This window comes from Sarcophilus harrisii, chromosome 6 (assembly GCF_902635505.1).
Source record: "Sarcophilus harrisii chromosome 6, mSarHar1.11, whole genome shotgun sequence".
NCBI lineage: Eukaryota > Metazoa > Chordata > Mammalia > Dasyuromorphia > Dasyuridae > Sarcophilus > Sarcophilus harrisii.
The window spans coordinates 185,898,397-186,106,831 of record NC_045431.1 but is presented as its reverse complement, the minus strand read 5'-3'; the positions used below and the strand labels follow the sequence as shown (position 1 = coordinate 186,106,831).

General features: G+C 35.4%; 2 protein-coding genes across 4 annotated transcripts; one reads left to right on the top strand and one right to left on the bottom strand.

The window, feature by feature from the left end:
* Positions 1 to 21,351: 21,351 nt before the first annotated feature.
* On the bottom strand, positions 21,352 to 75,581 carry NOP14 (NOP14 nucleolar protein). The gene is made up of 18 exons (XM_003773429.4): positions 75,223 to 75,581; positions 55,418 to 55,552; positions 54,587 to 54,728; positions 49,992 to 50,131; positions 45,635 to 45,769; positions 44,233 to 44,355; positions 43,189 to 43,320; positions 41,417 to 41,714; positions 39,339 to 39,469; positions 36,649 to 36,734; positions 35,961 to 36,096; positions 33,745 to 33,846; positions 32,928 to 33,081; positions 28,892 to 29,051; positions 27,444 to 27,591; positions 24,450 to 24,568; positions 23,865 to 24,020; positions 21,352 to 21,967 (listed from the first exon to the last, which is right to left on the bottom strand). Exons 1-18 carry the CDS (start codon positions 75,415 to 75,417, stop codon positions 21,868 to 21,870), a joined length of 2,592 nt encoding a protein of 863 aa, XP_003773477.1. The 5' UTR covers positions 75,418 to 75,581; the 3' UTR covers positions 21,352 to 21,867.
* A 686-nt stretch (positions 75,582 to 76,267) lies between these two features.
* On the top strand, positions 76,268 to 207,987 carry GRK4 (G protein-coupled receptor kinase 4). Of its 3 annotated transcripts, XM_031942453.1 has the most exons (16): positions 76,268 to 76,377; positions 108,430 to 108,525; positions 131,276 to 131,388; positions 141,694 to 141,771; positions 147,886 to 147,986; positions 154,989 to 155,081; positions 155,977 to 156,040; positions 166,042 to 166,182; positions 173,829 to 174,019; positions 182,457 to 182,494; positions 185,249 to 185,338; positions 188,225 to 188,433; positions 193,041 to 193,178; positions 201,956 to 202,093; positions 204,630 to 204,770; positions 206,404 to 207,987. In XM_031942453.1, the coding sequence occupies exons 1-16, from the start codon at positions 76,326 to 76,328 to the stop codon at positions 206,455 to 206,457; spliced, it is 1,737 nt and encodes a 578-aa protein (XP_031798313.1). In that variant the 5' UTR covers positions 76,268 to 76,325; the 3' UTR covers positions 206,458 to 207,987. The 3 variants fall into 3 exon arrangements, with proteins under 3 accessions (XP_031798313.1, XP_031798314.1, XP_031798315.1); XM_031942454.1 differs by lacking the exon at positions 193,041 to 193,178; XM_031942455.1 differs by lacking the exons at positions 204,630 to 204,770; positions 206,404 to 207,987 and adding an exon at positions 193,850 to 193,929 and having other exon boundaries at positions 201,956 to 202,036.
* Positions 207,988 to 208,435: the final 448 nt, after the last annotated feature.

Below are 208,435 nucleotides of genomic sequence, written 5' to 3'. Positions count from 1 at the left end.
AGGGGGACCTCATAGGTTTGTTATGAGCATCAAATGAGTTACCGTGTAAAGCATTTTTTTTTCCTTCTCATCTTGGCTATATTGGTTTTATTTGTACAAAAACTTTTCAATTTAATGCAATCAGAATTATCCATTTTACATTTCACAGTGCTTTCTATCTTATTTATTCATTTGTTCAACTTATCCATAAATCTGATAAGTAATATAAAGCATTTTGTTAAGCTATAAAAAAGGCTATTATCACCATCATTGACTACACTGCTTGCCTCCGTCAATCAGCAAGCATTTAATTTTCTCCCAATAGTAGTTTCATTTTCTAAATACATGTAAAAATAGTTTTCAATATTCATTCTTGTAAGATTTTATATTTCAAATTTTTTCTCCCTCCTTTACCTCTTGTCTTAGGAGACAGCAAGCAATCCCATATAGATTAAACTTGTACTATCCTTTTAAACATGTTTTCTTTTCTATTTTTTTATTAAAGCTTTTTATTTTCAAAACATATGCATGGACAATTCTTCCACATTACTCCCTGCAAAACCCTGTGTTCCAGTTTTCCCTCCTTTCCCCATCCTCTACCCCAAGTAATCCAATACCTGTTAAACATGGTAGACGTATATGGGTTTTTTTTTTTTTTTTATAGCTTTTTATTGACAAAACATATGCACGAGTAATTTTTCAACACTGACCCTTGCAAAAACTTCTGTTACAACTAACTTTTCCCCTCCTTTCCTTCTCCCCCTTCCCTAGATGGTAGGCAGTCCCACACATGTTAAATATGTTAAAGTATATGTTAAATACATTATATGGAGAGAGAGAGAGAGAGAGAGAGAGAGTGAGTTATCTTGCACAAGAAAAATCAGATTTAGAGAAGGTAAAAATAACCTGAGAAGAAAAACAAAAATGTAAGCAAACATTAACAGGAAGAGTGGAAATGGTATGTTGTGGTCCACACTCATTTCCCTGTATTCTTTTGCTAGGTGTAGCTGGTTCTGTTCATTACTGATCAATTGGAACTAATTTGTATCCTCTCATTGTTGAAGAGGGCCATGTACATCAGAATTGATCCTCATATAGTATCGCTGTTGAAGTGTATAATGATCTCCTGGTTCTGCTCATTTCACTCAGCATCAGTTTATGTAAGTCTCTCTAGGCCTCTGACATCATCCAGCTGTTTTCATATTTGTCGTGTTGTGCAAGAAATATCAGACCAAAAGGGGGAAAAGCCCTGAGAAAGAAAAAGCAAACAAACAAAAATACTCTGGATCTACAGTCTCCATAGTTCTGTGTGTGTGTGTATGTATTTTCTATCTTCAACAAGCATTTATTAAGTGCCTCGTGTATGCCGAATACTAGTCTGCTACAAATTGGAACCAACAGAAATGGTTGTGGAGGAAATTACTGTTCAGTTATAGATTGACCTAGATGCCTTAGGGCCTTTTTCAGCCCTCCTTATATGTATTTAGTGTATTTCCTTTGAGATTATCTCCAGTTTGTCTGATATATATTTTCTTTATACAAAGCTGTTTGCCTGGTATCTTTCCCCATTTCGCCACAAGCCTCTTAGGAGCTAGGGTTTTTTCCTTTCTTTCAGACTTCTCTTTGTTTTTTCTTTTCTTTATATCTCCAAAGTTTAGCACAGTGCCTGACACATAAGTAGGTGCTTAATAAATACAGCTTCATCTGACTTAATACCTCACTCTCACCCCAGGATCCTTACACTGCAGAAGTTCCTGCATTTCTCCTCAGATAGGTGATAACCCTAGCCCAAGATGGGGAAAGATGGAGAGAAGTTCAGATACTTTTCCAGCTGACCCGCTGGCCCAGGACTTTGCATGCAATTGATATTAATGCTTGTTGAATTAAGAAAAAAATAAATATATATAACTAGAAGAGAGAATATTTGACTTCACCAGTGTGGGTGCTATTGAATAAACCAAGGGCCCTCCTCCTTCCTCTTGGATGTGAATGAAACCCATTGTGCAGGGAGATTGACTTTGGCCTCTAGGAAAGAAGCTGACACTTTCCTGGGTCTGGGATCACACTATTCTCACCCAAGTATCTGTGGAATGCCCAGTCTGGGACAAGGATCAGCAGCCTGAGGGGGTGGAGGAATAGAACATTACAATAAATACTGCTCACTGTGGCCTCACATTGTCCCTAGATCCATGAAAAATTAGAAAATGCAGTAAAAAGTCACTTTACCAGAGTTCTCACTCCCACAGTGCTCCAGGCTCCGCTGAATTATATATTGTCCCTGGGCAGCTGAGTGGTGCGGTGAATAGAGCCCTGGGCCTGGAGTCAGGAACATTCACCTTCCTGACTTTAGATCTGACCTCAGACACTTCCTGGCTGTGTGATGTGATTCAAGTTGCTTTTTTGGTCTGTAAAATTGATGAGGTATGGATCGTGGCAGGAATATGGGTTGGTCTCCTAGTTCTCCAAAACACCAAGTTATGGCGGGTTCGGGGTTCGCAGCGAGAAACGCTACACAAAAGGCTATGATAAGAAAAGGCACTTTATTAAAGAGAGAAAGACACTAAGATGTTCTCTTAGTGGGCAATATCAGAGAATTGCAAGGAGACATTTTCTGGAGCTTACTTATATACAGAAACAAAACAATTTGGGTTTTTGCATTCGAAAGGAAAGTACTTGGGATGGGTTTGCATCCAAAAGGTGCATAGGTTTTACATCTGAAAGGGACATACTTGGGCTGGGTTTGCATCCAAAAAGGGGAGCATCTGAAAGGAACATTTTAATGCAGATGCTCTCCAGGGCGAGGCTGTATTGTCCTCATCAAAATGACCCAGAGAAGAAAATGATAACCCTCTCCTGTGTCTTTGCCAGGAAAATTCCAAATGGGTCGTGAAGTTGACATGATTAAATAACAAAATATATTGTCTTCAGCAATCCAGATCTTCCCTGCCTTTATAATAATGATGATAGTAACTGGCCTAAAGCTTCCAGGTATTTTAAAGTGGTGTATTTTAAAAGGGTTAACCTCCTCTCTAGACTTGAGCCCCTATCCAGGTTCACCCCACCTCAATAGGGTAGGTCTCAGGTTCCTTAGCACTGCCTCTGCAGTCCCTCCTTCATAGGGCATCCCTTATTCAGCCCATAAATTTCTCCACCGCCCATCAAATCAGGGCATCATGTGCAAAAGGGGAAGACTGTCTCAGTGACTCACTGGGCCCATACTTCTTTGAAGATGTAGTCAAATGGAAGGGCTTCTCTTATACGAATAATATTAAGATATTATTATAATATTATATATTGAATTATATTATATTACATTACATTACATTATATTATGTTTGTTTTATTTATTATGTTATATTTTTATAGTTATTATATTATATTAATAATATTGGAATTTCATATTCTTTATTTGCTTTGATTTTCATGATAGCCTTCTCAAGGTAGTCAGGCAGTATCATAACCACCACTTTACAGGAGATCCAGAAAGACACAGTCATGTTATATTCCAGTTTATTTTGGTCAGTCATCCAGACTCTCCCGCCTTTGCCTGTAGGTCTCTGAACTTTGTAGAGAGCACAGGCCTGGAAGGGGCCGACCATCCACAAAGGCAGCCCCATCCATGCTCTCTCCCTCCCCCAGGCTCGAGAAGGGCCAACCCTTCCTCCGGGGCAATGAGGGCCTAGCTGAGCTACAAACACCACCCCATGACCAGAGGCATCCTTCGGGAAGATCCGTGGCGAGTCCCATTTTGCCCAGTGACTTGGAGACCCACCAGCAGAGTGTGTGGGAGGTGTCAGTGGTTGCATTCCAAAGCTCTGGAAGAACACCTTGGATCCCATGTGTTAACGCCCCTTTATGACATTTTGCTTATTGCTGGTGGGAAAATGTCTGCAGATGGTATAAGCAAGAGACGAGATCATACTAAAACGAGGCGTGGGGAGGATTCGGGTTGGAGAGGGAGGCGAGGGGTGCGAGATTTGGAGTCGGAGAGCCTTTGAAGCTCTAGAAGCTTTTATCCACCCTAAAAGGAGGAATTGGGCCAGCAGCCTGGTGAGAGGGGGCCAGGGTTGCCTGGGACAGGACAATGGAACTGTCCTGGACCCGGGACTTCTTAGATTTTATGATGTTTTGTGACTTTTGTTTCATACTCTTGGCCCAGAATGAGGCGAGATCGGAATGGTTTGGACTATCTATCCAGGAAGACTGTTAACAGGTAACAATATGGTGTAATATGCGACCTGGAACGGCCAGATCTCTCTTTGGTTTCTCATCTCCTTAAAGAAACAACAACAAATTCCAGAGGGTTTAGATTAGATGGCTACTTTTAAATCCGCAGTCCTATGGCTAGGAGCCCGGACCAGAGAGAAACAGTAAGGCCGCGCCTGTAGGTGGTTCCGTGATAGGAACCAGAAAAGCAACTTGGAGACCTGCTGGGCGTGTCCCAGAACGTGGAGAAGCGCATCCGTCCCTGAATCGCCTCTGGTCTCAAGCAGCTCAGTGCGGACCATGAATGTGGAGCAAGGGAGCACTTGTCAAGTGGATGTGCCTAAAGAGTGGGAGCTTGAGACCCGGGGCTCCGAACCCCAGTGAACTCAATCACTAAACCCTCCAACGCCCTTGCCCAGACCTGGGCTTTTCCCTCTTCCTCAGCCCCATCTTGAGACTGGCTCAAGAAGTACCGTCCACTTCCAGTGGTCTTGTGATGGAGAGAGCCGTCTGCACCCAGAGAGAGGACTGTGGGAACTGAAGGTGAATCACAACATAACATTCTCACTCTTTTTATTGTTGTTTGTTTTCTTTCTCATTTTTTTCCCATTTTGATCTGATTTTTCTTGCAGCATGATAGTGGTGGAAATATGTATAGAAGAATTGCAAATGACGAGATCAACCAAATCATTTTTAATGGAGCAGTAATGAACTGAACTAGCTATACCCAGAAAAAGAACTCTGGGAGATGACTAAAAACCATTACATTGAATTCCCAATCCCTATAGTTATGCACACCTGCATCTTTGATTTCCTTCACAAGCTAATTGTACAATAATTCAGAGTCTGATTCTTTTTGTACAGCAAAATAATGTTTTGGTCATGTATACTTATTGTGTATCTAAGTTATATTTTAATATATTTTAACATCTACTGGTCATCCTGACATTTAGGGGAGGGGGTGGGGGGGTAAGAGGTGAAAAATTGGAACAAGAGGTTTGGCAATTGTTAATGCTGTAAAGTTACCCATGTATATATCCTGTAAATAAAAGGCTATTAAATAAAAAAAATTTAAAAAAAAAAAAAAAAAAAGAAGAATTGCAAATGTTTAACATATATTAGATCACTTGCCATCCAGGGGAGGGGGGAAGGGAGGGAAAAATTAGAACTCAAGGTTTTATAAGGGTAAATGTTGAAAATTATCCATGTATATATTTTAAGAATAAAAAGCTTTAATTAAAAAAAATACTGTCCATATGAGCTCTTTCCTGAATGTCTCCCCAGCAGCTAATGACCCCTCTTCAATTATCTTTTATCTATTTTGTATCAATCAATCAACAAGTATTTATTAGGTGACTACTGTGTGCGAGGCACTGTGCTCAGCCTTAAGGTTACAAAGTCAAAGTTGTTCAGTCATTGATAATGATTCTTCATGATCCCATTTGGTGTTTTCTTGGCGGAGATATTAGAGTGATTGGCCATTTCCTTCTCCAGCTCATTGTACAGATGAGGAAATACAGAGACAAACAGTTAAGTGACTTTCCTAGGGTCACACAGCTAATAAGCATCTGAGGTAAGATTTGAATTAAGAAAGATGATGACTTCTGGTCTAGCACTTTATGCACTATGGTGTCCCCTAACTGCTCTTGATAAGCCTATACTTCCCGTCTAATGTGGGCTGAATAAGTCCATTCAACCAAGACTTTTTTCTTAGAAGGCTTTAAAGGAGGGAATATTACTTTACAGGAAAGAAAAGGGAAATTTTGTGGACTCTACTTACTGAAGAAGATGAAAGTGAAAATGCATTGATTTAGAGAGTAGTGACTGAGAATGTATCTTTAAAATTTTAAGTGTCCCTTTCTCTTTCAATTTTATTGTTTTTTAAAATAATAATAGCTTTTTTTCCAAAATACATATAAAGTTTTCAACTTTCACCCTTGCAAAACTTTGTGTTCCACATTTTTCTTCCTTCTTCTCTACTTCCGCATCTCCAGATAGCAAGTAATCCAATACAGGGTAAATATATGCAGTTCTTCTAAACCTATTTCCACATTTATCATACTGCACACAAAAAAATAAAATCAAGAGGGAAAAAATAAGAAAAAAACGGAAGCAAATAAACAAAAGCAAAAAGGTGAAAATACTATATTGGGATCCACATTCAGTCTCCACAGTCCTTTCTCTAGATGCAGATGATTCTCTCCATCACAAGTCTATTGGAATTGCCCTGAATCACCTCACTGTTGAAAAGAACCAAGTCTGTTTCAATTTTCAAAAGCATTTTCTAATGCTGTTGTTTTCTTAGGTTTCTGTTAGTACCATAAAAATTAGAGCCATAGTGACTTTACAGACTCTAAAGTTTCACAGTGAGTCAGGGGCTAAAGGCACGTTTGGTATACTTATCAGAAACATGGACCCAAAATCTGTGTGGACTTGGTTCATTAGTGATGAATCTATCCACAAAGAAGATTTTGCACTCTTTGCAACAAGCATGTGTTTTTTATGAGCTATTGGCTATAGGGATGTTGCTGACGTTATTAACATATATGGGAAAAAATTTGGAGGATCTATCATCTCTTTTCTAATTAGTCTGGAAAAGCTTCCCAGAAGAGGTAGAATTTTAGGAGATATTTGAATACAGAGAGCAATCCTGAAGGTCCAAGCCCTTGTCATGGGATAGCTATGGGAAATTGAGGACACAGTGAGATAATCAAAAAGGATGGTCCAAGAAGTCATCCCACATCATGCTGCTCCCAAGGTCAGTTCCCAGCTGTCCACGTCTGACAGCCTACAAAGCTTTCACATACATAGTCTCATTTGACTCCAACTGCAACTGAATGGTACATAGTCCCAGAATTATTATCCTGAGTAGAGTGACTTGCCTAAAGTCATATAGTTAGAAAAGGAAAGAGCTATGAGTTTGGCCACGATCGGAACATGTACCATACTGTCTCTTGCAGTGAAGGGTAATGGGAAAAGTAAGGCAATGTATAGCCCTCTCTCCTTACCTAAGCTTTGGATAAAGAGACCCAAGTATAGTGTCTTGTATATAGCTACTTGTACATGGTTGAGGGCTCAGTAAATGTTTGATTTGATAACAGGACCTTCCTCAGGCAAAACTGAAGTTCCTAAAGCTAGAATCTGACCGAATCTCAGAACGAGAAGAGTTCTCAGAAGTTCTTATCTGACTTGTAACCAAACAAGAATCCCTCTACAACATCCCTGATGTGTAGTCATCCCAACCTAAGCTGGAAGCCTTCCAGGGATTGAGATCAGCCATTCCACTGTTGAGCAGCTCAGATTGCTTGGAATGTTTCTCTTTTATCAAACTGAAATCTCTCTCAAAGAAGCTTTTCACTTGTTGCTCCTATTTCTGGCCTCTGCATCAAGCAATACAAACACAAACTGAGAGTTTTGGGAGAACCATATGGCGGGCTCAACCATGTAATCTGACAAGGAATTTCCTGGACAGTGTTATTTCTGAGTCCTTTACAGATGTCTTCCCTAAATCTTCTTTCTTCTAGGCTAGCTAATCCTAGTTCCTACAGTCAGTCCTCATACAACCTGGTTTCCAGTGACCTCATTGTTTAGCCTGCAGTGTCCTTCAAACGTATCACCCGGAGCCGAACACAATATTCTGGTCTGAATAGTAATCATGGTCTGAGCAGAGCAGCATGTAATGGGATTATTAATTCCCTTGTCCTGGATACTATATTTCCATTCATATTTTTAAGCTGTCATATCAAGCAGTTCATTCATACTAAGTTCATAGTTCTCTTCTCTGATGGAGGGAACTAAATGGTGCAAAGGATAGAATAAACTCAGGAAGATCTGAATGCAAATCTAGTCTCAAACATGTTAGCTGTGCGATAAGTCATTATCCTCTGCCTCAGTTTTCTCAACTAAAAAATGGGGAAAATAATAGCATGTACCTCCCAGGGATAGTACCTGGCTTCTAATGGGCACTTAATAAATGTTTGCTTCCTTTTCTTTCTCTCTGCATGCCCACTTTTCTTCCCTTTTTTTCCTCCCTCTCTTCTTTCCTCCCTTCCTTTGTTCCTTCTTTCCTTGCTTCTTTCCTTCCCTCCTTATCTGCTTCCTTCCTTCCTCCCTTCCTTCCTTCCTTTCTTCCTTCCTTCCTTCCTCCTTCTTGCCTTCCTTCCTTCTTTTTTTTTCCTTCCTTCCTTGTTTGCTTGCTTCCTTCCTAATTTCCTTTCTTCCCTCTTTTTTCCTTTCTTTCTTGTTTGCTTCCTTCCTACTTCTTTTCCTTCCTTCTTTCCTTCCTTCCTTCCTTCCTTCCTTCCTTCCTTCCTTCCTTCCTTCCTTCCTTCCTTCCATTGCTAGCACAAGAGACATTAACAGCCAGGACAACAGTGGAATATTGAGAGTTTTGGGAGAAGCATATGGCAAACCATGTAGTCTGACAAGGAAATTCCTGAACAGTGTTACTCCTGAGTCTTTTAGGTAAATGAGAGAGGATTTCCTGGGCAGCACTAATTAGCCCCTAGAGTTGCATTCATTACAAGGGTAACCCAGGTTTTCACTTGTACATGACAATTTTTTATATGCCATTTGCTTAAGTGGGACTCACTTGATGAAGGCTTGTGTACCTGTGGAATGGGCAGAGTTAGTACAAGAACTTTTGGAGAGAAGAAACTTTTTTCCCCCTTCTTCAAGAGGGGACACACATAATACCAGACACATGGAATGAGAAAAAAAAAGTTTTTGGAAGCTGCAGACATGTAGAGGAAGCTGCCTCCTAAACATGTTCCTGATTTCCAGTTTGGTTTCCTGTAGATATACACATATAAATATACACACACATAGGTGCAGCTGTATACATAATCACATATGTACTCACATACATATACTGTCAATTACATTGTGTGTGTGTATATATATATACACACAAATTACATGTGTACATACATACTTGCATTGTACATACATATGTGTAATATACTATCCTATGTGTGCATATATACAAAACTCTCAAATTGCATAAGTTGTCTAGAGCGGGGTTTTTTCCACTCATGATCCCTTTTCACACAGGAAATTTTTACACGCCCCCATTCTAGACAACTTATGCAATTTTACACAATGTGTTGTGGGTGATGGATATCTTACACAAATAATCTCAAGTTTGAGAGTTTGAGTATCCCACTTCTTACTTAGAGAGAGAGGGAATTCCAAGTGGGTGCTTTTTTGTGAAAAAAAAGATGACCCATTTGTCTCTCCAAGCTGGAAGAAACAGTGGTAATAGGTTGTGATAGAGAGAAACATGGAACTTGGATTTTGCTTGGTTCTTAATGATGAATTATTTATAGGGTATAGGCTTTCTGGGAAGCAGGTTGCTGATCTAGCAAATCAAGTGTGTTTACCTTTCAGAGGAATCCAAACCCTCATCTTATCCCCAATCTTCATCAGCCCCCTCAGCTCATCATTCTAGCCTGTTGAGACATTTTGGGATCTACATATGGTGACCTGATGTTTATGTATCCCTCTAAACAATCATGGTCTGGTAACACCCCAGGGGGATCACTGTTACCCCTTAAAAGGATCAAAATAATAAAAGCAAAAACATTAAATAATTTTTAATGTTACTAAATAATTATTAAATGTTATACTGAATGGTCAAAAATATTTTCATAAGAATACTAAGACATTTTAATTTCTAATACAGTAAGTATCAATAGCTGTAACTCACATAAACAATAGCTGTTGGGGAAGGGGAGGTCCTCAGTAATTTTTAAGGATAAAGGGGTCTTGGGACCAAAAAATTTGAGGGCCAAATATTCTAAACTTCTTGTTCTCTGCAAATTTGAGTTTTTACATTTTTTTGGTTATTGTTGTTCCATTTTTTTCAGTCATGTCCAGCTCTATTAGGAGTTTCTTAGCAAAAATACTGGAGTGGTTTGCCATTTTCTTCTCCAGATCATTTTACAGAGGAGGAAACTGAGGCAAACAGAGTTTATCCAGGTAACTACAGGTTTTCATGACTCCCAACCCAGCACGCTATCCAAAGCACCACCTGGCTGCCCAAAGTGTCTTTGACACATACTAGTTGTGTGAGTCTGAGCAAGTCATTTGACTCAGTTTCTTCATTTGTCATATGAGAGGGTTGGATTTATTGACCTTTATAATTCCTTCCAACTTAAAACCCTATGATCCTGTGATCAGGGCTGACTTTTAAAAAGATAGTCAGCTTTACACAGAGATAGCCCTAGATGGAGAAAGAGGAAAAATGAGTTCTCTGCCCTCACATATTCACACCTGTGCACATCCATTATTCTCCCTGGACCTGTAGAGAAATAGGGAGAGAAAACTTGATAAATATTGATAGCAGGAAAATCTCCTGAACAGCTAGCCACTAATGTGGGAAGTGGGGGGAATCTCTCCCCACCCTGAATGGGAATGAATTTGGTAGCAGGAGTCCAGAAGTCAGTCAGTAAGAGTCCAAGTTACCCAACTTAAAAATGACTAAATAAAGAGTTTTGTGATGATCAGACTTCTGTGGCAAGTGGAATGAAGTAATAATGTCAAGTCAAATCAACAACATTTATTAAGGGCCTACTGGGTGCCAAGCACTATACTAAGTGCTGTGAATAGAAAGACAAAAAACTAAACCAAAACACAAAATTCAGCCTTACCTTCAAAATTTAATAGGAGTTAGCCCCCAAACACATATATATACAAAATGTATATTCTACCCAGATAAGTGAGTTGGAGATAATTATAGCTAGAGCTGAATTTCCTGCTACTATACTGAATCCTAGAAATATCAGACCTGGAAGGGATTTCAGAGATCATCTCATTCTGTCGCTTCTTATTTTACAGAGTAGGAAACTGAGATCCAAAGAGCTTCCCCTTAAAGCCACAGAGGGAGGTAATGCAAGTTAGGGATCAAACTCAGGGCTTTTCCGTGCCACAAAACACACAATAGTTCCTCACGTTTCAGGCTCACTCATAAGTATTATTCCAAAAAGGGGGGGAAAGTGTCCAGAAAAAGAAGGAGTGGAAACTTCTGTGTAATTGAAAGAAAGGAGACAGATTGTTTGGATGACTGAACTTGAGGGCATCTTGCCCAGAAACTAGGAATGTGCAAGGAAGCAGAATGGATATACTGCTCCCAGACTCTTCCTCCAACCGTCCGTGGCTGGTTGATTTTGGCAACGTCGGACTGTTTCAGGCTTGGCAAGTTTATCTGAGCTCAGATTGTCAAAGTTTCAGTGACATTTAGTCTAGGGATTACTTTGCCGTATTATGTATTTTATAATACTTTGCTGTATTATGCTGACTTATGTCAGCATCTGATCTATCAAGTATCCCAAATTAGCACATAATGATCAAGGATCCTGCCAACAATCCAATAACTTCCCTCCCAGATGGGGCCATCAGGGAATTTGATGCTCACTTAAAAGTATAGAATGTTGGATAGCTCCTTGGAACATAGAAGATCAAAACATTAGAACTAAAGGGTCCCCCAAAGAGATCAAAGAAAACAGGAAAGAACTTTTATGCAGAGGAATATTTAAAAGAACTCTCTTTGTTATAGCAAAGAGATGGGAGCTAAAGGGGTGTCCATCAACAGGGCCATCACTGAACAAATCTCGCCCTGTCCCAATACATCCTCTACTCATCTAGAAACCGAGCTTCCCGAAGTGCAAGTCTACCTCATCACCCCCACCCCTGCCCATTCAGCCAACTCCTTTTCACCTCCAGCATCAAATATAAATTCCACACTTGGGTTTTTCAAGCCCTCCAGAATTTTCTTGCCTTTCCAGTCAACCCCTATGATACTCTTGGAAAATAAAGGATGAACATCAGCCACTTTTCTGCTCCTTCCCCCTTTTATTACTACCTGGTAACATTGCTCCCCTTGCTAGGGACCTCATTTCCCAAATCTGCCATTTTCATTGGAAAGTTCTTTCCTGACTTCCTTCCCATTTGTGCTGAAATCTCCATTTCTGCAAGAAGCCTTTCCTCCCCTTCTTCACTCTAATGTCTTCCCTCTGTTGATTATCTCCAGTTTATCCCATATATATCTTGTTTGAACCTAATGGTTTAAATGAGGTCTCCCCATTTGACTATGAGATTTTTAAGAGACGGGGCTGCCTTTTGCCTTTTTTTGTATTCCCAATACTTAGCTCAGCGTCTGGCATGTAGTAGGTACTAAATAAATCCTTACTGACTTACTGATTATGGTATATAAATGTAATGAGATATTATTACTCCCTGAGAAATTATGAAAATGGAAGAAACTTGGGAATAGTTGTATGAAATGATAGAAATGAAGTTAGCAGACACAGGAAAACAATCTACACAATGATTATAGCATTGTAAAGCAGAACAGCTATGAAATACTAACCACACATAATTCCAGAGGATTGAAAACAAATCCTGCTTCCCATTTATTGGAAGGAACAAATCTGCCTCCTAGAAATGTCCTCTAGTCCAGGTGTAGAATGAAGTAAACATTTCCAGACATTTCTAGGAGGCAGATTTGTTTTGTTTGACCATATTCATTTGTTATTAGAGAGGATTTGTTTTCTCTGAGGGGGGAAGATTTATGGAGGAGAGTGGGGAAAGTTAAGGATAATGCTGCAAAAAAAGAGAAGAAAAAAAGAGTCAATAAAATATATACAAAATGTGCAGAGGAAAATGGGTTATATAAACAAAATGAGTCAATATTGGTATTATTGTGAGAAATTTAATATGTGATTAAAACAAACTATGTGTAATGTAACAGAGAGCCAAAGTTTCATAGACAATCTTTCTGTTCTCTAAATGTATAAATGTGAATGTTCATATTTTAAAATTCATAATAAAAAGGAAGACCTTAGAACATTGGATGTCAGAACTAAGGGATCTTTTAAAATATAGAAAATTAAGTTGTGCAGCTGAAAGGTCATAGACCATGGGAGCCATCACATCAGATGAGCAGGTATAAGTTGAATCTGGGTATGATAGAGCCTGGGAAGGCAGACCAAAGTCAGATTGGGAAGAGCTTTCAGTGACAATCAGAGGGGTTTATATTGCATTCTAGACATAATAGAGAACTGGTGGAACTTCTTGCACTTAGGAATGGCTCAGTCAGATATCAGGTTGGTAGTTGTGGGGAGAATAGATTGGAAAGGGTAATCAAATAAGAGGGTAGTGTAATGGTCTGGGGGAGAAATTATCCAAGTTGGGACCATGGTCTTTAGCAGTGTGAGGGGAGAGGGAGTGTGTGTGTGGGAAAGAGAGAGACAGAGAGATAGAGAAGGAAAAGGAGATAAAGAGAATAAAAAAGAGAGCAAACAATAAGAGAAAGAAAGGATGGAGAGGGGGAAGAGAAAAGAGAGAAGGAAATAGGAAAAGAGATGAGGGGAAAGAAAGAAAATTGAGAGGGAGGAAGGGCAGGGAAGGAAAGGGAAGAAAAGGTGTAGGAAAGTTTGAACTACGCTTTGCTGTTGGGTTTTTTGGGGGCAGGCATTAAAGTTAAGTGACTTGTCCAAGACCATATAGGAAGCAAATGGCAGAGCCCAAATTTGAAGCCAGTTACTGACTCTAGAGGCAGCATTTATTATGGGGTTGTGTGCTGGGCTAAGAGACTGACCCTATGTCAGGGTTGTCATAGAAGGGATTACTGGTTGAAATACAGCTTAAATGGCCGACCCATGGAAGCCCATTAAGGTTCCTTATTGCTCTGGGAAGAATCCCTCCCTGAATAGTCTAGCACACAGGGCCCGGTCTTATCTGATACACATATATTTTGTGTTATTCCCTGATGTGTACAGGGAAGAAATGCAGTGATTCTAGGCCAGCCCTTAAAGATATTTTGAAGATATTTTCCTTAAAGGGAAGACATTTTCCTATCACTGACTGATCCATTAGAGTGATGGTAGCCACCTACAAGGAAAACACAAATTACTTTTATTCTGTCTGTTGAGTTTGGTTACCATAACAACGCAAGTTTAAACTTTGTCCCATTCTTCACAATAAATACACAAAATTACAAGGTGTCATAACTGGGGAAAAAACCTAAGCAATCATAGGATCCAGCTTCCTTATTTGACAGTTGAGGAAATGGAAGCCCTAAAATATTAAGTGACATTCTTAAGATCATAGGAATCAAAGCTTTAGAAGTAGAAGAGACCTTAAGGCCTTCTTCCTCATTTGGCAAGTGGAGAAACTGAGGCAGAGAGGCTAAGTGATTTGGCCAGCCCTTCTCATTGGCACTGAAAGCTCTTCCCAGTCTACCTCTGGTCTGCCTTCCTTGGCTGCATCATACCCACATTAAACAGAGTTCAGCTAGAGCTTGTGTGAAGGAAGAGCTCAGATTTCTGGAAAATAATAAATGATAGAGCTTGGTTCTGAACTCTGAGTCCACGGTACACTATGGATACTAAATTTGAACTTGAACTTAGGAAACCTTAGGTTCGAAATTTGTCTCTGATAATTTATGCCTCAGTTTCTCCATCTGTCAAATGAGGGAGTTAGACTAGATCAGGGATTTTTGTGTGTGTGTGTGTGTGTGTGTGTGTGTGTGTGTGTGTGTATGAGACCCATTTGTCAAGCCACCTTCTTGGACTCCTGGTTGGAATAATATTATTCAAGGTTCTGCCAGAGTAAATGTTGAAAACTATCTTTGCATGTATTTTGAAAAATAAAAAAGTTATAAAAAAGAGAAAAAAGAATAATGTTCTAATAATGCATAAAATAAAATATATGGAGTTACAAAGAAAATCAGTTATATTCAAATAGTTATCAAAATGTTAACAAAACAAAAGATCATAGACCTGGTAGTCAGAAACCTTGCTCCAGTGCAATAATAGGGACTCTTTGCCCTGCCTCAACTCAAACATCCTTCCCCAAGTCCTGGATTCCATCTAGAATTGATCACAATTAAACCCCGAACAAGCTGAGAAAATTTATCCACTCCTCTGCCTCGCTGGATTTCCTCAAAGTTAATAATCAGTTCAAATAGGACTGGGTGGCCACACACAGGCAAATAACACCTTCTTGTGTTTCCTTTGCTTTATAAGGAGGCCCTGATCCAGCTATGGGAGAAAGGTTATGTATGGAACAAGTCTAGCATTGAAGGCTGGGAAAGGGATTTACTCCTCTCAGGTAATAATAATACAACACTCTGAAAACTTGGCAGCTTCCCCTTGGAGTTCTTCCAAAACCCCACAATTCTTAGCTCTTTTTTCTTCTCTCCATTCCCTACTCCTCCCTTGGCAATTCTTAGAAAGCTGTAAGAATAAAACCCATTCCCTGGACACAGGATGGTCTTGATTTTAGCATTAATCTTTCAGAAAACCACAAAACCCTCAATGAGGTGTCGGGGTGGTGGGATGAGGCGAGGTTTAGGATTATAAGACCCCCAGGTTTAGAGCTGGAAGGGATCTTAGAGATCACTTTGTCAGATCTTATTTTACAAATGAGGAAACTGAGGCACTCTGCTCAGCTTCAGGGCTACAAGGCAAAATTTTTCAGTCACTTTTTAGTTGGATATGAATCTCCATGACCCCATTTGGGATATCCTTGGCAGTGGTTTGCCATTTCCTTCTCCAGCTCATTTTACAGATGAGGAAACTGAGGCAAGCAGGGTTAAATGACTTTCCATCAATCTTCCTGACTCCAGGACTCTTTATCTTCTGTACTCCCTAGCTGCCTTTTTTACAAAAGGTTTTTCCTGATTCCTCCAGTTAATAGAGTTCTACTCTTAAACTACTTCACATTTAATTTGCATATATTTTAAATTTACTTTCCCCCCATATACATTTTATTTTTTCTTCTAATAGAATGTAACTCCTTAAGGGCAGAACCTGTTTTCTTTTTGTCTTTATATCCCTTGTGAATAGCATAGGGTCTGGCACATAGTAGGTGCTTAATATATGTTTATTATGTTGTGCTGCTATGACACTTTCAGGGTGGTTTCTAATTTCATCTTCTTCATGAAGCCTTTTTAAACACTGTAACTCATACTGAAGGCTCCTTTCTCTGAATATATCTAGCAATTGTATTCTTTAAGATATTTTTAAAAGGTTTGACATTTATTTTTATTTTCAGTTCCCAATTCTCTCCCCCACTTGTTGGGAAGGTAAGCGACACAATACCTATTTTCTACACGAGAAGTCATGCAAAACCTTTTTCCTTATGTGTAGAAGAATTGTACCTGTTTAACTTATATCGGATCACTAGCTCTCTAGGGGAGGGGATTGAGGGAAAGGGAGGGAGAAAAATTTGGAACACAGTTTCGTGAGGGTGAATGATGAAAACTATCTTTGCATGTAATTCGAAAATTAAAAGCTATTATTAAAAATTAAAAAAATAAAATAAATAATTTTCCATTGCAGAAAACTAAAAAACATATTTCCATAGTCCTATTGCTCTCCCTCCAAAATATAAAGAGAAAAAATACATATTCTATCTAACAATTGTATTCTTTTTTTTTTTTGCTAAGATAACTGGGGTTAAGTGACTTGCCCAGGGTCACACAGCTAGGCAGTGTTAAGTGTCTGAGGCTGGATTTAAACTCTGGTCCTCCTGACTTCAGGGCTGGAGCTCCATCTACCTGACAATTGTATTCTTAACCACACAGTTTATTAGTGAAAGGCTTGGAAGGCTGAGGATACCTAGAACCAGGAAAGAGAAACGTCAGAAAAATGGAGGATTATGGCAGCTGCGCCTTGAGCTTTTTAACATCTCTTACCCCCTCCGCCATCAGCAGTATTCATCCCAAAGCTTGGGAGCATCCCCGGGCTGCCCCTGATGCTAGAGAGGGCACTGCCCAGGGCAGTTGTAAACACCAGGAGGCAGCAACAGGGTGGTTGGAGAAGGTGCTCGGAAAAGTGGGTCACAACGGGGTGCCCAGATTCACAGCCCTTTCCTGATCTTGCTCTGCCCTCTTGCGGATTGTCCTGGCATAAAGGCTTTTTACAAATATCTCACAACCACCTTATGAGGGAGGTGCTATGATTATTCCCATTTTTTAGTTGAATAAACCGAGGCTAACGTGGCTTGCCCAGGGTCACACAGCCAGTGAGTATCTGAGGCTGGCTTTGAACTTGAGTTTTCCTGACTTCTGGCCCACAGCTGCCACCAGCTTCTTCTCCTCCTTCTTATATTTCTTCTTGGAACTGGTTTAGAGCTTATTTAGACATGTATATCATATCCCTCCTGTTAAATTGCAAGTTTCTTTGATTATAAAAAGGAGTTGTGTATCATTTTTCTTCTCTATATTCTCAGTATCTTGCATAAAGTTTTGCCTATAAATGACTCTTAATTTTAAAAATCTAATATTTTGAACTTACACACATGCATCAAAAACATCAAAAACCAAAAATGATTCTTTCTATATAAAATTAATTGATTTCCATGTCATACTAATCAACTTTTTAAAAAGTATGTGTTCTATATGTTGTTTTCAAACTGCCCTGTTTTTTCCTTTTTTCTGAACTTCTTTTCTCTCCTGTACATAACGTGTTACAATGTCCCCTCCCCTCTTTAATCACCATGGCTCCCCTCTTCTCACAATAAACATTTCCAATTAAAAACTGAAATAGAACAAAAAACTTCTGTGTAACAAATGAGTTTAGTCGAGGAAAATGGAGTGTCCATGTCCAAAAATATGTTTCTTACAGCATCTTGATGTCCAGCGCATTTCTGTCAGGATGGTTGATTACCATACTGATAAGAATTCTAAAGCCTTTTGATTTTTTTCCCCCAAAATTGTTTTTCTTTACAATTTTGCTACCTTTGTGTCAATTATTTTCTAGGTTTTGTTCATTTTACCCAAGGATTCTGTGAAGTTGTCACTTGTAATTTTTCATAGTACAATAATATTCCGTTGCTTAAGTAGACCACAGTTTGTTCAGTCATCCTTTAATTGCCTGAGACAATCTAAGGCACTCTCTTATATTTTATTTCTTTGTTTTTCTTCCTTCCTCCCTCTAACCGTTTTAATCCTCCATCAGGAGGATTTATATACATACATACATATATTTAAATAACCTTTAAAAAACACTATGGTTTTAAGACAGCTCAGTGATTCTAAAATTACATATTCTTGTCTTGTTTTCCGGATGACTATATATTTCCTTCTTTTTTTTTTCAGTCTTTTGATTTTGCTCTTGAGTTTCTTCCTGCCTTTCTGTATATTCTACTCTAATTTGGGGAGATTCCATTTCTTGGATGTTTACCAGTTTCTAAGCTGCTTATTGACTTTTTGATTCTTTCCTCCAGTGTTTTATTTTATTTTTTATATCGTTTTATTTCTTTTAGATATTCATGCAATGTCTATGAAAATTCTTTGTTCCCTTTGTCCAGAAGCATTTATTAATACCAATGTTGGTCAGACACTGTGCCAAGTGCTGAGGTTATTTACCCTTTACATCTGGGAGACTAGAGTCCAGTGGAAAGAGAATAAGCTGACAGTTGGAGGATCTGCCAGCAAAGTACTTGATTCCATCCTTTCCCCCAGACCCATAAAAACCCAGGCTATAAACACAACCATATAGACCCAGCAAAAGGCTTTTTCACCTCATCCACAAGGACATGGAGGGAAGGAGGTTCCACACACTGGGCTAGAAAGAACACAGACATCAATAGATCATAAAAATTCATCTTCATGGTTGAATCAAGGACCTCCTTCTCCGTAATACGGGATTCTGCCACCTTAGAGTGTCTGGTTGGGTGAATTAAATAGGGGACACTCAGAACTTGTCCATGTAAGTAAGTCTGTAGAGTTCTCCCTGATCTGTACATTCTGAGAAAAACGGCATCCTCATGGCGAATTTTGCTGTTTATCTGTTCTTGCCAACAGCGTAAGGAAACCGGGGAATTGATCACATCCTAAGAGCATCTTGGCTGAAAAGTCCTAACTCAACGCAGGTCAGTTTGGCTTTCCCCCCTTCCCCGGCTCCGTTTTTCCTTAGAACAAAGCTCTGAGGAACTTCCTATTCTTCTTCAATTGGTTCAAAACCAAAGAAGGAAATGCCTTCCCAACAGTTCCAGGCTGGTTGTGTTCTAAAGCAAATCCCTTCTCTTTGGACCCAAGTCTCACTGTAAAATGGAGGCACCGTACCTGGGGCAGTGAGATCTCAAAAACAAGGAAAAGCACTTGGATGGACCTAAGAGTTCCCCAGAGGACTGACCTTGATAGTGTTTTCAAAAACCCAAATTGGGGGGTACCTTTTTGGTGAGTTCCACCAGAGCAGAACTGTAAGGAATTACAAAGAACTGGAAGTAACTTAATGTGGAAATGGTGAAATATATTGTGGCATATTGTTGTAATGGAATAATGGCACTGACCAATAAGCATGAGGCTATATGGGGAAAAAAACCTTCTCCGGTATAATAAAAAGTGAGGAAAAAGCCCCAAAATATAAGAATGGAATATTCACAATACAATCATGTTAAGAGGAAAAATCAATGAGGAATATTCGGTGGATTGCAAAACTGAAGGGTTGTTTTTATTTCATGCACTGGAGCAGATCCATCTTACAGAAAATAGTTCCTAAGGAAGTTTTGTTGGTGGGAGTGATGGTGACAGTTGTTTTTAATAAACATCTGTCGACCCTAACGAGTACTGGCACGGTTTCAGAATGATCTGCTGGGTTAACGAGCCTTCAGATTCTATTGTGAGAAAGGTGAGTGGCTGCCTGGTGGCCATGAAATCTCAGACCCGATTCTAGTACCACCAGGGGCTTCTTATGACGGGCGCTTAGACGGCTTGTGTGCTTCCCTGATTCTGATTTCCCATTTATTTTTCTTCATTTGGGTTGTTTATGGCGTAAGAAATGTTCAGGACCTGAGCACTGGCTCAGTCCCGCAGGGTCAGATGGGAGCTTGAGGGCCCTGGTGCACGTTGCCATGGCACATGGGCCATCCCCGAGGCTCCGCTGGAGGGACCAAGACTTTACCCACCCTGGTGCATCTGACATTTGCTCAGTGGGGATTTCTGCACTCAGAAAAGTGAGAGCTGATTTGGGATGAACAGGTTGTACCCAGCTAGCACCTGTTACTGGGGTGGGGGAGTTCCTGCCTGCCATTCAAGAAGTCCTCATTTTCTTTTGGCATTTAAGGCCCCGAGCTTTCTTGTCTGTCCCTCCTTCCTCCAAACTTGCCAGATTGGTCTCTCTTCTCCACTCATACCATGCACCTTCTTCCCTGTGCCTTTCTTTGCTCCTACCTGAAACCTCCCCTTCTCTATCTGAACCAATCCTTCTCATAGGTTTGGAGCTGGAGGAATCTTAGAAATCATCTTGTCATAAGATCATAGAACTGAGTTAGAGACCATCTTGGAGGCCAAGTAATTTAACCCCATTTTGCAGACGAAGACACTGAGATCCAGGGAGGCACTAATCTCTAAACTTACAATTTTTTGTAGTGAGAAATAGTTAACTGACAATTGACTTGAAAAATTTGGAAACTTTCACCAAAATTATGTAAGAAATTATTTCATAAAAAGAAATATCCAGGTACCCAGAGATCCTAAATAGCTTGTGCCACAATAAAAGTATAACTTTTCTAGACCCACATTAGACACCAAGGGCTCTCAGCCATTCCTTCCTTACAAGCCCTGAAGAGCCCAAGGAGATCATTCTGAGGCAGCCTGGTTAGATTGGAGCCTTTCTCCCACAAAAAGGGTAAATGCAGAGAGAACCAGGCAAACTGACTGATGAAGCCTTAAAGTAACCCTTATGCCTCACAGGAATTGAATCTATTAAGTGTGTATCTGGCTTAATTCTTGATTTGTATATTTAATGGGTTTATTTCAGTTTTTTGTGAAGGGCTGCAAAGTTTGGCAAACTCCAACGTTTAGGGTCTACTTGGGCCACCCTATGATACCAGAAGAGCTGACAGTCGTGAAAAATACAGCAAATTATATGAATCGGGACTTGGGGACCTCCAGGCAATTGTGTCACAATAGGCACATGTCCTTCTACCTGGTACACAGTCAACTAGTTCTCAACACGTGCTTCTTGTTTGTATCTCCAGGTTGATTCTCTGTAAACAAGTAATGCCTTTTCTTTAAACCCAAACACTTGAAAAATGAGTGTAAGTTGTGTATTCCTATCTTCTACAGTTACGTGTAATTAATCCAAGTAATTATCCACAATCACTGAATCAGTATTCTGTCACAGTATGGGAGACACAAACCACAAAAAGTTGAGATCAGATTTTACTTTGAAAAATAACATTTATTCAGTCCACCTCAATCCCAACTCCTACAGCTTCCAAACAGAGTGCTCTGCCCGAGAAGCAAGGATTTGCCTCAGACCCCGGAGGTCCTGCAAGGTCAGTTTAGTCAGTCAGTAAGGTCTGCACTCCCCATTCTGGACTTGGTAGTGTGTTGAGGAGGAGGCTGAAGTGAAATGGGCCTGCTGGCTAACCTTCACTTAGCCTCTCAGCTAACTCAGTTACAAATTAACCAGTTTTCTTCCAGGTTGAGGTTTTATTAAACTACAAAAATATACCAGAAGTCATTCATATCTGAAACAGTTAAGGAATACGATTTGATTCCAGCAATGCTCCAATATGTACACTAGACCCTGTATTTGCACAATGGCTGGAGATGTGAAGCTCTCTCCATGGAACTTTGATATAAAAAAAAAAAATTCACTGTACAAAAGCCAAGAGTGATCTGAATTCACAAATATAGAATAAATTATTTTCTTCTCATAAAACAATTTATTTTTTGAACTTTTTCCTCTTCAGAGCCTTCCATTCACCTTCCTGGGTAGCCAGGCTACCAAAAAGTTGTTTCACTTTTCGTTTTCGTTCAGAATCCCTACAAAATCAAAATATAAGATCAATGTACAAATAAGACCAAGAGATAAAACATATAAGATGTATACATGCATCAAGTGATTTTGATTTTATTTCTGTTATTCTACCTCAATAACAATATAAGTCTAAGCTGGCACACAATAGGTAGTCAATAGAATTATCAAAACTTGAATACTTTAGACCTCAGAAGTCCAACAGACCGACCCTTTGCTGTAGTCCTTCGACAACATCGACCAGCTCCCTCTGGCTCCCCTCTTCCGTGTCAGACAGCTTCAAAGACTAGGAGATCCTAGAGGCCGTCCCCAGACGTCCTCCAACCAAAGCTTTTGGCTTGGCCAGTGACCCACTATCTAGTTATCTTCTCTAGGCCCCCAAACTCTTGCGGCACAAGACATTTCTTTTCCCTGACGGGCCCTTCCATGACATTTTCTGCCACAGCTGCTCCATACTTTAAGTCCTCGACACTAGGGGTGTTAAACTCAAGAGAAAAGATAAAGATCTCTGCAAGTTGGAGAGTGAATGTTTTAAAATGTTTTTTAATGTAACACTACCCGTGTTTTACTGTATTTTTATTTATCTTGTTAACTATTTCCCTAAACTATACTTCCATCTGGTTCAGACTACCGTTTCCCTAAAGGGCTGCGGGCTGCACGGGGCAGTTTGGGGGGGGTGGGAGGGGGGTCCTCTCTTGGCAACAGAACCATTTTCTTCTGTAAAGAAGGGGGCTGGTTACCAGGAGCCTCCTTTCCCCCAGGCCACACCTCACAACGCCTGGGCCCCTTCCTCCCATTTCTGAGGCAGACGGCCCTCCCTGGATCACCTTCCCCCAAGGCGGCTGGTCTTTTTGTGGCCGTTTCCTCATCTTCCTCCCTCTGTAGCTCTGGCCAGTGATGACCAAGCCGCCATCTTGAATACTCTCCCCTTTCTACTTCTCTACCTTCTCCTTCCACATCACTTTTGCTCCCCTGGTACTTCCAGGGTTCGATGGCTGTCTTTACACAGATGACTCCCACCTACACACCCACCACCATCACCTTTCTCTAGACTTCTGGTTCCCAATGCCAACTGATGGCTCTCTCTCTCTCTCTCTCTCTCTCCTCCTGGATATCCCTTATCAGCCCATTTCTCCCCATATCCCCAAAGCAGCGGCTTCGTCTCCCTGATCGGGTCTCCACAGCATACATTGCACCCTTCTCCTTTCACACAGGTTTTCACTACTTCAGGCTTTCTCCTCTCTTATTTGCACTACTGAAAAGCCTTTGAGTTGGGGTGTCGGTTTCTAGCTTGCTTTTTACCTCTACTTAGCTGCCAAATTAATTTTCCTAAAGTGCAGGCAACATCTCCCCCTGATTCAAAAACCTCCAGCAGCTCCCTCTGGACACCAGGATGAGCTATAAGCCTCTTTTATGTGAATATAAAATCCTTCACAATTGCAGAAAGCTGATTTTTTCAGGCTTATTTCATATAACTTTTCTTATGAATTCAACTTTCAGGCAAATTGAGCCACCAGGTGTTCACACTGACATCCCCCGAAGCTCAGGACCTCCAACTCTCAGACTCTCTTGTCCCCTCGGACGCCCTGGGCAAAGCCCTCCCTGATCCTTGGCTGACAAGAGCTCTCTCTCCATGTTACTGTCTAGTCACTTGTCTGCCTGTCATTGAGTCTTGACGATTTACTTTCTTCAGGACACAAACTATTTTCAGTCTTCTTATCCTTATGCTCAGCCTGGTGTCTTTTACAAGAGGGTCCTTAAAAAAGTGCTTACCTCAACTGTTATCTCTGCCTCCCTCTGTCCATTCCCTCAATTTTGTCTCGGAGTGACAGGGCTTTAAGTCTTTTTATTATCCACATTGATGAAAATGCCAAGTAAAAACCACGCCAAACCCCACAAGATTACCTTTCCATGATTTCTGTAAGTTGCATCCTCGCCAGGAACTGATTATCTTTGCGAATTTCACGGACAGCTCCTTTAAATTCACGTTTGTGCTTGTGAATTAATCTCTTCCTTTCTTGCTCCTCCTTACTGCTCCCCTGCTTTCTTCCGAACTCGAGGCTGGAATCAGAAAAACCCGGCATTAGGTAAGTGGAGGCCACACGACAGATTTCCCAGAAGTCTGCTCCAGACCTTTGTCCTGGGCCAGAAGCAGCAGCTTCTTGCCCAGGGTCGAGCTCAGAATACAGATCCCCATAAAGTCCCAAGGTCAGTCTGGGACTGTCACGGGAGTCTCAGAATAGCAAACTAAGAGGATGAACTTCTTTTATCACCACTGCTACTGCACATCATAAGCTTCAGAATGGCAAATGCTGTTGTATTCAATTTACTCATTAAATTATTATTGTTTCTACGGCTCTCATGCCCAACAACACCCAGCACTCATTCAGGCAATCCATGTTTATGGAATCAACAGATGGATCCATGAAGGAAGCCCTGTTCTGGGGTCCGCAGGCTCAGACCGACACCAGGAGACGTTTCCATACTTACACTTTCACCACTTTAGGCGTGAATAACTTCAATGGCACCGGCTTGCTCTTTTCACACACTAGAGGCTGATAATTTTTGTCTTGGTTTTCCATTTCTTGTAATATGCTCTGGCACAGCTCCTACAAACACAAGGGAGCATATTTCACAAGATCAATCCACTTTCTGTTGACTTCTTTTTCTCCTCCGGGTGACTGACACTCCCCCCCCCCCCCCCCCCCCCCCCCCCCCCCCCCGCCCCCCCCCCCCCCCCCCCCCCCCCCCCCCCCCCCCCCATTAAGGCAGGACCTCCCTGCTTCAGCCATGGTAATTCTGCGGATGCGGGAATTCATCCCGCTGACACAGAACCGGAAGCCCCCCTGACTCATTATCACCCATTGGGAGCACGCTGCAGCTACAGAACTCCTCCCACTATGCCTGGCCCCCGACGTAGAGGCCTGGTCCTCCCAGAAGTCACAAGACAGGCCTGGCAGCACAGCCTTTGAAGACCCCACATTTCCAGGGATATGGCAAGGCCCAGTGGAGGCCTGGAAGTGGAGGCCGGTGAAGGACGCCAGGACCCACAAATGGTGAGTGAGGAGAAGCCTGACATGGGACTAAGCTGCTTTCTTATTAATTGGCCATGGGACTCCAAGCAGGTCAACCCCTCCTCGGCTCTGCTTGGTCACCATGATGACTCTCATTGCCGCGGTGTTTTCAGTCTATAAGGGAAGGCTTTCTTGGGGCCACTTCAAGTGGCTTTTAAAGGGACGGCCCCAGAGTGCTCTGCCCTGCCCTCTGCTCGTAAAGCTCTCTGGGGCAGGCAGATGGAGAACCCCCGGAAGCAGCAAGGCCTGTGGGGAAGGGCAGTCTCTCCCTCCTTGCCTTTCCCTTTTCCTTGCTGCTTACTCTAGGAAGCCCCTGCGCTCCAGGGAGGCAGTCAGGGGCCTTGGGGCTGGGCTGGCTCTTCGGCCTTCCGCCCCCAAAGGCCCATCTCCCACCACCATCGTCCTGCCCACAGCCACGGCCTCTAGGTTCCTCTTTCATCAGTCATGTCAGAGGAGGGAACTCGAGATCCCCGGTGTTTCTGAAGCCTTTTCAGAAGCTGGTCACTGGCCACCCAACAAAGCTGCCATGGGCCTCATCCTCCCCACACCTGCTCTTACTCGGAGTCCCCTTTCCAGCACTAGCCAGCCTCTGGGAGGTAGGGCAGTGATGGACCCTGGGCCTGGACTAAAGAAGGCCCAAGTTTGAATCCGGCCTGACACCAACTAGCTGAGAACTCTGGGGAAAATCATTTGGCCTTGCTCAGCCTCAGTTTCCTTATCCACAAAATGGGGATAAACAGCACCTTCCTCTCTAGGTGGGGACAAGCCAAGGAAGTGGGATGCTGACAAACCTTAAAGTGTCTCTCAGATGCTCACTGTTATTAGACTGTCCAGCCAGCTCAGCACCATTTATTATGTGTGTACCACACAGTGGGCACTGGGCTCAGGGACACCGCCCTCTGCTCCTCCCCAATCACATCCTTCACTTTACGCTATTCCCAGAAGGCCATCCTCCTCTCTTGACCTGTCATCAACTTCCTAAGCATTTTCTAAAACAGAACTCCAGCCCCTAACCAATTGGAATAATAATAAAGTGATAACTTTATCTTGTAATTCTTGATTGCATTCAATATGATTGGGGGGGAGGAAAGAGGAGGGGAGAGGTGAGGCAAATGGGGTTAAGTAACTTGCCCAGGGTCACACAACTAGGAAGGGTCAAGTGGCTGAAGCTGGATTTGAACTCGGGTCCTCTGACTCCAGAGCCAGTGCTCTATCCAGGGGTCCTCTAACTTTTTAAATAGGGGGCCAGTTCACTGTCCCTCAGACTGTTGGAGGGCCGGACTATAGTAAAAACAAAAACTTTGTTTTGTGGGTCTTTAAATAAAGAAACTTCATAGCCCTGGGTGAGGGGGATAATCGTCCTCAGCTGCCACATCTGGCCCGCAGCCATAGTTTGAGGACCCCTGCTCTATCCACTGGGCTACTCAGGTGTCCCTAAAACATACTACTGAAATTCTGTTAACAATCTATGGTCAGATCCTTCTGTTACACTGTTAAGCTCCAAAACGATAGGGATCATGGTTTAGATCTTATTTAAATTCTGTATGTTCTTCAAGGCAACAGTGCTTTGCAAAGAGCAGGTATTTTATAAATAAATGCAGCACTGAATTTTCAATCTCCGCTCTTAGTCAATCCAGTCCTTTCCTCTCTCTGTTGCTGCCTGTGAAGGAAGCCAGACTGGGGCTGGGAGCAGGGTAGAGAAATATTAAGAGGGACCCCAATGAGAAATTGGATGGCCAACATTAGTTCATCTGTGTGCTGCCTGTCTGTCCCAAATGGGAATAAATCAGCTAAACACTATTCATATAAGTATGGACTGCTCAAAGTGTCACAAACCACTTCACTGGAAGAGCCAAGAAAGCTTCAATAAATGGCCTTGCCAATGCAGTTCTTTAACAATTTAAAAGTTCTTCAAGAAAGAAGCAATTTCAGGAATTCTTCTCAGTGATTTCAAGTCATCTGTGCAAAATCTATAAGCAATGAAAAAAGGATTTTCCCAAACTCAAGCTCACTACTACCTCATAATGCATTTTTACACCTTTGAGAAGACATTTGTGATTAAATCATATCAAAGAAAAACATGGAGTTCCAGAAGTTAAAATCTATGAGTTGTCCTGGATGGTTACTGGGATCCTTTCCAAAACTCAAATTCTCTGATTCTGTGGTTGAAAAGGCCACTTGTCTCCTCTTGGCTTCTCAGACCAAACCCACTGTTGTCCTTTAAGCTCTCAGGGAACACAAGTGGTATAGCAAGAAGAGTATCACTTCTTGAGGCAGATGCCCCAGGTTCAAATCCTCCCTCTAATACTACCTGGGCAGGTCATTTAACTTCTTTGACCTTCAGTTTTCTCCTCTGTAAGAAGGAACCTCTTAAGCTCCTTCCGCTCCCTGATCCCAACATTGTACTCACTTGCAGCTCTCTGGGATAACCACACTCTGGAACGTGTTTTGTAAGGAGGACTCTGATGGGTTTCATGATTTCAGGAAAGGACGGTAGTGTACTATACATAGTTAAGCACCGCTTAATGAGATTTAAACATACAGATACACAGGATAATCTGCAAAAGAATCACACATTCAGATTTAATAATTCTGACAAAACTGGTTTAACCATCTCAGAGAAATCAGTGGCCCCAATGAAAAATGAACTTTAATGACGATTCTGAAAATTGTTACTATAATTAAGGAAAGCCCAGATAATTTCAGTGAGTCACTTTGAAAATTTCTATGCCTTCTGCACGGAATCAGAAGCAGCTTGCCCTATTAAAACAGATTAGATCAATACTGAGACATATTTGTCAAGGAGTTAAGAATAGACACTATCTGGAAAACTTTACATAGACTTTGAAATAAGAAGAAAAAGATATGGGAAAACACAATAAACCTGAAAAAATGTGCACTAGTTTCTGTTTCCAGTCAGAGAGATAAGCTTCAGGCTTAAACAAGTATCTTAGAAAAAATGTCTTTCTCTCTCTCTCTCTTTTTTTTTTTTTTGAGAAGTGATAATACTACCTGAGAAGTTTAGGAAGGGTTTTGAAATCACAAAGTGAGAGAGAGCCCCAAAGAGCACCTATCTGTATGTGTTTGCAATAGGGCCATTGTGGCAAATTATCTAAAATCAACAAGGTTCATCAACCAACAGCCTCTGCTGACACGTCTGCCTGCTTTTCCCACACTTAGTGATGCCACTGAAGGAAGTGGGCCTGAAGGCACGTATCCACTTTCAGACAAGTCAATATTTGCTCACAGCTGGGTGCTGAGGTACCAGATAATACAAGTAGTTAAAGCCAAGTAAATGTCTACACTACAACAGACGGAGGAAGAGACAGACCCCAAAGCAGCACAGGAGCCTCAGGAAGGAAGACAAAGCCTCCAACTCGCCGTCAGAGAGTCCGGGGGTGGGGAGACGCACATAGGCTATATGACCACGGACTAGTCACTCAACTGCTCTGAGTCTCAATTTCCTAATCTATAAAATGGGAAAAGCAATGTATGAATTACCCTCCTTCTCTATCAATAGGACTGCTAGATTTCCACTCCAAGCTTTTCAGTTTTTTTCATACTGTCTGAAAACTCCTTGAGGGCAAGAGTGCCCTTTTCATCTCATCTGTACCCCCAGCCTTGGCACAGTGCCCAGCTGTCAGTGTTTAATATGTTAACTGACTGGAATGGAACTACCTTTCCCAGAGATTGCTATAAAAAAAGTATGATGAGAATAACTGCTTACAAAGCAGGATGCACTACCAACACCTGCAACATTTTAAACAAAACAAAGACAAGCCTCTAGCTCACAACCCCCGCCCTAGCTGGGCAGTTAGTTTTTCTCTTCCAGTTCCCCACTGACCCTGTCGCACAGACCTGACGTGATTGGTTTCTGTTTCACTGCTTTCCTTTAAGGTATTCACTCTGCTGAGCGGGAGGCCTCTCTTGGGCCACGTGTCCATATCGTCCTTACTGGAAACAAGGAGCAGTTCCGAATTTCTTCCTAGTGGTTTGAAAGGATGCACCAAAGTATAACCTACATATCAAGGTGAAAAAGTGACATGAAGAACTGTGAACACAAGTGGATATAAAGAGTTAAAACCCTAAATTCTAAATACAGGGCCTACGATAATTTTCAAGGAAACACAACTAGAGCCCATGAATGGAACTGACATCTCCGTGAAGCAAAAGCAGCAGACCCACTGGAGGCTTCTGAGAGCTATGGGCACATGGGCACTCACAAGACTGAAAGAACAGAGGAATTAAGGCCTGTTGCTAGAACTAGAAGGCCTTTGCCTTCCTTAGCACTAGGTAACACAGACCAAAGTAGTATGAGATAATGGAGACGGTTTGGCAGTGGCCACATGGTTTGCACTATTAAGAGCTAGAAGGGATTTTAAGAGTCCATCCATCACAAATGTTCTTCTACAGATAAGGAAACTAATTAATTATAAGACAAACAATCTGATGAAGTCAGAAGACAATGAGTCCAAAACCAGTCAGATGCTTCCCAGCTGTGTGACTAAAACTCTGAATTTCAGTACTGTATCTTCATCTCTAAGACAGATAACAATACCACCTATTTCACTGAGTTTCTGTGAGGAATGTACTAAAAACAGAGTATTAGGAGAAATGGTGGAACTAGAGGCGCCCAAATTCCCTGCAAACCACTCAGTGCTTCAATTAAAAAAAGAATTAGGAGAATGATCAGAACTCCAACCCAGCTGAGGTATATAGAAGACAGGTGGAATTCTACAAAAATCCACAAATAGACAAGCCAGGATAGGTGGCAAGCATAGTACAGAACATCACCAAGGTGTCTAGAGAAGGGTCCCTTCTTGGAGCCCAGAACAGCATGGTCCCAAATGTGGAGACCTGAGAAGGGCTCTGAGAAGCAGGGACAAGAGTTGAATCTTGATGAAAAGAGAGAGAAAAGGGCCTTCTGGGATTCAGGCAGAGTACAGCCTGAGGGTGAGCCCCCTGGCATTGTCAGAAGGGCCCAGCACAGAGGCCAGGGTCGGGGCATCCTGGGAGTTCCCCCAACAATGGGAGAAAAGGGCCTCAGAGACATCCAGGCAACTCCAGGCCAACTCGGCATTCAGGCAACCTAGCAATGAAGCACTGAAGCAGACCAAGTTAAATAAATCCTAATCTAAGGTTAGGCTGGGGTCTCTTCTCTCCCTGCTCCAGCCCCAAACTAGACACTGAGGCGGCAAGCAAGCCAAGGAGTAAATTCCTTGGACTGAGAGAGGCCCAGAGGTTAAATCCCAAGGAAGAGAGCAACTCCATAAATCCAAGTGGAGCCTTGAGAAGGAAAAATAATGGTCTGAACGCAATACTTACAACAGTAGCTGGAAGAGATCAAATGAGATTTAAAATGGAACTCCTAAGGTTGAAAGAATGTCAGAGAAGTGAAACCTTAGACAGTGAGAAACCTTTCCCAAGAACAGAATTCTCTAAACTGGTTAAACAATGAACTGAATATTTAACTATAAAAAAGCAAGCTTGTCTAAAAATCTTAATTTTCAAGATATTGTATCTACAGAATCAGTTCCAATGTAGAAGACCAAAAGCCATGCCCCCAGTGAACAAAATGCAGAAGGAAAGAAATAAGCATTGTCTCCCCTACGTGACAGGCAATGTGCTAATAATCCCTTTTCAAATATTATTTCATGTAATCCTCTCAACAACTCTGCAAAGTAGGTGCTACCACCATCACCAATTTAAAGTTGAACTATGGAAAACAAAGAGCTATCAAACTATGCATACCCTTTGACCCACCAGTGTTTCTACTGGGCTTATATCCCAAAGAGATTTTAAAGAAGGGAAAGGGACCCGTATGTGCCAAAATGTTTGTGGCGGCCCTTTTTGTAGTAGCCAGAAACTGGAAATTGAATGGATGCCCATCAATTGGAGAATGGCTGAATTGTGGTATATGAATGTTACGGAATATTATTGTTCTGTAAGAAATGACCAGCAGGAGGATTTCAGAAAGGCCTGGAGAGACTTAGATGAATTGATGCGAAGTGAAATGAGCAGAACCAGATCATTACACACGGCAACAACAAGATTATATAATGATCAATTCTGATGGATGATTCAAACTAGTTCCAACTATTCAGTGATAAAGAGAGCTATCTATACCCAGGGAGAGGACTGTGGGAACTGAATGTGGATCACCACATAGTATTTTTACCTTTTTTGTTTGCTTGGTTTTTTTATCTTTCTCATTTTTCCCCCTTTTTGATCTGATTTTTCTTGTGCAGTATGAAAAATGTGGAAATATCTTTAGAACTGCACATGGGCTGCATATATTTTAACATATGTTGTTGTTTAACATATATTGGATTACTTGCTGTCTAGGGGAAGGGATGGGGAGAAGGGAGGGAGAAAAATCTGGAGCGCAAGGTTTTGCAGGCGTGAATGCTAAAAACTATATTTGCATGTATTTTGAAAAGTGAAAAGCTATTGCTATAAAAACAATAACAACAACAACGACAACAACTAACTAATAAACTTTTCCCCTTGATTTGGAGAACAAAAAATAACCTGAGGCAGAGGTTAAATGACTTGCCCAGGCTCACATATCTAGTAAGTGTCTGAAACAGGGTCTTCCTGACGCATGAGAAATGCTTTAATTTGCATTTCTCCAATTATTAGAAATCTGGAATGTTTTTCACAAGATTATTGATAGCTTGGATTTCTTCATTTGAGAACTGCTGCTCATTTTAGGTTAGGTAGCAAATTAAAACAATCCTGAGGTTCAATCCCACATTCATCAAAGATGACAAAGATGGCCACTATTGGTCAAGCTATGGCCCCCTCGTGCCCTTGTTGAGCTGTTAACTAGTCCAGTCTTGGAATATACTGCAACAATTGCAAACTGTTCATGCTCTTTGACCTGGCTAAACCATGGCTATGTCTATACACCAAAGAGATCAAAGAAAGTAAAATGACTGACAAAAACAAGCATATTTTTATTAGCAACTTTTTGTGGTGACAAAAAAAAAAACTGGAAACTTAGGGTGGTGCTGTACCTCCCAAGAAATAGCTAAATATATACTTTAGTACAGCATTATTTATTAGATTATTATATTAATATTATAGTATATTAATTAATATTAATAATATTAATTATTATTATTATTATTTAGAACAGCATTATTGTGTTATTATGAAATGTATAATTTCAGAGGAAACCAGGGAGAATTCTATGAACTTAAATAAAGTGAACAGAAGTATTTTTGTTCTTTCTTTCTTTCTTAAATAAAGACATTAAAAAGAAAAATAATTCTAAAAGATTTTAGAAATCTGATCTACATAATGATGAATTGGAAATTTTAAACTATGACATGCCATCTAAACACCTCCTGTCAGAGAGGAGAAGGACTTAAAATTTAAAATGAGACATATATTATTAGACAGTGACAATAGCAGAATAAATGCTTGTAAAAATAAATACAAGTTATTTAAAAAAAACTTTTTAGCTCTAAAAAAATAATTAATTTAGTTCCTTGAGTCTAATCTCATTATTTCATTGATGAAATAACTGAGGCCAGAGTAAAAAGAGCCATGCTCTAAATCACATAGCCAAGTAAAGCCAGAAACAAATGCACGTTGCTCAACTTCAAACCTAGTATTCTTTCCAAAACAACTGATTAAAATGTGAAAACGAAAATTGGGGAATGGACCCAAGCGTTACTTGGAAAATGGTAGCCTACTGTGCTGACACAGGAAAGAAACTAAGAGTCCCTTTGTGATAACTGTATTGGAAATTGTATCATTCAAAGTATAATTTAGAAAACAAAATTAAAATGCCAACATAGACATTTCAAAATAATAACATTAGATTTTAACTAATATTGACTAATTAAGGAGACAGGATTTTACTCATTGCCTCAAAGAAACTCACCTTGAGTATCTTTGTTGGGAGTTGCTATGTGAAGCACTCCAGCAAGGAAGTTAATAAGTTCAGGTACAAATCTCTGGGACAAGGATACATATTCCAGGAATAAGCAGCACACAAACAGTCCTTTAACAACATCTTGGAGTGATGTGACAGGGCACTAATAAAAGAGTGTATTAAAAAGGTCTGAGTCACTATTTTGTCTCTAAAAATTGTCAGTAATAGATTTGATCAATTTCTAAACTCAATGGATAGGCCATTTATAAACCACTTTTTAAAAATTTCAGGTAAAGTTTACAACAGCAGATCCTTACTACATAGTTAATATGTGAAATGGGCCAATAATATTGGTACTTCAGTTTGCAATGAAAAATGTCTTGTTTTAGCTACTGAAGCCAACAGAGGGAAGCAAAACAAAACAAGATAACCTAGACATTATCAACTTATAATGACCTTTTTTGAAGATCACCCTTTGCCCTGGCCTTTAATCTCTAATCGTTCATTTTAGTTTTTCCAACTTGGGTCACAGGGCTGTCTAGAAAACAGACCGTCAAGGACTGAGTCTGAAAGCATTTTATTATCCTGATGTCAGCTACATCACCTAATAAATGGCTGTGGTATCTTCAGGCTTTCAAAGGCTATCTTCTCTTACAGATGACTGCCCATAGCTGGCAGGTAGGATTCTTAACAGCTGATTATAATAAGAACTGTGCAGTAAAACCTCATTTATTAGAAAATGAAATAGGATATTTTGACTACTTTGGGGTATACTTTAAAAAAAATGATACATGGCAAAATGAAAATTAAACATTTCATGACATACCTTAGTGAGAATTTGACTCATACACACCAGTGCAGGTGTTACTACTGGATGCCAGAAGTCAGAAGTCGGAAATAATATTCCAGTAATTTTCAAATAAATGAGCTGAAAAGGTTTTATTATTAACAAAAGATTAGGGAAGTGGCAGAATACAGTTTTGAAAAAGCCTTCAGAATTAGATTATAAAGACATAGAAAAAACTGGCATAAAACTGACTAAATACACCCATGGGTCTAATATGAATATTTCCAAAGGTTTTATAATAAATTTAGATACACTACTTCTTGTTAACTCTTCAGAAAAAACGTAAAGGTCCAGAGAGGGGCCTCTACTGGCCCCTCCAAATAGCCAATTATCTTAAATGATCAGGAAGATTCATAACCAAAGAAATCATTAATTCCTATGTCTGGGGTGGGGTATGAAATTAGAAGGGCTAAAGCTGACTAATTAATTAAATTGAAATAAATGGACTATCCAGTTTCGAAACCACATCTTGAGATTTAGTTTTCTCCTCCTTAAAATGGGGCCAATAATACTTCTGCTTTCTTCTACCAGAGCTGTTGAAAGGAAAGGGTTGTAAAAATCTGATAAGTTGTGGCAGAGCTGATGATTAACTGTTACAAATTCCTTTTGTCTTTATTAGCATTTTTTAAAAATAATATATTATTTTTCCAATTACATGTAAAGATGGTTTTCAACAGTAATTTTTGTAAGATTTTGCATTCCAAATTTCTTTCCCTTTTCCCACGTTAGATGACAATATAGCATTAGCATTGTTAGAGATACCAGTGACATTAAAAAAAAAAAGAAGCCTCTCTTCCCTGCTTTATACTGTAGAGAAAACATTTCTGATAAGAGCAGCAACAACCTAAGGCCAGGATGGCATGTCTTTGCTGCAGATGCTGCTGTCGCCACTGCTACACCTGAAACCTCTCGCAGACTATGAGGCACCTCTCCTTTTTTATCCCTTACAATAACTTCGACATGGGCTACAGACTGCATTTTCTAAAATTCCAGACTTGTATATTATATTACAGAGTTACAAGAATGGTCAAAAGGTACTTTTGAATAACCAAAATTTAGACTTGTTCTGTTTGGTCTAAGAGAACAGCATTAGGATCAAAAGATAACAGTATAGGGAAACTGATTTTGGCTCAAGGTATGTAAAAACTTCTTAACAAGGGGATGGGGGTCCTCCCTGCCCTGGAAAAATTTAGGACCAGCTGGATAGTCACATTTTAGGGAGGATGTAGATAGGATTGCTTAGTTGGGTAACCACCCAAGCTGAATCCAGTTCTTTAATTCTCTCTACCTAAGAGGCTGGATCTGGAGAAGGGAGTACTTCTATTCCCTTCCTTTTCTTCTAATACATTTTTTGGTATACTTATCTTGCTGTAAGTAGGATAACTTTCAACTTTACTTAGTATTGAAGTTGCAATTGTTATTGATCACTGTCACCTTTTAGCAAAAGCTGGGACTAACAATTTATCCCAAGTAACGTTAGATTTATTATGAGCATTGATAATTCTATCAATGCTTCAAGGGCTTGTGATGAATAAGTCAGATACTTACAGAGCCTGATAAACAAGCTCAGACTTCTAAAAAGAATAAAGCTACCTCCATTCACACCTGTGGCACTTTAGGATTATCTCTTGCTCTTGTTCCCCAGCAGTTATGGAAGCACTTCCTCAGTAAAATGAAGATATTTGAAGATATTTGTATACACTAACTTATTTTCCTAATTATATTCTACTATGATGCCCTATCATAGTGGAGTACACCCTAAATTATGATGAACTGGAGAACAAGCCTGTGGAAGCAGAGGTCGCAAAGCTGCTGGGGGAAAGCCCTTGGCAACCCTTTATTTTTCTCAAGACACTGTATTATGTTGTGAACTCCCTGATGGTGCTACAGAAGTGATCATTATCATAATGAGTTGTTTTTAATTCTACTTGGCATCAAAATTGTTGATTTTCTATCATTTCGAGGCTCCTTTTTAATTAAAAACATTTTAGTTAATTGTTTACATATGAAAAATTCTCTCAGGTTTTACTGTACTCCATTTTCCAGATTATCCATGAAGCCCCGGGGATTATACAAGTTATACTGTATTCTAATAATTAACCTTTTTGTGAAATGTAAAATAGAACTTAATGTCTAAGTTGTTGTACATTATGGGAAAAATAGCCAATTTTTACTCCACAGAACATGTCACTTACCACATCTAATCCTGGAAATGATGCACGACCTTTGATTTCAATCATTTCTTCCATCTCATGTACAACGTCTCTGAGGACAAATTTAACAGAACTGCTTGCAAATTCAGGAAACATCTGGCAAAGATTGTACAACTGCCTGTTAACCAAAAACACAAGTCATCGTTCAACTACTCCAGAAAGTAAAACCAACAGAGAGAGAACCACCCTCCCCACAAAAAAAAAATCACCTTGTTAGGACACCAATGAGGTACCTGCTAATTCTCATTGACTGGATTCAACATGAAACTCTTGTTAATAGTTAGAACTGCGAAGTCTTGGCCAAAATCACTTTGTTCATATTCTGCTAGGTTTCTGGATGATCCAGCCCCGAGTTTTCCTAGTAAATCTATATTCTAGCTATGTTCTCTGTCCACTAATCTCACTACAGGTCTTATGGGCCAATTACTTTCCTTTTCTGGGCTGTGGCTTCTTCCTCTGTAAAATAAAAGCCCTGAATCAGATGTTCCCTAGATACCTTTCTTAGTCTTACAGATTTTGAATCTTTAAGGGACAGAGATAACCTGTTACATATGTGTCCACAGAAAACCCTCCTTCTTTTATAATATCCTGGATGCATTTTTGATAATTTTAAAGATGACAAAGATTCTCAGAATCTATCTGACTCAATGAAGTACCATGTTTTACTTACACAATTAATTTGTCAACAGTTTTTAGATCTGGTGGGGTCTTAGTAGCCAAATCCCCAATGTACTCCAGAAGGAAGCCAAATAGTTTCTGAAATAACATCAAAAAGAAAATGATATATTGAGTAGTATTAAAAGGAAAAAATTCTCATCCAATTAAATATTATCAGTACCTAGGTAGGGCTCCTACCTAAAAAATTTGGACAGACTGAGAAGGCAAAGGAATGGGTTCTTTGCAATTTCAAGATGCACTGATTAAACTAATAACATATTTAAGGAAATTAAAAAAAAAAATCAGAAGAGAATATGACAACCACTGTCACAAATCTCAAGTTTCCTCACTCCTGATCATAGTCACTGGAATGTAAGAGTAGCTGCAAGCAGGAAAAAATGTAATAAAAGGACTGGGAAGGAAAGGCAGACTGTCTGTCACCTATTACACCACCTTCTCTTCCTCCTCCTTTCGCCTCTGCTGCTCTCTCTCCTTTCTCTTACTCTTCCCTCATCATCATCAAGTCACAGAATATAATCACAATAACCCAGAGCTAGACATCATCTAGTCTAACTGCCTCATTTCACAGCTAACAGAGGACTCCTGACAGGGTAAGGGCCTGCTCAAGGTGGCAGAGTAAATTGGTAGCATGGGTCCAGCTTTGGGAGCCCAGGGCCTGCCTGGGACACTTTCCACGGCTTGGACTGAATCCAACCCTTTTGCCGACCCAATGGACTGAACTGAAAGCAAGCCTTGGACAGCAAAATTGTCACCAAAGGTTCATCAAGCACCTAGGTTAGTTCCTGGCAGGCAAGATATAGAGATTGAACAGATATAAAAAATGAACATTAGATAAAGGCTCTGACCTTCAGAAACAATCTAAGAAAGTAAAAGCAACACAAATAAAACAGTTTTGAACAATGCAAGACAGTGTGCCCAAGTGTTAAAGTACTACAGGAATTTGCAGAAGGAGACTGAGGGAGAATTGCCCATAAGTCCTACCTGGCTGCTTTAGGATTTTGCTGATGGAGGAAATTTTCTCCTTAGATGTTTCTAATTACTACACTGAAAATTTTTTGAGAAGAGTCCTATCTTTTATGAAATGTATTTTAATCTGGGAACTAGCTATTTAAGGCTGGGCAAAGTATTGTCTTCAGTTTCCCTCTCTAGAGCAGGGTGGCCTCTTAAACTTTTTGCTTAAGAAATTTTTATGTGACCCTGGGTATGTAGGTATGTAAAACAAGTACACAAATTGAACACTTACTTTGCTAATTTTGGGACTTCCACATGCAGTTACAAGACCCCATATAGGGGTGCACCCCACAATTTAAGAAGCTGGCTCTAAAAGATATCTATAACAATGATGCTGCCTATCCTAATTTATAGGATAGATCACTGAAAATATGACAAAACCAATGTGAAAAGTTTGGGATTAAAAAATGCCGGCCTACTTCTGTCTCTCTAATGCACCCCCTGCAGGCTGCTTCGCTCCATCCTCCCAGGCCTTCCTTCTTCTGAGCCATCACCCCTTTGTCTGTGTCCATCTGCTGCCCCTGACCCCATCCTGTCTCTGGTTTGGGTTCATGTGGGGCTTGCAGCTTTTAGCCCCATGCCAGCATGCACCGATTGCACATTCGGTATTGGTAGAAGAGAGCAGGGACTACGATTTAGTAAGAATGCAATGATACACATTTACACAATGAGTTTATGTCAACAATGTGACAACTTGAGCCTCACAACAACCCTCCTGGATAAGAAGACAGCTATGATTATCTCCGTTTTACAAGAACTCAAGGCTAAGAGGTTGAGCGATCTGCCCAAGAACTAGAGTTGAGAACTGAACCCAGTTCCAGCACAAAGTGACTCAAAGCGACAATAATGAGGAAAAGTCATAGGTTCAATCTGTTGGTTCAACCTGATTCATAGGTTCAAGCACCCAGTCCATAGAATTGTAGATTAGAGTTCAAAGATCACTATATCACTCAGCAAAAGGGGACTTAAGTGACCTACCCAAGGTCACACAGGCTCCCAAGTCAGAGAACCAGGATTTAAACACTGTTGTGAATCACTCTGGGTTAATTCTGAGTGAAACTCTTGAAGTTTCCTGGCCAGTTAGAACAACATGGCTTGTTCTGAGAGAATGCGAGAGGAGAACTGGACAGAGACTGTGGACGATCCTGAACATGAGGCTGAGAAGGGATGACAGAGAATTCCATGCGAGAGGCCACATGCTAGAAGCAACTCAGAAATGCAACAGTGCTCTGGGCATCCCGCAAACAGGGTTGGGGACCAGAAGATCATTTAATAACTCAGGAATAAGGCTGTACAACTTGAAAGAACAGAAGTAGGACAAATCTGAGAAACAATTGAAAGGGAGAACAAATAGGACCTTGGCACTCAACTGGTTGTGGAAGAAGAAAGGCTCAGAAATGAGCGGGGCCCGTGTAAACTGTAGATTCTGAGTTCACCAGAGAATGACAACAGGATCCCCACGACCCCTGGCCCCACGGGGCCCCTAGTCTGGGCTGTGCATGTGCTAAGCCCTCAGTCAGTCCTTAGTGACCATCCTCTTGCCAGGATGGAGCTGACTACCCATCTATGTGACAGCACAACTCTAGACAATGGCAGTCTTCTTTATAAATAAAGACTTAAGGTAGTAACACAGCCCTTCAGAGTCCTTTAATCCCAAACATGTAGACGTACTTCTAATTTTGCTTTGTTTCCCACAGCAAGACTTGGATGGTTGCATTTCTGAATTCTCTCGATCACCACAAGCTGCTGTTCTGCTGATTTTCCTGAGAGTAAAGACTTAAGTTCCTCATAAGAATCAGGAGCTATAACAAAAATAACCAAAAATGTTTCATAAACAATATATCCAAAAAGCAAATGAGAACACTTTGTTTCTGAGAGAAGAATAGTCATCATACGCAATACAGTGGAAGTTGAATATCTTTTAAAAACTGTGTAGAACAGTGGAAAGCATATTGGCTCTGGAATTAAGAAACTTCATTTTTTTAATATGGCTTCTGATTCTTTTTTCCTGTGTATATGACAGGATTGGAATTAACATCTAAGGCCCCTTTTAACTCCAGCTTTGTGATCCTAAGAAATTACTTCCTTTGGCAGATTCAAAATAAAAAAGGATAAATATATTTAATGTTTGCTACTTGTTTATACTGAGGAAATCTTGAAACTTATTTTAATTTCACATTGAATTTTAAAGGCTCAAAATACTCATCAAAGGAATGATTCCCCAGAATTTCATTAAAGGAAGGATCCTTAAAAGTTTAAAGAGGAGGCTGAACTAAATTTCAGAGGATCATGGTACTAAGAAATAAAAGGAACTTTGGAGATTGTCTAGTTCAACTTCTTGATTTTACAGGTGAGAAAACCGAAGACATCTGATACATAAAGGCGATAAAGAGCAAATGGATTCAGAAGCAGATTGTCTGATGATGCCCAATTCAGTTCTCTTCCCACCACACCATCCCCCTGTTGTACCCTGAACCCCAATATTGACTCAGAATATCAGTGTGATCTACAGGAACGGGACCAAATGCCAGAATGAGAAGTTTGGGTTTGACCTGACAATGAACAGGGAGGCACCACAACTTTCTGAATGATGGCAGCTGTAAAACAGCAAAGGCCCACGTAAAAGGCTTTGTAAACATCCTCACCTTCTGAAAATGTTTTGGTCGGGACCTACAGTGTGAGTGCATCTGCCCACGAGCAATCTCCGCTCACCAGTGCAGCCTGGGAGCTGCTCCCCACTCTCCACGGGAGGCAGAGGCAAGCCTTCCTGGCCAGGAGGCCCGCTCTCCAGCCGTCCGCCATGCCACGCTGGCTCTCTCTGAAAACCTTCCCAAGAGATTGCTTCAAGTATCCTCTCCATGATGTTTCTCTCCACTGGCTTCTTACATTTCACTGATTCCTGTTTTCCATCCCTGAACCACAATAGATGCTATTTATTATAGATGAGCTGCCACGCAGAGGCAGAGAAGGACAGACAGCCTGAGAAGAGACAGAATCTCCCTGTGAGCCAGAGCATAGTCTGCATGAGCACAAGATCATGTAGGTGACATCACCAGGGAGTTCTGTGGGCAGAGACAAGGAGGGAGGACTCAGAATGACTGAGTCATGTATCTCCCAAGAGGCACTTTATCTATACAAATAATCTGGCATTTACAGCCGAGGCCCAAAAAGAGAAACCTCTTCCCCAGAAAAATCCATCAAAGAGGATGTTTTTCCATGGCTCTGCACTGAGATTAAATGGTGGCTGGCTTGGACCGATCTCTTTACTAACAAACATCTTCCCCACATCACAAAAATGTTTCTGCTTAACATTAACTAGGAAATGTTCCTGGAAGCTCTTCTACAAGAAGAGGCAGATTTGCACTGGCCTACTGGCAGTACCCTACAGTCATGCAAGAAACCAACTTCATTTTCAGGATTTCTCTATTACTAACTACCCCCCAACAGCCAAAAGGGTGAAACCACAAAGCCTCTACAATGGTACAAAATATTTCACGTTCTCACTTAGTGGGCATTCTGCTCACCAATATAACAGGGTTGATTAAGTGAGTAAATGTTAATCCAGATAAAGTCTGCTAAAAGGGATACAATGATACTGACATACTGACACAAAACCAAAGTAAAAATATGTGATTTGACTTTTTTTTCCCTTTCCAGATATATAAAGTCAAGTGCAGAGAATTACCGATATGAGTCTTTTCTGCGTCATCTAAGATTAAAAAAAAAAAAAAATTCACATGCTTGCCTACCAGTAAACGTATATGGAAGTTCAGATCTAGCAGCTTCGAACACTGCTTTTTGTTTTGCATCATTTGTATTTTTTTCAGGTGCCTGAACTGGCTTTTTATTTTTATTCTCATGCACAATCTCTTCTTGCTCACTGTCCCCATCAGATTCAAGGTCGGAATGGCTATCTGGGGCATCACTTTCTTGTGAATCCTCTGTCTCTGGCTCTTCATCCTCCTCCCTTTCACTGTCTTCTTCACCGCCTTCTTGGGCTTGCTCCTCCTCATTAGGATCATCTATTTCTTGATTCATCTTCCCATCCTTACAATAGGAAAAAAAAGGCAATTATTCCTGGTAATAGCCTGTAGACACAAGAATTAAAAAATAAAAGAGCAAAGACTAAAGTGTGAAGACAGTGTCACCTCAACAGGGCACAATTAAAGTAGGTCTCTGCCTTCTTGGTACCCATTGCCAACAGCTAAGCTGCACTCTCAGACCCTTCTTCGTGGCCCCCAGGAGCTAATATAAAAGCCCAGTATGGCCACCATGATCTCTGCTAACCTGGCGCCTCCCACCTTGCCCCTAGCACTCGCCACTTTTGTGCCCTCTTCTTGATGTGTGGGAATCAAGGGAGGTGTGGATGCGAGGTAGAGGAAGGGGCCAAAGATCAGCTCTGCACCAACAGGGCACAGTGTCCACGAGGGAGCTCGCGGTCTCTGCCCGGCAGACTCTCACATGGAACATGGGGTTCAGTTCTGGGTGCCCCACTTCCCAAAGAATGCTGATAAATAGCAATGTGACAAGATCCAGTGATCAGGATGAAAGGGAATCTGGAAATATTCTGGAAGGACTGGCTGAAGGCATTGGGAATGTTGGGATTGGGGAGAAAGGCCTTAAGGGAGATATGATTCCTCTTTTAAAATACTTTAAGGGTCATCATATGAAAGATGATGAAACTTGACCTACTTTGCTTCTGAGGGGAGAACTAAGACCAAGGAGTAGGTAGAACAAGAGGCTAGATTTCAATTCAGGAGAAGGAAGAACTTGCTTTTAACAGATAGGTCTTTAAAAAAAATCAAACTAGATGAACAGGAAAATTCATCTCTGGAAATGTTTGGGCAGAACATGATTATTTGTTAGGCATTTTGTAAAGCGGACTCATGTTTCAGGAAAAAGCAGGCACTCATGATGCTCTTAAACATTGCTCCTAATACTAAAATTCTATGATTCTAAGGCCCCTTCCTGGCTTTTTCAACAAGGGGAACACATTTCAAAAGTGTGGCAAGTGTTAGAATATAATAGGAAGGATTTTTTTTTTTTTTAAACTCAAGTGTTTGAGGGGATTAGGCAATTATTGATGAAGTATATTATAGCCATTTAACTTTACAAGACATTTAAAACTAGCCATACTAACTACCTAAACTATGAGTATTACTATATTAAAATAAATTTATAAATAAACCATTCACCTATGATAAAGAAAAGCTGAAGTGAACAAATGAACAGTAAAAAATGCTTATTTCACCGATTTTGTGAACCTTCTCTAAGGAAGTAAGGTACACAGGTGTTATCATACACAGGTGTTATTATCATCTTCTCAATAATGTTTTCACATCTGATTATATTAGAAATATCTAAACTTAGTACTATGCAGAACCTGCTATTTAAAAAAAAAAAAATGAAGAGCTCCCTTCAGAAAATACATCACTCACTAAGATGAGTTCACTAGAGAATGCCACAACTAAAAAAAATCATTTCTAAACAACTCAGAATATTAAAAACCCAAATCTCTTACTTTATAAGAAAGTAAATGCCGATCATCTTTATTTAGAATGAAGCCATCATTTAAATCATCTGCCGACATGTGCTTTGGTTTTTTAGTATTTTCATCATCTTCCTTCCCAAGCATCCGGCGAAGTCTATCAGCCTGTCCCAAACAACAAAAAAAAATTAATAAAAACATTTTCATGCTGGCAGGCAAGACAAGTCACAAAAACTCAGGCAGCTTGTTGTCAACACTAAAATTGCTATATTAATGATTAAAAATGTTTTGTTATGTTCTGGGGTGACACCACACTAGGATCATAAAAGATACTGGAGCAATCACAATTGTGTCCTCCTCAATATGAATTTCCTTGTTCTATGGATTCATGTCAGACTCTGAAGATTTCCTATTTAGATTTTTTCAACAAACTAACAAATAAAATACAAGTCTTATTTGGAAGATTTAAAAGCATATTAAAAGTTTACCAATGAAAGTATAATTTTCTTTGTAGTTGAGGCCTTATGTCTTTAGTTACAGCAGAAAGGGTTTTATAATCACAAACCTTCTCCCTCTCCTAATATCATTCTTGTACTCTTCTCAAATCAATTTCTAACTGGAGATATATACATTTATGGATGCATATACACACACCTAGACAGATATGCACATATGTACACACACACACACACACACACACACACACACACACACTGGTTACAAAGAAATTCTACTACTAACTCTGGGTAAGTGCATGAAAAAAAAATTATCTTTTCTAAGTTTGCTAATGATACCATTAATATGATACAATGTATATTTTTAGAATGCAAATAAATACTACTTAAATCTAGTTTTGGGTCAAGATAAAATTACTAGATAACAGACAACATCTGAAGGCTGAATTTTCAGTCTTCTCTTTTCTTTAAAAACCTTCTTTGGATATAAAAGAGAAATGAAAAGAGGTTTACAAGATAAACACTTTCATCACATGTTCAGCCTCTTTTGATTCAAGAAGTACCATTAGTTCCAAGGTCACAATGAAGAGGAAAAATTAAGAATCAACTTGATTTAGGGTACCTCTAGCTTTTTGAGTCGTGCTTGCTCCTCTTTGGCCAACTCCTCCTCAGTCTTCATCCTGTTCGAGGGTTGTGCCTTCATTTCAAACCCAAGCTCCCGGACCATCATGTCATATGCATCAGGCTAAGGGAAAACAAGCTTTTTTAGTTAGAAGTGCTTTATATTAAGAGATCTCTGCCATCGGATGTCTGGCCACAGTTAGAAATAACTGGGACCAGGTCTGGAACTAGCCAAGCCACATCTAACTCTCTTCTGCCAAAAGAAAAACTCATAATAATACTTAAGGATTAACGAAATCAATGAGAAAGGCCTTGAAAGACTAGAAATTCCTTTCAATACATGTAGATTTAGCAAAAATATAGTTCACTCAAAAAATAAAAACATTTGTATAACAAATCAGTAAAAAAAGAATTTTTCTAGGACTAGGAGGGATCTTTTGTACTGTTATATATCTAATGTATGGAAAACTTGTTAAAAATGTCAGGAATGATAGGACTGGCTCAAAACATCTCACTTGCTGAGAAAAAATTATGAAGAACTGCGTGAAATCAAAACCTGGTCAAATAAATAAGAGCTGTTTTCTAAGAGTGTTTTAAATGAGACTGAAAAAAAGTATTTAGGAATCAACTGGATAAAAAAATAAAATAAATGTATTTGAGAAAGAATTTTTTTGTCTTGTAGAAAAAACTACTATTAGAAAAAAAAATATGTTAAACGGAAACTTCTCCTAGGTTATTTTGGGACATGATAAAATACACCTATATGAGAGGTCTGTAAGCATTAAAATAATTTAGATTCTCCTCACAGTGGCAAGATATCAATAATTTAACTTTTACAAATGGACAATTTAGAACCCAGTTCAAAGAATTAAAGTCAAAAGTAACTACATCCAAATGCCCTGGTGTCTTCCCCATCTTGTTTCCTTTCCCATACTTTCAGTATTCTTTCTCACCTTAGTGTCTTTGCTTCTGCCATGGCATGAAATGGCTTCCTCTCCCTGTCCCCACCTCTACCTACTGAAATCCCATAATTCTTCAAGGCCTGATTCAAATGTCGCCTTCTCTAAGAATCCTTTCCTGTTCCCTCAAACTAGGAATTCACGTTTCATCCTCAGTTCTTACATGGCTCTTTGTAGATTTCCTACATTCTTATATTCCATTGTGTACTAGCAGAGGTTGGTTGTGCATGTTTTTGCATCCCTTGTGAAACTTTATGTAACCTGAAGGCAAGGACCACGTCTTACTTTCTTACTTTGTACCTGGGTGGTTGCTAATACGTGGAGGTGGAATAAATGATGACTGAATAAAAGAAAAAGGGCCAGTACATAAAAACTCTCCCCTGGTTAAAATAAGTACAAGACATTCAGTATAGTGTTTATTTAATTAAATGATTTGGCTCCTACCTTAGGTTTCTCTTCTTTATCCTTTTTTTCCCATTTGGGGGTTTTGTGAGATAGGAGAGACTGGATTTCTTTCCAATCACTGTCCAATTTCTCAGTGAGTTCAAGGGCATTTTCTCGTTGAATCTGCCTCTCACGCTAGGATTAAAAAAAAAAATCACCTTACATCACATTAGTTTTCACTTCAGACTAACTATTCTTATTTTTAGCAAAGAAAGATGCTGCCACATAGTCCAAAACCAACATGGGACAATAAAAACAGAAACATTTATGAAAGGTAAAAACATAAAAAAAAAAAAAAAAAAACACTTACTACTTATGATTAGTTAACACAATTAGCTAAAATGCTACACCCCTGCTTATGAAAATGATATGCTTCTATTAAAGTCTCTTTAAACACCCCTTCTTCCTCTATCATCAAGTTTCCCATCTCTTTCCCCAGCCTTCATATTCCGTCAGATACCCCAATCTTTAGTAATAGGACCTGGCTTCAAATCCCTAGATTTGTATGACCTTACCCAAGTCATTCTGATCTCCCTGGGACTTAATTCTCATCTGTAAAATGAAGGGAATATGATTTCCTAACATACTAACTGATCTTTTCTACTGATAAACAGAAAGCTCTGCTTGTACCTAATTCTTGCATGCATTATATTCTATTTTGTATCACAGAGTTGCTAATATCCCTATTTTATCTCCCTTTTAAGACAAAGTTTCTGGAAATCAATGTATTAAATGAAATCATGACAGAGAAAAAAATTTTAAATTTTAAGTAGAATCTAAATTAAATTAAAATATTAAAAATAATATATTTTATGCAGGTGTCTAATCATTGAAATTATTAATATGTACTAGATAAGAGTTAACATTATCTTTAATCAAATAGATCTGGAATCAATTTGTGAATTTCTTCCAATGATGCACACTACATGTCCATCTCCAAGATCTTTATAAATGTTCTTTTAAAACTTTAGTACAGGATGTTCACCCAACATGCTGGAAGCTTTCCTTACTTTCTCCTGACTTTCTGAGAGCACCACCATGATACTATGTTTTTTTTTTTTTTTAAATTTATTGCTTTTTTTAAATTATAGTTTTTTATTTACAAAACATATACATGGGTAATTTTTTAACATTGACCCTTGCAAAACCTTCTGTTTGAAATTTTCCCCTCCTTCCCCACTCCCTACCCTAGATGGCAGGTAGTCCAATACATGCTAAATATGTTAAAGTATATGTTAAATCCAATATATGTATACATATTTATACAGTTATCTTGCTACACAAGAAAAAACAGATCTAAAAAGAAAAAACACATGAGAAGGAAAACAAAAATGCAAGCAAACAATAATAGAGAGAGTGAGAATGCTAGGTTGTGATCCATTCAGTTCCCAAAGTCTTCTCTCTGGGTGTACATGGCTTCCTTCATCACTAAACAATTGGCACTGGTTTGAATCATCTCATTGTTAAAGAGAGCCACGTCTGTCAGAACTGATCATTGTAGAGTCTTGTTGTTGCCATGTATAATGATCTCCTGGTCCTGCTCATTTCACTCAGCATCAATTCATCTAAGTTTCTTCAGGCCTCTCTGAAATCATCCTGTTGGTCATTTCTCACAGAACAATAATATTCCATAACATTCATATACCACAACTTATTCAGCCATTCTCCAACTGATGGGCATTCATTCAATTTCCAGTTTCTGGTCACTACAAAGAGGGCTGCCACAAACATTCTTGTACATACGGGTCCTTTTCCCTCCTTTAAGATCTCTTTGAGATATAAGCCCAGTAGTAACAGTGCTGGCTCAAAGGGTATGTGCAGTTTGATAACTTTTTGAGCATAGTTCCAAATCACTCTCTAGAATAGTTGGATCCATTCACAGTTCCACCAACAATGTATTCGTGTCCCAGTTTTCCTACATCTCCTCCAACAATTGTCATTATCTTTTCCTGTCATTTTTGCTAATCCGAGAGGTGTGTAGGAGTATCTCAGAATTGTCTTAATTTGCATTTCTCTGATCAATAGTGATTTGGATCAATAGTTATTTTCACGATGGACTTTTTACCCATACTTATCAGTATCATAATATACAATGTCACCTTTTCATATGACTAGAAATAGTTTCAGTTTCTTCATCTGAAAATTGTTCATATCCTTTGACTACTTATCAATTGGAGAATGGCTTGATTTCTTATAAATTTGAATCAATTCTCTATAAAATTTGGAAATGAGGCCTTTATCAGAACCTTTGACTGTAAAAATGTTTTCCCATTTTATTATTTCCCTTCCAATTCTGTCCGCATTAGTTTTGTTTGTACAAAAACTTTTTAACTTAATATAATCAAAATTATCTATTTTGTGATCAATAATGATCTCTAGTTCTTCTTTGGTCACAAATTCCTTCCTCCTCCACAGATCTGAGAGATAAACTATCCTATGTTCTTCTAATTTATTTATAATCTTATTCTTTATGTTTAGATCATGAACCCATTTTGACATTAACTTAGCATACAGTGTTTAGTGTGGGTCAATGCCTAGTTTCTGCCAACTAGTTTCCAATATTCCCAGCAGTTTTTGTCAAATAGTGAATTGTTATCCCAAAAGCTAGCGTCTCTAGATTGCTATAGTTATTATTTTGAACAGGACACTATGATGTAGGATGCTGGCATCCACCTCTTCACTGACTTTTGGGTGATACTCATTTTTAGTTCTTTAAAGGGAATACTATTCCAAATATCAGTATGGAAAAGATGGGCCTTAGCTTTCATTTCATAATTTGCAATTTTCCCCATAACAATTAAAGCTTGTTTGTTATCTTCTTTCTGTTCAATTCTGGGGGTAATTTTTCTAACCAAATATATACTGAAATAAGAACAAGGGATTCTTCAATCACGTGTATATGAATAAAGCTTCTGTGTAGATGGGCAGGCAGAACTGTTTTGAGTAATTAAAGATTTCTTCTAGAAAGCTCAGCTTTGTCCTGGGGCTTGATGTAATCAGCACAATGTCATGTGTGAACACAAGTATTTGAAGAACCTCAATATTTATGAGGACTCTCTTCTCAAGTGGGACTCTATGCAGGATTTCCTCCTTCATAGTGACAAATATTTTTGGTAAATATGCATTTTCCTTTTTATTACTCATCTAATATCCACAATCAGAGGGATCATAGAATAGTATTATTTGTTTTAACATATTATAAGAAATCCTGAATGATCTTAAGATATGGATGAGAAACACCTTCGCCATTAAAAAAAAAAAAAAAAAGCTTGTAGCATTTTGTTCTAATTTAATTTAAATCTTTTTTATTGTCAGCAATATATACAATAGGATCTTAATATCCTTTATATTTTCTGTAACATATAATCCTCAACAACATGTGGCTAGGTTACCATTATTTTCATAATGAACTTTTTACCCATACTTATCAGCATCATAATACACAACAAGCAAATATCCCGTGAAAGAATGTTTCTTGTTGCTCCTGGATGTATGACAAAAACTCACTCAGCCAATTTCTTTCTTTTCCTGTCCAAGGAGAATTCATGAACCATTCTTTCAATTAACTGCAAATTCCTTCTTCTCTCTGATTTTTCTTATAATAAGCATGTCAAGACTGGAAATATGTCCATTTGTTGGTTACTGGTAAAGGATCTTATATTTAGAATACAAAAAGACAAACTGAAATGTATTAATGATCTAAAATCTGTATATAATTCTTACTACTCTTTGACTCTGTTTCCACTTGTCTGCCATCATTTTTGAAGAAGTAGAAGGGAGGAAAAGAGAAGCTGTATATAACAGATCATAGTTCATTTTCTTTTGTTTTACCACTCTCATTTGTGGCTCATAAAAATGCTGTGAGGTAGATCATACAACTATTATTCTGTTTTATAGGATGGGAAACTGAACCTTACAGACATGAAACAAAGAAAGCTGATTTATCACCGGGTGGCCAGCCTACTGGTCACACTACATCTCTGCAATTAGCTTAGTAAGTCTGATGGAAAAAAAACTTGTCTGTTATCAGGGGCACATTCAAAGCTTTCCCAATATGGCAGAACTTGCCAGAGCTTTTCCTCCCCCTTTACCTCCACCCTGCCACTGGCATTGTCTTTGAGAATTCAGGATCATTTCTATATCACAGTGAGGAAGTGAGGTAGGACTTTATTTCTTCTACAAAATATCTATATTTAAAAGGAATTATATTAAACCACATTTTTAAAAGTTTTAAACATAGTCAAAATGAAATAAAATCATACACACACACACACACACACACACACACACACAAGTGTGTATGTGTGGCATTTAATTTCATTATTAATATTGTTCCTTGCTAAGAACACAAACCTACCTTCTCTTGTTTTGATTTTGCAATGAGTTCTTCAATCAGTTCTTTACGTGACTTTGGTTTCTCTTCCTCCTCTCCTGGTTCAGAGGTTTTCTTGCGAAGGAGCCCGCCCCCTCCTCCAAAATGGGAAGCAGTTAACTCAGCTGCAGAAAAAATGGTGAGAACTAAGATGAACCACACACAGATTCACTATTTGGGAGTGTACAATTACAGTATTTTGCCAACATTTCTTTCAAGAGAAGTCATAAGAAGAACTGAGTAATTCTACATTCAAGCAAAAATTTCACAAAAATCATCTTGAACACAACATATATATGTATATAGGCACTAATCAAATATTACAATGGAGCCTTCAGTCAAATCCAATTATTAAAATTTAACCCTACCATTAGAATCCTCAATTACAAGAATTATTTTCCCTCCAAAATCAACTTTTGGGGAGAAAGAAGCAAAACGCAAAGAAATGAAATGAAATCAGGGACTTGTTTCAAAAAAGGAAGGCTAAGTGAGATAGAAGAAAAAGAAATTAACTTCCAATTGTATTCTAGGATTACATTTAGTTCAATGTCATATATCTTCTTGCTCTACACCTAGAAAATGATTATGTTCTATATTCAGGGATAATTATCCACATAGGAGTTCATCTGAAGATTCTTTTAAAATGTTCCTTTAGTACAATTTAGCTATGATTTGATTTATACATGATTTCTCAAAAAACATTCATTACATAAATTAAAATGTATAGACACACAAATCATGTACACATACAAATTGTATTTAAGGTATTTTTAAAAATTAGGATGTTGTAGTTGAAGAGATGAAAGGATCCCACTGGGCACTGAAAGGTATGGAACAGATCAGAATTTCCTCTTGCTCTCTGCTCAGATTTCTCAGGATTTTCCATTTCCCCTTCAAGCTTTCTGTCAAAACTCCCCTTCTTTCCCATCTCCCTGGTTTTATGCTGATAATGTGTGGAAAGGACCACCAGATGCCAACAATTCAGCCCATTTCTCCTTCCCAACAGTGATGGGTCTGGATTGATACTGGCTCAGGGCAACTGGGGTCATTCATGGCACTTCAAAGAACTGGGGGTCCTCAACTATAATCCATGCAATAAAATGGTGGATCATAGGGTCTTAACATCTGCCCTGCTGCTGTGCCAGACTATGAAGTCTTAGCATCTACTGTTCAGCTCAATCTTAAAGGCCATAAAGCTTTTCCACTAGCCTTGCAATTGAGCCTTCCTGGGAATGTTTTCTCACTCCATTAAATATTAGTTCCTAGAGAACAAGAATTGTTTTGCTTTTCTGGTTGTATGTCCAGCATTTAGCACAAAGTAAGCACTTAAATGCTCTTTGTTCATAGACAAAAATGAGTTTCTCTATTTTTACCAATGGCGGATTTTATAAAATCTTTTAGTTAAGACTCATTACTGTGAAGCACTTGAAAGATAGAGTTTTAAAAATAAATTCCTGTTAGCTGGGAGCTAGATTTCAAATAACAAGCTATTTTGGGTACTTCATAAGTTTTTATTTTATACTTAGTAAATGACTTTTTAAAAAAGCATTTTAATCACAAAGCACTTTTATTAACACTCTTCATCAGTGTCTCATGAAGAAGCTATGCAGATGACCACATAAATACTGTTCCTATTTTATAGGAAGGGAAACCAAGTCTGTAAGAGGTGAAGTAATCTGTTCAAGGTCACACAGCTAGTAAATGTAGAGTTAACATTTGGCTTTAATTCTTATTGGTAGGTGTTCCCTACACTCAGAGTTAATCTGTAACTCATTTTAATCTGTACTTCTAGGTGCCATATAGGAATTCATTAAATGGCTATTAACTTTTTTCTTAATAAAAACACCTTGTCAAATACTCTTGAAATAAACAAGATATAATGATTCTGAGAGGTTTCTAGATTTTTCCATGTTGGTAGGATTAAAAAATTTAGAACTGGAAGGGTTCTTTGAAATTATTTTGTTTAACCTCTTCTTTTTTACTGATGAGTAAACTGAGACTCAGAGAGAGGAATTGATTTTCTTAGGTCACAAAAGGAGTAAGAAGCTGCCTTAAAGGCACTAACTGGTTAAGGGTTGTTTAGAGTAGTCTAAAATCGAGAGAGAGAGAGTGTGTGTGTGTGTGTGTGTCTGTGTGTTGGGGAGGCGGGAGGAAGTGGGAGGTTTCAAGGTTCCTATAAAACATAGGAATGCTCTAGTCTGTAGTTTTGTTGGCAGATGCTAGGATGGTTTAATTCTGGCCGGAGGGCATTTGGAAATTATTCAACCCTTCAAGACACCAGATGGGGAAAATTAGGCAAGGTCAAACATTCCAAAACACTAAACTGACAAAACATAGATGAACACATATGATACAAGTTGTATGTTGCCAAAACTTCTAATTCTACAAAGGGCAACAAATAATCCACCAAAAAAATTATTTAATTCTGGTAATTTCAGATGTCTCCAAAATTCTATAATTGATATAAAAACTTATGCCTGTCATTTCTACTTCCACTTGTTTTCCTCTCCCCCCTTTATCAACCAAATTGTTTTTTTAATTGAGAAATAAGACTATGGAAAGATTCTATTTCTAAACTTTACCATTTTTTACTCATACATATTCCAAAATGTCGATTTAAATCATTCAGGTTAATGTCAGAAATCATAAGGCTTAAATGTCAGAAAAATGTAAGACCAATTGTTTTGTGTGTAATTTCAACTACAGGAAATCCTGGAGAAGGTGAATCTATTACTAAAAAAGTTAAAACAGGGCTTATCTGTCAAAGATCATTACAAGAAACATTCATTTATTTTTATTCCTATTAGTCTAGTGGGGAAGGAAAAGGGGGATGGTGCACTCTTCAGCACCATCATATGCGCCAAATCATATGGGCCAAATGGAGGACAAAAGTAATGTATTTATTATTGAACAACTACAAAATGATCTGAAACAATGTAAAGTTGAAAAAGAGAAATGAAAAATAAGATGATCATTTCTCTTTAAAAATCATCCAGCATCTGGCAGAATAATTTCACAACAAAGAGTCATGCTTTTTACCTCCCAGAGTTCTTATACAGAACAGCTGGTTTTAAACTACGTGTTACTTCAATTCCTAAAGCTTTTCCCCCCTCCCCAACAGCTTATATCAAAGAGCACTTACATGCCTTATATTTCTTGGATTTCCATATGCTTAAGGAAAAAAAAAAAAAAGACAAAGCCCCACCCAAATCATATCTTTTAGTTTTGCATTGTTTTGTTCTTAAGATTTTACAAAAATTGCCAAACTTTGACTTGAAATCGATGAAAATTAAAATCCAATTCTTAATTACATTACTGTTAATTTCACAATCAGAGGTCTGAGGATGTAGAAAAACTTGATTTCTAATTTCTTTTTACAAAGGAAGGCAAACCATTAAATTTCTTAGGTTTCATCCCTTTGAAATCAAAACAAAACAGAGATTGACATCATTTCTCAAAGAAATTTACTTTTAAGTTTGTTAGTAAATAAAAGTATTCAAAGAATAAACACATGTTGTAATTGCTATTACTTGAAAGGAACAGCTATTTTGCAGGGAACAGGTAGTCCCTCATATTGATATAGACCATACACTTTCACCCCATTAGTAGACAGTCTTCATTAGTTGTTATGACTAAAAAATGTATTGCTTGGTGGCATTACACCATTCATTAGCTTTCTGAAGTCACATAGTCCAGTTCTCAGAAAATAGAAACAATATAAATCAAAAGGCCTATTCTTTAAGCTTTCTATGGAATCTTCTATGACAAGGTCAGCATATTATGGCCTAATGGCCAAATCCATCCCATTGCCTGTTTCTGTATGGCTTACAAGATAATGGTTTTTATAATTTTATTTGAAAATATAAAAACCATTCTGAGCTCACAGACCATACAAAACAAGTGGCAGGGTTAGATCTGACTCTCAGGCCATAGTATGCCAATCCTGGGTATATGAGAACCCTGAAGCACGTCTATACAGCAGCAGAGAAATTTCAGTGGAGAATGAAACTGCTACATATTATTATAGTTATGATGATGATGATGATGATGATGGTGTGATTTACAGCAAAATCACAAAATATATGCTAGAAGAATAACATATGTATTTTCCATTTTTTCTTCTCAAGTATAGCACTTACTAATTTTATCTTCTTCAGGATAGCCAAGCATTACTGTCTGGTAAAATCTGCTTGGATACTGAATCAGTTTGTCAGCTCTTCCTTCAAACTTTGTTTTATTTACAAATTGGTAATCTATATCTATGGGTAATTTATATCTGTGCCTTTATTATCCAAATCACTAATAAAAATGTTAACAGCACTAGGTCAAGCAGAGAAAGTAGCAAAAAAATGTCCCAGTTCTGGTGCCAGGTCTGGCATTGATCTGGTCAAGTTAATCTTAACTCTGGGGACCATCACTTTTTCATCTATAAAATGAGTGAAACTAAGTGACTTTATTTATTCATCAGTATTTTTTTTTTTTTTAACAGATTTTGATTTACTTTTAGGAAAAAAAGACAACTACAGTTCATTTTAATATGAAGAAAACTTAGAAAAAGGTGATATTTCTACTATTCTTACCAGATAACATTCCTCTTTCTTCAGTATCACTGTCACTATCAACAATGTCATTAAATTTTTCAATATCTGCCAAAGACTGGCCATAATGCGTTAATTCTTCATCTTCATTGAGATTATAAATGCTTTTCTTTTCATTGTTACGCTGCAAGAACAGAAACTGGCATTAATTAGTTCTCTAATATTTTTCACAATAGTTTATGGTAGTCTGCCAAAATTTTTTCTACTAAACAACAAATAGTTTTACTTTTCATTATTACATGTTTGGATTTTTTTCTTTTATTTCTTTCTTTTTTTTTTCTTAAGCAAATTTTATTCTGTTCTGTGTCCTCTTTCCAACCAGTAGATGAGTTTATTTCTAGTCAGTAAGTAATTGTACAGAAATGTACATTTCCCAGAGGAATTTTAATTTTAATGAACAATTAAATAACCAATACATGAAATAGTTCTAGGCATGCCACCATAGACCAGTTTTAGTAAACAACACTAAAGGTAGCAGGGGATCCAAAACAGCCAGTAGGCAGAGATGGCTTTTGTTTTCCATTGGACATCGATCCATTCAATTAATATTTACGAAGCTTCTTTAAGGGTTCTAGCAAAGAAGGAGGTGTCAAGTATGAGGTAGCCAGTGCCAAGGATAATTTCCCAGTCCAGGGATAATCAAATGCTTATATAGCAAGCACATTTAATGAACAATGAGAGGGGAAAAAAGAAGGGGGTTGACTGCCTTTACTAGTTATATAATGTGGCAGCTTAGAAGTAAAAAACCAAAACAAAAAAATAAATCCTTAAACTCCAAATCCAACTTTCCCCTGCAATACTTATGTTCCATACCTGGCGTTCTAGAGCAAATCTCTTCATCATCTTTTCCTCTGGACTTATTTTAGTGTTGTATTCCCCAAAGCGTTTATCTGTAAATACATTAGATTTGTCCCTTTCTTTGTACTCTTTTAGTAGGGTTTGTGTACGCTGAAAAACAAAACATAAGAAAATTTGAAAACAATTTTCTGAAACCAAAGGGTCAGTCAAAACAATGAGTTCTGCAAGGTACAATGTGATTCTTAGAATTTAAGTTTTCTTTAGTAGTTGTTCCCTACTGTTTGACATTCTTATCAATCACTCAGATAAAGATACAATTAAGATTCTCATCAAATTTGCCAATGAAGAAATGAAGAATTTATTACTCCCCTGTAACCCCCAGCTCTGTAAGATTTAGTCTGGTATTACACTGATTAAGTAGATTAATTTAGGTAGAATTATCATTTTACTATATTGGCTCAGCCTACCCATGAGCAATTAATATTTTTCCTGTTATTTAGATCTGACTATGTGAAAATGTGTAATTCATATAATAAGAATGCAAACAAGGTTTCTTCTCCTAATAATAGATGATTATTTGTTCAGTGTATTATAGACAAATATATAATTTCATTTGATCTACAGAACAACTCCTTAAAGTAATGTTACTTTTCTCATTATATAGATGAAGCAGCATAGGATTTGAGAAATTAAATGACCTGTGTAGTGACAGAGCTAGTAAATTGAGCAATACTATTTTGGAACTGAAACCCAGGTTTTCTAACTCCCAAATCCAATGACTCTTTTAGTCCCTCAATGTCAACATGTTTTTTTAAATGGGGAAAACTGTACAACTAGTATTCCCACTGTTAAATAAGAAAAATCAGCAAATCAACTAGTTTTGTCAGTGAGATGCTCAGTGCTAAAGGAAGGAAGGGGTGAGACGTAAGGTATGTAAGCCAAATATACTGGACTGCTTTTTCAGCTGTGGCAGCTAAAACTAGTAATGTGTTTACATTAGACTTGCTTTATTTGGAAAAAATGGAATAAGTTTAGATTTCTTCAATGATAAAGGGAGAGAAAATTTACCGTATTGGTACAAAGAAAGGCAGCCCTCAAATATGGTCTGTTACAACTAAAAAGAGATTTCTTTTGACAAGAAAAAACAATAGAAAAATAATACTGATCATAGTTTATCCTTGGATTTTATATGTGCCTAGGAACAGACAGATTAATAAAACAAGATACTTGCTGTTTAGGGGGGAATGTCTAGGGAGGATAGGGTGGAAGGGAGCGAGAAAAATTTAGAACACAAAGTTTTGCAAGGATGAATGTTGAAAATTATCTTTGCGTGTATTTTTAAAATAAAGTTATTATTAAAAAATAATCTTCAAATAATAAAAAAGTTAAACATATTTCTATATTAGACATGTTGTGAAAGAAACAGAACAAAAGGTAAAAACCAAGAAGGAAAAAAAAATTAGCATGTTTCGTTTTGTATCCAGACTTCATAGTTCTTTCTGTTGCTATGGATAGCACTTTCCATCATGAATCTTTTGGAATTGTCTTAGATCACTGCCATGGGAAGAAGAGCTAAGTCTATCACAAATGATCATTGTATAATGTTGCTGTACAATTATACAAGGTTCTCCTGATTCTACTTACTTCACTCAACATCACTTCATGTAAGTTTTTTGGAAATCCAGCTGCTCATTATTTCTTATAGCACAACTGTATTCCACTATATTTACATATCACAACTTGTTTAGTCACTTCCCAATTAATGAATATTCCCTCAATTTCTATTTCTTTACAACCACAAAAAGAGCTGCTATAAATATTTTTGTACATAGGTCCCTTTCCCTTTTTAATGAACTCTTTGAGATACAGATCTAACAGCTGTACTGCTATATGAATTGGCACCATGTCACTATCCTTTGGGTACAGTCCCAAATTATTTTCTAGAATGGTTGAATCAGTTCACAATACCACCAACAATGCATGAGTATCCCAATTTTCTCACATCTTCTTCAACATTTATAATTTTTCTTTCCAGTCACATTAGCCAGTCTGATAGGTGTAAGATGTAAATACTTCTGAGTTATTTTTAATTTGCATTTCTCTAATATGAATCCAGATCATTTTTCCATATGATTATTTTAGATTTTAGATTATTTTAATTTCTTCATCTGAAAACTGTCTTTACATATTTTGAATTGATCAATTGGAGAATAACTTAAAATTTAAACTTGATATAAGGAAAAGTATCTTAACATTAAAACTATCCAAAAGGAAATGAGTTGCATTAGGTTACTGCTATAGCTTCTTACTCATTGGAAATCTTCAATAATAGGTTTGAGTGTTTGCTGGGTATGCTGTAGAATGGGATATTTTATGGCTTCTTTCCTCATCTGTTATAAAACAGAGGATGGTGGACATGATGGCCTTTAACAAGACTTCTGACTCTAAATATATGATCCTAAGTAGTAATATTATTCTCTAAGATCAAAACAGCATTTTCCAACAAATCTTTTTCGCTCCAAAATGTTTGTCTTCAAAACCTCACAAAGGTATAAAAAAGGTCACAGGATTATGAAGAATATACCAATATAATTTGTGTTCTGGCAAGCCCAATTATGTGGGTCCAACCTTTCGAAGTTTGGAAAGACTCGTAAGAGACTTTTGACCTGCAAAGATTGAGGGACTCTACACTGAAAAAATAATAGATCCTCAAAATTAAAATAATATTCGATTATATCTACAATTATATCTATGACACTGATTATTATAGTGTTAAAATTATGTTACTTTACAAATATTATCATGTTTGTTCCTCACAATAGTCCTGAGAGATAGATATTATTCTTAACCTTATTTTTATATTTGAACAAAAACAGAGACAAATAGAAAGGTGACTTCCCATGGGACACACAGTATCTGGGATGGATTTAAACTCAGGTTTTCCTGACTCTAGGCCCAGAAGTGGTTCCATTACTTAGGGGTTAGTTTGTAGAAAAAATACAGAGAAAAATCAGTTAAAAACATGACTTTACAAATGATAACATAGAATGTGTAATCTATTATCTTAGGTACAGATAACTCTTAAATTAATTCAATAACAACCTAAAGATGAATACGATACACAGTATTTAGAGAACCTTTTCCTTGCAATCATATTTACTTTCCTTATTTCACTCTAAAAGGTATGTCTGAAGGTGGGAATGGATAATTATTTGAACAGGTAGGGCTTGGACCCACTATCTTCGCATCCTTTATTAATCCTTGAGGTGTCACTGCCATTTAGTAAAGAGCAGTGGCTCACCCACAGTTACAAAGTAATCAGTGACAAAGTTAGAGGATCTAACGTGTGAACAGTCAATATCCAAAATTATTCAAACATTACATCCTCTAACAGTTCCCTCTTCCTTTTCTTCAGTTTCTCTTATTCTTGAAAAATAGTTTGCAGCAAAATTATCAAACTACAAATACCCTTTGATCCAGCAGTGTTATTACTGGGCTTATATCCCAAAAAGATGTTAAAGAAGGGAAAGGGACTTGTATATGCCAAAATGTATGTGGCAGCCCTTTTTGAAGTAGCTAGAAATTGGAAATTGAATGGATGCTCATCTATTGAAGAACGGCTGAATAAGCTGTGGTATATGAATGTTATGGATTATTGTTCCGTAAGAAAAGACCAGCAGGATGATTTCAGGGAGGACTGGAAATGAACTGAGGCTGAGTGAAATGAGCAGAACCAGGAGATCATTATATACTTCAACAACAATACTATATGATGATCAATTCTGATGGCTGTAGCTCTCTTCAACAATGAGATGAACCAAATCAGTTCCATTTGTTCAATAATGAAGAGAACCAGCTATACCCAGAGAAAGAACTATGGGAAATGAGTATGAACCACAACATAGCATTTCTACTCCCTCTGTTTTTGTCTGCCTGCATTTTTGATTTCCTTCTCAGGTTATTTTTACCTTATTTCTAAGTCTGATTTTTCTTATGCAGCAAAATAGCTGAATGGATATGTATATATTTATATATATATATATATATATATATTATATATATATATTATTTAACATATACTTTAACATATTTAACATGTATTGGTCTACCTGCCATCTAGGAGAGGGGATGTGGGGAAGAAAGGGAAAAATTGGAACAGAAGGTTTTGCAAGGGTCAATGCTGAAAAATTACCCATGCATATATCTTGTAAATAAAAAGCCACAATCAAAAAAAATAAATGAAGAAATAAAAAAAAAAAAAAAAGTGGTTTGCAGCATTAAGACTACATGTGAATTTGTGAAAACAATCCAGATATTTCTCCCTCCACTTGAATTTTCAGATTACAAACTCTCTTTGGCCCCAAAGAAAGACCAAATAAATTCTTCACACCAGTTCCCTTCTGTAGTGCTGTTGAACTTCCCCACAGAGGTTCTTATAGGGGAGACACACACACACACACACACACGCACACGCAACACAAGAATAAGAAAGAAGAAAACAGATAAAGAAAGATGGTTTGTAAAAGGGTAGAGAAGTATTAACTAGGTTCTTGTTTTCTCTACTACTCTATACCAGATGATGGCAGAAAGTAAGCGGCTCCTTTAATTTAGCATTTTGCTGTCCTGGCAAGAACAAAGCACATTCTACTTAGAAAAGGCTATGGTGCCAGCAGTGGTTGATATTTCAAAGCAGAAGCAACAAATCCATCCAGGGAGGAATTATGTGAGAAAAACATTTTTCTTGATTTCTTCCCAAAATGTATACATATATGAAAATGGTATTTTGGCAACAATACTTTAATAAAACCAGATGATCCACTTTCTTCACCATCCAGTAAGGATGAAAATAATTCAATAAATATTTCTGCAATAAAGTTTAGTATTTTCAGTAGAGCTTTAGAAGTCAGTCAATACCTTTGTAAAAGGTAACAATTAAAAGGATAACTTCTCAGAAGACAAGCTTTCAAAACAACAGTTCTGCACTGGTTTTCTGCCTGGCCTGATAGCAATGAGTGAGTGGCTTGGCCAACATTTCTTCCACATTTTCGGTTTCTCCTCCATGATCTTTTTTTATAAACTACTGTTGTAAATATTCAGGTCTTAAATAACAGTAGAAGCTTGAGAGGGAATAAAGGAGAATAAAATTGAAAGTTTACTACACAGTAAACATTTAAAGCTCAATTTGATAAATGACATAGGATTAGGCTAATAGTCTTAATTGGTTCATATACTTGGACATGGCTTGGGAAAGTTAAACAACGGATTTATAATTGTGGCATGGCTATGTTTGGGATGATCAAACAGGGGAGAAAAGAAAGAGAAGAGTAATCCTTGTGAACAAATGGTTGGAAATATTAAACAGCAAGCCTAATCGTCATAAAGGTGAGCACAATTTCAAATAGTTATTTTTTCAAACATTCTCTTTCTCACAAAAATACAGCTTAAAGTTTTGATGGGATTAATAAATTCAAATGATGAACCTACCCAGTAACATTTAGAATAGAATTCTAGAATAGGCACTATAACTGTTTATGGGAAATATGCATTATGTTAATTTACATATTCTTGAGTCACATAAGATTCTTCTTGGAGATATTCACAATACAAAAGCAATGCCACAACATCAGGTCCTCTTCACTATACATTTATATGATTATATATAAAGGGAGTCTAATCAGCTTATATACTTTCTACTGACCTCTCAAGTACAGGTACAGAATTTGGACAAGGAAGAGCTTTGAGAGCTCACCTAGCTCAACCCTCTCATTTCACAGATGAGGGAGCAGCAGGCACAGATTTTCACAAGGTCAGTAAGGTGATGGCTTGTTTTCTCCTCTACAAATACAACATGAATAACTTAGTACCAATGACCCTTAGCACCTAAGACTTTCAATTCTGAGAATGTTCAAGAGCCTCCAATTGTGGCTCATGGGTCTAGCATATCTGAAAAGCAGCAATAATATAGCAGATTCCCTTTCTTCCTGAAACAGAGTCTTGAACATTGATGATACTAGACAACTGACTCGATATTAAAGTAGAATATGATGTGACGAGAACACAGAGCTGAGCTGATGGGACCAAATACTAGACAAAGTTTATAGAAATGAAACACATCAACAGGCTGAGGGCTGCTTGGACCCGTTCATAAAAGGGCAACGCCTGAATCTACAAGGGAGTCAGTCCCCTCAGAGAGCCCAAAGTTGGTATCAGCTCAACAAAGGAGAGCCAGCCTAGCAGACACATGCAGAGAAGTGGTTCAATCACTTTCCAGTCCCATCCAGCTCTGTGTGACTCCATTTGAAGTTGTCTTGGCAGAGACAATGGAGGGATTGGCCATTTTCTTCTCCAGCTTATCTGACAAACAAGGACACTGAGACAGACAAATTTAATTGATTTGTCCAAGGTTACACAGCTAGAAAGTGGCTGAGGCCAGATCTGAATGCAGGGATATGAATACTTCCTGACTCCAGGCCCAGGGCTCTGCCCACCACCCAGCTGCCCATGGTGGATAGAGGAGCTCTGAGTCCTAAAGATCAGAGTCCAAGTTCTGCCTCTCATACATACTGGCTATGTGACTTGGCCCAAATCTCTCCACTTCTGGGTGACCCAGGCAACTCTCGAAGATCATAATTTGGAGAAAAAGTTCTGAGCCTCCCTCACCAAGCTCCCTGTATCAATAAAATCTCACTAGTCTTTCTGCTATGACCTCTTCCCTGCACCCTTTGCCAGACAAGCAAAATGACATAATATGCTATGAAAAAGTCAGTCAAAATTTTTAAATGGGATAGACTCCCAAGTATTCTTTCATTTGCCATATTTAAATTCAATTTTATTTTCAGCACCAAATTCCTTTTCCTCTGATCTTCTCCTGCCCAATGGGAAGGCAAGAAAAATAAAACTCATTACAAAAATGTACAGCCATGCAAAACAAAATTTCCCATCAGTTATGTCCCCAACACATATACACAAAGCAAGAAATAAATCTACATTCTGAGTCCATCAATTTTCTATGTGGAGGTAGATAATGTGTTTTAGTATCAGTCCTTTGAATTATGGTTGGTGATCATACTAATCAGTTACTAAGTCTTTCAAAGCTGATTATCTTTACAATATTGTTTTTACTGTAAAGTTTTTCTAAAAACTACTTCTTCATTGAAATACAAATAACATTAACTGGTTCAACCATTTTCCAACTGATAAGCACTTTCTTAAAGTTTCCTATTTTGCTAAAACAACAACAAAAACATGATTATAGCTGATTTCAGAAAGGCCTGGAGAGACTTACATGAACTGATGCTAAGTGAAGTGAGCAGAACCTGGAGAACATGGTACACAAAAGCAACAAGATTATGTGATGATTAACTGTAATAGACTTGGCTCTTTTTAAAAATGAGGTGATTCAGGGCAATTCCAACAGATTTGGGATGGAAAGAGCCATCTGCATCCAGGCAGAGGACCATGGGGCTTGAATGTGAATCACAACAGTATTTTCACTTTTATTGTTGTTTGCTTCTTTTTGTTTTTCCTTCCTCATTTTCCCCTTTTAATCTGATTTTTCTTATGCAGCATGATAAACATGAAAATGTTTAGAAGAATTGCACATGTTAAGCTTGTATTGGATTACTTGCTATCTAGGGGAAAGGGAAGTTAAGGAAGAAGGAAGGAAAATTTGGAACACAAGGTTTTGCAAGGGTGAGTCAAAAACTATCTTTGCCTGTATTTTGAAAAATAGCTATTATTATTTTCTTAAAATGACTATAAACGTTTTTGTACAAATAAGTCCTTTCCTCCTTTCTTTCATCTCTTTAGGTGTATGTGATATAAATATTACTGACTCAAAGGCTAAGGATAATTTAGAGATTTATTAGGCATAGTTTCAAATTGCTTTTCAGAATGGCTACATCAGTTTTCAGCTCCATCAATGGCACATTAATGTGCCTGCTCTTCCAAAGCTCTTCTAAAAATTGCCATTTCCCTTTTCATCATCTTCATCAATCTGATGCGTGTGAGGTTGAATCTCAGAGCTTATTTCTATTCTTCCCATTTCTTGTTAATGATTTGGAACATTTTTAAATGTTTTTTGATAACCTACATTTCTTTTTGACTACTGCTTATTTATATCCTTTAACCTTTTATTTACTACAGAATGTTTTTGTCCTAATACAGTTGAATCAATTCCTTTTTTATCTTGAGCATCAGACTTTATTGGAGAAATCTGCTGCAAATATTTTTTCCTTTTTCCTCTCTCCCTTTTAATTTAAATTGTTTTGATTTTACTTGTGTATCTTTCTAATTTCCTATAATTGAAACTGTCCATTTTCCTGTCAGATTCTTGGTCAAATCTACTTCCTTTTATCCACAGTTATGGAATCTATCTCCCTCCTTGCTCTGTTAATTTTATATAGAAGTCATAAATCTACTTGAGGCTTATTGTGTTATAGAGCAGAAATGAGATTTAAATTAAATTTAATTTAAATCTCATTTCTACTTTGTCTAGTTTTCCTAATAATTTTTAATTAAAGTTTAATTAAAATACTGAATCTTTAGTCTTTCAGTTTATCAAATACAAGGCTATTATGTTCTACTACTTCTAGATGTGTATAACTGATCTGTTTCATTAATATTTTTTTAAAAATAATTTTGATCAGTATCAAATTTTGCTGATTACTGCATTGTAGTATAATGAGATTTGATATTGCTATGCCCGTTCCTTCTTTTTTCATTATTTATCTTATAAATTTAAAGACAAATATAACTTTATTTTTGCAGATAAGTTTTATCATTTTTTTCCAGATCACTTTTAAAGTATTACTTTGATACATTTGGTTGTTATCTCAGTGAATTAACAAACCAATCTGGACAATACTGTCTTTTCAATATATTGACATGGCTCAAAGTAAGAATAGTGAATTATCTGTATGTTTTTTATAAAAAAGGCTTTTTCAGTTGTAATCACACAGTATTATCGCTTGGTATGATTTATGTGGATTTATTTTAACTTTGGTTATTTTAAGTTATTGTTTCAATTGATTTTAGCTGAATTTCAAGAGTCTCTAAGTAGACCACCAAGCCATCTGCAAAAATCACTAATTTTATTTCTTTTTGCCTCTCCTGACTTCTTCAATTTCCTTTTCTTGTTGCTAGAGTTAGCATTTCTGGTACTACACAAAATAACAATGATGATTTTAAGTTATAATTTAGCTTTTGGTTGGCTTTGTCTAGGTCAGAAAGAAGAACATTGAGGATCCTAACTATTATTATAGTTTTGCTATGTGCTTCCTCATGTATTTTAATCAACTTTTCTTTTAAGTGTTTATATGTTATGACATTTAGTACACACATATAAAGTACTGACAAAATTTCATTATCAATGAATATATTCTCCTGTTGAGTTTACCATACTTCTACCCTAAACTATTTCAGTGTGTACCTTTTTCTTTCTTAATATAAAAAGTGAAACAAAATTGCTTCCCAGGCCTGTTGTCTCCCTCTATCACCCTTGAAGACACTTAAAGCACTCTTGTTTCTTCTTTCTAAATTATTAGAATGCAAGCAGGTGATCAAAATTTAGCCCTTTCAATTTGTTCAAATGTATTATCTTTCTAGGTTTCTTTTGGTTTCTATATTTATACAAAGTTTTTCTTAAGCTCTAGAATGTTCATCAAGAATGTTTCAAAGTTCTTGATTCCATCAAAATCTACTTTTCTCGCTGTAACATTATACTTGACTTTTGCAGGCTGGATTATTTTAGGTTTTGAATTTTTATTGTATTCTTCTGCTTAGAGTATTTCAAAGTTTCCTTACCTCTACAATGTAATTTTATTGATCATTGGAAGTTGAATGGCTGTTTACAGACCTGAAGTTTGAATTATGGCTAAGATTTTTTCTTGGAAATTTTCATTTTTGAGCTTCTTTGAGAAGGTGACTAGTAAGTTCTATTTTCATTTTGCCTTCTGATCCTAACAGATATGAGCAATTTCATTTATGGTCAGGGTTTTTCTGGTAGGAGTGAAAATGTTGAGGGAATCTAATAATGATTCTTAGATTCTCTCTCCTTGACTTGTTTTTCAGATCAGTTTTTTTTTGTTGTTGTTGTTGTTATTGTTTTTATAGTAGATATTTCTCTCTTGAAGTCATTGATTTCTATTTGGTCTCTTCTCATTTTCAGGGAGTTTTCTCACGGGTTAGTTTTTACTACATTCTGTCCTAACCCAGGAATTGACAGATATGGCTGTACAAAATGTTTTTAAAAACTTTTTTAAAAATGTTTTTAAAACATTAAAAACATTTTAATGTCACATAAATACTGGCAGCTGGATGAATTTGGTCTGTAGATCAGTTTGCTAATCTGCTCCTTCTCAATGAGTGATTCTCTTTACAATTCTTTTTTCTAAAGCTCTCATTTCAAGTTAAGTCAGCATGTATTTACTAAGTGCTTGTCACTTTCCTAAGTACTATTTCATTTATATATTTTTTAACTTCTTGTTTTTCAAAGACAATTTTTATTGAGATGCTTTTCAAAGTTGTGGAAAAAAATTTTTGTTCCTCTAGATTGACAACTTGTGAATCTTTTGATCTATAGTTATTTCTTTATTGTAGCCAGTAAATTTGTTTACTCTTCTCTCTCTATTTTGAAGCATACTCACAGTACCCCAGTCTCCTGACCCTAGACAAAGAGTACTATGGGCTATCAATGTCCTTATAGTATCTCTAGTTTAAGCTAGCAGGCTTCTGTCTTGTTTTATGTCTACTTAAGTCAGATTTTTTGGCAAGGCCTTTTTCCCAGTGTTTTTTAGGTTTCTGTTTGTCTTTTTATGCATTCCTGGTAGGGATGAAGTCACTGTAGTTTCTGTTTAGATTTCCTAATTATTATTTAGTCAGATGCTATTATTGGATATTTGCTGGAAAACAAGTATAAGAGTCTCTCCTGACACTATTCATTCAGCCATTTTAACTGGATATTTTCTAATAATTTCCTTAAGGGACTTTATTAGTACTTTTAAGTTCTTTACCCATGCCATCTCTGTCCCTGAGAGAAATTTAAAGAGAAAGAGTACAAACAATGCTAATAATTCTTATTACATTTGAATTCCTTGGAGTCTGGGACTATACTTTTCATCTTTGTACTTTTCAATGTTACCATATCAATTAAATCTTTAAAGCCCTTCACCACTTTGCCCCAATCTATCTTTGTTTTTCTTCATCAAAACATTTCTTTTCAATGAACAAATATGTTTTCTTTCCCTCCTACTTTCTCCAATCCATAGAAAAAGAAAACAAACAAAAACCCATGTAACAAATATGCACAGTCAAGCGAAACAAAAGTCCCACTGACTGTGTCCAAAAAACGATGTGTCTAGTTCTGTGCTGACTTCATGACCTCAGCCAGGAAGAGAGGCAGGATTTATCATGAGTCCTCCAGAATCTTGGAGTTCTTAGAGATTTCAAGGTGAAATGGCAAAAAGTGTTCTCCTGGTTCAGCTCTGTTCATTTGGTATGAGTTTATATGTGTTCCCAGATTTCTCTGAAACCATTCTTATCATCATTTCTTAAAGCACAAGAGTATTCTATCACATCCATATTCCATAATTTATTCAACAATTTATTTCCCAAATGATGGAAGCCCCCTCACTTCCCAGGGATTTTTGCTACCACAGACAGACAAATATTCTATACATATGGATCCTTTTCTTTTTTCAACTTTTTTGAAGGTACTGACCCTAACAGTGGTTTTGCCGGATCAAAAGGAATGAAGTTTAACAACTTATTGATCAGAGTTCCAAACTGCTTTCCAAAATGCCTAGACCAGGCCCCAACTTCACTGTAGCCTAGTGAACATTACTACCCACCTTCCAGACTTACAATAGTTTAATTGGCCTTCTTTCTGTTTTTTACCTATGATATTCCATCTCCTCTTCATACCTTTGTGTCCTCCATGCCTTGAATACACTCCTTTCTTTTCTTGGCTTCACAAAGCCCTTCTTTCCCTTTAAGAAGTAGCTTATTATACCAATAGGCAAACTAGTAAAAATTAATGGTTATCATACAAAAAGCCATGAAGCAGATGGGTATCAGTGTAGCCATTGCTGCTGACAACCTGTACTTGCTTGCTTAAATGCAAGGCATATATTATAATTTTTCTATAAGACAAATGACATCTTTGTTCTATTGATAAGTGAGTAGGAAGAATCACTAGTATACTGTTATCTCATTACAGGGAACATATATTTTATTTTTCCCTTGCAAGGCAATTGGGATTAAATGACTTGCCCAGGGTCACACAGTGTCTGAGGCTACATTTGAACTCAGGGGTTCCTAACTTCCAGGCCAGTGCTCTATCCACTGCACCACCTAGCAGTCCTGATGGACCACGTATTTTAGCTTAGAATATCAGCTATATTCAAGAGATGTTGTCGTTCCTTCTTATGATGAACAAGAATTGGTTTTAAGTGAGGCACAGTTATATAGTCAATAACCTCATTCAGAGGCAAAACAAAAATCAGGATGACTGGTAACTGGCAAGGGCCTGGAATGTAGTAGATGACCTTGGCATTTTTGATTTGTTTTGGTAAAAACAGGCTGAGGGCAGTCCCTGGATATGACTGAGCAGAACTTATGTAAATAAACATTCTACCATTCTAAAGAAAAAAAAAAAAAAAGAAGCACCTTAAACACTATCTTCTGCAGGAAGTTTTTCTTTATTGCAACTACTTAGTATACTCCCTTCCAAACACCCTTGTAATTAACTACTTTGTATATGTTTGTATTTATTTATACTGTATGTATTTACTTTGTCTCCCTCATTAGAATGTAAGCTCCTATGAAGGTGGATTATTTGATTTTTTTTTTCATATATCCAACAGTCTGGTAGATATTACGTGTATAATGAATGCTTATTGATTGTTGACTCAATGGAATTGAATTCTTGTAAGAAAAGCCAAGCTAACTTTTAATGTCTCTGTGACACAGAGTAGTCTGTAAAATCAAGAGTGTCTGAGCTGAAAGTTTGATAAAATAAAATTAAGACAAGAGACTAATTTCAAAGCCAGAGTAGTAGAAGGCAGTGAGGCCCTTTTTGGTACTAATGGAGAGGCCACATTTAGAAAGGAAAACTTAGATAATGGCTAAGATTTTTCTTCTATGAATCTTTCATTCCAAATTGAATATAACATGTAATGCTTTGGAATTTAGTTTATAGTCTTTGATTTCATCAAATTACCAGTGAAGTTAACCAATTCAGTTTTAAAAGGCTCAATACCACAAGCTGGCTGATAGGATCTGTTTGATTAGTCATTATTCTTTGGTTTATTCTAGTCAAATCTTTTTATCTCCCATAACAGATAAAAAATACATTTTAAAATGTTCTTCATTTTCTCTTCTCCTGTCCCATTCAACTAATTCCATGAAGGACCTAATTTCTAATAAAATTTAATTGATTCCTTAGCTTGCATTATTTTGTTTTATATTCCATAACTGCAACAACACATTGTCCTAGAGTTCAATCTGGCCAGTACATGTTTACTTTGTGCTTATAAGCAAATATCCAATATTCTTATATTGGATGTGGAACAGGTTAGTGAAATGTGTTATTAACTATTTAGTCTTAAAGAAGCACCTAGAAAGCAAAATTTAGTTTCTATTTAATTCTGAGCCCTCTGAAAATACAAAAAAAAAAAAAAAAAAGGTGATTTATGTAACTGGTCTTCGCAAACTATTATGAAGTTCTCAAACCATCTGGTCTTTATTAAAAATCTTATTTGCTGTTGGCATTCCAAAGGCAAAGAAAGTTCTAACTGCTACAGTCCAGGTTACAAATAAAAGCAATCCCAGTTATACTTTAAACCTCTCCAAAACTGAAGAGAAAAACCACTCAATCTTTCTTGAACTTTTTTGCTCCCTGCACTTGGAAAAAAAACCAGCCCATTCTTTGATAATCTGTATTCTATTAAATAGACTTTTCAGATGCAAAAAAAGTTTTCTTTGCATGTTCTGTGGATACAGAAAAGTTCATCTACATAAGATTCTAATTTGATTGTCCTGTCTAAGGAAATAAACAAAACACTATTTCCATTCCCATTCTCATTCTAAAAATCCAAATAATTTTCCATATTTACAAAGAGTCCACTGAATCTAGTTCAAATGCCATATTAGATGCTATAATGATTACAATGAACACTGGACAGAATCTCTGTGGTGAAATGGGCAAGCTAAAGATGCATATAGTCAATTATGAAAATAGATACATATGTGTATGGCTATTTCAAATATCTTATTACGAATATATCTACCAAAGCGAATATTTTAAAAATCTGTTCATGGCTTTAAGATTAAGAAAGGTAGAGGTTACTTAAAAGAAGAATAGAAATTAGTCAGCCTTGGTCCTAGAGTAGTACATATAATGTTCTGCATATAGGAGCTTGGTTTGAGAATAACAAGATTGCACAGTTGATAGAATACTGGGCTTGAAATCAGGAAGACTCATCTTCCAGCCTCAGACACTTGCCAGTTATGTGTAATCCTACGCAAGTCACCTAAACCTGTCTGCCTTAGTTTCCTCATCTGCAAAATGAGTTGGAGAAGGAAATGACAAACCATTCTAATATCTTTGCAAAGAAAACTCAAAAAATAATTCTAAAAAAAAACACCTGAACAACAAATTTTAGTTTGTGTTAAATTAGTGGGGCATGGCTAACAATAAAATATAGTTATAAATGCCACAATGTATTGTTCTGTTAATCTGTTAGCTGGTTCCGTTTCTATCAGAGAAATCAGCTCTGTAGCATTTTATATGAGTCCATTCTTCAATAATTCAAGTCAATGTTTATAAAACTCCTAGGGGCACTGCAATGAGAAGTAAGCCACTCCCTACCCTCACTGACCTTCTATCTAGTGGGAAAAGAAAGCACAAGCAGACACATTGCAATAAGCATACACATACAATTATAATAACAAATACCTGCAAAAGTAGTGCCAAGGACAGTGTAAAATCTGATGAGGCAAAGATTAATTTTGACCATAAAGAAGAAAGGAAGATTTTAAGGAGAAGTGATCAGCTGACTCTTGAAGAATTTTGTGACTTGGAAGGGAGAATATTCCAAGTATAGAACAGTATGAATAGGAGAAAATATACCATGGATAAGGATGTGAGTAGCTAGGTGCTGATGACAGAAATATAACATACCATTCAAATTTGTATTCAATTACTGTTACCCAAAGAAAGCGGGAAGAGAAAGTCAAGCAAAAAACCTTTGGAGATTTATGTCTAATCATTGCCCATTTAATCTAGTCTAAGAATGCACAGTATTATCACCCAATAGTGTGATGGAAAACCTCAAATTTCTGGGATCACATTATTACATTTAAATGTGTCACTTTCTGACCTCTCATTGATAATATATTTTATTTAGATATTTGTTCTTCTGCTTAAGAATGAAAGGGATTCTCCAAGCCTGATTGGTTCTGCTCCTTTGTAATGTCCAGGCTAGCTTTCTGGAGTTCCACCTGACGGGCCTTGGTCTCAGCAGGATAGTTGCCAAGAAGATGGTCAGGAATAGAGTCTAAAGTCTTTATTATCTCCTTCACAATCTGTTCACTCTGATTCTGTCCTTCACAGTCTGTCCCAGTCTGACTGTGTCCCCAGTTTTCTCACCCCTTAAATACCCAATTACAATTACATCATTACAGCATACTGAGTATATGCCAACTAGAATGATTATATCATTATATCATACTATATGTGAACTAGAGAATCATTATCTCATCAATTCCACTGAGTTAACACCTTGTTGTAAGTATCCTTGTTTCAAGTATACTTCTCCAGAGTTCCAGCCTTCTACATTCCTTGTCCTTAGAGAATCTACTTTTTTTTAAATAGAGAAAACAAATATTATGCTTTGGAAAGACACTTGGCTAGGAGTCAGAAGACCTGGATTTAAGTCCAAATTATACACTATATAAAAGGTATTTTACTCAGAGAGACTATGGAGTGTGTTGAACTTGGATTTAGCCAAAACTAAGATGTATATTCTGCCCACAGATGCTAGCTGTGAACTCAAAAAGTCACCCCAAGAAATCTTAGTATTCTTTGGCCCATAATATGCTTTGAAGAGTTTTGAGCAGTTTTTGCACCATTATTCCTATGCTTAAAGAAGATTAATGCTAATCTGCTGACTAAGAAATCAACAGTGACCAAGGAAGGAGTAACTTAGAAGTAGTGGGGATAGAAGCAAGATTATAAGGAGCTAAAGTATAAATGGGCCATAAGGGTAAGGCATTGAATTTAAAAATTTCTGAAGGAACAGAAGAAAGAATAGTATTTTGAAGATTAAAAAGGTTGAAGGAAGTTTTTTTGTTTTCTTTTAGGATGGAGAAACCTGACTATGTTTGTAGATACAGGAAAAGGAGCTGGTAAAGGTAGATAAATGGAAATAAATATAAAGTGGTTTATCAAATGATTCCAAAGGGCCTTTGCAGTCCTATGAGGTATCACCTATAAGGGAGAGGAAATAATTAAAGAAATGTCGCTGCAGAGATAGCAGGGTTAATTCTATTATTTCTCTGAGATAGGAGTCAAGGAGAAAATGATGAATATAGTCAATAAAAGGCTCTGACAGAGGATCACAGACTTAAGAGATAGAAGAGACCTTAGAGACCCTCTGGTCCATCCCTTTCATTTTACAGATAAGGAAACTGAAACCTAAAATGATTTAGTCACTTGCCTAAAATCACACAGATTACGACTGGCAGACTAGATCCAGGTGAACTTAGCTCCAAAGCCAGTACTTTCTCTACCAAGCCAGGAGAGGGAACACACCCCAGTAATTTTTCAGTTGGAAGACACACATGGTGATCAATCTCAGCAAACATTTATTAACTATCTACAATGTGTCACATGCTGTCCTAACAGCTGTGGACACAAAGAAAGGTGAGAGACAGCCCCTGGTCTCAAGGAGCTCACAGTCTAAAGAGAAATTTTAGTGACCAGAAGGTGTCTTCTGTGAATTTAGGAGAGGGGCAAGGTGTGAAAGAGTAATTGTGGGAGATGGGATAAAGAATCCACAGGAGATAAAACAAAGTTTGCTGAGTGGCAGTAAGGGCTAACTAGGGGACACAATGGATAAAGCACTGATCTTGATGTCAAGACCATTTAAGTTCAAAGATTGCCTCAGAATTTTATGACTGGAGTGACCCTGTTTGCCTCAGTTTCTTCACCTATAAAATGGAGATAAGCACAGCATCTAACTACCAGGATTGTTGTAAGGATCAAATGACGTAAGGATTGTGAAGCGCCTAACGCACAAGAAACAGTATATAAATATTAGCAATTACTAATTATTATCACTACTACAGTTATTATCATCAAAAAAATGGCTTTTAAAAAGCCAAGAACACCATCCAAACAAATAGGGATTAGCTCCTTGACCCTCTCCCTGCTTGAATCTCACAGGTCACTGTCTTCCCCTATTCCCTGAAGAATTTTGAGATACCTTCTAGCCAGTTTTCTTGTTTCTTCATTCCCAATAACAACAGCCTAGGCTTTACATCCACTACTTAATTTGATCCTCTGACTAACCCGATGAGATAGCTCCTACAGGTACTGGCATCTCCACAAAATAGGCCAAGACTGAGAGATATGGAAACTCCATCTCAGAGTTCTTTCCATTTTATTGAAGGTTCCTCCCAAGGAAGATTTCCCTTTTCTTCTATTTGAAGGCTCAGCACAATAATTCTCACACAATAGACTTTTAAATAAATGTTTGGCTAAGTTGTGACAATTCGGGATGAAATACAGCCTGAAGCGTCTGAGGGTGTCAGGTCTCTGTATGATCTCAAGAATTGATCCCCTGGTACTCCAGATTCTGTGTGACTGTGGGCAAATTGCTTAAACTTTCAGTGTTCTACTATGCTCAAAAAGTTATCAAACTGTGCATACCCTTTGATCCAGCAGTGTTACTACTGGGATTATATCCCAAAGAGATTATAAAGAAGGGAAAGGGACCTGTATGTGCACGAATGTTTGTGGCAGCCCTTTTTGTAGTGGCTAGAAACTGGAAACTGAATGGATGTCCATCAGTTGGAGAATGGTTGAATAAATTGTGGTATATGAAAATTATGGAATATTACTGTTCTGTAAGAAATGACCAACAGGATGATTTCAGAAAGGCCTGGAGAGACTTACACGAACTGATGCTGAGTGAAATGAGCAGGACCAGGAGATCATTATATACTTCAACAACAATACTAGATGATGACCAGTTCTGATGGATCAGGCCATCCTCAGCAACGAGATCAACCAAATCATTTCCAATGGAGCAGTAATGAACTGAACCAGCTACGCCCAGAGAAAGAACTCTGGGAGATGACTAAAAACCATTACATTGAATTCCCAATCCCTATATTTATGCACACCTGCATTTTTGATTTCCTTCACAAGCTAATTGTACAATATTTCAGAGTCTGATTCTTTTTGTACAGCAAAATAACGTTTTGGTCATGTATACTTATTGTGTATCTAATTTATATTTTAATATATTTAACATCTACTGGTCATCCTGCCATTTAGGGGAGGGGGTGGGGGGGGTAAGAGGTGAAAAATTGGAACAAGAGGTTTGGCAATTGTTAATGCTGTAAAGTTACCCATGTATATATCCTGTAAATAAAAGGCTATTACATAAAAAAAAAAAATTAAAAAAAATGGAAAAAAAAATAAACTTTCAGTGTTCTAAACAACTCGTTTAAAACTGGCAGCAAAAAAGGTGCAAATGTGCATTGGTAGAGAGACTTTCCTCCCCTAGGAGTTCAATTCCCTTTACCAATAAAATTACACATCCAGTCCCCATCCAATTAAATCCCTAACGTAAGCACTTAGAATATAAACCAAAGCTTCTTAAACTGTGGGTCTCAACCCCATATGTGATCAGGGAACTGAATGTTGGGGTCAGGAAACATAAAAGGTATCAAATACCCCTCCAAGATTTAATTCTTTTTGTAAAAATAAACAAGCACATCCGTCTCATTGGCATGCAAATTTGCTTTCAATAAATGATAAAAACATGTATACCAAATAATTGTTTTCAATTAAATTTCTTTATGATTTATAATTAATGTTTAATTTGTATACCCACTTATAACCCTAGAGAAGTTTCTTAGGTGATAGGGGATCTCTGGGGGAGAAAAGTTTAAGAAGCTCTGATAGAAATCATGATAGAATATAACGGCAGTTAGACAATTTAATGTATAATGTTGGGCCTGTCATTCAACCTGTGTGTTTCAGTTTCCATAATTAAAAAAAAAAAAAGTCCTAATACTAATACACACAAGAGAATACTCGTAAAACGTGCCCTGCAAGCACCATTATTGTAGGCACTGAAACCACTCTCCAAAAATCTACACTGACAACTATGAGGACGATGAGATCGGCTCAGAAAAGAGGGGCAGATAAATCTCCAAGAGAAATTAGAGTCTGCAATCGTTGGGGGCACGTGGAGGTAAAGGGAAAGTTGTTCTATCAAAGGGCCAGCGTGAGGTCCGCCTAAAAGTGTCCCTGCTCCGCTACTCTAGGATGCTCCTGGCTCCCGGTGCCGCGGGGAGAGGCGCCGAGGTGAGAACAAGGCCGTCAGGCTTCCAGAGCCGGAAGGGACCCTCGCACGCTTTCCAAGGGAAGATGCCCGCTTAGGGGCCCTCCCTCGGACCCGCTTCTTTTACACACGGGCCGCCAGAGCCCCGAAGGGGAAAGGGGAGCTGCAGCAGCCCGTCTCCGGCTCCCCCCGCCCCCCCCCCCCCCCCCCCCCCCCCCCCCCCCCCCCCCCCCCCAGCCTCACCTTCTTGATGGCCTTGGCTCTGGATATTCCCGGCAGGCCCACGTCGTGGCGCGTTTTCCTTCCCAGGATCTGGAACTTTTGCCGGTTGATTTTCACTTCGAAGGGGTTGGGATTGGCGGAAGGCTTGGCCTTCTGGCTTCTAGCCTGGCTCCCCAGGCCCTTGCCCCCCAGGGCCTTGCCCCTGGCTTTGCCCATGGCGCACGCAAAAGCTTCCGAAAGGCCACCTGAGGAGCTTACGGAGTCAGCGTTACCCTGGCAGCGCCAAAGGGAGCAGGGACACACCGGTACCCGCACCGAGGTAACAACGTGCGCAGACACGCCACCTGATGCCTAACTCTCGCGATAACTGAACCGTCTTCCTGTTCCAGATCTCGCGAAGACTCGGGTCGTGTCCTGAACCTAATTAAGGAACTACAAATCCCAGAATGCAACCCTTCCTCTCTTATAATCGGGTGGGTCTTGCTGTTGTCTCTCTATGGGACCACAATTCCCAGAAAGCACTGCAATTACCCCTTGAATCTCTCCGTTCCAGACACCTTAAAACCTTGTAGTACCCACGCCCGCGTGCAGCCGTACTTTCCGCCTGCGGTGGGCGGGCTCAGAACTCGGAGCCCCCCTAGCGGAGGGAAGCTTTGGGACTCTCGCGGAGGCGGAGGAGGCGGCGCCTCGGCCTCCTGGGCCCCGCCCCGGGGAGGGGAGAAAAGGAGGCGGCCACCATGGGACTGGCATTCGGAACTCGGCGGAGCCCGGGAGCGGGCCGGTCTCGGACTATGGGACTCGGGAGAGCCCGGGAGGCGGCGGCGCTGGCAGCCGCGAAGGCGAGGAGCCCGTGACCCGCACCGTCCCTCCCCCCGGCGGCGGCGGCGGCGGCGGCGGCGCTTCCCCTCTCCTGTCCGCGGCGGCGGCGGCCGGAGCGCTCCTTCCCCCGTGCCCCACAGCGCCGGGCGGGCCGGCGGCAGCGGCGGCGGAGACTCGTCTCTCCGGGGCCGCGGTGGGAGTGCCTCGCTCCGGGACAGGCGCCGGCGCCGGCACCGGGAGAGAGATGCGTCTCGGGGCTTGCGGCTCCCTCCCAGCGGCGGCGGCGGCGGCGGCGGCGGGTGATCATGGAGATTGAGAACATCGTGGCCAACACGGTGCTGCTCAAAGCCCGGGAAGGTGAGGGCTTGCTGCGGGCGGGCCCAGGGCGGGCGGGGCGTCCTCCCCGGCGGGCCCCGCGCCCAGGTGCGCCCGCGCGCCCAGGTGCGCCCGCGGGAGCCGGCAGGGCTCTGCCTCCCTCCCCGCGCCCCCTTCTCTCCCGCGCCCCCTTCTCTCCCGCGCCCCCTTCTCTCCCGCGCCCCCTTCTCTCCCGCGCCCCCTTCTCTCCCGCGCCCCCTTCTCTCCCGCGCCCCCTTCTCTCCCGCGCCCCCTTCTCTCCCGCGCCCCCTCTCCTTGTCCTCCTCCTCTCTCCTCGCTTCTCTTCTGGCGCCTTCTTTTCCGTACCTGTAATCCCTCTCACCGCTTTCCTTCTCTCCTCGACCCCCCTTTTCTCACTCCCCCGCTTCTCTTCGCTCACCCCCTTTTCTCCCCGTTCCCTCTCTTCTTTCTCGCACCCTTTCCTGTTGCTCCCCTTTTCTCGATCCCTCTTCTTGCCTCTGTGCTCCTTTTCTTTCCCCTTTCCTTTCCCCGTTCTTACCCTCCCCATTCTCTGCTCTCTTGTTCCTTTTCCCTGTCCTCTTGTTCCCCAATTCCTTTCCTTCTCCCTTTTCCTCCACTCCTTCTTTTCTCATCCCTCTTCCTCCTTCCCCTTCTTTTCTCTCCTCCTCTCTCCCTTCTTTTTCAATTCTCCCTCCTCTTCTCTTTTTTCCGTCCTTCTCACCTCCTCTCCAATTCTCTTCCATCCCCCCTTTCCCTTCTCTCTTCCCACTGTCATCCTCGAATTGTCTTATTCTGCTGCTCTCTACCTTCTTTCCCCCCTTATCTTTCCACTCCTCCCCTTATGTTTTCACCTTTTCCTTCTCCTGTTCTTCCCCTATCTCCGTTCTCCCGCTGTTGACTCCCTCTCCCCCTGCTCTTTCTCCTCTTCCTCCTCCTCCTCTCCGCCTGTTCTCCGCTCTTCCTCCTCTCTTTTTGCCCTCCCCTTCTCTCCATGCTCCCTTCCTCGGGGTCCCTCACCACCCATTCTTTGAGGCCTCTAAAGAAACTTAAGTGCTAGGCTAAATTCTCCCCCAAGTCCTGACTAGCCGAGGAGTGTTTGTTTTAACCATTGTGTAAGAAAGAACTTAATATCTCTTGCTCCTTATCCTGTTCTCTACTCTGCTTAAAATCAAATGACAAATACAACCACAGTTTTTTTTAGAACTCTGATCATTGGAAATTTCTCCTTAATTCAGCTCTTCCCCAGTTTTATCTAGAGTCTGTCTCACCAGTATTGCTCAAGCCAGCAGGGACCTGTTTGGATTGTTAGAAGTCAGATCTACATAAGTTCTCAAGTCAAATCAGTTAAAGTCATTTGTTTAATTTGTGGTGGCCTTTAAAAGTCTAAGAAAATGGCATTAGAAATGACCCTGGGCAATTACACTAGATCTATGTTAAATTTACCAGCATTAAATTCAGTCTGCCATGAGCCAGGCACATGGACAAAGCTAAAAGCAGAAATAGGATCTTAGTCTAGAAGAGGAAGACTACATTATACATGTATGTGTAAGTATATGCAAAAGAGAAGGTGATTTGGGGAGAAGGCACTAACCACTGTGGGGATCAGGAAAGGCTGGATGTAGAAGATGGTACTTAAATTTATTAGACTTGAAGGAAATTGGGGATTCTGAGAAAGGGAGAGAGCATTTTAGTCATGAGAATCAACTTGGTATTTTAAAAAACGAGTTTTTAAACGATGGTAGCTTTTTGGGTAGTGATTCTGCCAGAACTTTTTTTTTTTGTTTTAAACGATATGAGGATAAACAAGTTAGAAATAATTCACCTGTGGATTATTACTATACCAGCACTTAGTCAAACTGTCTGAAGTTGTCTCTTCATACTCAGGCATAGAGTTCTAATTTCTGTGACATTATTTCCTTTACTTCTTTACTTTTTTTTTTTTTTACAAGTTAGCAATTTCTACTCATTTTTATTGAGTCAAAATACTACTACTTTATTTTTTTACATTTGTTTTAAAAAAAAAAAAAGGCAAAGTAGCATTATGGGTTTATTACCAGTTGTGCATGCTTGTAAAAAACCTGAAAGGTGAGTTGAACTGTTTAAGCTATTTGGGCATTTGGTACATTGGCCAAAACCTTCAAGACCTAGAAAATGGTATTTCTCTTGATGTCATACCAGACAGCATCAATAATTCATCCTATCAAGTAGAAAAGTGCATAAAATTGCGTGAAAGATGTTCTTTTGGAGCACAAATATTTTAAGTAAGTCTTATTTTTCATCCTTTTTTCTTTATGAACGTTTAATACTTTTTATAAAAAATCACCTAAAAGGCTTTTGGGAAGAACATCAGTTATCATCTGCATCAATAAATTTTTCATTCAGAGACCATGATAAAAGAACTAAATGTTGGACTGAAAATGTACAGGGATTCTTGAAACAATATTAGTCCATAGCTATTATATAAATTGTGCAAGTTTTAAATTGAAAAGTCAGTAATTACTAAATTAATAAAAACAATATAATCAAACTGTAAGTATTAAACACCTAAGTGCCAGGAACTATGCTAGAGATATAGTTCCTATATCATAACCATAAACCATAATGGCAATCATAAAGCCATCCTTGACTTGAAACTCAGGGTCTAGTTTGGGAGACTAGTATGTATATAAAATATAAACAGAATCATACAAGTTGATCAGATAATTTTGTTGGGAAAGGCATTAGCTGTAGGAGTATTGTAGGGGATGGGAAGTAGGAAAGTCTTCTTGTAGAAGACTGGGCTTGAGCTAAGACTTGAAGGAAACTGCATTCCAAAATTGGAGTCGGTTTTAAAGAGTTTTAAATGATGAACAGTTTTAAATTTTATTACAAGTAATAGGGAGCCTCTGGAGTGTATTGAGAAGGTGAATGATGTGGTACTTTAAGAAAATCATTTTGGTTTTAATTGTTCTTTAGTGCTTTTTGGGAAGTGATGGAGAGGGATCCTGGAGTGACTTCATTGTGATCGGGAACTTCCACCCTTTCCAAGTAATTACTGGTTCCCCTACTCCTTAGTCTTAACAAGTTGCCTGGAGGCACAGGAGCTTGGCCAGTCCTTTATCCTGTAGCATTCATTTAATGCCTGTTATGCCCCAGGCACGATCCTAAGTGTTGAGTTTACCTAGGAAGGCAAAGAACCAGTCTCTGCACTAAGGAGTATACCAAAATGGGAGAGAGAATGTGCATCACTATTTTTAAACAAGCTGTATATAGGATAAGTAGCAAATAAACAATGGATAGAAGCCACTAGAATTAGGAAGTATTGGAAAAAGCTGGAATTTTGGCTGGGACTTGAGGAGGCCAAGAGACAGAGATGAGGAGAGAGCTTAGGAGGTCATCAGAGAAAATGCCCAGAGCTAAGAGATTGAGAGTTCTGTTGATGAAACAGAAATGCAGTCCCTGAATAGATAAGTATGTGGTGATAGGGATTATGTAATGAGAAAGAAAAAAAAAAAAGGTTAAGTGGGAGTAAGTTATGAAGGGCTTTGAATATCTAATGGGATTTTGTGTTCGATCCTGGAAATGATAGGAAGCTACTGGAGCTTATTGAGCATGGGGGTAACATAGGCTGACACTGTAGGAAAAATCACTGGCTGCTGAATGGAGCATGTTGGACTAGAATGGAGAGAGAGTTATGGCAGAAAGACTAACCAAGCAGGCTCTTAGAACAGTTTAGACATTAGTTAACAATCGCTCCCTCCAGAGAAGTGGCAGAATGACAGGACTTGTCCAGGGTTACATAGCCAATTTGTATCTGGTTGGATTTGAATCTAGGGCTTTTGGAATGTAGGGCAAGAGCTCAAAATACAATATATAAAAAGGCAGTCATTCCTACTTTTTAAATAGGAAAACAGATTTAAGGCTGAAAGCTCTAAAAACAGCTGTAAACGTGGGTAAAGAACGTGTTATTTGTTATGTTTTAAATGCGTAGTTCTTTGTAAAAGCATTTACCAAACTATTATCTAGATCACACTAGCCAGAGGGTCTAGATGTTTCACCTAATATGAAAGTGTTAATCTTCAGATGCCCTAGGGAATCGCCTGACACACTTTTAGGTTGTTTCTTCACAATTAGTACCCCTAGAACCTAGCTTAGTGCCATGAGACAGGCAACATTTATTAAGCATGTACTGTGTGCTAAGCACTGTGCTAGTATTGAAGATACAAAAACTTAAAAATTAAATAGCCTCTTCATCAGTGAATTTACTACAATATATACATTTGTAATTTGGCAGCAATTTCGTAATTTGGTTACTTGTAAATTATGATTTGGAGGGTCTCAGATTGCACTGAAAGGTGAGGGGGATTAGGAAGGGTCTCGTGGAGGAATTGGTACTTAAGCTAAGCTTTATAGGAAGCTAGAGATGGAAGTGAAGGAACAGCTATGGAAGGAAAGCAATGTCTTATGTGAGGAACAGGGGAAAAAAACCCAAAATCAACAGCTTGAACAGATTTTAGATTGGAGAAAGTGGTCTAAAAGGACCAGTTGGAACCTGGTTGTAAAAGGCTCTTAATGTCTTCTCCTCGCCCCCCCCCCCCATCTGATTTTTCTTGTGTAGCATGATATGTTAATATGTTTAGAAAAACTGCATGTTTAACCTCTGATTGCTTGCTTTCTTGGGAGAAGTAGGGATGGGAAAAAATTTTGGAATAAGAAGTTTTGCAGAAGTGAATGTTGAAAACTATGCATGTTTTTGGAAAAATAAAATACTATTAAAAATACCAAATAATGAAATTTACATTTGATCCTGGTGCCAGAGCTGCTATAGCTTATTGAGTAGAAGAGTAACACAGCTAGACCTGGGTTTAGGAAAATGACTTTGATAGCTCTTTGGAAGATGAATCAGAGAAGGGAAAATCTTGAGACAAGGAAAGCAATTAGGAGGCTGTTGTAGTAGTCTAGGTGACTTGATAGGTAATGAGAACTTTGAATTAGTGATGGCTAGGTGAGTAGAAAGAGGTAGGCAAATGCAAGAGATGATATGGAGCTAAAGTTAGCTGGCAACTGATTTGATATGTGGAGTGAGGGACAATGAAAAGTTAAGAATGACTGAGGTTGCATACTTGAGTGCCTGGAAGAAACGATAGTACATATTGGGTACTTAATGTTTATTGACTGGTATACTTTGACAAAAATAAGAAACTTGGGAAGAGAAAAATATTGAGCTTAGTTTATTTTGGACATATTGAATTTGAAGTCTGTATGGATCATCCGGTTTGAACTTTCCAAAAGGAATTTTATTGATGTCTCTAGCTAATTATTCTCAAAGACTAGAACTAGCTTTTAAAGATCTAAGTCATTTGCATGAAGATATAATTGAGAAAGAATGCAGAGGGAGAAGAGAAAAGGACCCAGGTCATCACACTGAGGTATGCCTAGATTGAGAGGATGAGACACTGATGGTGATCAGCCAAGAATTTTGAGGAGTATTTGCATAGGTAGGAAATGAGCCAAGAGCGAAGCATGGAAACTTGGAGAAGAGAGACCAGAAGTAGAAAGTAATCAGTAGTAGGAAGATGAAGTAAAATGAGAATTAGGAAAAGACCAGTTGAATTTAGCAATTTGAAGGTAAGTGATAACTTTAGGGAGAGTGTGTTTGTAATGCATTCATGTTAATTGAATTAGAAAAAAATTCAATATTAAATCAAGGAAGTTGATAATATTCCGTATATAATTGTGTATTAAATATTTCTTACTCATAATTACAGATGGAAATAGTTAGCAAGCCAGTCAGCATCTGTTATGCACCTGCTATATACTAATGGCTAGGATACAAAGAAAGATAAAAAAGTCAATCCCTGCTCTTAAGAATCTCCCAATCTAATTGGGGAAACTCTATAAAAACATTGATGTCCAGATGAGGTATATACTCACGTGAATTGGAGATAGTCTCAGAGGGAAGGTAGCAGCATTAAGAGAGTCAGATTAGGTTTCTTGCAGATGATAGGATTTGAGCTGAGCCTGGAAAGAATCCTGGAGATAGGGAGGAGAGAAGTTAGTAGACTCAGAATAGGGGGAGAGCCAGTGAAACTTCACCCCTTGCCCTCTCCCAGCCAATTCAAGAGATGGGGAGGAGGAGCAGCAGGGAGGCCAGTGTCATTTCATGGAAGACTGGTGAGAGGAGAGGAAGACCCAAGGACTGGGAAGGCAGGGAATGGACCAATGTTTTATATATTCTTTTTTTTTTTTTTAAGCTTTTTATTTACAAAGCATATGCATGGATAATTTTTCTAACATTGACTCTTGAATAACCTTTTGTTCCAAATTTTCCCCTTCTTCTTCTCACTCCCTCTCCTAGCTGGCAGATAATCCAATACATGTTTAATATATTGAAATACATGTTAGAGCCAATATATGTAGACATATTTATGAAAAATCAGATCAAGAAGGAAAAAAAAGAAAAACTGAGAAACTAAAATGCAAGCAAATAACAACAGAGAGAGTGAGAATGCTATGTTGTGTTTCACACTCTGTTCCCACAGTCCTCTCTCTAGGTGTAGATGGCTCTCTTCATCACTAAACAATTGGAACTGGTTTGAATCATCTCAATGTTGAAGAGAGTCGTGTCCATCGGAATTGATCTTTGTATAGTCTTGTTGCCATATACAATGATCTCCTGGTTCTGCTTATCTCACTCAACATCAGTTCATGTAAGTCTCTCCAAGTTTCTCTGAAATCATCCTGCTGGTTGTTTCTTACAGAATCATATTCCATAACATTCATATACCATAACTTAATCAGTCATCTTCCAATTGATGGACATCCACTCAGTTTCCCGTTCTTGCCACTATAAAGAGGGCTGCCACAAACATTTTTGCACATGTGGGTTCCTTTCCCTCCGTTAAGATCTCTTTGGGGATATAAGCCCAAATCAACACTGCTTGATCAAAAAGTATGCACAGTTTGGTAACTTTTTGAGCATAGTTCCAAACTACTCTCCAGAATGGTTGGATCATCTGTTCATAGTTCCACCAACAATATATCAGTGTCCCAGTTTTCCCACATCTCCAACATTGGTCATTTTCGTTTCCTGTCATCTTAGCCAATCTGACAGGTGTGTAGTGGTATCTCAGAGTTGTCTTAATTTTTTTCTGATCAATAGTGATTTGGAGCATCTTTTCATGTGGCCACAAATAGTTTACATTTCTTCATCTGAAAACTGTCTCTTCATATCCTTTGACCATTTATCAATTGGAGAATGACTTGAACTATTATAAATTAGAGTCAATTCTCCATATATTTTAGAAATGAGGCCTTTATCAAATCCTTTGGATGTAAAAATGTTTTCCCAGTTTATTGTTTCCCTTCTAATCTTGTCTGCATTAGTTTTGTTCAAAAACTTTTTAACTTAATATAATCAAAATTTTCCATTTTATGATCAATAATGATCTCTAATTCTTCTTTGGTCACAAATTCCTTCCTCCTTCACAGATCTGAGAGGTAAATTATCCTATGTTCGTCTAATTTGTTTATAGTATCATTTTTTAATGTCTAGATCATGAACCCATTTTGACCTTATCTTGGTATATGGTGTTAGTTGTGGGTCTATGCCTACTTTTTTGCCATACTAGTTTCCAATTTTCCCAGCAGTTTTTGTCAAATAGTAAATTCTTATCTCAAAAGTTACAAGGTCTTTGGGTTTGTCATATACTAGATTGTTATAGTCATTGATTATTTTGTTCTGTTCCTATTCCACTGATCAACTTCTCTATTTCTTAGCCAGTACCAAATGGTTTTGATGGCTGTTGCTTTATAATATAGTTTTAGATCTGGTACAGCTAGGCCACCTTCATTTGCTTTTCTCTTCATTAATAGGAAAGGGCCCAATCTTAAAGGCTTGAAAAGCCAAACAGGATCTCCTGTTTGGTCCTGGGGGTCATAAAGACTCAAAGGATTTTATAGATTGGTGGGTGATGATAAGAGGTTTGCTAAAGTTAGTGAATTAGACAATGAGAATGAGTAGAATGTGGACTAGAGTGCATGAGACACTTGGCATCTAGCTTGTAGGCCTGGGTGAGTGGGAGGTTGGTGTTATCCTTGACAGTAATAGAGAAGTTAAGAAGATGAGGTTTGTGGAGAAAGATAATGATTTCAGATTTAAACATATTGGGGTTAAAATATTCACAAGGATAACCCAGTTCGGGATTCAATTTTCTCTGCTTTGTTCTAAAATTTCCCCCATTTACCCTTTATCTCATCATCCCAAGACTAGCTTTTATGGATTCTATTAATGAAAATTTCAAGTCAAAAAATATTCAACCCTGGTCTTAAAGTTTTTAACTTGAGGTCAATGAACTTATTTTAAAACATATTTTGATAATTTTTAAATATATCATTGGTTTCCTTTATAATTCAACCTATTTTATTTTGTTCATTTAAAGGCATTGCTCTTAGAAAGAGATCCATACAAGGGCAGCTGGAAAGTGCAATGGATAAAGTCCGGACCTGGAGTCAAGAGGTTCTAAATTGAAATGGGGCCTCAGGAACTTAACACTTACTAGCTATGTGATCCTAGGCAAGTCACTAAACCCAAGTTGTCTCACAGGGGGAAAAAAAAAGAAAGAAAGAGATCTATAGACTTTTACCAGAATGTCACAGGGGCTCATGATATGTAGAAAAAGTTAAGAATCCTCGCTGTAAGTTGGGGTTTATGGAGTTAATTTCGTTATTATTGCTGTTCTTTTATTACTTTCCTAGTTGGTATTGGGCATTTATAAATGCTCTGGGGTCTCTCAAGCACTTTTGAACCTGTGTTTAAATAGAGGCATTAGGGTATTTTGAAAGGAGCACTAGGCTTAAGAGACTCAACTTCTTCACAGGGTTGTGAAGCAAACACTTGGCAAATTATAAAAGCTGAATATGATGTTTAGTATACTTCCTACTACTAGTATAATAAGGGAGGACTTAAAGAATAAGACATTAATTTTAATGATATGTCTGACTAAAATTAATAATATCCAATAAGAAGTTATAATGGAATATTGTATTATCTAAGAATCATAGTAATAGCTTTGTAATACAAAGGTCTTATACTTGTCCTCTCATTTGATCCTTACAAGGCCCCTAAAAGATAGGTATTAAAAGTATTGTTTATTTCCATTTTACTATATATAGGACACAGACTTAGGTTAGTGACTTGCCCAAGATCATATAGTTGGAGAGACTAGAACTCCTTCTACCCATACCTCTATGATTTCAGTTTTAAATAAAGTTTAATCCAGTTGAATAAGCAAATGATTGGGAATCTGAAACAGAATGTTAATTACTGCTTTTCCATGAAGTTGATTATAGCCTTTATAAAATCCTTTCTCCTTTTACAAATAGTTTGCAACGTAAAAATACTAAAACTGTATTAGTCCTTGCATCTTAGAAAGATTGTGATTATTCATATGTTAAATTATATAAAACTGACATTTTATTTTGCTACAAAAGATTATGACCTTAATGGTTTTTAAAATACCAAGTTTTAATTTATCAATGGAGTAATTTTGCAAACCCATGATGTTTTCATTCTTTTTTTTTTTTTTTTTTTTTTTTTATAATAATTTTTTTTTGACAGAAACCCCTGCCTGGGTTTTTTTTTTTTTTTTTTTTTTTTTTTTTCCATCTTCCTCCCCCCCCCCCCCTTTTTTTTTTTTTTTTTCCCCCCCCCCCCCCCCCCCCCCCCCAGATGGCAAGCAGTCCTATACATGTTAAATATGTCACAATATAGCTTAGGTACAATATATGTCTGTAGAACCGAACAGTTCTCTTGTTGCACAGGAAGAATTGGATTCAGAAGGTAAAAATAACCCAGGAAGAAAAACAAAAATGCAAACAGTTTACATTCATTTCCCAGTGTTCTTTCTTTGGGTGTAGCTGCTTCTGTCCATCCTTGATCAATTGAAACTGAGTTAGATCTTCTCTTTGTCAAAGAAATCCAGTTCCATCAGAATCCATCCTCATACAGTATCGTTGTTGAGGTATATAATGATCTCCTGGTTCTGCTCATTTCACTTAGCATCAGTTTATGTAAGTCTGATGTTTTGATTCTGAGGTTGTCACTTAACTAGCAGTGAACTTCAAATTCTTTGTTAGGAGAGATTGTCATTGTAACAATTGGTCATTTCTTGGAGAAATGATTTCTTAGATTGTTATTCAAACCTCCAAGAATTTTTCTAAAGTGACATTTATTACTTTTCTTTAAAAAAAAAAAAAAAAAAAGGAAGTTCTAATGACCTTAATTGGATTGGAATTAGTAATTATTTTTGAAGGCTCATACTTAAATCAAACTCAGTCTCCTCCATTACTGAGAAATCATTTTTATTATTTTTACTAACAGTACTCCTTATACTCCCATGATCATGAAGAACTTTTTTTAGTTATACACTATTGTTGATTATTACATACACTCAAACATATAGGTGTGTAAATCTGTACATGTATATGTATATATGGTAAAATCCTTCTCTTGAATATCCTAAGTATTTCCTTTTATAATTAAAAACAACAATAGGGCTCGAATAGCACAAAAATAAGAGATGCTGGGCTGAAACCCTTCTGAAATCTTTAAATAAATTCCTAGTAGAGAAAATGAGATTAAACTTAATTAATTTCCTCCTTTTGCTTTTATTTTATATAAGCACTGTGGCATGCTTTAAGAATTCCTACTGTAATCAACTTCTATAGTGTTTTCAAACAAGAAATACTAGAAATTTTAAATTTATTTTTTCAGGGATATTGTTATTCTTCAGGAAATACATTTATTATTTTATTATTATTTATTATTAAAATAATAACATTATTATTTTAAAGTATAAAAAGACCTTTTAAAATTATGTTATTGACATCTTTCTTGAATCCAGTTCCCCAATAAGTATCTTTCTGGTAATAAAAATGTGCATTTGGTTTATCTGGCTCTGTGTATTAGGAAATTAACTTCCACAATTGTGTATAATACGGCCACTCTAGTTTGACCTCTTGGCACCAGGCACTACATTGTTGGCTTATATTGGTCAGGCTGATAGGCGATTCCTGGATTTACTTCAATTAAACTTAAGTTTTGTCTTAAATAGTCAAATACTTGGAAAGTCTTTCCTCTTTTGTAGGAATAGCTGAAAAAATTTTGGCAATCGATGCTACTTTAGAACTATTGTTTACTTCTCAATAGAATAGGCACCTTTAAGCCAAAGGAAATGTGAAATGACTATTATGATTAAGACAGTGAGGGTCAAAACTTATTTATTTTTGTAATGTGGTTTAAGTAACTTAACTAAAAACTAGGGTATTTTTCTGACTTGAATTGTCCAATTGTAGACCTTTAGTCACTTTCTAAATAATAACTTTGGATTGGTGCCTATCTTACCACTGAGACCAGGACTTCAACCCTTTTTATCTCTGAGAAATTGAAAGTATAAATACAGAGATATGAATTGGTTATATGCACATTTAATATGGCTTTTGGCCTTGTTTGTCAGTTCAGGTTTTTTTGAGGTTCTGTTATTGTGCTGTCAAAAAAAAAAAAAAAAGACAAGACACTGATTTAAGTAATAGCATAGGGTGGGGGAGATTCTTAATAGTTTTAGGGTAGAGTACTATCCAACAGTTTCTACATAAACATGTAATCAGGGGACTGCTTAGTGGCACAGTACTAGAGCTCCAGGCCTGGAAGCAAGAAGGCTTAAATTCAAATATAGCCTTGAATACTTAGTAACTGTGATGCTGGCGAGATCACTTAACCTTGGCTGCCTTGATTTTTTCATCTGTAAAATGACCTGGAGAAGGAAATGGTAAACTATTCTAGTATCTTTGCCAAAACCCTAAAAGGTGTCACAAAGAATTGGACATAATTGAAACAATTGAATAGCATCAACAAAGATACACTACAATATTTTGTAGCACACTACAAAAATAAAGCATACAAGAACATACACATGTATACAGTTTCCTCATATGTAAAATGGAGACAATAATAGCATTTATCTTCCAAAGTCATTTTGTGAGGATCAAATGAGATAATAATTGTAATGCACTTAACACAGTGCTTGGCACATAGTATGGATTATAATTATTATTCACTTTTCTATTTCTTGACAGCCATTTTATATAGTTTATGTCTAAAACTAACAAAAACAAATTCCTTTTGCATATCTCTTACATATTAATATTTCAGCTGTGTGGAAAGAATGAATTTTTTAATCATTTTATTTTGGGCAAAAGTAATTTTTATTATCAGATTAAATTTACTGATAAAAATAAGCTAACAAAAGCATTAAACTTGGAAGAATTTCTTAAACAGTGTCATAAGTTAAGCACATTATATTCTTAAGTTAATTGATACCTGTGATTTCATTTCTAAGTGTGGGTATTGCCTGCACTGAAATGGATTATGCCATATCTGAATCTTAGTTTGAGAGTTATTTGAGATAAACAAAAGCTCAGTGACTTGATCATGAGTCCACAACTAGTAAGCATCAGAAGTGGAACTTAAACCCAGGAATTCCTTACACAAAGACTAAGGTATCTTAATTTATCTAACTTTTTCTCTCCAGTATTTGACATTTTGTGAAACCATTTTAAAAGGCATTCTCACTTTTATCACATACTTAATGAACGTCCCATAATATAGCAATAACTCATGTGTATAATTTTAAGTTAAATAGAAGTAACAGTAAACCTATGTTTAAAATACTGGCAGTTGAAATGGAGGGGGGAAAAAAGGGGAACCAAGAAACATTTTGAAGAAAGAAAGGAAGATACAAAAATATGGCCACTCTTTTTGAGGAGGCAAAGAACTAGAAATCAAGATAATATTCCTGTGTTGTGGAATGACTAAACAAATTGTGATGTATGAATGTAATAAGATACTACTCTATTGTGAGACATGATGAAGGGCACAGTTGGGAAAAACCTGGGAATGCTTTAAAATTTACCTCTAATGTCTCCAGGTCCCACCTTTTCTTATTTTTTAATTTTTACTTAGCTGTTTAAATGAATAAGACACCATTTTCTCTCCTTTCTTTTGAAGAAAAACCATATGAAGTGATCAGAACTTGTCAAGACATTGTAAAAATAAACAACTTTAAAAGAATGAAGAGCTTTGATCACTGCAATGACCAACCACCATTCCAGGAGACTGATGATGATGGCAATGATAATACATGCTCCCTACTTTCCCTAACAGAGAAATTACAAATTTAAGGTACAGAATGAACTATAGCTAGGTCCTGATGAGTGCTAAATAGATATTCATTATTAGGATATTATGAATATCCTAAAGTGGTGGCATGTATTCAGAGTTATAAAATATGGTCATTGGCAAAATATGGTCATTGGTTCCAGCACATTGGCTGTGTGAATTTGAATAATGAAACTGTTTAAATGTTTGCATTATTTCCATTAACCAAGACCCAGCACTGTATATATTTTTGATATGATCAGTGTGAGAATTTACTTTGCCCTACTATCCGTATTTTTGAGACAAGTTTTTATTGGCTTAGGTTGTTGTTTTTTTTTTTTTTCCCTTCAGTGGGAGAGAAAATGATGGCTTGTTAACTAAAAAAGTAGAGTAAAATTTAAAACTTATTAAAATTTAAAAACACAAAAAGTTAGAAAAGAAAGAGCTTGAAGACATTGGCTAAAGATAAAGGGAATGAAAAGGACAAAGAACTTCAACATTTCTGGTCTCAAAAATTGGCATAATCATGAATACTACTTATATGTTCTAATTGTTTACTGATTCCAGAACTACAGTAAATTATACACTCCGTGATAGCAGAGATCATATCTTCTTGTCTTCTAAATTTCACAGTTTCAAATGTACTAATAAACATATAGAAACCCTTAATAGGTATTTGAATTAATTAATCTTTCCTTTTTTGTATTTTAGAACTTTAGTACATCTTATGGACTTACTCTATTATTTGTATTGTAGCAAAATGTAAGATGTTTCTTCCTTAGTAGAATACAAGCTCTTTGAGAGCAAGGGATATATTTTCATCTTTATATCCAAAAAATTTGATTCAAATATTGTTCCCATGAAAGATGGTTAATAAATGTTTCCCAAATTCATTCCTTTTTATTCATATATACACATATATTAAAATATGCAAGTATATATGATGAAAAATAAGTGTCTACTTTCACTGACACATCTTTTCTGTGTGCATATCTTCTCTTCATGGAATGTTCTTCCTCTACTTATGCAGATCTTAGTCACCCTAGTCATTCTCCAAAGCACAACATTGTGTCTCTGCCAAGAGGGTTTTGCTAACTAAAGTCCACAAAAAGAGAATAAACCACAATCTTTAGTACTTGTTTTCTGGTTGTTTCATGAAAATTACATTTGTCTCTCTGGGTAGATTTAAGTCCCCAGGAGTCAAGACTATGTGGTTTATTTTTCCTTCCTCCTTTCCTCCAAGTTAGTGTTAGGCACATAATGACAACATGATTTACTTCAGTTCAGTAAGCATTTATAAGTATTTTGCTGTGTAAAGTAGTAATAGAGAGTTGGCCTGTGAGTGTACAAGATCTCTGTTTAAGTCCCACCTTTGCACTCACTGGCTATGTAATCCTGGGCAAGTCACTAATCTCTCAGTGCTTTAGGCATGTCTTTAAGATCATAAATTACAAAGAATATGCTGACCTGCATTAAAGGAGGGAGTTTCCCTTTCCAGGATTTCTACATACTAATGAAATCATCATTCAGGTCCTTAACCCTAGATGTCAAACATAGTGCTGGATACTGAGAAGATAAAGGACTCATTCTGATTATTTCATGCAGAATTATTTTTGTCTTTCTTAGGGAGATTATACATTCCTTAAGAAGATTATACATTAAACTAACACCATCATCCCCACGCTCCACAGTATTATATATGTGATCATTTTGCCATATTTCTCATTCATTTCCAATTCAGCTTGGTCATATTTTTAAAAAATCCCCATTATATTTCCTGCAGTCTGGTGTAGTGGATGAAGAGTTGACCTTAGAGCTGTGAAAACTTAGGTTCAAGTTCTCTGAGAGCCCGGGGCCAGTTGCTTAAGATGATACCTGGGACCTGAGTGCCCAAGGAACTGGCCTGCATTAACAGAATCTCCTTATCCAGGATTTTCCTCTTTGATGACATGAAAGGTCCAATCCGTGGCCTTATGTGCCAGGCCTTGGGCTGGATTTGGGGGAGATAAGGACCCAAAGTGAAGCAGTTTCTCCCTTAAGGTGCTTACATTCCACTGGGGGAAACATGTACTTCAATAGGTCCATGCAAAATTTGTACCCAGTGTCTATATTCCAAAGAGATCATAAAAAAGAGAAAAGGACCCACACGTGTTGAAATGTTTGTTTGTAGCAGTCCTGTTTGTAGTGGTAAGGAACTAGAAACTGGATGGTCCTCAGTTGGGAAATGGCTGAATAAATTATGGTATATGAATATGATAGAATATTATTTGTCTATAAGAAATGATTTCAGAAAAGCCTGCAAGACTAAGTGAAGTGAACAAAACCAAAGAACATATGTGATGATCATCTGTGATGGACTTGGCTCTTTTCAACAAGATGATTGTGATTGTGAGATAATTCCAATAGACTTGTGATGGAGGGAGTCCATCTGCATCCAGAGAGAGGACTATGGAGACCCAATGTGGATCAAAGCGTAGTATTTTCATCTTTTTATTGTTTAGTTTTTTTCTTTCTTGCGCCTTTTTTTTCCCCACTTTTGATCTGATTTTTCTCACAGCATGACAAATGTGGAAATATGTTTAGAAGAACTGCACATTTAACCTGTGTTGGATTGCTTGTCTAGGAGAGGAGAGAGAAGAAGAAAAATTTGGAACACAAAGTTTTACAAGTGTGAATGTTGAAAACTTATTTTTTCATGTTTTCTGTAAAATGAAAAGATATTATTATTTTTTAGAATCTATATCCAGTACAAGTAAACCCAGAATTATTAAGCAATAGAGAACCTTTGAAGTACCACTAACAGAAGGATGATATGCAGAGAAGAGAATGAATATGAGAAGAATGTAATAAGCTTTGGGAATTATCTTGATATCTTCAAAGGATTACTTCTCTTTGCACTGTAATTTTTTATAAAATTTTATTTTTCCAATTATATGCTGATAGTTTTCAACATTTTTCTCGCAAAACCTAGCATTGTAAGTGTTTCTCCCTCTCTCCTCCCTTCCCCTCTCCCCAAAACAGTAAACAAATCTGATATAGGTTTAACATGTTTAAGAAAAGTAATTCATTTCGTGGAAGAGCATCCTCAAGAATTTGACATATCTCTGAGAGTTACTGAAATGCTATAGTGCTGAAGAAAAAGGAAAAAAAAATTATTGTGAACTTACTATCATTTTAGTTTCTTTAAGCTTATTTTCATTAGTGCTGTTAATATTTCTACTTCAGAGATATTACTCAAAGAAAAAATTTCAACTGCCTTAAAAAAAAAAAACCACACTGTCTTCATAGTTTGTAGAATGATAGTGCTTCAGAGTTGAAAGGGACTTTACAGATCATTGTCTAATAATATCTCTAACTGATGGTCATAGTACCTTCTTTTGAACACTTTTGGGACTGGGAAACTCATTACCTTGTGAGGCAGCTTTTTACTTATGGTCCGTTCTAATTATAAGAAAATAATTCTAAGTCCAGTTTTTCTTGTGCAGCAAAATAACTATGGATATCTATACATATATTGTATTTAACATATATTTTACATATTTAATATGTATTGGTCTACCTGTCTTCTAGGGGAGGGGATGGGAGGAAGGAGGGGAAAAGTTGGAACAAAAGGTTTTGCAAAGATCAATGCTGAAAAATTACCCATGCATATATCTTGTAAATAAAAAGCTATAATAAAAAAATATTTTTAAAAAAGAAAGTAATTCTTCATGTGGAACCAAAAGTCTGTTTCTCCAAAACTTTGACCTATTGTTCTTCATTCTTACTCAGGTCAGCCAAGTCTAATTCTTCTGTATGACAGCCCTCTAAATTTTTTGATGACAGCTATTATATCTTTCTTAAATCATATCTCCTACAGGTTAAAAATCTCCAATGCTTTGAATCAGTCCTCATATAGTATAAGTTACCCATTCCTTTACTCTCGTTCTAAATTGTCTTCCTTTGCACATCTTTCAGTTTATTATTGGCCTTTTCAAAATGTTATAAATCAAAATGCTCCATAAATGATCTGACCAGGACAATATGAGACTTTCTAGACCTTGTGCTTTTTTTCTGTTAATCATGACCACCGTCATTGTCGCTATTATTTATATAGTACAATAGTTTTTTTTGTAAATATTAGCTTAATAGTATATTTCAAAATTGCATAAGCTTCTTGGGCTGTCATGTTACACTGTTGGTTTCTATTGAATATGTTAACACCTATGACATGTAATAGATAAAGGATAAGTTAACATTGTGCTTTCTGCTACTTTCTGAATACACTAGAATTTTTTTTTGTAAACCCATGTATGGTCTTTAGAATGAAGTGCCCTCTTCTTCCTTTGTGAACACTACCAACTAGGGCTATTTTTATCCTTTTTCTTATCCATTTCAAAATATTTCCTATGAATATAGATCTTTTTCTTTTGTTCTTTGAATCAAAACTTTTCCCCCTCTCCTTGTGATAGTTACTTAAATTTTAAAGAGAATATCATCATCATTATCATCAGTTATCACCTTGTTGCAAGGCAGTTGCAGTTAAGTGATTTTACCAGAATCGCAAAGCTAGCAACTGTCAAATTTCAGAGTTTGGATTTGAACTCGGGTCCTCCTAACTCTAGGGTGAAGCTGTATCCATCGAGCCATCTAGCTCCTATGCAATATATTATTTTCATGAGCCCTACATCATTGTGTAACTTGAAAACGTTTTTCTTCATAGGCATAGTGTTGTACCTCTGTTTCCTTTAAGTTCAGATCATGCCTTTTATTTATTATTTGTATGACTTTGGACCACACTTAATTTCTTTGTCCCTCAGTTTTCTCCTCTGCAAATTGAAAGCTTTGGATTATGTGACCCTAAGATTCTTTATGGCTTGAATTCTATGAACCTATGATCCCTCCCCTTCTCTAAATAACCCCAGATAAGTTTCAGCACATGGAGAAATTTATAGAATGAACATGATTAGGAAATATTGAATTTATAAATAGCAATAGAATACATTTTATTCCACATAGTCATTTAACCAAATATTTATTTTTAAGGATGTCAGTTTATTGAGCTTTAATAGAACAACAAAGAATGTAGGTTTCTACAGATCAAGGGACTATTTAATTTCTGTATTTGTAGTCCTCAGTGACTGTTGCTGTATCTAGAATAATAATCGGGACTTAATAATGCTTAACCCAGTACTTTTTTTATCGATTGAAGAACTGACCCGGGTTGTAAAAGGAAACTTCTGGGAATTTTAGGAAAGAATGAAAAGTTCTCATAGTGAATGAGAGCTATTTTTTTGTATCCTGTGGCATCATTCATATTTTCATGTTTACTCTTTTTTTTAATCAAAATTTTTTCATTTTGAATTTAACAAGCATGGATATGTTCATATATAAGTAACAGAAAAAAGCAGATTGCTTAGGAAATAGTGAATCTTTATTTTGTATAGCTTTTTAAAAAATATACACTTAACACTCTAGTACTTTGCTTATTCATGTCCACATCTGCGCATGCATACTTGTGAGTGTGCTCTCTCTCTTCCTTTTTTTAATGTTCCATTAACAGTTTTCCCTTCCCTTTATCTCCTATTCTCCCTTCTAACTGTTCCTTTCCCAAAACTAGAAGTTATTTTATGTATAATTGAGTAAAATCTTATTCTCATATTGACTGTCTTAGAAAAATTATTCTACACCTCGAGTCTGAGATGTATTGGTTTTATTTTTTATTTTGTTTTTGTTTGTTTTATTGGTCAGCATTTTTAAGTTTTTCAAAGTTGTTTTTACTTATAATATTGTAATCATTGTATAAATTATTGCCTTGATTCTATCCAATTTACTTTTCATCAGCTTCATATGTATCTTTTCAGAATTTTCTATCTTGTTATTTATTGCCTTCCTCTGACTTTTTTCTTTTTCTTTTCTTTTTTTTTTTTGGGGGGGGGGGTCTTTTTCTTTTTTTGAGATGGAGTAGAGTGGGACCCAAAGGTGTTTGCCTTATCCAGGATGTAAATAAAATGGTCATTCATGGGCCATTCCCAGTACTGACTAGTATGAAAGTTTTAACCTGTTACCTTTTTAATGCCATTTTAGGTCATTTCTATCCTCTTAACTAGCCTGGTGACCCTTCCTTCCCAGAAGCTCACTATAGTGATGTGTTAGTCTTATAGCAGTTCAAAACTCTGGAACTTTTGGAGTTCTTCAACAACAGGGAACATAGACATTACTGCTATTCCAAATACCGCTTATCCTTTGGTTAAGTCAGTCTCTCTTGTCCTTTTTTCCCCATTTCTCTAAAAATAGGCATCCATTGAACATTTATTAAGTGCCTACTATGTGCAGTTCATCATGCCAGATTAATAGAAGTAATAGAAGAGATAAATATTTGACATATAACATAAGCCTTGCCTTTATAGCTTTTATGACCTTTTTAGTGGAAGATCCAAACAGAAATAACTATAATATGGAATATTATATAATCAAGGCATTAGAGAAGTTATAGGAGAAATATTTTGATGAGGGTTAAGGGGGTAAGGAAAGGTCTGAATCTAGTGGAAAATGCCATTTTTATCCAGAGAGATATGTATCAAAGCATAGTATTTTCATTGTTCTGTTCATTGTGTTTTTCTTTTTCATGGTTTTATCCCTTTTGGTCTGATTTTCCTTGTACATAACAAATATGGAAATATGTGTAAAAGAATTACACATATTTAATTTATATCAGATTACTTGGGGTCTCAGAGAGGGGAGTAATAAGGGAGGAAGAAAAATTTGGAACACAAAGTCTTACAAAAAAATGTTGAAAACTATCTTTACATGTATTTAGTAAAATAAAATACTATTGAATTAAAAAAAAAAAAAAAAAAGATATGTGTCCAGGAAGACTTTCTAGAAGGAGTAGAGAGAAATTTGGTTGGTGAGCTGTAATCAGAGGTGATCTGAAATTCCTTACAGCTCCATTAGATGAAATATTTTCCTTCTGCATTAAAGTCCAGGTAAGAACTGATTCCTTAACTGATAATTTCTTCTAGTGGACAAAGAATCTTGGTGCCAATGATGCTCATTTTTTCCTGTCCAGCACTGAGACAAGAATTCCTTATCGTAAGTGTTCTCCAACAGAGTTAAGATCATCAATAACTAGGAGTGATAATGCCACCCTCTGAGTTATTTTTGGATAAAACTGGGAGTGCTTCCCTCTTAGAAAAACAGGATGGAAGATTTCAATCAAACGACAAACATTTATTTATTTTCTTTTTACCATGTCTGGCACTGTGCTAGGCACTGGAGGGGGTACAATGACAAAATGGAACAGCCCTTGTCTTCAACGAGATAATATTCTGTTCATAACAATACATATACATATGAATACATCCAAACTGACTCTGATACCATTTTCATCTTTGCTGAAAGTGTCTAATAGCTCCATTAAAAACATCAATGCTAATAGAGAGTATCAGCCCTGAAATCAGGAGGACCTAAGTTCAAAAATGGCCTCAGACCCTTAATATTTCCTAGATGTTTGACCTGGGCAAGTCACTAAACCCCACTTGCCTCCCCAAAAAATAAAAACAAAAAAAACAACTCAGCAACATCATGCTAAAAAGTATGTCAACAGTTTAGGAAACAAGAATCATTGGAGGAAGAAGAAAAGAAGGGCTTTTGAATACTTGTGGCAAATTCCAGACTTAAAGTTTCTGGAAATTTCAAAAAATGCCAAAGTAAATAATGTAAATGTCTGTTATTACTACAGTGGAAATGTTACATGCCATATCACCTTTTACTAACCAGTGGTACTTTTATTACTTATAAGAAATGATGAATCTTGGAAAGGAAACATGACAAATTTAGTAATTTCATAGACAACATTTTTAATGTATCATCTGATATAAAAATTTAAGTGCTAGTTTACTTAGTGATAAACTCAGTTGAGAGAAGAAATTGAAATATTACTCTCCTTTGGGATATTCTTTAAGACAAAATCCATTTTCTACATGTTCTTTTTTTTTTTCTTTAAATAGTATTTTATTTTTCCAAATACATACAATGATAGTTTTTAACATTCACCTTTGCAAAGAACACCTTATGTTGCAAATTTTTCTCCCTCTCTTCCCCCTTCTCCCAGACAACAAGTAATCTAATATGTTAAACATGTGCAGTTCTTCTAAACACATTTCCACATTTCTCACTCTGCACAAGAAAAGTCAGATCAAAAAGAGAAAAAACAATGGTGAAAATGTTATGCTTCAATACATATTCAGTCCATATAGTCCTCTTTCTTGGTGCAGATGGCTTTTTCCATCACAAGTCTATTGGAATTGGCTTGAATCACCTCATTGTTGAAAAGAGCCACGTCCATCACAAATTGGTCATCACATCATTTTATTGTTGTTTTGTACAATGTTTTCTTGCTTCTGCTCACTTCATTCAGCATCAGTTCATGTAAATCTCTCCAGACTTTTCTGAAATCAGCCTGCTTATCATTTCTTATGGAACAATAATAATCCATTACATTCATATATTATAACTTAGTTGGCTATTTCCCTTGATTGATGGTCATCCATTCACTTTTTAGTTCCTTACCACTACAAAAAAGGTCTTAATTTTCAGACCAAGAAACTAAAGCAGTCATCTAAATTGTGCATATCCTCTTTCTCAGTCTCACCCTCCCCCCCCACCCCCCCCACACACAGGAGAAAAAAAACCATTTCTTTTCAAATGATAACATACAGGTTTCATCATTACCACAATATTACTAATAAATTTTTATGACTAGCCAAATTGTATCTACTCTTGTTTTTCTTACAAAATGTTTTTCTGCGGAGTGAAATTTGATTATTATGACTAAAAATTTATTTAATAAGCCAAATACTTTTCCTAGAAAGACATACAACTTTCATAAATTGATAGAACTAAAGATCTCATCATGAATAAAGTTGAGAATACTGAAAATTTTAGTATATTTTTCTTTTTATTTTTCCCTAATTTGACCCAAATTAAGTTATAGTGGACAGAGAGGAAAAAATTACAATATACAAAATTTAGATTTTATTTTGAACATCTTGGAGAGATGATGGGAATTTTGGCCAAAATTTATGAGAGTCTTCATAAATATACAAATTAAATTGCTCCATTAAATAATTCCAAAGTGTAATATTTTTATAAATAGAAGTTTTAACATCATATCTTTTCAATTGACCTAATTTTGTTTTTACCATTTGTTTGACGATTTACTCTTTGCCTTCCCCTTTCAATTAGCCTCTATCATCTGTTTTCTTAAAACACTGGGATTACCTTACATTTATGATTGTTTCTGGATTGATAGGAATGAAAATTTTAAATTATTCTTGTTCTTGGGTCCATAATAATAGCAACTAGGAAAATGGAGTTCAACTTTGGGGAAAACTGAAATGTGGCTGAAGGTTTGGAGGAAATCAAGCAACCAGCTTTTACTATTATGCTTATTTGATTTTCCTGTGAAGTACCACAAAAAGCTTAAAGGTTCTGATACTTGAGTCTAAGGTGCCTTTCTTTCAGCAGCCAAATATCTCTTAGACTATGAGCTGGGTTTACTTTGACTAGAGGAAATCTTTGAACTACTTTTATTGTGTTGAGATAGATGCTACTGTGTCTAGCAGTATATAATATTATAACTCAGAAATTATGAATCTTAATAGATACAGTTTGCATATAAAAGAACCAAAAGGAACAGCTGAGATACTAGTACTGGTTTCATATAATGAATACATCTATTAAACGCTTTGTCTTATTCTTTTTGGTTATTCTTGAACCCTTTTTGATAGCAGGATTAGTCAACTTGTTTATTCCTGGGATCTTACCTCTTGATGTTCCATTCCTTTTATGTGAAATGTCTTCTCATTTATATCCCAGTTCGTCTCGTTTAACATTTTTTTGTTAAACACAGGTCAAACCTCACTTTCAGGAACATTTCAGACTGGATTTCAACTGGATTTTATTGGCATCATTGTAGTACTGATATTGCAGGGTTATTTTACATTTAATGATAAATGATATTTCCCAGAATAAAATGTTTCCATTTTTTCTCACTTGTTTTCTTTCTCCCCAACTATAAACTCCTATTATATAATTTCTTTGAGAGTTGGTAACTTACTTCTATTTGGTGAAATAGAGTGGTATGATGAAAACAACCTTGAATTTTTGAGTTTAAACCTTGAGTTTAAAAACTTGGTTTTTTAAGGGTACCTGGGGGCACAACAGCAGACCTGGAATTAGGAAGATCTTAATTCAAATGTAGCCTCAGACATTTACCAGCTGTATGACTCTGGGCATGTTGCTTCACCTCATCTGCTTTTTTCCCTTAGCTGTTAAATGGGAATAATGATAGCACGTACCTCCCAGAGTTGTTGTAAGGATCTAGTGAGATCATTTTTGTAGAGCACTTTTCAAACCTCAAAGTACTATAGTTTTAGGTTTTGTTCCCTCCTCCCCCATATTACTAGATGCATCACGTCAGACAGTGACTTAAATTCTTTGTACTTTATTTTTCTTTGTGAAATAGAGCGAATACCTGAATTACATTATGGGATTATTTAAGAAAAGCATCTAGAGCTTAATTGTTTAATTTTCTATAGCATTAGAGTAATTCATAGTCAGTACACATAATTTTTTGATATGCCTCCTTCTCTCTTATTGTCACCACCCTGGGGCAGGCCCCTGGTGACTTCATACCTGCACTATTACAATAGCCAACTGATGGGTCTGCTTGCCACAAGTCGGTCTACTCCAGCTGATGAAAATCATCTGTTGGGTATTCTCTAAAATCTGGCCTTCTTCCCACTCCCTATCTATCCAGTGTTCTTACATCTTACACTCCTCTGTAATTTCTTCAATCCACTGGCATTAGCTTTGCTGCTTCTCAGACAATACATTCCATCTCTCAACTCTGAACATCTTCATTTACCCCATATATGGAATATTCTCCCTCCATCTCCTTAACTCTGCCCTTTGGCTTCTCTGGTTTTTTTTTTATGCTAGCTAAAAATTCGACCTTCTATAAGTCACCTACCTTTCCCAGTCAACTTATTTTAGTGTCTTCCCTCTGTTGATTATTTCCTATTCTGTTTGTCCATGCTTATTTACATATTATCCCTCGTAGTAGATTGTACACTCTTTGAGAATTTTTTGTCTTTCTTTGTATCCTTGTGCTTAGTGCAGTGCCTGACATATATACTAAATGCTTATTGACTGACTTCTGTAGTGTAAGTAGGGCCTTTCTAAAAGGCCTGGTTGGTTTTTCCACTTCCACAACCCCTTCTATTTCTTTCTGTCATTTTAAAGGAAGAATAGCAGACCTACATTCAACCTTGAGAGTTAGTTATGGACTTTGATTATTTAAATTCCATTGTGGTGTTCTGGTTTGAATTAGAGCTAATAAGTGGTGAGAGTGCTTTCTCTCTGGAGTGAGTCATCAAATTGCAAAGCAGTTTCCTCACCCACATTGAAGTTTTTGTGTTTGCATATCTATTTGGTGCTCCTGAATAATAAATACAAACTAGAAAATTTGGGAAGCAGCTTTAAACAAAGGAATTGTTTTCATTTATGATAGTTAACTGCACACTGGTATTTGTGCAGTTAAGAATGAACCAGGTGAAGCATATCCAAAAACAGTTACTGATAATTATCTTGAAGAATTATATTAGATAAGTTGAAAAATTTGATAACTTTCAAACATGTTACTTATGTGTAATATTTTTGGTACTTAACGAGAATGTTTTGAATTTTTTGTTTTGGTATGTTACTTGTGTATTATATAGAAATTATATATGTAAAATATATATATTTTTATATGCATATGATTATATAATATATGAGTATAAAATATAAACTTGTATATAATATAAAAATATATTAGGAACAAAAATTTAGTAATTAATAGGGTTTTAATTTTTTTAGTACTAGATTGTGTTGTATACTGAAGTCTTCTTAGAAGAGTGAGAATTGGACTATGAGAATTTTGTTCTTTCTAATTTAAGCTTCTTTCCTTTCAGAAAGGTAATTTTCACAGTAGATTCTTTTGTTTATTGCTTGCCACTTCCTTTTCTCTTTGGTGACACCCTTCCTTTCTCCCCCACCCAGTATGGCAACAGTATCTTGTGGTAATCATTACATATTTTTAGATATTTTTTTCTTGTCTTAAGCTGTTTGGTCCTGTTAAAACCTGTTTGTCTGTATCATTTGTAAAATTAAGTTTGAAGAAAAACCTGTTCAGCATAAGTTAGTCTAGCTTTTTATCCTAATTGTATTAAATATATAATAACATGTAAATGTTAGCTGATACTAAATATTTTTGACTGTTTGTTCCAGACTTTTACATAAAAGACCTCTTATTTAGCAGAATTATAAAGTAGAAATTATGTATGACAATTTGATCAAAATGAAAGAGGTTAAAATGTTTTATTGCTAATAGTTTAAGATAAGTGTTAAGCTTTTTTTCTCTAGAAAGTACATCGTTAATTTCATTGTCTATTTTTCTTTAGAATACAAGTTATTAATCTTTAATGAAACCAACTTGACAATTCTGCCTTTATAAAATATCTTATACAATATAAATTATTAGTCCACTGATATCCATAGAATGTAATACTTGATTTTTGGATTTGGAGAGAAATTACTTTGAAGGATTTTTAGGTTGGTTAGGTTATATTTCGCTCATTTTAAGTACATGGTTTAACCTTAAGGTTCTATCTGAAAATGTAGAGAAGTTTCTAACTTTATTCAATTGGATTGTTTAGTATTAAATATAACAGTACCTTAGCTTCAGGAAACCTGGCAGAATGAATAATTCTGGATAGGCTAATTTTCAAATAACCAAGGATTTTAAAACTAAGCTTTAAAATATTTTTAACCCTTTTGAATGAAAATCTTCAAAAATATATTACACATTTACCTGCTTCTTCCTTAAACAGAAGTTACTAAACATCATTTAACCTTTTCTTGATTCCCTGTGATCAGTTAATTGATGTACTGTACTATAACAGTAATTCCTTTAGGGCTTTTGGAAGTATGTAACATTGTTTGTTTCTATGTTAAATTTTATCAAAGTTATGCTTGTTTCAAATAGTTTTCCTATTTTGTCCTTTACTGTCTTAATTCATATCTTCTTGTTGGTATATTTGGTGGTAGTAGTTCTTTTTTCATTTTGCTGTTTTTAAACTGTTATGGATTGGATATGAGCTATTTAAATTCATCTGCCGCTTGTGTAAATAGGACCTAAGTGAGGATTCAAAAGACTTTCCTTTAAGTTAAATCTATTCATTTCAGTACATGGATTTTTGTGATATCTATTTGAATTACCTAGAGGCCCTTTGTGTTTCCTATCTGGTTCCTGATATTTGAGGGAGTTAAATGAGTTAGATGTGGTGTTAGAATATATTCATTGAGAAATGAATGTAGTTACATATATTATTAGAAATATTAAACTATGATTTTGTGTATTTTAAAGTTGAACTGAAATTTCCCTGTAATCTAAGATTGTTCCTGTTTATTTTATCCTTGTTTATCATTGGGCCATAATTTTTGCATTCTCATTACCTTCTAAACCTAAACTTGTCATTTGGAAATTACTTGAAAATAACAGGATTGGTGGTGAAAGCAGCTAATTGTTAGATCCTTAGAGAAACTATCTCTTCACAGATTTTTAGACATAGCCATATGGAATTTGTTGATTAAGCATTTTATAAGAGTTTTGTTTATTTTGTTTTGCTTTTTCCTCTACTTTGGGTAAGGGGGGAGGCAATAAATGCTTTTTAATTGAAAAAATATTTAATTAAAAAACCTAGCTCTTGTTAAAATGTAACTATAATAATAGCTATTGTGAAGGATCCCATTTGAAAAAGAAGAACCTGCCTAGAAGGAGCCCCTCAGAATTTATCTTGTTCTGCCGGGTTGTGGGTTTTGGTTAACCCTGTCACATTTGTACCTAATTCTAACCATTTTCCATTTCTCAGATTTATGTCTGTTACTTGCTAGGTGTGGTAAAAATTCAAACAAAAGCAATTTTTGAGTTCATATGTGATGTTCATATCAGAAGTTCTGTGCTGCTTATGATTTGTACATGATTTTTCAGTTGCCAGATTTTCTCTGTCTTTTAGTTGAAAAGCAAAATAAGATTTGAACAATAAATACTTTCTTATCTGTTGTGAGTCTTCTTAGAGAAATTTGAGAAGATATTTATTATTTATGGAAAACTGATTCTGAGGTCTTGATATTATTACCCATTTAAAAAACCTCTGCTTCATTTTTTAAGAGTAATTATGTAGCATATCATCCATTGGAAAAAATTCAAGCCCCGTAATGTATAAATTTCTATTTTTATTATTTGAAAAAAATCTATGAATATATATATAAACTTTAAACTGACCTCTAATTTTAAATATCTATACTTTGTATTGTGAAGGAAAGAGGGTAGTGCCTGCTAAGATGAAGCCAGATGTATGCTATTTTCTCTTCTATTTGTCTTTTTAACATTTGGTATTTTCAATAAGTTTTTATTTCTAACATCTGGATTCTTATTGAAAAACGTAATAATTGTTACAATGATGTACATAGGTGGAAGATAACTTAATGTGTTTTGTAACATCATCTTGTCACTAGTTTTAATTTCCTGGTGTTATCTTTTTTTTTTTTTTTTTTGGCTGAGGCAGTTGGGATTAAGTGACTTGCCCTGGGTCACTCAGCTAGGAAGTATTAAGTGTGTGATGCCATATTTGAATTCAGATCCTCCTGACTTAAGGGCTGTTGCTCTATTCACTGTACCACCTAGCTGCTCCCCTGGGGTTATCTTTTTTTTTTTTTTTTTAATTTCAACACTTCAAATATTGATTTTAAAATACAACAAAATTTTTTTAAAACCACTTTGAATTATTGTTACATCCCTTTTGATAATTTGATATACCATCGGGAAGTATAAGATCAGAATTAAGAATTACAGAATACTAAAACTAAAAAAAAAAAATCTTTTCTCAACTGAAACAAATTACAATTAAGGAAGTATAATTTTGAAATTAAGATCATATCTTATCAATGCCCTTATCTCTGCTGACTTGGATTCCTCATGATAATTTTGGTAGTAAGGATTTAAGTAAAAGTGCTATGTATTAGTTTTTTTTCCATGACACTGGGGACAGTATTTGGCTCCTTAACTCCTCTTTTTCCAATGTATTAGCCTTTTTTCTGTTAAGTAAATGAGAAAAAAGAAGAGGTAGTGAGATCCTTTACTCCCTTTCCCTTCTTCTTATAACAAACACACCACATAGCTAATATTTTAAAAGTGCCTTAAAGTTTACAATGTGCTTAACATTTGTGATCTTATTTGATTCTCATGACACTGAAGTATGTACTATCATTATCCCCATTTTACAGATGAAGAAACTAAAGCTAAGAAGTTAAGGGAGTTGCCCAAAGTCACACAGTCTCTAAGGTAGAATTTGAATTCAGTTCTTTCTGAATCTCCCAAGTCCAAAGGAACACAGTATCCTTTTCACAGCATTGCTTAGTTGTCTCTGTAGACATTAAAGCCTAAAATATCCTGAACATTGTATAGTTGTAGAATAATTTAATTTTAGGGTTAATTAAATGAGCTTTTGGGGGTAGAGGGAAGGTAGAAGAGAGGAGATGGCACCCATGGAAATGTTTTTCTTTATATTATTATTTTGAATTTTTACCATATTAAGTAGCAATATATGGTAAATGGAATTGCATTTTTTTCTTTGATCAAGAATTTGAGTGCCATAGGACCATAAATAGGAAAATGAGTTCTGATTGTTAAAGGATGTAACTAGAAGTTTTAGGAATTTTTTAATGGATACCAAAACCAATATAGTTACACCTTGATTTGTCTGTTTTGACCTTATTTTTCATGAAATTTTTAAATGCTTGTTAAATGGAATTTCAACGCAAAATGAAATATCAAAAAAATTTAGTTCATAATTTTATGATAATGATATTAGTGTTTATTGATAAAAATATTTGATCACAAGGCTTTCTCTAAATAAAGTTTTTTTAAAATATGGAAGTGTCAAATGAGAAGGAAACCATAGGATTATTTTAGAATTAGAAGGACCTTCAGAGGTCATGTAGTCTATCCAGTTCATAGAATATGAAACTCTTCTATAGTTCTGCTGGTAGGTGATCATCTTGCTTCACTTGAAGACTTACAGTTATAGTAAATTTATATCTTCTAAACGCAACATAATCCCTCTTGGGGAATTAGGATGTTCTTCCTTATATTGTACCAAATTTTTATTTTCTTCATTTTCTACTAATTGGCTCTCAGGACCTGGTCTAGGAACAAATAAGCAATTTAAAATTCTCTTATATGTGAGAACTTTTTGCATACTTTTAAAGATAATTATCATACCTCCTCCAACTTCCCCAATTCTTTAATTTAAGCTTCTATGATATGATTAACAAGCCCCTTACAATCTTAGTTGCCATATTCCGGATATCCTCTGTGATGTCCAGAACTGAATATTAAAGATAAAGCCTGACCAAAGTAACAATAAAATATTATTTATATCATTATAGTTATCATACTTCATAATTCATTATAGTTCCAGTTTACAATTAGACCATCTTCATTTCCTCTTCAGATGTGCCTCTCTTGTTTTCTCTAGTAATATTTCACCCCCTCTGGATATTTATATTTAATGTAAAAGTTTCAAGAATCAATGTGGTAAAACTAGGCAAACAAATGAACCTCCTTTAAGAATTTTGATTTCTTTCTACTAGATTAAACTATTTAAAATATTCTTTAAATTGATTCTATTGAATACAAAGTAGAAGATAAGCTTGTTTCTAAATATGTTGGTTGTATTTATAGTCTTAGGATTTTTTATAAAAATTTACATGTTTAATATATATAGCTGAGACTTGGCTGAATGATGTTATTCCTTTTTAAATGACTAGTTATTTTATCACACACTTGATATGGAAGTATATAAGAATATGTATATATTCACTTTTAATATATCTTAAAAAATTTTAATTTCATCAATCTAGATATTCTTTTTATTGATGCAGATTACCACCCCTCTTTAATTTATAACTATCTCTGGAGATTTGTGTTGGTTAACAATTCCACCACCTCATTGCTAACTTTGTCTTGAATTTCTCCTAAATTAGGGTTATAGTGGGACCCATGCTTAAAAAGTCTTTCAAGTTTTGTAGAATCTGCTTTCCCATCTCCCTCTAATTAATAATGAAAGGAAAACAAAACCAATAACAAACATATAGATCAAACAAGACATAGCTCCTCATCCTTCACAGTCAAATTTAAACTTACATAAATATGTAAACATATATATATATATGTATATCTTTCATTTTGTTCTCTTAATTCTTTTCCTTCTCTATTACTCTTCTGGAATCATGGTTGATCATTATGATGCCATATACTTACTAAGCCTTTCAAAATTGTCTTTACAATATTGCTGTTATGTAAATTGTGCTTCTGGTTTTTCTCACTTTACTCTATTTTATAAAATGATAACAAACCAAGTAGGATAAATCATGGAATTGTTTGTTCAGCGATAGAAACCGAACACAAGATTGATTGCAAAGGCATGAATTGGAACTCTAATATCATTCAATACCAGTAGAGCTAGTTGAGAATTTTTAAGATCAGAGTGCTAAAATCTAAAGGAAATAAAGTAGTATCAGCTACAAAGAATTTGAATGCACCCTGGATTTATTTACATGTTCAAAAAAGTATGAATGCAAGCTTTGTAAGTGTTGTCTCAAAGTGCCTTCATTTGTATCAATCAATTAGATGGCTACTATTTATAGCATACATTGCTGCTTTTAAAATAAAATTACATATAGAAAAAATAATTTTCCTCTTTTAGTGTTTATCTCCCTTATACCATTGAATTCTGACCTGGAACACAGTGGACTCTAGCTATTTGCACGACTCACAAAATGAAGGGAAAAGAACAGGGTGGAGTTAGATTGGTGCTGCTGCAGCAGGAGCCAGGAAAATAGTAAAAGTTCTATAAAAGACATCCAGTGTAATGTGTTGAATTAATTCTTTAGTTTGTAAGTTATAGTAATACTAAAGGTCTTTATATGTGATTTCTATATATATGTCACATAAAATCTTAGATCTGAAGTTATATTATATTGAGTATAGAGAATTTTATAATTGGTCAAAAGTTCCTTTTTCTTTTATATGTTGAAAATCACAGGTAAAAGTAAATGTTTATTGATTTCTTTTCCTTATTTTTCCTTAGAAACAGTCTACATGTTCTGGCAGGTTCTACTCTCCTGGAAAGGCTTCCTATTGGAAGACTTTTTTCAAGTAAAACATCCCATCTCCTACCAATCCTCATATGGCAAGAACCCAGGATTCTTCAGGATCCTGATGGCCTTCTTTGGGAGACTCTCTAACTTACTGCTGTCCTTGCTAAGATATGAATTAGAAATGAGGGGCCAGAAAGCATATGCTTTAATAAATTTGTTCTATTTGGCCCTAGGAGCAATAGGTAGAAATTTAAAAGGTCAGTTTAGGTTTGATGACAGGAAGATTTTCCAGCGTACAGTTATCCAAAAATGGAATGGACTAACTGTAGAGGCACTATGTTCCTTCTCATTGGAGGTTTTCAAATAGTGTCTGGATGACTATTTAATTTGGTCTATTAATAGTGAGAATTCCTATTTTTTGTATGGATTAACATATATGACCACTGGTTTTAAAATTCTGTGATTTCTTTGATTCTGTTTAGCCTCTATCACCACACTTGTAATAGCAACATATGTGAAGTATAAGATTGTTAGAAATAATTTTCCTTGTTGAAAATACATGTCACTGAAATCTATTGCATAGTTCTAGGCCTTTGTAATCTCATTTATCTTTTTTTTCTTTCTATTAGGAGGAGGTGGCAAGCGACATGGTCGAAGTAAAAAATGGAAGGAGATGTTAAAACTACCCCATGTCAACCACTGTATTGAGCTTAGACATTCCATTGGTGAGCTAATAATGCATTTTATATGTTTATTTGTTATTTGGAGAGGTGCTAAGGTAACTGGGGTTAAGTGACTTGTTCAAAGTCAAATAGCTAATAAGTATCAAGTATCTGAGTCTGGATTTAAATTCAGGTCCTACTGACTGCAGGACTCATGCTCTATCCACTGCACCACCTAACTGTCCCGCATTTTGTATGTTTGATCTCTTAATATATTGCTAGTTGTTTGAACAGACCTTATTAGATTTATTGAATAATTTTCAATGTATTTTTTCCTTGGATATCAGATTCATATTTATAAAATATTTTCCTTATCTTCCCATATTTCTTTTCAGTGAGAAAACTGTAGATTTCTCAAACTATAGTTAGAAACTTTATGCTGTAATAATGTAGGAGTGTTTAATATGATTATACATGTATAATATATCAGATTGATTGCCTTCTTGGAGCAAAGGAAGAGGAGGAAAAAAGGAAGGAGGGAAAAATGGAAATCAAAATATTATAAAAGTAAATGTTGAAAACTAATTTTGTTTATTTTAAAAAGAAAGTGTATGCTGGTTGACTTAGTAAAAAAAAAAAATCCCAGATTGAGTGGATTGTTGGAATCTTTACAAATTGTTAAGCCATTAGAGTTGATAGAAACAATAATTATCTAATTTAGCATGGTTCAATATGATTGATTTGATCTTAGAAGGAGATATTTTGGGCCAGAACTTGAAACAAGGTACTAAGTACAACTGATGGAAACAATGCTTGTGTTCACACCTTTAGAGAGCTCATAGAAGCAAGAAATATTTAAGTACTCATTGGAGTTCACATGTTTGGGAGATTTTCAGGGTTTAGAAAGAGATATCTGAATTCACACCTCCCATTGAAGCTCTTAGGGCCAGAGAGCATGCTGGGAGATATCCCACAATCCCACTTAAAGAGAAGTAGCATAAATACAGCTCCAGTGAGCCACTCAAGAGAGTTACTTGGGAACATTCCTAGGGGTCGGAGAGGAGCACTCTGGGAAGCCTACAAGCCCTATCTTCGAGGCAAGAGAGATTCTTTGTATCTTCTACCTTGGTGCTGGCTGGAGTCGGAAGGACAAACCTTTGGATTTGGAGACATTTGGGCGGAGCTCTTAGAACCAAGCGGAGAGATAGGCCTCTGAGCTAACCGGGCTATATTGACAGACACAATAAAAGATCTGAACTTTTATCACCTGGCTGTGTTTTGGAAAAAGAATACCACATTTTGAAGAACAAAATCACCAACAGTGGATACCCATCAATTGGGAATGGCTGAATAAGCTGTGGTATATGAATGTTACCAAATGGTATTTATTGTTCTATAAGAAATGATCAGCAGGCTGATTTCAGAAAGACCTGGAGAGACTTACATGAACTGATGTTAAGTGAAGTGAGTAGAATAAAGAGAACATTATACACAACAGCAGCAATATTATGTGATGATCAACTCTGGTCGACTTGGCTCTTTTTACCAATGAGGTGATTCAGATCAATTCCAGTAGACTTGTGATGAAGAGAGCCATTTGCAGCCAGAAAAAGAATTATGGAGACTAAATGTAGATCAAAGCATAGTATTTTTGCTTTATTTTGGTTGCTTTTTTTTTTCCTTTCTCATTTTTTTCCCTTTTTGATCCGATTTTTCTTGTGCAGCATGACAAATGTGGAAATATATATAGAGAGAAATTGCACATGTTTAACATATATTGGATTACTTGCTATCTATGGGGAGGGATGAGGAGAAGAGAAGGAGAAAAATTTGGAATACAAAGTTTGGCAGGGGTGAATATTGAAAACTATCTTTGCATTTATTTTGAAAAATAAAAGGCTATTATTTAAAAATAAATAAATTCCTCATCTTAAAGAAGGTCATTTACCTTTAAAAAAAAAAAATCTCAAAATATTTTCAGTACTTTCACATTTTTGTCCCTAAATGAATTTGTCTGTAATGTTCTGCAGTGTTTGAGGAGTTACATTTTGCTTGACAAACATAAATGCTTTTTGAATCAACAATTTAAGATTATTTTATAGGGATGACTCTGTAAAATTATTTACATTTCTTGTTTACAAATTTAAAGCCTTTTTCAAATTAAGTAGTGAATACTTGCTGATTAAATGGAGTATGAAAGCAAAATATAAATGTCTGCACTAGAAAGCTTCTTAACCTGAAAAAAAGATTAGTAGAGTATTATAACATTATTACCTATTGTGAATGGCAATAGTAATGATATAATCACCAAAATAAATTTTAAAATGTTGACACCTAAATGTCCTGGCTGCTTCCAGTGAGAAAACGACCCTATAGCTTGAGTTGCTTGTGTGCAGGGTTATAATTACAGCTCCCAATGTATCCACACCTGCTGCTTCACCACTCACCTATTGCCACAAGGCTTTGAGAGAAGTAAAAATGGCAAAGTGGTATGGTTCATACATAAATTGGATTTAAGTAAGGCAGAGTTGCACAAAATGTCACTCTCTCTTTTAAAGCCACCACTGTCCAGTGGCAGGACAGAGTCAAGACGACTAGTGATGATTCGAGATGTTGTACATGACCTTGGTGACTTTGAGGTACATCATTTTCATGATGGTGTGCTTGCCTGGGTGCTAGACAGTGGGCAGTACTCTTGAGCTTTTCCAGTCAAATATGTATGTGAGTCACCATTGGAGTAAAACAAGACTGTGTGCTTGCTCCCATGCTTTTGAGCATGGTGTTTTCAGCCATATTGTCAAACACCTTCAATGAAGACAAACATGGAATCAGTCAGTTACTGCACTGATGGTAAATTCTTCAACTTGAAAAAGCTACAAACCAAAACTAGAGTGGAGGGAATGTTAGTGCGTGATTTTTTTATTTGCAGTGCATTCAATGCAGCCTGCAAAGCTGAGATATAACAAAGTATGGATTGATTCTCTGCAGTTTGTGCTAATTTTGACCTAACAATTAACACCAAGAAAAGACAGATCCTCCGTCAGCCAGCGCCAATCATCCCTATGTGGAACCATCAGTTACAGTAAGTGATGAAATTTTGAATGCGTTTTGAATGAGTTCTCTTCACTTGTCAGTATACTTTCCAGAGATGTCCACATTGATAATAAAATTGATACACACATTGCCAGAGCTAGCTCAGTGTTTGGTTCATTCCAAAGAAAAGTGTGGGAGAAGAAAAGTATTAGACTTGCTCCCAAACTGAAGGTCTGCAGAGCCGTTGTGCTGATCTCATTTTTGTACGCCTGTAAAACCTGAACAACATACCAGTGCCATTCCTGAATGGCTTCCATTTGAATTCACTTAGAAAGATTCCATTGATCACTAGCAGAATAAGGTACCAGGACTGAAGCTCTTTCTCATCCAAACTGCCAAGCATTCCAACTCTACTGCAGAGAGCACAACTGGGACTGGCCACATTATTCAAATACCAAATGTACACTTGATGAAGAATTCACACAGGATAAGCACTCACAAGGTAGTCAGAAAAAGCAATGCAAATACATTCTCGAGATTTCTCTTAGAGTTGATTGTATGACATGGGCAACATTGGCCCAGGACTGCCCAGCATGGTATACCCTCATCAGAGAAGGTACGTGTAGTCCATGAGCAAAGCTCAATTGAATTAGACCAAAAGAAATGTGAGGTGCTGAAAATTAGAGAACTATCCTAAATATTCATATGGACTATTTGTGCCCGACACAAATGTGTGGAAGAGCACTTCGAAATAGTATTGGTCTGATCTGCCAGTCAGACATACTGCAACTCAACTCTAATGTAGTAATGTCTCATTTTGGTCCTCTTCAAAAATGAAGAACAACAACCAATCAGCCAATAGTATAGTAAGAAAAAAAGTTGTGAATCAAATTAAGTTCCTGATGTTCAAAGAAAAATTTTAAAAGGAAATTAAATTTTTAAATTAAAATAGCAAGTGTTAGCACTGCAAGTGAATCAGGAAGGTCTTTATACCAAAAATAGTTTCGTCAAAGTGAGAATGGAATGTGCCTCTATGAATAATGCACATTTAAAAAACTCAGAATGGGCACAAGACTCCTATTGATAAGTGTACTTTTAGCTGTGAAAATAGCTGGTTAACATTTTCTGCCCTTTTTATTAAATCATACCAAGTGATATTTATAATACTTAATAGTTATCTAATAATACAAAAATGATCTAATTATTTTGTAGCAAAAACATTTACATTTTATAACTAACTTTTAAAAAGGTGTTAGGAATTTGTGAGGAGGTTGGTGGGGTGTGTGCAAAAGGTTATATTTCAACTTTTTATTCAACTTTATCCGAATAAGTAACATGTTCCATAAAACCATATTTAACAGCTGGTTGATTGTGACTAATGAAGATTAAAGTTTTGTAACTTGGGCTCTACTTCTATTAGAGTTTACATACTGGTTTTCAACAAATTGTTAGTTACATCATATCTACTGTTAACTATTCTTGGAAGTTAATGAGATGTGAAATATCATATTTGCTCTAGTCTTTTCATCAGAAAAACTCAAAAGTTTTCTATTTCATTGAATGATCATTTTTTTTCCCTTGAAGAATTATGTTCAGTTTTGCTGGGTAGATAATTCCCATCTCTTTTATCTTTCATAATATTACATTCTGTGCCCTCTAATCCTTTAAGTTGAAGCTACCAGATCCTGTGTAATCTTGAGTGTAGTTTTCCGATATTTGAATTTTTTTTTTTTCTGACTGCTTGCAGTATTTTCTCCTTGAAGTGGGAGTTCTGGAATTTGGCTATAATGTTCCTGAGAGTTTTCATTTTGGGATCTCTTTCCAGAGATGAATGTTGGATCTTTGTGTCCATGTTACCCTTTGGTTCTAAGATATCAGGACAGTTTTTCTTGATAATTTCCTGAAGGATGATTTCTAGGTCCTTTTTTTTATCATGACTTCCAAAATTTCATAATTCTTAAATTGTTTTTCCTGGATCTCTTTTCCAGGTCAGTTGTTTTGCCAATGAAATATTTCATATTTTTGCTTTTTTTCCTGCCCTTCTTTTGATTTTGATTGATTTTTGATATCTCATGAATTGACTTCCACTTGTTCAATTCTAATTTTATTTTCTTTAGTTAGTTGGGGTTTTTTTTATTTACTTTTCCATTTAAAAAGTATTCTAATTTTTAGAAAATTTTGTACCTCTTTTTCCAGTTTTTTGGGTGCTTCCTTTATCAAGCTGTTGACTATCTCCATGATTTTCTTGCATTGTAATCATTTCTTCAGTTTTTCTTCCATCCTTTATTTGACTTTTAAACACTATTTTGAGCTCTTCTTAGAAGGTCTTTTTGGACTTGAAACCATTTCATATTTTTCTTTAAGGTTTTGACTTTAGACATCTTGACTTTGTTATCTTCTTCTGAATTTTTATCTTGATCTTCCCTGTCAACATACCTTTTAGTGGCCAGCTTCTTTTTTTAGTTTTTGTTTGTCTTTTCCAGCCTATTTTGTTACTTTTCAAGTTGAACTCTGTTCCTGGGTAGAAGGGGTACAGGTCCAAGCTTCTTGTGACAAGGTCTATAGGTCCTGCATGTTTGGTGTTTCCCTGAGACATTTTGTTGTGTACTGAGCCACGGGGAGGTCTAGTGGCTTGACTGGCACTGCTTTGACTTGGGGGAAGGGCAGTGAAGGAAATGGGGGATGAGGGCATAGCTGGTCCTACCCAGAGGGGTGGAGGGGGTATGAGAAAGGGTAAGCCTGGTTCTGGCTTCTGATATTCCCTTGGTGGTATGCTGAGGTCCATGGAGGAGGTTGGATGAAGGAATTCTGTGCAGTGGCTACATGGGAAGGGGGCTCACTGCTTGCCCACTGCTGCATTGTGGCTCAGGACCACTGCTTCCTCTGGCAGTGCTCCTCTTCTACCTAAGCAATACAGACACCTTCCCTAATAATCTTCCAAGTTGTCTTGGGTTAGAAAATTGTTTCACCCCATCTTTTTGTTGGTTCTGCCATTCCAGAACTCATTTTAGGATACTATTTTTTGGTTGTTTGGTGGTACATATGAAAGTATCCATCATCATGGTTCCCAGAAGGCTATGAAAAACCATATTACACAAGCATCTCCACTTTATGATTTGTATACATTAGGAATTGAGTAATTTTCCCAATTCTCTGTTTGTAGCAGCCCTTTTTTTAGTGACAAGAAAGTGAAAACTAAGTAGATATCCATCAATTGGGGAATGGGTGAATAAATTATAGTATGTGAAGGTAATGGAATATTGTTGTTCTATAAGAAATCATGTGCAGTCTGATATTAGAAAAGCCTGGAAGGACTTATATGAACTGATACTGAGTAAAATAAGTAGAATCAAGAGAATATTGTGTATACAACAACAAGATTATGTGATGATAAACTGTGACAGACTTGACCATTTTGAATAATGGCCAGTTTCAATAGACTTATGATGGAGAGAGCCATCCTCATCTGGAGAGGACTATGGGGACTAAGTGTGGATCACAACATAGTTTTTTCACATTTTTGTTGTTGTTGTTTGGTTGCTTGTTTTTTTCCCTCATCTTTTTCTTGTGCAGCATGATAAATGAAAATTAGAATAGGTTTAAAATTGAACATATTTAATCTGTATTGGATTACATGCTGTCTATGGGAGGGGGAAAGGGGAGAGGGAGAGAGAAAAATTTGGAATACAAGGTTTTAGCATATATTTTGAAAATAAAAAACTATTATTATTTTTAAAAAATTTTTCCTGATTCTCCAGTTCCCTTTTCCCTCTAAAATAAGATTTCTATTATTCCCTTATATTCCTAGATTGCTTTCTCTGGATTGTTCCTTTGCCATGCTTTACTCTTTCTTGTGTTATATTTACATTTTTAAACATCATGTCTTTGCAGTAGTTTATGTTGTTTTTTCATTTTTGTATCTCTGTTCCCTAGCATAACGAGTTGCACAGAGAAAGTGCTGAATTGATGTTTGTAATCTCCTGAATGGAATGGAATGGTTAATGTGTAGTTTTGATCCCGAGCATCAGAATTATAGTGGTGACTACTGTTTGTATTTTCTTAAGTCATAGAATTACAAATTTATGTGTATTTGGAACCTAAAGTCATTTTGGTGTGCACTTCTAGTTCATTTGCTAAACATTTAGAAAAATAAAGTAACCAATATTGGTTCTTTGAGCATCTGTCCCCTTTGATTTAAATGGGATGTTCTCTAAGCAGATGTCACAATGAATAAAACTGCACAGCTGTTCCTAGTTATAGGTGACTTATTTGCCCTCTTTTTATGAAAGAAAAATATCTATTTGAAATAATGTAGTGGAGAAGATATTTGATCACTTTTTTCTGTCTTGGGGTTTCCTTCTTAGTTTATTTATGACTTAAAATTGTTATTTTTAAGTAGATTATCTTTGTTTTAATTTGGGAAGCTATAAATTGACAATTCACTTAGCTATTAGTAGCTTGAAACTAAGTTATTCTTATACCTTAACCTTTTTGACTATTAAGTTATAGTGGAAATATCTGTTAACAATGTTTCCCTATATTATACCATAGTTAGTTGGTTAAATATTGAGTATGATTTTTTTAATGTTTTTAATCCTTCATATATTAATAATAAATATATGGCTATATACCTTTAATATATATATTTCCTTAAAAGTTTTATATGATTAATATCTTTGAAAATTAATGATATTTAAATAATTTTATTTAATTATTGTTATTAATTATAAAGTAATTATTTAAATAATATTCAAATAAAAATATTTTAAATTAACTATTTTAAATTGGTAAGAATTTTGTTTTAAACGAATCCAATGAAAAATTCTTTATATATAATGTCCCAGAAATCTTAGCGCAGATTAAGCTTATGGAATCTTATTATTTTTTATTAAAGTGTATTAAGGCCTAAACTGTACTTTGAGATATTTATTAAAGAATATTAAGGCATAAACTGTAAACCTTTGAGACACTTCTTATAAGTAATCACCAGTTATTTGAGTCACATGATCACAAAGTTCAAAGGCACGCAGAGTCATCTTGTCTAATTATTCCTAAACAAAAATACTTTCTATAACCCTTCTGACAGTCCATTCAGCCTTTTCTGTAACTTCCCCAATAATAGTTAATTCCCTTCTTCTTCTGACAGTCTATTTTACTGCTAATTCTGATTGTAAGGATAGTTTTCATTATAGGAATATGAAATTTGTTTTTATTGCTTGGGTCTCGGATCTTACTCCCATCTGCCCTCTGGAGTCTAGTAGGCAATTATAATCCCTCTTCTAAATGCCTCAATTCCTACCCAGTCCTAATCACTGAATGGGCAGTTGCAATAGTCAAACTGAGACTTGTTAAAGACCTTAGCTTAAAAAAGGCCAGAGTCTTCCCCTGCATCCAGGGTCATCTCTATTCGTCCTGATCTTTATGTGGCCACTGGACCCACATGGCTCTAGAAGGGAAACTGAGGTAGGTGACTGCAGAGCCCTCACTTAAATCCAATTCACTTACAAGTCATAACATCATATCCCTGATGTCATGGTCCTCTTCCAGAATGAAAGACAGACAACAACAATCAAAATGACAGCTATTCAAATACAGTACTGTACTGTGATAGTAGCAGTATGGTCTTTCCCTTTGCCCCACCAGAAAATCTACTCTAGACTAAATTTTATGAATTCTTTCCACCAGTCTCTATATGGCATAGTTCCCATTTTATTTCCCCAATCTGGTCATCCTTTGAACACACTAGAAGTAAACACATAGATATGATCTGACAATGGCAGATTTTGATGATTTATAATTTTCTGTTAAGAAACTGATAAATAATATTAATATAGCCTTGATTTATTTTGTTTACTGTAATGTTGTTCTGTTGTTGACTCATAGTAAGCTTTTTCTATTTCTTCTTTTTTGGCATCTACAAACTTGTTTAAAACTTATTGAACTGCTTCATTTCTATGCCTAGTTTGGTATTCATTTTGATCTTTGCTGTAACAAGTTAGTAATCTGAATGTACATACTTGATTCAAGAATAACTCCCATAAGAGTAACCAGTTGTTCCCAGTTTCATATACAATGAATGTGTGTGTGTGTGTGTTGTAGTTTGTAACTTTCTTTAGTGGTTTCTCTTACTGATGAGACATCTATTTTATTTCTAGTACTTTGCTACATAGGTGAAATGGTGTTATAAATATTTTGTTATATATGGGAATGGGAGTGTTTCTTTTTTGTCATTGCCCTTCTTGGGGAATATGCATATTGATGAAGCCTCCAGGTCAAAAGGTATGATGTTTAATTACTTTGCATACTTTCAAATCATTTTCCAGAATAGTTGGGATTTCATAGATCCACCAACAATTCATTATTGTGCTTGTGCTTGTCTTTACCCAGCCTTTTTAGCACTGAAGAGTTTTCATAGTATTTTGTGTTTAGTTATCTTTCCAATTTGTTTAATGAAACCTTGGGGTCATTTTTATTTTCATTTCTCTTATTAATAAATTTGACATTCTCTCATATAATTTTAATAGGTTGTTTTTTGAGTTTTTTTTTTTTTTTCTGAGAGCTGTTTGTTCATATCCCCTGAAAATCTACATATTGGCAAATGACTTGAGTGGTCATGTGTTTCTTTTTATTGATTATCTTAGAAATCAGACTCTTACTGGTGATGTGGAAAGATTTTTTTTCCTCAGTCACTTCTTTTCTTGTCCTCATTGATTTAATTTTGTTCTTGTAAAAGCTTTTCAATTTCATTTGAGTAGATTTTTATCTTTTGTAATTGCTTTTATCCCTTATTTTGATTAAAAATTTACCTGATCATCTTTGTAAAAGCTTCCTGTTCTGCTTATCTTTTAATTGCTTTATATTATGATCTGTAAGATAATGGGTGAGGAGGAAAGGGAATAAGTATTTTATATAATACCTACTATATTCCAGACACTTTACTAAGTGCTTTGCAAATATAATCTCATTTGATCTGGACACATGTACAGTTTAATTATATAATGGTTTATGGTTTAAGATCTATGTTGTTTGTCTCAGATATACATTCTGTTGGCAAGTTCTCTATAGCAGAGGCTCTTAGCCTTTTTTTATGTCAGTGAAGATCTGTTGTTATTATTATTATTATTATTATTATTATTATTTTTAGAAGCCTATGACCTCTTCCCAGAACAGTGTTTTTTTTTAACTACATAAAATAAAACTCATAGGATTGCAAAGGAGATCAAATGTTTTTAAATTCAGTTTCAAAAGATTAAAAAAAAAAAAAGTTTGCAGACCTTGAGTTAAGAATCCTTTTTCTGTAGGGTATTCATTTGATTGTAATTTTTGAAACTGAAATCTTATCAAAAGAATTCTTTATTCCCTTCCTAATTCTTTTCACTCCTTTGAGTGATTATACATATCTTCCAGAACATTCTTACCATTATTGAGAGGGAACTAGAAAGGCATATGGTGGGTGGGAAGAGGCTGTAATGTACAATCAAAAAAATTACTTAATTATCCCCCATTTTACAGTTGCGAAAACTGAGGTAGATAGGTTAAATGACTTGCCCGAATCACAGACTGTCTGAGACTAAATTTTAATTCGGATCTTCCAGATTCAAGGACCAGTTCTTTATCCATTATGTCACCTCTTATGCCCAACCCTTTGTTAGGGGGAAGCTTAGGGAAAGAAATATTTGGAAAATTTCTGCACCATATAATTGGGTATCCAGGTAGAAGTTTATACAAACAAAAAGGAAGACACAAGAGGAACAGTTGACATTTGAACTTCACTCTCATCTCCATTATTAAAAGGAGGAATGAATATACACACATAATTGGTTATAGGAATACATTTCATTCAACAAGGACATAAGGAAAGGTGAGATCAAGAAGGAGAGGGTATAGTGTATTTTAAGGGAAGGATTAGTGCTATCGAAAGCAAACTTAAGGATGTACAAAAATATAGCTCTTGGAGAATTGGAATTGGCAAAGAATTGGAATCTGAGGAATGCCATCAATTGAGGAATGGTTGCTCAATCTTTGGTGTATGGAGGTGATCAATAAACAAACATTTATTAAGCTTAAAATAAAAAAAAAAAAAAAAGGAAGAAGTTATTCCAAAAGAGAACAAAGATATCGTCAGAAGTTTATATAACCAAAAGATGAGTTTGTCACATGGGACCAGTGTCTTAATAGTTGGACAACTAAAATGCTTTACTAGCTCCTATCATCACATTAGAAAAACGTGAAGATTATCCAGCAGTTTGGTTGGACTCATGGGAAACTTTTGAAAGGATAGGGATGAGATTCTCCCAAATTAGGCAAGAACAGATGACTTTATACTAGGGAAAGAACTTCCCAATTGATGAAAATTACAGATCCATTTGAATATGATATAAAATATTAGTCTAAACCAAATTTCTACCAGATTTCTTTCATTTTCTCAATAATTCTTGTCAAATAGGAAGTTCTTTCCAAGGTAATTTATGGATGTTTTCTAGTTTATCAAATAGTGAATTACTAAGTACAGTTATTCCTATTTCTCCTTGTCTAGACTGATCCATTAAAAAAAATTTTTTAAACTAGTAACCAAGTTTTTATGATTACTGCTTTTTAATATTATGCATGGGCTAAAATTACTCGTTATTCCTTCTTTCTTATTTTCCTTGATATTCTATAACTTTTGTTACTACAAATGAATTTCTATACCATTTTATTAAATCTGAAAAGTATCTCTTTAGTAGGTTAAATGGTAGCACTAAATCTATAAATTTCAACATTATAATCATTTTAGTTAAACACATTTTCCGGCTTTATGCCTTACTTGATATTAGTAAACAATCACTGAACAAAGGATAAATGTGGTTACATTTATCAAGAAATATATCTTATGTGAACCTCATGTACATAAGAGACTTTATTTTTGGGGGAAGAGAGAATTTAAGGGTCTGCATTTTCTTCTACAGATGCAAAGCTATATATGTGTATGTATGTGAGTATTTAATATTTTAAAAGATCATATTTTCTTGTTTCGGTGAATTGTTTATCTTCCACCATTTTGACTTTACTTCTCCAATAGGGTGGATTTAGAGCGAAAAGAGAGGACCCCAGTGCAGTCTCAGGGATATTTCAAATGAGGGGAAGAAGAAATACTATGAATCTAGAGATTCAGGAGCAATCAGACAGGTAGAACTGAGAAATTTGTGTCATTAAAGCAAAAAGGAGAGAATATATAAAATAGAGAAGGTACTCAGTAGTGTAAAGTGTTAGGAAAAGACCAAGAAAGAGGAAGGACTAAGTACGTTGTTGGATTTATTAATTAAAATATCATTTCTGAACTGGGGGGGTACAATTTTAATAGAATGATAAAGTTGGAAACGCATATTACAAGACTTTAAGAAGTAGGCAGTGATGTGAAGTACAGGCATCAGAATATAGATTCTTTCTAGAAATTGAACAGTGAAGATGACAAGGTAAGACCAGTCGCTTAGAGGATAGATTTCAAAGATGGAGGAGTTATTTATTAAATTAGAGTTAAGACTGAAAAGAGAGGAAAATAGAGATCAGAAAGAGTTGAGGGACTGGGAAAATCACAGTTGAGACATTTCTGATCATGGGAGGTATTAAGTACATGCAAAGAGAGAGGCAGTAGGAGAAAATAAACAGCAATAGATGGTGACCAGAGAAGAAATTTTAGAATTTGGAATTCGAGATGTCAACATTTTCAGTTACTGCAATATGCAATTTAATAACTTTGACTTAAGTAAGCCCTTTTTGCTTTCATTTGGAAGGATATTCTTTATTTCTAAAGTCCCTTTCAACTCTAAATCCTAAAGTCCTAAATGGATAAGGACTTTTATGGGGAGTTTTGTCTTTTTTTTTGAGACATCACCCAGCTTAGTGATCTTGGGTTGATCTGAACAGAAGCTTTCTGACTTCCATTTCCAACTTGAGCAATTTTGTCCCATCTCTTACTAGAAGGATCACTATATTAATGCTGTACAATATGAACTCAAGCAAGTTTATCAACTTCAGCTTCCTAGTAGACGCTGCATGCATGTACCAGGCAACACACATTTTTGTCATTTGCAGCCTCTTACATCAAGCAGCACTACTCAAGATTTATAGATTTTTTTTTCTTTTACATAACTAATTTAATTTACGTAGGAATAGCTTTTCAGACAGTTCATTAATTGAAGCCTAACTTTTAGTGAGATTTCATTTGGGAATATTCTGGAGCAGATCTTGTCTTTCCTAGACGTCAGTCAAAAATCAAAAAAAAATGTTATCAATCAGTCAAGTATTTATTCAACACTTAGATGTCACTTATGATACTAAGCACTGGGATTACCAAGAAAGGAAAGCAACAGTCCTTACCTAGAATGAATTCACATTTCTAATGAAAGAGACATATGGAAACAACTCATTATATATTAAATGTATACAGGGTAGGTAGGATGTCTTCTCAGGGGATAAGGCACTAGCATCTTGCAGGAGACTAAGATAGGCTTCCAGAAGTAATCAGATTTGAACTGATATTTGAAGGAAGCTGAGCAGTAAGTGGCATAGTGGATAGGAATCAGAAAGACCCAGGGCAAAGGACTTACCCCTGTTTACCTCAATGTCCTCTTCTATTAAATGAACTGGAAAAAGAAATGTTAAACCACTCCAATGTCTGCCAAGAAAGTCCCAAATTGGACCATGAAGAGTCAGACATTACATGACTGAAAGAATTAAACAACAAAACAACAAAAATTCTAAGAGGCAAAGATGAAAAAGAAGAACACTAAGGTCCTAGGTTTAAGGGATCACCATTTCTAAAACTGGGAGAGAGGATAGTGTTAGAAATCTCAAGCAGATAAATACAAAGTGGATTGTAGTTAGAGCATGGAATGAAAACTGGAAACATAGGAAAGGTTCAAGTTCTGAGGATCTTAGAGTGTATTAATAAAGGTTTTTTTATATTTGATCTTGGGTCTTCACTGCAGTTTATTGAGAAGGAGGTGACATGGTCAGACATCTACTTGAAGAAAATCACTTGGGTAGCTTATAGGGAGAAATTTGAGGTAAGGAGACCAATCAGGCTAAGTTGAGATAAAGGTCTGCACTTGGGTGATAGCCGTGTACTATAGCAGCAGCGATATTTGTTGTTTTTCATATAAAAATTTTCACCTTCCTTAATACCCAGGAGATTTGTTGTGCCTTGATTTGAATTAAAGAAAATAAGTTCACAACTTAAATGACCACCTTTTTCTGTGTATGACTCTAAATGTAGTTCATAGAATTCTTCTGTCCACAACTTACTATCAAATTTACTTTAAATGATTTATTCAGTGATTGAAGAACTGCTAGTGAATATCATTTAAACAGCAAGTGTACAGAAATAGTGATGTCAGAAAATGACTTTGTTTTCCTCCTAATTTCTGCCAAGTAATTTTCATATTACTTGAACTTTTGATTTTCCATTTGATGATGTAGTGGACTTTTTTTTTTCTCACTATGGAAGAGAGCAAAGTCCACATTCTTATAGTGAGCAAATTAATTACTGATCATTTGCAGTAAGGTATGTCTTTGGATTAACATTTTATAAGCATAATTTAAAAGACATGTATTTTTGTGTATTTGCAATAAAGATTAAAATTGGAAGCTTTCCGTATTAGATTGACTTACCTGTTTGCTAAAATTAATTTTATACATACATTTTAAGCATTTTAAAAGTTCTTTATCTAAAACAAAAATTAGCATTCAAATATTTTCAAACAGATTATTTTGGAGGATAAGCTATTGAAAAATATCATCTATATTTATATAGATTCCATAGGATATGTAAATATGTTACAATTACTAAGTAGATGTAGTGTAATATTGTCTTCTTTCATATAGGTAAACGGTAGAAAGTTTAAATCATGTGTAGAGAGACTGAATTAGAAGACAAAAGAAACTCAGTTTTGTTTTCCTACTCTTCACTTAGTAATTTGTTATTTAGATTATTCAGATGTAAGGGAATGGAAATATATACATTTTCTGTAATATATATAATGTTTAAGTTAAGGTGACATAGTGGATAAGAGTTTTGGTCTTGAATTCAGAAAGACCTCTTCAAATTTGACCTGTGATATCAACTCCTTGATTTAACTTCTTTGAAATGAAATAATGTATTATTGATAAGAGAAATACAAATTATAACAACTCTGAGGTACAACCTCAACATCTCTCAGATTGGCTAAGATGGCAGGAAAAGATAATGATGAATGTTGGGAAAACTAGAACACTAATGCATTTTTTAGAGTTGTAAACTGATCTAGCCATTTGGAGAGCAAATGAAGAACATATTTTCAAAGTACTATACAACTGTATACCTTTGATCCAGTAGTGTCACTACAGGGTCTGTATCCCAAAGAGATATTAAAAGAGAGGGATATTAAAATATCCCAAAAGAGATATTAAAATCTTGGGCAAAAAAAAATTTCTCTAGCAGCTCTTTTTTGTGGTGATGAGAAATTGAATGTATGCCCATCATTTGGGGGAGGGTTGAATAAATTATGGTATATGAATGTAATGGAATATATTGTTCCATAAGAAATGATGAGCAGGCTAATTTCAGGAAAGTCTAGAAAAACTTACTTGAACTGGTACTGAGTGAAATGAGCTGAACTGGGAGAACATTATACACAATAACAGCAAGATTATAGGATAATCAGGGGGGCGGAGCCAAGATGGCAGAGAGGATAAAAACTTCATTCTGAAGTTCTCCCTGGACCCTCAACTAATTACCAAAATCAGCCTCTGAATTAGTTCTGGACTGGCAGAATTCGTGAATATTGGAAATGCAGCAAATTAACAGCAGAAGACAATTTTGAAGATCGCCAGAAAAGGTTTGTTTTGGTCAGGCATGGAGGGAGGCCAGATGCAGGACTCCAGTACATGCTGTGCAGACCTGGATTGGGGTGCAGGCTCTGACCAGCAGAGAATCTATGAAGAGGACTGTGGTAGAGATGGACAGAAGTATCTACACCCAAAGAAAGAACACTGGGAAATGAGTGTAAACTGTTTTCATTTTTGTTTTTCTTCCCAGGTTATTTTTACCTTCTGAATCCAATTCTTTCTGTGCAACAAGAGAACTGTTCAGTTCTGCACACGTATATTGTATCTAGGATATACTATAACATATTTAATATGCATAAGACTGCTTGCCATCTAGGGGAGGGCGTGGAGGGAGGGAAGAGAAAAGTCAAAACAGGAGTGCAAGAGATAATGTAAACAATTACCCAGACATATGTTCTGTGAATAAAAAGTTATAATTACTAATAAATAAATGAATGAATGAGAGTAAAAAGGCAAAGCAAACTCTAACTATAGATAGCTTCTATGGTGAAAGAGAAGAACAGGTTTCAAACCCTGAGCAGACTAAAAGCAGATTATCATCCTTTGGGGCTTTATCTGGAGATATAATCTGGTCCCATCAGACAAGTCTTTCCTAGAAGAAATTTAAATGGATCTCAAAAAGAGCTAAAAGAAAAATGGAGAAAGGAAAGGAAAACTCAGCAAGAGGGTTTTGAAAAGGCATATAAAGGCATCAAACGATAGATAAAGGGGGAAAAAACAACTCCCTGAAAACAGAATTTGTGAAATGGAAAAGGTAAATAACTCTCAAGAAAACAGAATTTGTGAAATGGAAAAAAATTCCATAGAACAAAACAACTCATTTAAAAACTCAAATGGACAAATACAAAAGAAGTTAAAAAAAAAAGTAAATGAAAATAATTCACTCAAAATCAGAATTAAACAAATGGAAATGAATGACTCGATGAGATATCAAGAATCAATCAAGCAAAACAAAAAAAAATGTAAAATAGCTACTTGGGAAAACAACTGACCTGGAAAATAGATCTAGGAGAGACAATGTAAGGATTATTAGAGTCCATGAAAACCATGATTGGGGGAGAGGGGGGGGAGCCTAAACACTATTTTTCAGGAAATCTTCAAGAGAATTGCCTTAATGTCACAGAATCACAAAGTAAAATACCCATGGAATGAATTCACTCAATGCCTCCTAAAAGAGACTCCAAAATTAAAACTCCAAGGAATATCATGGCTAAATTTCAAAACTATCACACCAAGGAAAAAATATCACAAATAGTCAGAAAAAATAATTCCAATACCGAGGAGCTACAATAAGGATCATCTAAGATCCAGCAGCTTCCACCTTAAAAAGATCGAAGGGCCTAGAATCTGATATTCCAAAAGGCAAAGGAACTTTGAATGCAGCCAAGAATAAACTACCCTGCTAAACTGAGGATTTTCTTCCAGGGAAGCAGATGGTCATTCAGTGAAACAGGTGAATTACTTGTATTTCTAATGAAAAGACCAGAGCTAAATAAAAAATTTGACCTCCAAATATAGGACTCAAGAAAAGCATAAAAAGGTAGAAAGAACTCTTGAGAACTATATTTCTGTTATGGTTATACATAGAGAATGCATATATAATTTGATTTTATTCTTATAATATAAAAAAGGAACTAGAGGTGGAAAGGGGATAGTACAAGAAAAAAGGAAAAGTGGAGGTAAAATGAGGGAAATTCCATCTCAGGAAGAGGCAAAGGAAACCTATTACATTTGAGGGGGCGAAAGGGAGGGGGATAAACATTGTGTGTATCTTACTCTCATCATATTTAGCTCAAAGAGAAAATATTAGATATATTTGGTTTACAGAGAAACTTCTCTCACCTTATTGAAAAGAGGGAGGGGAAGAGTGGAAAGGGAAGGGGTAGGCTAAATAGAAGAGAAAACAAATAAATAGTAGGGGAAAGGTATAAAAAAAGGGGGAGGGATTCTAAAGGGGAAGGGCTCCTTGAGACAAATGGTGCTCATAAGTTAAATATTGGGGAGGAGGGAAAGGGGAAAAGAAAAGGGAAAAGTATAATTTGGGGGTAAGATGGCAGGAAATACAAAATTAGTAGTTTTAACCATAAATGTAAATGGGGTGAATTCTCCCATAAAGCAGAAGCGGGTAGCAGACTGGATTAAAAACCAGAATCCCACAATATGTTGTTTACAAGAAAAACATTTAAAGCAGAGGAGTGATATAGACAGAGTAAAGGTAAAAGACTGAAACACAATCTATGTTTCAGGTGAAGTAAAAAAAAAAAAAAAAAAAAAAAGGCAGGGTTAGCCATCCTGATCTCAGATCAAACAAAAATAAAAATTGATCTAATTAAAAGAGATAAGGAAAGAAATTATATCTTGCTAAAGGGTACCATAGATAATGAAGCAATATCAATAGTAAACATCTGTGCACCATGTGGTATAGCATGGAAATTCCTAAAGGAGAAGTTAAGAAAGCTGCAAGAAGAAATATAATAGCAGGAGATCTTAATCTTGCTCTCTCAGAACTAGATAAATGAAACTACACAATAAATAAGAAAGAAGTTAAAAGAGGTAAATAGAATACTAGAAAAGTTAGGTATGATAGATCTTAGGAGAAAATTGAATGAACTCAGTAAGGAATACACTTTCCTCTCAGCAGTTTATGGAACCTATACAAAAATTGACCATATATTAGGATATCAAGACCTCAAAATCAAATGCAGAAAAGCAGAAATAGTAAATGCATTTTTTTCATATCACGATGCAATAAAAATTACATTCAATAAAAACCAGAGGAAAATAGAACAAAAAGTAATTGGAAACTAAACAATCTCTTCCTAAAGAATAAATGGGTGAAACAGTAAATCATAGATACAATTAATAATTTTATCCAACAGAATGTCAATAATGAGACAATATACCAAAATGTATGGATTGCAACTAAAGTGGTAATAAGGGGAAATTTTATATCTCTAAATGCTTACTTGCATAAAATAGAGAAAGAAGATCAATGAATTGGGCTTGCAACTAAAAAAGCTAGAAAAAGAGCAAATTTAAAACCTCAATCAAATACTAAACTTGAAATTCTAAAAAGGAGAGATTAAATTGCAACTAAAAAAACTATTGAATTAATAAATAAAATAAGAGTTGGTTTTAGGGAAAAAACCAACAAAATAAATAAACATATAATATAGTTAATTTGATTAGAAAAAGGAAAGGGGAAAATCAAATTAAAAATGAAAAGGGAGAATTTTCCACCAATGAAGAGGAAATTAGAGCAATAATCAGGAGTTACTTTGCCTAACTTTATGACAATAAATTTGATAACCTAAGTGAAATGGAGGAATACCTACTGTGGTGTTCTCTCCTTTTTCTATAATATATTATGGTTCTCTGTGAGCAGGTTTCTTGGGGAGGTTTCTGGAGGCAGCCTTAGTTTCAGTTCAGAATAATAATCACTTCAAACGCAGCCAGGAGTTAAAATCCAGTCCTTTATTGTGTCCTTCAAAGTCCTGAGCTTCAGCCCCTAGCTCCCTCCAAATGTCTTCAGCCAGCACAAAGGTGGAATATGGAATGAATCTGTCTCCGCCTCCGAGAGTGGGCTTCTGTGCCTGGCCCTGAGAGCTTCTTGCTTATATGCTGTACACTGAGTACACACCAATCATTATATCACTGGGAAACCATTATTTGTTGTAGGATTAAATCAGTTCTAAACTAGATTTAAATGTTGTCTCCTCAATTCCACTTAGTACCTTGTTTTAAGTTCTGGCCCATAACATCTCCTTGTAGGATCAGATCAATCATACTGAACTATGCTAAATTAGGCAACTGACATCACTTTTTAAGGATTCCAACAACCTACAAAAATATAGATTGCCCAGAATAACAGAAGAGGAAGTAAATTGCTTAAATAGTCCTTTAGAAAAAGCAATAGAACAAGCTATTAACCAACTCTCTAAGAAAAAATCTCCTGGACCAGATGGTTTTACATGTGAATTCTACCAAACATTTAAAGAACAATTAACTCCAATACTATATAAACTATTTGAAAAAATAGGGAATGAAGGACTCTCACCAAATTACTTTTATGACACAGACATGGTACTGATACCTAAACCAGGGAGGACGAAAACAGAGAAAGAAAACTATAGACCAATCTCCCTAATGAATATTGATGCAAAAATCTTAAATAAAATATTAGCAAAGAGGTTATAGAAAATGATTCTCAGGATAATACACCATGACCAACTAGGATTTATCCAGAAATGCAGGGGTTGTTCAATATTAGGAAAACTATTAGCATAATTGACTATATCAATAACCAAATTAACAAAAACCATATGATTATCTCAATAGATGCAAAGCATTTGATAAAATCCAGCACTCATTCCAATTAAAAACACTAGAGAATATAGGAATAAATGGACTTTTCCTTAAAATAGTAAATAGCATCTATTTAAAACCATCAGTTAGCATCATATGCAATGGGGATAAACTGGAACCATTCCCAATAAGATCAGGGGTGAAACAATGTTGCCCCTATCACCACTGCTACTCAATAATGTATTAGAAATGCTAGCTTTGACAATAAGAGATGAAAAAGAGATTAAAGGATTCAGAGTAGATAATGAGGAAAGCAAATTATGACTCTTTGCAGATGATATGATGGTATACTTAAAGAACCCCAGAGAATCAACTAAAAAGCTATTAGAAATAATCTATAACTTTAGCAAAGTTGCAGGATACAAAATAAATTCACATAAATCATCAGCATTTTTATACATCACTAACAAAATCTAACAGCAAGAAATACAAAGAGAAATTCCATTTAAAATAAAAAATAAAAAATAAAATAAAATAATAATAAGGTCTCATTTCCAAAGTATGTAGAGCATTGACTCAAATTTATAAGAAATCAAGCCATTCTACAATTGATAAATGGTCAAAGGATATGAACAATTTTCAGGTGAAGAAATTGAAACTATTTCTAGTCATATGAAAAGATGCTATAAATCACTATTGATAAGAGAAATGCAAATTAAGACAACTCTGAGGTACCACTATACACCTATCAGATTGGCTATGATGACAGGAAAAGATGATGAATTTTGGAAAGGATATAGGAAAATTGGGACACTGATACATTGTTGGTGGAACTGTGAATACATCCAGTCATTCTGGAGGGCATTTTGGAACTATGCTCAAAAAGTTATCAAACTGTGCATAACCTTTGAGCAGCAATATTTCTACTGGGCTTATATCCCAAAGAGATCTTAAAGGAGGGAAAGGGACTCACATGTGCAAAAATGTTTATGGCAGCCCTTTTTGTAGTGGCTAGAAACTAGAAATTGAATGGGTGCCTATCAATTGGAGAATGGCAGAATAAATTATGGTATATGAATGTTATGGAATATTATTGTTCTGTAAAGAAACAACCAGCAGGATAATTTCAGAGAACCCTGGAGAAACTTACATGACCTGATGCTAAGTGAAATGAGCAGAACTAGGAGATCATTATACATGACAACAACAAGACTATACAGTGAACAGTTCTGATGGATATGGCTCTCTTCAACAATAAATTGATTCAGGTCAGTTCCAATTGTTCAATAATGAAGAGAGCCATCTACACCCAGGGAGAGGACTGGGAACTGAGTGTGGATTACAACATAGCATTTTCATTCTTTCTGTTGTTGTTTGCTTGTATTTTCCTTCTCAGGTTTTTTTTCTTTCTAGATCTAATTTTTCTTGTGCAGCAAGATAACTGTGGATATGTATACATATATTGGATTTAACATACATTTTTAATATGTATTGAACTACCTGCCATCTAGGGGAAGGAGTGTAGGGAAAGAGGGGAAAAGTTGGAACAGAAGGTTTTGCAAGGGTCAGGATTGAAAAATTACCCACGCATATATTTTGTAAATAAAAAGCTATAAAAAAAAAGAAGAAAAAATAAATGATAATCAGATATGATGGATTCACTCTTCTTAGTAATGCAATAATCCAAGATAATTCCAATATATTTGGGATGGAAAATGTCATCCATGTCCTGAGAGAGAACTATGAAGACTGAATATAGATTGAAACATTTTCTGTTTTCACCTTTTCTTTGTTCACTTTGTCTTTCTCATCAGTTTTTCCTTTTACAACATGACTAGTATGGAAATGTGTTTTAAAATAATTATATGTGTATAAGCTATATCAGATTGCTTGCTCTTCAGGAGAGGGAAAGATGAGGGAGGGAGGGAGGAAGAAAAAAAAATCAGAACTCAAAATGTTACAAAAACAAATATAGAAAATTATGTTTACATATAATTAAAAAAATAAATACTATTGAAATTTTAAGAAAAGAAATAAAGTAGTGTATTTGAAAGCATTAAATAAATCATAGGAATTACTTTGTTGAACAAAAACATTTTTTTTTTAAGTTTTGGCTTTCTCCCTTTCTACCCCCATAACCCCATCCCCAATTCTGCATTTTTTTTTCCTGAGGCAATTGGGGTTAAATGACTTCTTTAGGATCACAGAGCCATGAAGTGGTAAGTGACTGAAGCCAGATTTGAACTCAGATCCTCCTGACTTCAGGGTTGGTGCACCAACTAAATCCCACCCTCAACTCCGCTTTCAAATACAGTTAAAGAAAACTGAAAACTGAAAGAACAGTGATAGAATGAATTGATGTGGAAAGAAAGCAAAGATGCCATAAGATACTTCTTCTGGACTATTTTTGCTCTCCCCTTTGCTGGCATTTGAAATCTTTGTTCATGAGGATGAGCATTTTATTTTCTATTTAAAAACTGGTGAGTGTAATACTATTAAAGCTGCATATAATGTTTTGATTTTCACTGTCATATGTAAGCTAAAATTGAAAAAATCACTTTACAGTTTCGAATAGTTGAGATTGTTTCTTTTTTCTTTTCATACTTAGAACAGGATTATAATAGTCTCTGCGACAAACAGCCCATCGGAAGACTACTTTTCAGGCAGTTCTGTGATACAAAGCTTGATTTAAAGAAATGCATTGAATTTCTGGATGCAGTGGTAAGCAATTTACATAATTTACTTTGACTGCATAGTTGCATTTTTGTAAAAGATAATAGGAACATACTATAAAAGAAAGTAAATTACTTCCAGTTATTCTTAAATTTATTTGAGCCATGATATAAGAATGAATGAACCAGTTTTCTTGATATCAGATTGTCATGATAAATCAATTTCTTTTGTGTAAAATTGTAATACACTTAGCATTAAAGTTTATGTTTTAATATATCCCAAGTAACATCCCTTCTAGATAGCTTTTAAGTGGAGTATTAGTTTTTATTTTTAGTATATTGATTTGATTTTGAGAGAAATTGAAATTCCAAGAAGTGTTCTTTTGACTATCTGAAAAGTATCTTTTCATTTCCCATCATCCTCTTATATACTGAATCAAAAGTATATAGAAGACAATATAAGAAAAGGCCCAATCAAGTTGAACAGAATTTTCTACTTTTTAAGAGATGTCTTTGTACTTTTATTCCTTGTTTCATAATTTCTTTGGTTGCCCTTTTGTGCAGACAAGTTCTGACTCATGTGGTCCAGTAGTTCAGGGTTGGGATCAGAATGAAATGAGACTTGTAGACAATATAACCTTTACCAAAAGGATGTTTACTCAGAAATCATATGAAAAGGATATTCAGCAAAGAAAGAGAATTGATTCATTGGAGCATATTTCCTCCACATTTTACAATACAGTCAGTGTACTGATAAAGTGTTAACTCTTCATTGGGAAGTTGATTAAACCTAAGGAATCCTGAGGACCAAGTATATAGGGCTTTTATATTTTAGGTAATGATAAAGTTAGATGAACAGTTGAAGTCTTATTTCCCTAACTAATTAATTTTCAATCTTTTTAGGGGAAAACCATCCTTTTTTCACTTTTTAAAAATAATAATAGTTTTTTATTTTTCAAAATACATACAAGGGTAGTTTTCAACATTTTCTCTTACAAAACCTTGTCTTCCAATTCTTTCTCCCTCTCTTCTCTTCTCCCTCCTCCCCCTCTGGACAGCAAGTAATCCAGTGTAAGTTGAACATGTTCAATTCTTTTAAGCATTTTTCTACCTTTATCATGTTGCACAAGAAAAATCAGATCAAACTGAAAAGAAATGAGAGAAAAAAACAAGCAAGCAAACAATAATGACAACAAGAAGATGAAAATACTATATGATGGTTCATATTCATTCCCCATAGTCCTCTTTCTGCATGCAAATGCTTCTCCATCACAAGTCTGTTGGAATTGGCTTGAATCACTTCCTTGTTTAAAAGAGCCACATCCATTAGAGTTGATCATCTATAATCTTGTTGCTATGTATGATGTTCTCTTGGTTCTACTCACTTCACTTAGCATCAGTCTCTCCAAGCCTCTCTAAAATTATCCTCCTAATCATTTCTTATAGAACAATAATATTCAATAATTCCATCATATACCACAACTTATTCAGATATTCCCCAACTGATGGGCATCCAGTCAGTTTCCATTTTCTTGCTACTACAAAAAGGTTTGCTGTAAACTTCTTTGCACATATGGATGGTTTTCCCTTTTTTTATGATCTCTTTGTGGTACAGACCCAGTAGAGACCCTGCTGGATCAAAGGTTACATAGTTTGATAGCTCTCCAAATTGCTCTCCAAGATGCTCTCCACCAATGTCCCAGTTTTCCCACATCCTCTCCAACATTTATCATTATCTTCTGTCATCTTATCCAATCTGAAAGATGTGATGTGGTAGTTCAGAGTATGAATTTGCATTTCTCTAATCAATAGTGATATAGAGCATTTTTTCATATGCCTATAAGTGGTTTTAATTTCTTCATCTGAAAATTGTTCATATCTTTTGACCATTTATCAATTAGAGAATGGCTTAAATTCTTATAAATTTGAGTCAATTTTCTATATATTTTAGAAATAAAGTATTTATCAGAAACCTTGGATATACAAATTTTTTCCCAGTTTTCTGCTTCCCTTCTAATTTTGGCTGCATTGGTTTGGTTTGTACTAAACCTTTTTAATTTATCCATTTTGTTTTTTATAATGTTCTCTAAATCTTCTTTGGCCATAAATTCCTTCCTTCACCACTGATCTGAGAGGCAAAATATCCCTTGTTTTCCAAATTTGCTTCTAGTATCAACCTTTATATCCATGAACCCATTTCAATCTTATCTTAGTATAGGATGTTAGATGTTGGTCATTGTTTAGTTTTTGTCATGCTGTTTTCCAGTTTTGCCAGCAATTCTTATGAAATAGTGAGTTCTTATCCAAGAAGCTGGAGTCTGGAAAACCATTCTTCTTGAAGGAATCTTCCAATCTTCTAAACCAAGCATAGCAAATTTCTAGTTTGGAATATGACCTAACCCTAACCCTACCCAACCCATTTGGATTAGTAGTAATAATAAGTAATATCTTACACATCTAAAGAAATTCTAGTTTTCTACTCATATTTGAGTACTCATTAAAAAACAGAAGATTTCAAAACTATTAAACTTACTTGTATGGGACTAAGAATTGAAAGTTTATGGTAGCCCTTCAGGAGCAGTTGCCTAATGTACTTTCTTCAATTTGTATAATGCATGCAAAATTGTTTCTGTGTACCCTAGTATTTATCTTTTGCGGACTGTATCAAACAATTAACTAATATTTATTGAATTTCCCATATATGTAGTGAAATGTATAGTGAAATGTATTGGTCTTCCTTAGAGCCAAATTCTTAGCTTAGACTTACATTGATTTAAAATTGTTATACTTTTGGAGTAATAGTAAACTACTGTGCTAGTATTTTCCTTTTGGCTGAAACTCTGGATGCTCTCACTCAGCCATACTTTCTCACGAGAGCATTTTACATTTCATTGGGTGTCTGCCAGAGATTCTGTCAAGTTTTGTCAGAAATTTCAAACCAAATAGTAAGGGGAAAGCACAAATAGAAAGGGGAAACCAAATAGTAAGGGGATATAGAGATAGAAATAGAGATAGAGATAGAGATCAAAACAGAACTTGTCCAATTAACTCAAAGAAGGTTAAGATAGAACTGATTCCAGTATACAGTGAGCATATTTTACATACTTGGTAGGTTTGGGGGTTACAGAAGAAATATAAGATTTGATTAGTGCCTTGAAAGGAGTTCACAATCTACTTAGAAGGAATAACAAATATGAAACTACACACGATAAGACCTATTTCAAATTGACTAAAAGCTTAAAATGAGTAAGCAGTTTTCCATGGAAACATTAGATTTTAGATAATAGCATTAAGTGTTCAAGTCAAGGATGATGATTCTCTTAATACTGGTCTCTATACATAGAATGTATTGTATTAGGAGGGGCTTTGATAATCTTTACTATATTCAAGAAAGGTCCAGGAGGATGGTGAAGAAAATTCAAGATAGACAGATGAGCATTAGGTGAAGGAAATGAGTGTTTGACCTGGAAAAGAGTTAAATAAGACATAATACAATTTTAAATCATTTAAATACTGACAAAGGGACTAGACCTATTCTAGTTGACACCAGAGAGGAAAAAGTGGCCAATGGGGGAAATAATACTAACAGACTTTATATGTGTTTCAGGGCCTAAAAAGTACTTGTCATTCATTATCTTATTTGGTACTCATAATAATCCTGGAAGATAGGTCCTAAAGGTATTACTGTTCTGTTTTACAGATGAGGAAACTAAGGCTTAATATACATTCCTTATCCATGGTCACATAGCTACAGCTAATAAGAAAAAGAGGTAGGATTCCAACTAGGTCTTCTTAACTCTTAAGTCTAGAACTAATTCTCCCATACCATATTGTTTCAGAAAATTACAAGGGAGCAGATTTCTGTTTAATTAGGAACTTCCCAATAATCAAAGCTGTGTGAAAATGGAATGAACAGAACTACTTTGGGCAGTAGTGAGCTCCCAGGTACCAAAAGTGTTCAAGCAGAGAGTGGGGACAGTTTGTTGGGATGTTGTAGATAGACTCCCTCCAACAAGAGATTAACCTATTGATTTATCTATCTATTTACTTACAGGATTATAGGTTTAGAGTTTCAGATGACCTAGCTAACCCCTTTCTTTAAGGTGAAGGGAAGTGAGGCCCAGAAAGTGAAAGAGTTGACTGGTGGTCACACATGTAGTGAGTGGCAGTGCAAAGTCTCTTTGATGCCATAGAAACATTCTTTCCCTTCCATCAACTGCTACCTCCTTCAGAGTAGTGGAATGGATCTCCTTGAATACAGAGAGTAACCTAATATAAAATCATAAAGATCAGAGTTGGAAAGGAGCCTTATTGTTCATTTGATTCAGTTCCTTCCCCTGACCAACTTCCTCCCCCCCCAAAAAAAAAAAAAAAGCAGGAATTACATCCATAAATTTCTGTAAAGGTGATTTTTCAGCTTTTGCTTTCATACATCTTGTGATAAGAAACTCATTATTTCAAAAGATGCAATTCATTCTGTTTATAATTATCATGAGGCAACCTGAAGGAATGGAGAGAGAGCCATCCAAAACCAGGAAGACCTGGCTTCAAGTCCTTCCTTCAATAAAACTTGATTTATGATTTTGAGCAAGTCACTTTGAGCTACTCTAAAAGACTCTCATTTTCAGAAAAGATGTTGATCTTCAGTGATAAATATAATTTCTTCCCTTTAGAATCCCTCTTTATAGTTTTTTTCTTTCTACAGTCCTTTCCAGCTATAGGATTTGAAGTCTTTGAATAGCAAATAATTCAATAGAAATCAGAATATATTAGTAATTTTCACTAAGATAATAGCCCACATTTCATTTCTTTCTTATAAAGAAGCCGATAACTTAGGAAGTGATTCTAGGTATGAGGCTCGATGATCCTTTAATTTACTCTTACCTCAGTAGATAGACAGGTGAACTATAGATTTTATTTAAAGATCATTAGAACAACTTTAATGCTTTGTTTGCAAATCATTAGGAGTTTTGAAGTAAGTAATTTAATCCCTATAATTACATTTTAGATTTGATTTCCTTCATCTAATCAATTTTCATTGAGTACTTCCTATAAGAGGCCTTATATATTAAGGGGAGAGGTATAAAAGTAAATAAAGCATAGTTCCTTTCTTTATGGGGATTTTCATCAACTAATTTAGTATTAGAAAAGGAGGGAAAACGACAAAGCACTTTCACTCTTTCTGTTGTTTGCTTGCATTTTTGTTTTCTTTCTCATGTTGTTTTTTTTTTTTTCCTTCTTGAACCAGTTTTTCTTGTGCAGCAAAATAACTGTATAAATATGTATACATATATTGGATTTAGCATATATTTTAACATATTTAACACGTATTGGACTATCTGCCATCTAGGGGGGAGGGAAAGGAGGGGAAAATTTGGAACAGAAGGTTTTGCATGCGTCAGTGTTGAAAAATTACCCATGCATATTTTTTGTTTAAAAAAAAAATAATAAAATAAAAAGAAAAGGGGGGGAGGGGGGGAAACTTTGCCAAAAGGTTATCATTCAGATAGGAACACAATAGCAACAACTTAATAGGATTTATTAAATATACTTAGTGGTGTGCATCTGTCATGTTTAAGGGCTAAGTCTTATTATATAGTCTATTAGGCTAGAAGTGAATGTTAACCTTTGGAATTACCCCTACCCAGCCATGTATGTTTCTCTGAGTTTTTCAGGTTACCACCTCCTTTTATGGTAGGGGTTGTATTCACAATTAAATCAGTATTTTTAAGTATTATTGTCAGTTTTTATTATACTGTTTTCTTATGACCTTTAAAAGTATTTTCTACATATTTAATTGTGATTTGTGATTAAATACTTTTGTTTGAGACAGCATTGCTGAAATGCAAGCTATTGAGAGAATGATTCATTTTATACTTCAATTTGCTACCAACTTTGTAAAGGAATGTATCCGTTTCATAAATTGAACTCTGGGAGGAAGATGGTTATAGATGCTTCCCCTGCCTCAGGGAGAAGAGTGTTTGGTAAAAAGCTTTTTTGAATAACAGAAGGATAAATTCTGCATGATTTCAATAGTTTCCTTCCATTTTGTATAGCTCTGATTCTTTATTTTGAACCTGATATTGGCAAGTCTACTTAGATGAAGAATGGATCTGTATTTGTTTGAGCTGTCACCCAAACTTTTGGTCTCCTTTCTCAAAAGAACTGTCTTTCAAATCCACTTTAGTAGTTAAGTTTTTGACAAAAAGTACAAGTGGCATTGGTTGAGTATCTATAATGTGCAGAAAACTGAGCTAATTGCATAGGTTGGTAACGTGTGACCTGATTCAGCATTTTTATATATTATCAACAAAGTCCAGCAGCAAGAGATTCAAAGAGAAAATCCATTTAAATTAACTAGATAATATAAAATATCTATCTGCCAAGGCAAAGTTAGGAACTATATGAATACAATTACAAAACACTTATTATGCAAATAAGTGAGATGTAATCCATTGGAAAAATATCAGGTGCTTATGGGTAGGCCAATAATAAATAATAAAAATGACAATACTACCTAAATTAATCTACTTATTCAGTACTATACCAGTCAAACTCCCAAGAAATTATTTTACAGAACTAGAAAAAAAAATAACAACAAAGTCAAGAATTTCATGGGGATTGATTTTTTTTTTTTTTTTTTTTTTTAAAGCAAATGAAGGTGGCCTAGCAGTATTAATCCTAAAACTATATTATAAAGTAGCGGTCATCAAAATCATTTGATGACTAACAAATAGTCAATCAAATGGAATAGGTTAGGTTCACAAGTAGTCAATTAATCTAGTGTTTCTCAAACTCAAAAGATTCTAACTTTGGGGATAAGAACTCACTTTTTGACAAAAATTACTGGGAAAATTAGAAATTAGTATGGTAGAAACTAGATATTGACCTACACCTAACACACTATATACCATGATAAGGTCGAAATGATTTCATGATTTAGAGTGATATTATAAAAAAAATTAGAACAAAGGATTACCTCTCAGATCTGTGGAGAAGGAAGGAATTTGTGGCCAAAGAAGAACTAAAGTACATTATTGAATGCAAAATAGGTAATTTTGATTATATTAAGTTAAAAAGGTTTTGTACGAACAAAACCAATGCAGATAAGATTAGAAGGGAAGGAATAAACTGGTAAAAAAAAAAAAAATTTATATTCAAGATTCTGATAAAGGCTGATTCAAATATAAAGATTTGACTCAAATTTATAGGAATTCAAGCCATTCTCCAGTTCATAATGGTCAAAGAATATGAACAGACAGTTTGCAGATGAAGAAATTAAAACCATTTATAGTTATGAAAAAAAATGCTCAAAATTACTATTGATCAGAGAAATGCAAATTTAGACAACTGTGAGATACTGCTACAAACCTCTCAAATTGGCTAAGGTGACAGGAAAAGGTAATGACAAATGTAGGAAAATTGGGACACTAAGGCATTGTTGGTGGAGTTGTGAACTGGTCCAGCCATTCTGGAGAGCAATTTGGAACTATGCCCAAAAGGGCTGTCAAATTCTGCATATCCAGTAGGATTTCTGCTGGGCTTGTATCCCAAAGGCATCATAAAGGAGGGAAAGGGACCCATACATGGAAAAATTTTCATAGGGGCAAGAAACTGGAAACTGTGACTGTCCATGAGTTGGAGAATAGCTGAAGAAGTCATACTATATGAATGTTATGGAATATTATTGTTCTATATGAAACAATCAGCAGGATGATTTCAGAAAGGCCTGGAGAAACTTATATGAACTGATGCTGAGTGAAATGAGCAGAACTAGGAAATCATTGTACATGGCAAGAGATTATGTTGTGATCAACTGTGATAGACATGGTCCTTTTCAACAATGAGGTGATTAAGGCCAGTTTCAATGATCTTGTGATGGAGAGAATCATCTGCATCCAGAGAAATGACTCTGGGAACTGCGTTTAGATCATAGAATAGTATTTTCATTTTTTTGTTGTTGTTGTTGTAATTTTCATTTTGTTTTCTTTCTTACTTTTTTCCTTTTTGATCTGATTTTTCTTTTTTAATTTTAGAAAAAAGCACTAGCATTTTTTTTTCATAATTATAACTTTTTATTGACAGAACCCCATCCTAGGTAATTTTTTACAACATTATCCCTTGCACTCACTTCTGTTCCGACTTTTCCCCTCCCTCCACCTCTTCCCCCAGATGGCAAGCAGTCCTATACTAAATATGTCACAGTATATCCTAGGTACAATATATGTGTGTAGAACCGAACAGTTCTCTTGTTGCACAGGAAGAATTGGATTCAGAAGGTAAAAATAACCCGGGAAGAAAAACAAAAATGCAAACAGTTTACATTCATTTCCCAGTGTTCTTTCTTTGGGTGTAGCTGCTTCTATCCATCATTGATCAATTGAAACTGAGTTAGATCTCTTTGTTGAAGAAATCCACTTCCGTCAGAATACATCCTCGTACAGTATTGTTGTTGAAGTATATAAGGATCTCATGGTTCTGCTCATTTCACTTAGCATCAGTTCATGTAAAGTCTCTCCAAGCCTCTCTATTCATCCTGCTGGTTGTTTCTTATAGAACAATAATATTCCATAACATTCATATACCACAATTTACCCAACCATTCTCCAATTGATCGGCATCCATTCATTTTCCAGTTTCTAGCCACTACAAACAGGGCTGACACAAATAGTTTGGCACATACAGGTCCCTTTCCCTTCTTTAGTATCTCTTTGGGGTATAAACCCAGTAGTAGCACTGCTGGATCAAAGGGTATGCAGTTTGATAACCTTTTGAGTATATTTCCAAATTGCTCTCCAGAATGGCTGGATATATTCACAATTTCATCAACATTGATCTTATTTTTCTTGTGCAACATGATAATTGTGGAAATATATTTAGAAGAATTTCACATGTTTAATATATATTGGATTAAATGCCGTCTAGGGGAGAGGATAGGGGGAATGAAGGGAAAAACTTGGAACACAAGGTTTTGCAAGGATAAATGTTGAAAATTATCTATGCATATATTTTGAAAATGAAAAGCTTTAATAATAAAAAATACTTTAAAATGCAAAAAGCTCTTTACAGATATTATCTTATTTAATCCATTTAACAATTCTTTGAGGGTAAGTACTATAGATATCTGTTTTTTGGATGAAGAAACTGAAACTTGGAGAAATTAATGAATTGCCCAGTGTCAGGTAGTCAAGCCACATTTTGAATATGAACAGAAGGAGTTCAGCTGCCCTGATAATGATAATATGGCAAAAATAATTATTTTAGGAAAGAGAGAGAATTTTAGGAGAATTATTTGCCTATAAACTGCAGTCTTTAAAATTCTCTTATGTAGGGTAGATTATAATGGATTATCATTTATTGTCTCTCAGCATAAAGGTTAAATGATATCTTTAAAATCATCTTTTGAGTGACAAAGAATATGGTAAAAAAATTTCAAAGAAGTTTTCTCCTCATTTTTAAATTCTCCTCTGCTTTGGAGTAATTTTCATACTTACTTTATCCAGGTACATGTGGTATCAACCAAAAAATTGCTTAACTTTCACAGTAGGAATAAATATAGGGGGAAAAAATCAAATGAATTTTCCTTTAGTCACCTTTATTTATATAAAATGAAGCCCCTTTTTTTTCCAAAGACTGATGGTAATCTAAAAATTGTTGATTGAGAAATAGAGATTTAGTTTTAATTCTTAAAATATGTTTATTCATATGTGTCTTAAAAACTGAACAAATATAAAATGAAACTCTTTTTAGATGATCTTCAAAACCTAATTCATTATAACAGCTTATATGCCTAAGCTATTAAATTTTTAAAAATTTTGTTTTATCTAGTTTATTGCTCCCATATGAAAGTATAGCATAGAGAGAATTTAGGAAAGCAGAGCGTTAGCTAATACCTTAACCATCTTAATAACTGATAATCTTTCCTTAAGTCAACTTTCCTTCACTGTAAAATGAGGTTCGACTAAGTGATCTCTTTAGACCACACCCAAATCTAAAGTTCACATGAGTGTAAGCTTATTAATAAGTTCCATTAGTGAAAAAACTGGAGATTTTCTGAATTATCTCATGAGACAAGTGAGCAATTTACTGTAGTAGGGAGTGGGCAATAGGTGGATCATAACTTTGTAAGATAGGCTACAGGAAAGAACCAGAATGCATTAGGAAATTTTGAAAGGAAGAGATGGCTTTAAGAGAAGTAATAAAATAAAGGAATTAAAGAAAGCTTCACTGACTCCAGTAATTAGTCATACAGTTTAGTTTGAATCATGTATTATATATGTAGATATATATTTGATTTTGGTTTTAATTTGTTTAATTTTTAAAGATAGATTTTCCCCCCATTTTTCTTTCCTAGGCAGAATATGAGGTGGCTTCAGATGAAAATCGAAGAGAGACTGCTCTGAAGGTTTTAGACACGTACTTCAACAATGGGGTATGTTATATTCTCAAGCTGGTAATTATAACTTGTAATTCTTCAGATTTAACCTTAGTTTCCATTAAGCATATTAAAATGCAAAATGTTTAAAGTTAATATTATGTCAACATTATTAATTTGCTTTTTTCCTTTGATTAAAGGAAAATGTTAGAAGAAAATTGTTCCCCAAATTGAAAAAATTGTTAATTTTTTAATTGTTCTCCAATTCTAATTTTGATTCACTAGAATCTAAGAATAAACATAACTTTTAGTGAATCATTATTCATAGATAATTTCATGTTTTATGTATTATTTTATCCTGTTCTTGTTAGCTTTTCTTTTCCTTTGTCTATGGCATAGTTCCCTAGCATGACTTTGTTAGGCTAAAAAAAGTGCTACCTGATTTAACAACTACAATTGTTATGTACATAAATTTGTTCTTGTTGTTTCAGCCATATACAACTCTTCGTAAATCCATTTAGGGTTTTCCTGGCAAAGAGATTGTTTGCTTCTCTAATTCATTTTATAGATGAGGAAACTGAGGCAAACAGGATTAAGTGACTTATCCAGGATCACACAGCTAGTCAGTGTCTGAGGCCAGATTTGAACTTAGAATTGTCTTGACTCCACACCTGGCACTTTATCCTCTGTGCCCCCTAACTGCCCTGTATGTAAATTTAGCATCTAATAATTAGGTAACTAAACATCATGGTTCCCATAATCCCATAATGCTTTGGGGATTTCCAATGTCTTTTATTGGAATAATCCTATAAAGTAGATAGTCTAAGTGTTGTTAAACCCATTTCACAAATAAGAGAGCTGAGATTCAGAGGTGAAGTGATACTGTAATAAGTCCTATTGCTGGGCCAGAATGCATTGCCTTCCTGTGGAGTTATGGCTGTTGTCATAAAAGTAACTAAACCAGGTCTTAGAGAGATTCCTTGACTTGCCTGAAGTCAAACAGTGACAGGACTAGAAACTCTTGTAGGCCTTCTGGCTCTCCATCCACTATTCTTTCCAGTGAGTGACCATTGTCCCCAAGAGGTGCATGATTGGTGACAAAATCAGTGGGGACAAAGACTAATAGTTAATAGGAGGGCCTTCATCTTATGATTTGGGAAGACTTCTCAGAGGTAGTAGGTGAAGTGAGAAGGAGCTGGGGAAAAGTGGAAGAAGGGGACTCTGGGAAGGAAGAAGATGTGCACAAAAGTACAAGCACAGATGAGATGAGAATATTTATGATACTAGTTCTCGCGGGCTCTGAGTTTTCCTAGTGGTGTTTAGGGTTCAAAAGACAGATTGAGGCCTGATTGTGAAGGTATTTAAATGACAAACTAAGAAGTTTAAAGTTTTTTTTAAGTAGTTTGATAATGTGAAAAATTAAGTCTTGTAGAAAGATTAATCTCATTTTATATGTAGAAGAAATTGGAGGGTAGGTGGACAAACCTGGAGACAGAGATCCACTAGAAGGCTATTTGTGGTTTAATCTTCAAATCTTATTTTGATTGATTACTATTGTCAACAACAAATTTTGAGGTATTTATTCATAATTGATATGTATATGCTTCTCTACTAATAATTATATACATTATAAAATTCACAAAAATTGAGATAAAGTGAAATAAAGAAGAAATAATATTATATTCTAAAATCAGTAAGAAACCACTGGATTTTATTGGGTAGGAAGTAATGTGGACAAGTATGCTTTTGCCTTTGGACCTATTTTGAAGACAGATTAGAGTGGTAAGAATTGAAGCAATGACACTTTTAAAGAGTCATTATGATAATCTAAGCAAGAAGTAATGAGAGAGATTGTGACTGTGTGTAGAAAGAAGGGGATGGATGAAAAAGGTGTCACACAGGTAAAAAATGACATGTGACCACTAATTATATATTTGTGGTGAGGGAAAATGAGATGAGTATGACACTAGTTATAAAACTGGTCAACTTCACAGATAGCGATGCAACAAACTAAATTCACCCAGTTAGGAAACTGTAAGAATAACCTAGACCAGAGGAAATGAGGGCAATGAAATTGGAGAGGAAAGGATGAATTTAAGAAATAGCGAGGAAGCAGAAGAGCATGTATGTTGAATTAATGCATTATAATTAACACACATTGATTAAATATTTACATTATTTTTTAGTTCACTTTTTTTTGTGAATTTTAAATTTTAATTTTTAAATCATTCATATCTTTAGAGAGGTTACTCATCTCACTGTCAATGTCAGTGTACCACAGAAATGATTGAAGGAATAAAAGTTTTTCCTCGTTTCAGTTTATATTTTTGTCATTTGAAATTAAATTGAAAACATTTTTACATAAAATATATTATGTTGAAGATGAAGCAATGTAATATAGCTAATCTATTTGATTCCTCTAATTAAACTAGTATTTTAAATAAGTGTGCTATTCATGGAGAAAAAACTAAAACCTCATTATAACGCTATCATTAGGGGTCTTGTCATAGAACCCACTTATTGGTAAAATAAGTAATCACACTATATATTGTGATTAAATTCTTTTGACATTTCAGAAATGAACCCCCATCGAGATATAAGAATAGATCATATCAGAGTAACTATCTTTACTTTTTCTGAGAGAGCTACTAACCTGGTAATGCTACATATATAGTTTTAGCAAAGCATTTGAGGAAGTTTATTGCACTATTCTTGTAGAAATAATAGATTTAACCCACCTGGTAGTTCATTTAGATGAATTCAGAGCTGTTTTAAACAGCTGGACTCAAAGAGTAGCTGTTAATGGTTTGATATAATCTTGAAAGAAGGATTGTAGGATTAGAGTGCCGCAGGATTGTAGGTTTGACCCTGTGTCATTTGTATTAATGACTTAGGTAAAGTTATATATTACATGTATAAAATTTGCAGGAGACAGCTGTGTAAATATACTGCATAATAGTTAAAAACCAAAAAAGATTTTGAGAAGCTAGAACTACAATAAGGTAAATTTAATAGAGGAAATGTAAAGTCTAACACTTTAGCTAAAAAAATCAACTTCAAAGTGGAAGTATTGGTAGTGGAGGCAGAAAGGGAAGAAAAGTTCTTAGTTTTAAAAAGATCTAGGGATTTTAATGCATTATCAATTTAATAGGTTAGTGGTATGATGTCTGTCAAATAAACTAATGCTGCCATGTACTACACTGAGTAGCACAGCCCCTAGAAAATCAGGTAAGAGTCCCAGATTATACTGTTAGGTGAACCATATTTGGAGTTCACTTCTGAATGTCACAGTTTAGCAAGGATTTTGACGTGATACAGAAAAGAGCAGCCAGAATGATAGAGCCAAATGATAATCAATTGAAAGAATTGGAGATGTATTTAGCTTGGAGAAGAGAGGAATCAGGGAGAGCATAAGAACTATCTTTATAAAGGAGAAGGATTTTAATGTGGAAAAGAGGCTTGTCTTGTACTGTTCATTCCTATAAAGCTGAATCAGAAGCATTGGTTAGAGCTGAAAAAAAATAAAAGTTTAGCTTCAAAAGTAGAATAGATTGCCTCAGGATATAGTGGGTTATGTCCTATTGGAAAATTTCAGAATGTCTAGTGTGGTGTTCTCTTCTTTTTTATAATATTATTGTTCTCTCTGGGAGCAGGTTTCTTGGGGAGGTTTTATGTAGGCAACCTTAGTTTCGGTTCAGAGTAATAATCACTCCAAATGCAGCCAGGAGTTAAAATCCAGTCCTTTATTGTGTCCTTCAAAGTCTTGAGTTTCAGCCCTTAGGTCCCTGCAAATGTCTCTAGCTAGCACAAAGGTGGAATATGGAATGAATCTGTCTTCGCCTCCAAGAGTGGGCTTCTGTCCCTGGCCCTGAGAGGTTCTTGCTTATATACTGTACACTGAGTACACACCAATCATTATATCCCTGGGAAACCATTATTTGTTGTAGGATTAAATCAATTCTAAACTAGATTTAAACATTGTCTCCTCAATTCCACTTAGTACCTTGTTTCAAGTTCTGGCCTATAACATCTCCTTGTAGGATCAGATCAATCATACTGAACCATGCTAAATTAGATAATTATTGTCTCTATCAATTCTAATGACTTAACACTTTGTAAGGATTCCAACATCTAGATGACCATTTACAGTGTTAATTTGTTGTGGGGTTTCTTCTTGCAAATATTAGTTGGATTAAAAAAGCTTCTAAAGTGACACCACTCTGGTAATTTGTTTCTTATCTTGCTCAGATCTCTTGCTGATTGACTTCTTCCTAAATTCTACTCTCTAGTCAGATTCCATTATGTAATTTTGGATATTTTTTTTTCTTATGGATACTTTAGCACTTCACAAGGTCTTTGTTTTTGTCGATGTAAAACTTCTATTCAAACCTTGGCAAATTACAACCTCTTTACAACATAGTAAATCTTTATTGGTTGCTTTAGCCAATAAAATTGATTTGTTGAGTGAAGACCAACTTTCTGGTAATGAGCCATTTTATATTTAGGTAAGCTGGTCATTTGACAATGACAGTTCATCACTAGGCTTATTCAAACAGCTTTTCCAATTTGAGAAGATTGCCTGAGCTTGGCTTCTGTAAAAATATGCTTCAAAGACTCACAGCAATCACTTCCATCACTTATCAGTGTTAGGGCCATTATGAAAGATTCTTAGGTATTAGGTGGTCAGAAAGTTAATTTTAAAATTAGATTGCACTAGAATATGAGCCATATGCTAAAGATTCATGAAAATTATTGCTTTAATCATAAAGCAATGATGCAATACCAATAATAATCTATCCTAAGCCTTTACTATAAAGGACTATCCAGAAGACAAGTTGTTCCAACTGTTGATGTTCAACTTCTTTCTCCAAGGATAAGAAAACAGTTGGTATATATCCAGTCACCTGTGGACAAATCTTTGATAAGCTTCTAGGATAAGATATAAATTCTGTTGAGCACTTAAAATCTTTCACAGTTTGACACCCCAGCCTTTAATAAGCCTTTTCAGCCTTATTAACCTTTATCCCCTTCTCATGCTTTATAGATAGTCATCCATATTTAATGATATTTATGACTTTATCTTTGTACTATTGGCTGTCCCCTCTACCTGGAGTATCCTTACCCCTCACCTCCATCTTTTCAAGGTAATTTAATAATTTAAAATTTTAAATTAAATAATTTAATTTAAAAACAAATCTATGCATCCATTTTTGATAGCTCTTCATATTTGAGAGCCAGCAATATCTCTTTTTTAACTTCTGAAGCAAATATATATTCGTGGAGTTTTTAACCATTGTTTTTGTTGTCTCTATGAATAAATTTCTGTAAGATTTTTTCCTTTTTAATGTTAACATGACATTATCTTTTGCAGTTGAATTTTTGATTAGGCTTAAGGAACGTGCAACTTGTGCTTTCATAAAAAACATGAAGCTTATGAGAGAATAACATTGGTGAATAGAATTAAAGAAAGATATCAAGAGAAATTCCTAAAAGTTTGTGTATGTGTGTGTGTGTGTATATGTATACACATTCACATAGAAATACTTTCAATACTATTTTATTTTTCCAAATACATGTAAAGAGACTTTTCAGCATTCATTTTTGTAAGACTTTGTGTTGCAAAATTTTCTTCTTCCCTTTCCCCTAGACATCAAACAATCCGATATAGGTTAAATATGTGCAGTCTTTTAAAACATATTTCCGTGTTTATCGTGTTGATACACAGAAATTAGTGAATAGTTTTTAGAATTATGTAAACAGTTTGTCCCCATAAAAGATAATTAACATATACTGAACTGTTTCACATTTATTGAGTACTAATTATTCATATTTATTGAGTGTTATACATTTTTCTTTTTATTAGTTACACTTTTTTTGACTTTGCAGTTTAAAATTTCTGTTTTGAGTTATAAAAACAACTGTTTTTCAGCTAATTTTCACAACAGTAAGAAATCAGAATGTATTTTAAAATATTTAATTGGAACTGTTTTTATGTTTTTAGTTTTAGTTATGTATAAATCTATATTTTGCTAAAATTGAACTAAAGTCTCTATAATCCATCAGTTAATTTGATTAACCTTTTTCCCTTCCTTCCTTGACAAGTTTTGCTAGTAAAGGGTTTATTTTATTTTTATTAATTGTGCTAATGTATTTTGTTTGTCTTATGTGAAGTCTGCTGCCCATTTACCAGAAATACCTCAGGATATAGTGAAAGAATGTAAAGAGAGGCTGGAGCAGAGCCCTTGCAAAGAGCTTTTTAAAGACTGTACTAGGTAAGTGGTGAATGAACAGCACTGTAATATTAATAAAAATTGTAAAATATTATATTACTTTGACCAGATGTTGAGGCAACTTTTTTTTTCCAGCTGTCACTTGGAAAAAAACAAAAACCTCTGACAAATATTATCAGGATATTTTCAAAATTAAGACAACATTTCTTAGTCCGTTTACTTTTAAGTGAAAGCAAATAGGCTCAAAAGTAAGAGCAATAAATAATGAACTAAAGAATTATGAGTTGAACTGAAATGTCCTATGATTTATGCTGCTTCAATATTCTGCCTGTTCTTTATCCCAGTATTTTATTCTTAAGCTTGAAAATAACTTATTAATTAAATGTAAACTTCCCTGAAAACATCCTTGTTCTGGAACCTCGAATGAATTAATCCCTTTGCATGTGTGGAAAAAACAATGACCAACTTCTAAGGTAACCAAGGCTCAAATCATATAGGACTTTGTGGATTGGTCTTAAGATATAGAAGCATTATGGAAATATGCAAATTGCAACAGCCCAGATCTGATCAATCTGGTCCCCTAGAGAGCTTTTGTGTTAGCCTTAGTTGAAGTTTTCCTAGGTTTTACAGTACTTTAATGCTTATGGTTCATTATCATGTAACATTTCTGTAATCCTTTTACATTAAAAATGTAAAATGCTTTCTCATCTATACTTCAGGGTCTTCCTAATAGCTTTCTGTGGTCGTTGGAAGGATAATTAGCCTTATGTCACTGATGAATATTAGATGTAATGTTAACAGAATCATACAGCTATTTGGAGATGCTTCCAGTACCAAAACTTATAAGTAATGGTCACTAAAAGTTCCTCTTGTCATGATATTCATAACCTGGAATCCACCCCAAGAGATCTGTGAATTTGGATGAGAAAATAAATTATATCTTTATTTTCAGTTATCTCTCTGTGGATGCTTTAAAGTAAGGCAGACACATATGATCGAAAGGATGAGAGGTCTTATGACTTATGTCCATGGAGTGATTCCCTTTGTCAATTAAATATAAATCCTTCTGTATATCTAGGATTTTGATCATCCGTGTTTGTGGGAAAAGAAGTTTAGGATAGCAGTTCTTTAGTAGACCAGGCATTGTGATACTATGGCAACTGCTATTGTCCTTCCTGGTTAGAAGTATTTAAATCACCTTTGCCTGTCATCCTGTTTTATTTAAGGACTAGATGGGATAGTGATAGGGATAGGGATTTGATTTGTGACTTCACTGATACAGGAAATTCCAGGGAGAAGAAATTGAAGTTCCTGCTACAGTTCACAGACTTAGCATTTCCTGGAGCATTGAGATGTTAAAGGACTTGCCCAGGTTCTCAGCACTAGCATGTATCAGAGATTGAACCTAGGATTTCTTAGCTTCAAGATCTGTTCTGTATCCACTATCATCTTTCCTCTAGTGCAATTCAAAAGCATTAAGTAGAGATCAGAATTTCAGTAAACATTTCTTTTTGTAAATAGAGACAAACCTTGCATCTTACATCTTCGGAGGCTGAAGAGGATTAAGTCAGTGGAACCAAATTACATCTTCAAGATTAGGTGTTAGTAAGAAAGATGACTAAAATTAATACATAGAATGAAGAGAAAATTAATACCCATATCTCAAAAATCACTAAATTGTTCCTATCCTTTGACCCAGCAATAGTGTTGAGGTCTAGATTTAGGGTACCTAAATGAAATTAGGGTTTAGTTGAGGTCTAATGGCAGGTTTGGGGTACAGGGAGCCAAACAGAGCTCCCCTGCAACCCTCCTGGATTTGGCACAAGGATGCGGTGGTAAATGAAGTCTAGTAGCGGCGTGAGTTCGCAATAAAGGAATTTATTGGCCCGAGAGCTATTGATAAAAGAGGTTTATTATTGGATTTGGAAGTAAGGAGATAGGTAAAAGTAGAGATAAGGAGGGGAAGGAATCAGATGGGTGCCAACGAGCCGTATTCGCCTTGTCCATTGCAGAGAGATGGAGCAGACCCTTGAAATGAAGAAAAAGACCCAATAAATATCGGGTGGTTCTGTTGCTGATTGTGCTCACCATTGAAAGAGCGTGGCAGTTATGGAGTTTTAAGACTCATGGACATTGGAAATTGTTGGACTTCAAAACCCTCAGGAATCATTGGATTCTCTGAGACATTATAAGATTGTTGTAGGACTTGAAAACCCTCAGGAATCATTGAATTCTCTGAGACATAGAACTTGAAAGCCCTCAGGAATCATTGCATTCTCTGAGAAATGATAAGACTGTTACAGGACTTCAAAATCTGCTGTAATCATTGGATTCCCTAACATATAAAAAGACTTTTGCAGGACTTCAAAAACTTGGGGGGGATCATTGGATTCCCTGACATATGAAGCAATGGATAATAGATTGATTTTGGACTATCTCTTGGCTGCTGAAGAAGGCGTATTTGTGACTGTTGTTTACATATCCTCTCTCTAGGCCTTCTGATGATCTTTTACAATGCCATGTTGATTTATATTGTTTGCTATTCCGCTACTTGCGTGTACAATTCATGTTTGTTACACCGCATCGAGGCTGCGCTGACTGAGGGGAGGGTCTTCCTAATAGCCTCTGCATTATTGCTATGTGCTTGTGTAATACCTCCCATGCTGATGGGTTTATGCATAACCCTTCAGCCCAGAAACCCGCTAGCAACCCCCACTTTGGTGCTTTTCATCTCCCTTCCGGAGATGTCAGGGAGGGCGTGATGATCTCCTTTTTAGTGCTTTTACCTCCCTTCCTGAGAAGTCGGGGGATCATGATCACCTCCCTTTCAGTACTTTCACCTCCTTTCCTGAGAAGTCAGGGAGGGTATGACCACCTGCCCTTGGGGACTCTGACTTCCCTGAGGAGTTAGGGATGGCATGACCACCTACGTTCTAAAACAAAAGAAAGTGGGAGATGTAATGGGCTGAAGCTCAAGTTGATGCACTGAGGTCCCAAGCACATGAGGTTAAATAGTAATTGGGCCATACTCTTATTAATATATATGCTTGGAGAAAGAATGGCCCCCACCCACTCTTTGTGCAAGTCCTGATGTGTTGTATAGGAAATGACGATTTTGGTGAGTGGAGGCAGAGGGGTGGAGAGAGAGGCGGTGAGAAAAGGCTGGGTGGCTTCTGCTCTGTCTGGCTTCTCCGCCACAGGTAACCCTAGAGAACTTCTAAATCTAACCTTTTATACTATTAACTAATTGATTTTTGACAAAGATGCACTGGCTCTGGCAGACAGGTTTTATAACCCACTGGAAGGGCAGTGTCCAGTGCTAGCAGCTCCACTATCTTTAGATAATTGCCAGGTGATGTGGAGAGACCCAGAAAGTGGTGAATGGAAGGGACCAGATAGGCTAACTTTTTGGGGGAGAGTTTGCTTTGTATCTCTACAGGTGAAAAAGGATTGGAGGTGAAGGGGGAGTCGTGATAGCAATGTGTGCAGCTGAGTCAAGAAGCCAGCCAGATCAGAAGCCACCAGGCCTCTCTCCCTGCCTCTCTCTCCGCCCCTCTGCCTCCACCTACCAAAATCGCCATTTCCTATACAACACATCAGGACTTGCACAGAGAGTAGGTGGGGCCATTCTTTCTCCAAGCATATATATTAATAGAGTATGGTCCAATTACTATTTAGCCTCACGTGCTTGGGATCAACTCAAGCTTCAGCCCATTACAAACATTTCTTTTTATTAAATAGACAAATCTTGCATCGTACATTTTAGGAGGCTAAAGAGGATTAAGTCAGTGGAAACATTACATCTTCAAGATTAGGTGTTGGTAAGAAAGATGACTAAAATTAATGCATAGAATGAAGAGAAAATTAATAACCATATCTCAAAAGTAACCAAATTGTTCCTATCCTTTGACTCAGCAATAGTGTTGAGGTATAGATTTGGGGTACTTAAATGAAATTAAGGTTTAGTTGAGGTCTAGTGGCAGGTTTGGGGTACAGGGAGTCAAACAGAGCTCCCCTGGATTCGGCACAAGGATCAGCGGTAAATGAAGTCTTGTAGAGGTTAAATGAAGTCTAGTAGCTGTGGGAGTTCCCAATAAAGGAATTTATTGGCCCAAGAGCTAGATTGATAAAAGAGGTTTATTATTGGATTTGGAAGTAAGGAGATAGGTAAAGGTAGAGATAAGGAGGGCACCAGACAGAGAGTCCAGTGGACAGAGGGTCCTCACATGGCTAGCATGTTCGGAATCTCTGCAAAGAGGGGGTCCCAGAGTCTTCCTTTTATAATGGGAGATTTAGCTCGAGAGGCTTTTGGGTGTAGCCCCAAAGTTGGCTCAGATCCGGGTGGGGCTGGGACAGGTCTGGATCTTCTATTTGGAATTCAAAGGGACCAGGATTTGTGAGTCAAAGGGTAATGACATTACCTAGGGGGGTTTGGGAATCAAAGATAGGAATCTTTCCCACATCAAAAGCATAACCAGTCCCAAAGAGTTCAAAGGCAGAGGAAGAGGACTATATTTATAGTGGCATATTTTGTTACAGTTCAATGGGTGCTCATCAATTTGAAAATGGCTTAGCAAATTATTGTATAAGAATTTAATGGAATTTAATTTAATTCTATAAGAAATGATAAAAGAGATTAATTCAAAAAAACCTAGAGAGATTTATATGAACTAGTGCAGAGTAAATTGTGCAAAACTAGGAAAGTAATTTATAAAGTAGGGGTGAGGGACTATAGGATATACCTATTTGCATATAACCCCACCAGTACTGAGTTTCAAGTAGATGTTCCTTCAATGTTGTTTTAATTTGCGTGTGATTACTAGTGAGCTGAAGTATTTTTTCCAGTGTTTGTTAAGGTAAATTGAATTTGGCCATTGTGATCTCTTTTTATACTTTGGATTTTTGTTCAAATTAACCCTCCAAAAGTCTCCTTTTCATTGTGTTATTTTTATTGCATTAGTTTTATATATATATATATATAATCAGGAATAACTATCTCTCTCTTTACAATTTCTATTTATTGAAAAATAGTCATCTCCTTATCACACTTTGTATTATTTTCTTCTACTTTTTTTTGTTTGTTTGTTTATAGGTGGTTTTGTTTTAGGGCATTTTTTAATATACATTTAAGCCTTTCATTAAACTGTAACTTTACTGAGGTATATTGTGTGAGATGTGAGTTTAATACTATCTTGTATTGATTTGTCTATCTATATATATGGACTAGAGAGAGAGAGAGAGAGAGAGAGAGACAGACACAGACACAAATCCACATTTTTTTAGGGATATTTGTTAAACAATCTTTTAACCAGTTTTAACTTCTTTCATTTTTTATATGTTTTTTGTTGTCCATTCTATAGGACAGAAGACTCAATTTATCCTCAAAGGAGGGTTTGCTTTGAAAACCCATCACTTTCTTTCTTGGGGTTTCTGTCCCTCATATATAAAGTGAAGATGCTGTAATTAACTAGTTTTAACGTTGTTTGCATCTATAAATCTGCCATTCTTTGATCCATTGGTCTATTTTATTTATTTTTTTGCACAATACCAAATAGTTTTGATAAGTATATCTTTGTAACATGTTTTAAAGACATGAACAATAAGAGCACATTCTTTAGATCCCTTTCCCCCTTCCCCTCAGCATCGCTCTATGGCTTTATCTGCTTGTTTTTCCACATAAATTTCATTGTAATTTTTTATTGAATTCTGTGAAGAAACTCCCTTGTTATTTTGATTTGTATTGCGTAAATTAATTTTGGGTCTTCCACTTCCACTTTGTATTAAATAGAAACAAATCTTGCATCTTACATCTTAGGAGGGTAAAGAGGAAGTCAGTGGAAACAAATTACATCTTGTATATAATTTTTTCCCCATATCTGATACATTCTTGGATATTATTTAATTCTTATTTCAGTCATTGTGGTTATATGATGGTATTTATACTACTTATATGCATTCCCATTTAATTCCAAAATATCTGGTACTTTAAAACTAGGATTTGTTTTTATTTTTTGTATTTTCTTGATCTATATTGTGGCCTCAAAATTAAACAGTGGGGCATTGATTAAATAATAAATTAATGCTATAAGCTAAAGTTATAATGCAATTAAGATTGACAAGTATGAAAAATATAAAAAATAAATACCATTATAAAGTAAAGCAAAAAAAGTAAAACCAGAAGGGAGTGCTTGCTCTGATTATATAGAAAAGAATGATTTGTCAGAGAATATTGATAGAGAATTAGAGAGTGATTGAAAAGTTTATTTTGTAAATTTGAAATTATAAATTGATTTTCATTGATTTAAATATAAATATTTACACAATAATATTTACACAGTCATTGCAATATTTCATACTATTTCTAATTTAAAAACAACTATGTGATAGAACCAAGTACCAAAAAAAAACAACAGAAGAAACATGAACTTAAGTATATTGAACTGTAGCCCAAAGAATAAAAAGGAACGGTCCCTTCAAATACAATTGTAAGCCAATTTAGTTTTTAATATATATATATAATTTTTTGTTTGTTTGTTAATATATAAATTTGCAGTATAGATGATAACACTGCTATCCATTATCTTCCTTGACTAAGGAATTTTTTTTTTTTTTTTTTTTTTTTTTTTACTGAGGCAATGGAGGTTTAAGTAACTTGCTCAGGGTCACACAATACAAACTAGAAAGTGTTATGTGTCTGAGACCTGATTTGAATTCAGGTCCTCCTGATTTCAGGGCTGGTGCTCTTATCTATTGCACCACCTAGCTGTCCCCCATTTTCCTATTTTTTTTTTAATTAAAAATGCATTCTCAAACCCCAGGTGAGTGTTTCAGTAGCAGTGTAATAGCACTAGTGGTAGCATGAGTACTAGAGAGTTAGGATTCTAAATTTAATTCATTGCATAATAAATTTTATTCTCTGAATTCTGCAAAATTTCATGTAACCACTTCTTTCATGATAAATAGCTCACTTCAATTATGTTGATCCATCAACATAAAGTCATATTATAATGTAGAAAGATATAACTGTGTAAAATACTTTTTTAGGGTTGTCCATGATTATTTAAGTGGAAGACCATTTGAGGAGTATCAAGAAAGCTTGTTTTTCTCTCGATTTTTACAGTGGAAATGGTTGGAAAGGTATGGTGTGGTTTTTTTTGTTTTTTACATTTTGGTAGAAATAGCAACCTTTAATGTTTTATGTAAATTTCATTATAATTGTATAGAATTCTATGAAGGAAACTCTTTATTATTTATATTGTTTATTCCTGAAAGTTAATAATAAAACTTTGGTGCTGAAATCATTGAAATAAGTAATAAAATTTTTCTTGGTTCAGTTCTGTATGTTGTCTTAATTTTTTTAAATGTATTTTAGCCTTTTAGGTGAGTCAGTTAAGCAATTAAAATTTATAAGAACTTTGGAAAAATCATTCAATCCAATTACTTTTTTATTTTTGCTTAGAAAACCAAACGAAAATGACAGAAATAGTCTTTAGAATGTTATTTATTTCCTTTTCACGTATCCTTTTCCTCCTTTTTGTGCTTAATAAAATTTAATGAAAATAATAGTAAAGTTAGCATATATTGAATATAAAAAAAACATGGCCTAGCTTTTCTACAATAGTTGTGCTAGAGTGGGGAGATTCAGGAAATAGATCATCTTACTGTAGAGAGGATCTTTTCCCCTGTATCATTTGCTGCTATTAGTACTCAGATTTAATAAGGATTGATGGGTTGAAAATCTCCTGGAAAAATTGGAAGGTCCTTCTTTATTAGGATTCATCCCACTAGAAACAGTCTTTATTTCTTGTAGATTATTCCTCTAGAGGGCTCCCTAGATCTTGACCCTGAGCACCCATTGTGTTAGCATTCATTTGACCATTTAGGAGTCCTCTTCCACAGGATCACTTAGCCAAAGGAAAGATACTGATTTTTCAGTCAGCTAGGGTCAAGCAAGAATTTGATTGGTTTGTTTTAAAGTAGACATATAGTATAAGAAATCTAATCTATGTTTTGTTTTTTTTTTACCTACTAGGCAACCTGTAACAAAAAATACATTTAGACATTACAGAGTTCTAGGAAAAGGAGGATTTGGAGAGGTGAGTAATGGAAGAACAACTTTCGGCAGAAATTCTTGAGAGACAAAATGAAAATTGAATTGCAAAGCATCAACTATAATGAAAATATTAGGCCAATATTGATTTAACTAATGAATATTCTTTGCTGCTAATTTTTTAATGAGCATTCCAAAACATCTATGAAAATTGCCATTGGATGTTAATAAAAGGCATTTTATAAGTATTAAAAATAAGTTTCCTCATGCAAAGGACTCATTCCCTTATATCTGAATGATTTCTCCTCAAATGTCTCAAAATGCTATATCAGGGGTCCTCAAACTACAGCTCCCGGGCCAGATGCAGCAGCTGAGGACGATTATCCCCCTCACCCAGGACTATGAAGTTTCTCTATTTAAAGGCCCACAAAACAAAGTTTTTATTTTTACTATAGTCCGGCTCTCCAACAGTCTGAGGGACAGTGAACTGGCCCCCTATTTAAAATGTTTGAGGATCCCTGTGCTATATCACATATTGTACCACCCCTACTTGTTCTCTTAAGACCAGCTTTTAATCTATCATGATTTAAGATTGTTTCATCTTTACTAAATATAGTTGTGTCATAAAAACTTCACATACATTAGAATTTCAGCTTTACTTACAATTGTAATTCAGATTAGTTTGAACATGAATTATATGTCGCCCAAATCAGTAATTACTATAAAGATTGGGAATACAGCAAAATCTTTTAAAGAAACTATTTTGTACATTACAGCCTTTTTACCAAATAGACTTCAAATACTCAAATATATCTTTTAGATGGCATTCACTGTAATTATTAAGCACAGTTGGTTGAGAAAGAAATGTTATAATCTCTCAGTAGTTGTATAGAATATTTGTGAGCATGTTTAAAATACATGTATTTGTTGATTGTTAAATGCCTGCTTTCTATAGAACAATGATATACAGGGTGTTGAAGTGAAATAAAAAATTTAAGGTCCTATCCACCATAGAATTTACAATCTAGAAAATTACAGTGTAGTGAAAGAGAACATACACAACAAATAATTGTAATCATACAGATACAGATATCTTGACATTAGTATGTGTTTGCAAAGTGCCTTCATCATAACCTTGTAAAGTTGGTAGGTCAGTTGCCATTTTAAATTTCAGAAAACTGAGGCCCAGAATTTGATATATGTCAAGTATCAGATAAACCATAGGTCCTTTGACTTAAAGACCAGAGTTATGTCCATCATATTGTGCTGAATGACATCATAATACCAAAAATGCCTTCTACATCTAAGAGTATGTGTGTGTATATATATAGTCTGTAATACCTGTCAACTCCTTCCTTCAAAGGAGTGATTTCGGGGTGTCTTTTCATATCTCTTCATTAGAATCCTACTCGGTCTTTATAATTTTATTATATTTATTTTTGATTTGGAGCGGGTAGTTCTTTCCATTTACATTTTTGTGTTACTATGTATATTTTCTTGACTCTGTTTACTTCTTTCTGCATCAGTTCAGAACTTTCCATTCATATCTTTTCATCACATGCATCTTTTCTTATAACATAGCAATATTCCATTACATTCATATATCACAGTTTGGGTAAGTGTAACCCAGTTGATGGGTAGCTACTTTGTTTCCAATTCTTAGTTATCAAAAAAAATTGCTACCACAAGTATTTTGGATTACTTTTTTTGTTTTATCAGTAGCTTTCTTGGGGTGTTTAAATTTTATAATCTGGCTCAAAAAATATGGATTTGCATAATTCTAAATTGTTGTCTAAAATTATGTGTATTAGAATACCTTTTTTTATTATAAATGCTTTTTATTTACAAGATATATGCATGGGTAATTTTTCAGCATTGACAATTGCAAAACCTTTTGTTCCAGTTTTTCCCCTCCTTCCCCCCCCACTCCCTCCCCCAGATGGCAGGTAGACCAATGCATGTTAAATATGTTAAAGTATATGTTAAATACAATATGTCTTTCCATTGATTATTGCCATTTTTGTTGTTTTTCCCAATTTGCAGGTTATCCCTCCCTGCCTCCTTCCCTTCCTCTGTCTGTCTCTCCCCCTCTTCCTCTCTCTCCCTCCTCCCTTCTCTCTCCTTCCCCAATAATTTTGGTGACTTCCTCATGGTCACACAGCTAGGAAGTATTACTGCTTCAGACCAGATTTGCTCTATCCACTGTACCATGTAGCTGCCCCAAGCAAATCTTTATTTGCCTCAGTTTCCTCATCACAAGAAGGCTCATAATATTAACATCTACTTTTCAGTATTACTGTGAAAATGAAATTAGATGATAGTCATGAAAGCATTTACATTCTGCCTTCTATGTAGTCAATGCTATCAAAATTTTAGATTTTAATATTGATATTATAGCATAATATATATAATTAATAATAGCTGTTGCTAGGTATTATTACTTCTTGTGTTTTGTTATTGTTATGCAAAAGTGCTATTGATTTTTTTTTTATTATAAATGCTTTTTATTTACAAGATATATGCATGGGTAATTTTTCAGCATTGACAATTGCAAAATCTTTTGTTCCAATTTTTCCCCTCCTTCCCCCCACTCCCTCCCCCAGATGGCAGGTAGACCGATACATGTTAAATATGTTTAAGTATATGTTTATGTATACATATCTATACAGTTATTTTGCTAGTGTTATTGATTTTTGAGCATTTATTTAGCAGCCTGAAACTTTGTTTACACTGTGTTTTCAATTAATATCTTTGCTGATTCTCTAAGATTTTCCAAGTAAGACATCATATCATAAGCAAACAAGCTTATTCATTTTTTCAATTCCTTTCTCTTATTACTATTGCTTGCATTTTCAGAGCTATATCAAATAATATTGGAGAGAGTAAAATGCTTACTTCACTCCTGGAAAATGTTTTAGTTTATTTTCATTGCATGTGAAAAATATGGTTTTAATGTCTTTTTAATGCTGGGTTTTTTGTTGTTGTTGTTGTTTTTTAAAGAAAGGGCCCTTCTATTTTTATGCTTGGTGAGGTTTTTAGCAGAAAAGAGAATTGTATTTTGTAAGATTTTTTCTGCATCTATTGAGATGGTTGTGTGGTTTTGAACGTTTTAGTTTTTAATAAGATTTAATTATGTTGATTGTTTTACTATTGTTGATCTGTCTTTGCCATCCCTCTTATAAATTCCATTTGGTCATAATCAGTGATTTCTTGGTTAAATTATTGTAGCAGGATTTTGTTTAAAATTTTAGTCAGTGTTAGTGATATTGGCCTGTAGGTTTTTTCTGAGTTTATCTTTCCCTGGTTTAGATATTTGATGTATATTTTTCTCATAACAGGATTCTGATAGCATGCTTTCTTTTTTCAGTTTTTGAGACTAATTTATGAATTACAGTACTTATTTTTAAAAATTTGACTCCATCAGGATAAAGAGTTTTTTTCTTTTGGTAATTCTTTTATGTTGTCATTGTTTTACTCCCTCAATACACGTTGAAAACATTAAGATTCTGAAGGGGACATTCATTTCTCTTCCACTATTAAAATGCTTATATTCTATTATTCTGTAGCTCTTTCTAATTACTCAAATTTATGTTTTAAAATTTCTTTGGACTTTTGTTTTTGCATTTAAGAGTTCCTAATTACTGCTGGTCTTTTCAGCAAAAATACTTGAATATCCTTAATCCCATTAAAGATCTATTTTATTTTCCTTTCAGATTATACTCATTTTAGCAAGATAAGTTGTTCTTAGGTTATAAGCCTGTATATCTTTTGCTTTTTGGAATTTTCCCCAAGATCTTCTTTCATGTAAAGTGGTTTTGTGTGAATTCTGACTATAGAGCCTTGGTATGTGAACAACATTTTGGAATCTTATAACATGATTCCTTTAATGGGGAAGCTCTAAATTTTGGCTAAGACGTTCCTGGGATTTTTCCTTTTGAGATATCTTTTAAGAGATGAACAGTGGGTTCTTTAATTTCTGATTTTAATAGATCTGGTCGTTTATGATTTTCAACATATAGGCTTGGGGGAGGGGGTGATGGTTAATTGTTTTCAGGAAGTTCATTGGTTCTTAACTTATCTCTCCCTGACTTATTTTTCAAGTTTTTTTTTTTATTTTTCTGTCCGATTCTTACATTTTCCTTAATTTTAAAATTTTTAAATTTTGTTCTACTATTTCTTGCTCTCTCATGGAATCATTGGTTTCTATGCTATTCTGATTTTCCAGGATTCCAATTATTGGGTGAGAATTAGCTCTTTGCTTTCTAAGCTGTTTATTTTCTTTGTTTCTGAACTTTTATTTCATTTATTTCTTGTTTCATTTTATCTATATATTCATGTAATCCTTGTGAAAAATCTATTGTTTTCTTTGAGTTGTTGCTTGCCGTTATTAGAAAGTTAGATGTACAATAATTTTTTACACTGGTTGTTTTCTTTAACTTACACATCTCTATAGCTTTGGTTCCCGAATAAACCTCCCACTTTTTGCCAGGGCCAGACACTATCGTTTCTGGGTGGAGGGTTAGCCCCGATGGTTCTCATCTTTGATCCCCTGAATTCTTGCCTTCCCTTTACCTTCCAGGGTTAGGATTCCCTGGATCTTTGAGGTGCAGAGTGCTGAACCTACAGGACTTCCTGACCACCATGGGATTTTCTAAGAGGAGCCTTCTGTACTTTCTCTCTTTAGATTTTGAAGGTTTTTTTGTATCTCTAACCTATTAGTATGGGGAAGCTGAGCCTTTTCTCCTAGCCTGGCATTCATTGATTTTGTTGACTAACCTCTTTCCTCTTGCCCATAGCCTTCTTGCTGGTTTTATGTTTCATTTGGATTTTTTGATCATTATTTTGGTTGGTGAAATATTCTGTTTTTTCTGGGGAACAGCTGTTTGAAGACTTCATTTTTAGGCATCCATCTTGGCCAGAAATTCCACCTAATATTTCCTGTGCTAATTCCCGATTTCCTATTCATGAGTAAAAGACTCTTATTTTATTTGATAAGAATGTGCCAGACATTGAGCTTAGTAGATACTGAGGAAATGAAGATAAAAATGAAAACTTCCTCTTCATCCAAGGAAGCTATATTCTATTGGACAAATTACATACATTCTGCATCATTGTGTTACCATTGATGGTCTAATTGTCTGCTATACCTGAGGCAAGTTTCTCCCAAGAGAAGATAAAGCTTTTTAAAAAGATCTTGACTATGCTTCCATTAGTCTTTTGTTCTGGCATCTTTGAGGTATGTTTTTCCAAGAAGGGAGTGCTCAAAGGGCACTTTGCTAGATGAAGAATTTGTAATGATTCCTTTTTAGCACTGAATGAGAAATGAGGGAGATTTTTTCAAATATAAGTGTTTTTCCTTCATTTAGCAGTTCATCCAACACCTGATCTTACCATTAGTAATCTGGTTCTTTGGTGACCTTGAAGCACATTTCTCTCATTAGTGGAGAAAGAATCCTTGCCTTTGCCTCTATAAGTCTCGCCCTCTAATATACTTGAATTTTGTTTCAGAATGAGAAAGAAGGGCAGGAATTTGTGAAGGGGGCTTTCTAGCATGACAAAGTTGATGCCCTTCTTTCAGATATCTGTGAAGGAGTAGATAGGTCATAAAGACATATATTGTCTCTATTCATAGCCTTGTTACAGATGGTCTAGTTCTCTGGTATACCTGTGGCATACTCCCTCTCCCTTGAAAGAGAGTGTTGAAGAGGAATTTTGGGAAGAGGAGGTTGGCATCCTTTTGAAACTGGGATTTCTTTTACTCTCAATATGCCAGAAAAACTATAGGGGCTGGAGTTAACCAAAAAAGATTTCTACCATCTGGAAAATTACCAGCTAACCAGCCAGAAATATGAGGTTGGGAACAACTATATTTGGTGTGGGTATTCTCCATTCAGATCAACCATCAGTATCCTTGCAAATCCATCACTGTTGCCATGAGACTGCTGCTGGCCTGTTTGAAGGCAAAAAAAGAAAAAGAAATGGAGCAAAGAATCTTTCTAGTCAGGACAGGAGAAGGTGTATACTTCACTACCATACTTCTAATATGGTTTCTCCTTATATGTATTTCCTTTTTCCTACTTAACCATTCTCTAAAATAGGAATGCCAGTCAATATTAGTTATTATACTTCTTGTATATTCTTCCATTATCCTACTTTTAGACCTTGATTTCTTCATTTATAAAATGAAAGTAGGTGTTAAATTAATGATCTCTATAGAATTCATTACTGCATTTATTCTAGAACTAATATAAGTTTTATGAATCCCAATAAAAATGTTCTAGGACAAGTATTCCTTTTTCTTGCCTCTCCGAGAATAAATATGTTGAGGACTGACATGAATATTTTAGCAAGTTGTAACTGTCATGAGGAAAAGAGAAACATTTTAAGATCAGTAGAAACATTTAAGATCAAGACTTAAATTGTAGATTAACGAACACATTCAGCTTTTACTTGAAACAAATAATTATTGTGATTAGTTAGGAATTAGATTAGATTAAATTACTTCTGAATTCTTTTCTACATTAATGTGATCTTCCATTCTTTTCTTTTTTGCTGTATTATTAGTATGGTTATGGAAATTTATTTTGAAACAAGGAGTTCTTGTAAGAAATTTTGTGTGTCAATAACAGCAAGATTATGTGATGATCAAATGTGATGCACTTGGCTATCTTCAACCATGAGAGGTGATTCAAGGCAATTCCAATAGACTTATAATAGAAAGTGCTATCCACATCCAGAGAGGGAATTATGAAGACTGAATGTGTATCAAAGCATAGTATTTTCACTTTTTTGTTCTTGTTTGATCTGATTTTTTGTGTGTTGGCAACAAGATGAATATGGAAATATGTTTAGAAGAATTGCATATGTTTAACTTATATCAGATTGCTTACTGTCTTGAGGGTGAGAAGAGAAGAGGGAGAAAAAATTTAAACACAAAGTTTTGCAAAGGTAAATGCTGAAAAATATATTTGTATGTATTTGGAAAAATAAACTACCATTTTAAAACAAAGGAATTATTGCATGGAATCTATGCAGTGCAAAGAAATATCTATGCAATTGAAAACCAAAGCTTCATGTTAGAGAGCTAATAAAAATTGAATTAAATTTGGCTAAAGCTAGGAGCAGCTAGATGGTACATATGGATAAAGCACTAGTCCTGGAGTCAGGAGAACCCAATTTCAAATCCGGCCTCAGACACTTAATAATTACTAGTTTTGTGACCCTGAGTAAGTCACTTAATCCCGTTCACCTCACACATGTACTGTTCTTCCCCTCCAAAAAAAATTGACCAGTGCTAAATGGAACAAATAAGTCATCCGTCCCCCCCCCCCTCCCCCCGCCTAATAAGAATTAATTTCCTTTTTTTTTTTCACACATATCTCTGAAAAGTTTTCAAAGTATCATCAATATACTATTAAGTAAGTTCATTGATTATTTCACAAAGATTTTTAGACTAATTTGATTTCTCCACCATGCTCTTAAAAAAAAAAAAAAAACTCATCATTGATAAATTTTATGATCTGGCAAGATTGGTACTTAAAACCTTATCTGTACCTTCTTCCTCTCTCTTTGGAGGGTGGATCCATAAACTCTATATAAGGAATAAGGACAAGTTAAGCATCCCATTTCCTACCCAACTAGATTTATTTTGAACTCATTTGACTTATCCATCACACTTTATAATGAGATTCCTTCTCTCCCCTTTTCCCCTTTAGCTTTCTACATGTGTTTTCTTTACCCTTTGATTGTAAGTTCCTTGAGGGCAGGAACTCTCTCTTTTTCTTATTTGTATTCCTCACACTTAGTGCAGTGCCTGGCATAAGGTAAGCACATAATGTCATTGGGAAGCGATAATTTTTATTTTCATTTAAATGGCCCTAGACTGGTGTTTATATTTGAGCAGTTTGACTTTTCAAAAGATGGGTAATTTTTCTTGTAATTGTTCAGATTCCTGAATATAGATTATAATATATGCATTGATTGTCCATTACATAAGTGCCTAATATATTTTCCAACTTGGACACCAAATTGGACCTATTTTTAATAATAGCTTTTTATTTTCAAAATGTATGCAAATGTATACTTATTGTGTATCTAATTTATATTTTAATATATTTAACATCTACTGGTCATCCTGCCATCTAGGGGAGGAGGGGGTGGGGGGGTAAGAGGTGAAAAATTGGAACAAGAGGTTTGGCAGTTGTTAATGCTGTAAAGTTACCCATGCATATATCCTGTAAATAAAAGGCTATTAAAAAAAAAAAAGAAAAGAAACTTGCTATTCTATAATTAAAGAATTTTCTGTACTATTAAAAAAAAATGTATGCAAAGCTAATTTTCAAAGTTCACCCTTGCAAAACCTTATATTCCAAACATTTCTCCTTCCCTTCTCCCTATTCCCTCCCTTAGACAGCATGTTCCAAACATTTCTCCTTCCCTTTTCCCTATTCCCTCCCTTAGAGAGTGAGCAATTCCAGTATATGTTAAACATGTGCACTTCTTCTAAGCATATTTCCACATTTGTCATGCTGCACAAGAAGAATCAGATCTAAAAGCCAGGAAAAAAGCAAACAAACAACAACAAAAAGGAGTAAATACTATATTGTGATCCACATTCAGTTCCTATAATCTTCTCTCTAGATACAGGTGGCTCTCTCCATTGCAAGTTCATTTTTGAAAAGAGCCAAATCCATCAGAATTGAGCATCATATAATCTTATTGCTGCCATGTACAATGTTCTCTTGGTTCTACTCATTTCATTCAGTATCAGTTCATGTAAGCCAGTCTTTTCTGAAATCATGCTGCTGATCATTTCTAATAGAACAAAATATTCCATAACATTCATTATACCATACTTATTCAGTCATTCTCCAACTGTTGGATATCCACTCAGTTTCCAGTTCTGTGCCACTACAAAAAAGGGCTGCTACAAATAATACTATTGTCCTTATAAATTCTCTCTGTTTCTTGTCACCTTCCAAAAGATAGATCTAAATTATCTGCTTTTAAAAGGTTATAAAAACTTAAGTGGAATCAGCTCCTGAAAATAGGTTTCTAAATAATTCTTCCAGTATTATTGAAGTTCTTTCTTTGCCTCAGTATTAAATTCAATAAATATTTATTTAGCAGCTGCTACCCTGCTAGGCACTAGAGATAAAAACAATAAAAAACAACCTTCTGTCTCAAGAAGTTACATTTCGTCTTTTGGAAGGAGTCAGGTACATTTGCCCAGAAAAGAAATAGCATTTGAAGGGAACAACAACTATTCAGGGATCCAGGAAAAGATACTCTCTGTTCAGTGATGGTGGACTAGCTATTAAAAGGGCCTGAATTGTGAGTTCCTGGTATTCAGTCCAGCCTGTGCTAAGACATTATGGATGGAGGTAGAGTGTGAGGAAATAGACCAATGTGACTGGAGCAAAGAGTACAGAATAGGAGTGAGATGAAGGAAGGAACTGCCATATGAATTGTCTGGAAGGGGAGAGAAGCTAGGCAAGCTGAAAGAATAATTTGTATTTAATGTTAGAGGCAATAGAGAATTACTAAAATAAAAAAAAAATGTATTGACTTTGTATCTTGGCATTTTTTTCTTTTTCATTTAGTATAATTTAAATTTAAATAATGATAATTCACATTTGTCTGGCATTTTCCTTCTGTTACCCTTTGAGGGGACAATTTCATCCCTATTTTATTAGTGAGAAAATTGAGTTTGAAGAAGATTGCAATTTGCTTCCAGTTGTACTGTAAGATAGGAAATGTCATTGATGGTGCTGAAATTCTAGTCTTCTGACTTCAGACCTAGTCACCAGCTTATAGTCTTTGAAAGAACAATGTGAGTTCAATGAATATGCCATATTTAAATTTTAATGTGTCTTTGTAACCTGCTTGCAGATTTCTAATGGTCTTCTTGATTGAATTTCTCTGTTCTTTGTTGCTATAGATAGATTTGGAAGAAAGAAAATATTTTAAAATAAAATTAATAAAGTAGATGTTCATTTTAGCCTAGAAAACATCAGGAGTATATGAATCTTTTTTTTCCCGCTTTAGGTGTGTGCCTGCCAAGTACGGGCAACAGGAAAAATGTATGCTTGTAAAAAGCTAGAAAAAAAGAGAATTAAGAAGAGGAAAGGAGAATCAATGGCATTAAATGAAAAGAAAATTTTGGAAAAGGTGCATAGTAGGTTTGTAGTAAGTATCTTCTTTTTTGATCTTATAAAGTGTAAATAAAGTTAATTATTTTGCTTCTTCTGCTGCAATGATATGAAATTATAATAGGAAATAGGAACTATTAAGCCATATATAAGGAATCCCAAAGGCAACGTTTTAACTTGGTTTTAAATGTAATGTTATCTGTTTTATTGTTGCTGTTGTTTCTCATTTGTTTTAGTTGTATCCCCACTTTTCGTGACTCATTTAAAATTTTGTTGACAAAGATACTTGAGCGGTTTGTTCTTTCCTTACCCAGTTTATTTTACAGATGAGTAACTGAGGCAAACAGAGTTAAGTGACCTGCCTAGGATCACCCAAATAGTAAGTGTCTGAGACCAGATTTGAACTCAGAAGGAGGAGTCTTTCTGACTCCAGACCTAGTGCTCTATCCACTGTGCCACTTGCCTCCTTGTTTTATCGTATTTTTATTTGTTTTGTTAATTATTTCCCAAAGAAGTTTGTTTTTTTTTGTTTTTGTTTTTTTCCTCCTGGTTTGGGCCTCACTTGAAAGTGTTATATTGACCAAGTGTGGCATTTTTGACTTGTCTGATTCTACAGTATTTCCATCAAAAACCTGCTTCTGACCTGACTAGTTCAGTTAGCTTTTTCTTTGGAAATCACAATATTTTTTTGAGTTTACATTCATTTTTAGCAGCTTGTTAATACAAATCAGCTTTTCATTAGACCTAACATTTTAATAGTGGCCTGCTTTTTAAATTTTATTTTTTTCTTTGTATAAATAATTTAAAATTTTTTTTCAAAGTGAAAAATAATGGTTAGAAGATTTTTTTTTTTTTTTTTTTTGGACTCTACTACATGTTTATATTGGTAAAGTTACATAGTCATCATAATTCTTTTTCACTAAATCAATGATGTTGAATGTTTTGGTTTTTAACATTATTTTGTTTTCAAAGACAGCCTTTACCCTACAAGTTTTTCCATTCTAAGCCCTATTACTTTATCAATGTTGCTTTTGTAATTTGTGAATTTTTATGTATGGCTAAAAATATCACATTAATTGAGATATTTTTCAATGCTGTGCCTAATCCTTCCATTAAGAAGTGAAGTTTGGCAGTATAAAAAATACATAGAATGGATTTCAAGATCCTAAAAAATAATCTCTAAAACTAAAACCACATATTTCATCTTCATTTTAACATAGTTTTGTTGAGGAGTATTGGTTGGGGAAAATCCTAAAACCTATCATGCATATGTTTTTCTTTCAGTTATTACTTAAACATGATTGACCTAAAATGTCATTTAAGGTTTAATGTTCCAGTCTTATGCAGTTATCTTCTTCTTTATTAAGTTGTTGTAGTCAAAATGGTATTGTAAAACACTGTATTTGAAATCAGAAGACCTGTTTCAAAATCTGGCTTATCCCTTACCCTATGACCTTAGGCAAAAATTTGCTTAGCTTCTCTGAACCTTAAAGGTTTATGGAATGAAGATAATAATGTTATACATGAATTACTTTACCTCATAGGGTTGTAGAAATATTTAATTGTATGTAATGTGTCTATCAACCTTTTGCTATATGAGTATGCTATTTATAATAAGATGTTTTCATAGAAATTTTCTAAACTTTCATATACCTTTGCTGTGACCATTGCTTTAATGCAAATTAGCTGATGGAAACTATAGCTTCATAGTTGAGAGTCTGAAAATCTAAATTAATTTTTTTACAATGCATAAATAATTTTGTTTGATCAGATTTATTTTCTCTACTTTAAAATATATATTGACCACAAAAAATAGGAAATGATAGAAGAACATTGCTGTAAATAATCACCATTTCCTTAGGAGGTTTAATTGTAATAAGCCACTGGCTATATCAAGGAGGCCAAAAGAGCCGAGAAACTACCTTAACTATAAAATATTGAATCTACTTGCCAAATGAAGAAATTCCATATTAACAGCATCAATAGGTTAAAATATAAATTTATTAAACTGTACTGTGGAAGATAGCCCTACTTCATAAAATAGAAACAGCATTGGGAAAAAAAAGTTTTTAGGTATCTTGATTAAATTGCGTAAGCCAGATCATCCATAGAAGCTTTAAGGACTCAATTTATAAGTATTCAATGCCTATATTGGGCAAAGCATTGAGATAAATGTTGAAGATACATTAACAAAGCCTAGTAGTTTCTCTCCTAAAGAATCTTATATTACCTAAGAGGGAACTAAAACAACAACAACAACAACAAATGGGAGGAAAATATAAAAGATATGTCTTAAGAGAAATTTGTTTTCATCATCACAAGTCCTGGGGAAATAAAAATGATTCTTGAGAAAACAAGACTAGGCAGTACAGTGGACCAGAGCTTGTCAACACAAGAGAGAGCCATCTTGGAAGTGAAATAGTTTTAAGGGCAGTAAGGAATCAGTTCTCAAGATAAGTCATCAAGGATTTATTGGAAGATTTCTTGAAAGATGTAACAACTTATATAATTTTATTTGTTTGCTGATTATTACATCATTCAATGCACAGAATGGATGCTGCCTTTTGATATAGAGGATAGTCATTATGGATCTAGATAGGATTCCCTATTCTTATTTGCTGATAAGTATTAAAAGTATTAGGCTTCAGAACATATAGAACCTCCTACTTTTTGATCTCTCTTATTCAAATATTTTGACCAAATGATCCACATAGAAATCAAGTGAATAAAAATACATGTTATCCAGAATATTATATTCAGTTGGATGGACAGTAAGTAGAACTCACCATTCAAAAATATACTGTGCTTACAATTGAGTGAAGGGAGACTAAATTGCATAAGGGAATAAGAGTGTCTACTCTTAGTGGTATCCAGTTTCTCCCAGAAACAAAAACTTATGTTTTAAACATCATTATTCTTCTGGTGATATTGAATTATTATAAATCATGTAATACAATAGCCTCCTAAAATTGCATATTCCCAAAGGTTCATTAGTCAGCTACATGAATAAGATGCCAGATCTGGAATCAGGAAATCTCATTTTCCTAAGTTCAAATGTGACCTCAGATACTTATTAGTTGTGGAATCCTGGGCAAGTCACTTACCCTATTTACTTCAGTTTTCTCATCTGTAAAATGAGCTAGAGAAAGAAAAGGAAAACTACTCCAGTGTCTTCGCCAATACAGCTTCAAATAGGGTCACAAAGAGATGAATGTGACTGAAAATAACTGAAAAATAACCACAAAAGTTCAATGGAAAGGTATATGGTCACATCAAGAGGCAAAGAATGTCACATCAAAAGGTACCTAAAATATATGATCAAAGAGATATGTGCAGAGGTCTTAAAAACCTTAATACAATTTTAAGTTTTAATTGCTTACGTAATAGGACTAGGACTTTGTATCTCCAGAAATGGAAGTAGATCTGTAATATACCAAGAGTAAACAATAGTCAGTAGATAATTCCTTCCCTTAATTTGTATTAATGTAATATCAAAAGCACTCTGATTGAGGTCTCAAGGACATTAGTGGGTAATTTACAGGACATGGATATAATACAAGATGAGAAGGCATAAATGTATGTCTACATCATTAAAAGGAATATTCCCATTGATGATAGCACAGATCAATGGATGCGTCTTCATTTATATTTTCAGTTACCTTTTAGCATTTGTGATTTGCATTATCTTTTCTTCAATCTATAGATAATATCCATACTTAAGAAATCAACACTAATCCCCTTTTTTTGCCTATATTTTTCCATTTCTTTCCTTCATCTAAGATCCTAAAGTAAAAAAATGTAATAGGTCCTTTAACATTTGGTTGCTTACTCAGTAATGAAGCAAAAATCTATGCTTAATAAGTCACCTCCTAAGTGACAAATACAATAGCTATTACAAATAGCTATTTAAAATATTATTATTATTTAGATTTAACTTATTTTATTTTTTCTAAAGTATTTGAAACTTTCAAGTAGCACTGTTCATCACTTCTGGCCTGGGATTCTGTAATATAGCCCTATCTCTCAGTGTTCCTATGTGCAATGTCTTTTCGGTGCTCTGACTCAAACATCTTCACTTTCATACTAAGAATCTCTCAGAGCATAATCTTTAATCACTTAGACTTCTTATTTTACAGAATTTTAGTTATATTCACTTTCATGGATTTAATTACCTTTGTGAGCAAGTCTTTTTTTCTTATCAGTAAGTTTAGTCTTAAATATCAGCATTCTTTCCTATGAGACATTTTAAACAAGATATCTTGCTAAATGTCTAGTTATTAATATATAGGTGAATTGTTATATGGATTGAATGGGATATAATAGATATGAAAACATTAAGTGATTAGTTATAACTGATAAATTATCATACACTTATTAGGAATTATTATATGCATTCTGTAATCCTCTTTCATAGTAAAGATTATCCATCTGGTATCTAATGCCAGGAACCTCAGGATTATATTATTATTATTATTTTTATTTTTATTTAATAGCCTTTTATTTACAGGTTATATGCATGGGTAACTTTACAGCATTAACAATTGCCAAACCTCTTGTTCCAATTTTTCACCTCTTTCCCCCCACCCCCTCCCCCAGATGGCAGGATGACCAGTAGATGTTAAATATATTAAAATATAAGTTAGATACACAATAAGTATACATGACCAAACCGTTATTTTGCTGTCCAAAAAGAATCAGACTCTGAAATATTGTACAATTAGCTTGTGAAGGAAATCAAAAATGCCGGTGGGCATAAATAGAGGGATTGGGAATTCTATGTAATGGTTTTTAGTCGTCTCCCAGAGTTCTTTCTCTGGGTGTAACTGGTTCAGTTCATTATTGCTCCATTGGAAAGGATTTGGTTGATCTCATTGCTGAGGATGGCCAGGTCCATCAGAACTGGTCATCATATAGTATTGTTGTTGAAGTATATAATGATCTCCTGGTCCTGCTCATTTCACGCAGCATCAGTTTGTGTAAGTCTCTCCAGGCCTTTCTGAAATCATCCTCAGGATTATATTAAATTTACTTTTAGACTTTGGAACAGATGACAAATCCTATTACCCTTTTCTTGCATCATCTATTTGTATCCCTTCCTTGATTTGAACTGTACTTCTCTCTCCCACTCACCCTATTTTTCTTCCTCCTGCATTCCTGTACCCCCCCCCCAAAAAAAGAAAAAGAAAAAGGCATTAAAAATCTCTTCTTGTACTGCCTCCAAATTTGGCTTTTCTTGTTGTCCTCTTCCTTTGTGTTATGATGACTTCCTGTTATCCTGCACATTCAATTAGGAGTTATTGTCACTTATTAAATAAATGCCAGTGCGAATCTTTTTGACTCGGTCTTTTAGCTTTTTGGGCCCAATTGCATGAAGAAATATTGAATAATGAATTTCAAGAATATCAAAAATATATTCTTCTTTAATATTATCCTAGCACAAGAAGTGTGCTAGGATATCCTAGCAAGTCTTTTGATAAGGAGGTTCCAGGTTCCTGGTTATTGAATCATACCCCCAATGAGATTATGAGTAAAGGTAACTAATAAAAATTAACATAGTAAACCAAAAATATTGAATTAAAAGGGAAATTTAAATTCTAGTAATATTCACTAGGATTCTGTCTGAGTACTATGTCAATTTGGATAATTAAGCCTAGGAATATATAAATTTCAGTTGACTTTAAGTTAAAAGAGTTAAATATCTTTGAACCTTAAATCAAAGATAAAGAACTAACAGTAAATTTAATTGTCTATATAATACTAAGAATAATCTTTTTTTATTCTTAAACTTCCCTTGATCATTTTATTCACTAAAAATAATACCCCCCCCCAAAAAAAAAATCCTTCTTGCATTTTAAAAGCTATTGAATTTTAATCTAAATTTTCTTTTGACTAGACTATTTCCCTTCTATCTAGTGAAGGTAGGTTAATTGTGTGCATGTGTAGTTCATCATTTGTGAAAAAGTCTCATTGGTTTTGGTCATTAAAAGAATCTTACCCTTTTATCACTTTTGAAATCCTAGTTGAAAAAAAATTGCTGCTCTTTCTTAGCTATGTTTATGTGCCCTTTTACAATTTTTATTAATGACTATTTTGATTTAACTACTTAATAAATAAGATATTTATATCTCAGATATCTTGGATATATATGGATGTCTGGATCTCTTAATTTTTAAATTGGTTTCAAATAAATTCTTCTATTTAATGCCTTTTTCTGCTCCAGAGTGTCTATGAGAGCTGATTTTTGAAGGCTGTGTAAGCAGTGACTAAGATTTTAGACATTTTCAAGCTACAAGGTTTTCAAATACAAATCAGGCCATAGACAGTTTGCCTCTTTCTCATTGACTATATCAGCTGAGTTCAGAGGGCCTTTTCACCAGGAGGGTGACATTCAAATAGCAAGTACTTTTGGCTGTAGCAATTTAAGACAGGGTCCACTGAGACTTAGAGCATTGGTTGCAGTCTGCATTAGAAGGCATTCCCACATGGGTGAAATAGGTCCTCAAATTATGAAAAATAATTATATTGAAATATTCCATACAGATTTATTTATATCAAAGGAAATGTCCTATTCCATTGTATTTCATTTTAGTTTATTTTTCTTTCCAGTTATTTTTAATATTTACATAGCATTTTATACATAAGTACTTTTTAATTATTTCTAATAACAAAATTCCCAAGACAGTTCAGTATAATTATTCACATTTTACAGATGAAAAAATTGAGACATACAGAGAAATATTGAGAAAAATTTTGAATATCACCCAAAGTCAAAATCAAAATCCACTACCCAAGTTCCTACTTCAGTACCCTAGTCAGTATAATGGAAGTAGTCTTACTATTTACTACTTACCTGATTAGAAATAGGAGGCCTAGACATGCCAAGGTCAGGTCTATAATTAAGTTGTTTTGTGACTAACCGGGTCACTTCCCCTATTTGTACTTCACTTTACTTTTATGTAAAATGAGGGAGTTGGATTATATATGACTTCTACCTTCTACTTTCTATAAAGCACTAATTACATCTTCTCTTAGGTATTGAGTATCTCCTGCTTTTTCTATCCAGAAATATTATATAGGTACTTGTGTCTTTTCATAAAACTATCATAAAATAGTAAAAACAGCAGTCCAAAACAGGTAAAGGACCCAAAATTTGTTTGTAACACCCTTTTGTAATACAACATTTGACTGATATTTATAATTAAGCATTAATTGTTTCCAGTAATATAACAATAAATAATCTATTTATATATATATATGTATATATATAAAATGTGTAACAAATTCAAGGTATTCAAGAAAAATAAAGTTTAATTCAGATATTGTGAGCAATTCAAGCAATAAGTGCATTAATTTTCACTAATTTCATAGAGGTGAAGGATATGTGATTTTGTCTTAGTAATCATAGAGCTCTACTTTTATTTGCACATCAAATTGGACCTTTTAAATTCAAAATCTTGGATGATTGTTAGATGTGTCTTAGACACATAAAATTAAGCGTCCATGCATCACAATTGTTTGTGGGGTTTTTTGCCTGATAAAATCAGTCTTTGCATTTCACTCTTATCGTTTTGTTTTGTTTTGTTTTGTTTTGTTTTGTTTTGTTTTGTTTTGTTTTGTTTTGTTTTGTTTTCAAACAAAATTAGAATGATAACTGTTGGTATTTTTGCTTTGTTTTGTTTTTAGGTTAGTTTATCCTATACATATGAAACAAAAGATGCCCTATGTTTAGTACTAACCATCATGAATGGAGGGGATTTGAAGTTTCACATATATAATATGGGAAACCCTGGCTTGGATGAGGAGAGGGCCATATTCTATGCTGCAGAGTTGTGCTGTGGTTTGGAAGATTTACAAAGAGAAAGAATTGTTTACAGGTAAGAGTTAATGGCAGTAGTCTTCAAAGCTCCCTTCTTGTTCATCATGGGAACTTTAGCATGGAGAAGACCAGATGTTCAGGAGGCCTATCCTCTGCTTTCAGAAAATTAATGTGTTTAACATGATTGTACATGTGCAATCCATATTAGATTGCTTGATGTCTTGGGGGGAGGTAAGGGAAAGAGGGAGGGAAAAAAATTGAAATTCAAAATTGTACAAAAGTGAATGTTGAAAATTATTTTTACATTAATTGCAAAAAAAAATACTATTAAGTGGAAAAAAAGAGAAGTTATGTCAAGTTAGTAGAAATAAACACATTTCTCTTTTAGTTTTCATTAAAGTTCATTTTTATAATATTCCTATCTGTTATCTCTACTGAATGTATTATCAAAAGTAGCTTACAATACACATTTCTTTTGTTAGAAATTGACATTTAAATTTAAGTAACCTTTATGACATTCAAATAAGCATGAAAAGACAACATCTTTTTAATTTTAGAGATAATTCAGTTAATTCTATTATGTAAATTACCCCAACAGAAGAAATGCCCAGAGAAAATATAAAAAAAAGTTTGTGATATTTTTAACTGAATGTAATTTTTAAAATATTAGAAATAAACTTTAGTAATATTAACTTCAGTTATTTAAATTAATTAAAATGTTCATTAAGTATTATTGGCAGTAAAAGAATAAAATTATTAAAGGAATATGCTGTTTTGACTCATCTTTAAGCCTTTTAGAAGCATTTTTAAAAATAAAAACTCTTAGTAACTAATAGCAAAAATCTTTAGTGAGGCAAATTTTCTTAAGACTTACATATACTGTTTGGTTTTTTTTTTTTGGGGGGGGGGGTTGGGTTTTTTTGCTGAGGCAATTAGGGTTAAGTGACTTCCCCAGGGTCACACAGTTAGGAAGTGTTAAGTGTCTGAGGTCAGATTTTAACTCAGATCATCCTGACTTCAGGGCTGGTGCTCTATTCACTGTGCCCCTAGCTGTCCCAGACTTACATAAAACTGTTAATAATTTACTGTATATACAAAACATTCTGACTGAGACTTTTTACGATTTTTCAGTTTTATTTTCCCAAATTCAAATTTGCCAGTTTTCTATAATTTCAACCTCCTTTCCTATCAAGTGTTTTCCTAAATAAGTTGTCAAAGAAGAAAATTGATTTTATTTATCTTCTACTCCTTTTTAGGGGTGATAATTAGACTAAAAAAAAATTTCTGTACACTCAGGAAATACCACTCCTTGTGATTACTTCACATATGCCTTTTCACTGGAGTTGGAGGGATAATGAGAGAGAGAATCTGGAACTTAGAGTTTAAAAAAACAAATCTAAAAATATACATACATATATAAACAAAAAAAGAAAGAAAATACGTGTTAAATAAATATCTAATGAGATATAATTATTGAAATCTTGCAAATGATATAATGTCACCTATGAAGGAAAAACATCCAGAGAGGAAGCAGACGGTTAACCCTCAAACTTGGAGGTTAGAAGAACAAGGCAAAAGTGGTCAGTCAGAGATCAGCAAGCATTTATTAAGCACCTTCTGTTTGCCAGACACTGTACTAAGCACTGGGGAGATAGAAAAAAATTTAAGACAGGTCCTTTCCTCAGGGAGCTCACAATCTAATGGGGGAAACAACATGCAGACAACTGTGTACAAATAATCTATATACAAGATAAATGAGAAGTAATCAACAGCGCAAATTAACAGAATTTGGGAAAGCCTTCCTATAGAAAATGGCCTTTTAACTGGAACTTGAAGGAAGGAAGTCTGGAGACAAAAATGAGGAAAGGGAACATTCTAGACAGGGGAGAGGGCCAGTGATAATACCCAGAGCCAGGAGATGATCGAGGAACAGCAAGAAAGCCAGCATTGCTAGCCTAAAGAAAACGTGGTTGTGAAGGACCTCAGCGTTGGAGCTGTATAAAATATATGAAAACTGGATAAGAGGGTGTTACATTTTAAAGGGCTTTGACTATCAGAGAATTTTGGTTTTGATCTTGGAGGTGATAGAGAGTTAGAGGAATTTATTGGGTAGGTGCTTAAATGGTGAGACCTCCCCTCTAGGAAAATCTTTGTGGGGGGGAGTAGAAGAAACCTGTGTTAGGTAGACAAACTAGCAGAATATTGAAATAGTTCAGGCCTGCACTCAAGTGGTAGCTATATCAGAGGAGAGAAGGGGACAAATTGGAGATGTTGCAAAAGTGATTTTTCTAGGTTTAGGTGAAACTGTAAGAAGGTAAGGATGATATTTAGGTTTCAGTCTTGAGGGGCTTACATGCTAATGGGAGAGGACAATACTCAAGAAAGTTCTAAAATGTGCCGAGGTAAAAGGAAAGTAGAGAAGTCACCCTCTTATTGCATGATGGAAAAGCTGAAGCCTCAGCTCTAGAGAAGTTAGCTATGGTTGGCCCCAAGCCACTTCCTCAGTTAGAGGTTCTGGGCTGGAACTTGCCACTTGGTGGAAGGAGCCAGCAATAGGAGCAGAAACATTTCTGAGCTGAAAAGGCAACTAGAATTGTGATAGAAAAATAGTTAGGAGTAGAGCTAAGTGTGAAATAAAATGGAAATAATGTTACAGTGCTGTGTAACTCTTAAAGCACTATATAAATACAAAGAGTTATTACAGAAATTAAACTTTTTAACTTTAATGTTTTAGCATAGAAATTCATTGGGTATATGTATATACACAAATTAAAATATGCATTTCAAAATATATAAAATATATTCCTATTCCCAACTGTTAAATCTAAGGCAATAGGTTTTATAGCGTGTTCAAAAGATAAACTTGACCCCTGCTATACCAGAGTGTGTAAGCAGGTGAAAAGGATGAGAACAATTAACCATTTCTTGTTTTCATTTTGCAGAAATGTAATTTTGTAACTATTAGCTTATGATGGGAAAAGACAAGTCATTTCCTAAATTATACTTTCAATAACTTAAATCAGTGCCTTTAATTGAAATAGGAAACTAGGGATTTCATAGCAGTGTCTTCTGTGGAGATTGTGTCTTATCAATATTTGGACATCACTGTACTGGCTAACTCCAAGAACAGCAATTTCAGTTTTAAATAGCCTTAAGGTTTTTGTAGTTACATCAGGGACACATAATAACATACAAATCTATACTTAGAAGAAAGTTATAAATATGAAAAGTATATTTGATATCTGAGAATTCAAAAACTTGAACTTGTTTCCAGTAGCACTCTGAATTTTCGGATTTTAATGATCAAACATAAAAACTTATGTTTAGTTTCTGCCCTCCAATAAAAAGACCAGAAGTTGTCCCAATCTTATTTTGTGGATTTCTTTTATTTATACCCTGGCTCATATAAATTAAACTTCAGCTAATAATTTGTGTTGACTTAAAAGAAAAAATTTCAAATATAATATTAAAAGGCTGATTAAAACTAATTGCTTCCGTTTCTTGTGTATTCTAAGACATAGTTGAAAGAAATTTTTTGCTATTTCAAAGAAGACAAAAATTGGATAGTTTTAATCACCTACCCATCACACTAACATCAACTTTGCCAACTAATGTCACTTGGTCCTGTGAACTACCTAGATGTTTCAAAGAATACAATTGTTTAAAATTGTATTAAATTGTAAAAGGCATTAATCACCAAAATTTATACAAGTGAAACATATAAGAATGAATGAGGGTTCCACTTTGTGTATCCAAATGTATATGGATGTATAAGCCAAATTGAGTAAGACATCAAAGAATATAACTCTGCCAACCTACAGACTGCCCATTGGACCCATGATTGAATTGTTTCTCCTAAATTATCAGTACTAGAAGTAGGAGTAGAGGTGGTTTTTTGTCTTTAAACAGTTTGTTTTAGTTGTTAATTTCAAACATTTAGTAAAAATAAAGTCATTGAACTACTTTGGTTTAACCCCTGCCACAACTGCTCTTTACTATTTTACCCAACTTCTTATTATAGATTGCAATCCATAGCACAAATTTGCAAAGTATATCTGTGGCATGGTGAGAATAATTCCAGATTCTGAATTGGAGAACTTAGTCCAAACCCCTCCTCTGCCTGTCCAGCCTTTGTGACTTGGACAAGTCCTTGAACTCCTCCAGAGTTAAATCTTCCCCCCACCCTGCCCCCCAAAAGAAAAAAAAAGAATATTGAATTAACTGACTTCTAAAGGCCCTTTCGGCTTAAAATCTATAATCTTCTGATTATCAGTATCTAATACAGTTAGATTAGGTTACTTCTATAATCCCTGTGATGCTAATCAGTTAATATCTGTTAAATCAAGCAGTTTTGCCTCTGCTTTACTTTTTTAAAAATTGTTTGTATCTAGGACTTTAACAGGCACATAACTGTGAAGATCCCATTTTATTTGTGTGATCTTCCACAAATATTTGAAAACTTGATGGCATTGAGAAACTCAAATAAATTTCATATAACTTTATTAACTATGAAAGATATTTGAATATCTGTTAATGGACTTGATCACTTTTGAAATATATCAAAGTATGTCTTTTTTCAATAATATTCTTTTTGTTGCCATTTGTTGTTGTTTGTCCTTCATTCTCAAAAAGGGCCATGACATCAGAAAGGTGACATGCCAGTGAATTGGATTTAAGTAAGAGAAAGCTATACAAGTCACCAGCCTCACTTTCTGGGTCCAGTAGAAAGATAAAGATGACTGAAGATGGCCCCAAATGTAGTGAGAGACCTTTGCTTTTTAAGTTAAGCTTAGATCTTTTCTAGGTCTCAGTTTGACTGTGGCAATGCCCATTCTGTAATTAGGGCTAGGTAAGAAATTGGGCAAAGAATGGCCTCTTTTAACTAGTCTTTCCCCTCTCCCTCCAAGAAAAAATCATTTTGGGAATGGAAGATTCTCAGTTTCTGGCCAAAACAGAAACATTTGTTATTTATGTTCACTTTTGAGCCATTAGGGTCCAGTGACCTACTAGGTCTTGGGCTGGAAACTATTGTTAGCCAATCAATGAGGACCTGAATAATTTGTGTTTAAAATATGGTCCTTCATGTATACTTATTTTGTATTTAATTTATACTCTAATATATTTAACATGTATTGGTCATCCTGCCATTTAGGGGAACGGGTGGGGGGAAGAAGGGGAAAAATTGTAACAAAAGGTTTGGCAATTGTGAATGCTGTAAAATTACCCATGTATATAACTTGTAAATAAAAAGCTATTAAAATAAAAAATAAATAAATTTTTAAAAAATAAACAACATGGTCCTTAAGAAACTCCTGTAAACTCCAAGATACCTTATGAGGTTTCAGCAATCTAAGTTTACATTCCTTTGGGCAGAGCATTGGCAGGTAAGGGTATGGTACCCCATATGAACAGAGGGAGAAGAAGGAGGAAAGAAGGAGTAAGCTATGTGACCCAATTGGAACTGTCCAATTGGGTCTCCACCAGGACAGCTACTACCACTACTCATACATTGTTCATCCTTCTTTCTCAAAAAAGACTATGAATGACATCAGGAAGGTGATACCATAACCTAAGTGAGTTGTATTTAAGTTGAACTTAAGGGCTATGTGAAGTCACCAGCCTCACTCTCCTCTGGAGCCTTTTGAGTGCAATGATAAGATACAGATAGGAAGAAAAGAAGAATGAGACTGTAGAAGATTTTTGAAGGCTCAGGAAAGGATTGGGGGGGAACAACTTTTTACCTGAAAGAGTGGTAGTTTGTGGTGGGTTTTGTTTTTTTTTTAAATCTAGAAAATAGGTTGACTAATGAATAAGAATGTGTAACTATTATTAAATTCAAATCTGTTTGCTTCTTATTCTTCTTTAGCTCAACTTCCCCCTCCCCCCCAAAAAAAAATGAAAGAAAGAAAGAATGGCATAAAGAGCCAAAAATGGAAGTTCTTTGTTGCATGTTCAAGTAAGGCAATTGTAATGTATAAGCTACTGTGATCATTAATTCACCAGGAGCCAAATACACCCAGGCCTCAGCTTTTTTCTCTAGTGCTGAGAAAATTGTGTCTGCCTACATGTGTTTATACAAATATTTGTCAGTGTCAACAACCAAAAATTAAACAGTGAGATCCAAGAACCTCATGTGGATTTTGGATGATTTTTGCTAGGGTTTGATTTCATAAAAATTAACAGATGTAAACTTGTGGCATAACTGTTTCCATCTGTCATCCTGTTTATAGGAAAGTTGCTCATTATGATAAGTCAGTAAAACTGTTCTAAAAATTAGTCAAAATGGTATAACAAGTCTAAATGATAAATTCTCAGTGTCTTTCAGGAAGAACCTAATACTTGTGTGTGATGAAATGTAGTTTGTCATGAAAAAAGTCTGATAGATTTTGTTTCAGATGATTGAAGAAAGATATTTTATATTAATTTTTGCCATCTAATCTATAAATTAATATTCATTGAGTTTCTTATATTTGGTGAGAGAGTTGGATTGTAGAATGAAAAACAGATGACATCATCTTCACTGTGGAAAGAGCAGTGGGCTGTTGAGCAGCAGAGACATCTGCAATGTAGTGGAAATAGCTGGATTTGGAGTTGGCAGACCCGAGTTTGGATCTCATTTTTGTCCCTTCACTAACCATGTGGTCTTAGAAAAGTTTTTACTTCTCTGAACTTCACATCTCTCAGTACCTTTCAGGCATCTTGAAGTGTATTTCCAGTAGACATCTTAAACTCAACATGTCCAAAACTCATTATTTTTCCCCCAAACCTTCCCCATTTCCTAACTTCCCTGTTGCAGTCAAGAGCAGTAGCATCTACTCAGTCCCTCAGACTCATACCTAGATGTCATCCTGGATTCCTCACTATTTCTCACCATCTCCACATCCAGTCTGTGGTCAAGGATTGTTTCTTGTAATAATTAAAAGAGAGGATTATTTCTTATTTTGTATATAACTTGAGATAAATGTGTGTGTGTATATACACAAAGTTTATCTTCCCCATTAGATTGTAATTTTCTTAAAGCAGAAACTCTCTTTTTGCTTCTTTTTGTATGCTCTGCACTTAAAGCACTTTTCTGGCTTGAAGCAGATTTGTAGTAAATGTTTTCTGACTGAATGTCACCAATTCATCTTCTGTATCCCTACCAGCATGGTTTTTCTAAAGCACTGATCTGATCATGTCACTCTGCTGCTCAATAAACTCCAGCTTGATGCTCTTTTTACCTTTAGGATCATATATACAAACTCCTCTGTTAGGCAGTGGAAGTTCCTTGCAGTCTAAAGCCAGACTACCTTTGTAGACTGATAACATATTAACTCTACCCTTCACTCACACCTTGGTTCTGCCCAGCTGGCCTTCTTGGTCCTCACAATACTCTGGGGCCTTTACACAAGCTAACTGACATGCTTGAGAGGCACTCTCATTTTACCTTCTCTGAAAATGTTTTGTTTTCTTCAAAGCTCCATTTAAATTCTTTCTCCTATTATCTTGTATTTATATCTTTTGTATATAGTCTTATATACATGTCTCCATAATAACAACAGCAGCAACAACAACAATACTACTTAGCATTTTTAGAACCTTTTTAAGTACTTTACCAGTATCATTTCATTGGAATCTCACAACAATCCTGTGAGATTGATGGTAATGTCATTACCTTATCTTACAGATGAAGAAATGAGGATCAGAGAAGACAAATGATCTACACAATCAGAAAACTAGATCTTGGCAGGTGTGACTTTCACCCAGTTTTTACCTTATGCCAAGCTTTTAGAGAAAAGGTTTTCATTTTTATTTTTCAAACCCCAGCACCTAATACAGTATCTGGATTATAGTAAACTCATGTTTTTACTGTGTACAGTGTTCTCCTAGTTCTGCTCACTTTATTCAGAATCAATTCATGTAAGTCTTTCCAGGCTTTTCTGATAATAGATTGCTCATGATTTCCTATAGAACAATAATATTCCATTATATTCATATATCATAATTTATTCAACCATTCCCCAGCTAATGGGCTTCTATTCTATTGCCAATTCCTTATGATAACTCACTTTCAAATAAGTTTCTGTTTTTGGTTCAGAAAGGTCACTGAGAACTATTTAATTATGTCTGATAGGAGATATGCCAGATTTATCTAATATGAGACACCACATTTGAAGTCAAACATTTAACATCTCAAATCAGATGAAATCATTTTGGGTAACATATTTGTTTCCTTAGGCTAAAAAAAAAAATCACTTTTTTACCTTTTACGATATCATCTAGCTGACACTGTATGTTGATTGTGATTGTCATCTTTGGTTTTTTACTCAGTTTAGATTGTGAAAATTACAATATGAAGAAGTTGTAAGTTGGTCAGCTTCTTTTCTTTTTACTTGTACCTTTTTTTTTTTTTTTTTTTTTTTTTTTTTGTCTTATAGACTTTCGAGTGAATATGATTATCACTGTTTTGCAATTAGAGATTATAATTTTGCTTTTGTTCTTTCTTTGCTTTATAGAGATTTGAAGCCTGAAAACATTCTTCTGGATGATCGTGGTAAGTGATGACATGCCTTCAATTTATAGGTTGATATAAATCAACATTTATTAACCAGATCTTATTCACATCTTTTTGGACATGTCCTAGGGAGGTAGAAGGTAAGCGAGAGAGGGCAAAAAATTTAACATAAATAAATGTTAAATACTATCTTTACATGTACTTAGCAAAATAAAATACTATTAAGGGGAGACATTGTAGTGACCAATAACTACTCCAGCTTAATGGTGATGAAGCATACTCTAGAAAGATAATGGAATAGAGGTGTAGAATGAGCTGGACATTTTCAGACACCACTACTGACTGAATTTGTTTTATTTAACTGTGCTTGTGGCAAGGGAAAATTTTATTTTTTAGATGTACACTTATAAAGGGGTATGGGAATTAGTTATATAAATAAAAAAATAAATGAAATGCAGAAGAGATTAGAAAAAGCCCACAAGCAAGGCAGTGTTCGTATTACCATCTTAAATTATTATATAGACTTTCATGTGTTCGTATGCAAGCTTTTGTTATTCTTTGCATGTGAAAATGTGTATAATAAAAAAAAGTTGGGATAAAGATAAAAACTAGATGTAACTTCTAATTAGAAAATAAGGTCTATCAAAATCCTTTTAGTGATTCAAAAACTAATCATACGTACCCTCCCCATCCCATTAAGAAAAGGACAAAAAAAGAGAAGAAAAGAGAAATAATTAAGAGTTTAACTGGACAAAATAATGTTTTGGTCATGTATACTTATTATGTATCTAAGTTATATTTTAATATATTTAACATCTACTGGTCATCCTGCCATTTAGGGGAGGGGGTGGGAGGGTAAGAGGTGAAAAATTGGAACAAGAGGTTTGGCAATTGTTAATGCTGTAAAGTTACCCATGTATATATCCTGTAAATAAAAGGCTATTAAATTAAAAAAAATAAAATAAAATAAAATAAAAAATTTAAAAAAAAAAATAAAAAAAAAAAAGAGTTTAACTGGAGAAGGGAGAAATTTTAACTTTTGCTATACAATCACTTAACTCTGAAGCCTCTCAATGTGCTATATCCTGTCTCCTCCCCTGTCCCCCACTCCCTAAAACAGACAAATAACTGTGCAGAGATGGGGTTGCTAAGGCTCTTCTCCTCGCTCCCCAAGTTCTAATGCTCACATATTGGCCTGGGTTCTTGAATATAGGGCATAGTTTATCAACTAGCAGAGATAACTATTAGGGAGTATACTCTCAGTGGGATATAGACCTTCCTCTACATTGGGTAGATAAACCCAACCTGAGTGGAGAGTCTTTCATACTTACCTATGCGACCAGAGTACAGTGGAGACCTGAGGGAATGTCCTTCCTAAAACATGATATGCAGAACTGAATAAAAGCACTGACTCAGAAGCCAGAAGATTTTAAAATCCTCATTCTGATGCTTACTGATTTTGTGATCTTGGACAAGACACCTAAAGCTGCTAGCCCTTGGCTTTCTCAGCTATGAAATGGGGAAGCTGGGCTAGATAGATACCTATCTCTAAGATCCCTTCCAGCCCTAAACTGATATGATCCTATGATATAGTGCTTATAGTTCAGATATCTGACTAGGACAAAGTCCAATGGATAGTCACTTTCTAATTCTTGGAAGTTAGATTTCTCTTGATGCATTGTAAATTTTTCTCAGCTTTTTTGGTTGCCATGGTAGACTTTTGTTTCACTAAGCTTGCTATCCACCAAAACCCCAGATCTTTCTAAGACCAATTTCTATCTGGCATTGTCTCCCATATTTTGCACTTGTAGCCCAAGTGGAAGACTTTTAGGACTGCAATGGCATCTTATTAGATTCAGTCCAGTGTTGTAGCCTCTTAAGATCTCTTGGTTCCTACCTCATGTTTTCTTAGCTGCCTTTCCAAGCTGAGTATTGTTTGCACACTTGATAAGCGTTCCATCTCTTCCTTTGGGATCCTTTAGAACCCACCTCTGCTGAAGTACACAGGAAACCTTGGACAGTTCACTTCATTTTCTTTGTTAAAAAGTTAACCTCCTTATTTTACTTTCTATGGGAAATTTGCGAATTTATTTCCTTTCATTTTGGCTACAGTATATAGAAAGGTTTACATAAGGATTGAGAATCCATTCTTTTTGATAAGTTAAACCATCAATTAGGAAAACTATAGAAGAATTTAAAATTTGACAGAAAATTTCAAAATGCTTATTAGCAACTGACAATAAGAAAGATATATCTTATTCCAGCTTCATACATTAGTCACTGGTATAGTCCTAACCATATATAATAGAAAGAAATAAAATACCATTGCAAATTTTATTTTTACTTTCCATCAATAATAATTCTTTAGTATAATTACTTTCATATTTCTATATTGTATGTAAGCAACTTGTACTTATTTACCAAAGGGGTTAATTTATCAACTTTATTGCCAGCAAGCTGAGATCTTTTTTTTTTTTTTAATTCCCTTGTAACCTATTCATCTTCTGGTAGTGAATAAATAAACATTGTATTTAGGTTTCTTGAAGTGTTTGTATATCTGGGTCATGATGGATGAATGACCGAACATAATTTCATTTCTTGTTAGTGATGAAAATAAATTGGTGATATTTTTGGTAAATGTCAAGATATGTAATATGAATTTTAAACATAAATGTTTTAGAATGAGTCATTTTCAACATTTTTAAGACAAAACTTTGATTCATGCTTATGATTTTCTTTGCTGATGTTTTGAATTCATTTGCTTTTACTTTTTTTTATTTTAAACATAAATAGGACATATTCGAATCTCAGATCTTGGGCTAGCTATGCAGATCCCAGAAGGAGAAACAATCCGAGGAAGAGTTGGAACAATTGGCTACATGGGTATGTGAGATGTATATAATTCTTTAAATTTCCTTTACATCCATTCTGTGTAAACAAAGATTTTTTTTGGTATCCCTAAAGCTCAGTACAGTGCTTAACACATAGTAAAATGCTAATTGATTGACTGATTAACAGAATAGGGGAAGGGACAATAAACAGCCTGTGCAAGGCTTTTCTAACATTGATATCATCTTCATCATTTCTCCTCAATATGTGGTGGGGATAGTGTCATGGCAAGTCTAAGAGTCCTGGGAATAATATTGCCACATAGATCACCAGCCTTGCTTCCTGCCCTCATAGCCATCCTTGAGGGGATCAATCCCTGTGAAGAAGGGACCCTGCTGTCATCCACTGACATCACCTGTTGATAACTGCCACTAGGGTCTACCTTTTCAGGACACCCGGTGTTCAGGACCACAGCTGTGTAGTTGGGTTTAGTCTGGGAACCTCAGTTTAACAATCAGTAACATTTATTAAGCACTTACTATGTGCTCATTAATGACAGGAATACAAATACCACCAGAAAGAAAGTTTTCCTTGCTCTCAAGGAGCTTATGTTTAAAAGGGAGAAGGAACACATAAAAGAAAGTTGAAGGTGAAAGGATAAAGTAAGCCATTTGGGGAGATGGGAGAAGAAATCTAGAGAATTAGGAGAAGGAATGAAGGCTGGCTTCTGGAACCTCCATTTCCAGGATGATCTCAAAACCAACATACCTCTCTATTCCTGGAAATTATATTCTCTCTTAATGTAACCCAACAGCATATTAGGTTTTGTTTTGGTTTTGGTTATCCCTTCACAAAGCTGAAAGATTTAGCTTACATCTACTAGTAATCTGTTTTTCAGAACAACTATTATCTAGCCAATGTGTCCCCAGCTTATATTTGTGAAGTTAATTTTTTATTAGTGTTTACATGTATCTCTATTTAATGTCATCTTATGAAAGTGAACTTTTTTGGATCCTGAATCTGTAATCCATTATGTTAACTATCTCCTACAGTGTGATATCATTTGCAAATTCGATGAGCTTGCTATATCTGTGCTTCTTTCCAAGTAGTTGATAAAAATGTTAAAATAGTTCTTGCCAGTATGTATAACCCCATCAACATTGAACCATTTGCAGCCCCTCTTTGAATCCAGCTAGTTCTGAATCATCTCACTGTATTCTCATTTATTCCCCATCTTCACCTTCTCCAAAAGAATCAGATAAGACTTTTTTTCCAGAGAATCTGCTAAAATTTAGGTGAACTATATCCCTCCCTCATTGTATAGGTCACCTTTTTGAATCCTCACACATAAGGAAATGGATACATTTACAATGCAGAAGTCATCAAAAAGGAAAAAGTATCTTATGTTCATATTAGGTACATGTTAGATGATTAGATTTAATATAAGCTTTACTTCTCTAGTTGTCATTGCATAAAATTTGATTGTCGTGAAGCCCCATGAATGAAGGCCAGAAGACCCACTCTCATCAGAAGAATACAGTTTGCATTCTGTTGTTTTTATTGCCTATCAATAGTTTTGATTGGTCTAGATGGTGGTAAGCAAATTGAAAAATCATTTAACAAACATTTATGAAGCACTTGAGGGCCCAGCACTATGCTAGGTCTAGAAGAACAAATGATATTAAAGAATCAGAATCAGAGAAAGGGAGGCACATACATAATTGTACATTTTTCCTAGGAACATCCTAGTATCAGATGTTTAGTGTAGTAATTCCAGATTGGTTTTGTATTCTTTGAATATTAAAAATGTAAATTTCTATTATTTTATTTGAAATTTCTCAAATAACATTCCATAATGTTTCATTGTGGTATGGAGGTGTAATCTTTTTTTTTTTTTTTTTTAATTTTTTTTATTTAATAGCCTTTTATTTACAGGATATATGCATGAGTAACTTTACAGCATTAACAATTGCCAAACCTCTTGTTCCAATTTTTTACCTCTTACCCCCCCCCACCCCCTCCCCTAGATGGCAGGATGATCAGTAGATATTAAATATAATAAAATATAAATTAGATACACAATAAGTATACATGACCAAAACGTTATTTTGCTGTAGAAAAAGAATCAGACTCTGAAATATTGTATAATTAGCTTGTGAAGGAAATCAAAAATGCAGGTGTGCATAAATATAGGGATTGGGAATTCAATGTAATGGTTTTTAGTCATCTCCCAGAGTTCTTTTTCTGGGCATAGCTGGTTCAGTTCATTACTGCTCCTTTGGAAATGATTTGGTTGATTTCGTTGCTGAGGATGGCCTGGTCTATCAGAACTGGTCATCATATAGTATTGTTGTTGAAGTATATAATGATCTCCTGGTCCTGCTCATTTCACTCAGCATCAGTTCGTGTAAGTCTCTCCAGGCTTCTGAAATCATCCTGTTGGTCATTTCTTACAGAACAGTAATATTCCATAATATTCATATACCACAATTTATTCAGCCATTCTCCAACCGATGGACATCCATTCAGTTTCCAGTTTCTAGCCACCACAAAAAGGGCTGCCACAAACATTCGTGCACATACAGGTCCCTTTCCCTTCTTTATAATCATGGAGGTGTAATCTTTGGTGCATGGGGGCATTCCAGTGAATCGTAAGCTTTGGCATGTTTATCTTACTAATCTGGAAAGTTTTCAAGAAAATTCTAGTGATACACTATATGGATGTCAAAGTCTAGAGGGACTTATTATTCAAGTTAGCTGTGCAGTAATGAATTTGTAATCCACTAGAACTCTCCAAGACCATCTACCAAATTTGTTTTTGGTGGAAAGAATCTTACAAAGAAGAAAACATAAATCCTTTTAAGTATTAAAGTATTTTTAATTAGGTATAAGATAATCTTAAATATGTGTCATTTTTATTATTTTTTCCTACCTCTGTAGCTCCAGAAGTTATCAATAATGAAAACTATACATTTAGTCCTGATTGGTGGGGACTTGGCTGCCTAATTTATGAAATGATTCAGGGACAGTCACCATTCAGGAAACGCAAAGAGAAAGTCAAACGTGAAGAAGTAGATCGAAGAGTAAAGGAAGATCAAGAAGAGTACTCAGAGAAGTTTTCTGAGGAGGCACAGTCTATCTGCAGGATGGTGGGTGAAGATATATAGAGGTTTGGAAAATAAATTTCTAACACGTTTTAAAGCACTGTAATTATAGTAGTTTTATTTTTTTTAATTCAGTTTTATTTTTTTCAGTTCCAAATTCTCTCCCCCTTCCCTTTCTCCAGTCATTGAGAAAGCAAGGGAGAAAAGCCTTTTACAAATATATGTGTATGTGTGTATGTATATACACACATACACAAATATATATACCTAGAGAGACAATCATTCACAGCAATTCCAGTATTATTCATGTCTAAAAAAAGAAAAGAAAATATACTTCAACCTGTACTTCTCTATATGAAAATAGATCACATATTTCATTATGAGTCCTTTGAAATTGTGATGGTCATTGTATTGATCAAGTTTCTAAGTCTTTCAGAGTTAATTATCCTTAGAATTTTGTAATTTTTTTTGTATAAATTGTGTTCATGCTTGTCTTAGCTTCCCTCTGCATCAGATTATACAAGTCTTTCAAGGTATTTCTGGAATTGTTCTCTTAATTCTCACAGCCCAACAGTTTTCTGTCACATTTATTTTCAGCCACTCTCTTGATAGCATTGTCTCTGTTTCCAGTTCTTTACCACATTAAAAAAAAAAAAGCTGCTATAAATGTTTTTGTACAAATGAGTCCTTTTTTCTTTTATCTTTTGGAGTATCAATCTAAAACTGATATTGCTGGGCCAGAGGATATGCATAGTTTAATAATTTTTGGGCCATAATTCCAAATTGCCCTCCCAAATGATAGGATTAGTTCCAACAAAAGTGCATTAAAGAGTCTGTTTTTCCACTACTTTTTTAGCATTTGTCATTTCCTTTTTTTAATCAACTTAGCCAATTCCATGGGTATGAAGTGGTACCTCAGAGTTGTTTTAATTTACATATTTCTAATTATTAGTGATTTAGAGCAATTTTTTTTTAATTTGACTATTGGTAACTTAGATTTCCTCCTCTAAAAATTACCTATTTTTATGCTTTACCATCTATCAATTAGAGAATAGCTCTTATTCTTACAAATTGGACTCAGTCAAATATATCCTTTATATCTTAAAAATGAGACCTTCATCAGAGAAACTTTGTACAAAGACTCCCCCCATCCCAGTTTCCTTTTTTCCTTCTAATTTTTATTGGTTTGGTCTTGTTTGTATAGAAACTTTTTCATTTTATGCAATTGAAGTTACCCATTTTACTTCCTATGAACCTTTTTCATCCTTCATTTGGTCATAAACTCTTCCTCTATTCATACAGGCAACATTCATTCTCCTTTAATTTGCTTATTATGTCATTCTTTATATCTAAATCATATATCCATTTGGAACTTATCTTGGTATACAGTGTATGATACTGGTCGGTACCTAGTTTCTGCCTGACCATTTTTTAGTTTTCCCACCTGTTTTTGTCAAATAATAAGTTCTTGCCCAGCAGCTGAGTTCTTTGAGTTTACCAAAACTAGGTACTGTGCTCATTTGTTTCTGTAAATTGTATGCCTAGTACCTCATTTCTTCCAATGATAAACTTCTCTCTTTCTTACTCAGTAACAATTTTGTTTTTTTACAATTATGATTTTATAGTATAGTTTGAGATCAGATGCTGCTAGATCTCCTTTTTCCTAATTTTTTTTTAATTGATTTTCTTGATATTTTGAATTTTTTGTTCCCCCAGATGAATTTTGTCATTTTTTTTCTAGTTCTATAAAGTATAATTCTTTGGTGATTTAATTGGTATGGAACTGAGTAAGTAAATTAATTTAGTTTTGCTATTTTTATTATATTGGCAAAGCCTATCCATGAACCATTAATATTTCCACAGTTATTTAGATTTGTCTTTATTTGTGTAAAAATTACTTTATAATTGTGTTTATAAAATTTCCAGATATTTTATGCTATCTGTAGATATTTTAAATGTAATTTCTCTTTCTATCTCTTCCTGCTATGTTTTGTTGATAATATACAGAAATGCAGTTAATTTGTATGTGTTTATTTTATATCCTGCAATTTTGCTGAAGTTGCTAATTATAATTATTTTTAGTAGACTCTTAGATATTCTTAAATAAACTATCATATCACCTGGAGAAAATTATAGTTTTGCTTCTCTCTGCACTTTTCCCTGTAATTTCTTTTCCTTGTTTTATTGCTATAAACATTTCTAATTCAGTATTGAATAGTAAGAGTAACAATGGGAGTTATTGCTTCATACTTGATCTTACTGGAAAGGCTTCCAACATGTCCATTCCTTGTCTCTGGGTTTTAGGTAGCTAATACTTATTATTTATAGTAATTTTCATTAGCACATATATTCAGGCTAAATACTTGAATATAGATAGCTGATCCATACTTGCTGTGGGGGGGGCTTCACAATTAAGTTCTAAAAAATATATTTTTTTGAATACAATTCACCTTTTAGAGGAAAGGCCAAGTGTCAAAAACTATCTTCAATATCAGTAATATTACTTCGACTAGAGTCTGAGTAAAAAGAGTCAAATGAAGAGGTTTAACTAAAGGATTTCTAATATCCCTTCTAATTCTATAATTAGATATAACTGTAATGTTCTAGGTTTCTTTGACTTTCCCAAGATAATACAAAATTCAAATCTAGATCTTCTTACTTTTTCCATTGCTTTTCAGTAATATCATAAAATATAAGCAAAAGTTGACTTCATCACAGTAAACATTTAGAGCTGGAAGGAATCTCAGAGGTTATAAGGTCTCCCATATAGAAAGCTAAGGCTAAAGTAAGATCAGTTAATTGCCCAGATAAACCATGAAGCCAAACTTTCATGACACTTCTACCAGGACTCTTCTCAATATAGCATACTACTTAGCTCAGACTTCAAAAGACTTGTTAAAATTAAAAGGAGCAATGCAATTATAATCCTATAGGAAAATGTTTTTTAACAGAAAATAAATTTTTTTTTACAAATATTTATTATCTCTCCCTTTTCCTGACCCTCCCACATTGAACAATTTTTTAAAAAGAAAGAGCAAGTCCTCAACAAATATAGTCTTGCAAAACAAATTTCCACATTAATCAAGTCGGAATATGTTTGTGTATCATTTTGCATTCTTAAATCCATCATTTCTGGTAAGAGGTAGATGGTATATTTCATCGTCCATACTCGGGTTTCATGATTTATCATTGAATTGATCAGTGTCCTAAAATCTTTCAAAGGCATTTATCTGTTATAGTATAAATTGTTATCCTTTTTCTGCTTATTTCTTAGAGATCTTCCTAGTTTCTTCTGAAGCTGTCCATTTCTAATCCCTTTTGGTGTAATAATCTTGCACTACATTCATGTACCAGCATTTGTTTAGCCATTTCCTCATGGTAAATTTTGAGCAATTTTGATTACTTCCTGTAGAAATAATATAATTTATATGAAATTAAATTAAACAGAGACTGGAAATACTATGATTTTTCTGTCTACATTTTATTTACTAGATTCCCTTCCTTAGAATACCTAAGAAGTAATAAATGAAATTAGTACGTTACTTGTTCTTTTCCCTATCCTCTACCACAAAGTAGACCAGGCATTGCCTATGTAACTTAGTTTTGAGGACCTTCATTCTAAAGGATCTAAACACCCAGTCCAAGTTCAAGGTGTCATTTTTCAGACTACATGCAGACTTGTAGATATGATACTCCAAAGGCACAATCCAAATACAAGATCAAAGTTTCATCAAACAAAGATCAAAAGGGAAAGAAGCACTTTTGAGATTAAGAAATAAAAATTATCTAAAATCAGGGCAAAAAATTCAAGATCATTTCTAGGCAGAGGAAACTGGAAAAGAAACGAGCAAAGGCTTATATTAGGAAAAGTAGTAGGTAACATATGATAGTGAAACTAGTCAAGAGGAGGTTAACTCAGCTTGATACAAGGCTAATTCTGCCCACGTTCTAGTGGGTTTCTCAAGGACTTCTCAGAGCAATGTAGATATTATAGCAGTATGTAAATTATTGCTTACGTTTATATATTCATCTCCTTATAAGAAATTTGAGTTTACCTAGTACATCTTTGTAGTGGGAAATCTAAATAAACTCTGGATCCATTCCTGAAAAGAACTTAATGTTTCCATCCCTCTAAAAGGGTCAAAACCTTATCCGAAAATCTCTATCCATGATGTTGATTATTATACAAAGATGTAGGCAGCTCCCATGTTTTTTTTGTTTTGTTTTTGCATTAATCAGATACATAGGCCAACACAGATTTCAGAGGTATACATTCAGGATTTTAATAATGTGAGTAAGCAGTAGTTTAATTAGAGGGATATTCATATTTTCATGATTTTTTTACCAATTGTATCTCAGAAGTACTTAACAGGTATTTTCTCTTCCTTTTTATGAGTATTTCTGACCTACTTTAGCATTGTTACTTAAATAGCAAATCCTTACTTTATAAATAATGCTTTAGCAGCTTCCAGCTAAAAATATCACAAATTCCAAATTAGTAGAGTCTGAACTTATAATGTTTGGTATCCTTTGAAATTTTCCTCTTCTTTTTGTAAAAGAACTTCATTTATATTTTAGAGGAGTTTTCTAACAAAATACTTTTCATTTTAGCCTAAAGAATTCAATTGATCCCCTTACTCTCTTTTATGCAGTTACTTGAGAAGGATCCAAGAAAACGATTAGGCTGCAAAGGAGAAGGAGCGGCTGGTGTAAAGCTGCATCCTATTTTCAAGAACATTAACTTCAAAAGGCTGGAAGCAAACATGTTAGATCCCCCTTTCTCTCCTGATGTAAGTATAAACCTTGCTCAGAACCACCATTCATCTAGGAGCGTAAACACCACAGTACATTGAAAATAGATCCTCTCCCCTTTTGTAGATTGCTCCCCTAAAAGGAGGTCTTTCCAGAGGGAAAAAATATATATATTGATTTTGTGTGTGTGTGTGTAGATATATACATACATACATGCATACATACATACATACATACATATATTTACTCTTTAAAGTTTTATCTTTTTTTTTTTTTTAATTCAAATAAATTTGCTTCATTCTTATCATCACTCCTTTTTGTTTTTCTCACTATTGTCATTACTTTTCTCCTGAGCTAGAAACACATGGGTTCGTGTCCTTACCTGTGTGATTCTGGGCAATTTTTTCAGGCTTAAGTTGTGATGATCTGATTGAGAGGCAAGGGGATAGTTCCTCACCTGGAAGTTCCCTAAACTGAACTAATCGCTATCTTTATTAATAATAATAATAGCTAGCATTTATATAGCACTTGAAAATTTATAAAGCACTTAGATTCATTATTACTGTGATAGAATTTACTTTTTAACAACTGAACCACTTGAATCAATTGAAATGAAAATTTTTTTGGACATTTTAAACTAGATAAAGTTAGCTATTTCTATTTCATACTTCATGATTTTTTCTGTATCTTTGTTATCAATGTTTCTTAGCCTTCTAAAGACTTCTCATATAACAAAAGAAATAAAGCATGTTATTCTACCTCTAAAGACCAGATGCATCAGTGACACAGGTTGGTCCTTTTAGGTATTCCTAAATTCTGGTTCTTTTATAGAGATTAAGTTTTTTCAACTATTTTCCATGATAATATAAGGGCTTCTGAAATGGTTAAATGCTTACTATCACGATTTCCCTTGAAGAGGAAAAATTATTTTCATATTAAATCCCCCCCCTCCAAAAAAAGTTCCAAAAATGATATCAACCAAGTCAGTATCATTGGCTAGCAGGAGTCTGCTAGTACTGCATAGAACTGCAGGAGTCTGAGGCCTGAAGTTCACACATCATCTGGGTTACATTATTACAGATGTAACCTCAAACAAGTCTCTGGCCCTTAATTTTCTCATTTATGAATTAAGGCGATTGAACTAAGAATCTCTAAGATCCCTTCCAACTCTAAATCTGTAACTTTTGAATAGATGTATCACCTTTCCAAGTGACTTATTTGAAGAGGACAATACTCATATTGGCATGACAAATAAGGCAGGGCTAGGAAGCTAGGAAGGCTGAGCTAGTAAGACAGCAGCTGTTGCCAGTCTCCCCCAACAAGGGTACTAATCTTTCTTCCATTCTTAGGCAGCACATAAAAGCAGGAAAATCCAGATTGCATTGATGGTCTCACCCATTTTACTTGCAGCATGATACACTCTCTTCTCCCTTACTACCCTAACAAAGAAGGAAGCAGGATAGGACCAGTAGTGAGCATCCCCCGAGTTCTGGTTCTCCCCCCCCCCCCCCACTTACAACAGCAGCCAAGGATCAGAAGTTCCATTTATCCTTAACCATAATCATTCCTCCTTTCTGCATGTTGCACTAGGTTGTCCTCCAGTTTCGATTTTTCACAAGTCCCAAAGCCATGTTCAAAAAGTATCGTCAAACTGATAAGCTCCCACTTCTCTAGGAGCTCTTTGTTTTGGAAGCAGAAAAATCAGAAGAAATGGGTTATAACTCTGTGATAAAGCAGTGTAATTCTGAGACATCTGATTACTTGAATAGCTTGTACTGGGTCAGTTTTTGTTGTTGCTGAATTTTTTTTCTATTAGCAAAAATCTTGCCCTCTCATTTCCATACCCCCCATTGAGAGAACAAACAAAAAAAGCCCTCTTAGAAACTTGTATAGTCAAGCAAAACAAGTTCCTTCATTGCCTACATCCCCCAGAAATGTCTTGAGTCCATCACCTCTCTATTAGAGATGAGTTTTATCTTTCATCATGAGTTCTCTGAAATTGTGATTGGTTGTTATGTTGAGCAAAGTTGGTAAGTCTTTCAGAGTTGTTTGTCTTTAGATTAATGTTAATTGACTTTTTTAAGTGTTTGATGGGTTTTTTGTATTATAAATATTTTCAGATTATTCCTAATTCATGAGAAGTCTCTTGTAATAAAGTAAAACTAATAATACAGTGAACTTTACTATAAATGTTTCTCCTGATTCTGCTCATTCCTCTTGGCATTATTTCATATATCTTTCCAAGTTTCTCTGTATTTTTGTACATAGGGATGCTAATCCTCTTTCTTTGATCTCTTTAGAATCTAGAGCTAGTAGTAATATTGTTGAGTCAAAGAGTTTGCACATTTGCTTTCCAATTCGCCTGCTATATTTTTGTTAGTGTCCCTGAGGAAAGTGGCACTCTGACTATGTGCTCTAAATTACTTGGTGCATGAAGCATACTAAAGGACAGGACAGTGAGGCCTTTGTCACAAGAGCAGTGACAGTTTTATCCTTGACAGCACCTTCTGAGCCTTTCCTTGTTCTTTCAGACTTGCCTGTGATAGAAGTAGCAAGATCCTTACAATTTACTTGAATGTGTAAGTCTGATCAGTCCTTTGAAACCACTCAGCCTAGGAACCAGGTGGGTGAAGTCCATCAAAATGTGTTCCCATCATCACCTTTGTGAATTTGTTCTTGTACATTCTCCCTGTTGTCACATGACCCATGAGTGTGGCCACTATGGTCTAGCCACAGCCTTCCCTTCAAAAGTAGTGGAATTAGATGCGTTCTCACTCCATGACCTTCTTGGCTGCCATTACTGTTGATTGACTCCATCTTGGAGCTAGCTCCTCACCAGGAGAAGAAAAGCAGAGTGAAATAAGTTCCTCACCAGAGCCCATGCAGAATGAATGGCCTCCTTTACTATCTGGCCTCACAAATACCTAATAGCCTATTGACTTTGCCAAGCCCGATACCATAAGGAGACTATGCTAATCAGTCCCTACGTTTCCTGTTCTGTAGCTATCAAACTCTTCCTTCCTTGCTCTCCTAATCCCATGATATATTTGCCATCTGCCATGCACTTCTCTTTTCTCCTACTTCTGTTTGTCTCATTACTCATCAGTTTCTTTTGCCCATTAACTAGGAACCAGAAGGTCCCCTTTTTCCTTTTTTTCCCCCCTACACTTTCTTGATCTCATTTGCTTCTAGGGATACAATTATTTATGCAATTGATTCCAAAACCATCATGGTTTGGACTCTCTGGTTATCATTCTCTCTCAACATAGGCTCAGTCATTGCTAACTGCAAACACATCTAGATCTCCCCCATCCTTTCAAAAAAATATATACTTTTACTTGATTTTGTCATATAATTGGCATATTATAGTAATAATAACACTAGATTTGGAATCAGAACCTGAGATCATATTCCGAAATGCCAGGTTTCCTTATTTATAAAATGAGGAAACTAAGAATACCATTGAGGTTCCTTTCCAGCACTAAATCAGTAATCTGTGAAGAAAGAGAATAAACTAATAATAACATTCTAGCTTCTCAGGAAAGACAGTCTGATTTAATGGATATGACAGTACACCTTGAAATATGATCTCAGTTTGAATCCTGATTCAAGTCCATACTAGTTTGATTTACCTTATGCAAACCACTTAACTGCCTCAGTTTCATTATCTGTAAAAAAGGGATGATTAAATTGGAAATTGAGGAGATGCCCATCAACTGAGGAATGGCTCAATAAATTGGTTAAATAGCTATAAATTTGTTATAGAATATTATTGTGTTATGGGAATGATGAGCAGGATGCTCTCAGAACAAAAGAAAAACAAAACCTAGAAAGTCTTCAATGAAATCAAGCAAAATGAAATGTATATAAAGTAATAGCAATGTTCTGGGATGAGCAGCTGTAAATGACTTTGTTATTCTCAGTAGTACAATCATTCATGACTACTCTGAAGAACTTACAATGAAAAATCCTAACCATACCCAGAGAAGGAACTGATTGTTTTTGAATACAGATTGAAGCTTTCTCTCTCTTTCTCTGTCTCTGTCTTTCTCTCTCTTTTTAACTTAATTTTTTTGAGGGTTTTTATTTTCTTTAGGGTGAATCATCTATGTTAATGTCTTGCATAACTTCACATGTGGTTTCTTCATTGTGGGTGGGGATAGGGGAAAAAACCTAGAACTCAAAAATTTAAACTTCTTATCTTCTACTTCTCATTGTTTGGCTTAGATCACCACTTCTCAACTGAAACTCTTTTCCCCAAGATTACTAATGATTTCTTAGTTGCCGAGTCCAGTGACCTTGTCTCAGCCCTTCTCCTTCTTAAACTCTTTGCAGTCTTATGTTCTCACCTACCTGCAATACTGAGTGGAGTTTTCTTTTGATTTGTCTCACTACCTCTTCTCAATTTTCCTTTCCTGGATGATCTCTGCCCTGTATACTGCCCCTTATATGTCCTCTTCCAGGGCTCCCTGGGTCTGTGTTCTCATGCTCAGCGATTTTATTAATATCCATGGGTTTAGATTTGTGAAACAAAAGCACTACTTTATAACCCAAATGATTAAGGACTGAAAAATCTGACACTGGCATTTTTCTTAAAAGCTACAGTGATTCCATATTGCCTCTAAGATAAAATATAAACTCTGCTGGACACGGAGAGGCTTCACAGTGTAGACCCAGATTTATTCCATGCTGCTACTCATCAGGGGCTGTGCACTCCAGCCATGCTCTTGTTTGCTTTCCCTGTGCACAGCACTCCATCCTCTCTCTCTGAGTCACTGCCCAGGCTTTTCCCTATTCTCCTTCATATTTCCCCCTCTTAGAAACACTCCCTTCCTGGCAGCTCAGTACATGCCACTGCCTGCCCAAGGAAGTGCACCTACCCAATCTGAGCAGCTTCTACACCCCACCATTTTTGGTTTTATTTTGTATTTGTTTTGAATTTATTTATCTGTGTATGTGCTTTTTTCCCTAATAAAATATAATCCTTATGGACAGAAATGATTTCCTTTTTACCTTTGTATTCTTAGCACCTAGTACAATATCTAGTACATCATATGTACTTAGTCAAAACTTGTTACTGTTAAAAGTTGACAGCCTTTCTTTTGATGGTTTCATTCATCTTTATAACAGTGACTCCCAATCCAGATATCAAATCCTAATCTGAATTCTAGCCCTTCATTATCAATAGTGGAACATTTCCTACCCAAAATATCTTCCTCCATAAACCTGTCTTTCCTCTACACTTTATTATTTCTATTGTGGAGGACAAGGAGGGAAGTGCTTCCCTCTTTTTAGACATCTGTGTTCATAACCTTAAGATTAGCTTTAATCTTCCACCTGAAAAATAAGAAGAGTGAATAATGTATTTCAAACACAGAGGCATGGCTTGAGAAAATGTATTTAAGTAAAAAGATAGTGAGGTTGGAGAACAATTAGTAGTCCTGTGGGCTAGAACCTAATGAAGGAAGGATTAAGGTTGGAAAGGCTGATTGAAGTTTAGAATTTATCCTAAAGGAAATAGAAAATTACTGAAGACTTGAGCAAGGGAATAACTTGATGCAAAATGAACTTGATAGCTGTATAGAGCGTAGAATTAGAATAGCGTGAACTTGGAGACAAAGAGATATTGATATGTATAGGAGGTCATATATAATTATAATTAATAGTATATGTGTACTTGGAAGGAATGGGGTAGATGTGAAGGAGAGTGTGAAGGTAGATTAAGATTTGGCAACTGACTGCATTTTGGGGTAAGGATAGTGGAAGAATATATTCCCTTGAGAAACACAAAAAAATCTCTCCCCTTAAAGGGCTATTATTTGGGGGGTGGGGGGTGGGAAACAACAAGTATGCTAATCAGCACAAGAATCTGTGCTGAGAGAGAGGTGTGGATCAGGATATGCTCTGCAAAGAAGGGGGCACTTAAAGCAAGCTTGGAAGAGAGGTTGTGGGCTTCGTGAGGTGGAGGTGAGAAGATGGTGTATTGCAGTCAAAGAGCAGCCTGTCCTAAGGCACAGCTGGGGAAGACGGAACAACATGTCCATTTGGCTAGAAAGTAAAGTGTGGGGAAGAATAGCGTGCAGTAAGCCTGGGAAGAGAAGGTGGAGTCAGATTAAGAACAGCTTTAAATTCCAAACAGAAGAGTTTATGTTTTATCCCAAGGGTCATAGACAGCTTCCTATGTAAGGGAGGGACATGGTTGGACCCAGTTTTAGGAATGTCAGCTGGCAGCTGTGAGGAGGATTGTTTAGAATGAAGAGAGACTGGGAACAGGAGATCAGTTTAGGAGGCTCCTTCAATGGTCTAGGGGAAAGGTGATGAGCGCCAGGATTAGTGTTGCGACTGGGAGTTACTGATGAAACTGAAGGTGACACATTGGTAAAGGAAAAGAAAGAGTTAAGGGTGACCTCGAGGCTCCAAAATGAAGTGACAACCTATTTAGACTTGAGAAGAGAAATTTTAAGTAAAGATTGAGATGCCCAGAAGTGAAGTGGACTCCTCAAGTGTGCTGAATGCAGAAGCTTGGGTGGGGAGCTATTTTAATGGGGTTTAGGTCCTACTGGATTATGTTGAGGTCTCTTTGAGCTCTTGAACTCATTGACTTTGTGGAAAGACCATTACCCTCAACAGAAATTGTGAAGTTAGGAATGAGAAAGGTTGTTTAAGCACTGGTTTTTTTTTTTTTGTTTGTTTTTGGTTTATTTATTTATTTATTTATTTATTTAATAGCCTTTTATTTGCAGGATATATACATGGGTAACTTTACAGCATTAACAATTGCCAAACCTCTTGTTCCAATTTTTCACCTCTTACCCCACCCCCACCCCCTCCCCTAGATGGCAGGATGACCAGTAGATGTTAAATATATTAAAATATAACTTAGATACACAATAAGTATACCTGACCAAAACGTTATTTTGCTGTAGAAAAAGAATCAGACTCTGAAATATTGTACAATTAGCTTGTGAAGGAAATCAAAAATGCAGGTGTGCATAAATATAGGGATTGAGAATTCAATGTAATGGTTTTTAGTCATCTCCCAGAGTTCTTTTCTGGGCATAGCTAGTTCAGTTCATTACTGCTCCATTAGAAATGATTTGGTTGATCTGCTGTTGAGGATGGCCTGATCCATCAGAACTGGTCATCATCTAGTATTGTTGTTGAAGTATATAATGATCTCCTGGTCCTGCTCATTTCACTCAGCATCAGTTCGTGTAAGTCTCTCCAGGCCTTTCTGAAATCATCCTGTTGGTCATTTCTTACAGAACAGTAATATTCCATAATATTCATATACCACAATTTATTCAGCCATTCTCCAACTGATGGACATCCATTCAGTTTCCAGTTTTTAGCCACTACAAAAAGGGCTGCCACAAACATTCGTGCACATACAGGTCCCTTTCCCTTCTTTATTTAAGCACTGTGTTGAGTCTTCTTTTGGATACATTGAATTTCATAGAGCTTGACACTAGACATATAGACATATCTTTGAATCACACAAATCACCTTTTCCATGTCTTGTGTTACAGTTGTCTTGTAAGTTTCAAGTAAGCCTAAAGGACAAGGACAAATTCACCTCTATCTTTGCATCCAAAGTGTGCTTTATTTATGCTGAAAGCTTTCAGGGATCATGAGTTTTCTTTTAGAACACCACTTTGTTATTTTTAATTATATTTCCATTTTATTTTAAAAATCATAGCAAAAAAATATATATATATTAGTTGAACTGGTATCTGAATTCATGTCCTGTTTTGTGGGTGTGAGCAGTATATTTCTATCATGGAGGATATCTGTTTTAATGACTCCAGGTATTTTTTGATTTTGATTCCTGGGTTCATTTTCCAAGCCACTTAATCCCAAAAATCTAGACAAAGTAATGCAGTGTCCTTTCCCCCAATTTGAGTCTCAGTTTCTTTACTTATAAACTGAGAGAATTAGATCAGATCTTGTAAGAACCTTCCAATTTCATTCAATTCAGCAAACAGAGTAATGCAGTAGATAGTGCTGAACAGATTCAGAAAGAGCAGAGTTCGAATCCAAACTGACAATAATAGCTTTGTGACCCTAGGCAAAGGATTTGACTTCTGTTCACTCAGTTTCCTTATTAGTAAAATGGGATTAATAATAATAGTGTCTCCTTCACAGATTTGTTATATGTGTATAAGGACTATGTTCTTAGCAATACAAAGATCTAAGACAATTTTAAAAGAGTCATGGTGGGAAATGTTATCCACATCCAAAGAAAGAGCTGTGGAGTCTGAATGTTGTAGATCAAAGCATACTATTTAACTTTTTTAGTTGTTTTTTTTCTTTTTCTCTTTTGTTCTGAGTCTTTCACAATATGACTAATGTGAAAAGATGTTTAATGTATTGCCTATATTAAATTGCTTGCCATTTGGGGGATGGATAAGGGGAGCAAGGGAGAAAAAATTGGAAACCAAAATCTTATAAAAGTAAATGTCAAAAATTAATGAATTTTTTTTTTAAATCATTACCTTTTGGGAGAAAAAAAATGTCAAGAATCTGATGGTGTCAGAGACCATGCCTCACAAGAGGATGATATGTGATGTGATGTAGGAGATTAGATCCAGGGTCTTATAGAGATTAGAAATGAGAAATTTCTAACTAGAGAATTAATTTCTTTGTACCATTTAGATCATTAAAGAAGTGCATTAGGTGAATTGTGTAAAAATTTTGTCCCAGCTTTAAAGAGAAATTTTAAAAATACATGTGTATTTTGTATTCATATATTTTAGTTCGAGGTAAGCAAGCAATTGTACAGATATTAAAGACTTTCTTCTCTTTCTATACACAGCCACGTGCAGTATATTGTAAGGACGTTTTGGATATTGAGCAATTCTCGACAGTAAAAGGAGTGAACCTGGATACTACAGATGATGATTTCTATTCCAAATTTGTTACAGGTTGTGTCTCCATCCCCTGGCAAAATGAGGTACTGTACCCTTAATTTAGGTCAAAGGAACTATAAATGAAGGCAAAATGTCAATTTAACTTTAAATTTTATTTACTCAGCTAATATCACTAAAAGGGTAGGGGCAAGGAGGTATACCAAATCTATGACCACAAAAGTGCTGCAGTTAGCAATTGACTAGAAACATGAAAGCTTCATTTACTCTAGTTTGTATAAGTTGGAGCAGATGGTGGCCATCTGTTTGCTTAGTTCAGTATGATGGAGAATTGCCTGCAGAACCTGTAGCCTCTCTAAGGCTTATTTCTGCAGTGAAGACTAGGAATCCATATGTTACATCATAGTCTTCTTTGGGGGTATTTGTATTCTCTGAAAGTGCACCATTATTGAGAGAAAATGTTATATCTAGGTAAATAATTTAGTGCATTTATGAGGAGATGGTATTTGAAGAACCTAGAAGCACTTCAATTCAACAAATAATTATTAAGGATATGCTATATGCAAAAAAATTATGCTAAGTGCTAGATGGGAAATATAAGCATTAAAATAGAACTGTGCTTTGGGAGTCAGCAGGGGTTTAAATGTGGCTCAGTGTGACTTTGGATAAGTCACTTAATTTCCCTTACCTTAGTTCTTATATTTATAAAATGAGGAGGATGACCAAGGTGACACTAAATCCCTTCAGGCTTCATATCTCTAGTTTTGTGCTAGGATAATAGGGACTGGACACATTATTTGTTTGATGAAGTCTATGACCCTGTGATTCTCATGGAGCTTTTGGTCAATTAGAAGGGGAGTGCTTACATAATTACTGTAATATAAAGTAGAATGGAATATAAATATACAAAATAGGTACTCTTACGTCAGAAAGAGAGGTAGTCTTTGTTGTGGTCTTTAAGGATAGGGTAAGAGTTCAACCAGCTGGCACGATGAAGAAAAGAGGGACGTGGTATGAACAAAGATCTCAAATTGTGGAATGTGTAGAAGGGACAAAAAGAAATTTGTTTTGACTAGAGCAAAGAACAGCAACCTTTTTTCAGGAAGAACAAGTTCTGAGCTTCAACAACTTTAAAATGCACCATGGCTTCTGGAATGCTTTTTTTCCCTCCATTGTTGTGAGAGGAATTTTTAAACCAATCTATTCTGAACTAGTTTACAATAGCTATATATTTTTGTTGTATAATTTATGTAAGTACATTAATACAACAGAGTAAACATACATGCCATAATGAATAGAGAACCTGCCTTGGGTCTGGAAAATTTGGGTTTAAGTCTTACTTCTGAGGGGTACTATTGTTATAGTACATGGAAGAAGTCTGGGCAGATCATGTCACCTCTTGGTGCCCCAGCTTCTCACTGGGATTACACATTGCAAAGCAGTTGAAGATCTATACTGGTAGAAAGTGATTCTCCTCACCAGGCTTACCTAATACCAATGAAATCATAGGTTTTATTTCCTCCTGCCTCCTCCCCTCTCCCCCCCCCCAAAAAAAAAAAAAGTCTAGAAAAACAAAGTGATTTGTTTCTGGAATGACTCATGTTAGGAAAAACATATGTGGTGTACGAACAAATGATGATAAGAGCCTTAAGATTTGCCATAGATTTCTTTCATTAACACATCTTAATGGTATTTATCACTAATTATAATTAAGGAAGGAAGAGAGTTTGTCCCCAAGAGCAATAGTTTCAAACTCAAATAGAAACCAGGACCACCAATCCACAATAAAGATTCCCTCCAGGCAGCATATTGAGTTAGTTTTAAAAGTATAATGTTATCTGTGTTTTTTTTAATTGTATTTGTATTTTATTTTATTGGATTTGATTTCCCAATTGCATTTTAAATACAATTCAGTTGTACTTGAAAGTTGTCTGCATGTTTGGCATGCCTGAAAAGAGAAGGGAAATCATAGCAAGAAAACATCATGGAAATTACTAAATAGAGACAACTCAAAACAGGGAGGCTGAACTAGGCACTCTGATTTGACTGTGAGAAGTGGGAGTGTTTTGTGATTGATGTTAAAATATAAATTGGATTATTCCACTAAGTTCTGTGTAGAGAGAAGGCAGGGCTTAAGAGTAGTAAGCCTTAACTCATTTCTCAATTCATTTCTGAAGGCATTTGAAGATTTACTAGATTTAAATTGTTCCCTACTTAGATTCAGATTTATTTGATCATTTTGAATAACAGAACCATAGAATATAGACCTTTTGATTGAATGTAACCAGCGGAAAAGAGTATTAATAGATAACTGGAACGTTTTGCTCAGGGCAGGCAGTAGTGGACCTTAAGAGTATTGATTGAAGGAATGACCTAATTACATCTTTGCCTAATAAAATTAATTAAGGAGTGAAACAAGGGACAGATTGGGACAAAGACAAGTTAAGCAGCAATGATGATGGTTCAGGTGGAGAGTAACAAAAGCCTCACTGAAGGCAGCCACTGTTCAGTTGAGTGGCAGATTTCACTCAGCAGCTTAGGAATGGATTTATGCATACAGAATTAATTTTTCCTTCAGGGTTTATCAAGATTATTTTTTTGTTACCTCTATTTTGTATGCAGATGATTGAAACGGAATGTTTTAAAGACATCAACACATTTGAAAATGACAACCTGACATCAGATCTAGATGTTAACAAGCATACTCCAAGACATACTCCAAGACCAAAGAGAGGCTTCTTCCATAGACTCTTCAGAAGAGGGGTAAAAATCTGCTGGGGATTTTTCTGTGCTATGTTAAAAGCAAAAATGAATCTTTACTAAAGATTTGGAGATAATAGTTACTTCTCTTTCAGTTTTTTTTTTTTTTTAATGCAGCTTGTATAATAAAATTTCTCAAAAGTTCACCCCAAACATCATTTTAATAAATAGCACTATGTCTAGTTGAAGACTGTGGTTACGGTTTGTATAAAGACCATGTTATAATTAAAGGTTGCATAATAGGTAAGGGTTAGGTAAGAGTTACTGACATCTACCTAAAATGTTCTTATCCTGTTTAGTTCTCTTACAGTTCTCTTAAGAGTTAGGTAAGGGTTGACATCTACCTAAAATGTTCTTATCCTGTAAGAGAACTAAAACAGAAATCATTAATTATAAAATTATTTTTTTAAATGAGTTGTGTTTTTAATTGCTCATTTTTGTAATGCCTATAAATTCTATAACATTTAAAATCGCTCAAGGCTATATTATTGGACCTTGTAAGCCATTTCTATAGGACAGATTTTTGAAAAAAAGAAGTTGATGATTGTTATGTGTAAGTCAGAATTTATGTTGTTTTATTGAACTTAGAAATCATAATTCCCAAGTGCAGGTTTTTCTCTTTGAATCATTATAAAATATTTTTAAAACTTTGGATTCATTATTTCATCAGTATAGAATCTTTATCCACATTGTGATTATTAAGCATGCCCTTAAATTAGCCCCAAAATCCACCTAATATGTTGGAGGCCTTTTCCTAATCCTAATTATGTATTGTGGGTCCCAGTGTAAAACTGACAAGTCATTTTAATAACTTGTTTTACCTAAATTTGACTCGCAAACGTCATTGTAGAAACTCTGATCAATACAAAGATAGAAACAGTCCTCGATCCTAACAATTTTTGTGAACTTTGTTTTCTCATGATTAAAATTACTTCATGCTTGGGTACCACATCACATTTACTAGGAGAAATTATTATTTATAATCTACTTTTTGTTCTGTTTTGCTCTGAAAAAGAAGTACTTTTCACAGTTTAAATCAGACTATTTTAATAAGTGTGGTATTTCCATATTTCATACATGAAGAATTGAATGTTTTAAAGAAAAAGTTACTATTGTTAAAAAAAAAAAAAAAAATTCTATACCAGCATGTAATTATTGTGTATTGATTTTAACCAGTCAAATGTGTGAGTTTGACTAACCTAAAACAAAATGGAATTAAAAACCATGTAAGAAAGCTGAACCTTTTCTGTTATGAATAGCTTGTTTTATATACCTAATCATAAGATGATGAACTAGTTCAAGTAAACTAAGAGAAAATGATTGAGTTTTTTCATCTTAAAATTGTTAAAATGAAAATTGTCTCAACCTGCAGCCATATTGGAACATTGTTCAATATGCCTTAGAAATTAAGTTCCAGGTTATTGGAATAAAAACATTAATTAATGTACATGTTTAACATGTATTGAATTACTTACTGTCTAGGGGAGAGGATGGAGGAAAAGGAGGGAGAAAAAAAATTTTGAACACAAAGGTTTTGTAAGGATGAATGTTGAAAACTGTGCATATGTTTTGAAAATAAAAAGCTTTTTTAAAAAAGAAATATTAATTAAAATAGCTGATGTGCTTTCTTTCGCAGGTCTGTTTTAAATCTGGTTACAGTGATGAAGAAGAGGAACCAACGAGACTTTAAACCACTGTATCATAGCCAAAAAACCAAATGCAAAGAATGAGTAAATTCTGAATATTTTATTGTATCTATGAACTGTAATAAAAAAATTTATTATAAATTTTAAAACATACTATGTGAGTTTACAGATTTTGTACATTTGTACTTAAATTATGTTCAGATGTATATTTTCACTAAAATTTTATTGAAGAAAAAGCCATAAAAATACCATTTTGATGTAATACATTCATTGTTATCTAGTATATTTATACTAGATTTAGCCATGTCTGAACACATGTGAAATGTGACTATGTTAATTGAAAAAGCTTGGGAAATAAGTACAAACCTGTTATTTCTTGTGAATCAACTTAAATCACGTTATTATTTATGATTACTTAGGATTTTTATTGAACTTATATACAAAGGAATGGCATTACCTTCATGGATTTATACTGACTTCTAGGATGGGGGAAAAGATTCACTATCCCTCTTCTCAGGGTGCATTCAAAAATTAAAAAAAAAAAAATCACTTTATAATAATAGAATTAATTAATGTTGTACAGTATCTTTTTATATTAATGTAGCATAATTCTTTCAGAAGTATGTTTTTATTCTTCACTGTGTTCTTGTGAATTCAATTTACATCTGCCCAGATAGGTATGGTATCTATATTATTTTTCTTATGCCAATATTTTTTAACCATCATAATGTTGATATTTATGTGACGGGTTATGGCTTTCTTCTAGACTATATTTATCCACTTATTGAAAGATAATGTGGTTTCCTGTGACTCTGGAGTCACAGCCTTGGTAGTCATTAAGAGAATACTAACCAAGTCCTGAACTATTCAAAATGTATAGCATTATGGGTACTTTGGTCCTTCTGTATGTTTTAAGGCCTCAAAACCAGATGCAGCTGGTTACAAAGTTCTTAATAGTGTAAAAACTTGCTCTTATGTTTTGTAAGTAAAAAACCAAGTAATGGGGGAGAGTCCCAAAACAGTGATGCTGAAAAAGTATGTTTAAACAGCCTGTATGGGAATAAAATCTATCACTATAAATGTAAAATAAATATCATATAAAGGTGCTCTACCTTGCTACAGCATTCACTTTACTAATAAGAAACTCAGCTTTTCATAAATTAATACCACAAAAAGATACAATACTCAAATTAATGATATAATTAGAATAAACTTGAAAGACTGTTGTGCTAGGACCTCTATTAGAATATTTTTAACATTTTTTCTCAATTACCTGTAAAAACAATTGACATTCATTTTTTTTAAATTCGAGTTCCAAATGTTCTCCCTCCATCTTTTCTCTGTTCTTTCAGTGAGAAGGCAGGCAGTTTAATATAAATGATACATTTACAGTCATGCAAATCATGTATCTGTATTAGTCATATTGTGAAAGAAAATACACTCTCCCCCTCAAAAAAGAAAAAAGTTTTTTAAATCATGATTCATTCTGCACTCAGATGTTATCGTTTCTCTAGAGGTGGATAGCATTTTTCATCATAAATCCTTTAGAGTTAGTTTGGATCATTTATTTCTGAGAATAGCTGTCATTCATAGTGGATCATCATACAATATTGCTGTTACCGTGTAAACTGTTCTTTTTCTGCTCACTTCACTTTGTCTCAATTCATGTAAGTCTTTCCTGATTTTTCTGAGAGCATCCTGCTTGTCATTTCTTAGAGCATAATAGTATCCCATCACAATTATATACAACTTGTTCAGCCATTACCCAGTTGATGGGCATTTCTTCAGTTTCCAGTTCTATGCCATCATAAAAAAAAAAAAAAAAAAAAAAAAGCACTGCTATAAATATTTTTGTACAAAAAAGGCTTTTCCCCTTTTGTTTATTTATTTCATTAGAATACAGCTCTCACTGTGATATTGCTGGCTCAAAGGGAATCCCCTTGGGCATAGTTCCAAATTGTTCTCTGAAGTGGTTAAATCAGTTCCCAATTCAGCCAACAGTGCATTAGTATCTCAATTTTC

Excerpts from the sequence above, each read along its gene's own strand:
- NOP14 (XM_003773429.4), bottom strand. The coding sequence starts at position 75,417 with ATGGGCAAAGCCAGGGGCAAGGCCCTGGGGGGCAAGGGCCTGGGGAGC. Across the intron at positions 29,052-32,927 it reads TCCCAACAAAGATACTCAAG|GTTATACTTTGGTGCATCCT; the intron begins GTGAGTTTCTTT and ends CTTGATATGTAG. Across the intron at positions 27,592-28,891 it reads ACAGAAACCAATCACGTCAG|ATTATCCTGTGTATCTGTAT; the intron begins GTCTGTGCGACA and ends ATTCTTTTGCAG.
- GRK4 (XM_031942453.1), top strand. The coding sequence starts at position 76,326 with ATGGAGATTGAGAACATCGTGGCCAACACGGTGCTGCTCAAAGCCCGG. Across the intron at positions 193,179-201,955 it reads ATCCCCCTTTCTCTCCTGAT|CCACGTGCAGTATATTGTAA; the intron begins GTAAGTATAAAC and ends TTCTATACACAG. Across the intron at positions 202,094-204,629 it reads CCATCCCCTGGCAAAATGAG|ATGATTGAAACGGAATGTTT; the intron begins GTACTGTACCCT and ends TTTTGTATGCAG.